Here is a 241,808-nt window from a genome sequence, read left to right on the forward strand (position 1 = left end):
GGTTAGACTCCCATCTCCCAAGGAGGTGCGGTCCCTTGATGGACGCCTCTTGGCGGTAGTCACGCACCACACCAAGCTTCTTGCGCTTCAGTTGTCCGTTAACCACCACGAGTCCATCAGGTATTTTATAATTCCCTCGCAGTTGGCACTCATGGTATTAGGACTGACGTGGCTTAAATTACATATCCCTGAAGTGGATTGGCCCGCATCGTTAACTGGACTAGTTTCTGTCATTCAAATTGCTTTCGCTCTGCGTTACCGGAGGTCCCGTTAAATGAGAATCACACCAAAAGGACTGAGCTATCTAATATGCCCACAGTATATCACGACCTGTACAAGGTGTTCAGTAAAGACTTGGGCGTAGACCCTGCCGCCACGTCAGCCCTATGACTGCACGATTAAGCTTTTGCCAAATGCGCCTTTACCCAACGCCAGGCTTTATAACGTTTCCGGACCCTAACTTCAAGCTCTTAAAGAGTATACCTCCACATCTCTGGCGGCGGGGCTCATTCGCCCTTCCTCGTCACCCTTGATGCAATTAATGTTGAGCCACAAACGGGAACGAATATTGAGCAGAAATTGACAAAGAAAAGGGTATTTTGAACGATAAGTTTAGCTTCAAAGCCCTGGCAGATGGCTCTCTCGACAAGCCCAAAGTTATCTGCATCTAGTGTCGCTGTGAGTTGATTTGTCACCTGAGTATGTGGAGTCTCAACTGCAACTTGCTGGACTCAGTTGGAGAAACTGCTGGAGCACTGCAGGTATTTGTTATTGTCATTTTTACAGTGGCATACGAGTGTCCAACTATCGAGTGTTTTTTATTTATGATCCTTCTCTCGGCTGTGGGCTAAAATTTGCAGCTGCTAGCTGCTGGTAGGCATAGTCCAAGACAGCTATTTGGGGGGGCTTGTGTCACAAAATGGAAGTGAGCGAACACACACACAGTGCTCAATTTGTGGGCTAAAATTTGCAGCTGCTAGCTGCCGGTAGGCATAGTCCAAGACAGCTATTTGGGGGGCTTGTGTCACAAAATGGAAGTGAGCGAACACACACACAGTGCTCAATGAATCAGTGTTCATGACTCCACCATAAGAAAGACACTGGGCAAAAACGGCCTGCATGGCAGAGTTCCAAGACAAAAACCACTGCTGAACAAAAAGAAGATTAAGGCTCGTCTCAGTTTTGTCGGAAAACATCTTGATGATCCCCAAGACCTTTGGGAAAATACTGTGATGTGTGTCCCATTGGGCCGCACGGTGGTCTAGTGGTTAGCACGTTGGCCAATACAGGAACAGCCTGGAGATCGGGAAGATTCTCCCCTGGGCATTTCTGTGTGGAGTTTGCATGTTCTGCCCGTGTGCGCGTGGGTTTTCTCCGGGCACTCCGGCTTCCTCCCACATTCCCAAAAACATGCAGGTGAGGTTAACTGGCGACTCTAAATTGCCCATAGGTGTGAATGTGAGTGTGAATGGTTGTTTGTCTATATGTGCCCTGCGATTGGCTGGCGACCAGTCCAGGGTGTACCCCGCCTGTCGCTGGGATAGGCTCCAGCATGCCCCCGCGACCCTAATGAGGATGAAGCGGTATAGAAAATGGATGGATGGATGGTGTGTCCCATTACATCTGGCGTGAAAGTAACGCCGCATTTCAGAAAAAGAACATCATACCAACAGTGCTGTGATAAATGGAACCATGAATTCTGCTGTCTACGAAGGAGAATGTTCGACCATTTGTTGGTGACCTCAAGCTGAAACCAACTTGGGTTCTGCAGCAGGACAATGATCCAAAACACACCAACAAGTCCACCTCTGAATGGCTGAAGAAAAACAAAATGAAGACTTTGGAGTGGCCTAGTCAAAGTCCTGACCTGAATCCTATTGAGATGCTGTAACATGACCTTAAAAAGGTGCTTCATGCTGGAAAAATCCTCCAATGTGGCTGAATTACAACAATTCCGCAAAGATAAGTAGGCCAAAATTCCTCCACAGCGCTGTAAGAGACTCATTGCAAGTTATCACAAACACTTGATTGCAGTTGCTGCTGCTAAGGGTGGCCCAACCACTTATAGGTAGTTGTTGTAGTTGTTTTTTTCCCCCCTTAATAATAAAAAGTTTCATTTAAAAATTGCATTTCGTGTTCAGTTGTGTTGTCATTGACTAATATTTCAATGTGTTTGATGATCTGAAACATTTAAGTGTGACAAACATGCAAAAAAAAAAAAGAAATTAGGAAGGGGGCAAACACTTTTTCACTGTTTATATAATTGTATGAAATATCCTCGGTAGTTGCTTGTGTTTTATTACTTGACTTGATTCTAGACTGATGAATAAAGAAATGTCTCCAGAGAAAGACGTCTACATTAGCAAATGTTGACATTCAGCTGACATGGCCGACAGCAAAAAGTCACAATGAGCTAATTATGTTGTTTCTAACAAGCGAGACTAATTCACTTCAACAGCTTTGGCGTCAATTAGTGTCTTTGGTCTGACTCTGTGTGTGTGTGTGTGTGTGTGTGTGTGTATGTCAAGACACTAATTGCAACAAGACTAATAAAATGTTCACACCGGGGGCCTCCAGTGCTTTTGTCCCCTCAACCGCTTCAGCTGATTTAACTCCGACTTTGAATAATCGTCACTTTGTGTGTGTTTGTGCGTGGGTGCGTGTGTGTGCCGAGATCTTTTAGATAATAAACAAGTTGTTCAATATTCAAGAGTGTGTCTCCTGAGCCTCCCTACTCATCCTCCATGTGAAAAGTCACCAGGAAAAAGTTAAGTTACTGTAATGTTTAAGAGACAAACGTTAAAGTAACAAACAAACCAACATTAAACTAATAAACATAAAGAAACCAACGTTAAAGTAACAAACAACAAAGAAACAAATGTTATAATAAAAATACAGCAACAAAAGATAAAGTAACAAATGTTTTCAGTAAAAAAAAAAACAAAAAACGTTAAAGTAAGAAACAATAAAGAAACCAAAGTAACAAACATTAAGTAACAAATGCTAAAATAACAAACAATAAAGTAACAAAGGAACAAATGTTGAAGACTAAACAAAGAAGCTAACGTTAAAGTAAATACACAAGAAAGAAACAAAGTTAAAGTAACAAAGAAAAAATGTTAAAGACACGTTAAAGTATTGTATTGTATTGTATTGTATTGTACTTTATTTATCCCACAGCAGGGAAATTCACTTGTTCCAGCAGCATGCAAGATACGCAAGTACAGAATACATAGTGACACATGGTTCAAGTGGTGCAGGTGTGGTTGTAACAAAGAAACAAACACTAAAGTAATGAACACAAAGAAACAAACATTGAAGTAATAAAATGTAAAGTAAGAAATGATAAAGAAACAAGTATTAAAGTGACAAACATTAAAGATGACCTATTATGCTTTTCTTCTTTTCTGACCTATAAATGTTGTTACAATGTTGTATTCTCGTGTGAGACGATGCCAAGGCGTCAGATAACGCAGTTTGCGCATTTGGAAGTGAGACCTGAAAGCAGTTTTGGACGACTCTGAACGCTGTTTTTTTAACACCGAGTTCCACTTACGTCAATGCAACCCGGACTTCCTTATATGGGCATGCCCAGGCAAACGCTATAGGCCTGCCCTCCCCCCGCTCTGCTTCACTCTGCTCTGTTCACCGTGTTAGCACGTATGGCTCCCAGGAAATGTTTGTTGGGGTGTGCCTAAAGACGCAAGCATCAGGCAGAAGTGGTTGGAGTTGCTGATTGCTGGTCAACAAGAGAAAAATATGCTCATCTGTCAACAGCACTTCACACGGGACTGTTTTATAAACAAGGGCCAATATGAAGCTGGACTACCCGCCAAACTGTTGCTGAAGTCCGACGCCTTTCCAACGTTACTTAGTCGTGTTGAAGAGTCACAACAGAAAGCTGCAAGTAACAATTTATCAATGTTCAAACTGTGTTTATTTTGTGTAAGTAATCGGACAAAAAGGGGCTCTGCGGGAGGCGTACCTGGAGGAGGGCCGGGGTTTGGGTAAATTACACCTGTTTGGGCGGGAGGCAGGAAACGCTGCAGTAAGAGGTGCAGAGTTTGGAAGATCTAGGAAGCTAATAAGTGCGGGTTATCATGTGTAGCTGCTCTATAGGAGTCCAGAACTCAATACAAAGGCCCGGAAATTAGTATAATAGGTCTCCTTTAAAATGACAAATGTTATTCATGTTTAAACTCCTTTGAGTTAGTTGTTGACTGTACTGATTATGTCACAGGTGGCCAGTGCCAAAGTACAGGGTCCCAAAATGCAGAGTGTACTCAGTTTGTGTACAAAAAGGTTTATTAACAAAGGCCAGGCGCGGATTTAGAGAGGGGTGTGGAGGGTACAACCCCCCGTTTTGAGGCACCCACGATTTTTTTTGCCACAATAAAAGCTAATAAAATGATAAACCATCCTGGATTCCAGTCACCCAATCCCAGTGAAGGTACATGTACTGTATGTCTAAACCAGCACACATTGAGTTATTGGTACTGCTACTAGTACCATTGGTGTACTAGTAGCAGGAGTGTTGAAGCAGGTGAAAAGTGTCATGAGGTCATCAATGGGCCAGGACAGACTCAATGGCCTGATTGTGATGCATGTCCATAGGGACATGCATCTGACATGCATCTGAATTATGGGCGCGCGGTGGATGCATATGCCAGAATGCAACATTGAACGTGTGCTGTACATGGCTATTCAGGTGGAAGTGCAAAATAAAGGTTCTGGCATCATGACTATAAGGAAAACTGTTGTCTATTCTCAATGAAAATTAACCAGAAAAGCGATCCCCAGTGACATAAAATTATACTCAAATCCTCGGAATTTACAGCTGCTTCAAATTGGAAAATATTTCAGGAAATTGAGCTAAAATGGTTTTCTCCTAGTACCGGTAATTTTATAAATAGAATGTTTTGGCTTAAACGATATATTCGAAGGATAAAAATAACAAACTCTTGAAATTAAGGACATAAAATTGGCCTCAGATATCACCAGATTGCAGAAAATGAGGTCTAATTTTAAAAAAAAATTTCTGGGGGAGGGCCCCCAGACCACCCGCTCCATTTCCAGCGCCTCGGCCAAAGGCCTCGGCCACGCCCCCCCTTTTAAAAAAAAACTAGATCTGTCCCTGGTGGCTCACGAGAAGCAAAAATACAAAAACACAAAGTACAACAGAAATGCACCGGGAGAAAATATATTAACTAAAAGAGCTGCTAGACACAACAACAGCAGAAAAAACAGTAATAAAAAACTCACAGCTGGGGCGTGCTGGGCAAAACTAGAAGTAAAACGACAAACACTGCTGGAAAACGAGCAGGATAAGAGCTAAACTAGCTGTAGCAACCACTGCTGGGGAAAGCAAGCAGGGAGAAACAAGACTTACGGTAACGCGAAAGTGGACCAAAAAGTACAGGGGAGAAGATTACAGGAGTCATGCATGCAGCAGGGAACAATCTGGCAATTGAGTGACAAACAGGCACAGCTAAAGTAGTCCCAGGATTAATTGACCAGGTGACGCCTCCCAGACCAGAGGTGTGCTGCAACAAAGCACAGATAGGCGGCAGCAGAGCAGCACTACAGAACATGACAGATTAGACATGCAGGAGCCACATGGTTAAGCCTTGGTAGAGACCTCTTGTTATCAGTGGGAAAAGTAAAGTGGGTTTTTTTTGTTATTATTAATGATATTATTCTTTGATGTTATCTGGTGTATGCTACTGAAGACTGCTAGTTCTGTCACAGCACCACCTGCAGGCTGGGAGGCTTCTTGTCATTATTTTGATGATTGTTGCTGGAGGCCAGGTCGTCCAAAGAGTCAGGTCAAGTCCAGGTGAGTCTTCCTTGGTCGTCTGACTTGTTTTCCCGCGCACTCCAATCAGCCTTGTTAGCGGCTAACGCTAATCCTCTTAAAAGTCAACCAAATGCAGGGAGCCAGCAAGAGGCCTGGCAGGGGTTCATGGTGGGGGGGGGAAACCACGCTGTCTGTCAAAAGCACCAATCACTGCATTGTCCTTTCCATGATTGACGCCATGTGACGGTTGCTTTTGTCAACACATGACGTCATGATGTGTGTGGTTTGGCTGGCACTTGCATTGTTCGTTTGTTTGTTAGATGGCAGGATTACGTCAAAACTACTTTTGTTATCACTGTTCGTCATTTTGTCAGTCAATAAAATGCAAAAGACAAAATGGGGACAATTACATGAAGGTGGGCCTTCGTGCAGGTCTCATCATCGTCTTGGTTGTCAATGATGGCATCCTGGCAAGGAGACAGATAGATGTGTTTCTCCACGTTATTAGGGACATTGATTATGGACGTCTGTGGCAGCAGTGGGGCATTCAGGGTCAAGCCGCTGACGTTCATCAACAGATGGATTTACACTATTGATTTTTTTAAGCCCCAGAATCCTGACATGCATCAAAACGCCTCCTGTTGCTGCCTGCAGTCACACTAGTGTGTGTGTGTGCGTGTGTGTGGTGTGGACAAACAGACATTTGGATTGAGACGTCATGAAGAAGGTGAGCTGTTACATTTGCTCAATGAATGAGATACTGTACCTAGTAGTAGTAGTAGTAGTAGTAGTAGTAGTAGCAAAATAGTCTTTCTTGCTAGTTGGCTTGATGTAAACACTGTTAGACTGACTAAAGTTCAAGATTCAAGATTCAAGAGAGTTTTATTGTCATGTGCATGGTAAAACAGCAGTTATACCATGCAAAGAAAATCTTATTCTGTTCATTCTCCCAAGAAAAGAAAGAAAACACAAGAAAGAATAAGAACATAAGAAACATAAACACATAAACATAAATACCAATAAATTAAGCAACAACAACAGAAGAGACATTAATACAAGTAAATAATACAAATAAATAAATAAATAAATAAAGTGCTATGAGTGTGTGCGTGTGTTGCGTGCGGCGTGTGCAAGTGCTTCGTTGAGAAGCCTGATGGCCTGTGGGTAAAAGCTGTTCGTCAGTCTTGTGGTCCTGGACTTCAAACTCCTGTAGCGTCTGCCTGACGGTAGGAGTGTGAATAATGAGTGTTGTGGATGTGTGCTGTCCTTGATGAGGTTGTGTCTTCTGCGTAGGACTCTAGATTTATAAATGTCTTGCAGTGAGGGGAGGGCTGCCCCAACAATGTTCTGTGAGGTCTTGATCACCCGCTGGAGTGCCTTCCTATCACGTGTTGTACAGTTACCGTACCAAACAGTGATGGAGGCGGTAAGGACATGCCAAATTTCCTCAGTCTTCTCAGGAAGTACAGTCTCCTTTGGGACTTCTTCATAATTTGTTGGGTGTTGTGAGACCAGGTGAGGTCCTCGCTGATGTGTGTGCCAAGGAACTTGAAGGTTTTCACCCTCTCCACCTCAGTCTCATCAATAAACAGGGGTCTATGTGGCTCCTTTTCCCTTGTTCTTGGGTCGATGATCATCTCTTTAGTCTTATCTATATTGAGAAGGAGATTGTTATCACGACACCAAGCTATGAGGTCCGCCACCTCTCTTCTGTATGATGTTTCAACACCACCAGTGATCAGTCCGATGACTGTAGTGTCATCCGCAAATTTAATGATGCTGGTGTTGTTCTGGGAGGCCACGCAATCGTAGGTGAAGAGCGTGTAGAGGAGAGGACTCAGCACACACCCCTGTGGGGTCCCAGTGCTCACAATTCTTGAGCTGGATGTGCGGTTGTGGACTCTTGACTGACTGGGGTCTGCCTGTGAGAAAGTTAAACACCCAGTTACAGAGGGAGGGAGACAGGCCAAGTGTGAGGAGCTTATTTGTGAGTTTGTGGGGGCAGACTGTATTAAAAGCAGAGCTATAGTCTATAAATAGCATTCTGACATATGTGTCCTGGCCCTGTAGGTGAGAAAGGGCTGTGTGGATGGCAGTGTTGACTGCATCATCCGTGGACCGGTTCTGGCGATATGCCAACTGTAGAGGGTCCACAGTTGCCGCCGGGATGCTCTTTTTGATGTGGGTCATGACTAATCTTTCAAAGCACTTCATAACAATAGGAGTGAGTGCTATAGGGCGATAGTCATTCAAGCAGGTCACGTTGCTCTTCTTGGGTACGGGCACTATGGTGGTGGACTTAAAGCAGGTCGGGACAGATGCTTGTGCAAGCGACAGGTTAAATATGTCAGCAAGCACATCAGCTAGCTCTGATGAGCAAACCCGAAGTGCACGTCCTGAGATGTTGTCTGGCCCTGCTGCTTTTCGTGGGTTTGTTTTGTTTAGAACCCTGCGCACATCAGCTGATGTCACCATGAGAGGTGAGTCCTGTGTGCTCCCCAGGTTCAGCCACCCTCTCTGCTCATCAGGAGTTTGGGTGTCAAAGCGGGCATAGAACTCGTTCAGCTCATCTGGAAGTGTGGTTTGGCTGGACGTGGCTACGCTACTCTGCTGTCGATAGTCTGTGATGTGCTGGAGCCCCGCCCACATGCGCCAAATCAAGTTGCCACCTTCATCATCCACATTGTTGTTAATGAGGATGTGTCATTAAATAGTCGACATGAAATGATGAATGTGTGTTTGGATGTTTGGCCATCACCCTGAGGTCACTTCCTGTCCAGTGAAGAGCAGCTGTTATTATGGTTTTTCAAAAATTACTTCATAAATGATCGCTGTTTTGTGGTTGACGACAGCCTAGTCCAAAAATGAAAATTTAAGCAAATGTTATGTATTCATGGTCTAAAATAAGCATTTACAAGCATAAAAATGTTCTAAATGAAATAAAATACAAATGCAGTTTAAGGCAATACAAGACATTGATGAAGTGTAGTCTACACTGGCCACTAGGTGTCACTAGAAACACACACCAGACTTAATCGCCAACGACAGGCTTTTATTATAATGATTTATCTCACAACAGGCACAATCATAACAAAATAGTAATAATAATATAATCATCATCTCAGGTGGGATCTCCTTGTCATGCCAGTGAAAGCCATCTGGACCGTCAAGGTTAAATTTTTTCTCATCAAAGAATAAAACTTTTTTCCACCTTTAAATTTCCCATGTTTGATTTGATCCCATGCAAAGTCTAAACGGGCAGTTTTTATAGCCTGTGGTCTTAAACTTTTGATCAGCTGATAAACAGCCTATTTCAGTTTAATTGTTGTTTTCAATAAATGACTTTTTCAAAATGCTTTTTGTCTCACTCCCCGTTCTTGTTTTTTCATATTGTATTTTTTCATATCATATTGATTCGAACCGCCTTTAACCTGGGGTTCGAATCCAGCAGGGTACAATGAGGATTGTACAATAGGGCATATATAACAACATCTTCCATTTGGGTCCTGAGGCAAGACCCTTAGCGCTACCGCCTAACTACCTCATGATGAGTGATACAGAACAGAGAGACATACCGGCTTAGACGTCGCCTGAGTCAACAAGGTATGCGTCAGGTGCTGAGGAACCAGGGCATTATGGCGAGAAATGGGCTACTGGAACACGAAACAGACAGCAATGGACACGAGATGTGAACAAGGCACTGTTGGAATGCTACTACTCTAGTAACTCTAATGAGCGAGGCTACATGAAGAGAATGTGGGACATATGGATGCTTCGATACCTACAGTCTACATTGACACCAAAACAGCTAGTAGCTCAATGTTCCAACATACGCAAAATGCAAATGCTATCACAGCTAGAGATTGAGGAGGTACAACACGTTCATGCTCCGGCAAGGGGGATCTAGGACGATAGGCCAGAAGGGGGAGTTAACATCAACGCACCCCCCAGAGATTTGGGTACCAACCCCGACACAGACGAGCGAGAATGAGTGAAGTACCACCAGAAAGTCTCTGAGCTGATGTGAATGCAGCAATAAGAACAATCCCTACTTTGACAATCACTGAAACCAATGAGCTGATATACACTACAGCAACAGTGATTCTGGAGATGCTTGGCAAACATAGCGATAACATGAAGGTCAACAAGGAGCCACCATGGCGGAGAAAGTTGGAAGCCAAAATCAAGGCAACACGGGGATGGAAGTAAGCCAATTGTCAGAACTCCAGAAAGGTGCAACCAGAAAAGGGGTACCCAAGAGGTACAGTCAGATGCCCATACCTGAGGCTCTGGAAACTGCCAAACAAAGACTCCAAGCCTTGGCTGCAAGAGTAGATACACAAGAGAAATAGAAGCCAGGAAAATAAACCAGCTGTTCTCCACTAACCCAGCTAAAGTGTACTCCCAGTGGCAGGGTAATACCACAAGAACTAACCCACCAAGGCTGGAGACTGAACAATACTGGAAAGGCATATGGGAGAGGGAAACATCACATAACAGTGAAGCACAGTGGTTAAAAGATCTAAGAGCAGACCACAGCACCCTCCCTGACCAAGGTCCAGTAACCATCACAGTGGAAGACATCCAACAAAGAATCTCAGGCATGAAAAACTGGACAACACCTGGCCCAGACATGATTCACACCTACTGGTTAAAGAAGCTAACTTCACTCCATGAGCGCCCAGTAGGCACAAATGAACCAACTGCTGAGGGATGGGACCCACCCTGAATGGCTGACCAAGGGGCCAACAGTCCTGATTCTGAAAGACCCCCAGAAGGGACCAGTCCCATTCAACTATCAGCCGATAACCTGTCACTCCACAACATGGAAGCTCCTGTCAGGCATCAGAGCAGCTAAGATAAGTGGGCACATGGATCAATACATGACAGAAACACAGAAAGGCATTGGTAAAAACACCAGAGGAGCCAAACACCAACTACTGGTTGACAGAACTGTCGCTGAGACTGCAAAACCAGACAGACAAACCTGTGCACTGCCTGGATTGATTACCAGAAAGTCTATGACTCAATGCCGCATACATGGATCCTGGAATGTCTGAAGCTGTACAAGGTCAACACCACTCTAAGCGCCTTTGTTGCAAACTCAATGAGGCTGTGGCAGACCACCATTGAGGCCAACTTTGAGCCAATTGCACAAGTCTCCATCAAATGTGGCATATACCAAGGAGATGCTCTGTCCCCGCTGCTGTTCTGCATAGGCTGATTAATCAACAAGACTGGCTATGGATACCGACTTAAGAATGGGGCCACCATCAGTCACCTTCTCTACATGCATGACATCAAGCTGTACGGTACGCTAGGAGCGAGCGAGACATTGACTCACTGATCCACACCACTAGGATCGACAGCGGGGACGTCGGAATGTCATTCGGACTGGAGAATTGTGGCCGAATGGTAAGAAAGAGAGAGAAGGTGGTCCATACAGAGGGCGTTGCACTCCCTGAGGGTAGAATAGTTGATGTTGAGGAGAGTTACAAGTACCTTGGAATACCACAGGCAAATGGTAACCTTGAAGAGGCTACAAGGAAAGCTGCAACGGTCAAGTATCTGCAACGTGTAAGGCAAGTCCTGAGAAATCACTCAATGGCAAGAACAAGATCCGGGCAATTAACAGCTATGCCCTTCCAGTGATCAGATGCCCTGCTGGGATAATAAGCTGGCCAAAGGAGGAAGTTCAGACCACAGATGTTAAAACACGGAAGCTGCTCACCATGCACGGAGGGTTCCACCCCAAATCCAGTATCCAGAGGCGATACGCTAAGCGCAAGGAGGGAGGCCGAGGATTAGTGAGCATCAGGACCACTATTCAAGACGAAACATTCAAGCTCCACAAATGCATCAGGAAGATTGCCCCAAGAGATGAAGCACTTAGTGAATGTCTCAGGCAGTGGAAACTGGAAAAGAAGGAGTTGGAGGAACCGTCATGGGAGGAAAAACCCCTGCATGGGTTGTACCACCGACAGATAGCTGAAGTGGCGGATATGAACAAGTCCTACCAATGGCTAGAGAGGGCTGGACTGAAGGACAGCACAGAGGAGCTAATCATGGCAGCACATGAGCAGGCCTTGAGCACCAGAGCAATAGAGGCCCAGATCTCCCACACCAGGCAGAATTCTAGATGCAGGTTGTGCAAAGAGGCTCCTGAAACAGTCCAGCACCCAATAGAAGGGTGTAGGATACTGGCAGGAAAAGAATACATGGAACGCCATAACCAAGTAGCCGGTATAGTGTACAGAAACATCTGTGCAGAATATGGACTGGAGACCCCTAGATCGCAACGGGAAACACCTCCTAAGCTGGTGGAAAATGAGAGGGCTAAGATCCTGTGGGACTTCCTAATACAGACCGATAAGATGGTTGTAGTCAACCAACCGGACATCATGATCATGGATAAGCAGCAGAGGGCAGCCTTTGTGATCGATGTAGCCATCCCCAATGATGACAATATCAGGAAAAAGGAACACGAGAAACTAGAGAAATACCAAGGGCTCAAGGAAGAGCTGGAGAGAGCCTGGAAGCTGAACGCAACAGTGGTGCCCGTGGTCATAGGAGCACTGGGGGCCGTGTCCCCCACACTGGAGAAGTGGCTCCAGCAGATACCTGTAGAAACATCAGACATCTCCGTCCAGAAGAGCGCAGTCCTAGGAACAGCTAAGATACTGCACAGGACCCTCAAGCTCCCAGGCCTCTGGTAGAGGACCCGAGCTTGAGATGAACAGCCACCCACCCTACCAGGGGAGTGTCGAGTGACCTAGGTACAACACCTCTTAAAAGGCCAACTTTTATACCAAAAGTACTTGTAATAATCAAGGAACAAAGCACAGTCTAGCATGCTCAAACACTCTGTCGCTTTTAGGAATGTAACCATATAATACACAAGTTAGTTGGTACCTCATGTTAGTATACATGTGCATTTATAGGGACAAACACACACACCATTGCAATACACGTCAATAGGGATACTTGCATAACTATCGCAATGCTTAAAGCACTTACATTATAATGTTATAATCAGTATTATTCAGCAACATGATTTAATAGAGGCATATAGTCCTATGGCCTTGAGAATGTCAAACAGAACAACAGGGTGATGTCTAAGGTTGTATGAAAACAAGTGTTAATGTTTTACAAGTTGAATGTCATGTTCCGATGTTGGTGCTGAACTGTTAAAATAACATGTTTTGATGCTAAAAGGGTAATGATTATAAGATAACTGACGCCAATGTGAGCTCCTCCATAATCATTAAGCCACAGAGTAGAACATTAAGTCTCGGTAGTCTGGTGAAAGGCCACTAGGGGTCATAGTCATTGCAGTACAATGGCAAAGCCAGGCAACCCATATAAGGACATCCTTAGGAGTTCAGCTGAGGACACCTAAGAAGTCATCTTCGGTCACCCACTAAGTTCATCTCAGGACAGGATGATGACCAAATATGGCAGTCCAGGACGGGTCAAACAAGGACACAAGTTCAACCAAGGGGATGAGTCATGCTGAATCAGCGCGGTCGGGGAAAGTACAGGCTATTCTGGGAAAGACACTCCTCTGGGAGGTCTTAGAATGAGGTAATGGACACTCCCAAGAGCAGGCGGAGACTGAATACAGCATAAAAAGAGGACGCACTCGAGGCTGGTTCCAGGCGATCTACCACGAGGTGGCATCTCCGACGCTCCAAGGCTCTCGACACAGCTCTGGGACTGCTGAAGGAAGATTGGACTCAACTCGTCTGCTCAGCAGAAGGAGAAGACTCCGTCTTTCAGAACCTGAGACACCAACTGAAGATTCTGTCTGCGGCGCTACCAGGAGAAGAGCTGAGCCTGAGTTAGCACGGAACCAGTCACAGCAGCGGTCCCCAGCCTTGCCGCTCTCGGGAGCAACTTAAAGCCGTCAGGACAACCAGGGAAGGTCGAAGGCCTGATCACCCGACACCCGACCCGCATCAACTAGACTTATCCCCAAGAAGCGAACTCATCCTCGCTGGACTTTTTGTCTTCACTACTGGCTTCATTATCGGGGTAGGACTGAGGCACTGGCCTGCGGCCTTGCGCTTCTTTCTATTTAGGTATATGTGAGTGAAGCTCATAGCGGCTAGTCTGACATTGAGTACAGTATATCCTTATAGGCAATCGAGTACCTGCTTCAATGCCCTTGCTAACTTTCCTAATAAAGCTTTTCACTCTTGCACTAAGAGTTGTCACCCAGTATCTTCTTTGATGGTAAAAGAGTAAGCAGTGTGTTACAGACAGATTCCTTTAAGGTTGTTCCGGTAACTTCGTGAAGACAGGTCCCTCTGATTGCTGACAGATGAGTAAATAACCCCAGGTCCTTACCAAGAGCAACTATTCATTAAGAGAGGAAGCAGTCGTAAAAGCAGAGGGTCCGACGTCTCGTACAACCAACCTTCGGTTACTCTGGTCGTGCGCAACTCGGATGCAGCGGGGCCGCCTCTGCACTACCGAGGCTGTTAATACCTGGGTGAGTTCCTCTCGCCCCTGACTTAGAGGTTTCTCTTCCCTCTACGGGAGAGACTGTAACCCTTTGAACGGAGTAGTCAGGTAGGCAGGTGCGCCTGCTTCTTACACGAGGGAGCAAGGGTCTTGCACCGCCTAGGTAACTAGGGATTAAACAGGAGATGGGGGGTGGGTGAGGGAAGAGTTTATATATATATATATATATATATATATATGAATGTGTATACATATGTGTATATACAGACCCTTTCCAAAAAATTTGAATGTCATGGAAAAGTTGTTTCATTTCCACAATTCCATTCAAAAAGTTAAACTTTCATAGATTATAGATTTAGGGCCCACAATTTAAACGATTTCAAGTATTTATTTGTTTATTTTTACATAATTTGGGCTTCCAGCTCATTAAACCCACGAAAACAGGAATTCAAAAAATTAGAATACTGTGAAGAAATCAGCCCAAATTTTGCAGGGCATGAATATGAGTGTCACACACTAATCATCTACTAAAGTCAAATCACCTGCACAGGCTTCCCCAGGTGTCATTAAATTGCTTCAGTTTGGTTCAATTGTCTCAGTTGGATTCAATATGGGGAAGACTGCAGACATGACAACTGGCCAGAAGACCATCATTGATACCCTCCATAGGATGGGTAAGCCACAAAAGTTCATAGCTAAGGAGGCTGGTTGTTCACAGAGTGCTGTGTCCAAGCATATCAATGGAAAGTCTAGAGGAAGGGCAAAATGTGGCAGGAGAAGATGCACCAGCAAAAGAGATGACCGTGGTCTTCAGCGGAGTATCAAACAGGGAAGATTCAAGAATCTGGCAGAGATCCAGAAAGAGTGGAATGAGGCGGGAGTCACAGCTTCAAAAACCACCACATTCAGACGCATCCGGGAGATGGGCTACAACTGTCGGGTTCCTCGGGTCAAGCCACTTCTGAACCTGAGCCAACGTAGGAAGCGTCTCCACTGGGCCAAGGAGAAGAAGGACTGGACTGGTGGGTACATCAGAGGAAATACCCCAGCACTCCTCCACCAGGGTTATTGATTGATTTTATTGTCAAAGAATATGTTGAAATCATCACTGCTCAGAGTGTTAGTGATGGATGGGTTGATGGTGCTATGACACTTTGTTAGCCTAGCTCAGTGCTTCTCAAATAGTGGGTCGGGCCCCCCCTTGGGGGGTGCGCGGTGAATTGTTGTGGGGACATGAGTGGTAGAGGGGACTTTCACTATTAGTGCAGAGCTGCCAACGTGTATGAATTTGTTGTACTCAGCATGCAATTTGACACTTGAATACGCTTGTATGCGTCACTGCTCTCCATTTTGTTGCATTTCGCTGGTTTCAGTTTCGAGTTCAGTCTGTACACTACAGATAAATAAATAGATATTATCTGTTTCTCAACAGTATTTCAAATCGGTCATGTCCCCCAAATGAATGAAAGATACATCGTGAGATGCACTGGGACACATCATCAGTGATGTTCCTGAGTTCATCGTTTCGGGTCTTTCAACATCATACGCCCTCACTCAGGTGACCCAGCCTAGGGTTGATCATTCCCTGGCTTGTGTCCCAGTAGCATTGGCCCACAGATCGCTCCTCCTGATCCACAGCCACTCGGAAGCTCTCTCTGCTGCCTCCTTGGTGGACTTAATGGCTTTCCGTTTTGCAGCCCTGGTGATGCCAAGTAGTGTGAAAACCTTGCACAATGAGCGGCCAGCAAAGCCCCTGCACCTGACAAAGGCGATGTTCCTCTTGACAAGCTGTTGCTTGTGGCTGATGTTTTTGGCCATGGCCTTGGAGATGGTTTCAGCAACAGTCTTCAGCACCTGGTCGTGCCTCCAACGGTAACGACCCTCCCTGAGGGCTTTTGAACAGCTGCTTAGGATGTGCTCCACAGAGCCTTTCGTGGAGCACAGGGCACATGCTGGAGAGTCACCCATGCTCCAGAGATGGAGATTGGCTGGGCTGGGCAGGACATCATAAACAGCACCGACCATGAACCCGATGCGCTGGGGTTCTGCCTTCCAGATCTCAGATCAGGTCATCTTCCTCTCCAGCACCCCCTCCCACTTTGTCCATGCTCCCTGCTGCTGCATGCCCACCATCCTGCTGGTCTGTTCCTCCTCAACCCCTGCCCGCACCTCCTTCAGGACTAGATGTCGTTTGTCCTTTCCATGTGTCTTCTCATAGCAAGGTTGAGGAATCGTACCCAGCCCAGATCGACCCATTGCCACCGTGCCCACCAGAGCCCTGTGTCTCAGCCGGGACTCAGCTACCACCAGACCATCTTTAGCCCTCCACTTCCTGCCAGTTCGCACCACGATGCCCGCTGATGCTACTTTAGAGTCCTTGGAGTCCCGATAGAGCAAGGCCTCTCTTGTGCGAGAGACCCTGAACTCCTCATCAAGGCTGCTGAAAGGGAGCTGTAGTTTGTTGGTCTTTCCATACAGTGCTGCACTGCATAGGCTGCGTGGGAAGCCCATCCATCTACGGAGGTAATTGCTGATCCTCCTCTCCAGGGTCTCTACAGTCGACAAGGGCACCTCGTACATCAACAGAGGCCAAAGTACCCGGGGTAGGACGCCATGCTGGTAAATCCACGCCTTAAATCTGCCGGGTAAGCCAGACTTGTCTACCACCGACAGCCACGTCTCAAGCTCCTTGATGGTGATTTGGATTGATGCAGAATCCCTGAGACTACAGTCGAAGAGCTTGCCCAGGCTCTTGACTGGTTTCTTGGTGATAGATGGGATTGCCGTGCCATCCACGAAGAAGCGAAACTTGTCTGCCACTTTTCCCTTCTTCAACACCATTGCCCTGGATTTAGTTGGTTTGAAGCTCATTCTTGCCCAGGATATGAGCTTTTCCAGGCCCTGGAGTATCCATCTCCCACCAGGCACAGATGTCGTGGTGACGGTGAGATTGTCCATAAAGGCTCTGATGGGTGGTTGCCGAATGCCAGACTTGAACAGAGGACCTCTGCACTCCCTTTCGGCTGCCTTGACTACCATGTTCATGGCCAGGGCAAAAAGGCTCACTGAGATCGTGCACCCAGTTATAATGCCCTTTTCGAGCCTGTGCCAGTCAGATGTTGTGCTCCCAGAAGTGACTCTGAGTCTGAGGTTCCCGTAGTAATTCAGAATGAGGTCCTTGATCTTCCTGGGTACATGGTTACGGTCCAGGGTAGTCTCAACAAGCTTGTGGGGTATGGAGTCAAAGGCATTGGCCAGGTCAAGCCAGAGCACGACGAGGTCTCCCTTGCCCTCCCGCGCCGGGTGACTACTCCGTTCGGTGTGTTCTATGCATCCTGACACACCAGGGATACCACCTTTCTGGACAGCAGTATCAATGTAGGCATTCTGGAGGAGAAAGTCTGTCAACCTTCTGGAAAGGATGCTGAAGAAGATCTTCCCCTCAACGCTAGATGGTGCGCGAGATAGTTCTGAATTGCTCCAGCTTGGTGGAATTCTCTTCCTTGGGTATCCAGACACCCTCCGCAAACCTCCACTGATCCGCCACAGCTCCTCTGCGCCAAATCACATGCAGGGTCTTCCAGAGGATTCTAAGGAGTCCAGGGCAGCGCTTGTACACCTTGTACGGTACTCCACTGGGTCCTGGAGCTGATCTGGATCTGGCAGCAGTAACCACATCCTGGATTTCCTTCCAGGGGGGCTCGCAGGTGTTGAAGTCGACAGTGGGAGATGGTATGTCCAATAAGGCACTGAGGGGCCTTAGGTCTTGCTCTCTTTCAGGGTCACTCAGGTTGTTTTTCAGGAAGTAGTCTACCTCCTCCTTGGAGCAGGCTAGATGCCTACTGCGCTTCTGCCCCAAAAGCTGTTTGGTGAATCCGAATGGATCAGCTATGAAAGCAATTCGCTTGCTGGCTCTCTCTCTCCTGCGTCTCCTGTGCCATTCAGCTCTACGCAGGGTAGTGAGTTTCCTCCTGATGATGTTTCGGAGCTCAGCCAGTGGCGGTTTCTCCTCCTCAGATGCTGCCTTGTACTGTCTTGCTAGGGACCGAAGCTCCTGCCGCAGTTGATGGATCTTCTCTGCCCTACGGTTCAAGGTGTAGCTGGGTCTGGTGGATCTAACATACATGTTTTTGGAATGTGGGAGGAAACCGGAGAAAACCCACGCATGCATGGGGAGAACATGCAAACGCTACACAGATGCCCAACGGAGATTCGAACCCAGGTCTTCCCGATCCGGCCAACCTGCTAACCACTGAGCCGCCGTGCAGTCGTGACTTGCATGTTCATCCATTTTCCTGCGCTTATACGGGTGCAGATCGCGGGGGCAGCAGTCTCAGTAGGGAAGCCCAGACTTTCCGGTCCCCGGCCACTTCCTCCAGCTCCACCCCGGAGGACAACAAGGTGTTCCCAGGCCAGCTGTGAGACATAATCCCTCCAGCGTGTCCAAGGTCTTCCCGGGGGCCTTCTCCTGGCTGGGCATGCCTGGAACACCTCACAAGGGAGTCGTCCAGGAGGCATCCAGACTAGATACCTGTGCCACCTCAACTGGCTCCTCTCAATGTGAAGGAGCAGCGGCTCTACTCTGAGCTCCTCCCGGATGACTGAGCTCCTCACCCTATCTCTAAGAGTGAGTCCAGCCATCCTACAGAGGACACTCATTTCAGCCGCTTGTATCCGCAATCTCGTTCTTTCGGTCACGACCCAAAGCTCATGACCATTGGTGAGGGTGGAAACATAGATCGACCGGTAAATTGAGAGCTTTGCCTTCCGGCTCAGCTCTCTTTTCACCACGATGGTCGGGTACAGTGACCGCATTACTGCAGACGCTGCGCTGATCCGCCCGCTCCAACCTTCCCTCACTCGTGAACAAGGCCCCCGGGATACTTGAACTCCTCCAACTGGGGTAATCCACCCTTTTCCGACTGAGAACCATGGCCACGGATTTGGAGGTGCTGAGCCTCACCCCAGAAGCTTCACACTCAGATGCAAACCGCCCAAGTAAACGCTGGAGGTCACAGCCCACGTTCGTGTCCTCAGACTCTGCTTCCTCTATGGAAGGTATGTGAGTGGGATTTGCGTCTCTTACCATGTAATTCTTTTGCATCCAGTGGAGTAGTACTGCTCAAGTTCCGTTTTTATTTAAAGCATGATGATGGATGAATTTTTTCCACAACAGATATTTATTTTTTTTTATTGATATTTTTTTAAAATAATTTTACAGATCAAATTATTGAACATTTGAACTATATTACATGCCAACAATTTGGTCATAACTATTAGAATTCAATATCCTGAGCTCGACCAATACATTTTGTTGTTGTGTAATAAACTCTCATTCAGACAGTAAGAATATGGCTCTACCTTGCTGTGTGCACACCGAAACATGTCAAGTCGCCTCCTGATGGGTCATGTGACATGACTGACCTCCTCAGTCATCATCAGTTTCATGAACAATTTAAACATGTCATTGTTAGTTAGCTCATTCATCTCTTATCAACGTATTTCATGTTTTTATTCTGTCTGCTGATACACACACACGCACACACGTGTTGCCAGGCAGTGTGTGTGTGTTGACTCACAATGAGTCAGTGTGGGGAATGTCAATCTGCCTGGATGAGACGCACACACACATACACACACACACATACACACAGTATTACATGTGGAAACAAGCAGCCGCATGCTTTCCATTCTAAATAAAAATATTAAACAGTAATTCTTTGTCAGGCTGGTTTGAACTGGCAGAGGTCATGTGATTAAGATGATGATGATGGATTAGGATGTTGAAGTAGTAACCTAAAATGAATCTTAGCCACTTAATACATTGTATTATTATTTCTAGCCCTGACAAGCAAAGTGTGATACTCTTACAAAATGTTTTAGTTGTTTTCAAAGGGTACATTAGGTTTGCAAATATCTATATTTTGTATTTTTGTTGGTTTTAAGTTTCTTTTTAAATATGGATTTCCCATGAAAATGTCAAGTAGTGCAATCACAATAAAATGAGAAACGTAATGTAAATTGTAAATGATCATATTGTAAAATGTCAATTATCATATTTTTAGGAAACAGACTGATCACAACAATTGACACAAACCAGTTACACCACCTGACCATGTTGTTTTTACAGAAGAAACTGGCACTAAAAATCAAGCATGACAATAGATAGATACTGTAGATACTTTATTCATCTCCAAGAGAAATTTACAATCTACAAGGTCAGTTGAACTTGTGCTTTTTATTATTTTCAGTGAAGGTAAAACATTAACTATTATTGTGTCAGCTAACTCGATCACCATGATGGATGGCATCCCAGATGGGTCATCTGCAATCCAGCTACTGACACGGGTCTTACTCCCTCACAAGGTCAGAGATCAACATGTGCCTGTAAACATTGAAGTGTTTGTGCGACAGGAAGGGTCACTGATCACTTGTTTGTGTTATTATTTTATGATTGAGTTGCTTAATCGTGTATTCATTGACATTTGTTATTGTTGGTGTAGTGTTGATGTTTTTATTGTAGTTGTGTTGGTGGTAGTTGTTGTTGCTGGTGTAGTTGTTGTTGGTTCTCTAGGCTTCTTATTGGCTCTCGCTGGTCTTACATGAGTTTTTCATAGCACCACCTGTTGCTTTGGAGTGCTATATTAATACTTGACAGCCGGTAAGTGTGTGTTTCATTTGGACACGGATTGTTTTTTTAATGTCAGTGTTGCAGATTGAAATATTTTTAGATCCTGAGTGGTGGTGGAGATGAAATTCTCCACTTTGGAAAATTAATTAAGCCAATTTCACCTCCCCCTTACATTTTCGTTAATCTCCAGTTATGAGAAGACTCACACACCAGATTAGATTTACGAAAGTCACATCTTCCGCAGTCTATGAAGCCTCAGACCCCGTATCATTCACCGGTTCCCTGCTCCTCCGGCTGTATGAAAGAGAGTCTCGATCAATCATCCCATCTGCCGTTCAGCACATATTTTTTCCCAACTATCTCAAGGCTCAAGTTAGTTCTGTCTGTTCCCTTATCTGGTTGTTGATCCCAGCTGGCCTGCACTATGTGTGAGCTCTCAGTATTTAACCTTTGACACACTTAAACATTTGTCATCTATATAGCTAGTTATTTAATAAGGCATTATTTTTATAAACTACTTGTAATCACTCGTTATTGGATTAATTGTTGAAACAGTTATATCTATACTGTACTTATTTTAAGTCGCTCAACAATAATTCAATCAATAAACATCAATGCAACCAGTTATTCTAAAAGCTACTTGTAATAATTATTTACAACGTCTTTTAAACTTCCTGTTGTGAGTTAAATTGTTAGTGGGGTCCAGTAAGAAAGAAGACTTCCATGCTGTTTTTCCCGACATGGAGGGCTCTATGTGCCCAGTGGCTCAGTTGTCATGGTGACCAACTCTCACTTCATTTTGATTGATCTTAAATGAAGGTGTGTCAGAGTCAGCGTGCCAAACTGACCTCAACCAGCTGATGTTTTTTTTCCTGATGAAGGATTAAAATCAGGTTTCTATTTTAAGACAAATAAAACCTGAGGCAGATGCTGCATAATCCAACACAGTTCATTCAGTTCATCAGCGCTGTGTGTGTGTGTGAGTGACCTGCTTTCTGTCAGGACAACAAAGGAGTGACGCTGATACTGGTTGTTCTTTGATTTGTTCTAATTTGGAAACCATTTTTGTCCCACTGGCAATACTGTCAATAATGTAAATACAGCTACTCAGTTCCAGGGTGAAACAGTGTCCGTCATAAAAGCCTTATTAAGTGTTTTAAATCACATTTTTCATTTGTAACGGAAGCCTTGTTAATAGTACAAAATGTTAACTTTGCTAACAAGTGAGGATGCGTTTGGAGACGCTGGAGTCTAGCTGCTTTGAATGTGTATCTGCTGCCTTCACTTGACTCCCTGTCTATATCCTTCGGTTTTGGTTTTGTTTGACTTTCTGGCGTATTTTTCGTAAAAATGTAGCTCAACTTCTGAATTGTACATTCAAATGTTTTTTCCAACAACTTTTAAACAGTGATAGATGCTGTGTCTCGGTTGGCACACTTATGTACTTACAGTCTTTTGAGTGCAAAAGCATGTTCACACTGAGAAGTACAGCAAAATGAAGTGCACTGTCAGTACCTGGATGTTGCTGTCATAACAGTCAAAATGATGAGTAGGGAGTAGGAGTGTCACGAGAAACGAGATTGGGTGGACGAGAACGAGATGAAAGGCGAAAAGAAGATTTTATCATTACTTTTAAGAAAAGTACAGTAATCCCTCATTTATCGCTGTTAACTGGTTCCAGACCTGACCATGGTAATTGAATTTACGTGATATACATATGAATCAATTTTTGTACATAGAGCAAAAAACACTTGTTAAATGTTAAATGTTTTTTTTTACATTATTAGAGCCCTGTAGTAATGATCTACTGTATAGTACATGTACCCAGGCCTTGTATTTTCCTTCATTTAACAATTTTTATGCTTGAAAATACATTATTTAGGCCAAGAATACTTAAAATTTGCTTAAAGGGATAGTTGGGATTTTTTGACATGAAGTTGTATGACATCCCCATCAGCAGTGTAGTCTGTTAACAGCGACTTACCCCCACTTGGTCTCCCAAGTCCAGTTCTGGTCAGATTTCTGTGATGAAGAACGTAGTTCCACTTAGTTGCTGGGGACAATTAAGTAAAGAGTTTGGCTTCTCGAAAAAATATGCGTTGAAAAGATGGATACATTTGCATCATAAAAATGACTCCTCAAAAAAATCTGACCTTACAAATCACTCGGCGTTGTATTTGTCTTCCGCCATATTCCTGCGCACTGTCGCCTGTGCATCTACTTCTGAGATGGAGCGCCGTGGCCATCTTGTTTATGTATGTGTTCCACAGCGGAAGAAGATGCAAGTGTCTTCGTCACATACACATGAACGCACAAGCGACAGTGCGCAGGGAAACGGCGGGAGACAAATGTAACGCAGAGCGTTTTGTGAGGTTTGATTTTTTTGAGGAGGCATTTTTGTAATCCTAATGTATTAATCTTTTCAATGTATTTTGTTTTCAGAAGCCACACTCTTTACTTAATTGTCCCCAGCAACTAAGCGGAACTACGTTCTTCATCACAGAAATCTGACCAGAACTGGACTTAGTGGACTAAGTGGGGGGTAAGTCGCTGTTATTGGACTACAATGCTGATGGGGATGTCATACAACTTCATGTCAAGAAATCCGAACTATCCCTTTAAATACGCATATTTGTTACTAATAATAGGTCGTAGTCAACCACAAAACAGCAATAATTAATTCCCGAACAACTGTGGAGTGATAATCGAACCATGATATTGCAAGGAATTATCGTACATTGCAATCTACTAATGTAATTTCTACTGTGTTATACTCTTCTGCACTCTATGTATGCTTGCGGCCTCGCCTCCACCCACCGGGACAAAGAGACTGTATGACTGCCAAAAGGGCTCACGCTCCAAAACAATTACATGATCTCCCCCTCATTTGAAGCGTACATGCAAGGCAGAAAAAGTCATAACAAATTCCTTTTCAATTATTGTAAAATGGAGAAGTGGGGGCAAAAGCATATTTTTTCAGGCGATCCAAACGTTGGTGATAATGCTCCATTAAGTGGTTACAATTCACCTTTAAAAAGGAGCAAAGAAGAAGACGTGGGTAAATATTAGGAGCATCATTTGCTCATGTGCGACAGTAAAGGATTTTTGACAACACTGCACTGTCAAAATGTATGCAGTCAGGAACCAAGAAGTGTACACGGTATACTTGTAATGGAAGCATTCCATTTGAGACACAGGGAGTGTGTCACATTGCTGCTATAGACCCCCAACATGGCCGCCAGAGGAAGCTTGTTGCTGTTGAATGAGCTGCAAATTAGACAGACCCCCGGCCCTCGCACACAAACACACACACATGCACTATGGCCTCTCTGTCTATCCATCTTGGCTGGCTCACTTTCACACTGACATACACACACACAATGACTGTCAGTCAGACCACACACACACACAAGGAGGAGGGGTGGGGGTGTCATTATGAGGACAAAGCTGCAGAGAAGTCATGTGAGGAGTTAAAATAGCTGATGGATGGCTCAGAGGTGTGAAAGAACGCCGACTGGGAGCATGATGAGGAGGAAGAGGCGGAATGTGGAATGTTATTAACCAGTTATCAACCAATCAATCAATCAATGAGAGGTTGGAGTAGACTGCCTCTTAATTCTTCATTTTAGCAAGACATTTTGGACAATAGTGTGCTTCCAACTTTGTGGGAACACTGAGGGGAAGACACTTTTCTCTTCCCAGCACACAAAGCAAGGTCCATAAAAGCATGCTTGGGGGAGTTTGCTGTGGAAGAACTAGACCATCGTGACATCTGACCTCACGCACGGACACTTGCTGTTGTTGCTGTCCCAATACTTTAGTGGCGTGAGCAGACGGAAAGTAGAGAGACTGAGGAGTCATCAGAGGATGCAGACGTTCTTATCAGATCTTTATAAGCTTATTGATGGGCTCAGCACGCTGATCAATAGTCACACAGGTCACCTTCCTCTTCCTTTCTCTCTCAGCATCCTCCTCCTCCTCCTTCCATGTAGCCACCGTGTTTGAAAGCCTTCTAGAACACTTGTTTCTATCATGACGCTGAAGACTAAGCTGTATTTAAACAACATGAACTCTTTTATTGATTTTATTCTATCTTCTCTAACAAGGTAATTGTTTAATTAGTGAACTTATGTAATACATCGTGTCGTATAGCTGCGGTCTACTTGTGAAGCTCCGCCTCCGCTCTAAGCCTCGCCCCGGGCTGACATCTCCTAGTAACAGATGACCTATGATAATCGCGCATGCATCTTTGTGCTGAGCGTGCTTACAGGAAGTGATGTCACAATTTGTTTTCCAACAACAAGCTTACCTGACTCCGCCCACATGGTATGTGTTGTCATGTTTGAAAATGCCAATTATGCTGATATGAATGAGGTAGTCGGAAGTTTAATAATTACCTTGTGAATATTGGACCAAAACTGGAGGAAAAGATCCCAAAATTCTGGTCAGTGGAGGAACGGGATGAAACTATCGACAGGAACACGAACTCAATGTTCCTCACTGATGTGACAAAAAAGGAAATCTGACATTGTCAATAAATGTAAAGCGTAAAAGCATCAACTGATTGTAATGGAATCGATAAAAATGGTAATCAACCAGATCGCAAAACCGCTGACGTACATCAGTAACTTGGTAAATTTCGGTAAATTTCCAAACAAAATGAAAACAGCTACAGTACTTCCAATTTTCAAAAATGGAGACAAACAATTTACAAACTATCGCCCAGTTTCATTATTACCACAATATTAAAAAATTATTGAAAAGTTATTCAACAATAGAATAGGTTGGACAAATTTATTAATAAGAATAACATTTCAACTTGTAATAATTACTATAATGCTACTTGGTAATAGCAGAAAGGATACTTATGTGCAAATACAATTTGATGGAGTGGACATTGAAAGACTGAACAAAAGTACATTTCTGTGGGTCATTATAGCTGAAAAGATGAGCTGGGGATGTCACATTAAAGATATACAACATAAAGTGGCCAGAAATACATCAACATTGAATAAAGCAAAATTCGTCCTCGATCAAAAATCACTCCATACTCTGTATAGCTCCCTGTTATTACCATATCTAACTTATTGTGTGGAGATATGGGGAAATAACTATAAAAGTACACTTCACTCGCGAAAGGTACTGCAAAAAAGATCAGTTAGGATAATCCATAATGCCTCCTATAGAGAACATACAAGTCCTCTATTTCTAAAATCACAACTATTAAAAATTTATTATCTATTTAATTTTCAGACAGCTAAAATTATGCATAAAGCATACAATAATTTACTACCCAAAAATGTCATACAATTCTTCTCAATAATAAAGGAGAAATATGACCTCAGAGAAAAATTAAAAATTAAAACATTTATATGGGAGAACAATGATAAAAACCTTCAGCATTTCAGTATGTGGAATGAAATTATGGAACAGATTGAGCGGGGAACTCAAACAATGCACTAACATGAGCGATTTCACGAAACAATACAACCAGTTGATGTTTGCAAAATGTGTACATACAATGCTACGGCGAAACAACACAACACTGACGACTAACTTCTTGTCACGTATTATTCTTCATTCTTATGTGAGTACATTGCCGGTATCCAACATTTGCCAATGCTACGTCTAAACACTACCACACTTACTACTAACTCTTCATTTTTGTGAGTTCGTTGTCAGTATTGACCCATTATCAACTATGTTCTGTTATGTCTATTTCATACATATTATTCATACATATTATTTGTTATGATTGTCATATGAAGTAGTAACGGTGACAAGAAATTTGACTAGTATTTTACCACATTTTTACATGTATTCAACCAGAAGAGAGTTCATTTGGAATGCAGGAAGTGAACAAATGAATTGCAATTGATGTTGAACGGGGCACCTGTCAATCAAAGAAGAAGCGTAAATATCACGGCAAATGCTCCTGGACATTCTAAGCCATATAAATACTCTGAACCTGGCAGCCATGTTGGAGGCAGTTCATGTTTATTAGCATGGTGACGACCTCACGCTGCTGTGCTGAGTGGTCGTTTCCACTCAGTTAAGTGTTGGCTTGCATGTGTGAAGACACCTGTTGCTCTGACGCATGAAAACCTTTCAACCAAAATAATGATTACATTACAATAATGATTACATACACCAAAATAGTGATTACAGTGCTAGGCTCTTCATGCTGAGGTGGTGTTGCTTAGTTTCAGCACGTCACCATGATAAGGCGCACAAATAGCCGCCATCTTTCAACGTCCATTTGCACAAACATACAAATGAATGTACCTATACACACATTGATGCTACAATGCATGTTGGGAAGAAAACAGGTGTGGCTACTGCAGCTTGCACACAAACATACACTATAATGTAGTCCAACTGTTATGTTTTTTTCGGGTTGACTCTCTCGGCTGTCATTATGGCAGCCACGCTGATTTCAGCCACGCTTGTGACCACGCCCCAATTCATGTTTTCACGCCTTGTTTGCTTCACTTGTTAGCACTTTAATGTTCGCCATCACCATGGAAATGCCTGTGTGTGCGTATGTGTGTGTTCACATGGGAGAACATAAACAGACTTCTTGTTCAGCTGTAACTCACCCCGCCTTCTCCTTCCAAAGTGAGGCCAGCAGTTACATGACCCCCCTCACTATCATTCCCCCCAATCCTGGCCTTCCTGCTTGAAGTTCTTTGTGAAGTCATGTTTTCATGTTAGAGGACCTAACGCCCTCTACAGGCTCTTCATCAGGGCTGAGCTGCTAGTACTAAAAAGTGTTTGCATATAATGCTTTTACAAATTTTTACAAATTGCAGCATTGTAACAGAGAAGGCCCACTGAAAATGCTAACCTCCTTAGCGTGAGTTAAAACCAGCAGTTTGACACACAAAACGCCTTGAGGCAGCCTAATGAAAATGCAATGACAGCAAATAGTGTTGGTAAGTCGTCATCAAACACTTGACGACGTCATGAGGTGATGTCACATGTTTGAACTTTATTAACACACGTGCACCAGGAAGTCGTCTATCACTTCCTGTTAAAGCCTACGACGTTACAAAAATTATTAACGTTTAAAGATAAAAATATTTTTTATTGAAATGAGGGGAAATGACCTCGACTCTCTCTGTGTGTGTGTGTGATATTTATGTTCCCTCTGCTTGCTACGCCCCTTCCAGTCAGTGAGGCTGATGTCCGAGACCGCCCATTAGTCCTCGTAGCGGCCAAGTCCCGCCCCCTGCCTACGTTCTCTCTCTCTGTCTCTCTCTCTCTCTCTCTCTCTCTCTCTCTCTCTCTCTCTCTCTCTCTGCTGGTGTGAGAGAGAAGGATGGAGGGTGAAAGTGGAGAGGCCGGCAGACGTGTTGCAACAGATGGCTTTACCAGCGGCGGCGGCGGCGGAGCTCTGGAACGCCCTTAGACAGGCAGTGAGGGAGGGAGACGGCGGGGGCAGAGGGGTGAGAAAGCTGGGACAGAGCTAGTGAAAAATAATCCGAGTGAGACCTCCCACTCGTTTCTTAACTCTTCCTCTGCAGACAGAAGACAGAACGACGTCAGCCTGAACGCAAGTTTGGAAGCAAGACTTTTCTTCATGTAGGACATGACTCTTTGACTGGAGCCTTCCTCATCCTCCTCATCCACCACCTCCTCAGGGGTCCAAGAGGAGAACACCTGCCTCCACAGAGGAGCTTCCACAAGGAGCAAGAGGTACACCAGTCATTCTACTTTGGAGACTTCTCTTCAATATTCACTGTGTGTGCGTGTGTGTGTGTGTCTGTGCAAGTGAGTGTGCATGAGATAGTGCTCATTACTTCCTGCCTTGCCAGCTTGTTGTTGAGGCCATTCAGGCTTCATGGTGAAACTTCTTCTGTGGTGCTTTAATTGGAATACATTAAATTAACAACAGAATTTAACAACAGTGAAAGTGATCATCAAACATCAAGTCCTTGGTCAGCATTGTAGTATAGCATTGTGTGCTAATAATGTCAAAACACTATGTTAATAAGATGTTGCAATAGCCTCTTCCTAGCATAGCATAGTGGACTAGCGGTGTTGTAACACAACGTTGTGTGATGTGGTCATACCACAGCGCAGTGCTTATGACGTCGTAGCTTAGCATTGCATGACTTTGTCTCCTTAGCATTGTATTGTACGTTGGTCATGTCATAGAATTGCTTTGCACGTTAGCAGCGCTACAGTTGTCCTATGGTGAGTCTTGCAGGGACATCCTAGCATCTGAGCGCATTGTTTCATAGTGACATATTGTGTGTCATGCTGTCAACATGACAACATATACAGTTTGTAAAGGAGCACAGCGTTGTGAATTATTTCAATATTGTGAACTTCCCGTTGGCGCTGTGGACGCACTTTCTGCGGTCATGTGTCACCACCGGAGGCAGTGTAGAGTCACAGAAGAAGGTTTCACATCCATGTGAACAAAAGGGGGTCAAAGAGAAGACATAACGAGGACATCGTTGGCCACGCGACACACTGACATCATCAGCTGATCCTGCTCAGCCGCTCGCCCGGGGGTGAAACCATGGCAGTGCGGCCCGGTGACCTTTGAACTTATTACAGCTGAGAGTCCTGGGGGTGCCTGCGCACACACACACACACACACACACACACACACACACTCAAACATGCTTGCCTTTGTGTGTATGTGAGGACCGTGTCACAGTTGAGCCGCAGGCGGTCACGTTGTGCCCCTCACACACGACCTCCTCGTACTTCCCGTTTCACAACGAGGGACGTTACAATGTGACGCACTGCAGGCGACTGTCAGGGTGGTCACATGACCACATGAGTCGCCAGCACGAGGAATGTCTCAATTTGTCACTGCAGTTGCGTTGTGGGTAATGATGTGAAGTATGTGTCTGCAGCTAAGCTGCGTTACGTGATATCTTTAAGGTCAGCGAATGTAAACATCCATCCATCCATCAATCTTCTATCCTCACTAGGGTCGCGGGGGTATGCTGGAGCCTATCCCAGCTGACTTAGGGCGAGAGGCGGGGTACACCCTGGACTGGTCAGCAGTCAATGGCAAGGCACATATAGACAATCATTCACACTCACATTCATACCTATGGACAATTTAGAGTCTCCACTTAACTTAACATGTGTGTTTTTGGAATGTGGAAGGAAACCGGACTACGTGGGGAAAACCCATGCACGCACAGGGAGAACATGCAAACCCCATTCAGAGATGCCCAACGGAGATTTGAACCAAATGTAAACATAAATAGCAAACATATTTATTCGGGTTTTTAGTGTCACGAGATTAAAACATGACAATATTTCTCGTTTAGAGAAAAGCTGTCTCTCAGGAAGAGGGCAGCCAGCAGTCTACCATACTGCGAACTATGGCTTCGCTACTGGGAATGATAATACACGCAATATGGAAGTGGCAGTGCACGAGGCAGGATTGGAAGTGCACGTTAAGTACTTTACACACACTATAAACCTTGTAATTCCCAGCATCGCTCGCTTGCGACATGTGACAGTTTTTATGTCTGGGTTCAACAGCCGGTGTTAATGTCCAAGCAGAATCTGTAGTAATTCTACATTTGATCAAAGCTACTTAATAGTTGTCAGATGAAAACACGATAGCTGCATATGACTTCCATCAAAACGTGATAATAGAGTCGGATCTACTTCCTGGTACGGCACTCTACGCATCCTGGGAACTGTAGTTCTTTTAGCATAAACATAAGGCTAATCTTCTGCAATCGGCACTCTGTTTTACACGTGTCTTTATTAGTTGTGTAATGGTACACAAAAATTTAATTTCGGTTCGGTTCAGTTTCTTGAAGTGCTCGGTTCGGTTAATTTTCGGTACAAAAAAGGGAGGAAAAAATGACTTAAAATGCTTTTATTAAAAAATAAACATGACATTTAAAAAAAATAAATAAATAAAAGCGACCCATTTGGGTGATTTTTGGGTGAGTTTTTTTAAAATACAAAAATAATAATAAAATAAACAGTTGTATTTAAACAATTGTTTAAACATTGTGGCGAAATGTAATGGACAGTTACAGTTAAATAGCTCTCCAACCATCTGTCGTAAGTGAATAGCGGACACATGTGGTAGCTCGTTGGCGACATCACTTTTAGCTTTTTCATAAAGTGCTGGTATGAACAACAAACTGAAGAAACAAGGGTGCTCTAAACCATTTTTTCCATGACTGTACCAGCGCTACCAACAACTGAATATGGACGTACTCTAGGCTTCTCGCTTGCATTTGCCATGATGCTATTTGTCACGCCTGCGAGCTACTAGCGTTCCTCCCCCTCAGTCAATGGTGTCCGACACTCAGAGGCGTCCGTGCGGAAACTCACCCACAAGACTGTAGCTCCGCGTGAAGCGCTTTGATCACTCTACTAATACATTTTCTGAGAAAAATAGCATAAAATATAACCAAAACGGTACGCAAGTGGACTGAACCGAACATGCAGAACCGAAATGCTTCAATACATCCATGCGAACCGTTACATCCCTAGTCTTTACAAAACTACACATACTACACTGTAGTACCACCTACAACTGTCATCATTATTTTAACTTTTAGAAGGTTTAGTTTTTGTTTCAATTTGTGGAAAAAAGTTCAACAGTTAGAAGCATCATGCTTAGGTAATGTATGCAGCATTATAAAACATTTCAAAATGTACCTGCATTGTTTTCTGACTCAGTTAAATAATAAAAAGTCTTTTTGTCCAGTCCTATATTTTAAAAGTAATGCTAAAATATCGTCTAGTTCTCGTGAACCCAATATTGTGTATCGTTTTGTCTCGAGAGCTGAGTGTATCGTAACACCGCTAATATTTATGCTTCAATGTATTGCGTATTGCTTCTAGAGACAATAATCTTGTCAATTAAAAATGAGAAACAACATACAATTAAATGAAAACAGTAAAGAGAAGCCAACACAACAACAGCATGTTACTGGTCACCATGGCAGCCCTCATCAATCCCGGCAACACAGAAGAAGTACAGCTGAACACTTCTGGTTGCGGCCTGCTCTGCTTCAACACACACACACACACACACACACACACACACACACACACACACACAGACATTTATAAGTGGCTGTCAAAGGTGGTTGATGACATTATCAGTAGGTATAGCTAAATGTGGCAGGTGGTCATGTGACTTAACCGTACACTTCCGATTGGTTTCCACAGGACTGTGCTGATGGATTTCTGGCAGGGTGTGTGTGTGTGTGTGTGTGTGTGTGTGTGTGTGTGGGGGGGGGGGGGGGGTAGACATGCAGTATGTCACAAAAGTGAGTACAACCCTCACATTTCTGCAAATATTTTATTTCATTATATCTTTTCTTGGGAAAACACTAAAGAAACGACACTTGCATACAATGTACAATTTGCTGTCCCCTCAAAATAACTCAACACACAACCGTTGATGTCTAAACCGATGGCAACAAAAGCACACTTATGTTAAATTGAACTAATTGGTTCAAAAGTTTAAGACCATCGCTGAAAAATAATAAAAAAACTCTCCAAACCAGAATAAAAAATGTTCTCAGTAGGACTCAGTAATGAGTATCTCCACCGTTCACCGTTCTTTTTTCAATCAAAAATTGCTTTGGGCATGCTTAATGGGAGTGTTTCCAGGAGGCTAGTGGGAACATTGCTCCAAGTGGTGAAGATGGCTTCAATAAGCGAATCAACTGTCTGAAACTGATGGCCATTTTTATAAACTTCCCTTGCCATCCATCCCCAAATGTTCTCTATGGGATTTAAATGAGGGGAACATGCAGGATGGTCCAAAAGAGTGATGTTATTCTCCCTGAAGAAGTCCTTGGTCAAGCCAGCATTGTGAACTGCAGCGTTGTCCTGTTGAAAAACCCAGCTGTTACCACACAGACGAGGGCCCTCAGTCATGAGGGATGCCCGCTGCAACATCTGCACGTAAGCATCCGCCATTTGACGATCCTGCACCCCCTGAAGCTCCAGTGTTCCACTGAATGAAAAAGCACCCCAGATCATGATGGACCCCCCTCCACTGTGCCGGGTAGAAAACATCTCAGGTGGGATCTCCTTGTCATGCCAGTAACGTTGGAAGCCATCTGGACGTCAAGGTTACATTTTTTCTCATCAGAGAATAAAACTTTTTTCCACCTTTCAATGTCCCATGTTTGATGCTCCCTGGCAAAGTCTAAAAGGGCAGTTTTGTGGCGTTGAAGGACACGAGGTCTTTGAATTGTTTTTTTGTTTTTTAAACCCTTTTCCCGCAGATGCCGTCTGATGGTCATTGCGTTGCAGTCAGCGCCAGTAAGGGCCTTAATTTGGGTCGAAGACCGCAAAGCATCTTGATGCACAGTCAATTGGATCCTCCGGCTCAGCGCAGGTGTGATTTTTTTGGGTCTACCGCTTGACTTTTTTGTTCCATAATGCTCAGGATCTTTAAAAAAATGTAGAATGACTGATTTACTGCGCCCAACCTTAGCAGCAATGGCACGCTGCGAGAGGCCTTGCTTATGCAGCTCGTCAATCCGACCACGTTCAAAAAGAGAAAGCTTCTTAGCTTTAGCCATCAGGAGGGCATGACAGTGTGAATGCCTGACAGAAAATGAACATTTTGAACAGATTTAGGCTTTTATAGCCTTTGGTCTTAAACTTTTGATCAGCTGATAAACAGCCTATTTCAGTTTAATTGTTGTTTTCAATAAATTACTTTTTCAAAATGCTTTTTGTCTCACTCCCCCTTCTTGTTTTTGCATATTGTAGCTCTACTTAAAACCTCATTAAGATCCAAATGTGCAAAATGCAAATTCTAGCAATTTTTCAACTGGTTTTAAGATTTTGATCAGGAATATATTTTGTCAGCATAGAGTATGTGCTTTTTGGGTTAGTAAATAAAACGTTAATTAAATGCAGAAATCCTTACATTTAATGATGCAATACATGATTGGCCAATTTTGCCTAGTAATTGAGAAATGGATGTAGCCTGGCTAACCTTTCTAATGGGATGTCAGCCTCTGAACACATTGCTACAAAATCTTCAACAAACTGCAATGACATGTTCATTACAGCTTGTGATTAAGGAAGATTTAGTCACCAATGTAATTCCAATCGCGTTGTTAATGTAAGATATTTTTATGACACCCTTATTTTTGTTTACACAGTTAGATGCGGCAAAAAGTGCTCTTATTTTGAAAGCTGGAGGTGTGTTGTGTGTGTTGAAAATGTGTCTTGACGACTAAGATGAGCTGTGTGCAAGAATAAACGTGCCTCCTGTCTTTTTAACTCAGAATCTGCACATTGTTAGCAGCCATTTAACACTCATCCAGCCTGAGTCGCACACACACAGCCGCACTACCATGCTCTGCTAAACTAAGCTAATCCCGCTAGCTTCTATTCACACTCCGTAAGAGAGGGGTTTCCAAGTTTTTTCACCGCCATTTTTACATGTTTAGTTTGGGAGGGGGCAGGTTAGTGTTTGTGAAGAGATCCCACCACGATTAATCGGTCCACCGAGGAAATACTTCGCCACACGAAAGTTCCTTCTCGTCAGAATGACATCATTTCATTCACATTATTTCACTTTCCGCGAGATTCCACGTGTAACAGTAAATTATGTTCTTATTGGCCGATTCCGTTAACGCGAAAATCATAGGGCCTTAAATTTGCCATTTCTTCTCCCCGGATTCATGTATCCAGTGTTACTAGTTACAAGTGTTACTAGATTAGTGTTCCAAGGCTTTAGGTGTGACTCAGGAGCAGGTGTGTTAAATTTGATGTTATCGTTCTCACACTCTCTTCTACTGGTCAGTGGTTGGTCAACATGGCACCTCATGGCAAAGAACTTTCTGAGGATCTGGAAAAAAAGAATTGCTCTCCATAAAGATGTTATGACGAGCTATAAGAAGATTGCCAACACCCGGAAACTGAGCTGCAGCACTCACAACAGGCTTCACCATGGTCCACCAAGGAAGTCAAGTGCACATGCTCACTGTCATATCCCAAGGTTCATTCATTCATTTTCTATGCTGCTTGTCCTCACTAGAGTCACGTGGGTATGCCTATCCCAGCTGACTTTGGGTGAGAGGCAGGGTACACCGTGGACTGGTCGCCAGCCAATCACAGAGCATATACTGTATAGACACAACCTTTCACACTCACATTCATACCTATGGACAATTTAGAGTCTCCAATTAACCTAACATGCATGTTTTTGGAATGTGGGAGGAAACCGGAGTACCCGGAGAAAACCCACGCACAGGAGAACACTCCCAAACAGAGATACAAACTCAGCGCTTCCAGATCTCCTGACTTTGTACCCATATGCTAACCACTAGGCCACCTTGAGGCCCTTTCCCTTTCTGAGGTTGTATTTGTAAAATAGACGTGTGAGTGCTGCCAGCATTGCTGCAGAGGTTGAGGGGTTGGGGGTCAGCTTGCCAGTGGTCAGACCATACGCCGCACTATTATTTTTTGTTATACATTGTTCCCTCGTTTATTGCGAGGGATAGGTTCCCAAAATAGCTTGCAATAAGTGAAATCTGCAAAATAGCCAACTTTATTTTTTTTTACAATGGTTATATATGTTTTAAGGCTGTAAAACCCCTCACCATACACTTAATACACTTTTCTCAGACAGGCATTAACATTTTCTCAAGTTTCTCTTGTTTAAACACTCTTAAGTTCATACCTTCATTTGAATTTTAATGATCAACAAATGGACAAATTTCTTGTGTCCAACCTCGTAGTTGGACACAAGAAAATTGTGTCCAAAATTTCTTGTGTCCAACCTCGTAGTTGGACACAAGAAATGATTAAGTGACTCATGTGCATTTCACTCCTCTGATCGTGCCTCTCCGTCCTGGTGCCGCTCCGCTGAAGCGTTTTTGTATCCTTGCTAAAACATATTGTCCCTGTCGTCATATTTTCCTCCTACTCCTCGTCCTCCTCCAGCCAAAGATTCATTTATTCCATAATGCCGCCCTACAGCCGCGTAACATCTGCCTTCCTTCAGCATGTCCAGAAGTCCAACTTTTTGTGCAATGGTTAGCGTCTTCCTCTGCCCTTTGGGTGCAGAACGTTTCGTCAACATTGTGGATTTTGTCGGGGAGAAAACGTGCACCATACAGAGTTCAGAGTCTCTGCAAGCTGTTTGCTAGCGATCAGACAACAGGAAACACGGCAGTTCGGCATGGAGATTGATTGACAATGCTCCACAGCCAATCAGGACGCAGAAGACAATGGGCAGGTTCTCCCTTAGCCAATAAGGACGTAGAACACAATGGGCGAGTTCTCCCTTAGCCAATAAGGATGCAGAACACAATGCACTGATTCTCCCTTAGCTAATCAGGATGCAGAACACAATGCAAGTTCATAAAATTCTACAAAAAAAAAAAACACGAAACAGCGAGTCTGCAAAAGGTGAACCGCGATGGAGCAAGGGTAGCAACCAGGTGAGGAGTACAAAGACAAGTGTATCTACAGTCAAGCATGGTGGTCGGAGTGTCATGGTATGGGGCTGCATGAGTGCTGCTGGTACTGGGGAGCACAGTTCATTGAGGGCACATGAATGCCAACACGGATTGTGACATGCTGAAGCAGAGCATGATGGCCTCCCTTTGTAAACTGGGCCGCATGGCAGTATTCCAGCATGATAACAATCTCAAACACCCTTCCAAGATGACCGCTGCCTTGCTAAAGAAGGTGATGGTAAAGGTGATGAACCTATACCCTATTGTGCGTCTGTGAGGCATCCTCAAACAGAAGGAGGAGTGCAAGCTGTCTAACATCCACCATGATGTCATCATGGAGGCCTGAAAGTAGGATTGCTGAAGCAACCTGTGATGTTCTAGTAAAGTCTCTGCCCAAGACAGTTAAGGCAGTGTTGGAAAATAATGGCATCCACACTAAATAATCACACTTTATAGTCTGTCCGTGTGTGTGTGTGTGTGTGTGTGTGTTGTATCCCTCCATCAGTATGCTGGTCATGTTCTTCACCAGAAGGAAGACTGAGTGGAGAATGGGGGGTGGTGATGTGAGGGGTGTTAGTCGTCCAATGTGTAGTAGTTTTCATTACATTTTTTTCTTCCTGCTCCTCTTCTTCACGCCATAGACTTGATGTCCACATGAGAGGAATGTCAGCTGCTTCTGTGGAAACTAGAAAATGAAAAAAAGTCATTTATTGTTCTAAATGGAACCGTCAGCCAAGGTCAAAGTCTCATGCACGAGCACGATAGATGTGTCCTATTGTCAAGGTGAACTTCCACCCTGCACAATAGAAATAAAACTAGTTGTACATTTTTTGTATATTTTTATTCAAATTCATCTATTCATTGTAAAATATCCAATTAACGCCTCTATTCAATTAAGAGAGTCACCGGGTGGATGGTCTGCAAAAGCAAATCATCGCTCGGTTCTCTATTAAGCGCTTAGTCAAAAAACTTTGCCACTAACGTCTGATGCCGTTTTCTTATGAGCTCCACAAGACGGCAGTAGCCGCATCTAAAGGGTTAGTTTGGATTTTTTTACCTGAAGTTGTCACGCTCCGTGAGTTAGCCTGCGTGACAGCTTGGTTTATTTTCCCTTTTATTTCTCAGTTCCTGTTTCATGCCCTTATTTTGGTGTTACTTCCGTTTCTGCTTCGTCCTGTGTTTTGCCTGCTTTGCCTTTCTGTTCACTCGCACCTGCCGCTAATTTCTGTTTGTTTTATTTAGTCTGTTTTATTTAGGTGTGTGCTCTTTTGTTTGTCGAAGCGTTGTCATTGAACTGCTCTTTGTTGGTATCCTGCCGCTGCACAGCAGCTATAATTGATAAAATAGACATTTTACCCGCAAGCGAGTCTCATCTCTTGTATCCTGGGGTCGCCGCCACAACACCACAATGCGCGAACGTGACAGAACTTGTATGACATCACCATCAGCAGTGTAGTACATCAACAGTGACTTTCCCCCCACTTTGTCCCGTGAGCCGAGTTCTTGTTGGTTTTTGTTGTGGAAGAAAGGAGTTCCGGCTAGTAGCTGGGGTCTCTTAAGTTAAGCATGTTGCTTTTCAAAACAATATGGGTTCAAAAGAGTAATACATTTGCATCACAAAACCTTTGCCCACAAAAAAGTCAGACCTCTCAGTCGCTTAGCGTTAATTTCTCTCTGTTCGTGTCACTGCGCGCTGCCGCTTGTCCATTGTTGTGTATGCGTACCACAGTGCTTACATGCGTGGGGACAAGCGGCATCACGCAGTGATATCAACGGAGAGAAAATAATGCCAAGCTTTTTCACACCACTGTACATGTCACAAACGCCAATTCTACAACTTTACAGGGTGACATATTAAAGGAAATATTGCGTTATTATATTATTGTTTATTATTGTTCTGTATTATAACAGTGGTTTATTTGGTCTCAGAAAATGTTGACAATGATATCATTTAGCATCAATTTGTGGAACAATAAACATTTCAAAATGCACAAGCATTGTTTTGTGACTCGGTTAAGTAAAACAAAAAAATTGTCCAATCATATTTTTTCATTGTACTTGTCTTAAAATGTTAAAATCTCTTGTCTTGTTTTCGTGGACCCAATCTTGTGCATCGTCTCGTCTTGAGTTGGGTGTCTCCTAACACCCCTATAAAAATATATAAACTGCAAAAAAAAAAAAAAAAAAAAAGGAACACTTAGTCATTCACAATGTCAATCGCATTTTCATAGCTCATGATTGGCTCCTGTCAAATAAAGAGATGACTGGTCCTCACGGACTTGTGCGCGCCACAATATGCCACTTTATGGCATGGACACGTGCGGCTTATACACCGGTGCTGCTTACACACTCTATGTACAAATCTGATTTTTCCTCTAAATTTAGTGAGTGCGGCTTCTACACCGGAATTTACGGTAAATTAGAAAAAGTTAGAAAATACTTAGTGTTCCTGTTCGATTGACGTAAGAACTTTCACTTCCTGTTCTTACTTGGCGGTGACTATTGTCATGGTTACATTGCTTGGTGGAAAGTAGGGGTGCAACGATTCCTCGAATAATTTGAGTACCTCAATTACAAAAAATAATTGAGGATTTTTTTTCTGCCTCAAGGAATCGTTTACATCACCAATGCACTTATGTCACCCACACAGGGGACGAAGAAGGAAGCAGATGGTGCGAGAAGATTGACGAGGCGAGAGAATGCGACAAGGCAACGAAAGGAAAGGGGAAAAAAATGTAAAAAACAGCCAAAAATATGGCTAAACAGCGAGTTGAACACCGTGACATGTATCTGTTGTAATGCGGCACTTACATGCCACAACAGCACATCTTATGCATCATCTAATCCGAATTGAGTGGAAGATCCGAGACAAGGTTCAATTCACGTAGCACAAATCCGTGAGATTAAGGTTAATGTACCTTACTAACGTTAGCCGTGTGGAGGGCTAGCTTTGTTTTGATTATGACTACTGATGTATGTGTGACAGTTTATGGTAACGTGACTTTATTTCATCTGCAAAAACACAGCGCTGTGAGTTAAGATGCAAAATAAAAACATCTTAGCTCACTAATCAGTAGGTGCTCATTTCTAGCAGACAATACTGTGTAATGGAACAAGGAAGTGCATGTGTAACTCACTTAGTTGAGAGTAGTGTGTTCCACCACAGGTGTCTTTATTTTACTTTGAACACTGCAAAAGCTCACCATCTTATAAAGAATATTTGTCTTATTTCTAGTCAGCCTGTTTACATTTAGGATTTATAAATCCACAGCCATCAACATCATGTAATTTAGTCTTAGTAATGTCTTAGTAAAGTAATTATTATTTCTCTCCTTTTCCAGTAAATAGTTACAGTCTGGGATGGATAAATTCATCTACAAAAGCACCATCATGGAGTCCATCAGACCCATGGAAATACACTTTGTGTAAAATGCACAATGTGGATTTAAGAAATAAAACGGTTGATTATCTAAGAAATTCAACCAATTGCTCATTCATTATTTAGTGAAATGCTTTATTTTCTCTTGTGTATTTATAATTGCACTTTAACCAAGCAAATATATGTTTTTTACGATTAACTCGATTAATCGACAAAAATTTCGGTAGAATACTCGATTACTGAAATATTCGATAGATGCAGCCCTGCAGAAAGAGGAATACCGAAATGTGGTCACGATGTCTTTTGACTGGTCTTGTTTAACTTCCAAGTCACTTTGTTCACATGTGACTTACTACTGACACTGTGTGTGTGTGTGTGTGTGTGTGAGTTTGTGCACTTGTTGTGACCCAGTAAGAGGAACGGGACATTCCTGATTAATGATGCAGTTTAGACTCTAACAATGACACATACACAGTGTTGTTGATGTTGTTGTGTGTTACACACACACACACACACACACACCCACACACCCACACACACACAGAGTGTGATGCAGACGTCGTTCCAGGCTGCTTTCCTGGCCAGATGACGTTCTCTCCTCCACATTCCTCTCCATGTTTTCCCACATGTTCCCGATTAGCAAGAGGAGAGCAAGGCCCGCGGAGCACTTGGGTCAGAGTTGCCATGGTGACGCACACTGCTGCACACCGATTGGCTGCCTCCCTCTTCACCTGGGAAGGCAGCACTCCCTGACCTTTGTCCTCTGCCTAGACGTCCTAGCATAAGCATGTTGCCATAATGTCTACTGTGGTGACCTGCAACCCCCTCTGATGCTAGCTTTGCTCGATTTCTTGTGTGTGCGTGTGTGTGTGTGTAATATCCATTTGTTTATTTGCGTCTGTGAGTGGGCAGCAGGCTAAAACACCCGCAGGGATGGCGAGGGTGAACGAGAGAGAGACAGGGAACGTGGACTCTTTGTGTCGACTCTGTTCTCTTTACAAGTCAACATTCTTCAATTGGACATGACTTGATCAGCGAGAGGAAGAGCAGAGAAGAAGAATAAAGGCGGGGAGAAGTGTAGTGTAGGACTTGTGGAGGAAGTGTAGGAATTAGGGGAGTACGAACTCAGGCTGATGCTAGAGGACAGTGATGACAACTGAAACATTCTGCTAGGCTAATGCTAAGAGCATTGCTTGATGCTAGCAAGGAGATGATTCACATTTTAGCAGAAAACAATGAATATACACTAAATTGTAGGGATACAACAGTACAGTGTTTCCTTGTTTATCGTAGGGGATAGGTTCCCAAAATCCCCAAATTGTTTCGTTGTTCATTTACAAATTCATTTACAAGCTAGCAAGCTAGCGATGACACAGGAGACATGGCAGAATGGCATGAAGGAGATTGATTGACAATGGCCTACAGCCAACCAGGATCCAGAAAACAATGGGCGGTGCAGACAGACAAGAGAAGGAAGAGAGAGAGCGAGAGAGAGAGAGAGACACTCAACTTCCCATAATGCAATTCTTCTTAAAGGGGCAGGCTTGGCCTGTAACAGCGTGCAAAAAAAAAAGAAGCACTAAAAAAATCTGCGAAAGGTGAAGCGCGATAGAGCGAGGGAACACTATTTATTGTTTATTATTCAGCTATATGTGTACTGTGTACAGTCATGGATTGATGATTAGACCATCCTTGGTTCTTCAGTTTCTTGTTCAGTTTAATGCCTGGTACAACTGAAGGCGCCTTTGTTTGGACAAATATAACAATGACCACAAAAATAGCTCGTAAAAGTTACATTTTTTGGCAGTACAATGCTAATGCTATTTATGTAAGAACTTATGTGATTTTGGTTGTTATCAAGAAAACCATGGAAGTTGCTCGATATCAACTCAAAACAAGTCTACCAACTAACTTTAAATATCATACAAACCGAAATGGAGCGAAATAGAGAACGTGAGCTGTCTTGTCCCTTACTTAATGTGTACTGCGCGGGAACATTTTACACACCTATACCATACTGAAAAATCAGATTTTGAAAGCGAAAAATATAAACATGAAAGATATTACTTCCATCTTTGTGAAGGGTGCGGGGCCTGCTACATTTGGAGGGCAGCTGTGTTTTCTTACTGTAGCTTTAAAAATGTCTTTATCTTTTCTATATGTACTCATTGACACTCAAACAAGTCATTAAGTTGTGGGGTGAAAGGTCTGTGACCTTCTTGTTAAATTAATGATAAAAATACAAACTAATCACCTTTAACACATGCGCACAGGTCAGACGTGTGTTTTGTAATGGCTGCACTCGAGCTCACACACACACACACACACACACACACACACACGCACGCACGCACACCCACACTGATCAACTCACATGATGCTGACAGTGCAACGTGTTCACTGATGCTCCAGCCGGCTCTTCAGGATGGAGACAGCGGCTCCTCTCTGTTGCCATGGTAACCACTTTGCTGACCTCTCACCTCAGTGCAGTCCAGAGGTCACTCTGATCTTATGTGGGGGTGCGGGCCATGGACTCCCAGCAGGCAAAGCTTCTGATGAATATGGACGAGAGTGTTTGTTAGCGCTGCATCTCGTTAGCAGCCAGCTGCACCCGCCCACAGCTCATGAATATTAATGTCCACATGAGTTGCAATGGGGGGGGGGACGGTGAAGGCTCATCAGGGTGACGAACGCACGTGCGCGCGCTCCTCACGTGTCATGATCCCTATGTCACTCTTTAGTGTGAGCATCATCCTGACCTTTGACCATTGCTGTAATTTTCTGACTTCCAGAAGCTGAATCAGCTGATTGGTTGACCTTTGGGTGAGGTCAGGGGTCGTAAGCCATGGCGGGCAGACTCCTCCTCATCTTGTTGACATTGATGATGCTCAGCCACGCTCACTTCCTGCCAGGCCAGCGACTGAAGCCCCGCCTCCAGAGAGACAGACGCAACATCCGTCCAAACATCATCCTGGTCCTCACCGATGATCAGGACCTCGAGCTGGGTGACTGAAACATCCACACATATGTTATTGTTGTTATACCAGCACTTTTACACTGCTAGCGTTGTTCGCTAATGTCGTAGCTATTATCCCTTGTCCACGTACACACTTCCAAAAAACCAATTAGCCAACATTGCTAGGAGAGGTGGAAGCAAAGCCAATAGGCGGCTATTGATACTTTGGCTACGAGTGTGACGTTGGGGTTCAAAGGTCACGTGTGCGTCTGTGTAGGCTCCATGAATGCCATGAATAAGACACGCCGCATCATGGAGGAGGGCGGGACTTCTTTCTCAAACGCCTTTGTCACCACGCCCATGTGCTGTCCGTCACGTTCCAGCATGCTCACTGGAAAGTAAGTGTGCTAGCAACATATTACAGCTAACCTGAGCTTTCAATCAAACAGAAGCTCACTGTGGGTGTGTGTAGATACGTGCACAACCACAACACGTACACCAACAACGAGAACTGCTCATCCATGTCGTGGCAGCGGCAGCAGGAACCACGAACCTTCGCTGTTTACCTCAACAACACAGGATACAGGACGGGTACACGCACACATACACACACACGTTCACTTCCTGACAGTGTGTTTACTCATGTTTGTGTGTGTGTGCACGGCAGCCTTCTTCGGGAAGTATCTGAACGAATACAATGGCTCGTACGTTCCGGTTGGCTGGAAGGAGTGGCTTGGCCTGGTCAAGAACAGTCGCTTCTACAACTACACGCTCAGTCGTAACGGGCTCAGAGAGAAGCATGGCGCACAGTACCCTCAGGCATGCAAACACACACCACATTCACGCACTTATATACAGTACAGTCATGGAAAAAATGATTAGACCACCTTTGTTTCTTCAGTTTCTTGTTCATTTTAATACCTGATACAACTAAAGGTACCTTTGTTTGGACAAATATAACAATGACCACAAAAATAACTCATAACAGTTACATTTTTTGGCAGTACAATGCTAATGCTAATTATGTAAGAACTTATCAAACACACACCACATTCACGCACTTATTGTCACGATGCGGTTGGGTGCCGGTCTGGGAACTCCCAATGCAGAGGCTGGAGGCAGGTAGGTGAGCACTGAATTTATTCTGTCCCAGAACTCACAACGAAAAGCGATGGTGACAAAACAGATACACCATGAAAAAATGAAACACAAATAATGCCGGTTGGAGGCAGAGTCTGCTGAGCGCTAGCAAGAGACTGGAAACAATACGAGGCTGAGAGACACACACGGCTGGAACGTGGTGTAGCGAAGGAATAATCCGGCGTTCTCCAGCTGTCCGTAGTCAGTTTAAGTAGTGGCGTCGGCACTCAATTACAGGTGCGTTCAGCAGCTCCGCCTCCAGCCCGGAACTAAGGATCTGGACAGAAAACACAGAAAAGGCACGGGAGACGAGGGCAACGAGAGAGAGCCCTGTGAAACGTGACAGTATTTCCCCCCCTTAACAAAGGGCGCCACCTGGCGGCCTACCTGGCTTCTCCGGGAAGCGACTGTAAAACTCTGATAGTAATTGGGGATCCAGAATGAGGGCACGAGAGATCCACGAGCGGTCCTCGGGGCCGTAACCCTCCCAGTCGACCAAGTACTGAAAACCCCTGCCCCTTCTTCTCACATCCAGAATGGCCTTGACCGTGAATGCGGGATGGCCGTCGATGAGCCTGGGAGGAGGAGGAGGCACCTCCGGAGGGCTTAGGTTGCTGACACTGACTGGTTTGATGAGGGACACATGGAAAGTAGGATGAATTCTGAGGGAGTCCGGGAGCCTCAGCATGACGGCCGAGGGACTGATGACCCGTTCCACAGGGTAAGGACCGATGTACTTGGGTTGTAGTTTCTTGGAGTCCGTGTGCAGGGGTAGATCGCGAGTAGATAGCCACACCCTCTGTCCAGTCTTGTACTCAGGGGCCACCGACCGATGTTGATTGGCCAAACGCTGGTTACGCTCGGCCGTACGTGCCAGTGCTGTCCGGGTATTCCGCCAGGCTAGGCGGGCGCGGCGCAGGTTGGCTGACACGGAAGGGACCGCCGACTCCGCCTCCAGTGAAGGGAAAGCTGGAGGTTGGTACCCGTAGGCCCCGTGGAAAGGTGAGAGGCCTGTGGCTGAGCTGACCAGGGTGTTGCGCGCATACTCAATCCACGGCAGATTGAAGGACCATGAGGCTGGCTGCTGGTGGCAGACGCAGCGGATGGCGGATTCCAAATCTTGGTTAGCTCTTTCTGACTGGCCGTTAGTTTGTGGGTGGTAGCCGGAGGACAAGCTCGCTGACGCACCCAAGGCCCTGCAGAAGGCCTTCCAAACTGCCGAAGAGAATTGTGGTCCCCTGTCCGAGACCACGTCGCAGGGAATACCGTGAAGCCGGAAGACGTCTTTGACCAAAAGTTGAGCTGTCTCCAGTGCCGAGGGGAGCTTGGGGAGGGCAACAAAATGGGCCATTTTGGAAAAACGATCCACGATGGTAAGAATGACCGTGTTGCCATTGGATGGTGGGAGACCAGTCACAAAGTCCAGTGCCACATGGGACCACGGTCGGGAGGGGATGGGCAGGGGGCGCAGCAGCCCCGCTGGGGCTTGATGGGACGGCTTATTCCGGGCACAACTCGCACAGGCGGCCACAAACTCCTTGACGTCCGAGCGGAGGGAAGGCCACCAGAACCGCTGAGACAGGAGGAAGATTGTGCGTGATACTCCCGGGTGGCACGCCAGCTTGGATTCGTGAGCCCAACGTAGAACCTCCGGGCGCAGCTCTGCGACCACAAACAGGCGACCAGCGGGGCAGTCCCCCGGAGGAGAGGAGTCCTTGGTTGCCTCCGCCACTCGCTTCTCCACGTCCCACTGTAGGCCTCCCAGGATGCGGGACTGAGGAAGGATGGTCTCTAGTTGAGGTAAGTCCACAGGTGGGGAATGCATCCTGGAGAGTGCGTCCGGCTTGCCGTTCTGGGATCCAGGGCGGAACGTTAGCGTGAAGTCAAACCTGGCCAAATAAAGTGCCCAGCGCGCCTGCCTGGGATTAAGTCTCCGGGCAGATCGGAGGTAGGCCAAGTTTTTATGATCTGTGTGTACAACAAAAGGGACCTCCGAGCCCTCCAGCCAGTGCCTCCACTCCTGCAGCGCCAAGACGACCGCCAACAGCTCCCTGTTGCCAATATCGTAATTACGTTCTGCTTGGGTCAGGCGGCGTGAGAAGAAGGCGCAGGGGTGCAGCTCGTGATCGATGGTGGAGCGCTGGGAGAGGACGGCCCCGACGCCGGTATCGGAAGCGTCGACCTCGACAACAAAAGGAGAGTGAGGGTTAGGGTGAGCAAGAACCGGAGCAGAGGTGAAACAGGACTTAAGCTTCTCAAAGGCGGAGTTAGCGTCTGGGGTCCACATAAACTGAACTTTAGTAGATGTGAGCCTGGTCAAAGGTTCTGCAACCCGACTGAAATTCCGAATGAAACGACGGTAAAAATTTGCGAAGCCCAGAAACCTTTGAAGGTGCTTACGTGATGTAGGAGTGGGCCAGTCAACCACTGCCTGGATTTTGGCAGGATCGGGTCGGAGTTGCCCCTTCTCCACAATGAACCCCAGAAAAGAAACTGATGAAGAGTGAAAAGTGCACTTCTCCGCCTTAACAAAAAGCTTGTTCTCGAGAAGTCTTTGGAGGACTAACCGAACCTGCTGAATGTGTTCTTCGAGAGAAGTGGAAAAAATTAAAATGTCATCTAAATACGCAAAAACAAAACGTCCAAGCATATCACGGAGGACATGGTTTATGAGACCCTGGAAAACTGCGGGAGCATTCGTGAGGCCAAAAGGCATAACTAAATATTCAAAATGACCCAATGGTGTGTTAAAGGCGGTCTTCCACTCATCCCCCTCGCGGATACGGACGAGGTGGTAAGCATTGCGGAGGTCAAGCTTGGTGAAAAAATTTGCAGAATGCAGAGAGTTAAATGCGGAATCTAATAAAGGAAGTGGATATTTGTTCTTAACTGTGATATTATTAAGTGCGCGATAATCAATGCAGGGGCGGAGTGACTTGTCCTTCTTTTCAACGAAAAAAAACCCAGCGGCAAGTGGTGAGGAGGAGGGGCGGATAAGACCGGAGGCAAGTGAGGAGGAGATGTAATCTTCAAGTGCCTCTCTCTCAGGTTTAGAAACATTGTACAGGCGTGAGGAAGGGAGAACCGCACCCGGGTGGAGATTAATACAGCAATCATAAGGGCGGTGGGGGGGGAGTGATGTGGCTTTATCCTTACTGAAAACCTCTCTGAGATCATGATACATGTTAGGAACCAAGGTGAGGTCGATACTTTCCTGCGAGGTGGCGTGAGCGGCCGCGGACCGAGGCCACACCCCCTTGCAACAGTGCGTGTGGCAAAACACGCTCCAACCAACAATGGCAGGTCTGGCCCAATCTATGTGCGGATTGTGTCTGCCTAACCATGTAAGCCCCAGCACCACGGGAGCAGAGCGCGAGGGGATGACAAAAAATGTCATAATTTCACGGTGATTACCAGCCAGACGGAGAGAGAGGGGGCGTGTCTTGTGAGTGACATTAGCCAGGTGACGCCCATCCAGGGAACGAACCACTTTAGCTGTTGCTAGCGGAACTACAGGTATAGCGGAATTAGCAACGAAAAGTTCATCAATAAAACAATCGTCCGAGCCCGAGTCGATAAAAGCATTGATATCGACATTGATATCAGACCATGCGAGTGTACCTGGCAGCTGCAATCGGGTGGCCGCTGGAGCAGCAGGAGGCGGCTGCGTCGTCCGTGAGTCCATCGGCGAACTAGGATGAAACGAGGGGGAGGTCTGGAAGCGTTGGTGGCCAGGTCGAATGGGGCAGAGGGAGATGGTGTGGTCCGCTTGTCCGCAGTAGATGCAGAGGTGAAGCCGCATGCGCCGCCTCCTCTCTGCTGGGGTGAGACGGTGCCCACCGAGCTGCATGGGCTCCTCCGGCGCCAGCAACGGCGTGGTTCCCGTGGTGGATGGCGGCCGGTTGTAGAGAGGGCGCTCTTCAAAAAGGCTCCGGTCGTAACCTGGTGCTGCTCGACGGGACAGGCGGTCCTGCTCCCGGTGGTCCAAACGCTTCTCTATTCGCACGGCCAGAGCGATCAGTTCGTCGAGATTCCCCGGAGTCTCCAGAGGGATCATGTGGTCCCTTATCCGCTCAGCGAGTCCGTCAGCGAACACATCCAAGAGCGCGGAGGGGTTCCAGTCGCTCTCCGCCGCGAGCGCACGGAACTCGATTGCGTAATCCGCTACGCTGCGGCGACCCTGGCGCAGCCTCAGGAGGGTCCGGGCCGCCTCGCGGCCCGGTTGATTCCGCTGGAATATCTGCTCCAGGGATTTGGCAAACGCGGAGAAGGAAGAACAGATGGCCGATCGCCGGCTCCATTCTGCCGTCGCCCAGGCCGCCGCCTTGCCGGTGAGATGCGACGTGGCGAAGGCTACGCGAGCGCGCTCCGAGTGGAAAGCGGCCGCTTGCAGCTCGAAATGCAACTCGCATTGGGTCAGGAAGGTGCGCACGTCACCAGAGTCCCCGGAGAATCGCTCTGGCCTGGAAAGCTGGGGGCACACGACCGTCGAGCTGGACTCGGGGGCAGGAAGGGGCGCAGGATCCGGAGCGGCGTCAGCGGCTTGTGGTGGAGTGAGAGCCGGGTGACCCTGGAGGGCGGACAGCACAGCGTTGAGCTGCGACTCAAGTGCGGCCATACGAGCGTCTTGTCGCTCGGCCAACCCCTGCACACTGGCTCCAAGTGCACCGAACTGCTCCTCTTGCTTAGTGAGGCGCATCGCTTGGAGACGAAGTGATTTCTTAAGGGGGTCCGTGTCACCAGGTTCCATATTCTGGCCGGATTATTCTGTCACGATGCGGTTGGGTGCCGGTCTGGGAACTCCCAATGCAGAGGCTGGAGGCAGGTAGGTGAGCACTGAATTTATTCTGTCCCAGAACTCACAACGAAAAGCGATGGTGACAAAACAGATACACCATGAAAAAATGAAACACAAATAATGCCGGTTGGAGGCAGAGTCTGCTGAGCGCTAGCAAGAGACTGGAAACAATACGAGGCTGAGAGACACACACGGCTGGAACGTGGTGTAGCGAAGGAATAATCCGGCGTTCTCCAGCTGTCCGTAGTCAGTTTAAGTAGTGGCGTCGGCACTCAATTACAGGTGCGTTCAGCAGCTCCGCCTCCAGCCCGGAACTAAGGATCTGGACAGAAAACACAGAAAAGGCACGGGAGACGAGGGCAACGAGAGAGAGCCCTGTGAAACGTGACACTTATATACAGTACAGTCATGGAAAAAATGATTAGACCACCTTTGTTTCTTCAGTTTCTTGTTCATTTTAATGCCTGATACAACTAAAGGTACCTTTGTTTGGACAAATATAACAATGACCACAAAAATAACTCATAAGAGTTACATTTTTTGGCAGTACAATGCTAATGCTAATTATGTAAGAACTTATGTGATTTTGGTTGTTATCAAGAAAACCATGGAAGTTGCTAGATATCAGCTCTTAAATTCAACTCTTTTGAACTATATTTGTTGTCATCATTATATTTGTCCAGAAAAATGTACCTTTAGTTGTACCAGGCATTAAAATGGATCAATAAACTGAACAAACAAGGGTGGTCTCATCATTTTTTCCATGACTGTACACTCCAAAAACGTCCCAATCATGTTACATGCTATGTGGTACACTACATGCTACATGTGACATTATGGTTTTAAATGTTACATGCTAAGGGTTACATGTATATTCTCTGCTATATTATGTGTTACATGTTATATAAAGCCTTGCATACTATATGTCACATTAGGAGTGCTTAGTTTACACATGTGCTGTGTTGCATGTTACTGCTACGCATGCTGCATGTCACACGGTATTGTGTTACATGATGTTACATGCTGTGTTACACGTCACACATGCTGCATGCTATGTTACACACTGTTACTTGTTTGCATAACATGTTACGCTGTTTTATGTCACACGCCTCCGTGTGTTACGTGCTACATTTTGCTCAGCGCTGCATGCTGTATGATGTGCTGCATCTTTTATTGCATGTTTACATGTTTCATAGTGTGTCTCATTCACATTATGTTGCATGCGTTACGTGGTACATGTTAAGTGTTGCATGTGATATTGTATGCTGCGTTCTATGTTTCATGCTGTGTGATTGTTACACACTACATGTGACACGTTCTGCATGGTATAGTATGCAGTGTAAAATGTTGGTGTGTTACACTCTGTGTTACATGTTGCGTGCTGCGTGCTGCATAACACATTTTGCAAATGCTACATGCTGTATGATGTGCTGCATCTTATGTTTCATAGTATGTGTGGCGTGCTGCATCGTACACATTATGTAGCATGTGTTACATGCTACAGTACATGTTACACACCGTATTATTGGTTACAAGGGAAGCGCTTCATGTTATGTTAGAGGCTGTGTTCCATGGTGCATGCTGCATGCTATATTACTTGTTACACATGACCATCAAAAATTTTCGTACTGTATGAATCATGATCACGATGTCAAGCGGGTGGGGGCATAATAGATATAGTAGCACCATACATCGAAATAATAAAGTGTGTGTGTGTGTGTGTGTGTGTTTTAGGACTATTTAACAGACGTCATCACAGCAGAGTCCATTCGTTATTTTCGCTGGTCCAAACGTGTTTATCCTCATCGGCCCGTCATGATGGTACTGAGTCACGCTGCACCTCATGGACCTGAGGACTCAGCGCCGCAGTACAGCAACGCCTTCCCCAATGCATCACAGCACATGTGTGTAGGCTAACGTACACAGACACTGTCTGTATACGACTAAACTAATACACTAACATGGACGCAGCTTCACTTGAGTTTAAATTGCATGAAAATCACTGAGTGGAAGTGTATCTTTACAATCTTTCAGCAGTTCAAATCACATAAAAACGATTTGATCTTGAATCAATTTAATGTTAATGTTGCTGCTTGGATGCATGAGATAATATAAACAGACTCTAAAAGACAAGACAAGAACAGGTGATCATGGATAGATCCCTGTGGAACTCTACACACGAAAGTGCATGCATGTGTGTGTGTGTTTCCCAGTACTCCCAGTTACAACTACGCTCCCAACCCAGACAAGCACTGGATAATGCGCTACACGGGTCCCATGAAGCCCATCCACATGGAGTTTACCAACATACTGCAGAGGAAACGACTGCAGACGCTGCTGTCAGTAGACGACAGCATGGACAAGGTGATACGCACAGACGCGTAAATGTGACATTGCCGTTGGAAAGTTTGTTAGCGTGTTTACCACAGAGGCTAACAACATGCAGTATGTTTATTAGCATGTTAGTTTTGTGTGGTGTCATTCAGCTGTAAAAGCACACGTGTCGATGCTCGTCAGTTGTACAACATGCTGGTGGAGACCAACGAGCTGGAGAACACGTACATCATCTACACGTCTGATCACGGTTACCACATTGGACAGTTTGGCCTCGTTAAAGGTGACGAGATGCTAGCATGGGCGTACTCACGTCCGACTTCATGCTGAGTCATGTTTGTTGTTGTTGTCACACAGGAAAATCCATGCCTTATGACTTTGATATCAGAGTCCCATTTTACATAAGAGGACCAAACGTGGAACAAGGCAGTGTGTAAGCACACACACACACACACACACACACACACACACAATCTAGTCAAGCAGTCACATAAAAGCTGCTGACATTGTAGTTTCCACTTGTCACTTCCTCTCCAGAAGCTAAGCTAACAATCATCACATGACCATGAGTCAGCTGACAACAGTACATCCATTGTTAGGTTGCTAAAGCAGCTTAAGGCGTTCTCCATTGGATCAATGCTATCACGCGTGCTGCTGCCTGTCTCCTAGCAACCCTCACATGGTCCTCAACATTGACCTGGCGCCCACTATCTTGGACATCGCCGGCCTGGACACACCTTCTGACATGGACGGCCAATCCATCCTGAGCCTGCTGGATGTTGACAGACCTGCTAACAGGTTACCAAACACTCTCTCACAGTAAAGGTGGGAATTTGTAGCCACCCCACGAATCGATGCCATTACGATTCAGAGGCCTGTGATGCGATGATAAAATGATTATCGATGCATCTGGATGCATCTTTATTTGTGATCAATAGTTTGTCCATTTTTCCATGAACATATACAGTATATACAAATATACATTACATGTATATTTGAAATGATCCACAATTAAAATAAACATGAAACAGATTAATTTACTTCCATTATCTTTTAATAATTGGAAGGTTACATCTACCAACATATTTCCCATTGCACAGAACCAGCAGGAAAAGTGCACCAGTAGCAGCATGTATAGAATTAACAAACTTCCGCATATTTTGAGTAACCAACATTAAAAAAAATCTCCCATTATTCACAAATAAATAATAAAGATGTCTTAATTCAAACTAAAATCCTGAGCATAGAATCTCTGACAAAATAATATTTTTGCTGTATAGCAAAGTCAAAAACAGCTTTCATTCAAAATATAGATTTCTGTACCAGTGGCTTTCATATAAGAATAATGCTTGCAGAGGTCAGTATATTATCAATAACCAAAATAACTAGGCTGCCCTTATTCACAATTGCAGTGTCAGTAAAATAACGTTGCGATGGGACGTTGTATCTGGGTTCCAAAGTGCGCCACAAAGCACGAAAGCCCTTCTTCTCAACTATTGAATACGGCCACAAATCTTTCGCAGTAAAAGTGTTTCAAGCAGAAACACTTTTCCGAGTTGGGTGTAAAATTAGTTATCACCTGCTCGATGGTTCTCTGGTTGGCAGCAACTTCAGCTGGCTGTTTTTCCTCCTGGTTCGGGTGGAAACGGGCTAAGTGGTTTGTCATATTTGTCATGTTCCCAAAGCTTGTATGCTTGTAAGCTTTTATGACAAAGCTTCCATATTTTCTGGCTCTTGTCCAGCTCATTTTTACCTTCAACTACGTGAAAGCCAAAGTGCTTCCAGATGCTTGCTTTAAATACAGCGTGTGCGGGTCGGAGTTTACGCTCAGCCATTCTGGTAGCATCTTATACTTAGGTACACCACCATAAACTGTCCGTTTTTTTCTTCCGTCAGCATCGATTATTGACATTTATGAATTGAGTAATAATCGTCAATGTCCGCATCGCGATGCATCTACAAATCGAGTTGTATTGTAGTGCCCATTTTTGGCCTGGCATGCACACTGCCAGTTGTGTTGTGATTTGTTAGCATTTAGCATTTTAGACTGCTGAAGCTTCTAGTTTGTCAACTTAAAATACAGAAATTTTATCTAAAAATTGTATTTTCATGTAAAAAAAAAAAAAAACATTGATTCGCAACACAGACTAATTAAAATTAGGGCTGTCAAATGTTTTACCAAAATTTTAATCAAATTAATTACTTTTCAAATTAATCATGATTCATCACCATTTGCAAGTATGTGTGAAGTATGCCCATTTTTACTTTATTTTATGAACAGAAAGATACAGTAAATGACAGGACAAGATTATATGTTTTTTGTATATTTGTATGTATTAACAGCTCCAAATGAACTGAAAATTTAAATCAATCTAAAAGATAGAAGACATGTCTGAAAATCTATTTGCCTAACACTAGTCTCTTTAATAATAGCAGAACATTTGAATCACACTTTAACCGTGTTATTGGGAGCAATGACGGATCGCCTTCAAAGACACCACGTCGAATTCACATGCTTTGAGTGTAGATGATTTCCGAGCATACTTAAATGCAGCAAATTGTACTCCCGAAGTAAGAGTTACGTTAGTGAGTGATAAGAATATTCACTTACTGTTATCTTTGTCTTTATGTTTATTTTAGACCACAAACACATTCAAATAAAGACGTTCTTGTGATGTTCGGAGTCTCCCTGAATCCATCTCGCTGTCTCGTTGTTCCGAGGAAGACTAGAGACGTGTTTGTGAGTTGGAGATCCATGCATGGTGTTGGAGTTGCGCTGCTGTTGGTGTGTTGAAGTTAGAAAAACATTATTAAAGAGCAGCGGACTCTGTGGTGACGCTATTGACGAATATTACCAGCATGTGAGCTTTCCCACAAGGGAAAATAACATCCTGGACCAAGTCTACTGCAACATGAAAGGTGCTTTGAAGGCTGTTCCAAGACCCCACTTTGGAAAGGCTGACCACATCTCTATATTCCTTTATCCAACATACAGACAACTTCTTAAAAAAGCTCCCCCTGTACGTACAGCAGTTAAAGTATGGAATGAAGAAACTGATCAAGTACTTCAGGACTGCTTTGGCTGCACAAACTGGGATGTGTTTAAAACTGCAGCGGGGAGGGAAGATTGTACTGTTGATTTGGATGAATATGCTTCTGCTGTTACTGGCTACATTAGCACATGCATAGAGACTGTTACCACCACCAAGTATTACAGAAAATACCCTAACCAAAAACAGTGGATGAACTGTGATGTAAGGGCTAAGCTACGTGCTCGTTCGACTGCATTTGTCATGGGCACCGCTGATGACTACAAAAAGGCCAGATATGACCTGAGGAGGTCCATACGGGAGGCCAAGAGGCAGTACAGACAGAAGCTGGAGGGCTACTATTCCACCTCAGACCCTCGGCGCATGTGGGCGGGGCTCCAGCACATCACAGACTATCGACAGCAGAGTAGCGTAGCCACGTCCAGCCAAACCACACTTCCTGATGAGTTGAATGAGTTCTATGCCCGCTTTGATACCCAAACTCCTGATGAGCAGAGAGGGTGGCTGAACCTGGGGAGCACACAGGACTCACCTCTCATGGTGACATCAGCTGATGTGCGCAGGGTTCTAAACAAAACAAACCCACGAAAAGCAGCAGGGCCAGACAACATCTCAGGACGTGCACTTCGGGTTTGCTCATCAGAGCTAGCTGATGTGCTTGCTGACATATTTAACCTGTCGCTTGCACAAGCATCTGTACCGACCTGCTTTAAGTCCACCACCATAGTGCCCGTACCCAAGAAGAGCAACGTGACCTGCTTGAATGACTATCGCCCTATAGCACTCACTCCTATTGTTATGAAGTGCTTTGAAAGATTAGTCATGACCCACATCAAAAAGAGCATCCCGGCGGCAACCGTGGACCCTCTACAGTTTGCATATCGCCAGAACCGGTCCACGGATGATGCAGTCAACACTGCCATCCACACAGCCCTTTCTCACCTACAGGGCCAGGACACATACGTCAGAATGCTATTTATAGACTATAGCTCTGCATTCAATACAGTCAGCCCCCACAAACTCACAGATAAGCTCCTCACACTTGGCCTGTCTCCCTCCCTCTGTAACTGGGTGTTTAACTTTCTCACAGGCAGGCCCCAGTCAGTCAGAGTCCACAACCGCACATCCAGCTCAAGAATTGTGAGCACTGGGACCCCACAGGGGTGTGTGCTGAGTCCACTCCTCTACACGCTCTTCACCTACGATTGCGTGGCCTCCCAGAACAACACCAGCATCATTAAATTTGCAGATGACACTACAGTCATCGGACTGATCACTGGTGGTGTTGAAACATCATACAGAAGAGAGGTGGCGGACCTCATAGCTTGGTGTCGTGATAACAATCTCCTTCTCAATACAGATAAGACTAAAGAGATGATCATCGACCCAAGAACAAGGGAAAAGGAGCCGCATAGACCCCTGTTTATTGATGAGACTGAGGTGGAGAGGGTGAAAACCTTCAAGTTCCTTGGCACACACATCAGCGAGGACCTCACCTGGTCTCACAACACCCAACAAATTCTGAAGAAGTCCCAAAGGAGACTGTACTTCCTGAGAAGACTGAGGAAATTTGGCATGTCCACCACAATCCTGAGTTGCTTCTACAGATGCACTATCGAAAGTGTCCTTACCGCCTCCATCACTGTTTGGTACGGTAACTGTACAACACGTGATAGGAAGGCACTCCAGCGGGTGATCAAGACCTCACAGAACATTGTTGGGGCAGCCCTCCCCACACTGCAAGACATTTATAAATCTAGAGTCCTACGAAGAACACACAACCTCATCAAGGACAGCACACATCCACAACACTCACTATTCACACTCCTACCGTCAGGCAGACGCTACAGGAGTTTGAAGTCCAGGACCACAAGGCTGGCAAACAGTTTTTACCCACAGGCCATCAGGCTCCTCAACGAAGCACTCGCACACGCCGCACGCAACACACGCACACACTCATAGCACTTTATTTATTTATTTATTTGTATTATTTACTTGTATTAATGTCTCGTCTGTTGTTGTTGCTTAATTTATTGGTATATATGTTTATGTGTTTATGTTTCTTATGTTCTTATTCTTTCATTTGTTTTCTTTCTTTTCTTGGGAGAATGAACAGAATAAGATTTTCATTGCATGGTATAACTGCTGTTTTACCATGCACATGACAATAAAACTCTCTTGAATCTTGAATTGTGCCGTCATAACAGAGCGATGTGGTTTGACATGATGCGCATGCGATAATTACGCTAAAAATGTAAACATAATTAAATAAATTAGTTACCGCCATTAATGTGCTATTTTTGACAGCCCTAATTAAAATATTGGTAAAATCGGGAAAAACAGCCTCAAAACACTTCATAAAGAAACGGAACAAATTTGTGTATAACATGTGTACTTTTTCTAAATTTGTACACCACAAAGGTTTTAGAACCCTCCAATTTCTAACCAACAAACCAACATTTTTAAATGTTAAGATGGTCTGTCTCTCTTCCATTGTTAATTCCCGTTTTTCTTGACATTTTCGTAACAACAAATGACTTTCTCCAGTACAATGCTGTTCAACTGATGTTCATGAGGGTATAGTACCACAGTGTGTTCCCAACACTGTTTTTATGCCGACAGAAGAGGTAGTAAGCACTCCAGAACTTGGAACACCTGTAGGAATTAGTGTCGAGGCTTGATCAACCTCCATTTCTGCACAACAACTTTAAATTGTTGACCCATTTTGTGGACCCTGAAACAGGCCTTTTTGTATAATTATGAAGTACATTACTTTTCAATTTTGGGTAACCTTACCTTTTTTTTCTTACCCTGGCACTACACCACTTAGCTTTGTACCATTTCAAGCTATTCATTGGACTTGAACGACTTGAATTTCAAAAAATAATTGGGGTGTTCTAAATCTTTTGGCCGTGTATATGAATGTCAGTAGTTGATCATATGGTCATTATTAAAATGTAAATAGCTATTAATAACTAATAATTTTTTTGTGTTTCAGGTTCCAGGTGAACAAGAAGTCGAAGGTGTGGAGAGACTCCTTCCTGGTGGAGAGAGGGTAAATACTCATGGCCCCGCCCACACATGACATCATGATTACACAACATCATACAGACATATTTGAGCGACAGATGACGCCACACTAGCGGCTCTCTCCCGATTGGCTCGTCAACAGGAAGCTGCTGCATCAGCGTGTGGAGGGAAAGGAAGTGTCTCAGGAGGAGAACTTCCTGCCCAAACATCAGCGGGTCAAAGAGCTGTGTCAGCGGGCCGAGTACCAGACACCCTGTCAGCAGACTGGACAGGTACACCATGCCTCTGGCTCCTCCCACCGCTGAGCCTCATTAACAAATCTACTCTGTGTGTGTGTGTGTGTGTGTGTGTAGAAGTGGCAGTGTGTGGAGGACTCCTCGGGAAAGTTGCGCCTCTTCAAATGTAAGAGCGAAGGGGGAGGAGCTAAGAGCCCACAGGGAGAAGAGCTTAGCCGGCGACGTCCAATCAGCATCAAGTCTGAGTCGTATTATGGCAGCCCAGACAAGTGTGATTGTGACCTACGACCTCTTAAGCTGCGGCCTTTCAAAAAGAAGTCGTTCTTCTCCGAGAAGTGTGAGTGTCTCCATCATGCTGACCTGGAGTGGATCAAGGGAGAACTGCAAGTAGGAAGTGATGGACGTCTAATGAGTGTTTGTGCGTGTACGTGTGTGTCAGACTTGAAGGTTCTAAAGAGCTACACCAGGAACCGCTTCAGTCGCTCCGTGTCTGTAACACAAAGTTACCCTGGCAATCTCAGCCTGCACGAGTCCGAGGACGAATTCAGCGGGATGGGCGGGGTTTCCACCGTCCTGACTCCGCCCAACTCTGTCAAAGTCACACCCAGGTGAGCAGAGCGTATTTTATCGAGGGGCTGAACCATGTAACTGAACCAGTTGCATGGTGTGGTTCCGTGTTTGTCCTCAGGTGTTCCATTCTGACCAACTCCACAGTCAGGTGTGACACAGGTGTCTACAAGTCTCTGCAGGCCTGGAAGGACCACAAGCTACACATTGACCATGAGGTAAGTGTACATCCAGTGTCGGGGCGTCCTCTGGTGGCAGGAAGTGGTACATGCTGCTGAGGCTTTAGTGGAGGGTCCAATTCCTGTTCTGCTTGACTCCTCCTTGTTGTTTTTACCTTTGCTGTCAGATTGAGACCCTGCAGACCAAGATCAAGAACCTGAAAGATGTCAAAGTTCACCTGAAGAAGGCTCGCCCCCTGGTGTGCGACTGCAATAAGTACATGTAGGTACCATGACCCACAAACAGGAAGTTGAAGCATGATGGGTTAATCATCACAATGTGTTTCAGCCACAAGTCCAAAATGAAGAAGACGTTAGGGTACAGAGGAGGCCGTGTGCATCCCTTCAGGTCAGAATCTGCAATTATCATTATATACAAAATATTACTTCATCGACTTTCAGTTGTCTTGGTTGACTCTAATGGCTCTCGTCATCTTTCACACCATGCTAGCTTCAGCAGCTAAACACTGGTCATGACGGGCTCCAACCAGCGATGCTTCTTTCAATACTAATTGTTTGCATTACGTAATGACGCAAACAAGACAGAGTTTATCTGACATTAGTTGTGTGTCCCTCAGGAGGGGTGGGGCTCGGGACAAGAAGGCATGGCTTGAGAAGGAGCAGAAGAGGAGGAAGAAGATGAGGAAGATGATTAAGAGAATACGAAACAACGACACTTGTTCCATGCCAGGACTCACCTGCTTCACGCACGACAACCAACACTGGCAAACAGCGCCATACTGGACACGTATGATACGTTATAACAATGTCCAAACAATGTTGGAGCAATGTCGCATCATTGTGTGTGTGTGTGTGTGTGCGTGTGTGTGTGTGTGTGTGTGTGTGTGTGTGTGTGTGCGACTGCATGCAGTGGGGCCCTTCTGCGCATGTACGAGTGCCAACAACAACACATATTGGTGTCTGAGGACCATCAATGAGAGCCACAACTTCCTGTTCTGTGAGTTTGCAACCGGCTTCCTGGAGTACTTTGACATGAGCACAGACCCCTACCAGGTACGCACACACACACACACATACACACCAAGGGGGTATAAGGCGAAGCGAGTTTAGTGGTTTAGCAAGCTGTGTTGAGTTAAAAGCCAGACTTGCGTGTTCAGCGAAGGTACAGTAGCTCTCTTTTAAAGCAGCTCTATCACCATGGTAACTTATGCTAAACTCATAACCCGGTCGGGACCAGTTGATATCCAGGCTTTCAGCTTAAAATCAGCTATGAAAGTGCTACTGTTTCACTGTTTCACTAATTCATAGATGGCATCACCATTGATAGAGACCCAACGAGGTTCCCGAGGGGACATAGAGGAAAAAAAAAAAAAAAAAGAGCATTCCCTGATGATATTATCCATCTATATAAGGAAGGTAGATTTTCAGACTAAGGAATACGTTAGTTATGTTCAGACAAGGAATAAAATGCAATATGAAATATTAATAATTAGGCCATTGTGAGCAGATGTAAATGTCACTGCAGTCCTTGCGTGAATACTCACGTCAACACTGTCATCTAGTGGTAGATACAAGAAGACATACTGCAAAGATTTAAATAAGTTTTCCCTTCAATTTAATTTATTTTTTAAATGTATAAATGTTGAAATGTCAAAGTTGTGCATGAGTGCTGATACATGAAATGATTCATAAGGTATTGTTTACTCTAGAATCTTTATATATATTATAGTATATTATATACTATACTATATATACCATATAGTATACCCTAATAAATCAGTGTTAGCTTGTCCATTACATGCTCAGCATTATTCTGTCAGCGGTCCGTCTTCGCTCTGTTGGCGACGACAGTGTTGCTTTTAGCGGTCATAATGTTTTGGAAACTCCTCATAACGCTCCATAGTAATTACTCATTTTTTGTAAATTACACTGACTGGGATCGCGTCACTTTTCAGCGGAAGTAGAATAATATGATGTCAAACGCCTCTTTTCATGTGAACGTGCACTTAGCACAAAGCTGAAAACCGGACTTGACAAAGTAAGTTGATAACCACCGTCGCAGGACCAATTGAGTCTGATTGCGGATGTGAGGTTTTGTCGAGTTGCATCTTGAGCACAAAGCCTGGGTTTGTATATGATTACATGACAGCATCCTAGTCAACGTGAAAAGATCTGTCAAAGGTTTTCTATGTAACAGGAGCTCACTGCTGTTTTTTACGACTTACTTCAAAAACAGTTGTCAAAGGTCCTCTATATGACAGGAGTTTTCTGCTGTTTTTAACAACCTGCAAAAATGGTAGTCTTCTATAAACTGTAACAGTCCTCTGGTGTTTTTAGGAATCTGCTGCAAAAATGTTAGTTGCTCTCAAGCTTTTCAGCTGAATCGCTCATTCTCAGGCCGCAGGCCACCACTTGAAAAGCCCTGGTTGATATCAAGGTGTGCACAATTATTCGGCAGCTTCTTTTCCTCAGGCAATATGGGACAAAAAAGATTTGAACATTGAAGTCTTTCAGAGGGATGCGGCCTACCCGGGTTGTCCAGAAATACTTTTACTTCGTGTAATTTGTTATTGTCGTTTGACTTCTGTGCTGTCATCTCCCGCTTTGTCTCTGCCCAGCTGGTGAACGCCGTCGGCTCGTTAGACCGGATGCTTCTCAACAATCTTCACATTCAGCTGATGGAGCTTCGAGGCTGCCGGGGACATAAACAGTGTAATCCTCGCATTCGCTCAGTGGAACCCGGTATGACACACACACACACACACACACACACACACACACAGAGTTTGTGACGTGTTCCTTGACATGTCCTCCTTTTGATGATCACATTAATAACACCTAAAAGGCTATAAGCAGACATAACTGACCAATCACAATGTCTCCTCAGCAGGTGGGCGGGACCAGAGCAGCTTTGATGACTACAGGTGTGTGCGCACACGCACACATTGTGAATGCTGCATATTTGTGTGTGTAACAAAGTGTGTGTTTGCTGTTTCAGGCTGTTTGAGAAGAGGAAGTGGCCCAGAGTCAAGCGACCTTCATCATCGCGAACATTGTGAGTCTTCATCATGTTTCCGAATCAAGGAAGACTCCACCTCCTTGTGCTTGTCATTGTGCTGCAAAGTTTAAAACATTTCCCTCCTGTCATTCCAGAGGTCCTATCTGGGACGGCTGGAAGGGATAAGCTTCCTTGTTGGTCCAAATTGGCTTGTGAGCCCGCCCACAGCAGCATCAAGGAGCAGGGAGTGGTTAACTGCATGCACGCGCCATTTTGGTGACTCTCCCCCCCCCACTCAGTCAATCAGAACCTCCAACTTTGCTGTGACTTTACTCTGCCCCTCCCCCTCCTGTCTACCTCCTTCCAAAAAGACCTTCATCATCAGCATTGCTCCTCTTCCTCAGCCTGTCCTTATCATGAGGACGAGGAGGGTAGCGATGAAGAGGACTTCAGTCCTTTTATGGCAGTTTTGCTCTGAGTTCACAGTGGCAGTCAGTCAAACATCGACACACCCCTTTTCAGTGCCAAACATGGACACCACCTTCCCAACTGCTGTCAATCAAACGTGGGCACGCCCCTCCGGGTGGCTATCAATCAAACATGAACAGGCTCACTCCAACCTCTGTTTGTGTAACATGGACACACCCTGGTACTTAAATGGGCATGCCCTTCTCTCTGCTTTTAGTCAATAATGGACATGCCCACTTCATCTTCTGTTTTGCACAACATGGACACACCTCCTCTTGTATCGGAAATGGACACGCCCTTTCTTTCTGCTGTCAAGTCAAAAATGGACACACCCCCATGTAGTGACTGTCAGTCAAATATGGACATTGTTGAGAGTGCTTGCAGAAGTTGTGTTAAAAGTATTAATAATCAACTAATATATTTCAAACATCCGGCGGCCATCTTTGTTGTTGGAAGAGTAAAGAGGAAGTTTAAACTGTGATTTACTAACGTAATCCATAAAGCATGCACTGACCTCTGGTGGCCAGAAGTCATTTCCCACAATGCTTCTATGGTGAACATGAGTGGATTTCTTCTAGGTTCTGGCAACCATGGAGACCCCAGCACCCCCCCACGTGGAAACAGGAAGTTGTTGGATTTTGAAATCACGTCTTGTTTGCATGTCCTATAATAATTTGAACTTGAAGAAGTAGCGCCACCTGCTGTTCACCTTCTTCTTATGACAGGAATTTATTTATGTTGATAGAAGCTACAAAGGGAAATCTGAGCCAGACTACCACGTGCCTGTTTCCTGATCGTCATGACGACTGATGGAAGCTGATCAACTTTGTTTTTTCCCCCTAATTTAAACTAATATGACATTTCCTTCCATGTCTGCTGTTGAGCACTTTGGTGTCACGTGACTGGCAGCCATGTTGTGACGATGTCAGCGTTGTGTGTAACACGTGGCAGCGACGATAGTTTGTGATTAAAGTGTTGATGCCAAAATGAAGCCAGTAGTTGATTTTCTTGTCACGGCGCCCTCCTGCCATTGTTAAATTTATGTGTGCTGTGCAGAAGAAAACTAACAAGGAAAATGTGAGCAGCAGCGGTTTATTTACTTTAATTCATTCACACTGCAGTCATAAACATCACATCAAACACACAGTGATTACGTAAATTCGATCTTGCTGTCTGACCACTAAGGGGCGTTCTAATCTGCTATCAGTCACATGATGAGATGCAGAATGAGGAACGATTTAAGTAAAGGCTTGCAAATTCAGCATATCAAGTAAGATCCGCCCCGTGTGACATTGACAAGCTAAAAAACGATGAAAGATGATAAAATGGTTCGCAATGCAAGCACAAAATGAAGCTGAGGTCATTTTTTAGTTGAGCTTCAGATTAAAATCAAATAAAAGTAGACAAAAGTAGAAATCTAAGCTAACAAACACAGCAAATTGACATTTGTCACGTCACACGACCACAAACGCAGTGGTGGTGTCGGAAGAGGAAGGGGCGGAGTCTCATTCTGAACTCTGCACAAACACAAAATAATAAATTTTTGCTTTTTTTTGTTAAAAAGTGACTAATCATTTGACAAAATGTTCTCATACAGTCGGACTCACCACAGTGACCTTGCTGATCTGCTCGCGCGTTCGAATCCGCAGCTTGTTGACAGTCGTCTCTGCAATGTCGGCTCTCTCCTCGGCGTCATCCAGCTCGTGTTGAATCTTCCGAAAGCGCATGGTGCTGCAGCTCACCTGCTCCTCCTGGCAGACAACAGTATAGTGTATCAAGTTGGCGGGCGACGTTGTTGAGGCGTTCAAAAACTAAAATAACTCACAGCGTTCTCCGCTTGTCTCTTGTAACTTTTGACTTTACTTTGAAGTTTGTCGATAAGTTCCTGCATCCTCAACAGCGTCTTGCGGTCCTCCTCCGACTGACACACACACAAAACCACACCATGTTAGCATGGGAATGTAGCATGTGTGTGTGTGTGCGTGTTACCTGGCAGGTCAGCTCTTTGACCTTCCTTTCGTACCGACGCACTCCTTTCTGATACTCTTCACTCTTCTTCTGCTCCACCATCAGCTCCGTGTGAAGGTCACGCACCTACAATATGTACATACACACATCTGAGGGCTGTGTGCTGCACTGATGTTTGTAAGCATGTGACAGAATAAGCTAGCAGCTAACAGGAAGTCCACTTGCAGACTCACTCTGGTTTCCAGCTTGTAAAGTTGTTTTTTCCCACCCTTCAGTGCCATCTGCTCCGTCTCTTCCAGTTTGACCTGCAGTTCTGTGCCACAGTGTCAACACACACACAAGTGAGGTCGACCACGCTCACCGTCATCCTGGTTTGTTGCTGTTACCTTTAGTGGTGACCTCCATGTTCTTCTTGATTCTCTCCAACATGCTGCTGCTGTCCTGCTCCTTCTTCAGCTCCTCCGCCATCATGGCCGCCTGAAGCACAAAGGTTAGGGAGGAAGGTGAGTTTTGAATTGACATCACAGATCAAAGGTGGAAACTCACATCAGTGATGGCCTTCTTGGCCTTCTCCTCAGCGCTGCGACGCTCTTGCAGCACGTCGTCCACCTCGCTTGACAGCAGCAACACGTCCGCCTCCAGCTTCTTCTTGTGGCTCACCAGCCCCACATTCTACAATCAGTCAGTCAATCAGTGAATCCATCAGCCTGTCAGTCAGTCAGCACATCAGTCAATCAATCATTCCCCTGAGATGACTAAAGTATCAATAAAAGTATCACACATTCATCAATCAGTGGACCAGTACGTGTTGTGTTGACCTGAGTGTTGAGCTGGTTGGCTCTGTCCGCCACCTCTACCAGCTCGTGTTCGGCCATCTTGCGTGCACGGTCTGCCTGCTCCAGGACGCAGCGTAGCTCCTCCTCCTCTGCCGCCATTAGTGTGCAGCGTCGCTCGAGCAGGACCACCTGTTCTCTCAGCTGATTGGCCAGTTGGACCCTGTCGTCCAACTCCGCCTTCTGAACTTTGATCTGCAATATGACATCATGAGATTTTATCCAGCTGGGGGGGAGGGACGTGCCACCATCTTTGACGTACGTGAGCCTGCAGCTGCGTGATCGTCTTCTGGCTCTCGGCCGCCTGCTTGTTAGCATGACTGAGCTGAACTTCCATCTCGTTCAGGTCCGACTCCATCTTCTTCCTCAGACGGACCGCCTCGCTGCGACTACGAATCTCCGCCTCCAAGCTGGCCTGCATAGCCTCCTCGGAGCGCTTGTGGCTCCGCCTGGTGGACAACAGTTGAATTGAGACATGCTGATGAACGTGTCATGATGAGGAACACGCCACAGTAGCAAATATGCTAATACATTTATATTAAATACAGTAGATCCCCGCCATTACGTTCTCAGACCACCCGCGAATACCAAATAAATACAAGGATTAATATAAATATTTATTTTTGAAATGGGAGGGTTATTGATTTCTAAATAATTACAACAATCACTTTATTGAAAATGTTGATCCGAAATCAGAGGAGAACATCAACAGATGTAACAGAAGGGATTTTAGGGGGAGGAGTGAGCCGACATAGCGTATGGTTGCGCCTCAATGCAGCATCATACTCCAGCTGCTGGTTTTATGAGAGTGTCAAAAATCTAAATTTTTATTGCTGTTTCAATCACTGGCTTGGGAGGTAACGGCAGTGAACAGCGGGCAGTTGCTGTATATAATAACAGCCACACTGATTAACATATATCGTTCAAAATGTAATTGTTAGTGTTATTAAATATACTAATTTCTCTTGGAGCTGAATAAAGTATCTATCTACTGATATCTAATAAGTGTAAACTCCAAGGCTAAATATTGAATGTTGCTAGATTGATTTCATGTTATGCCATTGAATTACATAAGGCTATCATTTTAGCATCAACACTTTTTTTCTGTTGTCAAATTTGCCTTGAAGTGGGGTGTGACAACCTGCCATGACTTGATTTTGTATTAATACATTTCTTAATTCAGATTGGCCCTTGCAGAGCAGATGGTACCTGTATGCTGCTTTGTGATTGGTCCATGGGCGGGACCTCGTTGGGCAGGACCACAAGCACAACACGCGGCAGTCCGCCGAAAGTGTGATAGGAATCAATCTAATTAGAAGACGTACCGTAACTTCCGATGTATAAGCCGCTACTTTTTTCTTAAACTTTGAACACTGCGGCTTATGCAGCAGTGCGGCTAATTTATGGCTAAATTCTAATCTTATGACATCGCCTTTACTTCAAAACTACAACTACTGTAATTGTTTAAATAGCTGTGCCACTCAATATATCAGTCTAGTGTCATCTTACCAAGAACACAAAACTCATCACACAGCAACTTAACACTCAAAATATACCTAGGAAATATACAAACAAGTACCAATATGTGTTTAAAAAAAAACCCCAAACTATTTTAAAGTTTTCCCATAATGCATTGCATCCGAGCACAGCATTCATTGGTGCCTGCCGGGGCACTGCAATGATGTCAGCCTCCCTCGGACATCCAATGAAAAGCTTTGATCAGACAAAATGCATTAAGGGAAAGCTTTTTTAAACTTTTTTTAAAGTCATATTGGTACTTATTTGTATATTTCTTAGGTACACTTTTTGAGTGTTAAGTTGCTGTGTGTGTTCTTTGTAATATGACACCGTGAGTCAGACTGCTATATTGAGTAATGACCTCCTGCAATTTCTAATGGGTTGACAAGCTCGTTATGAGTCTTAGCTCATGATTGACTTCTGTTAAATAAAGAGCAGCCTAGTCCTCGTGGACTTGGGAACGCCACAATATGCCATTTATGACATGGACATGTGCGGCTTGTAGTCCGATGCATCTTATATATGTACACATCTGTTTTTTCCTCAAAATTATGTGGGTGCGGCTTATACACCGGAATTTACAGTACTTGTTGAAAGAGTTTTAAAGCAACTAGGAGTTGTCAAACTCCTACTACTGCTATTGGTGTATTTTGTGTTTGGACATTCAGCTAACTGTAACTAGCTATCACAAGGTTGTAAGGACAAACCGTTGTCATCATCATAAAAAGAGCCCTTTCTTGATTATTAGCCCTGTGAGGTCTATTCAGGCTGTGGACCCTGCATACAGATGGGGTGTGTTATTTCTTTTGGAATAGACGTTCAAGTGTTTCTAAAAGAGGAATGGAAGATTCTAGAAGCTCAGTTCACCTGAGGTTGTCAATCTCTTCATCTTTTTCTGCAATCCTGCGGTCAATCATTGTCCTGGTCTGCTGAAGTTCCATTTGGACTCGGAGGATCTTGCTCTCCTCGTTCTCCAGAGTTCCCTGGAGGAGGAGGATCAGTGAGAGATGGTCTTGGTGAGATATTCTATATGGTGCGAGACATCCCCTCACCTCTGCTTCCTCCAAAGCCGCTTTGATGTCGCTTTTTTCCACATCCAGGACCTTCTTCATCCTCTCCAGCTCATAAATGGTCTTCCCACTGTGACTGATCTGATCTGTCAGGTCCAAAATCTCATCTGGAACCAAACATGTGCACGCGTTGAGGAGCATTAACCTAATTCCCCCCCACACGCTTTCTAGTTTGTTAGCTTAGCACTGGTTAATGAAGTAAGTTGGACAACTGCTGATGTGTATGATACCCTGAAGGTTCTTGTTTTCCCGTTTGACCGTCTCCAGATGGTCCAGAGCTTCTTCGTATAAGTTCTTCAGCTTGAAGAGCTCTGTGCTAAGATTTCGAGATTCCTTCTGGGAGGCCTCCAAGTCCGACTGAGTGTCCTCCAACTTGAGCTTCCACTCACTCAACATCTACACAGAGTCAACATACACCCTTCAGACTCGAAGACATCAAGTTCATTAGCATTAAGACCAGCTACATTTGGGGTTCGAAAAACAAAGAGTAAGCTAAACTCTAGCTAGTTTCTCTGTTGTGTAGCATCTCACATTCATGACTGACCTTGTCCAGGTTGCGTTGCTTCTTGTCGAGAGTCAAAACGGAAGCATTAGATCGTTCCAGCTCCACCACCAAGTCCTCAATCTCCACCTGCAGACGTTGTTTAGTTTTCTCCAGCGAGGAACTTTTGGCCTGAGACGCCTCAGCAGCTTCCTGGGCTGTCTGAAGTTTGACAACTAGCTTTTTCCTGCAAACCAACACATTTTCATGGACCCAAATATGACTTTCAGCATGAGCCTTGCACTCAAACAGGACAGCAACAAGCTAGTTGTTAGCATGTTCTTGTTGTGAGCTGTTAGCGTCTACACTAGGCAATGTTTCCCACAGGACTGCAATCTATTTATGTGTGGGGGGATAATATAATGATGTCACAGTGAATTTGTGTCTTTTTATTCTCTGGCAGATCAGGTGCGTAAGAGTTACGATGCATACCACCACCTACTCTACTGAGTTGTAACAACAAGCTACAGTACATTCACAGACATTATTACCATTATACTGTAATGTGTGCGCATGGGTGAACAGGTAGTGCCAAATGTATTTGCGGCCGGCCAAATTCATTTTGTAGCGCGTCACCACAAATAATTGCATATGTGGGAAACACTGCTAGGGGTACAGTAGATGCTTCCAGTAAGTGATCTAGTCAGGTTGAAGGTTAAGAAGTGTAAATACCGATTTGTCTAACATGCGTAGGTGGGATCTGCAAGTAAATAACACATATTGGTGTTGAAACATGGTCTCTTTTGTGAGATTTACTTTGCGTCTTCCAGTTCTTCAATCCGCAGCACGGCCTCAGTCTCATACTTGGTCCTCCACTGAGCCAGCTGACTGTTAGCGTTGGACAGCATCCTCTGCAGTTCAGCCTTGGACTCTTGCTCCGCCTCCAGCTGCTCTCTCAACAGACTGCAGTCATGGCGGGACGCCTGCACAGCCTGCGCCAGCGCCACCCGGGCCTGAAAGAGACGGGGTGCCAACCTTAGACCAATCACCAAACACTTTCTGCTCTTTCCCTCGGTGCTTTATCAAACAAACAACAACAAAACTTCATTTGGGAGATTATGGAACATGCTAGAGTTTTCTGAGCTTACTTTGCTCTCCTCCTCCAGCTGTTTCTTCAGGCCTTCCATGTTCTGACAGAGTCCAGCTTTGGAACGCTGCAGCTGGTTGTTCAGCACTTCCCGCTCCTCCATACGGCGACTGTACTCGGCTGCGGTTCAACAGAAAACTGTTAATAATAGTAATAAGAATAATGCATTTCTGTAAGCACCTTTCAAGGAACCCAAGGACACTGACCATAGACACAGATAAAAGCAACGCACACATAAAATAGAAAAAAAGGTAAAATAAACAATGCCATGGTAAAGAAGTCCTGAATAAGTGGGTTTTGAGTCTGGATTGATGGATTGATGGTGTAGATGGAAATGTGCAGACTGGGTAATGTTATTGATGTGGGATTGTAATGACAGCAAGCCATCAAAAATGACACCCAGACTCTGAGGGGGGGTCGATGTTGAGGGGGAAACTGCCAACTTTGGATAGTGTAGATTTGGAACCAAGCAGAAGGATTTCTGTCTTTTCACAGCTGAGTTTGAGGAAATTTGAGGTGAGCCAGGATTTGATTTCAGTTAAGCAGGTGGTGAGGGAGGAAGGAGGATGGAATTTGGTTTCCTTGAGATATGATAAAGCTGGGTGTCGCTCCAAGCTCCATTGTCTGACATGCTGTACATGTATACAGCAGACTTCCAACAAGGATCAAAAATGTGTCACTCGTCTTGGAGCCAATAGTATTTAGTTTCCTTGCATCCACTTGGACTCCACAATGAATGGATCCAGGGGGTTCATTGGGAGCAACTTGAGCACAAATTCACCAGAATCTTAAATCTCAGACATACCCGCCTCAGCGACGGCCCGTGCCTTCTGAGCGGACATTTCAGTGAGTTGTCTCTGCAGATCGCTCGTCCTGCTGCGGCTCTCGTTGAGCTGGTCCTCGTAGACTCTGCACGTCTTCTCCACAGCACCCTGCCCCAGCACACATGCACCAGCACAGACACCAATGGTAAATAAAGCTCATTTTATTGAAGGTAACTAGGAGGTGAATCGGTCAAAGTTGTTGTGCCGGCGATGTTGTCACCTTGGCCCTGGCGAGCTGCTCCAGGTTGGCAGCCAGGTCGTCAGCTTCCAGCCTAAGCTCCGCCTTCTCCTTCTCTAGCTTCTGTTTGGCTCTCTGTAGCGAGTCGATCTGCTCGCTGAGCTCCACCACCGCATCAGAGTGCTTCTTCCTCAGTGTGGCGGCTGTTGCCTCATGGTGAAGCCCGGCCTCCTCCAACTCCCGCCTCAACTTCAGGAAGTCTGCTTCCCGCTTCCTGTTTTGGCATGATGAAAGTGAAGGTTAGTGGGTGAATGTGGTTCTGGTCTTTCAGAGCGGGTCTGGACTCACCTGTTGAGTGCGATTTGAGCAGCAGATGCTCCTCCTGCCTCCTCCAGCTTTTCACCAAGCTCCTCCAGCTCCCGAGCGATGTCGTTTCTCTGACGCTCTGCTTTGGAACGCCACGCCCGCTCTGCCTCCAACGCCTCCTCCAACTCCTCGATGCGAGTCTGCGGGAATATTCTGCACTATAGGTCTCTATACACAGGGTTCAGGATCATGGGTGACTGGCATGTGACCCACCTGAAGCTCTTTTATCGTCTTCTGCAGGTGAGCTACCAGGTTCTGCTCGTCCTCCATTTTGGACTGAAGCTGACCCAGCTCAAAATCTTTCCTTCACAGACACCATAAAACATCACCGCTAGTTTTTTTTTCATACACTGAAACGAATTAAGACAATTCCTGAAAGTTCGCAATATTTCCTACTTGTTCATCCTCTCCTCCAGCTCCTTCTTCTGGTCCTCCAGGTCTCTCACAGAGTCCAGGGACAGCTTCAGATCTCCCTCCAGCTTTCGTTTGTTTCTTTCCAGCTCAGTCCGGGCCCTCTTCTCCTGCTCCAAGGAGCTCTCAACCTGCAGGACAGCAACTGTGAGCTGGAGCAAAGCCGACCAAAGGGAAGACCAGCATGGAGCTCTCCAAGCATTGTTGAGGTCTTACACTGTCCACATGCTGCTCCAGTCGAGTCTTGGCCTTGGTCAGCATGTTGACCTTGTCCTCCTGAGACTGGCGGTCATTCAGAGCCTGCTGGTGAGCTTCCTGCAGGGCCGCTTTCTCCCTGTTCAGAGATGCGATGGACTCATCCAGGACGCACATCTCATGGGAAAGATTTTTCACCTTTCACACCACCCAGATGGACAAAGAGGGTCAGAGGACTTCTGGACAAGGCCAACTAGTGTTCTTGGCATGACCCACCTTGTTCTCCACACTGTGTCTGTCCTTCTCCACCTTCGTCAGGGTTATCTCCAGGTCATCCACATCCTTCCTCAGCGTCACCACCTCGTCCTCCAGCTGACGTTTCTTGGACACCAACGTGGAGCTCACCTCCTCCTCATCCTCCAGACGCTCGTGCATCTCCTTCAGCTTGGACTCCAGACAGATTTTGGACTTGATCAGCTGGTTGCAGCGGTCCTCTGCATCAGCCAGGTTGTCCTGCTCCTGATTGGACCAGACCACAAAGAAAGTGTACAGAGAAGTTCTGAAGCGTTGATTCATTTCGATTGTAGTACGAATGCTAAGCTGCTTAAATTTGATCTATCCATGAATTGCATGACACGTAGCTCAGGGGTGGGGAACCCCTTTGGCCAAGACAGCCATGAAAGCCGCATAATTTAATGTATTTCCCTGAGAGTCATATCATATTTTTTAACACTGACTACAAATAAATGTGTGCATTTTTAACCAAGACCAACAATTTTGGAATATAATAAGTCTCTGAATTTATTCTTTTTAATCATGTTGTTACACTGAAGCTAACCAATAAAAAATAAAATACTTCTTACAATTAATGCGACTTCTGTTTATGTGTCTGACCCGCAAAATATCATAAGGGCAGTTGGTGTTGGCTCTGGCCACCTGCAGTGTGGTACAAAATGGATGGCTGGATTAAAATGCCTAAGAAAGTTTTATATTTTGAACATTATTTTTAACACTCTGATTTCTGTAATGTTTTACTTTAGAATGTCACTGGAAAAATAAAGAAATAAATAAACGTAAATACATACATTTTGTCATGTTCACAAATTTCTGAGAGCCAGATGCAGTCATCAAATGAGCCACATCTGGCTTCTGAGCCATAGGTTCCCTACCCCTGCGTTAGCTATGTGAACCACTACACCAACAGGCTTTGATAGCTTGATATTAATTTTTGTCAGTGTTCTTCATGTCAACTTTGATATGAAACTCTTCTTCCATATCTACAAATTCTTAACTTACTAAAACTGTACATGAATCGTATGTCTCACTAATCAGGTAAACTTAAAAAAAATGTCCAGATAAGTGTATCCTTGTATTATTTAGTACATTTATTTTTTTCTATTGAACTTTCACACTATTTTTAATTTTTTCATTTTTTTTCTTTGGATTTACTTCTCATTCCTTAACATTTCTTCTGCACTTCAAATTGTACACATATGTACACTCCTGATCAAAATGTTAAGACCAGTTGAAAAATTGCAAGAATTTACATTTTGCACTGTTGGATCTTAAGGAGGTTCTCTTAGTAGAGCTTCAAAATGCAAAAAGAAGAAATGGGAGCGTGACAAAATAATTTTTGAGTAAGCAATTTATTCCAAACCACCATTGAACTGAAATACTGTAGGTTGCTCACCAGCTGATCAAAAGTTTATAACCGCAACCTATAAAAGCCAAAATCTTGGCACAAATGTGGATTCAATGTAATTTCCTGTCAGGTATTCACACTGTCATTATCTCTTGATGGCAAAGGCAAAAAAGCTTTCTCTCTTTGATCGCCGTCGGACTGGTGTGTCAAGTGGCAGCTGGCTATGTGGAGATGTTGCAGCGGGCATCCCTCATGACTGAAGGCCCTCATCTGTGTGGTAACAGCTGGGTTTTTCAACAGGACAACGCTGCAGCTCACAATGCCCGCCTGACAAAGGACTTCTTCCAGAGGAATAACCTCAGTCTTTTGGACCATCTTGCATGTTCCCCTGATCTAAATCCAATAGAGCACATTTGGGAATGGATGGCAAGTGAAATTTGCTGGACATTACTGTAGTTCCAGACAGTGGATGCCCGCCATGAAGCCATCTTCACCACCTGGAGCAACATTCCCACGAGCCTTATGGAAACACTGGCATCAAGCATGCCCAAACAAATTGTTTAGGTAATTAACAAAAATGTCTCATTACTGAGTCCTTAAGGTACACAAAATTACAGTAGGTAATGAGGAACGACCCTACCTAACCCTAACCCGAACCACTACTCATTAGTTCCTCATTAGTTCTTCATTAGTTCCTCAGTAACTACTGTATTTTTGTGTACCTTAATGAAAAGTGAGACCAACCTTATTTCTGTTTAGGGTGTTTTGGGTTTTTTTCAGCTGTGGTCTTAAACTTTGTTAAGCAGCCTATTTCAGTTCAATGGTTGTTTGCAATAAATTGCTTTCTGAAAATGTTTTTTCTCACTCCCATGTCTTCTTTTTGCATTTTTTCAACCTCCTAAAAATCCAACAGTGCAAAATGTACATTCTTGCTATTTTTTTTACTGGTCTTAAAATGCTGTCCAGGAGTTGTCTATCATTGTATGTGTTTGCTACAGTTTATTTGTCGAGTGATGAAACTTTTGTCCATTAAAAAACAAATCTCATTGCGTTTTTCCTTTTTTTTTTTGAGTTGTTGAATTCTTTTCAGAATTTATTTGTTTATTTTACTTCGATTTTTATACTTTTTCATCTATTCTGTCTAGTTGTATATTTATTGATTTGTCAGTAGTTCGCTTACAGCTTGGAGCTGCAGAACCAAGTCATTCTTCTCCTGGACCATAACCACTTGACGCTCTTCTGCCTCACATCGCTTCACCTCAGACCTAAAGAAGAAGAACCAGGAGGAAAGTTAGACTTGATGCAGATGTTGTGAAGTGTCAGCCGGATGAAGATGAGGATGGTCGCCACCTGTCGTAAGCCTCTTTCAACTTGGAGAAGTCTTCAGTGAGAGAGGCCAGCTCCTTTTCCACTTGGGCGCTCCTTAGCAAGGGGCGGAGCTTATAGAACAACATCATCCACGGCCACGTGCGCACAGTGAAGAACGAGCGCAGGTTGAACTGAATCACCGTCACTGCATCCCTGGGACACCACAAAAGTCCTCCATATCAGCCAGCTAGTCCATCTGATGAATTCTCACCAGAACAATGAATTTAATGATGGTGAGACTTTTCAACAGATATTTTTATTTCCATGATTTCCTAAGGGAAGAATTGTTTCTAAATTGTAACAAAATGAGCTCATTGCTCATTGCTTTTTGACTTTAGAGGTTTTATAGGTGTTTTATAATTATTGTTTATTGCATGTCGACCTTTGCAGCATCATCTTGTCTCTCTCCATCCTCATCAGCTTCCCTCTGCTCATGGCCTGGACGGTGGTCAGGATCTGAGACAGACGGGTGTCTCTCATGTCCTCCAAGTGTCCCAGCAGACCTGCCTTAAAAAACACCTGGGAAGGAAGAGGAAAGGGGATGGCAGGATGAGGAAAAAAGGGAAGAAAAGGATAAACAAGATTACAAGCAGATGATGGTCTGTCTCATTGGACACTAGATGTTTGGTGCGTACTTTAGTTTGTCCAAACTTGTACTGGCTGTGGTCAATGTCCAGAGAACCCAGAAGTTTCTCCACAGCCTTCCTGCTGTCCACAAAGGAAGCCTCAGGAATGGCAGAGGGGTTCAGGATGCGATAGCTGGGAACGCACGTGTCAACATAGTGGTTGTAAAATTCACTCCCACATGGGAAAGCTTGCTAAAAAGATGGTCAGCTTTTCGATAATGTCATTTCGCATTTACATTTGCCCCGTGCACCAGTACCTGAATGATTCATTGATTCCAAGGCATGCAGAAGACACGTCAGCTGAACACTCACCGTTGTTTGAACTCGGCATATATGATTCGGTTTGGAAAGCCCTTCCTGCAAATCCTGATACCCTCCAGGACTCCGTTACACCTGAGCTGGTGCAGGACCAGGAAGGGATCCATCATGCCTGAGCAAAACAGGCTTTTATTTTTGTCACCATGTGCTTAGCGGTGTCTGATGTAATGATGGTAACATGGTGTCTGCTCACCAGGGCTCTTGCTCTCATTGGGAATGATGCACCGGACAAAGTGCGGCTGAGTGCTGCGGAGGTTCGCCATCAGCTTGTTTAGATTCTCCTGTTGGTCCAAACAAACAAAATAAAGGGACACAAAATTACAATCAGGCAATACAAGACTGTGACCTGGTGACAGTTGACCTTTAACTTTTTCCTGCATGCAAAATATTGAGTTCAAAGCAGCACAAGAAAGAAGGATGCTTTCATTCATCAATGACAAGGTCACAAATGGTCGTGTGTATCATGATCATGTGACTCGCCTTGTGAAGCTGGGAGACCGTCTGAAAGGAAGCTGCTTTCCTCTTCCTTTGCTTGGTCTCACGCTTAGGATCCGCGGCTGAAACCAGATCCATCAACACTCTTTTATATGATATAGTCTGAGATATTGGCACAGCAACATTCAGTGAAAAGTGAAGTAAATATCGAGTTGCCCCCCCCCATCCATGTAAGTGGAGTTTTCATCGTTTTCACGTTGGCAAATCAGAAGCCTGTTACCACAGCTGACTTGGCCGTGCATTATAACGCCTGTGTTCATCGATACTGTTTCGTGACCTATTAAGTGTACAACGACATCTACATTCATTCATTTTCTATGTTGCTTGTCCTCGCTAAGGTCGCAGTGGTACTGTACGTTGGAGTCTATGCTAGCTGACTTTGGGCGAGTGGCACGGTACACCCTGGACGGGTCGCCAGCTAATGTTAATAGCCTGTGCGTGATATAATGTGCACGCCCATTTACCGCTGTATGAAATGAAACCAACATCTGTAAGTCAATAACTTCATATTCCGTTATGAAATGAGGTTTAAAAATATGAGATAATGTTACACAATTGTTATGACACAAACCAAAAATTTTAGTTTTACCTGTACGCACAAATGCTGAAGTGGAGTTGTTGAAAATCTCCACTTTGGCCAGAGTTTTCCAAAAGCTCAGCTTGCATGTAAATGAGAGGCCATATTTTAAAAACGCATAGAAAAATATGTATATTTGTGTGGGCATGGCCTTAGAGTGTGTCCATTTGTGAGGTCAGAAGTCACTGTTTTGTCAGCTGTGTAATAGTTCTTCCACAACAAACGCCTCCAAGCATGCCTTTACGGATCTTGCTTTGTGCACTGGGAACAGAAAAGGCCCTACCCCAAAGTTTTCCTATAACGTTGAAAGTACACAGGTGTCTGAAATATCTTGCTGAAGATAAGAATGAAAATTCAGTCTCGTCCAACCTCTGATTCATTCGGTCACTACTGTGTTCCCCTAGTGAGTATTTATTATGTATTTCCGTCCTCTGGAGTGTGTGCATGTTACCTGTCTCTGAGCTGATGTAGTTCTCAAAAAGTCCAGCCATCAGTTTGTTGGAGGACTTCTGGAACAAAACTACCACAGTCTCATTCAGAGGATCTTTGTTCTTGTCCAGCCAGCCTGTGATGTTGTACGGAACCTGCAAGACAGTAAGATGTTGCCATCAAGCATCACTGAATGCTGCAAATCAGACAGACAAGTTGAAACCCCAACTTCAAAATTCCAGGTGACCCTCACAAACACTTTAAGGTGGATAATGATAAGCAGTCATTAGCATCATTGGAATGGACATGACCTCAAGTGTGAAATAAAACACGTACCACTCCAGCGTAGTGGACCACCTCAAAGTGCGTCTCATATTTGCGCTTCTTATCCAGTCGCGGACGCTGGAAGTTGGGAGACTTCCCCAGATGGTTGTCATACAGTTTGGTTTTAAAGCTTTGGTCTGTGGCCTTAGGGAACATACACTCCTCCTCCATGATGGACAAGATGCCCATTGGCTGGAAACACAACATTCCAGCGGTCATTTTCAGATTGTGGCAGGTGGTTTTATTCGCTGACTATGTTACATAAAACATAAAACCAGGTGTTGTATGAATGTGTGTATTGTGTACTGTATATGAATGAGTGAAGAATGAGTGACATGGTGCTGGCTCAACACGAAACACTGGGTGAAAAGAAGCGACACACCTTCTCTATGAGGTCGATGCAGGCCTGTAAGTCCAGACCAAAGTCTATGAAGGTCCACTCTATGCCTTCGGTCTTGTACTCCTCCTGCTCCAGGATGAACATGTGGTGGTTGAAGTACTGCTGAAGCTTCTCATTGGTGAAGTTGATGCACAGCTGCTCAAAGCTGTTAAACTGGATGGACAAGAAACAAGTCACTAAAACTAAAATGAAACTGGAAATAGCAGGAGGCATATGTACGACCAAATACAAATGGACAGAGTGGACATTGAAAAAGTGAATGAAAATAAATTTCTGGGGATCATAATAGACGATAAAATGAGTTGGAAATCTCATATCAAAAATATACAACAAAAGGTGGTGAGAAATACTTCCATAGTGAATAAAGCTAAATTTGTTCTTGATCAAAAATCAGTCTACACACTTTACTGTTCTATGGTATTACCATATCGAACTTATTGTGTGGCGATACGGGGCAATAATTATAAAAGCAATCTTCACTCACTCAATGTACTGCAAAAAAGGTCGGTGAGGATAATTCATAATGCCGTGTATAGAGAACATACAAACCCTTTATTTTTAAAATCTCATATATTGAAATTTGCTGATTTAGTACATTTTCAAACTGCTAAAATAATAACACTTATATGTGAGAACAACGCTGAAAACCCACATCATTTCAGTATGTGGAATTAAATTATGGAACGGATTGAGCAAGGAACTAAAACAATGTACCAAGACGAGCAAATTCAAAAAACAATACAAGCAGTTGATGTTTGCTAAATATAAAGCAGAAGAGTCTTGAACTTGCTTTATTATGCTTGTCTTCATCTTATTTATTTATTATTATATTGATTATTATATTTATTGTTCTGTCATGCTTGTTTTTATTTATTATTTATTTATTATTATACTGATTAGTCTATGGAATAATATTACATGGAATGCAGGAAGTGAATAATATGTACTGTACAAGATGTGGAAAAGATGGGGGGTAGGATTAAATAAGCTTTACTTCTTCCTACTCCTTTTGGACATGTGGACCTGTGAAATGATTTATGAGATGTATTCCATTGTAACCTGCATGCTTGTTCAAATAAAATTAAACCAAACCAAACCAAACAAAGACGCCAACCCCTGAATGCATTGCGTCAAACATCAGAATACCTCAAAGATCTCGAAGCCGGCGATGTCCAGGACACCGATGAAGTACTGTCGAGGCAGTGCTGTGTACAAGGACGAGTTGATGCGACTGACAAGCCACTTGAACATGCGGTCATAGGTGGCCTTGGCCAGAGCTGCCACCGCAAAGTACACCTGCACACAACCAGTCAGGCAGGTCCAAATGGTAAAACTGATGTCTCTAGACCTGCTCTCAGTGATCTCATGGACTGATCTGTTACTTACCTGCTCTACTGTCTGTCCTTTTACAATGGACTCATTTCCTACTTTGACTCGAGGGTTCAGGAGACCTTTGAGGAGGTCAGCAGAACTGATGCCCATCAGGTAAGCTGCTTTGTCCACACCTACAAGCACATACGCACACGTAGTTCATGTATTATCTTCCTTTGACTCCGTATAAAAAAGTCTGTTAGGAATTCTGTAAGCAGTTTGTGCGCTGTAGACAATGAGGACATAAAAAATGTATGAACAACAAATCGTACTCTCAGTGCCATCTGCGTCTGCTTGTTCCTCTCTTTGTTTCTTCTTGAACTTCATGTTGCCAAAGTGCATGATGGCACCGACGATCTTGTAGCAGCCGTACTTTTCCTCAGGCGTGAAGCCCAGCGTGTCCATGGCATGCTGCACACAAGAACATAGCTGTTCAAAGCAAGGCTGTGTTCATAGATGATTTTCCACAGCCTCTTACATCGGTAAGTTCCAGCTCATCGCTGTCTTTGATGCTGGCCACTGTGGTGACACCCTGTGAGCAGAAGTGGTAGTCGTATGGGTTCTTGGTCACCAGCAGCATGTCTGCAGCAAGAGACAAGAGACTGGCTGTTTATAAAAAATCTTAACCTGTGCCCTGGGAAGCCATCTTTGTTTAGGGCAGGTGGGCTGTTTGTTGACTTAAAAGTTGTTGTATTTTTAGATCTAGGTTTTGAATTCTTAACTTTTTTTTAACATCAAGCCAACAACACTGTGAAGACCAACAATAAGCAGTACTGATTTCCAATCATGACCTGCATATGCGTCAATTATCTTGTACACATCTTTGATTTGTTGCAACCTTTATTACTTTTTAGACCTAAGAAAGTGAAATGATACATTTTCATGACACACATGCTGTCTAGAGCAGGGGTCCCCAACCACCGGCTGGGGCTGAACTGGGCAGAGGAAACCTTTCAGGCTCAATGATAAAAAAAAAAATACACAAAAAAATAATTTTGTAAATAACTAAATACCATTTTAAGTAAATGCATATCAATTTTGGAAATATGGGCCATTATTTTATTTAAAAAATAATATAGTTTGAAGTTTTTGCATGTTTATGTTGTTTGTTGCGAGTGTCCCACTTTGTTTGACAGTCCTTGAACGCACCATTGTATGTGCGCTAGCCTTCTCCCACTCTGCACAGATTGTCAACTATGCTGGATTTTTATCGGGGTTTTTTCACATATTGGCTCCCAAATGCTGATACTCTGTGGGAATGCATAAAGGTAAAGTTTGATGACGTTATTGAGTGCTAATGTGTATATTTGTTGTGTGCACAGCTTCAAGTTAATTCATGCTAGCACACTGCCTGTTAGCACACACATCAAGCAGCGGCGCTATAATCTTCTCTCTGAAAAACAAACTCCAAGCTTATCAGTGGTGAATGGTGGGTCTGTATTCACTTTGTGCTTTTAGTTCGATGTTGTTCCTGTCTTAGTTTTACACAATACATACTAAATGAGATACATTACATCGCTATCCGACCCCCACCACCACCCCCAGGTCCGCGGAGATTAGTGGGAACACGAGCCGGGCCGTGGGTCCAAAAAGGTTGTGGACCACGGGTGTAGAGTATACACCAAGCCACACACTATATTATAATATTTTATGTGTAGCTGAAAGTAATAATAATATGATGTGGATAATGTACCACATAAATAGGCTAGTTTGTAGTGAGTGGGGCTACCTTGTAGTTCTGGCTTGTGATTGGACAGGATCTGGTAGTAGATATGGTAACTTCTCTCTCCAGGCTGCTGGAATACAACTCTGGACTTTTCTAGAAGGTCTGATCAAGGTTACACACAAAAAAATTACCTCATTCTGAAAAACAGCCCCACAACATTTGAATAAATGTTCTAAACTATCTAACCAAAAAAGTAATCCATCCATTTTCTATGCCACTTATCCTCACCAGGGTCGTGGGTCCAAAAAAGTAATATTATGTATATTTTTAAACATAGCTGAACAAATTTATTTAAATATTCTGATTTCTAAACAGTCTACTGTTGGGTCAAACAGTGACAAATGTTACTTACAAATGTCGATGTCAGCGGACGCCAACTTCCCCGTCGGCCCAAAGTGAATTCTGATGAACTTTCCCTGTGGCCAAGCCAACCGGAACTCATTAGAACCTTCATTACCGTATAGAACTATAGTTGGTAAGAACCAGCAACATCTTGTAGTTAAATAGTTGATCACTTTGTTTTTAAAATGGCCAAATCATTGTGTGGTGTCGGTGTCACCTGTGAAGCAGTCAGTCATCTAACTAATACATTTAGTCTTCATCGTATCAGCTGTCGTAGTTCCACTCACAAATCTAGAGGAGTTGTCATTGCGGATGGTTTTGGCGTTTCCGAAAGCTTCCATGGCGGGATTCGCTTCAATGATTTGATCCTCCAATGATCCCTGAAAACACATGACACGTGGTGTAGAAGCAAACAGCTATATGGTTATGTACATCAACACAGAAATTAATTTTGGAATAAAGTCAAGAGAACGTACTCCCTTTTTCACTGTTTCTCCGAGAGCGGCGATGATGGCGAAATACTGGATCACTCTCTTGGTGTTGACTGTTTTTCCTGCACCTGACTCGCCACTAATGAGACCAAACACGTGAACACTAGTTGAGTACCAAGTACTGAGTACTGAGGTTCTCAGTAGAGCTTTAAAATGCAAAAACAAGAAATGGTATGGAGACCAAGAATGTTTTGAGTCAGCAATTTATTGTAAACAAGCATTAAAGTGAAACAGGCTGTTCATCAACTGATCAAGGGTTTAAGACTACTGTCTTTAAAAAGCCAAAATCTTGGCTAAAATGTGGATTCAATGTCATTTTCTGTCAGGTATTCCCACAGTCACGATCTCTTGATGGCTTTCTCATTTTGAACGCAGTCAGACTGTTGATCTGCATAAGCAAGGCCTCTCGCAGCGCGCCATTGCTACTGAGGTTGCATTCAGGAAGGCAGTCATTTTAAACTTTCTTCAAAGATCCTGAGGATTATGGAACAAAAAAAGTCAAGTGGTAGACCCACAAAAATTTGTTTTTTGGGCTGCTTTTTCCTTCAATTTAACAATAGAGCTTCAGGTTGTGCCTGGGCGTCAAACGGTAGCTGGCTATGTGGAGATGTTGCAGGGGGCATCCCTCATGACTGAAGGCCCTTGTCTGTGTGGTAATGACTGGCTTTTTCAACAGGACAATACTGCACTTCACAGTGCCCACCTGACAAAGGACTTCTTCCAGAGGAAAAATCTCACTTTTTTTGGACCATCCTGCATGTTCCCCTGATGTAAATCCAACTGAAAACATTTGGGAATGGATGGGAAGGGAAGTTTACAAAAATGGACATCACTTCCAGCAACATTGCCATTCGCCTCCTGGAAATGCTGGCATCAAGCATGCGCAAACCAATTTTTTAGATGATTAACAAGAACGGCGCAGCTGAATCCTTTTATGAACAATTTATTTGTATTTTAGGGGTGTTTCAGGTTTTTTTGAGCTTTGGTCTTAAACTTTTGATAAGCTGATAAACAGCCTATTTCACTGTAATGGTTGTTTGCAATAAACTGCTTACTCAAATTATTTTTGTCTCACTCCCATTTCTTCTTTTTGCATTTTGAAGCTCTACTTAGAACCTCCGTAAGATCCAACAGTGCAAAATGTAAATTCTTGCAATTTTTCAACTGGTCTTAACATTTTGATCAGGAGTGTATGTTAGCATCTGTTCTCCGCTTAATAATATAACTTTAAATTTGAAAGGTAAATAGTTCACAGATCTTCACATGCTCGCTAACATGATGGTTGTTGATTCAAGAAAAAAATGCAAGTCTACAAATGAGTGAATACTTACGTGATTAGCATGGACTGGTTCTCACGGTCTGAGGGAGAAAGATTATTTATTGTTAAAATGTGAATAAATAGCCATAATGATAAAGGTGGCTCACTTTGCAGCATGTCGGTGTAGGCGTTGTCAGCGATCGCATAGATATGCGGCGGCGTGTCTGCTCTGCGTCTTCCCTTGTACGCCGCCACCACCTCAGCCGAGTAGACCGGCAGCCATTTGTAAGGATTCACCGTCACGCAGAACAGGCCCGAGTACGTCTGACAGCAGGGAACAACACAGTTCTAGACACATATAGCAGCATGCCCTCATGCAGGCATCACGCATTGACTATCATTTAAAATCAACACGGTTCTTGCTTTGACAGTCATTCAGACTGTACACTTGATAGGTGACATCACAGAAAACACAGGAAAGCCAAAGAGAAAGCAAAAATAACCCTGTGACGCTCATCCAATGTCTTTAGCATGTTTTTAATAAAGATTGTGTTACTTGTGGGTCATGTTAGTGTACGCACATAGATCATCCACATGCTGTATCTCCTCTTCAGGTTGAAGAGGACCGAGGCCTCGTTGAGGTGCGTCAACATGGCCATGTCCTCCATCATGTCGAACTTGGGTGGGTTCGTCGGCTGGAGGTCGTCTTCTTTGATGATCACAAACTGAAACATATGGAAGGACAACAACGTTTTATTGATCAAGTTTGTGTAAAGTAAGTCATAGTGTTTGTAATGCAGAGGCGACTAACTCGTCCATCTTTGGTCTCCACAGTGGTTTTGTCTCCATTCAGTTCTCTGATCTCCACCTCCACATACGCTTCAACGTCATCAGGCATCCAGACACGCTTAGTGCCTGGTAGTACATACATGACAGACAACAATAGTAGCACATCGTCATGTTCTTTCTAGATTTCTTTCTAGATTACCATCAAAGGCCTGGGCCTTGGCCGCAAGTTGCTCCAGGTTGGTGAGACGAAGATAGCGAGCAGCATCTCCAAAATCCTTCAGATCCAAGAAGCGAGACATCTAAAGACACACAAGGTAACGTCTCTTATGCTGTGTCTCGATTCACGCACTTGGAGTACTTACACTTAGGCTGTGTTCCAAATTGCTCACTTCCACATTTATACGTAGAATATTGAGTGCCGAAGTGCAGTCGCGCAAGTGCACTGTCTATACCCAGCTGTTGCACTCAACTCAGCCCAAATGGTGAGTGTGCACTGATAGCGGAAGGGGAAGGACTAACCCGAGTGGTTGCAATTCACAATTAAAAAGGAGAGAAGAAGAGAAGCTAGCTGAAATCGATCGTCATTTCAAGTGTGCAAAGACTGTAATGCAGCGGTGTCAAACTCAATCGCACAGGGGGCCAAAACTCAAAGCCTACTTTAGGTTGTGGGCTGAAATGGACATTAGCCCCCACTCCACCCCCCAACTTTGTATCTTTCTTATTATTTATCCTGAAATTTTCAACACATACACAACGTATATTTCTGCATATTGAAATAATATATAAAACCCTTAAAATCTTCTTGTCCTTTTAACCAACATAATTGCTGAGTGAAGAACACTCATCATCGCATCATCAGTGCACGCACACAGATGCTCGTTTGAAGTTGCAAACATGACAGGACATGCCCCAATATTCCAGACTGTTAATATGGTCAAACTTTGAGAAAATGTCTCACAAGCACATACTTTTTTATCGCAATTGGAGTGTACCAATATAATGCACCCCTGTTGTTGCATTTTCTGGTTGGGACAAAATGCGCATGACAGCTGGTGAATGTGTTTTTATGTGGGTATACACTTTTTGATTCGGGTGGATGGACTTTTTTTTTCTTTTTTTTCCCAGAGTGCCGGAAATGTGCATTTCTTTGTGTCAGTTCATTCCTGCTTGAAAATTCGACTTTCGACTTTCCGAGTCTGCGGATATACAACTATGTTTTTTTTGGGTGTAGTTGTTTGCTTCGATAAAGTGATTGTTGATCGACCACCTCGTCATCGTTCTCTCAATGTTCGGGCAAAAGCTACAGCATTTTATATCAACACAAAAACATCACAATCTGTGAGATGTGTAACCCGGAAGACTGTGCAGCTGTGGAATGGGTGGATTATGCATTTCCCAGCGTGCTTTGCTGTAGTTAAAATGATCACTTTTGACTGTCTTATGCCTCTTTCAGGTGTTATTTTGTCCAGACACGGTGGAATAGTTAAAGTGTTACCATTTTTGGTCATGTACAGTTAATATATTTTAACTTTTGGTCTGAATCTGGCACCCTTATTTAAAAATGGTTGTGAATTTTGTGCTATATATAATATTGTTTCCACTTAAAAAAGTAAAATACCAGACAAGTAGTTTATACCGGAAGAGTCACTTAATTATGCAGATCACTGTAAGCACTTTGTTTGATAAGGTCTGTGAGGCGGGCCAACTTCCAAAGAGTTCCGCGGGCCGGATGAAATTGCAGTGTGGGCTGGATTTGGCCCCCGGGCCTCAATTTGACACATCCTGTAATGGATTTGTGGCAGCACTAAACTGTCAAAATGTGCGGCCTCAGGAACTAAGCATGCGGTGTACATAGTACAGTCATCCCTCACCACTTCGTGCTTCGAATTTTGTGGCTTCACTCTAGCCCGGGTCATTCAAAAATATATTAATTCATAAATCATGCTGTTTCATGGTTGAATATGGCCTATTATTAGTAAAAAGAAAAAAAAAAGCAAATGTTATCAAATGCTACATATTTTTGCCTAAATTAAGCATTTTCAAACATAATTTCTAAATGAACTAAAATACAAATATAAAGCAATAAGAAGATGCAGTCAAATTGTGATAAAGTGTTCTACACTGGTCACTAGGTGTCAAAGCGCAATAATAATCACATAATAATGATAACAATAATGGTAATCATCATCGTCATAATAACACACGCTACTGTTGAGGCCATAACCCATGACAAGCTGAAATTAAACTCTGAACCCCCGACGGTTCCTGTCCACCAAACACTCATTAGTCCTAGCAACACACGTGAGCACCAACTTTATTTCTTGAATACTTATTTTCTGTTATTATATCTACTATATTGGGTGATATGAGTGAAGAAGTGACTATAGGGTTTTTATTTCATGTCTACAGGAATAAAAAATCCTACTTTGTGGCTTCACCGTGATAAGTGAGGGATTACTGTATACTATGTACAGTAGTGTGAAGAAGTGTTTGTCCCCTTCCTGTTTTCTTATTTTTTTGCATGTTTGTCACACTTAAAAGTTTCACATCATGAAACAAATTTAAATATTAGTCAAAGACAACACAACTGAACACAAAATGCAGTTTTAAAATCTTTTTATTATATTAAGGGAGAAAAAAAATCCATAAAGTGATTGCCCCCTAAGTCTAATAAGTGGTTGGGCCACCCTTAGGAGCAACAATTGCAATCAAGTGTTTGTGCTAACTTGCAATGAGTCTCTTACAGCGCTGGAGAGGAATTTTGGACCACTCATCTTTGCAGAATTGTTGTAATTCAGCCACATTGGAGGGTTTTCCAGCATGAAGCACCTTTTTAAGGTCATGCCACAGCATCTCAATAGGATTCAGGTCAGGACTTTGACGAGGCCACTCCAAAGTTAAAATTTTTCTTCAGCCATTCAGAGGTGGACTTGCTGGTGTGTTTTGGATCATTGTCCTGCTGCAGAACCCAAGTTGGTTTCAGCTTGAGGTCACAAAAATTCAAACTTTTTCATACAGGGCCATGTGGGTTATTTTCTCCCTTAATAATAATTTTAAAACTGCATTTTATTCAGTTGTGTTATCCATCCATCCATTTTCTATGGCGCTTATCCTAATTAGGGTCGCGGGGGTATGCTGGAGCCTATCCCAGCTGACTTCGGGCGTGAGGCGGGGTACACCCTGGACTGGTCACCAGCCAAACGCAGGACACATATAGACAAACAAACATTCACACTCACATTCAATCTCCAATTAACCTAACATGCATGTTTTTGGAATGTGGGAGGAAACCGGAGTACCCGGAGAAAACCCACACACACACGGGGAGAACATGCAAACTCCACACAGAGATGCCCAGCGGAGATTCCAGCCCAGGTCTGGAGATTCCCGTGTGGCCTGTGTGACTGTGTCCTAACCACTCAGCCACCGTGCGGCCAGTTGTGTTGTCATTAACTAATATTTAAATTTGTTTGATTATCTGAAACATTTAAGTGTGACAAACATGCAAAAAAATAAGAAACCAGGAAGGGGACAAACACTTTTTCACACTACTGGGGAACATGGCCTTTTGATGGGAGTGTTGACCTTAATATGACCCCTTTATAACTGACGCAGTCAGCATCCCTTTTTTGCGCAGCAGAGGCCGCCATTGTGTATAGATGGATGAGAACGATAGATGAGAAGAATATCACTTACATTGGTGGGACTTATGCTGACTGAGAGGGCCCTCAGCCACTCAGAAGTGTACGTATGTGTTTTAGCACTAGAGAGATGATTTAGGATGACAGAAGTACTGTACTGTACCTCTCAACCAATCAGGAGAAGCTGAAACCACACTTTGCAACATTTGATGATAACACTCAGAAGGCCAAGCCTAACCTTTAACTATATAAGTAATGTATATGAATTAAATATGATATTTAATGTGACATCAGATGATTATGATCGGAATAGCTTAGAAGGACAGCTCCTCCTCAGTGCGCAACTTTTTTTTTCTTAGCAAGAGAGTATAAAAGGTGATGTCTGGCTGTACAACTCGGCTTTAGAATAAACTTTTTGGATTCTACCTGGAACCTGCCTTCAGTGCCTCATTTCTACTTTGAATTTTATTGGACCTGCAACACATTTTCACTTGCCAAAAACGTAGGTTTTGAGAGGACTCAACCGAGGCTCACATTTCGTCTCTGGGACTTTGCTTCTTGGACTTAACTTCTAGTTTCTTCAAGAGCAAACTTGAATTTGGACTTCTATCAATTGTGAAGAAAATTATGGCTATTTCTACAAACTCAAAAAGGGGCTTAGGAGGCGAGTGCCTCTTCGGGCAGGCCGAGACGCTGTGAGCAGGCCCCTCGCTCCAAGTCTTGGCTGCCTGGATTGGACACTCCATCATGTACTGACGGATGTATGTCCCACCACCTAAGCCACCAAGGGCCATGTGGCTTCTAAGGACTTAACTAATACCACCATACCGTGTTGTTTGCAAAGTTGGAAGAAAGTTAATGTTCCTGGAATAAAGCTGTGTTGGTAGTGAGGTCAAAGGTCAGCGGTTGGTCAGAATTGTGAGCAAGGCGTTCTTCTGTAGCTTTTGACCTTCCTAAGGGATGATTGTAGTAACTTGCCACAACGTCAAGAACGAAGCAGCTACGTAAGCTAGAGACTCAGATGCTAACAGGACTTGACTCGGCTCATCTGGTGCCGTCGGTGCGGAGGCTCCCTGGGGTACGTGCCCGGCGCCTGTTTGGCTCCGCCTCACAACATTGTTGGGGGCTTAGAGTCCTGACAGCTGACCTCGGCTTTATCTCTAAAGCCCATCACCGGTGAATCGTTGCACGGTGGACATGAGGCCATGCGAAGAATGCAAACTAGTGCCACGCTGAGCTGCTCGCTTTTTTTAGGCTTCTTAAGTCGGATCCAGTTTGGATTCCATTGGGATGACATGAATTGTGCTTTTCAGAGCGCAATGACAGGAAGAAAACCTAATGACCTTAACTAGACTAACTTTGCGCACCTGACCAAGAGTCAAAAGAGCCCCCGCCCTCTTTGACCATGTGACGTTGGCTTTTTAGTTGAGTTCAACTCGATTTAAAGTTGCTTGGAATAACAAGATTAATATCATCAGGGGCCTACTAGTAAGCATTTTGGCCACACGGTCAGGAGACCTGAAAAATCTGGGTCCGGATCTCCGTTGAACATTTCAGTATGGAGTTTGCATGTTCTCCCCGTGCGTGTGTGGGTTTCCTCCGGGTACTCCGGTTTCCTCCCACATTCCAAAAACATGCATGTTAGGTTAATTGGAGACTCTAAATTGTCCATAGGTATGAATGTGAGTGTGATTGGTTGTTTGTCTATATGTGATCGAATGGAAACCCGTCCAGGGTGTACCCTGCCCTTTAGCCTGAAGTCAGCTGGGATAGGCTCCAGCATACCCTCGACCCTGGTGAGGCTAAGTGGCATAGAAGATGAATGGAAGGGAGATCATCAGGACTGCACCTGCAGGTCATCATTTGACGTTTTAAAAATCCGTTGAACATCTCAGTCTTGTACAATAATTCCCAAAGTTCCTGCCTATAACTATTTGAACTATTTTAAACTATGTGCACACGTAAGTTACGTTCTTTGTCATGCTTACATTTGAACTCTTCTGCACTACATGAAAAAGTTCTCCCAGTGGCCGTTAAAAGTGGTGATGGTGGTGGTGGTGGTGAAGCTGATGATGATGATGATGATGGTGATGCCGACGGTATTGCATACTCACCGTGCTGTGGTGAAAAGTGCTCAAGCCCAGGGAACAAGAGTGAGGATGCCAGCGGAGCATCATCTCACTTTTTAACCTCCCGCTGAAGGTCGCCTGGTCACGTGACCCCGGCCACCTTCGCTGATTGGCGCGTGGCGGCTCGGTGGCCGGTCATAAATGGCATGCAGCGGTCAGGAATGAAGCAGGCGGGCGCACTAAAGTCCACATCTGCTGCTTCCTCAATCCCTTTGTCTCTCTCATCCAGCAGCTATTCATGGACGACTGTACGCGTCTTCACATGACATGCTGGCCATGCCCACCTCACCACGGCCAGCTCCATTAGTATAGACAACTTGGATGTGACTCAGACACCGCAAAATTGTGTTTATAATAGTCACGTTGATGTGAAGTCATAAACTGTTGTGTTAAATCCCATCACACACACACAAAGACACTACAGTAAATAAATACATAAATAAAAGCCTGGATCCCCAGTAGCTGACCTGTGTGGTTACAAGCTACAACCATGACGAGCATGATGTGACATGCTACACCCCCACTGGTCCACACTATCAGTTTCATTGTCTCATTATTTTAATTTGGACAGTTCAGATGATGAGACATGCTTGGAGGAGGGGGACAGCCCTCCACCTCAGGGGAGAAGACATGGAGATGGGGGGTGGGACAGGAGTGGGACAGCTGGTGGGCTTACACAGAAATGCAGACCTACATCAGCTGTAAGTCCCGCTAACTTTATTTATAAAACACCTTTGAGCGCACCGGGTCAGCTCGCTGTAACAAGAAAGTGCGCTGGCTGTACAGTAAACGTCCAGTCCACTTGGTCCCACATCCGCACGTTGGAGTCCCTTTGATATCGGCAAAGTGTTGCAAGCATGGTCTTCCCCATCATGACATGTAAACATCAAACAGTCATTAGATGATGGATGCAGCTGGGGTCAAAGGGCATATGAGTCAGTGTCAAAGTTCGCTGATTACAGATATTTGATTTCACTTCCACTCCAACGTCTATGACGTCTCCTACGTGAAGAATAGCTTAGGTTAATGGCTGACTTAATCTTGTGTTCATTACCACCTACTTACTGACCACAGCATCTGATTTTAGATGACTCACACACGCGCACGCTATGTTAATGCTGCATAAACCCTTCAAACACCTGTCACACACACACACACAGTCTATTCCCAAACAATGCAATAAACTTATTTTAGCTCAACCAGGAGGAGACACCAGTAGAGGCAGACGCTCGCCCCCCCCCCATTCCCTCGCCTGTCAATCAAAGTGTCGACATCTAAACACACTGGCACACAAAGTGGCTGCTAATCAGATGTTAATTGGATCATTAACGAGCAGAATGTGCTTCATTGATCCCCTCATGAACGCTTGTTAGCACTGCAGCCACTGGAGGCCGTCTGTGAACGTCCTTTTAGGTCCTTTGTCACACTGGCGGCCGCTACTACTTTTTTTACAGTAATCACTAATACTGTTACATAAAGCACTACTGTACTTATGTCACACGTCAATACAGCTTATTAATATGTACGTACTACTTACTATTACAGTCAAACCTGTCTTAGCGGCCACCTTTATAGAACGGTCACCTGCCTATAGCGGCCACTGAAAAATCCCCCGCATGAAATTTATGGGTTATATGCCCTGTGTATAGCGGCCACCTGTCTAATGCGGCCAGCGGCCACCCATTTTGCCTCCCTTAGTCGATACCTGACCGGCCAAAATACCGACTCAAGCAGAAGCTTCATGCACGAAAAAGTTTTGTTTTTTAATCAATGAAGCCGTCGTGTGTAGACATTAATTACTGAGTCCTAGCTCAGTCACAATTATTCACAAGATCCACACAAACTGTCCACAGTTGTTCCACTTTAAAAAAAAGCCCTCTACTGGTCAACATGTAACAGTATAATTATATATATCTGCAAACACAACAAGTTTCTAACCACAGACATGTTAATATGTGCTCGCACAAATTCAAAATGGCCACCAACTTGTCTGTAACGGCCACCTGCCTATAGCGGCCACTTTTGCCGTTTCCCTTTAGTGGCCGCTATAGACAGGTTTGACTGTACTTTCTCATTTCTCCATTTTTGCACCAGTGGTCACAACGACTTTATCACACAACTTATTACTATGTTCAGAACTTATTTACATTTGGGGTTAGGGTTTTTACTAGAGTTGGGGTTCAGGTTTTAGTTGGGTTAGGGGGTTTTGGTGAATTGGGGGTTAGTCAGGGCTATTTCTAGCTTTGTGGGGGCCCTAGGCAAGATACTGTTGGGGGCCCCTAGTTTGTCTATTTACAATGAAGCTATTCCTAACCCTTAGATCAGGTCTTCAAATAAAATTGAGTAAGGTCTGTTTATGCAATTTTTTTCCACAGCAAAGGTCAAAACTTTATTTTGCCTTAAATTATATCAAACAGACTAGTCCGTATGAATATCAAATGTATGATAGGCCCATGTCACCTCCACAGATGTCGTCACCAACACAACACACCTGCCGTCCCAGGTGTGTGCCCCCCTCTGCTTTGAGCCCAGCAAGTGTCCTTGCGCTTGATCCATAGCCACTGGCTGCTTCTTTTGGCCACTTCAGAGACTGATCTTATTGTCTGTTGCAGAGCCTGTCCATGAAGGCCAAGGTCTTTCATGAACCTGATGGTAGAGGAAGCCACAAAACTGCTGCAATTGGTTTGCAAGCATGATTATACTGTTATTATATTTTCCATTCACTTTAATTGGTCACGGGTCCGTATCCGGATCAAGGGCCAACATTTGGTGATGGCTGACTTAGATGGTCGGCTAAGATGCCACAATATTAAAATGAAACATCTTAAGTTGAGCCACTCAGACAAGTGGCACCTTTGGCGGATTCCCTGTTTCGCATTTTTGTAAAGTGCAATTTAGCATTTTGTTTTAACAGCGTATGAACGTGCAATGTGTTCTGCGTCCTTGTGGTGTATTAGAGCGGTCTATCGGTGCTCTGTTGCATCTGTCTGTTATTGCATTTACTACTGCTACCAGTAGAGGGTGTGCCACTGGAGTAAAGATGTCATCCCTCCACCTGGCTAAATACAGAGCCACAACAGTCCTGATTGGCTAAAGGATAAACTGCCCATTGTGTTCTGTGTTCTGATTGGCTGTAGACAATTGTCAATCAATCTCCTTCACCACTGTGGAGGAAATGGCCCCAAGAAGCAATTCAAACTGAAAAACTGACAAACTATCGATCACAAAAAATAATGCATCTATAATCGTTTTATCATCACATCACAGGCCTCTGAATTGTAATCATATCGAGTTGTGAGGTGACCAGGGAGTCCCACCCCTATTTTTGTGTCAGTCAGTTGATCTGACCTTTCTCATCTTTGTAGAAATTGAAGGAGGCGAGAGCAGACTTTGATGAAGTGAAGGTTAATGAGCAAGCAGCTGGGTGGATCGATCCTCTCCAAGATAAGATCAGCCACCAATGTCACACTACTGTCCTTCCACGAACGACCTTGACACAGTAAGACAATAGCTTACACACACACACACACACTGATGGTCACGTATCACGTGTTTGTCAGTGCAGCCCAGTTAACTGCTAGCATTACTGTTGTGAACTGTTGTCATGTTTTGTCAAAGTCAGCCAGTGACAGCAACAATAACCTAGAAAAACCCATGTTCAAAAAAAAGAATACAGCTTTACACATAGTTATCAATACTTACATAAGAGTCTTAGTGGTGTTTCCTAACCCTAATCCCTAACCGCTGCAAAGGACAACAGAATTTTCATTTTGCACATTTGGATCTTAATGAGGTTTTAAGTAGAGCTACAATATGCAAAAGCAAGAAGGGGGAGTGAGACAAAAAACATTTGGAAAAAGTAATTTATTGAAAACAATTAAACTGAAATAGGCTGTTTATCAGCTGATCAAAAGTTTAAGACCATCGCTCAAAAAATAACAAAAAACTCTCCAAACCAGAACAAAAAATGTTCTCAGTAGGACTCAGTAATGAGTAGCTCCACCGTTCTTGTTAATCACTTCAAATATTGCTTTGGGCATGCTTGATGTGACAACATTCCTCTCAGGCTCCACTGCAAAGCTCCACAATCCTGCGCTCATACACTACGAGGTAATGTACAGGTTGAGCTGCTCAACAATGTTTGACGCGTGCAACTGTGATGTTAACAATAAAGTTTTAACATCTGAATGTCTTGGTGTATCTTAGTGAGGATATAGAATGAGGACACGCCTCACCTTTGTGGAAGTATGAAATTTAATATTTGTCGCTTTGATGTTTCAAACAAACTGACTAATAAACACGTCACATTTAAATAAATGTTCAATAAAAATATACTTTAATATAAGTTTAAATTAGGCTAAAAGTACTTCACTCATGTTACGTTATTATTATTATTATTATTCTATTAAACACATTAAAATCTGCATGTGGACACTTTCAAGTCGCTTTCCATTCAAAGCAAACAGTAAAATGTTAGCATCTTGTTAAACAACATAAAATAACATGAATGAACATGTCTTCTTAGTGTCTTTATTTACTGCTCTTCACTCAGCTTGCCCTTTTCACAGCTGGTGGTTCCCTCCTGCAGCGCTGGGAGGAAGTGAAGCACTGCCGCCCTGCTGGACGTCAACAAAACCCATCCTCTGCCTCCTCTTCCTCTGCTCCGTCATCTACGCACAAACACACACGCACACAGTCCAGTTAAAGCGCAAATGTAATCTCTCATGGACTTTTAAAAAAGTATGTATTGGTTTTATGAAGAAATCATCCTGAAAAAATATTATATAGGTGCACTTTTAGTCAAAATATTAGGCACATTCAAATTATTTGGTACACCTATGGCCAAAATAAGTACAGGGAAATTATTTGGCACACCCAGTTATGATGGCATGGGCTTGAAGACAGGATCTAATGATGACACAAGTTTCATTCGACTCAGGTTTTATGCAGACATTACCTCTATACACAGTCAAACCTCTGTTTTCGGACGGCCCAGTTTTCGTATGATTTGGTTCTCATTGAAAATGCCTCCGTTTTTGTGCACAGTCTCCGTTTTCATACAAACTTCCACAAACTAGTCCATCTGCCCTGTATCATTCAACGAATTCAGGTGCCCAAACAAAGCACCCTAGGCATTGCTGACTCACTGTCAATGCATTTTTGAGTTGAGTAGGACTGCTAACTAACATGCCATGGGGCCAAACAAAGTTGTGTGTGCCAGCACAAGGGTGAAGCATTATTGTAATTTTCAGTATTTCAGTATGCAAAGTATGTATCAACAATAAGTTCCATCAATTCATAATTTATGAATATTTTGTATTGTTTTTTTGTAAGTAAAACTATAATTATTATCAATAAAATGTAATTTCGTCAATATTTTTGGGCATCTGGAACAGATTAATTGGATTTACAGTATTTCATAGGGGAAAAATTGCCTCGGTTTTTGTACATTTTTGTTTTCAAGTAACCTTTTAGAAGGAATTAATAACAAAAACCAAGGTCCCACTGTGACTGTGATCTATGTAGCACTGTAACACTTATTTGTTGGGATCCTCCCAAAGTTAAAATTGTTTTTAAATAGTCAGTTGCCAGATTAGATGTTAGCGACAGGTACCTGCTCATTTCAAATTTATGCTATAATTTTTTAGTTTTTTTGTGTAAAAAAGGTATGTCAATGTTTTTGATAGTTTACGTGACCTTACCTGCTCTTTTAGCTCGGTGAGCTGCGTGGTGAGTGTCATGACAACCTTGGTGGTGGATGCCAGCTTGTCCTGCAGCATCCTCATCTCGTTCTGCTCGCCGTCGCCATCTGTAACCACCAGAGACATGGCCTGCATGCGGGGGAACCAGTCCAGGTTGTTGTTCTGCAACACATCCGGCGTTCAGGGTCGTGCACGCTGTCTCTGTGATGACTTTTACTGATGTGTGTTTACCTTGATCATCAAGGCCACGTAGCTCTCGGGTCCCGTGTAGTCTGTCTTGTTCTTCTCTCGCACCAGAACAATGAAGTACAGGTAATTCCAGATGTTGTGCTCTAGTTTGATGTGCTCCTCAAATGACACCGTCTTGTTGTCGAACTTGTCTCGTTCCAGACCTGGAAGAGCAGGGGACACACTTTGGACCCAAATGTGTGTGCTATTGCCATGGTTACATCCACAACAACTGGTAACTTTTTTGTCGTCCAGCATAGGGTGTATTTTCACAATGAATCATCACACTTTAATGTGAAGGTGCTCAGTAAGTGCTATGATCTTCTGCTGATGACATCATTGCTTATGTTCCAATGCTCTGACCTTTGCACTTTAAGTAAGTGTGACTGACCACAGATGAAACAGGTGGTCTTGAGGACCTCTTCTTTCTTCTGCTTCTCGCTTCTCAGGTCGGCAAACGTGTCGATGATGACGCCAAAGATCAGGTTGAGAACGATGATGATAACAATAAAGTAGAACAACAAGTCATAGACAACGCGGGCAGGAAACAGTGGCTCCTACATGTGCAAAGACACACACAAACACACACACACACACACACTCCGGTGTCAGATTACAAATGTAATCTCTCAAGATTTAAGAAAGTGTGTGCATTCATTTAGATAGTGAAGAAATCAACGTTGAACGTGGAACAACGTTTTTACGTTTTTGGATGGCTGGCGGAGGACGTCGCCAACACCGCCACCGTTCCTCAGGCCGTGATTCAAGACGGTGACGATGCACATCAGCAACGTGTCGCACGCTCGTTCTGTGGTCTCCTCATCTGCAGGACAACAAGAGTCAACAAACAAACCAGGACCACAAAAACTGACACCACCGCTGTGTCTCAAATGGAATACTCCCTTCAGTACGCTTCAATAAGTACTGTATACTGTATTGTGTACAGTGTACTTAGTTCCCGCGTGTAGTGCTGTCATAAATCAATTACTGTTACAGAAATGATTGCAATATTTACCTGCTTCTTATATTTTTCTCACCTTTTTAAGTTTAGGTTTGTTAGTCCCCCTCCTCCTGCTCTGCAGCCAAGATGGCGACTATAAAGCAAACTTTACAGTTTGCTTCCAAGTACGGAAGTGTTCCAATTGAGACACAGTACAAGACTTCTAGAGCAAAGACTGCTTCCTGTTTCATCGACAAACAAAAGAAATCGTACCGTCGTCTTCGGCCTCGGCAGCAGCGCTCTCAGCCGTGCAGCTGACACCATCAGCAGAACAGGACCCTAGGAACTCCTGCGAGGTGTCGCTCTGCTGAGGAGCTGAGGAAGCAAGGCGTTAGCTACCAGTCAGCAGGTCGCATGACCTCAGGTGTGGGTTACCTTGGGCGATCTGTGGCAGTGGGTCGACCTCCATAATGAAGTCTTCCTTGAGACACAGGAAGCCCACGATGGAGAAGAGGTAGACCAGGATGAGGGCAAGCAGCGCCGTCAGCAAGATGGAGCGTCCGTTGCGCGTCACACTCTTGATCACATTGAAGAGCGTCTCCTCTCGGTAGATGAGGTCGAACAGCTGCAAGTCAACAAGGACCCATCAGCCGATCATACTAGCCAAGTTAGCACGTTAGCGCTCTGCATACCAGGATGCTGTAGAAGAGCTCATGGACGAAGAGGCCCAGTGTGGAGGTGAGCACATAGGCCAGGTGGTACAGGAACTCCACGTCCATCACCATGGCTTTGTATCCCATAATGAATGTCCCATTGTTGCCCACAAAGCTCACCACAAACACCACCTTGTTGATCAGCTGCAACACAGTGAAAGTCAACACGGGCGTGCTGCATTCAAGATGGCAGGGAAAGTAGCAAATGTTCCGCAAGGAGCTTACAAAGTCTGACCTCAAAACATCCAAGACAAACAGTATTTGACAAGTATTTGCATACTGCATTTATATAGACACTCCTGATCAAAAGTTGTTAAGACCTGTTGAAAAAGTGCAAGAATTTACATTTTGCACTGTTGGATCGTAAGGAGGTTCTAAGTACCTAAGCAGAGCTTCAAAATTCGAAAAGAAGAAATGTGAGTGAGACTATTATATTTTTTTTGCAATTTATTGGAAACAACCATTAAAGTGAAAATGGGCAGTTCATCAGCCGATCAAAAGTTTAAGGCCGTATCTCAAAAAACCCGAAACCCCCCTAAAATAGAAAACAAATGTTCAAAAAAGGACTCAGTAATGAGTAACTGCGCCATTCTTGTTAATCACCTCAAAAATTGGTTTCGGCATGCTTGATGCCAGTGTTTCCAGCAGGCTAGTGGGAATGTTGCTCCAGGTGGTGAAGATGGCTTCATGGAGGTCATCCTCTGGAACTGATGTCCATTTTTGTAAACTTTGCCTGCCATCCATCCCTAAATCTTCTCAATTGGATTTAGATCAGGGGAACACGCAGGATGGTCCAAAGGAATGACGTTATTCCTCTGAAAGAAGTTTTTAGGCAGGCATTATGAACTACAGCGTTGTCCTGTTGAAAAAGCCAGTCATTACCACACAGACGAGGGCCTTCAGTCATGAGGGATGCCCCCTGCAACATCTCCACATAGCCAGCCGCCGTTTGACGCCTTTGCACAACCTGAAGCTCCATTGTTCCATTAAAGGAAAAAACAGCCCAGATCATGATGGACCCCCCTCCACTGTGCCGTGTGGAAAACATCTCAGGTGTGATCTCCTTGTCATGACACTAACGTTGGAAGCCATCAGGATCATTTCCATTTTTTCCTCATCCGAGAATAAAACTTTCTTTCACCTTTCAATGTTTGGTATGGTAAATGGGTAATTTTGTGGCATTGAAGGAGATGAGGCCTTTGAAGACGTTATTTGTTCTTAAAACCCTTCTCTCGCAGATGCTGATGGTTATTGGACTGCACTCGGCACCAGTAGCAACCTTCATTTGGGCCGAAGATCGTCCCTTGTCTTGATGGACAGCCAATCGGATCCTCTGACTCAGGGACGGTTACAGTTTTTTGGGTGTACCACTTAACTTTTTTTGTTCCATAAGCCTCAGGATCTTTTTAAGTTTCAAATGACTGTCTTCCTGCATCCAACCACAGCAGCAATGGCGTGCTGCAACTTACTCAAATTTGTTTTGGCTCACTCCCATTTTTTCTTTTTGCATTTTGAAGCTCTTTGAAGGCAAACTGCTTTGGGGGGAATTTGCCCATCATGCACAATCCTTATGTGAGACATGAACACATATGTTTTCTCTTTTCTGTGCCTTCTAAAGACAGATTAAAAAAAAGAGGCAGCTCATTACTACATGTATGGGAGCCACTTATTCCACCTATACAGCCTTCTGAACCCCCCCAAAAAGTGCAGTTTTCCCTCTAAGAGCCAACAGCAAAAAATGTAAATTCATGCAATTTTTCAACTGGTCTTAAAAATGTTGATCAGGACTGTATGTAACATATAATTGTAACAACACACTGTAAATATATTTAATTTAGTCTTTTAGTGTGTCATGTGACGTCATATGTTTATTTAGGTGTAGGAACTTGCAGTAATGTTCAAGTTGTTTAGCCAGTCAGAGATAAAGAATGAAATGTGAAAACATTCTGTGTCGTAGAAGAATGCAGACCAGGTCTGTCTTACGTTGAGAGTTCCCAGCAGGATGAGCGTGTTTCCAATTCCCAGGTGGTAGATGGACCTCAGGATGAGTGCCAGAGTCAGTGGCTGCAGGCCATAACGCTGGGAGAGCAAGGCCAGCATGGACAGCCCGATCAGAATCCAAAACAACATCAGCAGCAGAGAGTCATCGATGGCGCCAGCTAGGGGAGGAGGGGGAGGGATTAGCTCCATATACGGTGAGGTCACACTTGGTCCCACCTTGTCCTGAGTTGTAGGGGTAGAAGAAGGCGATGATGAGGTTGATGAAGACGGCCAGGTTGAAGGAGATGGTCCCCCACAAAGTCATCCTCCTGGAGAACCAGTACAACACTGGCATGCCTGCAACAGACACACACACACACACACTGAAAGGATGTTTGCACGTACACATGTGCATGCACGTGCACGCTCACTCCTTAGCTTCTTTTGCCACTCCATCTCTCCGTGCAGGAAGGACGTCTGCTCAAAGAAATGCGTGACCTTCGACCCCTGCTCGTCTTGCTCGGTCGTGTTAAAGACCCGAAACTTGGACTCTTCAGTCAGGAACTCACAGATGGGATGGACAGGAAACACAATCTGCTCCATGCTACGGTCGTCACGCACTATCTACACACACACACACACACACACACACACACACTATTAAATTCATGTAACGTACAATCGTCCCTCGCTCTATCACGTTTTTTCAAAAATTAATTAATAAAAATACTTGCTGTTTCGTGGTTGACTACGGCCTATTATTAGTCCAAAAATATTGAGAGGCAAAGGTATATGTAGTATTCTGAAAACTAAACGTCAGTAATGTTCCATTACAGACATGACATTAGACTACCGTCACACTGCATGGAGTCAGCCATCGCATGTCCGACATGATAGAATGAAAAGTTCTCCTCCCATTCAGTGTGGAAGTGGTACGTTTTTGGCTTCTTTGTCCTTTTTCCCCACTTGGTTTTAAACCCTCTCTTAAGTTTAGAATACAGTGAATAAATTGGAGGCTACCTAGTTGGCTCCGTAGCTTGCTAAAGTTTAAAGCCATGGCCGTCTCTTGTGTCCCTGCAGTGATCACAGAGCCTGTGCAAGAACAATAGGAGTGTAAAGCTGACTATAGGGGTGCTATTTCATGTCTACATGGCTCTAATAATGGTAAAGATTGTATTTAGAAGGTCATAAACAGGTTTTCTATGCTCTAACTACAAAAATATTCCATTTATTAATATTGGATCCTACTTCACTTATCACAGCAGGGTCTGGAACCAATTAACCACGATGAACGATGGGATGACTTAACAGTCGTCCCTCACAATATCGCAGTTTCATTATCATTCCCTCACTATATCGTGGTTTTTCAGAAATTAATTACTTAATGATCACTGTTTTGTGGTACGACAGCCTATTATTAGACAAAACATATGGAACATACAAGTGATATGTAGTATTCTAGTCACTAGGCGGCAGTAATGACACAAAACATTGAGACATTACATTACCGTAACACTTCATGAAGTCATGAAGTCAGCCATGGTTATGGTTATGGTTTAATTTATTTCAAACATGCATACAGGTGACATTGGAATACTTCATGTAACAATTCACAATTCCACATGTCCGAAAAGGAGTAAGAAGAAGCAGAGCTTATTTAGTCCTACCATCTCCATTTCACATCAATTGCTATTTGTTCACTTCCTGTATTCAGCATGCACTATTTACAGTACATTATTCTTCCATATAATAAAAACAGCTGTTTGTTTAAAAAATAATAATGATAATAATTTTTCCTTTTTTGTTGTCCAAATCTATACCATTCTCTAATCCCAATCATTTGTGGCCTTTACAGTATAGCTAAAGGTTTCCACTTCCAGGTCTTCCAGTCTTGCCAATTTTCATGTTGTGCTGTGGATGTCATTGAATGTAGATACTGTACATGGGTTCCTAATTCCAGTACGTCCTGTAGAGCACGCTCTTGTAACGTGAGTAGCTCCACCATTCTTGTTAAACACTTCAAAAATTTGTTTGGGCATGCTTGATCGGAGTGTTTCCAGGAGGCTAGTGGGAACATTGCTCCAAGTGGTGAAGATGGCTTCACGAAGGGCATCAACTGTCTGGAACTGATGGCCATTTTTATAAACTTCCCTTGCCATCCATCCCCAAATGTTCTCGACACCACCTGAAGCTCCAGTGTTCCACTGAATGAAAAAGCACCTCAGACCATGATGGACCCCCCTCCACTGTGCCGGGTAGAAAACATCTCAGGTGGGATCTCCTTGTCATGCCAGTAACGTTGGAAGCCATCTGGACCGTTAAGGTTACATTTTTTCTCATCAGAGAATAAAACCTTTTTCCGCCTTTCAATGTCCCATGTTTGATGCTCCCTGGCAAAGTCTAAACGGGCAGTTTATGGACAGTGTCTTGATGGACAGCTAATTGGGTCCTCCGGCTCAGCGCAGGTGTGATCTTTTTTGGGTCTACCACATGACTTTTTTGTTCCATAATGCTCAGGATCTTTCAACAAATGTAGAATGACTGATTTACTGTACCCAACCTCAGCAGCAATGGCACGCTGCGAGAGGCCTTGCTTATGCAGCTCGACAATCCGACCACGTTCAAAAAGAGAAAGCTTCTTAGCTTTAGCCATCAGGAGGGCATGACAGTGTGAATGCCTGACAGAAAATGAACATTTTGACTAGATTTTGGCTTTTATAGCCTGTGGTCGTAAAATTTTGATCAGCTGATAAACAGCCTGTTTCAGTTTAATTATTGTTTTCAATAAATTACTTTTTCAAAGTGCTTTTTGTCTCACTCCCCCTTCTTGTTTTGCATATTGTAGCTCTACTTAAAACCTCACTGAGATCCAAATATACAAAATGCAAATTCTAGCAATTTTTCAACTGGTCTTAAGATTTTGATCAGCAGTGTATATGTCTCACGTAAGGATTGTGGATGATGGGCAAAATTTTTTAAAAGGTGCAAATTTCCTTTAAGAGTAGCATCCCGTTGTGCCTTGGTATGATTGCACAGTGCTGTTTTCCTCCTTAAGGTTAATGACCTCATCATGGATCTCGAGAAGCTCTTCTGAGGCTGTTCTTCTGTGATCGTACGTTTTCAATCTGTGTTTGCCAGCCTCTTAGATCTTGTCTTATTTGTGCTACAGTTCACTGCCGTTGCTCTTTCATGGTGCCCAACCACCAGGCAGGGCCGAACCGGGCCACAGGAAGCTTTCAGGTGCAATGATTAGAAAAAAATACACTTAAAAAAATACATTTGTAAGTAACTACATCAAATTTTATGTAACTGTATATAGATTTTGGAAATATGTGCCATTTTTTAAATTTAATAAATAATATACAATCACAAATCCCATAGTTTTTGCATGTATATGTTGTTTGTTGCGAGCGGCAACCCGTCCCACTTTGTTCGCCGGTCACTAAAAGCACCACTGTACGTGCGCTAACTCTTCCCACGCTGCACAGATAGACTACTACTGTATTTTTACCGTTTTTCTTCCACCTCATGTTTGGTCTCAAATGCTGATACTATGTGGAAATGCACAAAGATAAGTTTTAATGACGTTATTGAGTGCGAACGTGCATATTTGTTGATGCACAACCTCAAGTTAATTCAGCGACATAATCTTCTGAAAAACTAATTCCAGGCTCATACTAGTGGATGGTGGGTCTGTATTCATTTTGTGATTTAAATTTTTGTCTTAGTTTTACACAATACATAATAAATAAGACACATTAGATCGCTATAATATTGGAATGGTTTGAATCGGTTGGGAAATGTGGAAGTTGTAAGAATTTGTATGATCAAAGGGATGTTTTGAACGAATCCCACGCATTGGTGACTTATTGGCATGTTATTAATACACGGCGTCAGTCCAGCTGTGTTCGTAATGTGTCTTTATCACAAAACATGCTCTCAATTCCCACCCGGACATGATTCTCCCCCAGCTCCACTGCCCCTGTGTGATGTCATCACTGGTTGACTCTGTCGTTCTCTGCTAATGAACACAGTTACACCACAGGTCTCTGCTTTTTATTGCGTATGGCTGCAAAGTAACCCATCATGGCAGCATAGAAAGAAGTGTGAGAAACACTACTGAATTCAAGAAGTAACTCCTTGCAAAATATAATAATTAAATAAATAAATAATTTACATCGTTTCCTATGGAAAAATGTTCCGTTTTCAAACAATTCCATTTTAGACAAACCCTTTGGAATGGATTGATAACAAAAACAGAGGTTCCACTTTGATGACATGAATGTTAACATGAAATAGAAGGCTGCCCTCCAGAGATCACAAAATGAATTGCACTCCTAAAAAAAATTGCCAGACTACACACGGGGTCAAATGTCAGACAGGCATTGACCTATAGTAACTTTGATAGCAGTAATGATGTTAACATTAAAAGTAAGTACCATTAATAGCAGTAATACTAGTTCATAACAGCAAGTACTAGTACTAGTAATACTAGTACATAACAGCAAGTACCTCAATCTGAGAAGTGAGCAGGTCGTAGTACTCCAGAGGGTCTTGCTCCACAACACCAGTCGGTATTGATGACTTCAACATTTGTGACAGAGGACGATTGTTCAAGTTTAACTGCCAACACAAGAACACACACGCCACATGACGTCACCACAGTGCTGCACCCCTACCAGACGATGGCACCACATCAATCATCTCCAAAAGCTAGGAAAACATTTGCAGGGATCAGTCCTACCATGGAGGAGATGCCTTCCTCTCCTTCTTTATTCTTCTTTGGGGGCTTCAGGAGGTTCTGCAGCACCTTGTTATGTCTGGCCAGCTGCAAACAAACAAACAGGAAGTGCACTGTGAACAACTGTGAGACTTCCTGTCATCTGATGAGGATCTCTGGTGGCTCACCTGCTGGGCCAGGATGTAGATGTTATGTCCCACCTCACGAGGAGACACCTCCCCACCCTCACACTCACTCTCCTGATGGTAGGCCTTCTTTATCACGTCCACCTGAACACACACACACACACACACACAGTATTATCTACTAGAAGTCAAAGTTCAGCAAGGGTAGGGGGTCGCTCTGACCAGTTCTCTGGGTCGAAGGTTAAACAGGATCCTCTCAGCGTTCTCACTGTCGTGTCGACTCTCCATCAGCGCCAGCAGCAGCTTGGAGGCATTGTCCTGGTAGCAAGTTGACAACATCAGACTTCCTGTGGGGTCACATGACACCACACCAACACACCTTGAGCTGCAGCACCATCTCCATCTGGTAGCGACACAGCGGGCTGATGTCGTTGAGGATCAACGCCGTGATGATGTCGATGCCGTTGCACTCATGCGTCACGATGCACGTCTGAAACATTATAACATGCTAAATGTCCTCCTGGGGATCCTCTTCTGTGTGGCCACTCCCACCAGCCTACCTGGTTCTCTTGGCAAGGGCCCTGGCAGTACTCTGTGAGGGTCTCCAGGGTCTGCGTGATGAGGTGGACGTTTGATTCATTGATATACAGGCCCAGTAGGCCCAGGCCGCCCGTGGTGCTTCCACACATGATGTCCAGGAACTGAAGTGTCTCGCAGACCAGGTTGTAGTTTGTCTTGTTGTTCTGGCAGCGCAGGAAGTTCTGAGAAAACCAAAGCACGAGTTAGTGCACCTTTATTTTTTCATTCATCTAAATGGCACCATTGCCTACCTGCAGGTCTTGGTTGTGATTCTCACACAGAAGCTGCAGGAACCTCAGGATGGGCTTCATGATAAGAACAGCTGGGCCCATCTCTGTCTCCACCTCTTTCTGCTCTGCCATTGGCTGAGTCTGCAGGGAAGAGGGCTCTCCGCCTTGCCCCTGGACCAACAGGGAATGTCCATCACTGCCAAGTCCAAGCGGTGAAGAGGAACCTTCCAGAGGAGAATGTTTACATTCATGTGGTATGAGAAGATGCTCATTTATAAGTGTTACAGTACTCACCGTTGTCCAAGTCCTTCTCATTGGCCTTGTGCGTCATCTCACCAACATTGACCGACACGGTGGCCTTGATGTCCGTCTGAGCCTCTTTCATTCTGTCATGGAGAACTTTGAAGAACTTCTCAGACTTGTTGTCTCCCATCATCAGCTTGTAGAAGGAATTCTACAGGAGACACACAGACGCTTCACAGCAATTCTCTTTGATGCACACTAATCTCCATGCTGGGCTTGTGTTCAGCATTAGAACTGGTCTTGTGTTGGTGTGTCCATGTGGGGGAGCTGGTGAGTCAGCTGACCTGTATCTCAGTGTTGCCTCCCTCCAGGAGACAGATGGCCAGCTGGATGCTCTCCTGGAAGATCTTGTCGTTCTTGGTGCTCATCACCAAGTCTGTGAACAACTTGGTCCCACCTTCTCGGTCCAGACGACACTGGACTGTGGCCACTGCCGCCCAGTCGCGCTCCTGCTCGCCACCTGGTGGTTATAGCAGCATGCACTGAATGACTCATGTAAGAACTTCACAATAAAAGCCTGACACAGGTGATCATGAGCTAGCGCTTCACAACAAAGAAATGTATAATGTATTATATGTTATTAGTATCCACATTTTAACTTTTTCCCTTTTGTGCTGTTTTTTTATTTTCTTGTTTAATTGTATTTTTAGAATGTGCCACAGGCCAATAAAAAAAAACAAGCTGCTTGTTGGAATTTGCCTACACGCCGCACTTAGGACGCCTCTGCTATAACACCCTCCCCCAAATAGAGCCCAGTTACTCTCTGTAGTTGAGTAAATGAACTCTCCTGGCCAGTATGAAGTAAGAAACACAGTATGATTTATTTTATGTTTTTGCTTTCTGGTCAAGAAATGTTTCCCACCTGCTGCTCCCAGTTCTGCCAAGTCATTCTTTGGGTTATTCTTCTTGTTCGGAAATAAGTAGTTTTGTAACAGAACCTTCCGTAGTGAAATTCCCTGGAATGTCAGAGAGTGAGAACAGACTCCTTCGCATCAAACTACACTGCATAGTGTTCTGCCGCTGACAGTGTTGATGTTCAGCTACTTACGGACCTTTTCATCAAAGTCCAGAGTTCTGATCAACATTTCCTGCAGCGTCCTCAGAACTTTGATACACAACTTCTCCTCTGTGGACATCAGAGCCTTAGTGTGTTGGATCAGCCTGTGCACACACATACACACAGCATGAAGGAGACTTGTGGAAAACTCTAGAAAAACAGAACACTTTTCCTGCATTTAATGTGTTCTTACTTGGAGATGAAGCCTCCAGACTCGCAGCGCTGGCGAGTGTCAGTTCCCTCCAGAAAGAGGAGTTCAGGCTGGTGGAGGACGTCAACCAGGACAGAGAGTTCAGCATTGACGAGCGGCTTGAGGCGCTCCTCCAGCGTGTTGATGACGTCCTGTAGCTTCTCAATGATGTTCTTGTAGTCCCAGGGGTTGCTAGGGGTCACGGGCCGCAAAGAACGTGACGAGGACTTATAGTTGGGGTTGGAGCGCGACAGTGAGTTGAGGGCACTGGTTGACAACATGGCGCTGATCTGAGCCTCCAGGTCCAGCGGGAGAGCGATGGAGCGACTCTTGGCTGAAACAAAGAAGCTGTTCTATCACCTTTGACCTCCTCTCTATGACCAACATCACCACTTACATCACTGAAAACTTCAGTGACATGTTGACACGCTTGTCATTTGTTATGTTTATGAAGGATCTTATTAAGTTGTGGCCTTGTGGTCTTGTATTTGGGGTGTAATGGTGGTCTTGTGTGTGGGCGTGTCACCTGTGACAGCAAGTGTCTTGATGCAGGTCTCCACCTGTGCTCTGTGTTGCTGCTGCAACCAGGGACAATCCAGAAGGCGCACAGACGACTGCAGCAGCTGGGTGACGATGGCGTGATGACTCTGACAACAAAAGGAGGGAGAAGTCGGTCTCACCAGCCAGCACACTTCCTGCTCCTCTCAGGTGAGGCTGACCTGCAGTGAGGTGCTGTTCTCAGAGAAGGGCGAGCTGAAGAAGGCGTTGATGGTGTCAAAAACCACGTTGATGATGTATTTCTCCAAGACAGGGTCGGAAAGACGTTTATCTCGTTTGTTACACACCTGCAAGACCACACCTGCTGAGTGAACAGGTCAAAGGTGAAAGAGGAAAGAGAAGCTGCTCACTTGGGCCATGTCTACAGTGAAGTCCTCAAAGAGTTTCCAGATGTGATTGGATGTGTATATCTCCTTCATCTCCACCTCTGTGTCCACGTAGCAGTGGTTCACGAAGTTCACGTAGGCGATTTTCACCTGCACGTCACACAATCAACTGACACACTGGTCATATTTAACACAGATTAGGAACAGAATCACAGAACCACAAATGTCATATTAGCATGGTATCTGGGTATTGCTATGAAATGCTCTGATGCATTAACCGTGTTCTAGTCAATTACTGAGAGAACTGACATTAGTAGAGGAAGAACACGTAGAGGTTCCCTTGACAATGCCACTAACCTCAGTTATGCAGTCCTCGTGTGTCACCACTCGCACAACGTCCTCCAGTGGCAGCAGCGATGTGCACTTGATCTCCGTGTAAACATTCTTGCCCTCGGCACATGCCGCCAGCAGCTCCACCAGCGAGATGTGATACCTGCACGAGTAAGGAGACATTCTGGAAGCCGTCTTGAATGGTGCGGGAATTGGACACTTTGTGTCATCTTCTCCATGTGGTTACCGTGGTTACCTGAGCGGGCTGTTGTCGCCCACACCCTCCCTGCTCTCGGCCATGAGCTCCAACATGACGTTGAAGGAGGCCTTGTCGTTGTAGAAGACCACCACGTCCTCACCAGCGTTGGTCAGCTGCAGAGACACACATGGTCATACCCCCCACACCACCACCACTCGAAATCTTAATGTGCCAGGCAGCGGCCTCACCTCAGTCATGATCATGTCCTGGCACTTCTTCACGTACTTGCCCTCGGCCTTGATGATGGTGTGCAGGAAGTTGAGGTAGTGGACGTGGCGTCCATGCGTGGCCAGGCAGTGGATGAAGTGCTGCAGGACACTCTCAGAGATCTCTGTGCACAGCTGGTAGTTGTTGCAGAAGATGTGCTGCACTGTCTCCGCATCCAGCAGCTGAGGGGGAAAAGCCACAATCAGCATATCATTGCAACAAAGGACCTTGCAGTGCTATATGAGCACTGGACCATCAGTCAGCAGCAGAGCAATCAGATCCCGACATCAGATCTGCCATCCTACCCCAGGATTGAGGAAGAGACTGAGGTTCTTGTGCAGCAGAGCCTGGTTCTCCTGGTTGCCCATACAGAACTTCTGCAGGAACAGGTGAGCATACCTGATGATCTCCTGCATCTTCACGTCATTCTGCAGACATGACAATACAAAAGAAAAAGAAGTAGTACAGTAGTTAAATGCGGAAAGAATAGTTTTAATTCTTCATGACTAAAGTTGTATGCTGATGATACTTCTTTAAACTGTGGCTACTTTTCTTAGTGACCATTTACCATTTTAACAATCACAACTAACATATTTTCACAAATGTATTTCTTCATTTTCTCACCTGGTCGTAGGAGACCTGCAGCAGGTCCAACATGACTTTATGAGCTCCCATGTTCTTCAACAACCTCTGCTGCTTCTTCCACACGCCACTGCTGCACATTTTGTTCAACCTTTCCAGGATCTATAAGAACACAAAGATAATGATGACATAAACGCATTCAAAGCGTCACCATACGCATCCTCACTTGTTAGTTAACAGAATTTTACACTATTAACACTGATTCACTTCTTTTTGCACCTGCATGACATGACGTGTTAAAATGCTATGATGGCCACAGTTGGACCCTTGAAGACATTATTTATTTCCTATGAGTGTCCTGGATCAGTTTTCACTGTGTACTATAAAACTAGATAAGGCTTGATAAACAAAACCTCACAAATAAGCAACATGACAGAAGAGTTTGTGGAGTTCCACGGGGCTTGGAGTTACAGTAAGTCCACTTCTCTGTACATCTTTGAGACAACTCAAGGTGGAAGAGAAGTCAAAGCATACACAAACCAATCACTGGTGGGTGTGGCTTTACATTCCACTGACATGACTAAACCACAGGGTGTTTAGGGCACAAGAACCACTAAAAAGTGTAACCAATAAAGATATTTCACTTAACAGGATGGCATCTCTAGGATTAAGCTGTGAGCTTATTGGTTGATTTTTTGGAAAATCAGAAAAGCAAGGAGCTGAGGACAGGAAGTTGTTAGATGAGATGTGCATGAAGGTGGTGAGTTGATTGATTAGCTAACTAGAGAGACCGAACAATGACATTACAGATCATATTTGTAAAAGTTTTGTTTTGAAATTGTAATGGTGCACTGCGAGGAGGAAGTCAAAGAGCCACAAATTACTTTAAAGACTGATCAGAAGCTGCAAGCTGCACCGGAGATTTCTAAGAGACATCACTGGATAAAAGGTCAGTATCCCGAGGCATCGCCAGGAAAAACACACACACTCACACACATCGTCCCACCCATGACAACACAGTGATGCTTCCTGACCTCTTTGACGTTCTGATAGTTCTCGTTGCACTTCTCGCCTTTGTCCTTCTTGGGAGTCACGTCCTCTACTGCCCCCTAAAGGATGCACAGGGCAGCACAGCAAGCAGGACACGCTTATGTCACACAACCAACTATAGCATCATCACTCTAGCCTCAGTAGAAAAAGCATTTTAGCTGTAAACATACAAACACCCGTCACTTTGAGCCATAAATGTTTACATTTTATTATACTGAAACATTACACCTCATTAGCATGTTCACCAATGCTGCTCAACAGCAATTAATCGTTTGCTACCCAAACACTTTCTAATCTTTTAAACTGAATGACAAATAAAATGTTAAAATGGTGACACTGCTCTCCCAGTAGGAAACAAGAAAAACAATACAGAAGAGGTGTTACATGCAATCAGGACCATGTAGCTTCACCTTCACCAAGTATGATGGCAAAAGCCCCACCCACACTGTCAAAAAAGTTGCGTAAGCAGCATATGAAGCAGCTGACATTAGTTGGTTATGTTTATGTAGTTATGGTTGAATATGTGATTATTTTGACTTTGTTAGGTGTCATCGTTAAGAGTTGTTTGTTAGTGACCACGCCCTCTACTGAATGGGGGTGTTCATCATCCAGAGAACAAAGTAAGGCGCTACCTCAGCTTTCTCCTTCTTGTCTTTCTTGTCCTTCTTGCCGTCTCCGCCTCCTGACGTCTTCTTCTCCACCCAAAGCTCAGACTTCTCGACCAGTGTCCTGAGACGATCCAAATCTGACTTGATCAGCTTGTAGTTCTCTACATCCTGAGCTGAGATCAGCAGCTGGACCTGGACATGGAATGTATGGAGCGTCACACCACCTCTGACCATGTAGACTTTGTTTTCATTCAGAGGGACAAATTAGACATTGAAGCTAAGTGAGCCTGGATGAGCGTGCACGTGTGTGTGCGTGCGCGTCCATTTGTGTGTGTGTGTGTGTGTGTGTGTGTGTGTGTGTCAGACCTGTTTGAAGGTGTGCAGCACTTCCTGTCTCTGGCTGAAGTGTCTGAAGAGAAGCTGCAGAGCTCCAGACACCAGTGGGGGGTAGTCGTGCATGGTGAGGTGGATCAGAACTCGCAGGAACATGCGACCTCCTTCGTCGTCCACTTCCAGGATGCTGTTGCCCTTTCTGTGCACGTACATGCACGCTCAGAAGCATCACATATGTAGACTCACACATCACACAGGGACTTACCCGACTCCAAACATGGCCTCGGCCTGCTCTCCTATATGCTGCAGGTTGATGGTGGCTACCGGAAGAGACACTGGTTAGCAGCAGCTACAAAGGTGATGGCACCTAGTCCCTTCCTTTAAGTGTTAGTTTGGTTGTGTGTGTCGCAAGCACCTGCTTGCTCCATACTAGTGGTGGCGTCGGCATCAGCCAGTGGGTAAACGTCCACAAACTCCTTCTTGAAGATGGAGAGCAAGAAGGACAGACGGTAGTCCAGACGCACATTAAGGATGAACTGACGAGGATGAGAGAGGATGTTAATGACAAGTACAGTAAACAACCTCATGTGGGCGTCACACACAGCTGTTCTCACTGACCTGTAGGATCTCCAAAATTTTCAGCTTGGTGTCCATCACTGTCAGGCCCATCTTGTCGATACTGTCTTTAGCCGCTCGCTGTCCGTCAAGCCCCGCCCCCCGTGCCCCTGGCCCACCAAATAAGGATTGCTTTCTGTTAAGGACCATCGTGGTCATCATTTGGCCCATGCCGTGAATAGAGCGCTTCACGTTCTTCCCTTGAGACGAACAAAAGTTACAAGACATGACTTCCGGGAGTATTTCACAATTAAAGCACATAACAATATTGCTCACACTCCTTTTGAACGTTTTTTTTAAACATTGTTGATTGGTCACCTGAGGCGTCCTCGTGGAACATCACACTGCCGTGCAAGGGATTGGGCCTGCAGTCAATGATGCCGAGCAGAGTTCTGGTAAGTCGCAGCAGCTCGAAGAAACTATAGAAGCCAAAGTAGATGAGATGGCGAGCCAGGCTCACCACCTGAACAGGAAACAGAAAGCAAGTTAGAAGAAGAAATGACGATGATGACGATGACGGTGGAAGAAGCAGTGACGGTGCTCATGAACCTCATAGGTCAGCTTGTTCTTCTCCTCGTTGTGAAAGGGCAGCTCCTCATTAAGCACGTTGTTGAGATACTCCTCCATGAAGGCCATGGTGTTGGAGAAACGGTTCTTTTTGTTGTCTCTGCTGTCATCCATGTTGGAGTCGTAACTGAAGCAGAAGGTCAGATGCGTGAGCAAGCTTCTAGCAAGTGGTGCCATATTGTTGAGACAAGCGACTGACTCTTTGATGGTGATGGAGGTAGGGATTTCAGTCCAAAGGCGGGCAAACTTGACGGGCGTGACCAGTTCTTGTGGGTCTCGATCCACGTGGGCGTGCAGCATCAGGCGGCAGAAGGACGCCCGCAAGTCAAAGGGCAGCGTCTCGTCCATCATGCACAGGAAGATTAGCTCCACATCAAGCTGCTTGGAAATCTCGTCGATAGCCAAGTACTGACGGTCCAAACACATCCTGGCAAAGAGTTTCAGCTGGTACCTGAGGAGACCAACAGGCTGAATCACTTAGGAAGACCACACGGGTCAAGGCCAGTAGCCACATGCTGGTCACAACATCAACAGACCGCTGACTAGGGGTGGTCTTGGACTGGTGAATTACTGTGAACACAGCTGACCAAAAGAGTTAAAGGAGAAAACTAATTGATCTATACTACTATACTAATTGATCTATTACATAATTGATCAATAAAGTATCTATCTAATTGGATTTGTACCAAAGGCTCTTCAGTAGGTTTGTCTCTGTTGCCTTAACAATGTCATGACAATGCTATCAACTTATAGTATGTTCACTAGCTAGTGACTTAATATGTTATTTTTTACGTTTCGTTGCATGTCAGCAGGGTTGACCTTTTCACAGCCTATACAATGACAATAAAGTTCAAGTTTCATTGAACATTCCACCAGCCACCCACACCAAAACCATCTGATTTAATCTTCATGAACCAGGAAGTAGCCTGCTAACTCTAGGGAGACAGGTTTAGGTTTGCTGTCTGCAAAGGTGTGGCAAGAGTGGTCACATGGGCATAGGTGGGTGTTTACGTATACGGAATTAATAAAGGGTGCGCACATACCAATGTCGGTGAGGAGGAGAGAGGAAAGGCTGGGAAGCCATATTTACATTGATTGCTTATGTTATCGCACGCCATATTCTGCCATCATACTTACCATATTCATATCCTCTGATTGGCATTGTCCCTTTCTGTCTTTCTGTCTGTTTCTCAGTGGCCAATGGTAAAAGGAGGCCACAACACTAACTACCCAACTAAATATAGCCTTGGCAGAGGTCTTATCTTTCTAAGTTTTCTTGTCAAAGAGAGAACGCTACTCATCATCCAAGATGCTAGACGTGTCAGCAGTCAGTGCATACCTGTAGTAGGTGAGAACATTCTCGTCGTGGGCGTTGCCTTGTCTGGCCTCCTGAGCCAGCTGTCTGATGCTCTTCTCCTGCTTCTCATTGGTCTTGTCGGCCCACACTAGCCACACCTAAAGGAAGTCAGAGACATAATATGATGATGGATAATGTCATTGTGCTTCATGATGAGCCCCATTCAGAACAAACCAATGCAGGAACAACTTGGCTTTGAAGACGTTGAACGTCTAGTAAACCTCATGGTGATCAGTTGCTGTCAGGAAAAAAAAGTACATAGAAGATGTACCTCATCTTCCTCTCCGTAGTCGTCCATTCCCATGTACTGTGTAGAAATTTCACCAGGGGACACCTCCCTGGGCAACCGACGTCTGAACGCAAACAATTGGACAGCAAGACAATGTTATTCTTCCACAGGAAGTAAATCATACAATTACTGAGAAATGTCTACTGTGTTTGTCATCATTCTTGTCTTGACGTGTGAAAAAGACATCTTCACACTTTTCTAGTGACTGAATGAATGGTGAATGAGTTAGAAGACGTATTAGTGAATGGCAGCCATGTTTCTTGAGCAATCTTGTTGAAACTTTACAAACTTGTCTATGTCACTGTCCTAAGGCTGTGTGCCAACATTGGTGTTGATGGAGTGACTGAAAACTGAAAAAGAAGGAGAGAGAGATGTCTACTACAGTGGAACTGTAAACGGTTGTTGACATAACTGAAAATGCGTATTCAGTTGTGACTTTGGGCCGAGACATAAAGAGAATAGGCAATAATAAAGGACTTTTGAACCTACAGCAGTTGGTTGACGTTGTTTGTGCTCACTTGAAATGTGTTCACTTTGTTGTTGCAGAAAGGGGGATGAAAGAACGGCCGATAAGTCTACCACGCAAGAAAGGTGAAGATCACTTTCAGTTCCTTTACTGTTGCTCATCCCACCCTTCTGTTTGTTTTTATTGATTTTAATATACTCTAACCACAAATCTGCATTTGCAAAAACACGCGAGCAATAATGATGACGTTAACAATACTACAACACACGTCAACATAAATAGAGACATTTTTCATAGAAACAACACCTCTCGAATTTTAGGACGACAAAAGTGGGCACTCTTTAGTGAGACAAACACAGTGGACAGGGACTTGATGAGTTGGTCGACATTAAACGGGGTTAACTTACAGTAAATGGCTTCCACCGTACTCTGTCAATGCAAATTTGTGTGACAAATCCGATTTACTAGCCAAGCGGCGTGGCCTACCGGGTTGTGATTTTGGAGGTTAATATATCCGCAACTACAGGGCGGATTGCTAAGAAAAGTAACTGTACAGTCCACATAGTGCAAATATAGTACATGTTTGGCTAAAAAAAAAAAAAAATAGGTGGGGAGCAGAGGAAGCAGAAGCTGCTAAGAGATTGAAACGTGTTTGGTGAGAAACGGGAACAGGGAAAAAAATTAATGAAACAGCCAGCCTTCTCTAAAGCGCTCATGGGAAATGTTGTTTTTTAAAAGAATGAGGCCAGAGACCCCCCCGCCCCCGTTCTCACTCCGTCTTGATGAGGATGTCCTGGTTTTTGGGGTCCAACACACATTTGCAGATGAGCTCCTGAGTGACAGGGATAGCCACGTTGTTGGAAACACACAGGTCAGAAAGGTAGTCAAGAAACCTGCAGACGCACACACACACACACACACAAACTGAGTACGCACTTGGTAACACTCCAAGCCCCGCCTATCACCCCCGCCACGCCTACCGGGGCTCTCGGTTCTTGCGGACGAGGCTGACAAAGGTCTCCACCTCAGTCTTGGTGATGTGCTTCTCCAGCAGCTTGCGATTGTTGTGCAGCAGCGCAGTGATGGTGTCCTCTGCCAGGATGTCATAACCGATCTGACCCTGCATCAAGCCAAACTGCTTGGCAATGTGCTCCTGGGGGGAGGAGCCAAAGCAAACATGGGCATGTTACAGTCGACTCATTCATTTCATGAAGACCGTTTACCGTTTAGGCAGTGAAGACTTATTATATAATATTTAGGGCTGTCAAAAATAACACGTTAACGGTGGTAACTAATTTATTTAATTACTTACGTGAACATTTTTTTGTAATCAATGCATGTGCGTGATGGTCAGCCACACTTCTCTGTTATGACAGACAAAATTCCTCAACAAAATTTTAAGACCGGTTGAGAAATTGCATGAATTTACTTTTTGCACTGTTGAATCTTATATAGGTTCTAAGTAGAGCTTCAAAATGCAAAAAGAAGAAATGGGAGTGAGACAAGAAAATGTTTTGAGTAAAGTATTGCAAACAGTAACCTTGACAATCCTGATGGCTTCCAAAGTTACTGGCATGACAAGACCCCACCTGATATGTTTTCCACACGACACAGTGCACGGGGTGCCTTCATGATCTGGGGTGTTTTTTATTTCAATGGAACAATGGAGCTTCAGTTTGTGCAGGGGCGTCAAACGGCAGCTGGCTATGTGAAGATGGTGCAGGGGGCATCCCTCATGACTTAAGGCTGTGTGGTAATGACTAGGTTTTTCAACACTGCAAAATGTACATTTCTGCAACTTTTCAACTGGTCTTAAAATTTTGATCAAGAGCATATGTATCTCCAACTCACAAACACGTCTCTACTCATTCCTAATTCTCACCACACTACCTCAAGGTGCATTCACAGACACTCTAAACTCCGAACATCACTACAACATCTTTATTATGCGTGTATGTGTGGCCTAAATAAACGGCCTAAAAAAAAAATTTACAAAAAAGAACAATACGTTGATATTCTTATCAACATTTAAGTGGGCTCAGAAATCCCAGATTTACATTCAAAACATGTGAATTACCTGGTATCCTTGAAGACAAACCCTCATTGCTCATAATAATAAGGTTAAAGTGTGATTCAAATGTTCTGCGACTATTAAAGAGACTAGTGTTAGCCAAACACATTTTTAGACGTGTGCTACCTTTTAGCTTGATTTAAATTTTCATTGATTTGGAGATCTTAATACAATCCTGTCATTTATCTTTCTGTTAATAAAATACAGTAAAAATGAGAATATTTCAGACATAGTTGCAAATGGTGATTAATCACAATTAATTTGAAAAGTGTGATTAATCTGAATAAATCTTTTTTTAATAATTTGACAGCCCTAATAATATTATAATATTTAGTAACAATGGGCATGATAAATGTATTTTTTTTATGTACTTGCTAATAGGGATGCTTCGATCAGGGTTATATGCTGCCAATTCCGATACCGATCATCCACGAGTGAGATCGGCCGATACCGATCACATGGGTTAACTGTACATTTTTCAATTAATTTACAGTATGATGAATGGTATTGGTCAGGGGCACCACTAGACAATTCCAAGGCCCCATGGCAAATAGATAATTATTAAATAAATAAACAAACATCTGTGCATTTTTTGCCTTTGTGTGACACTATTTTAGTACAGTACTATTGACACAAACTTGAATTTAATTTAATGCAATACATGGGAAATAAACTGTTCAATAATTATTTTTTTAGCTGAAGATAACAAAATTAACAGAATAAATTCAGTGTCTAGGTTGCAGGGGTCTCCAACTTCCATCACTATTAGAGCTATATGATTGGCAACATTTAAGTTGTACACTACTTTATTTACCAAGTATATCGCTACTCAAACAGCGTGGACATCGTCGTGATGCTATTTTGTGCTCATTTGTCGTTATATAAAAAGCATAAAGTCTGAATTCAACAGTTATAATAATTTCTTAAATCCAAGGTCACCGCAACAGTCTACCAGAATGTTTTAGAGGACTTCATGATTCCTTCTGCTGAGGATCTGTATGGAGATGCAGATTTCATCTTCCAGCAGGACCTGGCCCCTGCCCATATCGCCAGAAGCACCAAAACCTGGTTTGATGCCCATGCCATCACAGTGCTTGACTGGCCAGCCAACTCACCGGACCTAAACCCCATTGAGAATCTATGGGGTATTCTCAAGAGGAAAATGAGGGGCACCAGACCCAACAACAAAGAAGAGCTGACAGCAAGCATCAAGGAAATCTGGGCTTCCATAACTCCCAGGCAATGCCACAGGCTGATTGCTTCAATGCCACGTCGCATCGAGGCAGTGATTAAGGCAAAGGGATTCCCAATCAAGTATTGAAGATTGACATATCGTTTTGAAAGTACCATATTTTGATTGATTTGATGTGATCCTAATTTCTTTCTCTTTTTTTTTTGCAAAAACTGAGAAGTAAATGGTGATTTCTTCACAGTATTCTAATTTTCTGAATTCCTGTTTTCGTGGGTTTTATGAGCTGGAAGCCCAAATTACGTAAAAATAAACAAATAAACACTTGAAATCGTTTAAATTGTGGGCCCTGAATCTATAATCTATGAAAGTTTAACTTTTTGAATGGAATTATGGAAATTAAACAACTTTTACATGACATTCTAATTTTTTGGAAAGGGTCTGTACAGTAGTTAGTATAATGACAACAAGAGTGTGAAGTTGTTCCGTGACACTTGAAAAAGTTAGTACGTACGTACCCCATGAACATGATAGCCACTTGTGGCTTCCCCATGGGACACAAATGAGCGCCAAACAAACTGCATTGCTTGTTGGTTTTAAAAACAAAAAGTCACTGTGGTGAAAAGTCACATTTGGAGTCGGAAGACCGGAAGCTAGGTGGATAACTGAAGCTAACTGCTAGATAGCTAGCTGCCACCAATGCAAAGTACAGCCAGTAACAATGAGGCAAAGCTTGTAACAAAGATGCAAGACTAGCCAAGCTCAATACGAGACGTATCATGTTGTTGGCAACCGTACATGACACAGCAGACATGTAGGCCTCACACCAATAGGTTTTTGTCATTGGCTTTGAAAGGCGTTTACCGACATACGCCGATCACATGTGTTTTTGACGGAAATCGGCCGATATTGATCGGTGGCCGATCGATCGGAGCATCCCTACTTGTTAGGAATTTTGTCAATTATGTGGAATTCACAAGGTCAGATTTTGTTGTTTATAATTCAGGCTCATCTTGTTTGCTGCTTAAAGGGGCTGCAGAAGAAATCAAAAGGGGGAATTTGATGCTTAAAGTGTGAAAATAAGATACATACTGCATGTACAAGACAGATATTAGTAGATTATTAGAAATTATTAGAATAACTATTTGCTTTGTCACTTAGACATATACATACACTTATACACAGCTAAGATATGAGTTTTCTTCACACAAAAAGCTTAGCACATCTTGCCCTGCATTAGATTGCTTTTAGCATCTTTAATGTATACAAAATATCGGAGGTTCCCCACGCTGGTCAAGTTGGCATGTTTGTTTTACTGACTGTCACTAGAGTTATGTAGGATAGTTTCAGAACTGTATGGGGCCTGTATGCAACCTTGACGCGCGCCCGTAAAGAGGAAGATAGAGCTACAAAGTCTCAGATCAGTCATCCTCGTTCTCACTTGGTTCTTGCGGTAGTCCTCCTGGGAATGTCGTAGGACACGGTAGCAGAGTCTGAACATGTACTGGTAGGGAGAGTTCTTCTGGTCGGCTAGCTCCTCCAGACGCAGCAGAGGCCCTTCTCCTCCCCCTCGATCCTTGAAAGGAACCTTTAGGATGCCAAAGATCTGGAGGTACAAGAGAACACATCTCACATTGTGGAAGGTCCAGGAAGTCCAGGAATGCTCCCTGTGAGAGCTTTTCTACCTGCTTGAGGATGTTCTGCTCCCTCATCAGCTTCTGTCTCTCGCGGTTGGCTTTGGTCATGGCGACGTCCAACACTGGCTGCCCGCTGTTTACCACGTCAGCGACAAAGAAGACCACGTCCTCTAGCAGTTTGATGGCGAAGCTGTCAAAGGACAAGGTCAGTGCACACAAACGTCCCCATGTGGAGGCCACACACCTACATACCGACGGTCGTTCTGGCTGATGAAGCCTTGACTGAACTGGTCCACCACTGTGCTTAACATGGCACTGGCATCATTGGCAAAGTCCAAATCTCGGATCTCCATCACGGGAACCGAGACGATGGCAAATGCCTCCTTGTCCTCTTTCGTGGGACATGTTCCTAACTGTACAAGGAGGCACACACATTTTACTTATTGAGAAGTTTGTATGTTTCCCTCGCTTGCTCACTCTCTTCATGTCTTCTTATATGTGACTGAACTAAACACGCTACTGTTTATTATATGTAGACACGATGTATATATGGATGGACCCACCATGAGTCTGATGGGTCGCTCCTCGTCTATGTCAATGGGAACGTTGGTGCTCTGGATCCATGTGTTCGTGCACAGGTGCCTTAAGCGCACGTAAGAGTTCCTGAAAGCAATCAAAAGCCCCACATCAAAAGCCTCACAAAAAGAAGCCAGTGGCATTTTACGGCAAAAGCCTAGCAGGAAGTTCTTACCGTGGGACGAAGGAGTCTGTCTTTTGCAGCGTGGTGGGGTCCAGCTCAAAGAGCGAGGCGATGTCGTTGCCGTGAACCATGGCCACCAGCTTGTACTTGATCCTCTCACCGTGAGAACGCTTGTTGCCGCGACTACCCTCCATCTGCGCACAGGTTAGGCAGGTCATACAAAAAAATCTTTCCATGGGTGAATACGTGACCAGGGGCCAACTCACCACGGAGGAAATTTCAGCATTGTCACCCCGGTAACCTGGATTTTCCTACAAGGACATGACAAACTTTGATTGGCTGATGTTTCCAATACTTCAATTTAATTGCTTAATTTGTTGGTATTTATGTTTCTGATGTTCTTATTCATTTTCTTGTGTTTTTCTTTCTTTTTTTGGGAGAATGAACAGAACAAGAATTTCATTGCATAGCAGAACTACCTGTTTTACTGTGCATATGACAATAAAACTCTTGAATCTTGAATCTTCAAGAACCCTTGTTTCTTTGCCAATTCAAATCACTTTGATTAATTGGTTGAGGACTCAAACAGTGTGTTGTTGCCTTGGTTACCTCAGCTGCCAGGTAATTTCCAGTGGCCAGGTGTTTGAAGCGGTACAAGCTGTTCCAGTGTCCCGCTCCCCCGCGGCACGGATCATGGTGGACAACCTAAAGAAGCCATCAGCACACACAGTAAAGTGACTCAGTGACATCTCTTACATGAACATGGTGGTATTATCTATACCTATCCATCATCCTCTGAGGCGGCTTCATACCTCGACTTCCCACAGAGCGTTGGAGCTCGTCGCTGATGTGGCCGACTGTCTGAGTGTGGTGCGTAGGAAAACGTGAAGTTTGCTCTTGTATTCGTCGCAGGTGAGAAACTTTTCTTGCTCGGCATGAAACAAACGCACCACGTCGCCCTAGGAGAAGCACAATAACTTGTTAGTAGAGCAAACTTGACATGATGCTCTCATCTTGTCTTTGTGTTTCAGTGAGGATCTATTTGTTGCTGTTGAGTGCACTCACGCCCTTGAGCACTTCCTCACGGTGGTCGCTAAACATCATGAACAAGTTGATCTTCCAGCTGGTGTTACAGTTCACAGAGTTCACCTGCAGTGGCCACGCACGCACACACACACGCACGCACGCACACGTGAACTCCAGCGTCGTCCACAGTGTTGAAGTGTGGAGGTCGGCATGGCGCTCTCACCTCCTTACAGCCTGGATGGTCACTCAGCTCGTAGTTTGAGGCATGAAGCGGCTGGCCGGCATTGACGGGATTCAATATCACTTTGTCTCCCACCACCACCTGGAGGTGTGAGAACATCATCAAATACAACTTTATTATCATTGAGCAATACAATATGTCTGATAATTGACATGACATTACAGATGCCTTCCCAAGCCAATCCGATCCTCCGGCTCAAGGCCGGTGACATTTTTTGGGGTCTTCCACTTGACTTTTTTGTTCCATAACCCTCAGGATCTTTTTAAGAAGTGTAAAGTGACCGTCTTACTCCGTCCAACCTCAGCAGGAATGGTACGCTGCGAGAGGCCTTGCTTATGCAGCTCAACAATCTAACCGCATTCAAAGAGAGAAAGCTTTTTTGCCTTTGCCATCAAGAGATCATAACCGTGTGAATACCTGACACAAAAGGTGACATTGAATCCACATTTTGCCAAGATTTTAGCTTTTAAAGACTGCGGTCTTAAACTTTTGATCAGCTGATGAACAGCCTATTTCACCTTCACGGTTGTTTGCAATCAACTGCTCAGATTTTTTCTGGTCTCACTCCCATTTGTTCTTTTTGCATTTTGAAGCTCTACTTAGAACGTCCTTAAGATCCAACAGCACAAAATGTAAATTCTTAAAATTTTTCTTTAAAACTGGTCTTAAATTTTAGATCAGGAGGGTATGTATTTAACTAGTTAGCATAACTTGCATAGCATTCTAAGCTTGCTGGTGCCCAAAGTGCAGGCCAGTGGCCATTTTCCGTCAAGATCTACTTTTTTTCATTGGCCCTCAACATATTCCAAAAATAAATATAATTATTTATTAATGAGACATATTATTAGTAGGCCTATTAAGATAATGCCCGTGATTAATCTGAAAATCTTAACGGATTAAAAATTAATAATGCAATTTAATTATCTCACTAAGCTTGACCACAACGTCACCCTGTAAACCTGCTGCACGGATGTTTATGTTCCTCAAGCTGAAAGGTCAAATGCAGCCTCCAGCAAATAAGGAGGAGAAAGACCCAGGTCTGCTTCAAGGGAAATTTCAGTTTAAAAAGATACCTAATGGAATTCTGGATAAAACCAAAGTTGTGTGTACATATTGTGGTGGTGAATTGTCTTTTTTATCGAAGAACAACGAGTCTGAAGTACCACCTAGCAAGGATGCTACCAATGTGGGATCAAGGCGTGGTCGTCAAGCTACTGTACACTGGCAGACTGCACCAGGCTCAGACTTATCAACAAAAAGACAACTAGGTTAAATAATGCAGTTGCTGAATGGGTTGCCAGAGACTGCAGACCCATCAACATAGTTGAAGACAAGGGGCTTCAGGACCTCATACAGAACTGTATGGAAATGAAAAGGCAACAAAGTTGGACCAGCTGGCCAAAGCTAAGTTTGTTGCACTGACAGGAACAACCATAACTACCTCCAGGTAACAGTACATCCAATCGATGTTAGTTGGCGGCTGCACTCATTTGCGCTTAGGTGTAGTGAAATGGGAGGAAAGACAGTTTGTCGAAGTATGTGCTTGTCAGTTTCTTGATATTGCTAAGTAGAGGGGGGATAATAGGCAAGGTTACCACTATAGGGCCAGATAGTGCTCAAAATATGACGGCAGCAGCCAGGAGTCTTCCATACGAGCACTTGCCGTGTGTGGTGCACATGCATTGCTCAGCAAATAAATACATTGTATTGGCTTTATGTGTATAGCTGTACATATTTCTTTGTTCAAGCACCATACTTGTACTGCTTTTATCTCAAAACAAAATTCAAGCTAATTGTAGTACTTCAATAAAGTCTACTTAATTAAGCCCAAGGTAAATGTGTGATTAATCATGACTAACCACAGAGTAGACATGTGATTAACTTGACAAAAAATGTTAATCACTTGACAGCACAAATTATTAGATATTAAACTGTGCTTCATCAGCTATACCCCAAAGGTAAGATGTGGATGTTTTGTTCAGCTTGCATATATTGACCTACATTGCACTGGTTTTATCATCTTGAATACACAAGTGCTATCAATTTCCTGTATGCGGCCCTCGCTGTTGAACGTTTGGATGCCACTGCCTTAAGACTTGCAAGGTGACTAGCAAGTGTAAATAATGTGAGGCGTGGTTACGTTGTCTCCGTTGGCACGCAGCTTCCAGAAAGGTTGGATGAAAAGCCACGAGCCTTCATTGCCCGTCCCGTCCAGTGTGACGCGCATGGCGTTCTTCTCCAGAAGCGCAGGCAATCGCTTGTTCACAGTCAGGTACTTGTTGCTCTTCATATGCAGCAGCTACAAGGCCAAGACGACGAAGAAGAAAAAAGATGCCAACTAGGTGTTAGTATGCGAACCAAGCAATCAAACAGCTGAGTCACTAGTAAATGTAAACAGGTTGCTGACATTTTATAACAAAGGCTATCATACAAGCTTTAACACTTCCTGACGTCATGTGGAAGAATTGATATTACATACGCCCAACACCTCATGCATTGTAACTAACATATGTACCCTACACTGTCCACCTGATGAGCTATATTGTGCCTCTCAAATGACACTCATTGTAAAATCTACATTTATTACTTCCTGTACTGATACTAACATGCTGACATTTTTATCTAAACTCCTACACATCGCAGACTGACACACAAACATGTATCTACTATGCACAATCACACACATGTGCACACTTTTTCACAGGAATCTTTATCACAATAATCGCACCGACTTTCACTAAGCAGGAACCACACCCAATCTGTGTGTGTGTGTGTGTGTGTGTGTGTGTGCAGGTTGAAACAAAGTTAATATTGACTTCAACAGTCATCAGCATGTACACAGAGAAATGTGTATGTGTGTGTGTGTAGTGCGTGACTCTACATGTATTCATTGCTGCAAAAGGACACGTAGCCATGGCAACAAGGGAGGGACCTGTGTGTGTGTGTAGGACATTATGTCAAAGTTGTTTCAACGTGTGCACTAAGGGTTTTCATGACTTTATGGCATGAGCTCCCTACCTGGATGACCGTTCCATACTTGACCACGTCTCCATGGACCTTCTTGTTCTCCGTCTCGTTCTGCTTCTGCTCTAAGTTGGACGCATGCTGCAAAACACACACACACACACACACACACACACACACACACACACACACACACACACACTGTGTCAAGCGTTCAAGTGTGCAAACATTTAGAAAGGGGTGAAAGGAAGTGATCATCTCAGCATTAGCATACACAAGTTTCAAGTATTTTATAATATCTTGAGCAGGACAACATTTGGAGATAGATGTGGGCATTGGCCAGTGACCATACTTACAGGTACACCACACGTAGTAAACTATCATTTTACAGAACAAAATGAACTTAAAGTGCAGTGTGCCCCTAAAGTCCGGACACATAGGCAAAAAATGATTTAACATGGTTAATTAAAAAAATAGACAATATAAATAAATAAATAATATAATATAATTTTAGATCTTGTTCCAAAGTTGTGTCTCTTCATTGGGGTCTGTTGAGCCACTCTTTGTCTGGTCCCTTCCCTAGCACCTGTTTGTCCGGTCGATCTATGTTCCTATCCTAACCTATGGTCATGAGCTTTGGGTAGTGACCGAAAGGACAAGAGCGCGGGTACAAGCGACCGAAATGAGTTTTCTCCGTAGGGTGTCTGGGCTCTCCCATAGAGATAAGGTGAGAAGCACTGTCATCCGGGAGAAACTCTCAGTAGAACCGCTGCTCCTCCGCATTGAGAGGAGCCAGATGAGGTGGCTTGGGCATCTGGTCAGGATAGGTCGAACTTTTTGATGTATTTAATTTAAATTCTTTTTTTAACTAATTATTTTATTCATTCTAATTATTCATTTAAATGACACCTTTTTTTGCATAATGTACATATATGTCCAGACTGTATTTTGTGTCTATGTATGCATGTATGAATGCATGTGTGTACCTGCAATTTTTGTAGCAAGACCACGTCACCGATCTTGTCTTTCTCATGTTTGGCCTGCTTGGCTTTCCAGAACTGTTTCTGGGCCGAGTAGCGACTCATTGGACACACCTTGAACAGACAGTCTGAAGATGGGAACACACACACCCATACACACACACACACACGTTAGCATGCGTTAGCATATTAGCAAGTAGGAGCCTGTGATGTTGTGTTAGCTGCACTCTGATTGGCTGAATTAGTGCTCTGGTTGGTCAGTGGACTGAGCGTACAAGGCCAACATGAAGTGAATAGAGCAGGCCACCAAATATGGCGGCCACGTCATACACAGCAGGATGTTTTTGATGGCGAAAAACTTCGACAGCAAACAGGAAGCCACGTGGGCTGGCCACACATTTGCCTGCTGATGCCCAGCGCCAGATAAGACATGCTTGTATTTGAATGTGGCTGAATCACAACCGTGCACTCATGCTTAAATGCATCATTGTTGCACGTGCACGTCTCCAAGGACATTTGCCTTCCTGGTTTAAGGAAATGAGGTTACATAAAATACACGCTTCCGGACTGGAGCTCATTGTTAAAGAATGGTTAGCAGTCACCTTTCACCTTGCTCTACTTCCACATCATCAACTTCTGATGGTTGGACGAGACATTTTGGAGGAAAAGATGGACACAGGTCATCACTGACTTTGAAGTTCCACCTCCTTGTGGTCACTTGGAGCTGTCAATCACTCTGATCTACTTCTTAACTAGATCACAGATGGAATCTGTGTGTGTGTGTGTGTGTGTGTGTGTGTGTGTGTGTGTGTGTGTTGATGCTCTGGACGCACATCACACGTGTTATTTATATTGCACACGCTTCACGCCACAGCAGTGTGTGCCCCATCTTTTCAGAGTAAAAGCACTGGAAATTCACATGATGACAGTCAGCTGACCTCTAAACTTCTTGGGGGGGTTATCCAGATCTCCAGCAGCTGGTTCCACCACACAGCGATCATCCACCAACCTACACACACACACACACACACACACACACTGAAATCATTGTTAGCAAATTTACTCTTTCATATTATTAGCACCGTTTCACTTCTTTTTATACTTGTACGACACTTAATGTTAAAACTTTGACTTAAAACATTGCCTGTACACTTAATAAAGCTTTTATGACGGGCACAGTTTGAACCTGGGACAGATACAGTGGAACCTCGTTGAGCGTACACGCCGGTTAGTGTGTTTTTTGGTTAACATCGAGACTTTATTAGTCAAAAAATATTGAAACACATATGTAGTGTTCTGCTCACTAGGCATCAGTAATGTTATGAGACGTGGCGTTAGATTGCATTGCCTTTCACACTGCATAGAGAGTGGCACCGAGGCAGCAGAACTGCGCTGACATGCCATGGATCAAATGGAAAAAAAGTTTCTCCTCACATTTTTGCCTTCTTTGTCCTTCTTCCCCACTATGCTTGAAACACTTTCCTAAGTTTAGAATAAGTAAATTGGAGAGGCTAACTAGTTAGCGGCGGCCATCTGTTATGTCCCTGCAATGATCCGGTACTCTGCGCAATGTGTTGTAAACAAACAATAACAGGAGCATAAAAGTGATTTTAGGTGTGTTATTTCATGTCTACAAGGCTGTAATAATGTTAAAACCGGATTTAGAAAGTCATAAACAGGTTTTTCTGTGCTCTAACTATGAAAATATTCCATTTAATAATGCTGAATCCTACTTTGCGGAAATTCACTTATCGCGGTCTGGAACCAGTTAACTGCGATAAATGATGAACGACTCTACATATAAATGATGAATTAAAGGGATGAATTAACATTTAAGGTTACTTTTACTTTAATTGAAGAAGTGACTCCTGACGTGACTGAAACCAGGAATGTGGTGGCGGCTGATCTCGCTGCCACATCATGTCTTTGGGAAGTCACGTCCATTTGTATGCATTTAGAATTGTTTTATGCATCCATCTATACATCCATTCATCTTCTACCACTCATCCAAGATATAAAACGTGTTAACATTTTTTTTCAACTGCTGATGACAATCATAGACGGATGACATAACTTCCAGTTCCGCTTGCCATTTTATTAGCTAACAGGATGCTAACAGGATGCTAACAAGGAAGGACATTTTGTGATATTTGTGATAAATTTAAAAAAAACCATTAAAAACACAGTTGGACTCATGGAGTATATTAATAACACAAGACGTGCGACATATTGTACGCTAACCGGAGAATGCACGCAAACCGGGCAAAATTGTGGCGTAAATTTTCGACGTTAACTGAAAGACACGCTAACCGGGGAGAGAGCTAGACCCTCCCCCAACACGTCTTTTGCCACAAAGCATCAAGACAAAAAGGACCAAACGTCCTTTTGTGTAGTTGCCAGGTGTGTGCGTTTTTCGTGCAGGTGTGTTATTCTGGTGTTTAGTTTGAACATACATTAACATCACGCTTTCTACAATGAAAATGTCACCACGTTTTGTTCAATTTCAAAGTAGCAAAATAAGCTCACTGAATGACTTCCTTTTGTTTGCGGCTCTGTTAGTCATTTCCTGTCAGACTCTCTTGCTGGTCACATGACGTTCAATACCTTTTGGTTTTAGCTTGTAATCTTTGTGTCCTACTGTCAAGTGTACACCTAGCCTTAATCTCAAATCTTAGCATGTTAGCTTAAGAGTTTGACAAAGTCTTAGTGTTAATTTGTGAGCTTTGACAAGAAGACGGCACACTTATTGTCACTTTCTTTTCTGAACTACTTTATTAAATCGCTTATAAGTAGCTATCACTGCTGTAAAGTGAGTGGTGACCAAGTGAAAGGCAGCTAGGATGCTAACATGGTTAATGGTGATGCTAAAAGCAGCAAGTACGCTCCAGTAGTTGCAGCAGCGGGAATAGGATGTTGTGGTGATGATAATGTCCAGGAGAGACTTCTCCAGTGTGACTACTGTCAATATAAAACAAACAGAATGTGTTTAAATAGTCCAATTAGTCAGGAACAACAAGAGGAATTATGTAACTTTCTGGACTGGTGTCACAGGTTAGACTTGTACATACCTGGGGCAGGGCAACACAAGAGCCTTCTATTTCAACTGGAGGGGGGTCTTCCCATGAGTCTTTGCTACACGTTGTGTTTGCTAACAGTTAACACGCATTATTGAGCTAGTACACTAGTTAGCTGGCTGGCACTGAGTTTTTTTTCGAACAACATACAACTTCTGATTAGTGTTTTCTTCAATCGCATCATTTTCACCGTCAACACACATCTGGAAACATCTGGAAAGGTCATGGCCAGATGAAGAAGTCCTTTGACATGAAGATGCAACTTCTTGACTAACCTCATCTGTAGGCTTGGGTATGGTTTTAATTTTATCTGATACCAGTGACAAATCTGCGCATTTGAAATGCTGCCGTTGGTAAAACAATGTTATAAATTCCATCCATCCATCCATCCATCCATTTTCTATGCCGCTTCTCCTCATTCGGGTTGCGGAGGTATGCTGGAGCCTATCCCAGCTGACTTCGGGCGACAATATGAAAGAAAATCCACAACAAACTGTCATAACTGTCACTGCAGAACCAGCAGTCAATGACCTGCTCATGTTGCTGCTTGTGATGTTCAGAATTCTGCTGTTTGTAAATGCGCCTCACTATCTGTGACCTTGATTAGTTGATAAAGAGGAAGTGATGTGTTGCTGTTGTGGACAATGGACAGCGTGACAGCAACATGTGTGTGCAGTTGGGTTGGGCATCGAGTCTCGAGCATCGATGGGAATCTGGACTAACACTGCAATTCTCCCGGGAACGTTCAAATAAATTTAATTCAATTCCTAGTTTCAATGCCCACTTTACCAAAAGAAATAGCGCCAAACACCAACAAAGAAGAAACCGGCAAGCACTAACAGTCAACAATCACCAACAAGTGAAACTTTTGGAGGGGAGTGTATATACAGCGGTGTGAAAAAGTGTTTGCCCCCTTCCTGATTTCTTTTTTTTTTTTACATGTTTGTCACACTTAAATGTTTCAGATCATCAAACATATTTAAATATTAGTCAATGACAACACAACTGAACACAAAATGCAGTTTTTAAATGAAACTTTTTATTATTAAAGGGAAACAAAAAATCCAAACCTACATGGCCATGTGTGAAAAAGTGATTGCCCCCCTTACACCTAATAACTGGTTGGGCCACCCTTAGCAGCAGCAACTGCGATGAAGCGTTTGTGATAACTTGCAATGAGTCTCTTACAGCGCTGTGGAGGAATTTTGGCCCACTCATCTTTACAGATTTGTTGTAATTCAGCCACATTGGAGGGTTTTCCAGCATGAAGCGCCTTTTTAAGGTCATGCCACAGCATCTCAATAGGATTCAGGTCAGGACTTTGACTAGGCCACTCCAAAGTCTTCATTTTGTTTTTCTTCAGCCATTCAGAGGTGGACTTGCTGCTGTGTTTTGGATCATTGTTGGTTTCAGCTTGAGGTCACCAACAGATGGCCCGACATTCTCCTTCAAGATTTTCTTGGTAGACAGCAGAATTCATGGTTCCATCTATCAAAGCAAGTCTTCCAGGTCCTGAAGCAGCAAAACAGCCCCAGACCATCACACTACCACCACCATATTTTACTGCTGGTATGATGATCTTTTTCTGAAATGCGGTGCTACTTTTATGCCAGATGTAATGGGACACACAACTCCCAAAAAGTTCAACTTTTGTCTCGTCAGACCTCAGAGGTCTTAATGTTCTTTTTGTTCAGCACTTATTTTCGTCTTGGAACTCTGCCACATGGGCTGTTTTTGCCCAGTGTCTTTCTTATGGTGGAGTCATGAACACTGACCTTAACTGGCAAGCAAGCCATCATCCGTGAATCACCAGCTTACCGTGGTGAAGGGGTTTGTGTGCCCGAGTGATCCCAGGAGCTATGTTGTCTGGGGCTATATGCCCCTAGTAGGGTCTCCCAAGGCAAACAGGTCCGAGGTGACGGGCCAGACCAAGAGTGATTCAGAAGACCTTTATGAACAAACACATGAGGAGAGATCGCACCTCACCCGGACGTGGGATACCGGGGCCTCACCCTGGAGCCAGGCTGGGGGAGGGGCTCGCAGGCGAGCGCCTGGTGGTTGGGCTCTCACCCGTGGGGCCCGGCCGGGCTCAGACAAGCATAAGGGTCCGGTGCATTGTGCTTTGGGTGGTGGTCGAGGGCGGGCGCCTAGGCGACCTGGTCTTCAGCGGCCAAATCTGGCATGTTTTTGCCATTTGTGGAGAACGGCTCTCACTATGGTCCGCTGGAGTCCTAAAGCTTTAGAAATGGCTTTATAACTGTTTAAAGACTGGGCCATGGCCATGTAGTTTTGGAGTTTTTTCTCCCTTAATAATAAAAGCTGTCATTTAAAAATTGCATTTTGTGTTCACTTGTGTTGTAATTGACTAATATTTAAATTTGTTTGATGATCTGAGACATTTAAGTGTGACAAAAAAATAAGAACTCAGGAAGGGGGCAAACACTTTTTCACACCACAGTATTTATTCCATTAAGACAAGCTGTTCATTGCATACACTAGACAGCACTCGTATCCAGGTTAATCATGCTAACAAGGTACCCTCTCCAAGATGGCCACTCAAGTCCTCCTCAACACAAAGTCTCTCGTTATTTTTTTACTAGCTACGACAACATAATCTCTAACATGACTAACTACACTACAAGTATTTCAAAAACAGTCGCGGAGTGGAAATAATAATGGAAAGACTGGCTGTCCATTGCATACCATAGCAGCAGGTAGCGCTGTGACTGACTAGCACGCTGTAAGAAGCCTGAACAAAAGACACAACCACAACACAAATTTACACATTACTTTTGTAAAATCCATAAAGTTAATGTGTGAATAAAAGTTATTTACAAAAATATACTTCTTAAAAACACTACACCTACCCACTTTGATCATGCTAATTAGCTAGCCTCCTCTCCAAGATGGCCGCTGTTCTTAACAGCACCAAGTTATTTTCTACTAACTATTCCAACATCACAAGACCATCACTAATGTGACAAACTGCAAAACAAGGTTTTTTTTGTAAAACAAATTCGTCACTTGGGTGAAAAATCAAGCTGTCCATTACATGCAGTAGGAAGCACTAGCAGCTAATCACACAATCCAGCTAGCCGCCTCTCCAAGATGGCCGCTCATGTTCTCTTCAAGGCATAGTTCAGATTTTTTGACATGAGGTTGTATGACATCCCCATCAGCAGTGGACTATTTCAACAGTGACTTACCCCCCCCATTTGGTCCCTTGAGTCCAGTCCTGGTCGGATTTCCATGACGAGGAACGTAGTTCTGCTTAGTTGCTGGGTCATTTAAGTAAAGAGTTTGGCTTCTCAAAACAATATGCGTTCAAAAGAGTAATACATTTACATCCTAAAAATGCCTCCTCCAAAAAAAAAAAATCAGACCTCACAAATTGCTCGGCTTTACATTTGTCTCACGCCGTGCCCCTGCGCTCTGTCGCCTCTCCATTCGTGTGTATGTAATGAAGACGCTCGCATCTTTTAAACACATAAACAAGATGACCGCGGTGCTCTGTTGCGGATGAAGGTGCGAGCATCTTCACATACACACGAATGGAGAGGCGACAGTGTGCAGGTACACGGTGGGAGACAAATATAACACTTAGTGATTTGTGAGGTCTGATTTTTTTGGAGGAGGCATTTTTATGATGCAAATGTATTACTCTTTTGAACGCATATTGTTTTGAGAAGCCAAACTCTTTACGTAAATGACCCAGCAACTAAGCAGAACTACGTTCCTCGTCACGGAAATCCGACCAGAACTGGACTCAATGGACCAAATGGGGCGGTAAGTCACTGTTAATATAGTCTACTGCTGATGGCATGTCATGCAACTTCATGTCAAAAAATCCAAAATATACCTTTAACACCCGTCTCTCGTTATTTTTTTTTGACTAACTATTCCAACATGACAGCGTCATCTCTAACATGAGTCGCCACTTCAGAGTGGAAAATAACGGAAAGACAGGCTGTCTATTGACATACACTAGAAAGTGCGAGTAGCTAGGCTAATCGTACTATCTACGTATCGTCTTCTCCAAGATTTTTTTTGACTAACTATTCCAACATGACAGTGTCATCTCTAACATGAGTCGCCACTTCAGAGTGGAAAATAACGGAAAGACAGGCTGTCTATTGACATACACTAGAGAGTGCTAGTAGCTAGGCTAATCGTACTACCTACGCATCGTCTTCTCCAAGATGGCCGCTCAAGCCAACACCAAAGTCTCCTGTAAATTATGTTTTTACCAACTATTCCAACATGACAACATCATCTCTAATGGGACTAACTACATTACAAGTACAGTATTTTAAAAACAGTCACCACTTCAGCCTGGAAAATAAAGACAGGCTGTCCATTGCATGCCATAGCAGCAGGTAGCGCTGTGGCTGACTAACACACTGAAGAAGCCTGAACAAGAGACACAATCACAACACAAATTTACAAATGACTTTTGTAAAACCCATAAAGTTGATGAGCAAATAAAAGTTATTTACAGTAATGTACTTATTAAAAATACTACACCCGCCCACTTTGACCATGTGACTAAATTTAAACGCATTTTTCATGATGATGTTACTTTATCAACACAAAATAATGATGTATTTCATTACTGAATGCATGGAAAGAAAACACAGTTAAAACTTGTTTAAAATACAACTCTAAAGTGTAACAGCTTTCACAGAAGCTGTCAAGTGTGCGTGTGTGTGCGCGCGCGCTCACCCCAGGGTGCTGATGAAGCCATTGACCGTGCCTTCGGCGTACAGAGACACTAGGTCTCCAATATGCAGGAAACTGGACGCACTGTCCGACATGCTGAAACAGCAACACTACAACAACTTGCAGCTTCTCCACAAAGTTGTTCAAGATGCGCGCTGCCGTGCCGGCTTCATGCTTAATGTTTAGTGTTTGAGTCTTGCACTATGCAGAGTGAACACTGACTCCTCCCTCTACCCGCCTTGAGGCTGCTCCAAGCAGGAAGTTAGCGAGGTGTTGATAAGACAAACGCGCGCCCGCGCGCGCACACTGTGCATGTGCTGGACGTGCACACGCCCGTTCGACTGCGTCTAAACAAAACATTTGTTGTTTTCACTCTAAGGCGCCTTTCGCTCCAAACCCGGAAGCTTCACCTGAAGTCTGTGTAGGTGCGCGGGAGGGGGCGGTGCTTATATTTGACCCAATTACAGTGGAATCTCCTGGTAGCTGCTTCACAGACGTTTTTTCGTCGTCTAGAAACAACTTTCCCCCATAGGAAATAATGGAAGTAGAAACAATCTGTTCTAGACTGTGACCATCAGGCAATGTATACGTAAGTGTATAAAGAAGTGAAGCACACTACAATGGAACAAATCAACTTGTTCTGTTCAACGGAAAACAAGTTGTTGACATTTTAAAATATTTAAATAGTTCTAAATTGATTGTACAGCGGGAAATGTGAGCATTGATGCTGTTACCTAGTGGTGTCTTAAACATATTGGACATAGTTGTCACATTGTGTTTATGTTGCTATGTACTTTTAATAAAGTGACACTCACCAACACCAGTTTGTCACTGTAACCCATCTGATCCGCCCCTGCACGCGGCTGGGGTTTGAACCACAGTCTACCGAATGAGGGTCGAAAACGCTAGGCATTGAGCTACAGTGGTGTGAAAAAGTGTTTGTCTCCTTCCTGATTTCTTGTATTTTTTGCATGTTTGCATCACACTTAAATGTTTAAGATCCATTAATCCATTTTCTATGCCGCTTCTCCTAATTAGGGTATTCGCGGGGGTATGCTGGAGCCTATCCCAGCTGACTTTGGGCGAGAAGCGGGGTACAGCCAGGACTGGTCGCCAGCCAATCGCAGGGCACATATAGACAAACAACCATTGACACTCACATTCATACCGATGGACAACTTAGAATCGCCGATTAACCTAACATTAGGCTCTGCTTGGTCAAAGTAATTTTAGTCAATAATTGATCTTTAATGAAGTATCACTCATTTTGTACTGAGCAGCCAGAACCTAATTACTTCCATTTCCCGTTCTATGGTTACATCCCCCACTTTCAAGGCGTACTTCTCACAAAATGTTTGCTAGAGGTCCACGTTGTACAACCACAGGGTTTTCAACGTGCCATCACACCCACCATAGATTACCTTCCAGCTGCATCTGACTTGTGTGTCGAACATGTGGGCGTGGCATGCTGGGATGCCTGGCTGCCAATCACCACCCACCAGCTCGAGTCTACAAGTGAGACATACACGCACACACACTGCACACTGTGTGCATGTACGTGTGCAAGTGTGTGTACTGTATTTCCTGTCTGAGTTGTTAAAGCAGCAGGAGCCAGGATGACACACACCAGTAAAACCGATCAATGGATCCCACATACACACAGCGGGAGTTAATGTGACTAGGTTACTCTGTGGCATCCTTTCAGAATAAAAGCCCAGACAACAGCTAGTGAAAGCAATAGTTAGGTTATTAACTGATTTGACATTTCACCTTCTTACTAGTGAGTCTTACCTCAGGTGATCATACTGAGGTCAACTGCTACCAAAAAGGCTGCGCTATCTACCTCATATGCGTCCACCAAGTGTGGAGATCATTGCATAAAAATGGCAGGGGAAATGACATCTTTGGGGTGTTCGACATTGCTGAGACCTTGACCTTTGACCTTTATGCTATTGCCGACATGAAAGCAAAGAGTGGAGAAGATCAAGTACTTCTGTGCAGAGTTGTGACAACAAACATGATGTAGTGAGGGCAATGACGTCCATCCATTTACAATGCCGCTTCATAATGACATCCCATAAATTATAATTTAATAGATAATTTAAAACTATTTTGTTTGTCATTTAATTTAATTTAATTAGTAAGTTCAAACTTAATTTTATTTGAATTCATGCACAAACAACAACAACATGACAATTAGTATTCTAGTCAGTGCATGTAAAGTACTGTGTGCGCGTGTGTGAGGGTGCCATGGCAATGCAGCAAACAGTCCAACAGTGTGATTGTTAGTGAACACACATCTGTGTGTGTGTGTGTGTGTGTGTGTGTGTGTGTGTGTGTGCGTGTGTGTGTAAGACACACATTGTGGACTCTTTTCAAAGAAAAAAAACAACTCTAAATCAGGAGGCTTCACAAAAGAGCATTACTTTAACGGGGTCCGTCCAAAGTCTTCTTCACAGATGGAAGTATTCCTAGCAACAGCAAGACAGTAAGAAGTCATCTTACACATGAAAGACAGACATTATTAACTGTCGCGCTAATGTAAAAAACGTTAAGCACTATCAACAGTGGTAAAAAACAATGCCACTTTAGGACCCCAGGAGGGTGCTATGTTTATGAATGATGATTGTTAATTCAAGTTTAATCAGAGGTCACGAGGAAATTTCCTTTCAAGGTCAAAGTAGCATTGTGCACGCTCGTCATGAAGCCAAGAAGGCCAGCAGCTTGGGAGGATTTAAGCAGGATTTGACAGAAAGATGTAATTTTCACGCTCCAACATTTTCCACTTACACCCCCCCCCCCCCCACCGTAAGGTTTGTGTGTGTGTGTGTGTGTGTGAGAGAGAGAGGGAGAGACTATGTGCATATATGGAAGCGTGCACGAAGAGCGCCATGCATGGCCTGCCACCTGCCAATCACAGCAGCTGATGCTCTTATGGAAACACCAGGAGAGGATTTATTTAACATCCGAGAAAGTCAAAGATCAAATGACTTCAAGGCACTTAGCTTGCAAGGCTACCGGCTAGCACAACACAACAACTTTTTAACATCAATAGATTTTCCTGGTGTCCCGTATGAAGTATGAAGTATGAAGTATGAAGTCAAACAATCAATTAAAACATGTTTCATAACATCATGGTCACAACGCATCTCCATTGGTTGACACAACTTACTTCCTGTTCAGACCACACCTCCTCCACAGGACACACATTTGTCCCTATATCAGCATTTGTCTGACTCCTGTCACATGGGAGGAATTACAATGCTGCCATTGGTCTATGTTCATACATTTACAAGCACATTGCAATCTGGAGTCCTTACAATGAGTCATCTTACAGTGATCTAATAATAGGTCTGGGTCTGTTTGTTTCAGCAGCAGTGCATCATGGGACAACAACACTGCTTCTTGGTTGTTTGAGGGATGCTAAAGTGCACAGCAATGTGTTTGTGCGTTGAAGTGATGACCTCTTTGTGGTCCCTGATCTCAGACAGATAAACACTGACCTCTGGTGGCAGAAAGATGAGGTGGCGCGCCGACAATAAAACGGCACTCGGTGGTCTTCATTAGGTACACCATCTAATAGCTTCAACATAAAAAAAAAATGCCTTTACAAAAATACTACTGTTCACTTTTGGTTGATTAATGTAACAACGTGTTTTGTATTGTGTGCTGTACCACCTAGAGTCATGGAAAAATGATAAGACCACCCTTGCTCCTTCAGGTACCTTTGTTTGTTTTCACAATGAAAACAAAACAGCTCATAACAGTTAATTTTTTGGCAGTACAATGCTATAGCTGTAAATGTAAGAATTTAAGTGAATTTGAATATTATCAAGAAAACCAAGGAAGTTGCTAGATATCAACTCTTAAATTAAACAATTATTATGAGCTATATTTGTTATCGTCATTGTATTTGTCCAAACAAATGTACCTTTAATTGTACCAGGCATTACAACAGATCAATAAACTGAAGAAACAAGGGTGCTCCAATAAGTGTTTCCATGACTGTAGGTTCCCAAAGTGGGGTACAAATCGTGATGGGGGTACGTGAATAAAAATGAAAAACAATTAGCGCGTAACACTCACAATTACGAGTGTGCCTGAACGCCTCACGGCGAGAGAGAAACGCAGCAGAAACCAGACAGTGCATGAAGTCGTTCATTGCTCTGTGTGTATTATATGAGCAAATAAGTAAGTTTGGTGGTTATTTTGTGCATTAAGAGTGTTTAAACTTGGAGATTTCATTTATAGCGGTGAAAACCTGTCACTGTGAGTGGGGATTTCCCCCAAAAATGAGGCTTTATCTTTGGTTTTACGCATTTTTGTACGCATCTTAGGTACTTGGTCGTGACTGTTAGACTTTCCCCTGCAATTTGGTATTAATTAATATGCAGACTTAAACCATAGCCATCGTGAGTGAACAAAAAAAAATGAAGCTCAATACGGAAGGATGCCAACAGACTGGAATAAATGATCTGTTTATCAGTGCTCATGTGACCATGCAAAATACACATTTTGACCCAAATAATTAATAATTAATTATGTTGACTATTTAAAGTTAATTAAGATAAAAAGGTTTATGTTTTTACGTGTGCAGGAGTAGGGGGTGCATGGCTTCAGGTCAAATGTCTGAAAGGATACGCGACTAAAAAGTTTGGGAACCACTGCTGTACCAATATGAGGGCTGTTTCTAATATTTTGACCACCTTATTTAGCTGCATGAGTAAACAACACACTGCCACCTTGTAGTGCAACATGCTTATATTAGAGCAGGGGTACAGAACCTATGGTTCAGGGGCCAGATGTGGCTCTTTTGATGACTGCATCTGGCGCTCAGACATTTCTTAACGCCATAAAATGTATTTATTTTAATTTCTTCACTGACATTTTAAAGTAAAACATCACAGTGCTGTAAATAACGTTGAAAATATAAAACTTTCGTATGCATTTTAATCCATCCTTCCATTTTCTAGCGCAGTGCGGATGGCCAGAGCCAATGCCAGCCCTATATTTTCCGGGTCAGACTGTCGCGTTCTGGCTGTGGAGCTGTCGAGTGCTTGACCCCCAGTATGCAGAGACAGGCAGCGACGGGAAAAATACAAGTCTTTTAATTAAGCAACAAAAAAAATATACTTGAAGTCAGAGGTAGTATAGACCGCACGGGCGAAGAGCAAAGGAACAATGAAGCAGCGCCGTACATGAGACGACAGCTTTTAAACAACACTAATTGTAATTGTGGCCAGCTGTGCAACATACCACTGGGGTGAAGCGGCTTGTTAACCTGTCAGGGTTTTCAGCTCCGAACCGTGGTAAGGGCGACCTGACTTCAGCAAAGAAGGAAAATCTCTCGTGTTGCTTCTGACAACTTTTATTGATAACGCGACCGCTGGAGAGCCGCTCCGAACACACCACCCAGTCTCCTCCCTCTCCCGGCCAAAGGTCATACAAGCCCCCACTACATAGCTGTCCAGGCGATGCCCGTAACACTACCCCCACTCTGGATGATGATTAGTCCCTTAACATACTCCAGGACACTTTAGCATCACCTGTATTTATACACTTCCCTAAAACCATCCATCTTTTCACAACCCTGGAAATAACCATACAATGAAAATAGAAAGGCAAAGGAAAAGTCCCTAACTTGTCCATAGCATGTGTTGCTTATCTATTCCTTTTACAATACTTCAAAAAGGAGAGAACATATACGTACACTGAGTGGTCTTAGGTGTGCACACAACAAAGAATGCAAGACAAAGGCATTTCAATCACAACTTACATTCTTTTTTTTTTTTTTTTTTTAAACATGCCTTTCAACAAAGTGCAAATGCAACATCCCTCAGGAACTCTTTTCCTCTGAGGGGGGCAGCGATCCGCCTACACCCCTCCTCAGGCTATATATACACTTAGGTGGACAGGCGAACCCAATCCCCAAGCCAGCTGGGTGGCCTGCGGGCCCTCCGGCCCCTTCGTGCCAGCATGGGGGTCGCAGGAGGCTGTCCGACTTGCTGGTCGGGGGGGCGCGGGGTCAACGTCTTTGTCAGGGGAGCTGGAGACTGGCCACCATTCCCCGCCACCAGTGACGACAAATCTAGGTGAGAGCCCGGTGCAGCCCTGGCTGCTGAGGTTTCCCCGACGTCTGGTGGCGTATCCCACAGGTCGACGGACCCGAGATCAGGAACTGTGGAATCTGTGTCAAGCAAAGGGGGTGGCACCTCCACCGGCGACCAGGCGTCCGCGTCTTTATGGGCCCAAGAGTTGTCCAATGGCGTCCGGGAATTGTAGGGCTTTAACTTGTCATGATGCACCACCTTGGCCGTCGATCTTGGACATCTTTTGATCCGATAGACCATGTCGTCCAGCACACCCACCACAAAGTATGGGCCCTCGTAGGAGGGTAAGAATTTCCGGACTTTATTCCTCACTCTCTTAGTCCCCTTGATGAGGTACCAAACTGCGTCAGCGATTTTGTATTGTGTTTGGCATATATTCTTGTCATATTGCCTTTTAGCTCGTTCAACGGATCTTCCAAGTGCTTCCCGAGCTAGTTGATGAGAAAGCTCCAAACGCTCTCTGAGCTGCATGACGTACTCAGGGAGTGTGTGAACATTGCCACCGTCCGGGGGCAGTCCAACAACCAAGTCAACAGGCTCAGTTATTTCTTTCCCAAAGAGCATCATGTTTGGGGTGAGGCCCGTGGAACTGTGGCGGGTGGCTCGATATGCCATAACGGCATAAGGGATCATCAAATCCCAGTCCCAATGGCAGCGCTCAGCAGTGGCGGCCAATATTTTCTGCAAGGTGGCATTAAAGCGCTCCACTTGACCATCTGACTGGGGCCGAAATGCAGTGGTGTGTGTCTTCTCAATTCCTAGCAGTCCACACATCTCCTGGAACACCGCTGACTCGAAGTTGGTGCCTTGGTCACTGTGTAGACTATGAGGAGCACCATACCTACACACCCACTCAGCTGCAATTCGTTCCGCAACAGTCACTGCTTGTTCATCGGGTAGCGGGTAGGCCTCCACCCACTTACTGAAGTAATCTTGTACTACCAATATGTAACGGTTGTGCCGCTCTGTCTCATTTAAGGGGCCCATCAAATCAACTGCCACCCGTTCCATAGGGGAACCCACCCTCACAGTTCCCATGGCCGCTTGGGGTGTCTTTTTGGGCCGACCCTTGGCGGCACAGCTGGTACAGGTTCGGCACCACATAGTAACATCGTCTTTCATGTTGTACCAGTAAAATCTAGTCTGTAGCCTGGCCAGTGTCTTTTCTACCCCAAAATGCCCTCCAACAGGGCCGTCATGCATTTGCCCCATAATGTCATTACGGAATGCGCGGGGTAGCAGAATCTGGGGATAGAACTCTTTCCCCTCATAGCAATAATATCGCCTCATCACAACTCCTTCTGTCTGATACAGTCTTTTCCATTGCGCCCAATAGGCCTTGGTGGCTGAGCTAAGGTGAGCTAATTCAGCCCATGGTGGCCGACTGCTTCCCCCTTCCAACCACTGTGTCAATGGCCCAATATCTAGGTCTGTCTTCTGTGCATCCACCACTTGCTCCGGGGTCCAACCGCGGAACAGGGTGTCGGGTGACTGCTCCCCCACACGGTGGACCCCGGGACCTGATTGATCGTGACCATCAACGCAAGGGGAAGTACATGGCAATACGGTGTTTGTTTTGGGAGACGTCTTATCATAGCTAACTTCAACAACCCCCACTACTCCAAGCTGTGGCCACACCACGTCATTCACGGTTCCCGCTAAACTACACTGCACTGCCTTATCTTGATGCTTCTCCCCACCACAAGGTTCACGCATATTACAGGGACAAGACTCCCGGCAGGGCCTTCTGGAGAGAGCGTCTGCATTCTGGTGGTGCTTACCCGGCCGATATAGTACTTGAAAATCATACTCCGCTAGCTTCTCTAACCACCGGGCCAACTGACCTTCAGGTTCCTTAAACCTGGTCAACCAACGCAGACTGCTGTGGTCCGTTCGGACCGTCAAAGGTCGCCCTAGCAAATATTGACGGAAATGGGAAGTGAACTCCACTACCGCCAACAGCTCACGTCTAGTAGCACAATAGTTTTGCTCAGTGGCAGACAGCCGTCTACTTCCATAGGCCAAGACTCTCTCCTCCCCACCTTGGACTTGAGAGAGGACTGCTCCAATTCCCCAATCACTAGCATCAGTATCGAGGAGCATTTCGCCACTGTCAAGGGGGTAGCCGAGGATAGGTGCTGAGACCAAGCGCCTCTTTAGTTCCTCAAATGCCTCCTGACACTCAGTTGTCCAATAAAACCGTGCATACTTTTTGGTTAGCTCATGTAGAGGCCTAGCTACTGTGGCGAAATCCTCAACAAAACGCCGGTAATACGAAGCCAAACCAATAAACTGCCGCACCTCAGAGACATTTCTTGGCGTGGGCCATTCCACCACCTTCTGGATCTTTTGAGGATCCGTAGCAACCCCTTTTTCAGAAACAACATGACCCAAGTAAGATACTTCCTGCCGGAAAAGACAACATTTGGAGGGCTTCAACTTAAGGTTAGCTTGGCGCAACCTGCTGAACACCTGACGCAGCCGTTCCAACATTTCAGGGCAGTCTTTTCCCAGCACAATGATATCATCCAAGTAGACCAGACAGGTCTCCCACTGCAACCCAGCCAGCACCCGGTCCATCAACCGCTGGAAGGTGGCCGGCGCGTTGCAGAGGCCGAACGGCATCACATTCCACTCAAAGAGCCCATTTCTCGTGCAAAAAGCTGCCGCCTTGCGAGCCCTCGGGGTCATTTCCACCTGCCAGTACCCAGAGGTTAAGTCGAGGGTACTAAAGTACTTGGCCGTGGACAAAGTGTCCAGGGTGTCCTGAATACGGGGCAGAGGATACGCATCCTTGATAGTTCGCTCATTCAAAGATCGATAGTCCACGCACATGCGCGCAGACCCATCCTTCTTCCTTACCATTACAATCGGTGCAGCCCAACTACTGTTACTGGCTTTTGCAACCCCAGCTGTGAGACTCTGCTGCAATTGTTGGTCTGCGGCGGCCTGTTTTTCGCGGGACATTCTACGCGGAGGTAGTTTGACAGGGGGCCCTGGGGTCAGCAAGATGTCATGTTGCACCACTTTCATACGGCCTACATCATTGGGCCCCACGGAGAAAACATCACCATGGGTCTGCAACAACCTAACCAAACCGGCCCGGTCATGCTCGGAGAGGTTGCCGCAGCTCTCCGAGTACAAGGCTTGTAGATGACTGGGTACTCCTGGAGGGCTGCTGTGGGACCCGGCACAGGGGCTTGATTCCTCGGGCATGGCCTTCTCCAACACCTCGGCTGGCTGCAGGATCCCTGCCACTGCCCCTCTTTTTACGGTAAGTGACTCATTACCTGGGTTAAAGACTCTCATGGGTACGGTGGTAGAGTCTTGCGGCCGCACCACAACACGAGCCACCAGAACCCGGTGCTTCTCAACAAAACTTTTAGCTGGGCTTAACATCACGTCTTCCACAATGACACGACGACGACCCACTGCCACTGGTATCACATATTCACGACCGGGCTCCAATAGCGTTGTTCGAGCTACTCGAGCAATATGGGTTTGGGCTGCACAACTGGAATCGAAACGTGGCACTCTTTCACCAAAAATAACTGCTTCCCTACGCCCATAATCTAACTGGGCATGAGCCTGCTGAAGGAAAGGATGACCGAGAATAACTTCAGTCCCATTAGCGGTGTCTGCCACGACAAAATTTACATTAACAACTCTGCTTCCCACCCGTACCGGTAAGTCGGCCTCCCCTAATACGGCTATACTACCAGGACCAATGCCCTGCAGGACCCTGACTCCTGACGACCGCAGCTGAGGTTTACGCTCAGGGGGCATAGAGTCAAATAGCGGGAGTGGTAACACGTTCCTCCGAGCACCGGAATCTAGCAAAGCCCGCATTCCCACCCCGTGTATAGTTATTGAGGCACTCATTTCCTCTGTGTCCCGACTAACCATGACAACAGTATCTGAAACTGGGTGTGAGGACGTGTCGACACCTGGGACCCTTTGTTGGAGTTGGCGGGGTGAAGGGCAGTTCCTCTGTAAATGTCCCACACCACTACAGTTGTGACAAATAACATCTCTCCGGTTCACAGTCACCCCTCTGCGTCCGCTGGCTGACCGGGTGCGGGATGCTTTCGGCGCTCTCTCTTGTTGGGTGGAAGAATGGTCAGCTACCCCCACTGGCTCCTCACCTGCTGTCGGACCGTTGTTCTCCCGTACGACTGCTGTTCTATTTCGCCCGTCCGCTCGGACGTACTGGCTCACTCGTGCTGTCTGGGTCACAGCTCTGGCGGCCTCTCGTGTCGTCTCGTACCGGCGAGCTATCTCGAAAGCTTCCGCCAGAGAGCTCGGCCGTTCCTCCAAAAGTCGCTGCACCAGTACAGCGTCTGCCAAGGCGTTGGTGAAGACCTCCACACCGACAGCTTCCTGCTCCAACTCAGTGCGATCAGCATACACAATAGACACCTTCTCGTAGATGTCATCTCGGAGGCTGTGAAGCGCTTCGCCAGGTCCTCTACGCCTCTGTCGCAGCTCGATGCCAACTGCAGCTGCATGCTGAGAGCGTGGCCCATAAGCGGCTTCCACTTCGTCTATGATCTGGTTGTAGCTCCATCTGGATGACCGGGGGTTCTTGTGGACGATGGCGCCAGCCGGTCCTGACAGACTGAATTTCAGTTGGACCGCCTTTGTGTTGGCTGACCAGTGATTCGCTTGGGCGCAGCTCTCAAATTTGTGTAAGAAGTCTCGCCAAGATCCGGAACCATCAAAATGGCCTGGTCGCAGGGTGGGGATTCTCTCCCGTGGCTCATAAAGCTCATCATCACTACTGCCCTTGCAGCTGTCAGCATACATGCGTGACGGGACATGAGTGGCAATCCTAGCCCCCCTCACATTGGGCTGGTGGTGGGCCCAGCGTTGAGGCGGCTCACATGGGAACGACGGGGCACTGCGAGGTGGGATTGCATTGCAGAATTCCACCTGGGCACCTGCTTGCTGCTTGTGTGTGCTTGGGGATTTGCGCACCACTGGCTGGGAAAACGCTCTAAGGACATCAACATTAATTGGTTCATCTCCACAGTATTCACGGTCCATGGGGGAGAAAGGGTTAGCGCAAGCGTTAGCGTTATTTATCATCCCAATTGCACATGTCACAGGTGTAGACGCCCTGATGCCACTCATACAGCGCTCAAAACTATTTGCAAAAGTCTCTGGCCCACCTGTGGTTGCACACCGCTGCTTCACTGGTGTCAGAAAAGGGTTCGTGGAAGGTGGCGGGGTGAGCAACATCGCCTCATACGCACGCGCAGCGCGTCGGACCGCGCCATCTTCAAAAGGCACTCGGTTCACGGCGCTGGTCATTTCTTTGTCGCCAGCGAAAGCGCCAGCAAATCCTTCATCGGCGGCGTGCACATTATCAGCGTTAGCGCGACCACTCTTAATCATGTCCACTAAGAACGGGTTTGTGCTCACGTAATCCTCATTCCAAGCACGTCCACTCCCGCTAGCATTAGCATGCACGCCTCGTGTCGACATCTCCGCCTCTTCTGCGTTAAACAAAAAAAAAAAAAAATGACTCAGTTTCCTCTTCTTTGAATCCCGGACGAGCCCCCCAGTGTTAACCTGTCAGGGTTTTCAGCTCCGAACCGTGGTAAGGGCGACCTGACTTCAGCAAAGAAGGAAAATCTCTCGTGTTGCTTCTGACAACTTTTATTGATAACGCGACCGCTGGAGAGCCGCTCCGAACACACCACCCAGTCTCCTCCCTCTCCCGGCCAAAGGTCATACAAGCCCCCACTACATAGCTGTCCAGGCGATGCCCGTAACAGGCTGCAGCTTCCCCAGAGCAGGAAGTGCAGCGCGCCAAAATACAAAAATAGGGAACGTGACACAGACACCAAAACTTGATTCTTATTGGATAATGCAGTAGCCTACTAGGGTCTTCCTTTCTTTGATCAAATAGCGAGCTAGCTAATTCTGCAGAGCAAACCCTTTTTGCCAAAAAAATGGCAAAAAGAAAGAAAGATACGGAGTACGGTGCAAAACCATGCAGCACCGGAAGTCGCATTAATGGTATTAATGGTACGAAGTTTTTTATTTATTATTGGTTAGCTTCAGTATAACTTATAATACTTTATTAAAGAGAATACATTCAGAGACTTATTATATTCTAAAATTGTTGGCCTTGCTTAAAAATACACACATTTGGTTGTATTTGGTGTGAAATACATTTTAAAATATGTGGTTTTCATGGCTCTCTTTGCCAAAAAAGTTTCCCTGCATTAGAGGCTAGCTGTACTCTGAATGAGCAGCAGGGGGCAGCAGAAGCCAGCCTTTAATTGGGTGCTTGTGCATGTGTTTCTGGGCTGCTGCTTGTCCCACAGAATTCCAGGACTCCCAGTCACTCTGCTGTCTCCATCCCAGACGGAGCAGCCCTCAAAGGACTTGGACCCTCAGCCTGTCCCCCCCCCCACCATGCAGCAGCACTGACTTTTCTCCCGGTTTTGGTTGGACCACTGATGGCTGAGTGAGGAAGACCATTGAACATATCTGGATTTGACAATAAGAGAACTTTTAGGAGTTTCCCACTTCAGGAGCTTTTGGTGAGAACTTCCTGCTGGACTTGAGGACTGAAGTGGACCAGCAACATGGCGCCATCGTTGACAGTAGTTCTGGTCGTGTTGGTGTCACAGCTCTTCACGCCCAGCAGAACCCTCAGTGAGCATAAGAGCCCCAACCTCCCGGAGGTCCTGGATCTAGACCAGGACCAGCACCGCCGCCCGGCCCGCGGCGCCGACGAGGATGAGCAACAGTCCACCTTCAGCCAGTCCTTCGAGAACGACTCTGTGACCCCGCCACAAGCCACTTCGCTGTCCAACTGGACAGATGCCGAGAGGAACGCCAGCAAAGACCACGGACTCTTCAACCCATTCTTCCCGCTGACGCACGCCTCATACATCGCCTACGCCATCTTGCTTGCGACTTGCCTGCTGCTGGCGCTGGGCGTGGTGGGCAACATGGCGGTCATGTGCATCGTGTGGAACAACTTCTACATGAGGTCATCTTGGAACTACCTACTGGCCAGCATGGCCTTCTGGGATTTCCTGGTCCTGGTGCTCTGCCTGCCCGTGGTGCTCCTCAACGAATTGACCCACAGGAGAGTCCTGGGCGATGTCACCTGCCGCATGGTGCCTTATATGGAGGTAGGCGGGGCTTACAGGGGTCATCTACTCTTTAATTCTACCAAAGTTTAGCCCATTTCCATGTGAGGCTAGCACCAGTTTACCAGCTAGTGATAGACACCCCCCGTCACTTTCTAAACCATTAAGTTATGATGTTTACTCATGTGCTATGTTAGCATGTTTGCTAATCACTACTCCTGCTCCGTAGCGCCTCTAGCGGCCAAACATGTCCTGTTTCCTGTCAGTGGTAAAGGCCACACAGTGGGTTGCCATGGTAACCCAGTGAGTTAAGCGAGGCTAAACGTGATGGTGATGTGATGTGATGTAAAAATGAGTCAACAATGGCGTCTGTCAGGTGGTGTCTCTGGGCGTCACGTCCTTCACACTTTGCGCTCTGGGCATTGACCGCTTCCACGCCGCCACCAGCTCGGCGCAGCCCAAGACGCGCCGAGTGGAGCGCTGTCGCTCGGTGCTGGTCAAGCTGCTGCTAGTGTGGCTCGCCGCCCTGCTGCTGTCCAGCCCTGAGCTCTTCCTGTGGCAGCTCACCAGGACCGCCTCCATCGGCGCCGCAGGACACCTGGTGGACTCCTGCATCATCACTGCCTCCTCGCCACTGTCCCTCCTCCTGCCCGACTCCCTGCACTCGCTGCTGCTCAGGTACCACCAGGTGAGGTCACGCCCCCCGCAGCTGCCCTAGGGTACAACATGGCACCACAGAGAGTAATTAGATTACTGTTGTGCTCCCAGGGTCGCATGTGGTGGACGTTTGGCTGCTACTTCTGTTTGCCCGTCCTCTTCACCGTCCTCTGTCAGATGGCCACTAGAAACGTCCACAGCGACAGCTCAGCCCAGAAGCAGCGTAACCACGACGACCTCGCCTCCAGCCACAAGCGTCATCATCACCAGGAGGTGGAGAAGCAGCTCAACTGCACGCTGCTAGCGTTAGCGCTGGTGTATGGCGTATGTGCGCTGCCCCAACACGTATGCAACATCACGCTAGCGTACGTGCAAGTCAGCGTTTCCGAGGACACGTCGGCTAAGCTGGCGCTCTTACATCATTTCCTGTTGTTCCTCAAGTCCTCCGTCACGCCCGTGCTACTGCTCTGCATGTGTAAGGTAGGAGGACGTCCAGATGACGTGTCCATATTTGTCCATATTTGATAGCAAGATGGCGCTGTGCTGTGGTCCGCAGGCGCTGGGTCGGGCCTTCATGGACTGTTGCTGCTGCTGCTGCCGAGCGTGTCAGCAAAACTCGGCGGAAGGTTCTCCAAGCTCGGCTCACGTCAAACTGAAGGCGGCCAAAGAGGCATCCATCTTCTTCGACAAGGCGAAAGACACGTCGGCCATCTTGTCCATCAGCAGTTAGACATCTTCTTTTTCTTCTTCTTCTTAGCTCTTTGTCTTCCATCATACTTGCTCAACTCTGCTGTCACGGACTCTCCACTTCCTGTCTGCACAGGAAGTGACATTTGTAGTCACCTTAGAGATGTTTTGAGGACAACTGCTGGAACATTCTGGAAGACGAGGAGAAAAACATGTCAGTATCGTCAATGTGGCCAAAAGACACACACATGACATTTAATTAACTCAAAGTTAATATAAGCCATACAATAAAACAGGCTAAACTTGAATTAACATGAATCATCATCCAATCAGGCCTGTGCTCACTGTCACATGACCTTTGTTAGTTTGCTATCATTAATCATTAGCGGACTTTAACAGACACGCCAAGATCACAGTAGTTTATTGTTAAAATCCATTTTAGTTAACGAGACAACAAAGCAACGTTGCCATAGTAACCATCACGTGACACTGAGGTCACCCGAGTCAAACAAAGTGATGTTGTCGCCATGGTTACATGAAGACTGTAAAAATGTAAAATAAACAAAATGATGAATTACTTCCTTGTTGTTTATTTGGACTCACACTGATGATGTCATCACACACTCTTATATGTTTTCATCGTCATCGTGGGTAATGTAGTTTTTCAACAAAACAAGATGAAGTACATTCTGAATGTTAACGACATTACCATGGGATACTGGCACACACGCACACACGCACACACACACACGCACACTCTTAATTTAGAAAGTCAAAATGCGAACAAAAAGTCTCCCATCCCACTTCTCTCTTCTGCTGGTCGTCCCTGGCAACCTGCATGTGTGTGTGTGTGTGTGTGTGTGTGTGTGTGTGTGTGTGCTTTTTTTCCCAATCACGTTGATGCAAACGTGGTGGTGGAGTGGGTGGGGCTTTGGCAAGCTCATTAGCAGTGATGAGAATGATCAGAACCCCCAAACAGACCACCTCTGTTCTCTAATGAAGCCCCCAACACGGCCGTGTGTGAAGGCGGCGTTATGCAAGCACAAGGTCACGAGTTCGAGCCCCTCATCCTCAACATTCAAATTTGATTTAGAATACATTTTCAGTAAAAATGTAAATGTATTCTAAAATGTATTAAACATAAAAAAAACTAAGACATGACATGTATATAAGTATTCACAGCCATCTTTTAGAATATAATGCCACAAGCTTGGCACGCGTATCTTTGGGCACTTTCATTCCTCTTTGCAGCACTTCTCAAGCACCGTCAGGCTGGATGGGAAGCATTGGTGCAGCCATTTTTACATCAGGGGGATTCAATGGGATTCAAGTCTGGGCTCTCGCTGGTCAACTCGAGGACATTCACATGGTTGTCCTGAAGCCACTGCTGTGAGATCTTGGCTGTGTGCTTAGGATCGTTATGCTGCTGAACCTAGTCTGAGGTCAAGAGTGCTCTGAAGCAGGTTTTCATCCAGGATGTCTGTATTCATTTCTGCATTCATCTTTCCCTCTATCCTGACTAGTCTCCCAGTTCCTGCCGCTGAAAAACATCCTCCCTGGACCATGTGAACCATGTTTCACTGTAAGAATGCTATTGGCCAGGTGAGGAGTGATGCCTGCTTCCTTCCAAAGTCCAACAAAGAGTTCAATCTTGATCTCATCAGACAAGAGCATTTTCTTTTTCATGGACTAAGACACCTTTAAGGTGCAAACTCCAGGCGGGCCGCCATGTGCCTTTCACTAAGGAGTGGCGTCCGTCTAGCCACCTAAGCATACAGGCCCGATTGGTGGTTTTCTGTAGACGTTTCGGTGGGTCACGGGGTCTTTGCCAAAGAAAATAGTGTAATAATCTGATGTACATGAACGCACTTCGCATCTGTGCTATTCGCTTGCTACACCACCACGAGGCGCATGCCGCATTTATGGGCGACCTTGTCAAGCTTGAGCAGGAGGGAAAGGACATCGAGTGCGTACTTAACATGCCGTACACACAGCTAAGTAGCCGTTATATCAACTGCAGAAGAGCGCAGCATAAAGCGAAAGCGCCCGTTGTGTTGCATGGGAAAGATCCACCCACAGTGAAGACTACTAGGTACAGTATGACGGTACTGCTCAATGCCCAGTTAGATCAATTGGCCGAGGCAGAGGGGTAGTCTACATTAAAAATGAGCCTCTTGTTATTATTGAGTTTAGCTACTGAGCGCTGAATCAGAGCAACTGGACTTACTTGATTTTTGTTTCACTTCTAATAAAGGTCCATGTAGAAATGCTCTGATTCAATTCCTCAGATATAACATCTACACATTCACTTTTTTAAATCATTTTTGAATTTGTGTCTGAAAATGTATTGCTGCTGAACTGATCATGAAACCTGTTTTGTGCTGGCACACGTTATTTTGCACTACCTCAAATTCAAACTGCGCTTTAATGTCTTTTCATTAAAGGTACTGTTTGCAACTGGCTCACAATGACACTGCCAGTGCTTAGCAAAGGCTCCTGTGCATGTGTGTGGTACCCGAGGCACAGGAAGAGGATGGGATATAATGCTTGCAACACATTCTAAAGTTAGCGCCTTCTAGGCAGCCCCGTAACCTTTTCAAAGTGTCTTTTTACATGTAAAATTTAAATGAATAAATGTTTTATTCAATAAATATTTTATTTGAGAAGTTTATGTACAAACATTTCGACAATTTGGGTCGCCACTTGTCATTGAAGTGTGATGGTGGGTTCCGCAGCCAAGCCAGTTGAGAACGACTGGTTTAGACGTCAGGCCAGTCTTAGGAAGAGTCCTGGTGGTTCACAATTTCTTCTACTTACGCCACTGTGCTCATTGGGACTGGAGATTTGTGCCTCAAAACTATCCTTTCTCGGAGGTCTACAGACAATTCCTTTGACTTCATCCTTAGTTTGTGCTCTGATATGCACAGTCAACGGTAGGACCCCATATCGACGGGTGTGTGCCTTTCCAAACCATGTCCAATCCACTGAATTTCCAACAGGAGGGTTCCAGTTCAAATGTAGAAACATCTCAAGGAGGATCAGTGGACCAGAGCACAATTTAGAGCTTCATGGCAAAGGCGCTAAATACTTGTTGATGATACATTATCACATACAAACAAGCAAAATGATATCAGTAAGTACACCTTGCTGTGTTTTCAAACCTTGAAACGTAAATGTTCTGCTGCCTGAAGGGAGCCATCTTCCTTCATACGGCGGCCATCTTGTCCACTGGTCACTTCTTCTTCTCAGTCCTTTGCTATCACACCATCTGTCCTCTACTTCCTTTCTGTAGTCACTCTAAGAGACATTTAGGGACTTCCAGCTTCTGTTTGACGAGGAGAAAAAAAATGATGTTTAATATGTCAATTATTAACCAATATAAAAATAGTCAAGCCGACTACACCTGAATGAACTTTGCCACGTGAAATGATCCAGTCTGTGGCCGAGCTCGCTGTCACATGTCAACAAGCGGCCTTCAATTAAACGTGTTATACCTTAAAAAGTCACTTTTAAACCTATAAAACTGACATAGAGCAAACAAAATGTTTTATGTTCAACTGAAAAGTTTCTTCTTCTTTGAGAGTGAGCGCCCCCTGCTGGTTTCACACTTTCTTTAAATGATCTTTAATGCTATGACAGTCTTGTCTGCGTGTGTATGTGTGTGCCAAAGTGTGTGTGTGTGTGTGCATGTGTGTGTGTAAGATTTCAATGAGCACAAATTAATCTGACCTGAATGTCTCTCTCACACACACACACACACACACAGAGGGGCACAATGTTGGTTTTGTTCTGTGGGAAAACTGGTGGCAGTGGGTGGGTGTGTGTGGGGGGGGGGGTTAGGAGGAGGGATACTGTTGTCATGGCGATGATCACAAGGTCGCGATGGAGAGTGAGTTTGTGTTGGGACAGGAAACACTGAGGCCTCCTCCTTTGTAACACACACACACACACACACACACACACACACACACACACACACAGGCTCCTTGGCGCTCTCACAGAGGATGGAGGGTGGAGGGGGGTGGGGCCAGAAGCAACATGAAGGTTTTATCAGTTTGATCACGTCATGGCTAAAGTGACCAGACGAGTTCTTTTTTTTGTTGTTCGTCTGAGAAAGTTGAAGTCCAACACGTCTGAAGGGTGAAAGGTCACCAAAACAGACCGAACAGGCCATCAGACGCCCCCTGGTGGCTAAAATAGAACATGACAATTGTCTGAAGTCTCATTGCCCAAATGTATATTTTTTTTATCAACTTTATTGTGTCTGTTTGTTTACACTTTTAATCATATACATGTATTTATATTGTATATATTATTCATCAGATTTCAGCTTTAAACTGTCATGACAGTTTCCATAAATTATGCAGTGTATTGTATCACTGCTGTGTGCTGCCCCCTACTGGGCCAGTAGTAACACTGCAACTTTATTGACTAAACCAATGATTCCCAACCACGGTGTCGCAGCACATTAGTGTGCCAGGAGAGATCATCATGCATCCAGTTTCACTTAATTGGTCCAAAAATGATTATTTATTTATTAAAAATAATTTTTAATAATAATTTGTATCTATGCCAGAGACCTATGGTACACATGCACAAGTACAGTGTAACAGAAAGTTGATGAGCATCCAATCCAGAAGCGCATTGTATACAGTATTTATTTATACAGTATATGTACAAAATTAACCAGAGTCATGTTATTTAATAGTTGAATATTCAGATATGTGAGTAGATATATGAGCTCTATCAAGTACTCTATGAAGCCCAGCCACCCTACGGAGCCTCATTTCAGCCGCTTGTACTCGCGATCTTGTCCTTTTGGTCACTACCCAAAGCTCATGACCATAGGTGAGGGTAGGAACGTAGATCGACCGGTAAATTGAGAGCTTTGCCTTTCGGTTTAGCTCTCTCTTCAGCACAACAGACTGATGTAGAGTCCGCATCACTGCAGACGCCGTACCAATTCGCTTGTCTATCTTGCGTTCCATCCTTCCCTCACTCGTGAATAAGACCCAGAGGTACCTAAATTCCTTCACTCCGGGCAGGATTTCATCCCCGACCCGGAGATGGCACGCCTCCCTTTTCCAAGCGAGAACCATGGACTCGGACTTGGAGGTGCTGATCCTCATCCCGGCCGCTTCACAGTCGGCTGCGAACCAATCCAATGAAAGTTCAAGTTCACGGCTCGATGAAGCCAGCAGGATCACATCATCTGCAAAAAGTAGAGACTTAATCCTGCAGCTGCCAAACCGGAACCCCTCAACGCCCTGGCTGTGCCTAGAAATTCTGTCCATAAAAATAATGAACAGAATTGGTGACAAAAGGCAGCCCTGGTGGAGTCCAACCCTCACTGGAAACGGGTCCGACTTATTGCCGGCAATGTGAACCCAACTCTGACACCGGTCATACAGGGAATGGACAGCCTAAATTAGCTGGTCCAATACCCCAAACTTCCCATAGAATTCCTCAAGGAACACGGTCGAATGCCTTCTCCAAGTCCACAAAACACATGTACACTGGTTGGGCAAACCACACTCCTCCTCCTGAATTCGAGGTTCAACTATCCGGTGGCTCCCCCTCTCCAGAACCCCTGAATAGACCTTACCAGAGAGCCTGAGGAGCGTGATTCCACGATAGTTGGAACACACCCTCCGGTCCCCCTTCTTAAAACTGCCAATCCAGAGGTACTGCCCCCAATGTCCACGTGATGCTGCAGAGTTGTGTCAACCAAGACACGCCTACAGCATCCATGACCTTAAGGAACTCCTGGCGGATTTCTTCTACCCCCGGGGCCCTGCCACCGAGGAGCGTGTCGGTGGGATTGAGGAGGTCTTCGAAGTATTCTTTCCACCGATCCGCAGCATCCCAAGTCGAGGTCAGCAGCACACCATCCCCACCATACACGGTGTTGACTGACTGCCTCAGTGATCGCCAGAGCCGCAGACCGCTTGGCCTGCCGATACCTGTCAGCTGCTTCCGGAGTCCCATGAGCCAAAAAGGCCTGATAGGACTCCTTCTTCATCATGACGGCATCCCTCACCACTGGTGTCCACCATCGGGTTGTGGGATTAACTCCACGACAGGCACCAACCACCTTACGGCCACAGCTTCGAAAAGCTGCCTCGACAATGGAGGCACGGAACATGGCCCATTCAGACTCAATGTCCGCCACCTCCTTTGGAACATGGTCGAAACTCTTCCGGATGTGGGAGTTGAAACTCCTTCTGACAGAGGACTCTGTCAGTCGTTCCCAGCAGATTCTCACAATACGTTTGGGCCTGCCAGGTCTGACCGACATCCTCCCCCACCATCAGAGCCAACTTACCACCAGGTGGTGATCGGTTGACAGCTCCGCCCCTCTCTTCACCCGTGTGTCCAAAACATATGGCCGCAAGTCCGATAATACGACCACAAAGTCAACCATGGAAGTGTGGTCTAGGGTGTCCTGGTGCCAAGAGCACATGTGGACATCCTTATGCTTGAACACAGTGTTTGTTATCGACAAACTGTGATGAGCACAGAAGTCCAATAACAAAGCACTGCTCGGGTTCAGATCAGGGGGCCCGTTCCTCCCAATCATGCCTCTCCAGGTCTCACCTCTCCAAGTCCCCCAGCAGAACAAGGGAATCCCCTGAGGGAGCACTCTCCAGTACTTCCTCCAGAGACTCCAAAAAGGGTGGGTATTCTGAACTGCTGTTTGGCACATAAGCACAAACAACAGTCAGGACCCGTCCCCCCACTCGGAGACGCAGGGAAACTACCCTCTCGTTCACCGGGTCAAACTCCAACATACAGGCCACGAGCCGGGGCGTAACAAGAATTGCCACCCCTGCCCGTCGGCTCTCACTACTGGCAACACCAGAGTGGAACAAAGTCTATCCCCTCTCGAGAGGACTGGTTCCAGAGCCCTTGCTGTGCGTTGAGGTAAGTCTGACTATATCTAGCCAGAACTTCTCAACTTCGTGCACCAGCCGAGGATTGGACGGCCAAGGTCCCCGCCTTCGGCTGCCATCCAGCTCACTGTGGAGCTCTATCAAATACAGTACAGATTTGCATATGTGGAGAAGTATGAATATACTGTAGAGTGATATAGAGATATACGCATACTATGGATACTTAGTATACAATATACAGATCGAATCATATTATAAGGCTAATTATGAGTATACAGACTAAATGTGAAGATGTACATACACAACAGACAAATGGGCAAGGTCAGCATGAGGATGAGGAGTGGGGTTTGTGGGGGTTATTGAGTTATTGAAGATTCTGTGGACTTGACCCAAGCAACGTTCCCTTTCAAAATCATCAATGCCTCACAATTGAGTCTTTATGATTGTCTGGGAGGTTTTTACCACCCACTGAAAAGCTTTGTGGTCTGCAAGAGTGCAGTTCCCGAGCCAGGCTGTGACACAACTGGTCGGGATGATGTCTATCGCTCAGTGGTAGAAGTTCTTGAGTATCACTGAGGACAGATGGTGCATCTTCAGGGAACACAAGAAAAAGAGGCGTTGGTGTGCCTTCTTGAGCAGGCTGGAGGAGTTGATGGACTAAGAGAGGTCCTCCCATATGTGGATCCCCAGGAATTTCCTCCTTCCACAGCCATCCGATTGATGCGGATTGGACTGTGCTGTCTGCCTCTCTACTTCCTACTCTGTGGACATTGTGGACTCTACTTAAGTCCACAATGAGGTCTTTAGATTTGGCAGTGTTAATGAGCAGGTTATTATGCTTGCACCAAGCAGCCAGATGCTGTACCTCCACCCTGCAGGCTGTCTCATCTTGTTGCTGATGAGGCCGATCACTAATGCAAACTTTATGATGGAGTTGAATCCATGCACAGATCTACAGTCGTTGGCAAAGAGGGAGTACAGGAATGCACTCAGCACACAGCCTAGTGCTGGGGTCCGTAGACTTGTTGAAGACATTGGTTTCGCTTTAAAGCATACTCAAAGAGGGGGCCACGTGGAGGCTGTCTTCACTCCCCCACCCACACCCCGAAAGCAGTGGACAACCCTCAACCGCATGAGGACAGGTGTGGGACCTTTCGGAGAATCAATGCAGCGCTGGGGCCTTGCGGACAGTGCCCGCTGTGAATGTGGAGACCCCCAACAGACTGTTGACCACGTCTTGACCAGCTGCCCCAAATGGTGATCTGGGCCTAATCGACCCGGACGACGAGACACTGAAATGGCTTGTATCTGTATCGGATCGATACTACCATGATGAGATATTCTATTTTTATTTTCAGAAATGTGTGGGGGTTTTTGTTATTGTTATATTTATGTATTGTATACACACTCTGAGAATAATTCATTGGACACAGGAGGCCTTGAGAGCAGGGGTCTCCAACCTTTCTTCTTGTGAGAGCTGGTCAATGTTTGTAACATTTCTTTTCATGGTTTATTTCAACTAAACAAACTGAGGCCCTGTCCGCACAGGAAGGCTTCTGTTTCTTTTTTGTTTTTTTTTTGGCAGGTTAAAAGAAAAAATAACGTCCCCACAGTGTCAGATTAGCTGGGATTCTGCCTGGAATTCTGTGCCCCATGACAAAAAAAAGACTCCCTGTTTTTATTTTTTAATAATTACCTAATAATTAGTAAGGAGCTCTCGGAATTGTCCAAACTTTCCACCCTGTACGGCAATTAGTCACATCCACCCTACAACGGATCGGTGGGTGAAGACGATGTAATAGACCTACAGTACGTATGTGGCACTGTAAAAAGACACACAGACCAAACCATGTGACGCACCAAAACTGTAAAGAGGAGTATAAGACAAAAAATACCTAAAAATATTAGGAGAATGTCATGCCAGTTGAAATATTAAGATTATGTTCGGCAGCAGTACATAACCAGTCACTTCTGGTCACGTAAGGGCGATGGGGCGGCAATGTCATCGTTCTCACAAAATAGTGTTGACAGCACCTGATGCTTTAGGCCCTGTCCACATGGGAGCTGCCTGGTTTTTTTTTGGAGGGGTGCGGGTTGAAAATGCAACAAGCCAAGGATATGAATGAGAGCCAGTCGTATTTTTGCTTTTGTTTCGTTATTTTACACTATTGACCTTATTTTGCTTAAACAACTGTGTGTAATAAAAAAAAGGATATAATTGTACTGTTTTGTTGATATTGTTACATTGTCTTATGTTGTTGTTTGTAGATAAGTTTGCTGATAAAAATACATATATTTTTGTTTGCCTAAAATCTCAATCTCAGGGTATTGAAACTATAGCAACTGGAAAATACAGAGTGCAATACAGTGCAATGACCTGGGTGAAAAACAATATTCACAGGTATGTTGCCTAAAATCTGTTTTATACTAATTAGAATTGTGATCAACAAATTAAAATTCAATGAACTTCAGAACTTTCCAGTAAAAAGTAACGGTAACAGTATTGGTGTTGGCAATACTGGACCTGCATATACTAAGTATCAGATCGATACTTAAATTTGTAATATCGCCCACTTCGAGAACAGCAGAACAAACAAGACGGTTCTAGACAAGGAACACAATGCATGATTACATCATCACCTGAGGCAGGTTTGCCCAAAAAGGTGGCGAAACAACATCTCTGAATGTCAACATGTATGCTGTGAACTGGATCAGAACCATGCTGCAGAAACAAGAAAAGACTGGATCAGCACCTGGTGTTAAAGGTGTGAAAGCAAAGTGCATAATGGCAAACAAAAACTCACAACCGCTTCAAGTTTTCATGTTTTTTTAATTTCTCCTCACATTTCACCTGTGTTTCTCAGTGACGTCATAAAAGTCTTTTTCACCAGAGTAAAAGCCCACAGATAAAACACTGGCACAGCGCTCCTGAGAGGCGTTGCTGTTACTGACTGACGATGCTTCCTCTTGGATAGTCAGTTTAGTTTCGTTGGTATTTGGAAAGTTTGACAAAAGCGACAACACGTCTCGGAGCACAGCATCCCAAATTTATTCTTCATTTAGAGGTCAATCAATGTGAAAGTAACTTTTAAACACGTCCTAAATTGAAGTCTAATTTGTCAGGATGTGCGCACATTTAAAATGTCTGACAGTGAAGGCCAAAGAACATCAATCAGATTTGATGACTTATAAATAAACGCTGATCTCTTATTGACATAAATACCTTCCGGATCATATGACACTGGCGGCCAATCAGAATTGACCACACAGGAAGTAAGAACACAATGAAGAAACTAATACAAAACCAAAATAAACATAAAAAGCTGTTACAGATTATTAACATTTTCTTATCTTACAAAAACAAAATTAACAGTGCAATAAAAATGTTTTTTAAACGCCCTTGCCACACCGCACAGGCTTGAAGGGGACCGGTGCTCTGTGGTGCGGCAGGAAGGAAACATCCAGAAACGAGAGGAGGAAGAGAAGAAACTTGTGAGGGTGAAAGATGAAGACTGATGGACGGATGAGGAGGATGAGGTGATGAAGGCAACGTGAAGCAGCCTCATGTCCCTCATCTGTTCTTCACCAAGACGACACTGATGTCACTCTTCTCTTTATAAAAACTCCAGTTAGTTAATTCATAAATACAATTAGTTCTTTGCTAAATACATGACTTGCTGGGGGAGGCGGGGTCTAACTGTGACTGCTTCCTGGTTGATGGCTTCCATCTTTAAACGTGTTCAGTGTTTAAAAGGTGTGTGAGCGTGTCGGGGCGGAGCCAGAGCAATCAATCACTACCCCACCCCCTCAAAATAAAGAAATGCTTCAAGCCACCACCAACCAATCAGAGCAGGGCACATGATGGCTAATGTAGTTTATGGAAGATGTAAACAAACATAAAACATGAGGGGAGGGCATGTTCATGGGGGAGGGGCTTGATCGAGTGGGTGTGGCCAGGCTGGGGGGGGGGGGGGGGGGGGGGGGGGGGGGGGGGTATGTCTTCTCTCAAGAGCTTCTCTTGGTCCGAGAGTGTTGGATCAGCCACTGGAGGGTTATGTCTACATGAACAGAACACAGGAAGTCATCAGTAAACAGGGAATCATCAATAATCAGGAAGACAACAGTAAACATAAGGTCACAGGTGGGGTGTGTGTGTGTGTGTGTGTTACCAATGTTGTCCTTCTCCTTGCAGGAAATAGAGTAGCAGCAGATCTCTCTGTCCTGGATGGCTGACAGGTTCCTGGAACCAAAACAAAATTAGGAACCAGAAAGTTGTTGGTGTTGGTGTTGGGTTGGCGAACTCACATCCTCTCAATGAGTTCCTTCTCGTCCAGAGCTCCTGGGAGGTCCCGCTTATTTCCCAGAACCAGAACCTAAACACAACACCATGTGACAACTGTCAATCACCTCAAAGCCAACAATATCATCTACGGTCAGATGAATATTTGTTTGCCAATGTTAAAAAGGAGCAAGGTCCACACGTGGACTGGTTTCTGCTCCGGTTCTGTAGCTTACTCACAGGAATTCCCTGAAGCTGAGGCTTGTCCAGCAGATTGTGGAGTTCATTTTTAGAAGCTTCAATCTTCTCCGGATCAGCGGCGTCCACCATGTAGCTGTATACAGAACTAAGGGTTATAGTCTAATTTGCTGAATTACACGTATGCACAATTAAAAAAACATTCATGATTCATATTTCCAGGTCAGTGGGTTGCGAGCCTGGGCTATTAGAATACTGGCTAGCGGGCTCGACACTCAGTCAGTGGGGAGGTGAGGCCGTGGGATCGAGTCCAGGCGTGTACAGGGCTGGACTGTGCGCGATGACCACCGTTACATGTCTGAGGCGTGTTAAGAAGCAGAGTTAGCTATTGTACAGAGTTGTAACAACAAGCTACAAAAACAGTTTTTTCATGGGTTTGTTAGCGAGGCCAAACGATAGCATCAAGCGTTAAAAAAAAAAAAAAGTAGCAACAAATCTCTGTGGCAGGCCAAATATATTCGTGGTGGACCACCACGAATAAATGGATGTATGGGAAACAATGAGATGTCTTCCGACACGCTCAGAGAAACAAGACCAGATCAGAGCGCTCCACTAAACGCTGTCAGCTCCAATCAGACAAAGTTCTCCTTGAGACTCACACGATGGCACTGACTCCTCTGCAGTAACGCTCCCACATGCTTCTGAAACGAGGCTGCCCACCGATGTCCCACAGCTGCGCACGCACACACAAGAATTGTGTTTGTTACTTCGGTGATACTGTCATTTTGTGGAAGAGGTGTGTCATGGTGACAAAGTGATCATGAGATTAGCCCACCTTGATGGTGACGTTGCCTTTAGTGATCTTCCTCATGTTGAATCCCACTGTGGGAATCATGTCTTCACTGAACTGGCCAGACTGGACACACACATTAGAGACAATAATCAATTGTACGAACAATTAATAATCACAGTGTGTCTTTGCTGCTCCTAACACAAAACATATGATCATGTAGGTCAATCACCATCCCTATAGACGTTGATGGAGATCACGTGATTCTGACGTGTGGACGTCAAGTGTAGGGGTGTGTGTGTGTGTGTGTGTGTGTATGTGTGTTGGGGGTCGATCGATGCTCCATTACTGGTTACAATCTTTTTTTACGGCCTGCTGACACCATGTGACCGTGAGCACACTCACTAGTTCTATTGCAATCATTGGCGATGTTAAACGAGCCTCATTCGCTCAGAAGGAGAACATTTGAGCTTTATATAACATCAGCATCAGACTGCTGGCGTCGTCCTCTGTGAGCCACAACAAAATATTAAATTACTAGTATTTTACTGATGATTGCAAAGATTTCAGAGCCTGAACGGCTGACATGAATAGACTGAGGTCATCATAAGAACAACAATGGATGCAGCCAGATGCTAACAGCTGGATAGCTATTAGCTTGAGCCTTCTTACCGCTATGACGTTGACGAATGTGGTCTTCCCGGAGTACTGCAGCCCCACCAAGGTCAGCTCCATCTCCTCCTTCCAGAAGAGCGCCTTGAACCAGTCCAGCAGTTTGTTGATCAGCGCTATCATCCTCGTCGTCCGCTGCTAATGCTAATGCTAAGCAAGCTCCGGCTGCTACGGCTAAGTGGCTCGGCTAGCTAACTAGCTGGCTGGCTGGCTAACGCCCCGACGATGTTTTCTCCCCACCGTCAATCAACGTGACAAGCTGAGAAGGTGACAGACAACCGATCCACACTGTCGCCTTGACCGCAGCCGAAAGGGAGAGGTCTTTTGTCTGTACTTCGAGACGCTAACGCCTGCTGTCTTTTTGCTGCTGTTTACTACCGACGCCTTTCCCGACAAGCCACCCAGAATGAGGCGCACATCCGGTGGTTTCAAAATAAAAATATCGGACGTGCCCATTCAAATATAAAGAAATTGTCACACCAAGAACAAAAACGAATATAAATATAACCAAAGCGACAGATCATGTTACATATAAATGCATCAGGGAAGTGTTTCCAATGAAAATATTTTTTTAATCAATCACATGACGTCTGGCATCCCCATTTCCTGTTTGGGTGGGGTCGAAGCAGAAGAAGAAGGCAGACGATGAGCGAAGATGAATACCGCCCCCTTGTGTACATAAGCGGTCACACACTCAATTCGACTACACAGTAAAACCAAGCAAAGTTGATAGTTTGACACGCTCTTTTTTCTCCACAATCAAAGTTCTTGATTCTTTGAGGTACTGAGTCCAGCGAAGCACTGCTGCATGTATTCTTCATGTTCTAAGCAACTTCTTTAGAGTCATTATACTGTCAGTGTCTTGTTTACCACACAGATCTGGACCTGTGGGCTTTCACTGGACTGAGGTTCTTCACAGGTTCCAGAGATTGTGTTGGTTCTCCAGCTTCTGTCCAGTCCTCTGTTGTTGTGTCCTGCTTGTTCTCCAGTTGGAGCTTCTTGAGCTGTTTACACACCTGATCTTCTGGGTGGTTCTGAGTGGACTCTTGTTCCTGCTTCTTTTCCTGAAGAAAAGTCCAAACTGCTCATTAAAGGAGATCACTGGTGGCCGAGTCATGTTAAACATGGATTTGGGTGGGGGGTACCTGCTGGTGGTGTAAAAGGGAACTGAACTGGGCCAGGGCTGTGTAGAGGAACTGATATTGCTCCGGGGTTTGGATCATGCCCCCCCTGCACAGGACGAAAGGAGCCAGTCAGCAAGGTGGCATGAGACGTCATCTGACTCCCTGCTACAAACCTGTCCAGTCGAAGCTGACACACCATCTCCAGAACATCCACATGACCTGTTTGACGCAGCTGCCGACAGCCGATGCTGCTGGCGATAAAACAGCCGGTCCTCCCAATGCCAGCGCTGACGAGCGGAAGAGACAAGGATGAGGACAACAACAGGGGAAACAAATTAAGGTGAGAGAAGAAAAGTCAGAAGAGGAATCAAGGCATGAGGAGATGAAGGGACGCAAACAAGCTTGACATAATGGTCATGATGTTATGATGAAAAGCAGTAAGGTACCTGCAATGGACAATGATTGGTCCAGGTTTGGGGAGTACGGTGGCTGTGATTGGCTGAGAGCTGGCTGCTCGGAGAGACTCGCTGTATGACTCCACTTCCTCCACCAAGCGCAGCAGAGGAGCAGTGCATTGTGGGACATGGTGGTCGGGCCAGGACGTGAACCAGTAGTGTCTGATGGGACGACGCTCCTGACACAGCTACAAGTACGCAGCAATTTTGCATGAGCTTTGAGAGTGCAACTGATGCTAGGCTCCACTTCACTACCTGTGACCTGTCATTTGTTGAATAAATCCTGTATGAGAGCATGATATGACCTGCTAAGAGCAGTTTGTTCATGGATGAGCTTTGACACAAAACAGCAGCAATGGCAGAGCACAGTGTTTTGTTCTAGTGTTTGCGTTTCCAACATAAATTTACGTACATTTACTACACTACTGTGTCCAACAGTCACATGACTCACATATGTCACATATGTTGCTAATGAAGTCTATTCTGAAGACCATAAAGAGTTGGTGTGCAGGTGCGTGCGTTGCCAACTAGTGGTCTGGCATGCACAGTGCAGTCTTTCCACGCCTTTTGTGAAGAAAAAACTTTGTTGTCATGGAAACGTACCCTAATTCAAGAAAGTGGGGAGTGGCTCTCAAGTGAGACGATGGTTTATGGTCCCTGTTGAGATGTGTAGTACTTTTATAAACACACATTCCCAAATGACAGGGTCAATAACACAGGTCACATGACACCAACCTGTATCTCCATGTCAGTGACAGTGAAGCCATCCTTGTCTTGACTGTCTGTGACTCGCAGTCGAAATCGGCCAAACTGATTCACCATGTCTTCCTTTAGCTCCGCCTCCTCTTCCCTCCTCCTCCTCCCCTTCCCCACTCTGTGGCTGGTCTGAGGCCAGTACCTCTCACACTTCTGGACGCACATAGTTCAACAGTTTAACATCTGAGTACTAATGTACCTACAGTGTGAACCGCTGCCATGGCTACCTCGTTGGCCTCCTTCAGCCTGGTCACCATGACGATGACGCAACTCCTCTCCTGCCACACCATGTCCCAGAAGTCCCCCACAGTGTGCACCATTGGCCCCTGGGTGGCGATGTAAGCCCTCGGAGCACCTCGGTAACCCTGAGAAACAGAGGAAGACAGGGATCACTTCTAACCTTTGATCTCTGTGGAAACACACATCTACATGCTGAGCTATGTGTGTGTGTGTGTGTGTGTGTGCAACTGTGCACGTGCATGTGGTGTCTGTGTGTGGAGGACGATGGCACTTCCTCCCTCACTTCCTGTGGTTTTCCTGGTTGACTCCCACGCTGACAAAACCAACTGCTCCACATTGTTTGTTGTCAAGGCAGCAACACCACACACACAGAGTCTCCAGGTGGCTGTAGACAACCACAATGTATTCCACCAGGCACCTTCCATACATTATGCATGCAATATACTACAGTTTAAAATTTTAAGAGCAGTTGAAAAATTGCAACAATTTACATTTTGCACTGTTGGATCTTAAGAAAGCCGCACGGTGGCTGAGTGGTTAGCATGTTGGCCACACAATTGGGAAGACCTGGGTTCGAATCTCCGCTTGCATGTTCTTTGCATGTTCTCCCCATGCGTGCGTGGGTTTTCTCCAGGTACTCCGGTTTCCTCCCGCATTCCAAAAACATGCCTGTTAGGTTAATTGGCGACTCCAAATTGTCCATAGGTATGAATGGTTGTTTGTCTATATGTGCCTTGCGATTGGCTGGCGACCAGTCCAGGGTGTACCCCGCCTCTCGCCCGAAGTCAGCTGGGATAGGCTCCAGCATACCCCCGTGACCGTAACTAGGATACGCGGAATAGAAAATGGATGGATGGATCTTAAGGAAGTTCATAGTAGAGCTTCAAAAAGCAAAAGTAGAAATGGGAGTGAGACAAAAATATTTTTGAGAGAGCAATTTATTGCAAACAACCATTAAACTGAAATAGGTTGTTCATCAGCTGATCAAAAGTTTAAGACCACAGCCTTCAAAAGCTAAAATCTTGGCAAAAATGTGGATTCAATGTCATTTTCTGTCAGGTATCCGCACTGTCATGATCTCTTGATGGCGACGGCTTTTTCTCTTCGAACGCAGTCAGATTGCTGAGCTTCATAAGCAAGGCCTCTCGCAGCGTGCCATTGCTGCTGAGGTTGGACGGCAGTAAGACAGTCATTTTAAACTTCTTCAAAGATTGTGAGGATTATGGAACAAAAAGGTCAAGTGGTAGACTTTTCATAAAAAAAATGTCATCAGCCCTGAGTCAGAGGATCCGATTGGCTGGGGACCAGCTCTGCACTCTCGGCAGTGTCCTTGAGAGTGCATGGGAGTTTGCACAACAAGTTTGCATGTGTCTTGTGGACTTGGAGAAGGCATTGGACCGTGTTCCTCAAGAAATTCTGTGGGGTATCGGACCAGCTAATTCAGGCTGTTTCTTCCCTGTATGACCTTGTGTCAGAGTTTGGTTCCCATTGCCGGCAATAATTCGGACCCGATTCCAGTGAGGGTTGGACTCCTCCAGGGCTGACCTTACTTTTATGGACATCATGTCTAGCCGCAGCCAGTGCCTTGAGGGGTTCTGGTTTGGTGGGCTATGGTGAGCGACAGGTGCCCTCCACCCCACCCCCATGTCAGAAAGTCAGAATCTAACCCGGATGTAGTTGGCATTGATGTAGCGGTCTGGCCCCCCCTCTTCTTCTGTACAGGTCAGGATGACACGGCTCTCTGGGTCTAAACGCACAGACAAAACAATTGTCAACATCAGGAAGTGTGTGTGTGCGATTGTGTGTGTGTGTGTCGGCTGATGTACTGACTGGGAAGGATGGTTTTGTATCTGTCCTTGATGGCGTGTCCAGGTACTTCCAGGTCTGACGCACTCACAAAATTTGGAGGGATGCCCTGTGGGGACATACACACACATACACAACATTGTCTGCAGTGACTTGCATGTTCACCTACCTGGTACTCCACGTCAAGGGCCTGGGTGTCGGCAGCCGCTTGCTGCAGGAGTGCGTGTGTGAGCAGTCGAGAAGAGGTGTGGAGCAGCTGAAGCCACACCTCCTTGGGGGTAGACACAGAGCACACAGACTCCGCCCCCAGGCTGTTGACATCCAACAGCAGCGAGAGGTTAGAGCCCCGCCTACAAGAGATGCCGGTCACGTGTGCATGCGCCGTAACATTTTGCGAGTTGTGTTTTTTGTCCTCACCTTTCTTGCAGGCGAACTGAAGCTTTGCGAGGAGCTGTGGTCATAGGAGAGGGCGTGATGGGCTCGTCTGCAGGGTTAGGGGACGAGCGCATTGCCGCCATGATATCCACGTGTGTCGTAGCCACGCGTCACAACGCCATGCTGGAAGCAAGGTGTTATTTACTGCATGTGGACACAGAATAGCCTTGGCTAGTTAGCTAGACACCTTGTTGATACTTTCAAATAAAACAGCTTAAAAGACAAACTGTTGCGCTATTGGTTTATATTTACATTTAATATACATTTTTGTTAAAAAATATTTCAAAAAAGATACAAACTTAGTCACGTTCATCTGAGTCAGAGATGAGTGTGACAAGACAAAATCATATGACTACAAACAGGAAACATTAACGAAACCAAGCGAAGGCATTCAATGTGTCCACATCGGAAGAGAGTTTCCTCACAACAGGAAGTCAGCACGCCCACGCCGCCTAGCTCAACACCACAAACACACAAAGATACAGTTCACACGCACACCATAATCTGGATTTAAAGCTTTTGTTGCCCTACTACAATGACCAGTGATCGGCGCCGGGCCTCACATCACACATGATGGCATTCGGGGAAAGGTTGTTTTTTTTCTCAACATTTAGCAGGTAGCAGCTCAATAACACGGTCATGATCAATCAACTAATGCAGTGGTTCCCAAACCTTTTACACAGTCGTGTACCCCTTCAGACATTTGACCTGAAGCCATGTACCCCCTACTCCTGCACACTTAAAAAACATACACCTTTTTAACTTAATTAACTTGAAATATTCAACATAACAAATTGGTTAATTAATTTTATAGTAATTCCGGGTCAGAAATGTGTATTTTTGAAAAAATGTCCAAAAATGTCACATTTCGATAAAGTTTCACATGAGCACTGATAAATAGATAAGTAATCATCCTGCATATCTTTTATACCAGTCTGATGTTGGCATCCTTTCGTTTGAATGGGTTGAAATTGAGCTTCATTTTTTTTTGTCCGCTCATGATGGCTATGGTTCAAGTCTGGATATTCATTTAATACTAAATTGAAGCGGAAAGTTTAACAATCGTGATAAAGCAGTGTTCGAAATACAAAAATACATACAACCAAAGCTAAAGCCTAATTTTCAGGCTTAATAATTAACAATCCTCACTCACAATGGCAGGTTTCCGCTGCTGTGCCGTGCGGGGATTGGAACCATCCATTCATTTTCTATGCGGCTTATCCTGGAGCCTATCCCAGCTGACTTTGGGCGAGAGGCGGGGTACACCCTGGACTGGTCGCCATCCAATGGCAGGGCACATATAGACAAACAACCATTCACACTCACATTCATACCTATGGACAATTTAGAGTCGCCAATTAACCTAACATGCATGTTTTTGGAATGTGGGAGGAAACCGGAGCACCCAGAGAAAACCCACGGGGAGAACATGCAAACTCCACACAGAGATGCCCACGTGGAGATGCGAACGCAGGTTTCCCGATGTCCTGACTGTGTGGCCATCATGCCAACCAGTCGACCACCGTGCAGGCCGAATTGGAACCAATATAAATTAAATCTTCAAGATTAAACACTCTTAATGCACAAAATAATCAACAAAATTTGCTGTAATAATGCACACAGAGCAATGAACAACTTCACGCTCTGTTTCCTTTCAGCTCCGTTCTCCTCACGCCGTGAGGCGTTCAGGCGCACTCATAATTGTGAGTGTTAGGCAATAATTGTTTTTCATTTTAACCCCCTACCACACTTTCCCACTTTGGGAACCTAGCAACTAATGTACAGGGTGTGCTTTAAGGAAAACTGCACTTTTTTTTTTATTTTGCCCATCATCTACAATCCTTATGTCAGAAATGAACACACGTCTTTCTCTTTTCTGTGCATTCAAAGATATAAAAACTAATAAAAAGAGACAGCCAAGAATGCAGGTAATGGCCACACCAGCCAGCTACTAGCCGGCTAACGACTAGCTTCACGACACATTCGCTCACAGTGTGTCAGTGCCGCATTCACAATACAGTACATCAGGACACTACCGAAAGCTAACACTACATACTGGAACTGCTGCTGTTTTTATTTGGGAGTTTGGAAAAATTAGCTTGAGGTGTAATATGAAATCAATGCACCCAGGAAGGATATTGCTTAAAATGACCAAAGTACGGCAAAATACTGTAGGTATTACATGTTATCATGAATGCGCCTGTTACTACATGGTTACAGCATGGATATAAAACCATTAAAACATGTTGGAGGTTTTAGGAGGTGTTTTAATAGCAGTCTTTGGAGGCAAAATAGGTGTGTCTTATTACATGCATTAATGAGCTGCCTCTTTTTAACTGTTTTTAGATTTTAAGAACGCACAGAAAAGAGAAAGACGTGTGTTCATGTCTCACATAAAGATTGTGGGTGATGAGCAAAATCCCAAAAAAAGTGCAGTTTCCCTTTAAGTCTGCAGTCAAAAATGCAAAATGCATATATCGTACTATTATATATTATATATATATATATATATATATATATATATATATATATATATACTGTATGTTAGGGCTGTCAATCGATTCTAATACTTAAACATGATTAATCGCATTGTGTCCATAGTTAACTCATAATTAATCGCAGATAGAAAGAAGTTTGTATCTATAACAAATGTACCTTTGAAAGATAATTTAAACGTTTTTAATAATCCATCAACATGAGGCTGCCGACTTCATCACAATAACCATCAGACGGCATCTGCGGGAAAAGGGTTTAAAAAGCAAAAAACAAATTCAAAGACCTCGTCTCCTTCAACGCCATAAAACTGTCCGTTTAGACTTTGCCAGGGAGCATCAAACATGGGACATTGAAAGGTGGAAAAAAGGACTAGACTAGGACTAGCCTAGGACTAGGCTGGACGCCTCCCTGGTGAGGTGTTCCGGGCATGCCCATCTGGGAGAAGGCCCCGGGGCAGACCTAGGACGGATGTTCTTATTTGATATTGTTATTTTATTGCATTAAAACTACAATATATATATATACACACACACACACACTGTGTATGGTTTTTCGGCACTACTTTGTGCTCTGTAGCTGATGTAATGTGAATAACTACTGTGTGGGATCAATAAAGTTCTTATCTTAGCCATCTAAGAAGATCAAATACATGGTTTTTGTTGTCTAACTGTTTCCCAAGTATATTACTGCGTGTGTGAATGTATAAATGAGATGCATTAACTTAAATTTCTTTGTAGAAAGGCGCTTTATGAAAGTAAGTACATTAACTTGTATTCACTTACAGTGCAGGCTTGCCACATCCAATATGGCGGCAGCGTTGATGGAAGGCTGCATTTTATGTGTTTTATTCTGTTTATTTACATTTGTCTTATTTAACCGGATGACATTTACGTCTGCACTACATGCATTGCATAACTTTTTACATAGCTCCGTCTTGGTGGAGGTCATAAGACGATAGAAACATCCGCATGCTAACAAACTCTTTTAACAATAAATACTAATAAAACAACCCTTCAATATATTATATATATGAAGTATGAATAATGACTATTTATGTTCATACATTTAAAAAACTACCCAGCACGTGATGTCGCAGAAGCACTGTCGGAACAATTTGCTAAAGGAGGAAGTGCTCAGAACCAATTGCGTTTCCGGGACGGATTGCGCAGTGACAGCGGCATCTATGTACAGTATATGGTTTGACAGCAGCACTTCCTGTTTCCCAGCGTGCTTTGCTGTACTGTTCTTGTGAATGGCTGCTAAGTTACATGTTTAGGGCTCACATAGTAGTTGATTATTCAGCATTATTCGTTGGTCGTGTCTTGTCTACCTATTACGTTGCTGTGTGATGTTTTTTTTTTTTTTTTGGCTCTTTCTATAAAGAGAATGATATGTGGAATGGTAACCCCCCGCAATTTCTATGGAGCCGGTAAGTTCATTGTGAGGTCTGTTGTTACTCTGCTTGCTAAATAAATAGTTGCTTCTTCCTCACAGGCTTGTGAGCGGCACCTACCCTAATATATATATATATATACACACACACAGTAGTGTGAAAGAGTTTGTCCGCTTCCTGATTTATTTTTTTTTGCATGTTTGTCACACTTAAATGTTTCAGATCATCAAACAAATTTAAATATTAGTCAATGACAACACAACTGAACATAAAACACAGTTTTTAAATGAAACTTTTTATCATTAAGGGAGAAAAAAATCCAAATCTACATGGCCCTGTTTGAAAAAGTGATTGCCCCCCTGTTAAAACATATCTTAACTGAGATTAATTGAGATCTATCAGTCTGGAAAAGGTTATAAAGCCATTTCTCAAGCTTTGGGACTCCAGCGAACCACAGTGAGAGACGTTATCCACAAATGGTGAAAACATGGAACAGTGGTGAACCTTCCCAGGAGTGGCCAGCCAAACAACATTACCCCAAGAGCGCAGCGACGACTCATTCAAGAGGTCACAAAAGACCCCACAACAATACCCAAAAACATGAGGCCTCACTTGCCTCAGTTAAGGTCAGTGTTCATGACTCCACCATAAGAAAGACACTGAGCAAAAACAGCCTGCATGGCAGAGTTCCAAGACAAAAACCACTGCTGAACAAAAACAACATTAAGGGTTGTCTCAATTTTGCCAGAAAACATCTTGATGATCCCCAAGACCTTTGGGAAAATACTCTGTGGTCTGACGAGACAAAAGTTGAACTTTTTGGAAGGTGTTTGTCCCATTACATCTGGCGTAAAAGTAACGCCGCCTTTCAAAAAAGAACATCATATCAACAATAAAATATGGTGGTGGTAGTGTGATGGTCTGGGGCAGTTTAGCAGCTTCAGGACCTGGAAGACTTGCTGTGATAAATGGAACCATGAATTCTGCTTTCTACCAACATCCTGAAGGAGAATGTCCAGGTATCTGTTGGTGACCCCAAACTGAAAGCAACTTGTGTTCTGCAGCAGGACAATGATCCAAAACATACCAGCAAGTCCACCTCTGAATGGCTGAAGAAAAAATGAAAACTCTGGAGTTGCCTCGTCAATAGGGGAGTAACGATTTCATTCGTATTATGATTCATGGTTGCTGATACAAGTACGATATTGGTTCATTTAGAACGATACGATCCGAAATGATTCAGTAAATTTTTAGCCAAAAATTAAATTAGTGTGACTGTCAAATACTGTAAATACTTGGATATTGGACAGTGCATGTGAAGTTTCCAAGATTTCCAAGTTTTTTGTAAGGGTATCGTGTATGAATTAATTATGGCTATAAACAAACAAGTAAACAACAATGAATGGCAAATGCATTCACATTTTATTTGAATAAAGTGACACCAACACTTCAGGTTGAATTAACAGGAGGTTAACCTTTTCGGCTCTCTTTTTCAATACTCAATAAATTTTCAATAAAAGTCCAGTAAGTGCAACCAACATTTCAACAGCAGATTGACCTGCTACTTTTGTTGTTGTTTTTCAACATGAAAATAATACAAATACAAGACTAATATAAAAAATGCAACCAACATCTGCATCCATCCATCCATTGTCTATGCCGCTTATCCTCATTAGGGTCACGGGGGTATGCTGGAGCCTCACCCAGCTGACTTTGTGCACCCTGGACTGGTCGCCAGTCAATCGCAGGGCACATATAGACAAACAACTGTTGACGCTTCATACCTATGGACAATTTAGAGTCGCATTCCAAAAACATTCATGTTTTTGGAATGCGATTCTAAATTGTGGGAGGAAACCGGAGTACCCAAAGAAAACCCAAGCATGCACGGGGAGAACATGCAAACTCCACACAGAGATGCCCAAGTAGAGATTCAAACCCCGGTTTCCCGATGTCCTGATTGTGTGGCCAACATGCTAACCACTTGGCCAGCGTGCGGCCCGCAACCAACATCTCTTCAGGTTAGATTAACAGTAGGTTGACCTGCTACTAGCTACTGCAGGAGGTGCCTGGACGGTCAACGTTTTGTGGAATCTTATGGCGCCTTAGTAGGTTGCCGTGGTATTTTCCTTGACCTTAACATATCCTACAAACAGCAAGCGACTTATTTAGAACATCTCCCTCTTTGCAAAAGCCAAAGTGTTTCCACACACTGGACCGCAGTGGTCCCTTAATTATTTCTCGCTCACTGGCTTGTCCTCTGCCATCCGCCGTGCCACGTTTTGTTGTCTGCTGGCGCATGGCAATGACGTCACAGACAGGCAGACTGAATCGAGTAACGCTTAAAGTCTTTATCATTAAAAGTGCTACAAAAATACACACATCCATATAAAGCCTGCCGTGCTAAAATCCTGTACTTTATTTTCTAGTATCGATGCAAACGAGTGATTACCTTTTAAACAATGTTAGATCAATATATGTCGTCTGGAATGGCAACTTGCCGAACACAGATCGATGTAGAATGTAGCAGCTGAATCGTTACAGGCGGATCCCGAGGCGTTCCCAGGTCAGTTGAGAGATGTAGTCTCTCCAACGTGTCCTGGGTCTTCCCTGACGCCTCCTACCGGTCGGAAGTGCCCTGAACACCTCCCCGGGGGGCGTCCGGGAGACAACCTGACCTGGTGGTTTGCATGTTGTCACACAACCTGGAAGATCTGGGTTCGCATCTGCCATTGGGCATCTCTGTGTGGAGTTTCCGCGTTCTCCCCGTGAGCGTGTGGGTTTTCCAAAAACATGCATGTCAGGTTAATTGGCGACTCTAAATTGTCCATAGGTATGAATGTGAGTGTGAATGATTGTCTATATGTGCCCTGTGATTGGCTGGCAACCAGTCCAGGGTGCACCCCGCATCTCGCCCAAAGTCAGCTGGGATAGGCTCCAGCATACCCCCGCGACCTTAATGACGTTTAAGCGACATTGAAAATGGATGGATGGATAAACCTTTTTTGGGCTTAATGTATATTATATATCGAGACGTTAGGGACACCTTTAACACTTTACATTCTTAACATTCTGTAAAACATGCCCAATTGTGTAAAAATGATCAAATGGCTTCTTTTGAATTAAAGTAACCAACAATTGTTACTGTACGTCAGAATGTTTGATCATGAAATGACCACAGTGTTACACTACAGTATTATACTATATCGTTAGAGCTACTGTATGTAAAGTTGATAGGTGTGCATGTCAGGAACAGAACGCGCTCCTGCAGAAATGAAGTTATCTTGTAGTTGTATGATGAGGCTTACCAGCTCCTTGTCAGAAGTTGTTAGTCCTGTGACAGGAGAAGCTGGCCACCAGCAAACAATCCACGGCACACCACCAACTTCTTCTCCCTGCACCAAGCAGGGCAAGAAGAAACAAGAAAAACAGAAAGAAGGAGGAAAAAAAAAAGCCTGGTAGCAGGAATAGACATGTCCTGTTTTTCTGGCTGGGGTTGTTCTTATTCGAGGACTTCAGGTGATCCGAAGAGAAGGAGAAGATCATGACTCAGAACATGAGGATGGTGAAAGAAAAGAAGGAGATGCTTCAGGCGTTAAAACTTATTATGCCTTCACCTCAAATCCCAAAAGGTGGTGCTGACCCCACAATGTCATTAAACAGCCAATCAGCTACGCTAAAGTAGGCAGGTTTATTCAATAATAGTACAACTCTAAAGTCAAACAATCTTGAGGTTATATAAAATACCGAGGAAGTATTTCACCTCAAAAGTCACACAAATTTCAAACTGCTGTTAGAAGAGTTCAGTTCAGCGAACGTCAAAGGATTAACTCCATGTTTTGCTTATTTCTCTGACTTTCCGGTGCCACGTCCTCCAACTGAAGCATCATGACGCTTCAGCGTCAACAAGGGATTTTCATACATTTTATATCATGAAATAATGATTTATATTCATACTATATTATATATTAAGAAACATGTTTTCTTTAGAGCAGGTGTCCAACCTTCTCTTCCACCGAAGGCCGGGGAGGGGAGTGGTGGGGTGGGTTATCATTCCACACACTAGTCTTACTCACAGTCTTTGTTAAAAAATAATCACACAGCAACAAAATAGGTAGATTACAACAGACCAGACACTACCACCGAATAATGCACAATAACCGACAACTATGTGAGCTCTAAACATGTAACTTAGCGGCTATTCACAACAACAGGACAGCAAAGCACGCTGGGAAACCGGAAGCTCTGCTGTCAAAACCATATACGTAGACGCCGCTTCGCTGAGCCATAAGTCAGCGTCGCCGCCAAATTGGATGTGACAAGGCTGCGCTGTAAGTGAATAGAGTACTTCATAAATGCCTTTCTACAAAGAAATTTAAGTTAATGCCTCTCGTTTATGCATTCACCCATGCACTAATATACTTGGGAAACAGTTAGGCACCAAAAAACATGTATTTGATCTTCTCAGATGGCTAAGATAAGAACTTTATTGATCCCACACAGTAGTTATTCACATTACATCAGCTATAGAACACAAAGTTACACCCCATACACCGTATATATATATATATATATATATATATATATATATATATATATATAGTAGTTTTAATGCAATAAAATAAGAATATAAAATAAGAACATGAACGTTATCAATCAAAATAATTCAAAAGTTTAAGACCACAGGCTATAAAACCCAAAATCTGCTCAAAAATGTCATTTTCCATCAGGCATTCACACTGTCATGCCCTCCTGATGGCTAAAGCTAAGAAGCTTTCTCTTTTTGAACGTGGTCGGATTGACGAGCTGCATAAGCAAGGCCTCTCGCAGCGTGCCATTGCTGCTGAGGTTGGGTGCAGTAAATCAGTCATTCTAAGTTTTTTGAAAGATCCTGAGCATTATGGAACAAAAAAGTCAAGTAGTAGACTCAAAATAATCACACCTGCGCTGAGCCGGAGGATCCGATTGGCTGTCCATCAAGACACAGGGCGGTCTTCCACCCACATTAAGGCCCTTACTGGTACCGACTGCAGCGCAATAACCATCAAACGGCATCTGCGGGAAAAGCGTTTAAAAAACAAAAAACAAAACGACCTCGTCTCCTTCCACGCCACAAAACTGCCCGTTTAGACTTTGCCAGGGAGCGTCAAACATGGGACATTGAAAGGTGGAATAAAGTTTTATTCTCTGATGAGAAAAAATGTAACCTTGACGGTCCAGATGGTTTCCAACGTTACTGGCATGACAAGGAGATCCCACCTGAGATGTTTTCTACCCGGCACAGTGGAGGGGGGTCCATCATGGTCTGGGGTGCTTTTTCATTCAGTGGAACACTGGAGCTTCAGGTGGTGCAGGGTCGTCAAACGGCGGATGCTTACGTGCAGATGTTGCAGCGGGCATCCCATCCCTCATGACTGAGGGCCCTCGTCTGTGTGGTAACAGCTGGGTTTTTCAACAGGACAACGCTGCAGTTCACAATGCTGGCTTGACCAAGGACTTCTTCAGGGAGAATAACATCACTCTTTTGAACCATCCTGCATGTTCCCCTCATTTAAATCCCAACATTTGGGGATGGATGGCAAGGGAAGTTTACAAAAATGGCCATCAGTTCCAGACAGTTGATGCCCTTGGTGAAGCCATCTTCACCACTTGGAGCAATGTTCCCACTAGCCTCCTGGAAACACTCCCATCAAGCATGCCCAAAGCAATTTTTGAAGTGATTAACAAGAACGGTGGAGCTCCTCATTACTGAGTCCTACTGGGAACATTTTTTGTTCTGGTTTGGAGAGTTTTTTGTTATTTTTTAAGCGATTGTCTTAAACTTTGGATCAGCTGATAAACAGCCTATTTCAGTTTAATTGTTGTTTTCAATAAATTACTTTTTCAAAATGTTTTTTGTCTCACTCCCCCTTCTTGTTTTTGCGTATTGTAGCTCTACTTAAACCTCATTAAGATCCAAATGTGCAAAATGCAAATTCTAGCAATTTTTCAACTGGTCTTAAGATTTTGATCAGGAATGTATATATGTATGTATATATAGTATATATACACACACATCCAAACCTACATGGTCCTGTGTGAAAAAGTGATTGCCCCTAAACCTAATAACTGGTTAAGCCACCCTTAGCAGCAACAACTGCAATCAAGCATTTGTGCTAACTCGCTATAGAGTCTCTTCACTAGGCCACTCCAAAGTCTTCATTTTGTTTTTGTTCAGCCATTCAGAGGTGAACTTGCTGGTGTGTTTTGGATCATTGTCCTGCTGCAGAACTCAAGTTGGTTTCAGCTTGAGGTCACCAACAGATGGTCAGACATTCTCCTTCAGGATTTTTTGGTAGACAGCAGAATTTTGGTTCCATTTATCACAGCAAGTCTTCCAGGTCCTGAAGAAGCAAAACAGACCCAGACCATCACACTACCACCACCATATTTTACCGTTGGTATGATGGTTTTTCTGAAATGCGGCATTATACCAGATGTAATGGGACCTTAATATTTTTTTATTTTAAAACTGCATTTTGTGTTCAGTTGTGTTGTCATTCACTAATATTTAAATTTGATTGATAATCTGAAACGTTTACATGTGACAAACATGCAAAAAAAAAGAAATCAGGATGGGGGCAAACACTTTTTCACACCACTTTATATACTAGGGGTGTCACAAGATCTCATGAGATCAAACCATGACGAGATTTCCCACACGCACTTTAAACCCTGCAATCCAACCTACCGTGGCGTTCCGAGCGTCAGCGTCAGGGAAGTAGTGTGTGAATGTTTGTTCCATCAAAGGTGGAACACCTGCGGCGCATGTTAATATCCAAGCAGACGTTGTAGCAATTCTACACTTGATCAAAGTAACTAGATTTATCAGATCAAAACACATAGCTATTCGGGCTTGTCTGCACCCTTAATCCCCGGTACTATTAATCACCATCAACATTAATAATGGCAGCACCGGGTCTGCTCGGAGCAGGTTTCCGACTACAGTGCAACATGGCTACCACAGCAGATGGCTCCCTCCGTGCTATACTCTGGTTCTACTGACCTCCAGAGTGGCACCAGGGCTGCCCTCAGTGTGTGTCCGACATGAAGGCGTAATGTGACGACCATAACTCTGCTTCAAAACACATCTCATATGTAGAGGAGATCCGTGATGACAATTTAGCGGCATGGTCACTATATTTAGCAAGTAGTGTGCACATTAAAAGTGAAAGGCAGGAAGTGTTTCTTGCATCATGCATTTAATTAAATGGAAGTGTTCCACAAAGGTGAAGTATCTCCACCTCTGATTGTGAAGCAGACATATGTGAAAACACGCACCGGTGTCCAAAGTGTGGCCCAGGAGCCATCTGTGCAAAGTGGCTCATTGCAGAAAGAAAATAAGATAATAACAGGCAGAATAACAAACAGTAAGAATTGTTTTTGAGAAAATACATGTCACAAACACAAACTCCACCACTTTACAGTGTGAAAGTATTATAATCTATTATTATTATTATTACTATTATACTGTATATTTACATAACAGTGGTTTATTTGGTCTAAAAATATGTAAACAATGATATCGTTTGTAGGACAATAAGCATTTCAAAACCCCCCTGCATGGTTTTGTGACTCGGCTAAATAAAAAAGTTTGTTTGTCCAGTCATATTTTTTCATTGTACGTATCTTAAAATTAATGTTAAAATCTTGTCTCGTCTTATTCTCACAGACTCAATCTTGTGTATCGTCTCATCGTGAATTGGGTGTCTCGTGACACCCCTAATATATACACATTCATACACACACACACACATACGTACAGTATATACACACACACACACACACCACATACATATACAGTGGTGTGAAAAAGTGCTTGCCCCCTTCCTGATTTATTTATTTATTTATTTATTTTTTGCATGTTTGTCACACTCAAATGTTTCAGATCATCAATCAAATCTAAATATTAGTCAATGACAACACAACTGAACACAAAATACAGTTTTAAATGTAACTTTTTTTTTTATTATTAATAAAGAGAAATAAATTAAAACCTACCCTGTGTGAAACAGTGGTTTCCCCCACCTCTTACAACATAACATAACTGAAATTAATTGAGATCTATCAGTCTGGAAAAGGTTATAAAGCCATTTCTAAAGCTTTGGGACGAACCGCAGCGAGAGCCATTATCCACAAATGGCAAAAACACTGAACAGTGGTGAACCTTCTCAGGAGTGGCCGGCCAACCAAAATTACCTCAAGAGCACAGTGATGACACAACCAAGAGGTCACAAAAGACCCCACAACAACATGCAAACTGTGCAGGCCTCACTTGCCTCAGTTAAGGTCAGTGTCCATGACTGCACCATAAAACACCAACAACCACCACTGAACAAAAAGAACATTAAGGATCATCTCAATTTTGCCAGAAAACATCTTGATGATCCCCCAAGACCTTCGGGAAAATACTCTGTGGTCTGACAAGAGAAAAGTTGAACATTTTGGAAGGTGTGTGTCCCATTACATCTGGCATAATGCTGCATTTCAGATTAAGAACATCATACCAACAGTAAAATATGGTGGTGGTAGTGTGATGGTCTGGGTCTGTTTTGCTGCTTCAGGACCTGGAAGACCTGCTGTGATAAATGGAACCATAAATTCTGCTGCCTACCAAAAAAATCCTGAAGGAGAATGTCCGGCCATTTGCTGGTGACCTCAGGCTGAAACCAACTTAGGTTCTGCAGCAGGACAATGATCCAAAACACACCAGCAAGTCCAGCTCTGAATGGCTGAAGAAAAACAAAATGAAGACTTTGGAGTGGCCTAGTCAAAGTCCTGACCTGAATCCTATTGAGATGCTGTGGCATGACTTTAAAAAGGTGCTTCATGCCGAAAACTCTCCAATGTGGTTAAATTACAACAATTCTGCAAAGATGAGTGGGCCAAAATTCCTCCACAGTGCTGTAAGAGACTCATTGCAAGTTATCACAAACGCTTGATTGCAGTTGTTACTGCTAAGGGTGGCCCAACCAGTGATTAGGTTTAGGGGGCAATCACTGTTTCACACAGGGCTATTTACTGTTGGTTTTGATTTTTTGTTTCCCTTAATGAAAAGTTTCATTTAAATGCATTTTGTATTTAGTTGTGTTGTCATTGACTAATATTTAAATTAGTTTGACGACCTGAAACATTTAAGTGTGACAAACATGCAAAAAAAAAAGAAATCAGGAAAGCTGCAAACACTTTTTCACACCGCTGTATCTGGGGATCTGGATTGGGCCGATTTGCCTTTTTTATTTTCTTATTGATTGGAGATGATTGGAGAGGATGATATTGGTGGCAGCTGCCTTAAAATGCTTTGTTTTTGCAGCAGGCTGGGCTTCTGCACTGTAAATGAAACTCGTCCTGCAGCACTCACAATGTCTGCAAAATCACAATTTCAGGGGGTGGTACTAGCAGAGCTGCATTCAGTTCCACAAAGTTAATCCGTCATCTGAGGACCAAACATGAAACGGAGTATGAAGCGTTTAGCAAGGCCACTGACAAAAATGCTGCTACACCAATGCAACAAACTCTGGAATTTCGAAGGAAAGACAAATATGCATAAGAGAGCAAAAAGGCAAAGCGAATTAGGTAAAATGTAGTCAAATTCTAAATTTAATGAAACACGCTTTATAAAAATGTGTAAGTGTTCACATTAGTGACTTGCTAAAAACATTTCAGTTCCATAATCTGTAATAACATTGTCAAAGTTGGCAAAGTAGTATCAAATCGAGACTCGAATCGGATCAAATCTAAGGCCAAAAAATTGGATCGGGATCAAAAGTCCAAAAATGCTACTCGGGACATCCCTAAAATATACTTAATACATTGTGTTGTGATTAGTATCAACATTTTAACTTTTTGTTTTTAAATTGTGCGTTATATATTTTTTTTTACATTTTGTAAAAATGCTTAAAAAACGTGTACATATATATATGCGTGTGTGTATGTATAAGACAATGCTTCATGTTATTAGTACATTGTGCTTTATATATATTTTAATTCGGTAAAAAGGCTAAAACAAATGCTTTATATTTAATTTAAGACAATTATGCTTTGCGTTATCGCCTTACATCTATTAGCTCGTTCCCATTTTTTTTGTCTTTTTGTTTAATTATATTTCCACAAGGTGCCAATGAAAAACAAATTGTGGGCCGGACTTTGGACAGACTTGCTTTAGCATGATTATGTTCAACTTTAGAGGTTCCTATGCCGCTGTCACACTTTGTTGCGAGTTTACCTCCCTCTGAGTTACCACAGTAACACAAATGCTAAATTCCTGGCAACTGAAATTAAGGACATTTTTTATGACATGAAACTTTATCAAAACTAAGTTACTGAGGATTTTTGTTTATTTTTCATTTCTTCTACATTAAGTACAAATAAAACAAGCCACGAAACAGTACTTTTATTTCGTTTTTTTTTTTACTTCTTTTCCGCAAAGCACAAGTGTCGCAATGAAATTACAAATTATTTCTGTAAAGTCAGGGCAAACTACTCAAATATATTTTGTTCGTGTTTTCTTTCTTACCTTTCTGCTGCTGCTTCTGCTTTGCCTCCTCTGACATCTGCTCCACTCGGTCGCAGCTCTTCTACCTCCTTCGCCACTTCCTTCTTTGCACCGCCTACTCGCTCAACGCCACACACACACACACACACACTATCCAAGGCTGCAGCTTCCCTTCAGCATCATGAGCGAGGATGATGAAGAAAGCGTCTTTTCTCCTCTTGGGATGAGGTGAAAAGGCTAACCTGCTAGCGGCATACACGAATACACACACGCACAAACGGTAAACAGCAGTGGTGGGAGGTCCAGAGGTGGTGACCTTCCGCTGGGCCTTCAAACTGTAAAGCTGTGGACGCAGTTGACGAGGGCGTCTGCCAGCCGACCACGAAGACAGACGATAGACGACAGCGGGGGTTGACATTCTTCTTGTTGTTCCGCACCTGATGAGAGCTGCATTGCTCCCGTGTTGCCCCGGTAATTTGGAAGAGAAGACACCAGTGCAGAGACACACTGTGAACCTTAAGTGTCAACGAGTCACATAACACAAGCTGCTGCAATGCAACACATCAACAATTACATCAAGCATGCAAGGCATTGCTTTGCTTAAGGAAAACGTTTGCCCTCACCAGCAGAGGGCAGCACGCAGACTCTCGCTCTTTCTGCTTGTACTTTCCTTCAGCAATCATTTGACCTCCTGAGTTTAAATGTTGTCTATTACAAGTCAGTGGTGCTTAAATTCATTTTTATTTCTTTTTACAGGAGAAGAAACATTTCACACCAAAGGGTCACAGGTTTAAAAAAAAAAAAAAAAAGGTCACTGTTGAATCCACTGTGACGACGCGGTCAAGGGTCAGGGATTATATCAAGGCACTAGTTATTCATGACATGAAACAGGGGAGGACGTTGAAGGTCTGAGTGTGCTCGTTCACCGTCAAGGTCAGAGGGCTAACAAAAGGTAATCAGCTTAATTAAAGACAGTTGCAGAGCAAAAGTACAGATAACAGGGGCGTCAACTGGGGTGCATTCTAAATGTGTGCAAGAGCAGCATGAGCTTTTTGTGTTCCAGTGTCAGGTGTGAGGTAACATAGCTGACACTAGCAGGCAGGTGGATGGCACCAGGCTAGACAGGAAGTACAGTGGGGTGATGGGGCTGCTGAGTTTGGAAAGCAACCCACGACCTTGAGAGAGAACCCCAGAGATGCTGAAGGTGAGTGAAGAAGAGACGGCAGCTACAGTGTTTATATGCTGTTGTTGAGCCTGAGTGGTGTCACCTAGTGGGAGGCTGTAACATCACTTCTTGTCAGTGACTCAGCAGCAGTCCTCCGTCACTGTACTCATGCCATCATGACATCACACACAAACACACATGCACACCATCATGTCTGCAGCCAGGCATGTTGCAGACACTGGGTGGCGGTGGCCCTGCGCTGTGGCTCCAATTCTAACATAGTCGACAGGAAGTCACTGAATTGAGCAGCCTGGTCCAGCGGCCACTCATACTTCTCCAGGAGGACCTCAAACAAAGCCCACGGCTTCAGGCTGGAAATGTGGCGCAGGTCACCTGACGCCCACACACAGGTCACATGTCATATAGTACATGTGTGCAGCAGTGGTCAAACATGGGCATGTGGACTCACCTCGCCTGTTGAAATATTCTCTGGAGTACCTGCCAGAAAAGGCGAAGGGCAAAGGGATGGGGCCCAGCAGCTCGATGATGTGAGCGATGTGGTCTGAACACGGACCATCAACATTAGTAGCTGTGCTCTCTGTAAGAGAGTGTGTGTCTGTGTGGGTGTGTGTGTGTGTGTGTGTGTGTGTGTGTGCGTGTAGTGACTACCTTCATCTCTAGTGTAGTCTTCGCCAGAATGAGGTTCAAATAAATAATCTCCAGTGGCCAACTCAAACGCCTGAAACGTTCAGCACACACACACACAAACACAGTCAAGTTGTGTGTAAACATGGGGATGATGTGTGTGTGTATGTGTGTGTACCATGCAGGCGGTGCTCCAGATGTCAGCCGGCGGTCCGTACTCTGCTCCAATCAGAACCTCCAGGGCCCGGTACTGTCTTGTCTGAATGTCCTCAGTGAAGTGTTTGTGCTGGGGTGGGACAGAAAACGGATTTGTGGGATTGTCTGGTCGGATTTTAGACAAAGATGAACTGATGAAGAAGAAGTGTCTCACCACCCAGCATGCATTTCCCAAATCAGCAATCTTCACTCGCAGCTTGTCAGCATTGTGAGGGTCCAGAGGACTGAGCACGAAGTCTGACGCGCTGAACACTGCATGCGCACAAGCATATGCACGCACGCACGCACGCACGCACATTAACCATTACTGTAAGGTTGTAAAGTGTACGAATATACTGTAGTATTTTTGCATTTAAAGGGATAGCTCGGATTATTTGACATGAAGCTCTATGACATGAAGACTGCTGCGACGCGAGTTAGCAGCGCATCCGCGCATGTAAACAATGAAACACATACACAACATGGACCACAACATGGACAAGCAGCAGCGCGCAGTGATACGAACAGAGAGAAAATAACCGAGAGGTCTGACTTTTTTGTGGGCAACGGTTTTGTGACGCAAATATATTACTCTTGTGACCGCATATTGTTTTGACAAGCAAAAGGATTAACTTAAGAGACCCCAGCTACTTTCCTCCACAACAAAAACCCACCAGAACTTGACTCACGGGACGAAGTGGGGGAAAAGTGACTGTTGATGTACTACACTGCTGATGGGGATGTCATCCAACTTAATTAAAAAAAATCCGAACTATGCCTTTAAGTGTCTAGTGTGTTCTTACCATCTTGTCCACTGGAGTATCCTGACTGTGTGGAAAGAGTGGATTCTGATGTGGCTGATATCACTGAGTTGGAGACCCCAGAGAGGCCAGAGGCAGGGCTGGAGAAACGCCCAGTGGTGTGGCCATTGTACTTGTCCTCCAACCAGGACGAGGATGACTCTGGACTCACTTTGTTATTGGCTGTGTTGCAGAGAGTATTGCCATTGATGACTGGAGGGCCTGAGGATGAAACAACACAATTTCTATTCATATATATATGTGTGTGTGTGTGTGTGTGTGTGTGTTTGTTTATATGTGTGTAGTTATTTGGTGTGTACTCACAGTTCGTGTGTGTGTCAACACTGTCTTCCTCCTCCATCCTCTGAACACAAACACAAATGTTCATTGTCATTGGTTGATTGTTGATAGTAATGAGGGGCAATAGCAATACTGCAGAGGTACTACTAGATTGTTGCTATGACAACAGTATGGTACACGTTATTGCAGTACCTGTATGTCCACCAGTCTCTCCTCTAACAGCTTCTGTTGTCGCTTTGCTTTTCTCTTTATCTTTTTCTTCCTGTTCTTAGACATTTTACCTATCTACACACACACACACACAAACAAAAAAATAAATGACAAAGATAATAAGAGTTTAGACATACAGTAGTATTCTAATATCCTGCACACATGACTGTGACTACAACGCTACTGAACACACGCACACACACGCAGGCGCACGCACGCACGCGCGCACACACACACGCACACACACCTCCCGCTCATTCTGTGTGTTGTGGGGTTGGGTGGTGGGGGAAAGGGTGGTGGTTTTGTGCTGACATGCAACAACAAACAGGCTGTTGCATTGACTTCCATCCAATTGGCAAACTTCAGGTTAAGTCACCTGACAGACAAGAGCGGAAGCTGAGTGACCAATCACAGCACAGCAGCAGGTGTCACACCTGGACACTTACCTGGACATCCCTGGGAGCTGTGCTAACTAGAGAGACACACCAAGAGATGACGAGAGAGACACACAGAGAGAGACAGAATATGAGAAACTGGAAACAGGAAGTGCTGAAGAAAGAGTAAAGACAGGTCAGGCACAGAAAACATGGTCCATAGACCAGAGACCAGGTCTAGAGGGACAGAATAGGGGGAGCATCAGATGAAAGAAAAACCTTATTGGTCATACTTTGAATGACACAGAGTCATAGAGTCAGTAGTTAAGACAATGACATGACAGACATGACATGACTGACTGCTCCTTGACATGACAGATGAAAAGAAAAAACAATCAATGGCCTCCTCCCACCTGACGAGCCAGAAGGAGGCGGGGCTCCAGATCTCTGCCAGATAGTAGCCTCTGCTGCCAGCCTCCTGATGTACACCTCATCTACATCCAGCAAGATGTTCTCTGGTTTGATGTCTGTGTGTATGATCTTACACTTTGTGTGCAGGTAGTCCAGACCCTGCAGCACCTGCAAACACACAGTTACATACGTGTAACATCGTGTGTGTGTGTGTGTGTGTGCATGTGCATGTATGAGTTACCTGTCTGATGATGCTCTTGACACAGACCAGAGGAAGGCCCATGTAGTTTGACTTGATGATCCATTTTAACAGTTGATGACCCAAAACCTCCAGAACCATACACACATCTGAGACAGGCTGAGGAAAATAACACTTAGGTGGACAACCAAGACCATCACATGCACACACCAAGCAGGATACGGACTCCATTGACTCCAGAGATCTTGAAGTCATCAATCAGTTGAACAATAGTCTCTCTGTGGGAGTCAGAGGGGTCACTGTCCCTCACCTGGACACATAAAGACACTTTATGTGACCACAGGCAGTTCTGGTCCGACAACAAGTGGGATTAGGTATAGGACTTGATGTTGCACTAGATGTGGAATGAGGAGTGAGATTAATTATGGGAACTGGGTGCAGACCTCCGTGTGGAACTGGATAACATTGGGGTAGAACTGGGTGCAGGATGTGATGTCTGAGGCTTTACACTCACACATCTGAGCAGTTTGATCTCGTCCAGCGCCGTCTCCGTGTAATGGGGCGCGCTCTTCACGACCTTCAAGGCCACAAAACGCTTCTTCCTGAACATACGACCAGACACATAGTCAGAGGACACGGGGAATGAGCTAAGGCAACAAGAAGTTGAGAAAGTGTTTAATGTCATACTGCAAGTCCCAACAAAGCCAGACGGTGGAAAAATGTCCCCAGCCAAGTTTACGGACCACGTGGTACCTCCCATTGAACAGGTCCCCGATCTTGACCGGGTAGTAACCACCTGGAATACAAAGCCCAACAGTCACACAAGATACTGGTCAGACCCTCTAGAGGTAAAACATCTTCCATGATGAGACTAAACTCACCTTTGCAGTAATCTGACGGGTCCTCCTGCTCCTCATCATCAGAGCCCAGAAGCTGAGCAGGGGGCAGGGTCAGCTCTGCAGGAGGCGGGCTTATGGGAGGGGCGGGGGTAGTGGCTGTGTGGGTGGGCGGTGATGACATCCCAGAATTTGGGCCAATGTGTGTTGCCGCAGAGTCAAAGGAAGTGACGAAGGAGGAGGAGGAGGAAGAGCACAGGGGGGAGTAGAGGTGAGATGACACACTGGAGGTGAAGGTTACAGAGGTGACCAGGAAGGGGTCTGAGTGGGAGGGGCTTAAAGGAGTAGGAGTGGCTTTAGGGACATGGGTGCTGATCTGAGGTGTGGCTGAGGTCGATTGAGAGAGATTGTGATTAGAATTCTCAAATGTTAAATGAGTCAATGTGCTGAAATCATGCATTTTATGGTTTAGAGCTGATGGGGACTGGCTACGGCTGTGGGCGGGGCTCAGAGATGTAACAGGAAGTGATTGGCTATGGACAGGGCTTAGAAATACAACAGGACGTGATAGGATGTGGATGGGGCCCTCTGCTGTGGTAGGAGGTGATTTAGTGTAGGCGGGGCACTGATATTTGACAGGAGGTGATTGGCCATGGACAGGGCTCAGAGACTGAACAGGAGGTGACTGGCTGTGGGCGGGGCCCTCTGATGTAGTGGGAGGTGATTGGCTGTAAGCGGAGGCTTCTGATGTGCTGGGAGGTAAATGGCTGTGGGTGGAGGCCTCTGATGTGATGGGAGGTGATTGCCTATAGGTGGAGGGCTCTGATGTGATGGGAAGTGATTGTCTGTAGGTGTAGGGCTCTGAGGTTGTGGGAGGTGACTGGCTATGAGAGTGGTATTGACTTGCAATTGGAGATGATTGGCTATGGGCGGGGCTCTGAGATGCAACAGGAAGTGACTTGCTGAGGGTGTCCCCCTCTTTTGTAGTACAAGGTGATTTGGTCTGGGCGGGGCCCTGACATGTGCTAGGAAGAAATTTGGTGTGAGCGAGGCTCTCAGATAAGACACGTGTGTGGCTCTGAGAAGAGGCTGAAGGTGATTGGCTGGTGGGTGGTACTGTCAGGGGAATAATAAGAGGCGGAAGGATGGCATTGTGTGTGACTTTTTTAGGACAACAGAGGGCAGCTAAATGCCTATGTTGTATATCTGAAGTGGAGGGATCAATCAGGGGACAAGGTTTCTGGGGGTCCCTGTCTTGGGGACAAGTGTCCACTGTGACTGTGACGTCATGATATGTACTTCCTGAGGGTGGGGCTGTTTTACAAGTATTTTGTGATGGTAAGGGGGTGACTGGAGGGTAGTCCTGTATCTGGGGTGGGTGTCTGTCATCAGGGTTCAGATTCCGAAGGTCACAGACGTCATTAGCGCTAGAAGGGAGAAAGAGTAGATTCAGTGTGTAACACTCATCTAGGTCAAACCACTTGACCCCACCCATTGCCTGAAGGAGGCAATGTTTGACTCTAATTGACCACAGCAGTAAAACTAATTGATGTATTCAGTGCTGTTATCACTGTGTCTTTCGGACAGTCGACACCAAGCAGTAACTTCTTTTTGCACTGACAGAAGCTGTGAAGGCTACCAAAATAACAGGCCCAGCAGCCCCCTAAAGAGGCAGAGCAAGACATAGTGCAGTGATTGGTGGACAGTAGGGGTGTCACAAGACCTTGAGATTAAAAAGAGATATTTCTCATTTAGAGAAAAGCCGAACAGGGCAGCCAGTAACCAATCAGACTATGAATTATGGCATCGCTACTGTGAATGAAAATACACGTAATATGTAAGTGGCAGTGCGTGAGGCAGGATTGGAACCACACATTAAGTGCTTTATACACTTTATACACTATAAACCTTGCAATTCAACCTACCTGTGTGTTCCCACTTGTTCTTGACGTGTGGCTGTTTGTCCATTGGAGTTGAATAACTGCCGCCATGCTAATGTCCAATCAGAAGTGGTACTAATTGTACGTTGAATCAAAGTTACTTAAGATTTGTCAGATCAAAACACAATCGCTGCATAAGACTTCGATCAATCAAAACATGTGATAGTAACATCTATTTCACTATTTCCTGGTAGCGCACTCTAAGCATCATGGGGAACTGTAGTTCTTTTTTAAAGTAAACATAAAACTAATCTACTGCAATCTGCAATATATTTTAGACGTCTTTACATAACTACACAGCAAAATATTCTGCAACAATTAATCAATGGTTAATCGATTACCCAATTAATCGAGAACTATTTTGGTAATCGATTAATTGTTTTTAAATTTAAATATGTATATATGCTCTGATTTCAGCCTCTCAAATGTGAATATTTTTTAAATTTCCTTAGTCATCCATGAAAGCGGACCTATTATCTTTGTGTTTTAGTAAAAAAACAAGATATTCACACATATCAGCTTTGACTTTGGAAAACAGTGATGAGCATTTTTGCCTCTTTTCTGATACAGTATGTTGCAGACTCAACCACTAACTGTAGGTGTTTGCTTCATATTAATTTAGTCCATCTATGGTCTAACCGATTACTCCATTAATTGAAACAACAAGCTTTAATCAACTAAGAAAATGATCATGATTGTATTTTTGTGTACATTTATTGTTTTACTGAAGCTATATGACAAACATGTAGATTTTTTATTATTTAACATTATTTAACATTCATTTTAACAGAATATTGAAGAGGCAACCTTGTGTTCGTGCACTTATTTGCTGTGTCAGTTAAAATCTTCTATTTCTGAATAAAGAGGCAGAAATTACAAATGTGTTTTTTTAAAATCCTATTCATCGCTTAATCAAAAAGTAATCAACCGATTAATCGATTATTAAAATAGTCATTCGTTGCAGCCCTAATTAGTAGTAAGTAGCAACTGCTGTCATTTTAACTTTTAGAATTTTCAGTTTTTGTTTAAATTTATGGAATAAAATTCAACAGTTAAAAGTATCACGCTTAGGTCTCATCTCGTTCTTGTGAATCCAATAAATTAGGGATGTCCCGATCTGATCCTCAGGATGGGGTTCGGCTGCTGAGCCGCAGTATTTTGAAGAATGGATAATATTGGCTTCCGCCACAAAATCGGGCCGATCCGGTTGCCGTATCACGTTCAAAACTCTGAGCCACAATCCAACATGGTAGGTGCAGTAATGCGCCTCAAAGCTCGTTGCCACTCGACTCCTGCCACCCGCAAGAATAAGAAAACACACCACCACCATGCAGACATGCCCGCGGTGTACAGTGGTGAAGTTAGTTTCACTTTGGACGTTGGCTATTCGGCTCCCTAGCGCCTCTGTTATGGGGTGTGAATGGAAGCTACCGGGGTTAGCTTAGTTTAGCAGTGCAGCTGTGTGTGTGTGTGTGTGTGTGTGTGTGTGTGTGTGTGTGCGCGCACGACTCAGGCTGGATGAATATATTTTCACCGTATTGTGTTTTACCGCTTTAATGTAAGAACCATTTTACAATGCCCACTGTCAATGTGCAGGTTCTGACTGAAAACAGACGAGAACCATGTTTATACTTGCACCCAGCTCGTATTAATGTCAATTGCCATTCTCAACACACACAACACTTCAAAATAAGAGCGCTCTTTGTCACATTTGTCTAATTGTGTTAACAAAATAAGGGTGTCATAAAAATATGTTACATTAATAACACAATTGGAATTACATCTGTGACTACATTTTAACCACAAGCACGGGCATGACAGTTTGTTGAAGATTTTGTAACAATACGTGCTGAGGCTGACATCCCATTAGAAAAGTTAGCCAAACTACATCCATTTCTCAATTACTGGACAAAATGGGCCAATGACATATTGCATCAATAAACGTAAAGATTTTTGCATTTCATCCTTGGTCATTTTATTCACTAACCCAAAATACACAGTATGCTGGTAAAATACGTGGAAAAGGTAAAAAAAACGGAATTTGGGAAAAAAATTAAACGGATTTCACAGGGCACTAAAGGAGTTTGTTAAAAAAAAAGTCATATATTCTAAATCACACCACAAATTGATTTATAAGCATGTCAAATTAATCCTACCCTAGAAGTATTTTTGCATGCCCATTTTTTTCAAATTTTACCTTTTATTGGATGGACTTTTTTTTGGATATTTTGTTGGATTAGGGACCTGACAAGCCAAACAATATTGCTGTTTAATAAAAAGGTAAATTCAGCAATACTTTGGTTTCATTATTTTTAATGCTTTGAAGAGCTATTTTCATAACCATATTCAATTCCACAAATTCATGTTTGTAACAAAAGCTTATTATTATTAAAAAAAAAAGACTATATTATAAAGTCGTGAGCTGAATGTATCGTGACACCCCTAGTGCAGTGGTCACCAACCCCCGGGTCATTTGGTACCGGGCCAGACAGAAAGAAGAAATAATTCCATTATTTCATTTATTTTTTATGTTTTATTTTGAAAAGTAGCTGTTACATCCGTCTCACTTGACGCATGTCCGTTGTGCGTGTGCTAACTTTATCTCATGCCGCACAGATAGACTACTACTGTATTTTTACCATTTTTCTTTCACCTCATATTTGGTGTCAAATGCTGATACTATGTGGGAATGCATAAAGGTAAGTTTTGATGACTTATTGAGTGCTAATGTGCACATTTGTCTCAAGTTAATTCATGCTAGCACACTGCCTTTTACCACACACGTCAAACAGCGATGTAATAATCTCTCTGGAAAAACTTGGCTGGAACTTGAACTGGTGGATGGTGGGTCGGCATTCATTTTGTGCTTTTAATTTGATGTTATTCATGTCTTAGTTTTACACAATACATAATAAATAAGATAAATTAGATTGCTATAATGTACGCGCCCCCCCACCCCCCTCCCGGTCCGCGGGAGATTTGTGGGAACACAAGCCGGTCCGTGGGTCAATAAAGGTTGGGGACCACTGCCCTAGTGGACAGAGAATGGTCACGTGCCAAATGGGCAAATGGGAAGATAACCAAAAACAAGAAGACAGATATCCTCCATTGTTGCCCCTTTTTGGAACTGTCACCTTAAACTCTGTTCACGCCATGATGTCACTGTCACTCACACAGCAGATCTCGTCAACGCACATCAGCATTTACACTTCCTAACCACAAACTGAACTGGATTGCTTGGTGCAAAGGTGATTTGGACTTTTAAGTGAAATTTGTGATGATAAGATGAAAAAAAAACGTATGATCGAAACGAACTGTAAACTCAGCGGACACACAATCACACACCCACACACATAGGGCTGACTCAGTGACATTGTTGAAGTGTGTTGGAAATGCATGGAAATAGACTGTGTGTGTGTGTGTGTGTGTGGGTGGGTGGTGTGTTGTGGTGTGGTATCATAATTCAGTGTGTGCTGCTATTAATGGACTGGCTGCGGTCAGCTGGACAAGCTGGCTAACACAAAGACTGCCATGAGGCAGAACAGTTAGCCTCGCTTGGCACAGATAGAGGAGACAGCAAGAGTGAAGTGTGTATGTGTGTGTGAGAGCTCTAAAAGCAGAGAAGGGAACCATGTCTCAGGAAATAGTTAGCCACAAGCAGAAGATCTCATTCCTAAAAGACCTAAATTTAGCGTCCACGTGTGTCACGCTCACCGGGTCTCGTTAGTCCGGACTCTGCGGTGCTTTTTGCCTCGCCGCCTGTGCTTTTTGCCGCTGGAGGTGGGGCTTGCGCTTCCAGTCCCGACTGCAGCTGTAAGAAGGCACAAGCAGCATTTAAAAAGTGCAAACATGTGCTCGTACTATACTGCAAATGTATAAGTGCTGGGTCTCAATAGTACGAGTTTTCACTAATTAAACATGAACTAATGTTATTAGTTCTTATTATTTTATGTTTGTATATACTTGATATCTCTGATGTACAGCACTTGGTTGTTGTTGTTTAGTCAATTCAGTTGGAATGTTGCAGTTACAACAATAGTGTAATTAACTTGGCCCAAAGCACAGGTCAATTTAATAATTGACATGAGAGGATTTAACAGCCAACATCAGTGTTTCACTTACACAACACGCCTCCTGAAAGCAGCATGGGACACACAAATTGCATTCTAAAGAATGCCGATTGTTCCGAGGGACAACCTTAACCACAAATAATTACAAAATTCAAGTGACGTGCAGCTTATTGTTCTATGAAAGTGGAATTGTTTCTTTTTGTGAACGTAGTCCGGCGGCTGTCACTGGCTGGTACTTGTGGCCACTAATGTGGCTAACACTTGCTAGGTTAGCTTGTTGAGCTATAAACCACTCAGAATTGAAACCACAACACTGACAGCGGTACCGAGACAAGGACTCGGGTCTGTGATACGTTACCTATCAGCATACTGGCTCTCAGAACTCAAATTGAACCGGGTCAGCGGGGACTGTCCCGGCTGGGAAGCTGGTCCTCTAACAGCTAGCCTTTAGCCTCCGTTAGCTCTGTCAGCTCCCTAGATTCGTTAGCTCGCAGCGCAGCGGAGGAACAACGGCTCTGTCCGTGGTCCAGTTCGGTCCGTACCGGATTAGTAACGTGCTGGGCCCTTTCAGGTTATTCTTGGCGAAGTGTTCTTGCTGTCTCGATGCAAGCAGAGAGCCTTCAAACCTCCAACAGCTGCTGACACCTGACACCATGCCCTGCGCATGCGCACTAGCCAACAACACCCGGCTATCAAAAAAATAAATAATTAAATATAAATGAATTAGTGTGAAATATAATTTGTATTGTAGTTATTTATTAGATTATATATTATTATTTACATTATGTATTGATTGTCTTTAAAAGTGAATTATGAATTAATAACAAAGTTGAGCAGAAAGAAGTGTTAAAAATTAGACTTTAATTTTTTCGTCATGTTACAAAGTGTTTGGCCTTTCTTAAAAAAAACATCACTATCATCATTCTCAGCGTTCTCATTATTTACATCACATTCGCACAATCAGTAGAAAAGATTACACTAATCCTGCACTTCTTTTTTGTCCCTTGTAGAAAAAGTAACAAAGACAATCATTTCATCCAAAAAACTGTACAAAGATCAGCAGTGTCAAAGCTCAAAACTCCTGTTACACATCATCATCATCTTTCCCGACCAAAATATCTTGGAAGAAGCACCATAATTCTTCATCATCTTCACACGCATGCAAAATCTATAAGAAATCCACAAAGACAAAGCAGGCAAAGACAGAAAAGTCTGTAAGGAAGAGCAACATAGCAGAAGAAGAAGAAGGAACCTTCTGTTAGCTAGTTCGGACTGTCCATTTAAATGTTTTATCTTTTATCTTATGAGCTGTTTTGTTCATAAAAAGATGCATAATAATAAGAATATGTACATTAATAAACACTGGTGAAGTCAGCTGGGAACACTATCATGTACTTGTAATTAGCAATCATATAAGACAGCCATGTGCTCATTATTATTATTATTGCTTTTTTCCTGTTGTCTCATCTACTGTACATTGTGTAGGTCATTTTGGCTTCAGTCATGCCAGCTGGTTGATAATAAAAAAAACATGCATGTCACGTTAGCGAAGTAGTTCAAAAAGCTAGCATATAGTGCTGGATGTGCTTGTAGCATCACGCAGCTAAAACAACGAGATTATAGCATGTCATATGTAAATGGAATTTACATTGCTAACATGCAAAAAGATGGAGCTGTTTTAGTTGTATTACACATTTAAAACCCATAAAAACATCTTTGTAGCTAGCATAGTCTTATTCAAGCCAACACTTGTCATGTTAGCTTGCTAACAAATATGTGCTTGTATTGTCTCCATCACGGCCTCTACATTCTGTCACCAGGCCAACGTTAGCTCTGTTTATCGTAACGTTAGCTCGCTAAACGCGCTAACAGCGCAGCCTCTGAGTTGTGTTGTCACTCTTGTTTTCCCTGCTGTTTAAACATGAAGCTGCTGTCAGCTCACACAGCGCCACCTAGCTGCAAGAGTGAAGGCACAGCTGGAATAAATAGCTTTAAATAGGGCTTACAGTATGTACACTCAATAAGTTAGTAACACACATATACGCACAGCTGACTGGAGGTGGAGCTTGCGTGCCACCAGGCTTCCTCATTGGCCCTGCATGTGTCAATCATACACAACAAAAATCTCTAAAACAAAGCACTAAAATGTTTCCATGTTAACATGTCCACTGCTGGACCAGAAGACATTTAGAGTGAAAACGTCAAGAAATTGGATCGGACTGAAAAGATGATTCCAATCCCTGATAGTGTTATCAATCAAGTCGTGGTTTGAAGATGATTGATTGATTGATCAACATGTGACCACTTGTGCTTTGTGATGAGGACTGTAAGTGCAAGTTAGATTGTCATAGTGGACCTTTGCCTTCATCCACGCACGCACACACACACACACACACACACACACACACACACACACGTGCGCAAAGTGTTGTGTTTCCAGTGTCTCTCAGAGGCCCTGATGCTCGCCAACAGGAAGTGTTCCTTGAGTTTCTATGTGATGGGGGTCGCAGGTCATCAGAGGTCCGTAACCTTGTTCTCTACCAGGGCAGCGACCTGCTGCAGTCGATAGGCCAACTGCATCTTCTGACCAGAATTGTCCTCCTCCAGAGACATGATGACCTGCGAGACAAACACAATAAGGGTCAGTGGTGTGTGCATGTGTGTGTGCGAGTGTGTGTGCGTTACCTGGTCATAGTATTTGTTGATGTACTTGTAGAGTTCATGAAGTGCAACAAGACTGTTCATCTCAGAAGCAAAGCTCTGTGCAGACAGACAAAATGCTCTAGATCAGTTTTCAAAGCGAGAGGAGCCCCATCAGGGGCCATGGGACATCAGGGGGCACTGCTAAGTGGTTCCCAAAGTGGGCTGTGCGCAATAACTGGGGGGTGGGTGCTGGTGGACAAAGCACTACATTTAGCGCAGCAAGCAAAACATGGCGAATATAAGGCTTTAAAGCAGAGATCCAGGTGACACAGCTATGCGTCTGGCATCCTCGCCTGATCTCATGATTGTCAGCAGGGCTACCCCGCTGGCCGTGTGAGAAGCCAGATGCAGTGGAGGGTTGGCGTCGGCAGTGCACGGAGGCGACTGGTGCATCTGTGCATCTGTGCACTTCGCCGCCCAGTGAAATACATGAACGGACAATGAGGAATGCTCACGTCTGCACTGGTGGAGACAGAACTAGAATAGGCGTGTCCAAAGTGCTGCGCAGGGGCCTTTTGGAGCCTCTAAGCTTATTTTTTATTGGCCTATAGCATATTGTAAAAAAACAACAAAACAACAGCAAAAGTTGAAAAAAAGAGCAATTAACGTGAGAACAAGTTGAAATATTGATACACATACTGTGGTGGCCTTTTCCTTAAATATATGACACGTTTTCTGAACCTGCTGACTAAATATCTCACGAGTCCAAATTTAAAGTTGAGGTGCACTCAAACTGTCATTAAAAAACATGTAACAAGATAACTGTACAATTTTAAGTTCATGAAAAATAGTGGCAAATAAAACCATGTACTCACCAATATACAGTATATGTCAGTGATAACAATTGTGATGATTTAGACACCACATGTTTTTTGTATAGAGTACAGTCAAACTTGTCTATAGCGGCCACTAGAGGGAGTCTGCAAAAGTGGCCGCTATAGACAGGTGGCCTCTATAGACAGGTTGGCGTCCAGTTTGAATGTTGACCAGTAGAGGAAAAAAAAGAAAAAAAAGGGAAAATAATAATAATAATAATGTTGACCAGTAGAGGGCACTGCGGACTGCGGATAAAAGTTGTACAGCACTACTCGGCTTGTTATTATCATGGTTCATGGTTTTAATTCATCCTGAACATGCATGAGTCAAACAGTAGCACATCACATAGTACAATTCACAATTTTGCATGTCCAAAAAGGAGTAGGAAGAAGCAAAGCTTATTTAATCCTACCCCTCATCAGTTTCACATCAGTTGCAATACATTGATTCACCTCTTGTTCTTCCAAGTGTACTTTGTAGGTCTACATGACAATGTAGTGCAATCATAGCCAAGGTTTTTACTTACTAAAAGGAAGCTAAAGGCTTAATAATAACTGATAGAATATATCCACGACCCACAGAACAAAGCTGTGCTAGTAATGTCTTACGCTTGTTTTTAATATTTTACTTTTTACATGGCAGAGTTGTCATTACAGTTTTAGTTCATCAGGAAGTGACGGGCAGTGACGGTGGGCGTCCCGAGCAGGAGAGCTAGGCTCAGTGCTAGCTGTGAGTTTGGAGAGAGTTGGGAAGTGTGTTTATGTTGGCGTGGATGTAAAGTCCTGCAGTGTTCTCCGCTGTTAATAAAGCCATTAAAGTGCATCGGCGACGTGAGTCTCTCCTTCCCCACAACAAGCGGCATTACAGTATTGACCAGTGCACACCAGGAAATATACGGTGTCATTTCTTACAGGCATTGGCTGGACAGCTATGTAGTGGGGCTTGTTTAACCTTTGCCTTGTGGGCAAGCAGGAAGGAGAGACGATGCTGAGAGATGTGTGTGTGTTCTGAGCTGCTGTCTGGTGGTCGCGTTCAATAAATAAAGTTGGCAGAAGCAACAGGAGAAGTTTCCTTCTTTGCTTCGGAGCTGAATAACACTGACAAGTTAACAGACTAGTAGCGAACGGAAAAGGAGACAGCTTTTTTTTGTGTCGAATACAGAAGATGAGGACTTTGATGGATTTATGGATGAGGATTGATCAAAAATAACGTTGAGCACATTCTAAAATACTTCAATTAAGTACAACCGAACTCAGTTTTGCTCCCGCTGCCGCATGCATGCTAGTGTATTTTTTTTTTTTTTATTGTAGCGTCGTATTGTAGCACGTCCTGTTCCCAGCCTACTTTGCAGTAATGTTTTGGTGCAAATGCTCTTAAAGTTACATGTTTGACCATTAAATAGCAAGCTCAAAAGAAGACGGCTTTTTTATGTGGAACAACTGACAGTTTGTGTGGATCTTGTGAATGATTGTGACTGAGCTAGGACTCAGTAATTAAAGTCTACACACGACGGCTTCATTGATTGAAAAACGAAACTTTTTCGTGCATGAAGCTTCGACTTGAGTTGGTAATTTGGCCGCTATATGCGGTCAGATATCGACCAAGGGATACAAAATGGGTGACCGCTGGCCGCGTTGGACAGGTGACTGCTACACACAGGGTCTATAACATGTAAATTTGCTGCGGGGGATTTTTCAGTGGCTGCTCTAGGCAGGTGGCCGTTCTATAAAGGTGGCCGCTAAAACAGGTTTGACTATATCAATAGATGATTAACTTAACGTTTTATTCACATGTTGTAATTTGGCCCCATAAACTATAGCCTAGCTTCTTGCTTTAGTGTTAGAAGAAAACCAGAAGGCGTTCAAGGCATGGCCTTCTCTAATTAACAATTAATTAACAATATGACAACAATTAATAATTAACACGCATGCCAAATAGTGTAGCAGAAATTGTGTCTGTATTTTCCAAACAGCACATCAATAATGACTTCCACTGCTAATCATTTTGCAGAGTGCAATTGCAGTTAATATAAAGGCTGTTTTTAAATTGCACGTTAACGGTGGTAACTAATTTATTTCATTCATTAAGTTTTATTTTTACGTTAAAGTTACGCGGGCATAATTAACAAATGCACGTCATGTCAAGCCACACCTCTCTGTTACGACAGCAGACAGAAGCATATTGTAGTGTCCCCACACACTCACACAGAGTGTGACACTCTTTTATAACTTTATTCTGACCTGAATACATCAACAACTGTGCAATTCCAACACCATGTAGCGTAAATTCCAGTGTATAAGCCGCACTCACAAGGTTTACCTAATTAATACACAAACATGTATCAAGACGAGTTTAAAATTTTAAAAAGCTATTAATATTAATATAATATTTTATATAAGTTTTCCTATAATGCATTTTGTCTGAGCAAAGCATTTCATTGGAAGACAAGCGGCATAGAAAATGGATGGATAGATGAATGGCATTGCAATGCTGCCTCTGTCCACCAGAGGGAGCCAGAGGAGCTCAGGGCCCAGACCGAGGCTGATGTCATTGCAGCGCCCCGGCAAGCACCAATGGATGTATTGCTCAGATGCAATGTATTATGGGAAAACTTTAAAAGAGTTGTTTTTTTCATTTTAAAGTCATACTGGTACATGTTTGTATATTTCTCAGGTATACCTTTTGAGTGTTAAGTTGCTGTGTGATGAGTTTAGCGTGAGCCAGAGTGTTGTATTGTTACACTGTTACATATATAATGATCTCCTGCAATTTCCAGTGGGTTGACAAGCTTGTCTTGAGTGCACTGATAGCTCATGATTGGTTCCTGCCAAAGAAAGAGCTACCGTTTCCTCACTGACTGTTTCGTCACAATAATGTCTTTGTTATTCATGTACGTGTGGTCTTAATAAACAGAAAAACAAAAAAACAATAAATGGCTATTCTTACCACCCACTAACGTAACTCTTACTGTGAAAGTACGATTTCATGCATTTAAGTATGTTTGGAAACTGTACATTTATAATCAAAACATGTGAATTCAGATTAAATTACTTGGTGTCTTAGAACACAACTCTTCATGGCTCTTCATTTATATTTTTGTTCTTTTATCTTTTTGTAAAATGCAGTAAAAATGGGCATATTTCACACATAGTTGCAAATGGTGATTAATCATGATTAATTAATTTGAAAACTGTGATTAATTTCATTCAAATTTGTAATCATCTGACAGCTAGTTAATTAATATCAGTAACTCGGCAGGAATCCACAACATAGAGCTGTAACAGTCATCAATGCTCCGACGACAGCTCATGCTACCGGCTGAACTAAATTATAAAATAATTGACAGCATGTGCGTTAGAACAGAAAGTTAAAACAAGAGGAAACCAGGACAGAGCAAAAATGGAAGTACTACAAAATAAAAAGCATGGAAACTGGAACAAAAGGCATGAAAGAGACCAAACTGTCACGCAGGCAAACTCATGGACCTTGACAGTACCCTGCCCTCAAGGATGGATCCCAGACGTCCAAAAAAGTCCAAAGTTAAAGAGAGGGAAGGGTGGTGGGAGGACCAGTGGTGGGCCGCCGGCGTGACCCCTCCAGGGGACGGCCTGGACGGTGAGCGAGATGAAGGATGCAGGACCCCTCTGGGGGTCGGCCGGGACGGCATGAGAGGCAGAGCCGGCGGGCGAGCTGAGCTGTAGCAGGAACTCCAGGTGGAGCACACTGGCATGAGGAACCCACCAGGACAGGAACTGAAGGAGAAGCAGAAGCTGGTGACGTCTCACCCAGACACGGAGCGGGAAGAGGTAACGTCGCAGCCAGACACGGAGCGGAAGGAGGTGATGTCTCGGCCAGATGAGGAGCAGATGGAGGTGAGGAAGCGGGAAGCATCTCGGCCTGACGTGGAGGTGAGGAAGCATGAACTCGCGTCGCCAGTCACACAGCTGCTGATACTAGCCCTCCCCTTCCGAAGGCGGAGTCCAGACAACCTCCTCTGGCAAAACCAGGACCAGGGACAAGTGAAGGGGGGTTTGGAGGAGGGTCGCTGGTTCCACCCGCTCTATCCCCCAAACCAGAACAGCAGGGGGCCTCAGGAGTGGTGCCGGGACGGGCTTGAGGAGATGTGGACGGGCTTTGGGGGAGTCTGTGGCTTGATGAGTTGAGATGTGGGAGTGGGAGGAGAGCTGACCTCTGGATGTTGCACGGGGCAATGTGGGAACCGGGGAGGACAGCTTGGGCTTGGAGTGCCTTGGTGGAACACGGCCCATCTCTTGGCTTTTCTCTGGGAGCAAGATGGGAGGTGAGGAGGGCAGCGGGAGCTTGGAACACCTTGGCGCAGGAATTCGAACACAGCCCACCTATTGCCTTTGCACTGGGAGCAAGGCAGAAGGTGAGGAGGGCGGCGGGAGCTTGGAACGCCTTGGTGCGGGAACTGGAATGCGGCCCCTCTCTGGGCTTTCCACTGAGAACAAGGCGGAAGAGGACGAGGAGGGCCGCTGGAGCTTGGCGTGCTGATGATGAGCGTGGACAGTCGTGGGCTGAGCCATTGGCAGGAAACCAAGCAACATTGTAAGCGGGGAGTTGCACCTCGGCGTGGCGTGGAGAGAAGGAAGGGAGTGACTTCACCTTTTGACGACAAGAAGCCCTCGCGGGAGATGGCAAAGGTGTGTCTTCGGCGGGACCAGGGTACACCCGCGCCATGGGATTTAGCGTGTCATCTGGCCCCCACACCATGTTTTCCAATTCCTCTGAGGAGAATTTTCAATTCTCCTTTTCCAAATCTGTAAGGACCACCCAGGCCCAGTAGTCCATCTCTGTGAGGTCGTCTTGTTGTGGTCGGAGCATTCTGTCACGTTCTGGCTTGTGGTGTTATGACGGCAACCCCAGGATGCGAGAGATGAGAACCCAAGTGCAGGTAAAATTATATTTTTAATTATAATTCTTAATGCTGCTAAGCAGCGGCAGGAATCCACAACATAGAACTGTAACATTCATTAGATGCTCCAACGACGGCTCACGCTATTGGCTAAACTAAATAATCCAAACGCAATTGACAGCAGGTGCATGAGAACAGAAAAGTAAAACAAGGAAACCTGGACAGAGCAAAAACTGAAATACTACAAAATAAAAAGCATGAAAACCGGAACTGTATGAAAGAGAACATAAACCAAACTGTCACGCAAGCAAACTCATGGACAGTGACATATACCTCGATAATGTAATAATTACAACCATGGAATTTCCATTTCATCTATAACTAACAATTTAAAAATGTCTACATGGGTTGATTTGTCATATTGGCCATTTTTAGTTAAATTCACATGTTGAGCGTATTTATTGGGATTTCCGAGCATACATAAATACAGAAAATTGTACTTCAATATAATTGTTTTTCTTTGTCTTTCTATTAATTTAGACCAACCATACACGCATAATAAATTGGAGTTCGGAGTGTCCATGAATGCACCTCACCCAAGTGTGGTGAGAATGTTGCATGGTGGATATCCATACAGTATATGCTGTTGGAAATGCACTGCTGTTGATGTCGTTATGTCAGAATAAAGAATAATTAGAAGAGTGACAGACTTTGTGTGACTCTGTAGGGACACTACACTGTGCCTCCTTCTGCCGTCATAACGGAGGTGTGGCCTGCCATGATGCACATGCCTTATCACTCACAGTCAGAATGTTCTAGTTCCAGATAGTTGTGTCACATTAGTCACAAAATGGTTTGAATAGAATGTAGTAGTTTAGTTGCACTAACCCCAGACAGTTCAGTGAGAGTGGAGTTCATCTCCTGGTAGCATCCAGACGCAGCACTGTGGATGTCACTGTAGTACCTGCACACACATACGTCTTGTGTGATGAGGATGCATGTTTCCAGGGTAACTGCATGACATGGGATATGTCTCCATGGTAACAGTGCTGTAGTGGACATCTCGCTATGATAACTTTACAACAGGGGACATGTTTCCATGGTAACTCACCTCTCCACCAACTGTTTGTATCGAGGGATTTCTCTGGCATAGAGCAGCTTGTTGACCGGAGAGTCCTGATTGGACAGAAAGCAGTCACATGGGGTTACATCTCTCTTTCTCTCTCTCTCTCTCTCTCTCTCTCACACACACACGCACACATAAGATGTCAGTGTAGTGTCGAGAGACATACCCGTCCCACTTTGTGCTCTGACGTGGTGCATGAGTCAATAAAGGTCTGAGCAATGACGGACAGGACAGCATCAATGCTGTCTGTGACCTGGACGTCCAAAACGAACTGAGGGTTCTTCAGGATGTTTACCCAGAACCTGAGAGGCAAGCTGGCACATGAAGACAGACAGACAGACATGTCAGAGACAAATACAGATAATTAGATGGTCAGTGGAATTGGCCGCTGTCCCACCTGTTGGTCTTCCAGATGTGAACAGTCTCTGGGTCATCGATACCATGTTTTTCCGCCATGTCGTCCAGGAAGTCAAAGAAAAACCTGACAGCGATGGGAGGAGGACGCTTGGTGCTCAGGATGGCCACAAAGACGTCGTCCACAAATTTCTGCAGTGTCCCCTTCAGACCGGACAGGTGGCCAAGTCAGTCATCAATACAGGACACATTTGATAGTGTTGAGTGGTGCCTTCAATTACAGTCTAGTCAATTAAATCTCATTGCGTTACCTTTATGGACAGCAGTAGATATCATTGTTTACCTCCATGGTCAACAGTGTAGTCAGTAAATATTATTTTTTAAACTCGTGTTACCTTCATGGTCAGTAGTATGGTTAGTAAATATAAATGCGTTACCTGCATGGACAGCAGTCTAGTAAGTAAATATCATTGTGTTATTTTCATGGACAGTATTTTGGTCAGTAAAGGTCATTGCTTTTACTGGTGTTACCTTCATGGGCAGCAGTCTGCCTAATAAATATTGTGTTACCTTCAAGGACAGCAGTATTGTCAGGAAATTTGACTGTCACTATCTTGGTTAGAAGTATGGTCAGTATATAGCATTGTGTTGCCTTCAAGGACAGTCTGGTCAGTAAATGTCATTGTGTTACCTTCATGGTCAGCAGTATGGTCAATATATACTACAGTGTAAAAGGACAAGGACCACCTGGTCAGTTAATTGGGGTGACCAAACGTTCCCAGGCACGTCACATGTCCTGTTTTCATGTCCTGACCTGGATGTCCTGTTTTTTCTGTTTTTTTAAGAAAGTGATGAAAACGTGGGCGTCTTTTTGAATTTGTGTTGCCAAAAGCCGCAAAAAACATGAATGCTCCAAAAAAAAGGCTTAATCAACATCGCAGGGACAATTCTAGTGGTCCTCAATCAGCAATACATCTACACCTTAAAGCAACCAATCACTCTTTTGAGGACAGCGAGGTAAAGATTTTGGCCAAAGAAAACAGATGGTTTGAAAGAGGAGTAAAGGAAGCTATTTTTGTCAAACAACAGAACCCATCATTGAATCGGAATGGTGGTTTGAGGTTTAATTTAGACCCTGTGTTCAGCAGGTTACTGAGACCAAAACCCACAGCTCTTAGTCTTGCAAATGAGGTGAAGCCAGGGCCGAGCCAGTACAATAGATGCTAACGAGCCAGTATCAGAGTCGTTCATACCCAATTCAGGGAGCGACACTTCCCTTTTATCGGAGGTGTTAATAGCAGGATAGGATTATACCACTACTCCGCCCAGGCTTAGTGGAAGGAACCAATAGTAGGAGGGTGTTGGCACACCAATTCCGCCCACTCTTACTGTATTTAAGGCCTAAGCTACCAGCACTTATTAGTTCGCTGACGAAGCTCTTCGGATGAGGAGCGAAACGTCCGACACCTTCTTCACAGAAGTACAGATGACGTCTCAAGAAGCCTTTTCCTCGATGGACAACTCCCGTACGACTGAGAGCCTACACAGACTCAGGATCCTTTGTCATCCTGTTTTTGGAATCATTTTTTGAATGTTCGTCCTTTCGAATTTGTTTCTTTGGTTATATTTTTAATATAACAATTTTCTATCCATACAGAGGAATACTTTAAATGTATTTAAATTATAAGTTATCTTTGAGTACACATATCATTGTGTTGCCTTTACAGTCAGCAGTTTAGCCAGTCAATAGCATCGTTTTATCCTCATGGACAGCAGTTCGGTCATTAAATGTCATTGTGTTACCTTCATGCTCAGCAGTATGGTCAGCATTGCTGGGTTGGATGTACTGTAAAGTTGGAAATTGAGTCTCTAGCATCAATAGGAACTGGGACTAACATTCCATTTCTCCCGGGATTGTTCATATTTAAAAATTTCGATGCCCAGTCTGCCGACCATAACAAAGAGCCGCAAAGAAGAATCCGTGGAACACCAACAAAGAAGAAGTGTCAGGAAGCGTGTGTGACCATTGCCACCATGGATTGTTTGTTTGATATTATGCACAGTGGTTAGTGGGAACTATTATTGAACTACTATTAAATAACTAATATTTTTAAGTGCCTGCAGCATTAGACACTCTCCAACACATAGACAATATGATATATGTAAATGTATTTTCAGGTTTGCAAAAATAAAGATCTTTTGTGAAATAAGCTTCATAACATTTATATTCATATAACATTTATATTTATATAAGTTCAATGGGTTGATATTTAAAGTGGTGTGAAAATGTCTTTGCCCCCTTCCTGATTTCTTTTTTTTCATGTTTGTCACACTTAAATGTTTCACATCATCAAACAAATTTAAATATTAGTCAATGAAAACACAACTGAACACAAAAGGCAGTTTTTAAAGTAAACATTATATTATTAAGGGAGAAAAAATTGAAACCTACACGGCCCTGTGTGAAAAAGTGATTGCCCCCCCCCACCCTGTTAAAACATAACAGATTAATTGAGATCTATCAGTCTGGAAAAGGTTATAAAGCCATTTACAAAGTGTTTGGACTCCGGCGAACGACAGTGAGAGCCATTATCCACAAATGGCGAAAACATGGAAGAGTGGTGAACCTTCCCAGGAGTGGCCAGCCAACCAAAATTACCCAAGAGTGCAGCGACGACTAATCCATGAGGTCACAAAAGACCCCCCAACAACATCCCAAGAACTGCGGCCCTCGCTTGCTTCAGTTAAGGTCAGTGTTCATGACTCCACCATAAAAAAAAACATTGGGCAAAAACGGCCTGCATGGCAGAGTTCCAAAACAAAAAAACACTTCTGAACAAAAACAACATTAAGGCTCATCTCAATTTTGTCAGAAAACACCTTGTTAATTCCCAAGACCTTTGAAAAAATACTTTGTGGTCTGATGAGACAAAAGTTGAACTTTTTGGAAGGTGTGTGTCCCATTACAGCTGGCATAAAAGTAACGCCGCATTTCAGAAGAAGAACACCACACCAACAGTAATATATGGTGGTGGTAGTGTGATGGTCTGGGGCTGTTTTACTGCTTCAGGACCTTGAAGACCTGCTGTGATAAATGAAACCATGAATTTAGCTGTCTACCAAAAAATCCTGAAGGAGAATGTCCGGCCATCTGTTCGTGACCTCAAGCTGAAACCAACTTGGGTTCTACAGCAGGAGAATGATCCAAAACACACCAGAAAGTCCACCTCTGAATGGCTGAAGAAAAACAAAATGAACACTTGGGAGTGGACTAGTCAAAGTCCTGACCTGAATCCTATTGAAATGCTGTGGCATAGCCTTAGAAAGACGCTTCATGCTGGAAAACCCTCCAGTGTGGCTGAATTACAATAATTCTGATGAGTGGGCCAAAATTCCTAAGCAAGTTATCGCAAACGCTTGATTGCGGTTGTTGCTGCTACGGGTGGTCCAGTTATTAGGTTTAGGTGGCAATCATTTTTTTTTACACAGGGCCATGTAGGTTTTCTCCCTTAATAATAAAGTTTCATTTAAATGCATTTTGTAGTCAGTTGTGTTGTCATTGACTAATACTTACTGTATACGTGTATGTTTGATGATCTGAAACATTTAAGTGTGACAAACATGCAAAAATAATTTTAAAAATCAGGAAGGGGGCAAACACTTTCATTAGGGATGTCCGATATTGACTTTTTTGCCAATAACTGACATGCCGATATTGCCCAACCCTCAATTTCCGATTCCGATATCAACCGATACCAATATGTGTAACATCACATATCTTTTTCTGGAAGTGGATCTTTCCAATAAACGATGCCCAACCCTAGCTGCACATGACGTCACGTCTGGTTGATGTCGTCACGGGCTCAAACAAACGGGGCACAACAAGTGGCTTAGTACCTTAAGTCAGAGCGACAATGACACATACTTGCACTGTTCTCGTATGTGGAAATCATTCAAATAGGGATTTTGGAAAAAGTTACTAGAAAGATCCTCAAGGATAGTCATTAAGGGAAAAAGTTAATGAAACAACCAAAAAATTCAGAGAAAGGTGGCTGCTGAACCTGTGTCTCTCATTGAGACGATCTGAGTATGAACATGCTTGAGTTTGCAGTGACCCACAACAAGCAAAATTGATACTAAAACCAAAGTTCAAATATTGTTGCTCCAAAATGCTCATGAAAATGAGAAACACAGCAAAAATTGCCTTTATAAAAAAATATACAGTATGTACCCAATTTGTGACAGCAACAAAGCAACAGAAGACTTGAAAATGTCTGAAGACAACAATCAGCTCATTTTAGAAAAGAAATTGTAGCAAAACCTTTGCTTGCCACAAAATCAAAATTTGCTGGAAAGCAGGGATTAAACACACACAAAAAAAATCAAACTCAACATTGAGGCAAAATAACGTTAAAGCAACTGCAGATGCCGAATTTTAGATGAGAGCAAAATATTTGAGAAGAGTCTAGAGCAGGGATTGCGAGCTACCGGTAGATCGCCAAGGTAGTTTGGGTAGATCACGTAAACGTCACTTTGTTGTTGTCATATGACATCAGTCAGCTGACATTAAGGTCCCCTCCTGATTCGCGCTTGCTCCCCCGCAGCGTTTCAAGCTACACACGAAGATGCAATTTCATCTTTATTATTGTGATTATGGATGAACTAACTCAGCGGTAAGATGTTTATATCTATAACTAAAGTTATCTGTTCACTTGTAGCGGCTAGTTACGTAGAAAAAGTGCATTGTTTACTGGCTTTAATTGGCGTCATGAACTCTCCTACAAAAATCAGTGTTTTCTACACGTTCGCTTCTTAAACTATTATTTCATGATGAAATTAAAAATTTGCCCATTGGTGAAACCTTTTCAATATGTTGCCTTGACTTCGGCTGCATTGTCTTTTGCATAATAATTTTAAATTCTTGTATATCGGTAATGTTTGATAGCAAATGCTAACTGGATGTAATACATGAACTGTGTGCCCTAATGAACGTTACATAGCTAATTTGACTGACATATTACCAGTACTCAGGTTATGTACACAACTATTTAGGAGTTATGTGTAATTATCTTTATTTCATTATCGAAGTGAATTATGATAGCAACTACTTTGATTACCTGTAAACTTTGAAAATGTGAATGTGAAATAGTAATCATTAATATTTCCAATAGAATTTCAGAGTTTACTGGTTACATTTTGTATATGTTATATGTTTTATAGAAAGAGGTAGATCATTTTGATTGGTACTTGCATGCTGAGAAAGTGCATGCACTCCTGATATGCATGTATAACGTACATAAATACCTACTCATTTATTTTTTAATAAATATAGTAAATATATATACTTTCTATATTTATAGCAGTAGGTAGATCTTTGGGACTTGGTCATTTTAAAAGTAGCTCTCAGGCTAAAAAAGTGTGAGCACCCCTGGTCTAGAGTGTAGACTCTAGAGCAGGGGTCGGGAACCTTTTTGGCTAAGAGAGCCATGAAAGCCACATATTTTAAAATGTATTTCCGTGAGAGCCATATCATATTTACACCGAATACAACCAAATGTGTGTATACAGTATTTAAGGAATACTAGCAATTTTAGAATATCAGTCTCTGAATGTATTCTTTGCAATAATGTTGTTATATTGAAGCTAACCAATAATAAATAACTTTTTACCATTAATGCAACTTCTGGTGCTGCATGGTTTTGTGACCTACTCCGTATCTTTCTTTCTTTTCCTTTTTCATCAAAAGGGTTGTCTCTTCACAATTAGCTAGCTGACTATTTGATTAAAGAAGGTTTGATTAAAGGAGGGACAACCCCAATAATAATCAAGTTTTGGTGTCTGACACGGAAAACATGGGAAGGAGAGCTGGAATTGCGCTAGAAAAAAAAATGGATGGGTTAAAATGCATTACAATGCATATTTTGAATTTTGTAATGTTTCTGTTTCTGTAATGTTTTACTTTAAAATGTCAGGAAAACAAACTAAAATAAACACATTTTATGGTGTTAAGAAATGTCTGAGAGCCAGATGCAGTCATCAAAAGAGCCACATCTGGCTCCCGAGCCATAGGTTCCCTACCCCTGCTCTAGAGTCTGCTTGACAACAGACTCTAAACAAAGATCTCACACATGCATCAACATCCATCAAATATGGTACTTACCCCTTCACAAATAAGTCCAACATTGTCTTTCATGGCAGTAGCGCCTAATTCGACAACCCAACCAAATGTAAAGAAGTTTGCAGTTCTTTCATTCTTTGGGAGTGTAAAAGGAAGTCTGGACCACCAGACAGATTGAAATGTCAACTTCAGTGATGTTGTGAAAATTTATATCTTGAGAAAAGTCTGTTTCTTCTTAAGAATGTATTCAACCACTCAATCACGTTGAGCTATTTTTTATATATCTGGATTGTATAATCAGCTCAAAACCTTTACAATGGTATCTGTGCATCTCTGTAGTAACTGAATGGTGGTATATTGACAGCTTGCCCCCCCAAGTGAAGACCCGAAGTGACGTGGACTGCCTCAAGGTCACACGGTTGCAACCCAACAATACATCATTATGTTACTTTTATGGACAGCAGTTTAGCAGTACATCTCATTGTTTCTACTGGCGTTACCTTCATGGACAACAGTCTGGTCAGGTATATCTCAGGTATAGCCTTTGCCCTCTCTCTCTCCCTCATGCTGCTCTTTCTGTGTTTGGGAATTTCGGAGTCTTCACTGCTTTTCACCAGATGCCACAGTCGAAGGCCCTCCTCTTCTTCACTCTCCAGCATCGGCGTTTCTACGGAGGCAAGATGCTCTTTTTTATGGTTCCACTTCTCACAGGTTCTAAAGCGAGGCAAGGCTCTTACTTTCTCCAGTCTGAAACACCTGGTTGACACGAGTGCCACTGGAACTCTGGGACCGTGGGACGAGAGCAACCGTAGCTCCGTCTGGAACCTGAAGAGCCAGGAGACAAGGTCAGGAGAACCAGGCCAGCATTCAGAGGACCACTACGAGGCCGTATTGGCGGTAGCTACCTTGTAGTGCTGCAACGTGTTGAGTCTTTTCCAGCGACCTTGAACCACGGCTGTGACATCATCGTCCGACAGCGTCAGGTGACCCGCCTGACCAGAACGCCACTCTGCCGGTCAAGCCACAGTCAGAACCGGCTGTCAATCAAAGCTCTCACTGGCAGGTGAGAAGGGTGTTTACCTAAATCCAAGTTGTCAGCCGCTGGTCTTTGAGAGAAAGCAGCTCCTCTGTAGACCTGGTCCAGGATCTTGTCCTTCACCTGAACACAGCAGGCAGTTAGACGTGTGAGGACAAGATAAGTGAGGACAAGACAGACCGGTACCTGTGTGATGGTGTCCGTGTCGAGCACTTTGACGGGACAAGGTTGAACTTCAGCGCCATTCTTCACCAGCACTGTCAGAGTCTGAACTCACACACATACTGTACACTTAACACACTGTGCACTCTCATCATGTACCTGTATGTGTGTGTGTGTCGCCAGGGTTACCACAGCACAGTAGTCGATGTCCTCACGAAGCAGGTGGCTGTCATTGAGCGTCCTCTTAGCTTTTCCTGTCACTGCATCCACTGGACCTTTGTCCACCTGATACTTTATGGCCCTGTACAGCATGTAGAGGGGCTCGCCTGCCACCTCCTACACAATAGAACAGACAGAGACATGGTGGTTAGGCAGTGGCGTGCGATCAGGGGAGGCAGGTGAGGCCGAGCCATCAAAATTTAAAATAATAAAAGAAATAATAATTTAACATTAACATTAAACTGTATTATAAATGTAATTACTGTATGAGTCCAACCATTTTGAACATTTTCTTAAGTAAAAATAGTTCAATTTGCAGATTTCCTGATCAAATACAGGGAAGAAACCTGAGGTCTTGAGTGCACACTGAGTTGAATCATGGCGACTGCCAGTTTATGTTTATCAGCATGTCGACAATAATATAATGTTGCAGAAACATTTATTATACACCATGACTTTGTACAGCCTGTTTAATGTAAGTGTGATGTCATTATTTTTGCTAATCAGACAATAAAATACATAGAAATGTCATAGGGGAGGCACTTCCGAGGAATGGTACTGCCGAGGCAGTACCGCGGCATCCTGAAGGGGCGAGGGCATGCGTTTTTTCAGCACGAGCACTAGCTAGCAGAAAATCAAATGCATTCAATATATTTTTATGCTCTGCTGAATGAATTAATTAATTTGACTGCTATTATATACCCAAACTCACCAGGGGTGATGAGACTTTTACAACAAAGTATCAGAATGTACTTCATATACCTGTACAAATAAAAGGTCAGAACACAAATGTTTTTGTTATCCTCTTGATGAGCAACCTGTATTAACGTAAAAAACTCTAAAGGAGCCAGTGCCTCACCAGCCATAAACCTCAACACGTGACTGTGGTTAGGATAGACGAGATATGGCAGATAGGACAGATAGACATCAGACAAGGCAGGCAGAGACACGTCATATAAGACAGAGACAGACATTCACCTTGAGGAAGGAGTAGAGACAGATGGACATCCAGTTTGTCAACATCTTCTCGACAACCGTCTCTGTCCTGAAACAACAGTGGGGGACAGAGGTCAGGACAAACAATCTGAAACTGAACATGTCAAAAAGGACTTGTTTGGTTTGAGACATCCTGGACAACAGTCCAAATATCATATCTAAGTTCAGATGCTTTCATTTCGTGTACCTTCTTAGCATGAGTTTGGGGTTCTTGGCAACGTACTGCTGGACCAGATCCTGCAGTAAACTCTTCATGACTTCGGTGAAGTATTCCAGCTTGTCATGCAGCGCCATGGTCAGCAGACTGGCCACGTAACCGCGGTCACGCTGGGAGAAGCCCTGCTGGGCCTCTAGCGTGTGGATAAACTGAGGGACAGACAGGAAATAGACGTTAGCTGTTGCAATCCGCCTTACCCAGCCCATGGCCACACCCACCCTGGTTAGGAAGAGCCTATTGTTGAGCAGGTTGTTCAGCTGCTGGAGACCCTGTTCCACCGTCTGTCTCCTGAACTCTGGTAGGTCCAGGTGCCGACTCAGAGGCGCCGCCTGGTGGCCTGGGAAGAAAACTCTCTCTGCGTATGTGCGATAGTCCAGCAGGGGAAGACCTGGTCCTCCCACGTCGCTGCTCAGGTCCATCATTTCCGTCATCAGGTCTACACGGGAAAGACGACCAGCAAACAGCAGCTTGTTAAAAGAATATCCAAGGTTTTCGCACAAACAAACCAAACCAAGATAAAGTTTTTGCTTACCTGTGAATTCTTTGCGACATTGATCGCCCACATTGATCTCCAACGTTTCCAACTGTAACAGAACCTTCTTGTAGTCTCTGAGGGCTTGCTTGCTCTTCCTCCTACAGCACAAACATCTTCAGACTTCCCAGACACTAACCCTAACCCTGAATGCTAGTCTGCAGCTTGCTCACCTGTACATGAGGATCACGACGAGTACTGACAGGAGGATGACAGCCGCTCCCGCCCCCAAACTGATCTGAGCAGCTAATGGGATGGGAAGCATCAGAAGGTCGCTATCGTACTGAACCATTCCCAAGTCCACCTGCAGGTGTCCCATCAGCACCTTGGACAAACAAACACACATGCTGCTTTACTAGGAACACTTGGACCATCCCACCGCATTCATCAAAACTTACTTGGAGGCGAGGCAGCCTGCTGCTGTCGTCCACACTCATTGGCTGGACCTCAGGAGGCTCACAGTACAGGTGAGTGCTGTCCAATGTCTTTACCTCACATTCCTGGTCTCCCAGCAGAACTGTCACCTCTTGTCTGGACATTGCGCGTGTCAAGTCCTCGCCCTGGTAGACATTGCCATGGCAACAGCATAGAGGTACATTTTAGGCCAGACAGTGATGCAGAGACAATGTGTGTCCATTGCATGAGATGTCACTTCACCTCCACAGCGAGCACGCCGCCAGCTTTAAAGTAATATGGAGCGTCTGGAGCTTCTCGGTTGAGAGGGAAGAGCCGAGGATTGGGATGGTACGTGAATCTTTTGCCCTGAGAGGAAGATAGACTTGATTCTCTAGAGCTGAGGAAGAATGAGACAGCTGGAGGGACAGATGAGTACCTTGATGCTCTCATAACGGACTCGCACGTTGTCCATCTGGAACCAGACACCCTTCACTTTGACCTCTGGGGGGACTGATGGGGTCGGGCAGGTCATCTGAGAGGGAGACAGGACAGAGCAGTGCTCGGACACCTGTGAGACAGAGAGACAGATAGAGAATGAGACAGGTGCGTAAGCTCTTGTCTTATTGTCTCGCTCACCGTCTCCATGGTGTTGACGACCACCTGCTGTCTGGCACTGAGAAGAGCCAGTCGTTTTCTACGTCTCACCCTCTGTACGTCCACAGGCTCCACCCACACGGACATGATTGGCTGTTGCACCACATCAAGATTTCTGCCACTTACCAAGATGACCCGCCCCCCTCTGAGGACAAAGTCACCGTCAGGTCACATGTCACAGATGTATCGATGGCTGCTGTGAGGTTCTCCTTACGCATAGAAACTCTCTGCGGGCGAGGCATCCGTAATGACAGGGTCATCCACATAGCGGAACGTCACATTGGGAATGGAACGCTCCGCCTTACTGAACAAAACCCGAATTGGAACTTTGCCGGTTTGATTTCTGGCAAGAGTCTGACAAACCAGCTGACTGTCGCTGACCTCCTCCACTCTGACGACACATAGGACCACACACAAGATCATGTCAGACTACCAGGGAGCATAGCACAGTAGGAATAAATAAATGGGGACAAAGAATACAAGAGATTGAAGGAAGGAACGAAGAAAAATAAAACATAAGCAGGAATCATACTAGGAATTACATCTGGAGTACAGTGTAGAAAGAAATTAATAGAATAGGTCATAAACATTGTGCTATGTAGTCGTCCAACTGCAAAGTAGGGCTAGAATACAACCAGAAGTAGGAATATAAAGTAGGACCAGGAAGTGAGAGCAACACAAACATGTAGCAGGGTTGTGTTCCCAGGAAGACATTCAGGTGGGACGTCTGGCCCGTCGACAGCTGTCGTCCTTTGATTGTCAACCTGGTCCCTCCAGAAAGTGGACCTTTGTCAGGAAGTAGACTCAGAATGCGTGGGTCCTGAAGACAAACATGTTCTCAAGTCTTTGCTCCTTCAGCCAAACTGTATATTTTAAAAAGAACATGGAAAACCAAACTTCTTCTCACCTGATAGTTGAAGTTCATGGCGGACGTTCCTGGTGGGCCTTTTCCTGTGGTAACGAGGACAGGCCCTGCCCTCTGCTTCTGGCTGGCCTGCAGCATACACACAACCCTGAAGGGGCACACACCCAAACACAGTCAGAACAAACTGTTGCAAACACACATGTAATAACTACTTTGTCTGTGTTTGCGTGTGTGTGTGTGTGTGTGTGTGTACCTGGTGGATATTTTGTACTCTTCAGGTTGGAGAGGGCACTGCACACCTGCCACTGTGACTCCACCCACCACATCGTGGTAGCTCATTCCCAGGTTGGAGCCACTAATGGTCACCAACACTCCGCCCTCCAGAGGACCAGACAAGGGGTGCACCTGCAGACGGACACTTTGACTGTTTCCATGTCAACCAGTGTGAGGAAAAGTGTGACAGGTGGATCGGTCACCTGCGTGATCTCAGGGGGTGGGCATGTGTCTGCGGGAATGCCGTTGCAGGTTTGGTTGTAGACACAGCTCGGGGCCGTGCTTCCTGTGCACCATACACAGCCGTACTCCTTAGGGACCACCCAACACTGAGAACAATCTGACTGGCCAACTGAGCAGTTGTACAACTGCACTGGAGAGCACAGGTAACACATCAGCATGTGTGCACACATACACGCACACACGCACACAGGTGATGCTCTTACATTGAAGACCAGGTAAAGCATCGATGCGTCTGGTTCCTGTCCTCAGGAAGATGGCTGCTGAATAAACCAGCTGACTGACAGCGTAGTCAAACTATAGCAAGTATCAACAGTGTACACATCAGTGTGTGTACATGTGCACAAGAGTGGCCCTGAATTGTTTTTAAAATCACACCAAACTACATGCTCAATCTGTGCCATTTATGGAAAAAACTCACTGTGCATTTTTTTTTCTTTCATTAAGAGGTGCCCCCTACCTCCCACCCCCCTCCGATTCGTGTCTTGATTAATTTGTCCACATACTATGGTTACTCAGAATAAAATATGATTCGACAGAACAAATGCAAAACTGATTTTTGGCATTGTTGCACTTTTTATGGTACGGTTCCAATCAACTTATTGATGGAATCATATACCATATTAGGTCAATGTGTGTGTGTGTGTATGTGGTTGTGCACGTGGGGGTCTATATATAATTTAACCACCTATGTATGAAATGCTTTCCTAATGAAGAAATATTCAAACTTCCCAAAATGTCAACTTTTACTATTATCCCTATACAAACAAAAAGAGGGCTGCCAGTTTTACTCATGACAAGAAAAAGGGGTCTGCAAGTACATTGGTGATATTTGACCACAATAGGAACAATCTGCAGAGATAGCATCACAAATGAGAGATAACAAGATATGTGAGTGTATTCCATTGAAATGTCAGTCTTATTCAGTGATATTCACTGTCTATTGTCCATGTTATCTTTCATATTGGCCGTAATTGTCCTCTTGGTGGCAGATAGGAACAGCCATCGATGTTCACCGACTACAAGGGGGAGAAACTGTTGACAGTGTTTTGTTGAACTCCTGGATAGAGCTATGCCCATCTCAGGCCTATCATTGATGACATAGTCTTTTGGAATGTTTCATCTTCTCAGAGGGATTTTGTCCGAGTACAGTAGATGTTCCTCTCCAATCTGACTGGTATACCAGTCCCACAAGTCAATTTCTAATTTGTTATTATTCATTTAATTAAAATTTCATTTTATTATTGCCACCACACCTTGATGGCTGGTGAATCGTACTGTGAGTCTTTGCTCCTTGTGAAGGCAGAGGAAGTTGCAGAGAACTTGCTGGTATGATGGTAACTCAGGCAAAGACGTTCCAATCAAATACAGATTTGATGGAGTTGTAGTATCCATTTTCAGTCAAGACACATGCATTGCAGTCAACTGCTTGTATCGTTCACACCTCGACGTTAAATTCATGAATTCATGAATATGATGGTTGAGACGACAATTTTGAGATGTTAACCATGGTTACTGTTCATGACAGACTCAAAGCATCAATCTCATTATTTTATTGGAATACTGACCACACCATAAAAAGTGCAATAATGCCAAAATTTGCATTTTTTTCAATCACACTGAATTATAATTTTCCATTTGTTCTGTCCAATCATATTTTATTCTGAGTAAGAATAGTATTTGGATAGATGAATCAAGACATTTGTAACCTCCAATATCCATAGATTTTTTTGTTCCCTGCTGTGATAGACTGTACTGATTTCATTAGAAAATGCATATTTTCTAATTCTTCAAGGCCCGAGGGCCACCTCTAGATATGTTCTGATTTCAGAAAAAATTTGCACAGTGAGTTTTCTCAGCTGGTACCGCAGCGTGATTTAAAATATATATTTCAAAGTGCCACCCTAATTTGCATGTGTATGTGTGTGTTACCTGGTGGGGGCTGCAGGTGAAAGTGTGTGTGTTGTCGTGTGTTTTCTGGACATCTGCTGTTAGGTTGACTTGGACACCCTCGATGTCCACCACACACACATACTGAGCCTCGTCCTGCATACACACACACAGTGTTGTTTCTCGGTTGTCTGGTGATGGACACTTCTTCCCGTGATTTCATTCACAGTCTCTGATTGACAGCCTTCCTCTCACCTTGTAGACGTGCAGGTTCTGAGCCTTCAGAACCACTCTGCTCGTCAAGCCCACGGGAACTAAGGCGGAACTCTGAAGACCGAAGACCAGAGGACACTGACCTGGACCCGGAGACTCCTGCTGGCAGACAGACAGGTTCAGAGACAGACAGGAGAAAGACAGGTAGGCAAAAACGGGAGAACAGGCTCACTCTCTGGTTGAGGATGATGTGTTGGTTAGGACAGGTGTCTCTGTGAGTACATTGTTGGTCCAGAGGACACCAGTTACACTTCCACATGCTGTCAACACACGCTAGACACCTGGAACACATCACCATCATCATCATCATCGTGCTATGAAATCTAGCGTGTGAGTTGTACCACGCCACCGTGCGTCTTACTGGGAGGTTTGATTGAGGCGGCTGACGGCTCCACAGTCATAGAAGGTCATGTTGGCTGTTGTGATGGTCACGTGACCAAACGTCAGCAGCACAGGCAGAATCATGTGATCTGTAACACGTGGATGAGGAAGCAGAGAGAGTTCGTCACATGAGCATCTCTCAGAGTCAGATGTCTGGACTCACCACTTCCTGTGGGCAGCGGTGGGAGGAGTTCAGGCGCAGGTGATTGACAGGTGATGCTGATCCCGGTGATGAAGGCTGGCTGAGGTGGGAGATGATTAAAGACACAGGAGAGAGACTCTGTCGCCGAGAGGACGGGAAGCTGGGCCAGCGACAGTGTTACCTAGGAGACAAGACCAGGATGATTTTGCTGCGGTCATGAATCATCACTTCCTGTCTTAGTTACCTGAGTCTGCTCATCTTTGCTCTGATTGGCGGGCTGCACGCTCTGCACTATCATGCACTGCTTCGACGAGTCGAAGCTCCAGATCCAGTGGTTGGCCTGAAGGTGGCGCTCACACTCGTGTTGACGGGAACATCTGAGCCAAACAAAGATTGAGGTTTAAGATGCACTTCCTCTAGTGGCCACAAGAGGTTGACAGGTTGTCCTCCTGTTATGTATGAGTTCTGTTCCTAGACTGTGCTTCTCAAATAGTGGGGAAGGCTCATCATGCCCCCCCGATGGGGCATGAGAGGCAGAGAGGGCTTTCAATATTAGTGCAGACCTGCCAACATATATGAGTTTGTTGTACTCCGCATGCAATTTGACTCTTAAATACGCTTGTATGCTTCACTGCTCTCCATTTCGCTGGTTTCAGTTGCGAGTTCAGTCTGTACAATGCAGATAAATAAATAGATATTATCAGTTTCTCAATAATATTTCAAATTGGGGGCCGTGAAAACATTTCTGTCCCCCAGTGGGGACATGACAGAAAATAATTGAGAACCAGTGCTGTGACGTAAGGGGAGTTTTGGTGTGAGTTGGATACCATACCTAAATTATACCTTATACATTAAACACATGAAAGACATACCTGTATAAAATACATTCATAACAATTTTAAATACAATAATGAAATGAAAAAACAAAACTCCTTACTTTAATCCCTGTGGTTGTCCTGCATGCCGCGGGGTGTTGCAAGGAGTGAGAGACAGGCTTATTCGAAAGAGGAAGTCTCAATAGTGAGACCATTACGCTGCGGGTAAGCTGACAGTTATCACTGTCCATTTTATAGTAGACGATCTTTTCACATGTTCAAGAATACCATCTTTATCCTTCATGATGATCGTCATGTTTCAGCAGCTTGGAACGGGCCTGCAGGCAATGTTGATTTCTACACTAAGCAATTTCTCTAGCAAACAATGTCTAATTTTACATTCACATTAATTTTCTTTTACGCACTTTCACCAGACTAATCTGCTTCACTGCCTTGGGAGACAATAATAAAGGCTGAACGTACACAGTTTACTAAAAAGAACAAAAGTAATGTTGTCCTTCCTCTCAGTATAGCAACGCAACTACCTGTTACGCCGCCGCGCACACGTAACAAGTTCTCCTTTTCTTTTTGTACAAGAATAATTATCTATGTCAATGAGTATGTAACCACAAAACGTCATAACGCTGAACCCCGTAAATCGAGGAACACTTGTAATTGGTTATTCAGAGTGACATAATCCACAAGACATCAATACCTTCCCTCCAGGACACACCAGCCACAGTACAGGTCCTTGGTGGCCAGACAGGACTGGCAGTCTGTGTTGGTCTGACATGATGACACAGGAACTTTGGACAGCTAAGAGACATACCAGTAAGTTTAGGAAGAAGAAGACAGGTGAGCAAGATGGCGGCCTCTGCAAAATTACGCTTCTCACCCTGTTACTGGTGAGCACAAAGAGGTTCTGCTGGCTGGCGTCCAATAGGAGGTCTGTGCTGACCGGACTGCCACTGTCCACCAGCACACTCCCGTATACCTCGCCTGACCCGTCTGACCGTACCAGAACCTGAGACGCATGAGATTCAATACTCAAGCATCAACAAGATGACCAGCAGTCTCCACCAAGTGGTGCTGGAGCTGAACAAGACCTTCAAGGCTTAATGAGAACATCTGGCATGCTTACATTTTGTTCTTTTAGCTGATTTTACATAACCACATACTGAGATATACAGAAAGCATATTAAAACTGCTGCTAAAACTGGTTCCAATCTGAATCAAAGCCTAACCACATAGCACTTTTTTTAGTTTAAACTGAATAAGACTTGACAAAAAGATTAGAAACAGATATTTTTCTTCATTAAGATAGTCTATTTCAGCTGTGCTGCTTCCTGTGGAGTGGCAGCTATCACGCCAAGATGAAGATGCTCTGACTCGTTTAGGAAAGAAGGTCACATGTCCAAATAGCACGTTGTGCTGCATGTGTGCAGCTAAAAACGCTAACAAACCAGTTCGCTCAGGCGTGTCACCTTGTGCAGTCGTCCCTCACGGTCCCCCACAAACGCCACCGTGTGTCCAGTCTCTGTTGTTGTGGCGACGGCAGTCAGCTGGGTGGTGGCGGTGAAGGCAGGTGTGGCTACAAGAGAATTGACGCTGGCGATGGGATTGGGCGTGTGCTCACACCCACACGGACACTGGGAGACGGACGCCTGTGACAGCGGACAAGTTTGAGGAAAGTCATGCGACCTAATGGCGGTCGTCATCATCTTAAAAATTCAAAATTGAAAGCTATAATTTCATTTAACATTAAAATAATATATATAACTTGCCTGTGTGTTGTAGCATCAAAAGCTGAGGAGTCCCTTTAAGATCAATAATCAATTCATTGTTGACTAATTTTCCACACTCAGGGATCAAGGAAATGAACTTGAATGCCCCAGTCGACAGTAGAACTAGATAACATAGATCATCACATAACATAGATCATCTTGTCCTTCTAGGAGCTTTTCTCATTAACACTGTCCTCGTAAGAGTTGTTCTTAATTAACGTTACTAGACGCACATGGCCCTGCAGGGTCGGCCCACACACTGTGTGTGTGTGTGTGTGTGTTATGTGGGTCAAATCAGATCCTTCCAGCTGTGTTTGAATGACAGCTGTCTGCTGATGATTCCAGCTGCTGAAGCTATCAACTGTAATCCACACACACACACACACACACACACAGTATTAAGGTCACTAAACATCTTGTAATCTGCGATGACATCACAGCAGTTTCATACATGCAAGTTGTCATATTCGCTGACAAACCTTTCAGACTTTTTTAGGCCGCGCCCTCATCCCAGTGCATGCTGGAAATGATTGTCCCTTGATGTCAATGACATACCGTAAATTCCGGTGTATAAGCCGCTACTTTTTTCTTAAACTTTGAACCCTACGTTTTATACAGCGATGGCTCTAATCTGTGGCTAAATTCTAATCTTGTGACATCTCCTGTACTTCATAACTACTAATAATTGTTTAAATACTGTGCCGCTTACGTGTCTGTGAGGAAACGGTAGGTCAGTCTTTGGCAGGAGCCAATCAAGAGCTATTGGTGCACTCACAACAAGCTTGTCAACCCACTGGAAATCAGAGGAGGCCATTGTTATTACAACATAACAGTCTGACTCACTGTGTCATCTTACTGAGAACAACACTAAATTAATCACACAGAAACCTAACACTCCAAAGCATACCTCAGAAATATACAAACATGTACCAATGCAAATTTAAAATGAAAAAAAAACATTTTAAAATTTTCCCATCAGGTATTGCGTCTGAACAACGCATTCATTGGGCTGCTGCAATGACATCAGCCTCCTTCTGGGCTCTGTGCTCCGGGCTCCTCTGGCCCCCTCTGGTGGTCAGATGCAGCACTGCAGCACCATCCATCTATGTTGCTTGTCCTCCAATGAACTGCTCTTCTGGCAGTAATGCATTACGGGTAGATGTTAAAATAGCTGCTGTTTGTTATTTTAAACTTGTATTGGTACATGTGATGTATATTTCCTAGGTACCTTTTGAGTGTTAAGTTGCTGTGTGATGAGTTTAAGATGAAACTGTGAGTCAGTCTATTATATTGAGTAATGACCTCCTGCAATTTCCAATGGGTTGACAAGCTCATCGTGGGTTTTTTCATAGTTCATGATAGACTCCTGTCAAATAAAGAGCTGCATGGTCTTCACAGACACGTGCGTGCTACAATATGTCATTCTATGACGTGGATACATGCGGCTTATACACCGGAATTTATGGTATATCATATCTGCAGCGCTCAGTGAAATCAATAAAGTTGTGTGAAATTATGACGTAGTCGTGATGTTGTTTACCTTGGGGAGATTGAGACAATTATACGATCGGCTGTATGCGATGTAGGCCTCTTCCTGCCCTTTGACCCCGTGCCCTCCTCTGGTGTAGCATGACTCCTTCGCTGCCTTTATCATGGCGTCCAGCTCTGCCATACCGTAAACGCACAGAGCTGAGTTATCTGTCGCCATGGATGTAGATGCCCACCCCGCCGTCATGGTAACGAAGAGTGCGGGCTTCCCTGAGCGACGCCCGAGCCACGCCCCCCTGGCCAGGTTGTAGCCCCCATGGCAGAGCAGTGGCACTTCCACATACGAGTAGAACTTGCGGTCAGAGATGCAGAGGCGGGAGACATAGGTACGGTACTCTGCCCTATAGCGCTCTGCCACCCGTGAGAAGAGAAAGTAGACGTGGTCGTCGAGGGCGACCACTTTAATGAAGTGGGTGTCGTACTTGGAGTAGCTGCCGATGAACAGTCTGCCAAGCTCCTCCTCCTGAACGAAGGCGCGGTGAGGAGGCACAACCGGGTAGAGACGGCGTGTCGTGATGGGCGGGATGTCGAATGGGAAACCCTTGCTGGTATAGCCCCGCCCCACCAGCATGAAACGCAGCGTCTGTCCACTGGCTCCGCCCCCCGTGGTGAGCACAATGCCCACGGTGGAGACAAAGGGGTCATTTGCGGCAACGAACTGATTGTCCAAGGGGTTCGACGACTGGTAGACCAGCTGGGAAATGTTGGACAGACTCCTGCGACAGACCAGACCAGGCTGAGTCAGAGCCAAGACCGGTCCACATGCAGAAGGTATGAGGCCACACCAACTTACCTTTTTTCACAGATGCCGTAGTAGAGCGAGCCACAGACTATCAGACTGCCAGGTTCTGTGCCCTGCCCAGCTTCTAGTAGCAGCAGCTTGTTGTGGTTGCTGGTGGGCTTGGCTGAGGGGCAGTCCTTCAGGGAGATCGGGGGAACACAGTCAACTGAGTCCAGGTGAGGGCCGGTCTTCACATGGGACATCAGCTGCAGGTCAGAGGTCAGCTGGTACAAGTGGTCCACCCCACCCACGTACAGAAGCCCTGCCTGAGCATCCAGCAGCAGGTGACAGAGGGGGGCGCCACGCAGGTTCACCCATCGCACCGAGGAGTCTGAGGCCGTGAGGGGTGTCGGTAGGAAGAGGAAGAGAAGGAGGAGAGATGGGGGGGCAGAGGATGCCAACATGGCTGCTCCTCCTCACCTGCTAAGGAGAGACAAGAAGTGTTTGACAGATACTGTACATACAAAGCTCAAAACATTAACTCTGTGTTCGCGTTTTGAATTTTCTTCAGCTTTTGGGTCCTTTTTTTTCAACCATAAAATATAAGGACTCCACCACCGCCAAGCATATTTTACCAATATCGCCATAAAAGAACAAACTGCACAAAAAAGTCTAGATTTTTCACAATTCAATTGAAGTCAAATTCCTTGTTTGGGTAAGCATACTTGGCCAATAAAGCTGATTCTGATTCTGAATTACAAATTAAGCTGCATAAAAACTGTCAAGAGCTTCAATTCGGGCAATTCTCATATTCACATAAATGTCTGTGGCACGTGCCACGTATATACGCACAAAAGCAGTCTCAGAGAAGCGACCAACTATTTGAGTCATTCTGTTGTTACGATAGGCTATACATTCAATTATAGCTAACGTTAGCAGCTAATCTTTGCCAAATCGCTATCGTTAGCTAACAACAAACATAAAGAATGCGCATGTCTGTGTGTTAACGTGGGGCATGGCTTACATCAGGGGTCACCAACGTTTTTTCTTGTGAGAGCTACTTTTACAAAATGAAAATGGCCAAGAGCTACTCATTTTTGTAACAATTATTTTTATAGCTTATTCAACCCAAACAAACCGAATATGCTTGTTTTACCAGAACATTAAGAACTTGCTGGTATCCACAACTCACATTTTGCTTTTCAGAATGCATTTCTTTTTAGTGTTCTCACATTATTAACTGAAAAGCTGAATGGAAAGCAGGCTTGAGGGTGCCTCATGTGGTCGTGGGGGGCTACCTGGTGCCCGCGGGCACCACGTTGGTGACCCCTGGCTTACATGCTCAGAGAAGGAAGACGCTGCTATAATGCTTGAAGCACATTCAAAAGTTAGTGCCCACTAAGCAGCCGCATAACGGTTGCAAACACTCCATTTAAGCATATTAAAACGTGACAATAGCCACTGTTTGACCCTGGAACACATTATTTATATTTACATTATTTCCTATTGGAAAGTCTTTTTCTAAAAGTGACTAAATTGGAATAGATTGTGTTTCATGTCAGAGGTTCTGTAGCACATGCATAGATGTAGACATAATAAACAGAGGATGTCTGCAAAGTGAGACTTTACTGGACACTTACAGCATTTTGGAGACAGTTTGGGCGGGGTCATGCATACTGAGGGTTCTCCCAATGTGCATGTAAATACATACCATGAGCATTCATAAAGGTAGCAGCCTGCAGGGGGCGCTGACCTTGTATTAAAATATCAAAAAGCACTGATACAAACACCCTATTCATTAAACCCTCACTACTCCCCCACCCGCTGTTTGAGGAACGAGCACTCGCTGCTGAACTTACCCTAGTGCATGCTGGGATATGCTGGGGCCTCAGGCCTCACACACACACACACACACGCGCGCACACACACCGTGGACCACATCCACATTTCCATGGCGACTCATTGCGTGCACACACACACACACACACACACACACACACACATGCACACACACACAGTATGATAATAAGTTGCTCTTCTGATGCAAAGGAACTCATCAATAATTCATCGAGGAGGAGAAGACTTGAAGGTTGTCAGGAAGTAAAGCAGACACAAAGTTGGACAGCTAAATGTGCGTGTGTGTGAGTGTGTGTGTGTGTGTGTGCTAAAGTGGTTCAGAGATGTACAGTACATGTGTTGATACAAATCATCATGTTGATGGGATTAAAGACACCATACGTGATTTATATGTCCTTGCAGATTATATAAAAAAATAAGCAACAACAATGTGGAATTTTGGAAGAACAATTTCTTCTAAAACTCTCTAAAGTCTGCCCAGGACTTCCTCATGCACCCCTAAAGGACCACCCTAATGACCTCTCAAGGACCTCCTCAAGGGCCAGTTAATGACCTCCTTAGGGACTTCTCAATCAGTCCCTAAAGACTGTCCACACCTTGCTAAAGGACTGCTTACCCTGAACAAGGACTCGTCAAGGACCATCCTAACGACCTCCTCAAAGGCCAAAGAATGACCTCCATAAGGACTTTTCAAGGAACCCTCAGGTTCCTTGAATACCCAAAAGACTACCCTGGGCTTCCTCTAGGGCTCCTGTCAAGTTGACAGGAAAAGACTGAGGAACACAAAGCATTATGGGATGTCAAACACAAGTTGGCACAAGTCTGCACCTGATGCATCCTGAGCTGCAACACATCCTGACATTGGAATGTCAACATGCGGACTCTGAATTGGATCAGGACCAGGGCCTGCAAGCATACAAGAACTGAACGAGGACCAGGTCTTGGAAGCATAATGATCTTGTGGTAGTTCTAAAAGTAACCACGGCAAGATAAGAGGGCTGCTCTGTGATTGGTTGTTGTCTGAAGTATAAGGTCAATTTAACAGGAGCTCTGGGGTGCATCAGCGCTGGTAACCATGGCAACAGCGAGGCGGATGCTCCCTGTGAAAAGTCCCTGCATGTTTTGGAACATTCAAATATTCAGCAGTTTACTTTGTTAACTGCAGCGTTTGTTTCGACATCAATCCTCTTTTGTTCCTTCACACCCCCTTCACGCCCCCTCCTCATCATCCTCCCCCATCCCTTACCTCCTCATCCTCATCCCTGTTACTTGGTTCCTTTACTCTCAAGGGTTCCTACCCCTCCTTCTTCGCTCTCTATGTAAATGCTTTCGACATGTCGAGGTGATATTAGACGCTGTCTTACCTCGGGCGCACGCACGCTCGCACATACACACACACACACACACACACACACACACACACACACACACACACACACACACACACAGACGTCACGCATCTTGAAGTGTGATTCTCAGACTCTGTCTTCAAAGAGACCTCACACTCTTGTGTGTGTGTGTGTGTGTGTGTGTGTGTGTGTGTATGGTGAAGGACTTCCTCAACAGTATGTTCTACTTTGTGTCTGCTGAGGGACCAAAAAAACCTCCCACACGTCCCAGACGTCAACGTAGTCACGCCCAACTTGACGCAAAAACACAACAATCGAGGTAAACAACACAGTACACTTTAAAGAGACAAATAAAGCAACAAATGAAAGGATTGAAAAGGTAACAAATATGATAAACATTAACATGAGACATAATGTTATGAGCTAAGGTAATGAACAGTTAACATTAATATAACAAACAATGGATAAAAGGTGACAGTACACAACATGAGAAGCCGTAAAGAATATTCACAAAAGCAGTTATGCTTTTATTGACCTTTGTAAGAGGGGTTCCTTACACATTTGACTTTTTTACAGCTGCAGGATTATTTTATTGTATCTTCTCCTACTTTACACACATACACTCTTTAAGTCCCAGTGGGACGTGTGTGTGTGTGTGTGTGTGTGCGAGAGAGAGAGAAAGAGAGAGAGAGAGAGTTGTCAGACACAACATGATATGAAAGCACACTCTGTGTCTTGCCAGTGACTCAAAAAGTGACACAAAATATTCATGAGCATTTGTGTGTGCGTGTGTGTGTATGTGTGTGAGTCAGTTTACGCAGGTGACTGTACATAAACCATCATCATCATCACCATCAGTGCTTGATGGCGTGATGTTAAAAATGAAAACCGTTCACGCATCGTACTTCCATTTAGTCTTTTGAGGGAGTAAGTATGGTATAGGTATGGCAAAATAGATTGCACGGTCAGCACCCGGACGTTGCACTCAAAATGCCCAAAATGGGTTGTGCGCAGTGTTCGGCAGTTACCATCCTCAATCAGTCACTGTCTTGGCTATGTAGCGGAAGTGGAGTGACTAACTTGAAGTAATGGCAGCTGAAGAGCAACCCATAGAGGTAGCAAGTATTGAACAGAAGAAAAATGAGAAGAAGCGGGTAAATATTGCGACTGTCATTTCCATATACTTATTCAAGTGTACTGAGTATTCCATTTGAGGCACAGCCCTAAGACACTATGAAGGCAGTAGGGCCAGGGGGCTTTGCCATGTTTTAGGAATCAAACCTGTGAACAATGAGCTGCTGATCGCACATAGTACACTCTCAGCGTCTTTGTCTATTTCCATCTCAGTCTTTCCTGAAGCGGACTTTCTGGGCCGGCGTGTTCTGATGCTGAATGGACTTAATTCCTCTATTCAATGTTTGTAAACCTCCTGCTAATCCTCTCAAGCAGCATCAGGGCTGACTGACAGCTACAGCAGGAGCATCCCATACACATCAATGGGCCAGGTCAGGAGGTCATTTGGGTCAGCCAGACAAGGAGTTGAAAAGGAGGAGGGGCTACAAGGTCGATCACATGACAGCAATGACATTATGTGACCGGAGGCACCAGCAGGAGCACAGTTGTCTAAACGGCGGTTGAGCCAACAGCGTCAGCACAGGAGCGCATGCTTATCATCACCATCCTCATGTTCTTCTTCTTCAACAAGTGGATCAATAACCAATAATTCATTTTCAAATATTATCAATAACTCCAACTTGATCTTCTTCATCCTAAACTTGATCTCCAATGTTCCTTGATGAAGAGTCTATCTAACCTACCGTCATATTCATCAACTCTTCCTCATCATCTTGATGATTATAATCTTCACCTTCTCCTACATATCTTCTTCGGCCAGTGGACTTTTATTTTTTTGAAAGGAATTTCACACAGCACCCACCGAAGTGGGATAGTGCTGTGACTGTGTGTGCTTTCACATGGTGACGTGACATCACGCAATCAGATCATCTGATGACGTCATCGTCTGTGTGACGTATGAATGACAACCGCTTCCAACACAACACAACGTGAGACGTGTCAAACTCCACACTCTTGTTCTCTTGGCATTGAGGTTTTCACACTGCTGCTGTCCCACCTCTGTTACGCCTCTGATGCTGTCGGAAACCTTTTTCACACTCACCATCACCTTCATCTTCTTCCAAACAAAGTTCCTCTTCAAGTCACCTTGATGAAAGCTGCAGAGAACAAGCACTGAATGCTGATCTTCATCATGAAACATTCATACGGAGTGATGCTATCAGCATCAATATCATTAACAGCCATCAACACCTCTCTTCTACACACACGCACACGCACCCACATGCACACACACGTGTATGTCTGCTTGATCACATGACATGTTGGCATGGTACACTCAGGAGACTGTGACAGCGCCCTCAACAGGCCACAGAGGTCACAGCAAGCTGTCGGGTAAAAGCTTCTAGAATCTCTTGGCCTTTGTGAGTCCTGTCAGATCTCAGGTCTCCATCATCAAACTGTCATCAGAGTTCTCACTCCCTCTTAAAAAAAATACTTTTATACGTTGTCATGACAACCCAGACAAAGACAAGTCAGCAGAGGAAGAAAGAGAGCAAGTGGATGAAAACTCCTCAGCGTCTGTGTCAGGACAAAACAATTCCGTTGTATAAGTAAATTTAGAGGAAAAACCAGACTTGTACATATATAAGCCTCACTGGACTATAAGACGCAGATGTCCATGTCATAAAATGGCATACTGTGGCGCGTACGAGTGCGTGCATACAAGGCAGCTTTATTTGACAAAAGACAATCACGAGCTATGAAAAAACTTACCACGAGCTTGTCAACCCATTGGAAATTGCAAGCCATTACTCAATATAACAGCCTGACTCACGGTGTCATCTTACAAAGAACACTAAATTCATCACACAGCAACTACATACTGAAAAGGTATACCTAATAAATATACAAACATGCATCACTACGAGTTTAAAATGAAAAAAATCCAACAAATTTAAAGTTTTCCCATCTGAGCAAAGCTGGATGGATGGAAGGATTAATGGATGGCACTGCAATGCTGCCTCTGTCCACCAGAAGGAGCCAAAGAAGCCCAGAGCCCAGAGGGAGGCTGACGTCATTGCAGCGCTTTTTTCATTTTAAACTCGTCTCGGTACATGTTTGTATATTTTTCCAGGTATAACTTTTGAGTGTTAACTTGCTGTGTGATGAGTTTAGTATTCTTTGTAAGGTGACACCGTGAGTTATATTGTTATACAATATAACTGTTATTGTTATACAATTGTTATACAATAACAGTGGCTTGGTTTGGAAGATGAACCTTCCAAACCAAGCCACCTTGTGACGACTTTCTGGAAGGTTCTGATCCAACCCTTCCAAGAGCGAAGAGTGACAGCATCAAGGCTCAATGACATCAGCAGCGTACTACACACACACACACACACACACACACACACACACACACACACACACACACACACGCTGGATGAACAGAACCAGTCCAAAGTGTCGTCAGAACCATACATTTTTAGAGAAGGTTCCAGTTCAGGGGTGTCCAACCTTTTTCCACCGAGGGCCACATACCAAAAAATAAAAGGATATAAGGGCCACTTTGATAGTGTATGTTGTAAACCAGAACATGCAGATATGCTAAGAAGTGATATATATTTCAAGAATAAAACTACATCTCAGCCTTGTGATATAAATGAAAAAGCATATTATTAGTATCTATGGTCTTTGCTCTTTTTTTCACCATTTTTGCTGTTTTTTTATTTTCCAAATACTTCAACTTTATTCTTAAATAAGCTTCGTAAATTATCTTTTCATAATGTTATGACTAGGGATGAGCGAGTACACCGCTATCTGTATCTGTATCTGTTCACCCATCTAAATGATCTATATCCGTGTCTGTACCCGGAATGGGCGTGGTATGAAAATGGGTGTGGCTTACATCTGTAGACTATTTTAAGTCTGAAATCGACATGGATTGGTCAGAAGTTGCTATATTTATTGTTTATTATTCAGCTATATGTGTACTGTGTATGTGTTAGAGTTAGTAGGGTTAGTTTTTAGTAGGGCTGTCAAAAGTAGTGCGTTAACGGCGGTAACTAATTTATTTCATTAATTTTTTTCCTTTACAACTTTATTCTGACCTGAACACATAGGCAGCAGTGCAATTCAAACACCATATACTGTATGTATTTCCAACTCTAAACAAACTAAATAAATGTCTCTAGTCCATTCGTCATTGCAACACTTCCTCGCTGTCACTAGACAGACCGCGAGATGCATTCACAGAGACTCCGAACATCATATCAACGTTTTTGTTATGCGTGTATGTGTGGTCTAAATCGGACAGCAGATGCCCCCTAAGGACCACATGAGTCGCTTGCCAACCTGTTCAGATCAAATAGTACCACTTGCCTGCAAGCTGCATCAAATTTTTTTTGGTTGCTATTCTTCATTAAATCACACTTAAACTGGAAAGACAATATATTTTAAAAACACTTAAAATTTTTTTATAAAGACTGTTTGTACGTTCATGTGTATGTGACAAAGACGCTTGCATCTACTTCCGCGACGGAGCGCCGCGGCCATCTTGTTTACGTATGTGTTCCACAGTGGAAGAAGATTCACATTCAGATGAACGCACAGGCGACAGTGCGCAGGGATACGACAGATATAATGCCGAGCGTTTTATGAGGTTTTAGTTTTTTTAGAAGGCATTTTTTTGATGCAAATGTTTTAATCTTTGAACACATATTGTTTTGAGAAGCCAAACTCTTTACTTAATTGTCCCCAGCAACTAAGTGGAACTGCGTTCTTCATCACAGAAATCTGACCAGAACTGGACTTAGTAGACCAAGTGGGGGGTACGTCGCTGTTATTGGACTACAGTTCTGATGGGGAAGTCATACAACTTCACGTCAAAAAATCGGAACTATCCCTTTAACATGTGAATGAATGAATGCACCAGGGCAGCCGCGAAGCTTGAGAGTTGTTGTCGTAACACGGACCTTGTTTTTGATGTTCAACTAACAGTGTGTGTCTATAAACGTGAGTAACCTGGTTATTTCTCATTCATTCAATGCTGGACGCTGTTTGCACCGTAGTATTGTATGTGTTGTGTGCCTTAAGCATCCAGCAGCCGAGCTGGTCACTAACTACTGAGTTAAGTAAGCCTCATCAGCATTGCCACCAATTCATTATATTGTTAGCATGCTATTTCAATGTGTTTAGTGTACTGCTGATAGCTGAGATGTTATGTTGCTGTGCATTTGTGGATATGTCTAGGGAGGGGCGGTCGCTGTGTGTGACTGGCCAATCACAGAGCGTGAAGAGTGAATACATAATGAGGATTCATTTTCCGTCGTCACGATGACGGATAATGAAGAACTGTACTCGTTTCGTGCTCGTATTCAGCAAAAATGCATATACTCGTCTACAACATCTACATCCGCCTCATCCCTAATTATGACTTCATTCCCAGAATTATTGACTTTAATTCCCATAATATCATAACTTTTTCTCCTACCAAATTTTCCAAAAATTTCTCACGACTTAAAAAAAAATTTTAACTTTATGCTACTAAAATGACATTTTTCCACAACATTATTCTTGTAAAATTATGTTTTTTCTCATTAGATTAGAACTTTAATATTTATATATTTCTTTAATATTTTGACTTTATTCTTGCAAAATGACTGCTGACTTTTCCATTGTTGCTGTTGTTGTTTTGTTTTGTTTTTTAAGGACCTTGACGATTTAGCCAGCGCATGCCCAACGTGATCATTTCGATGGCATACGTTGAACTGTGGACGTTTTTTTCAATTTTGGGCGCATACATAGCGTATTCATAGCGAGTTCAACGTATACATGACGTATTAGTAACTTATATAGAACATTTCTATAACTTATAGACAACTTATACCAACGAATGCGTAGCGTGTTGCTGGCGTTCACAACTTATGCCCAACGCCAGTCTAACTTATGTAAACCGCACGGAGACCGCTGCCAAGAAGTATGAGAGCAGTGACGGAGGCAGAGGGTGAGGACGTGGATGGAGATGACGCAGGTTCTAACGCCTCTCAGGCATCATCAGTGGTATCGGAAGCTGCTTCCCCAGTGGCCTCCATCTCCTCTCAGCCAACCCTTGCCAAGAACAGGGCCAAGAAGACACAGTTTTGCCTCAATGTCCAAGAGGAGCAGCTTATGTGTGATTTCCTTCATGAGAACACCATCCTCGGGACATCAAGAAGACTGACTACCGGAGAGTGGACAAGAAGGCAAAGGTACGCTTCATATTATCTTGACGTATTACGACTTGTGCGTAACTTACAAATAAGGTGTGTGAACGGGCGTCAATGATCATATAACTTATTACCCGCGTATGCGGGAAATATGAATCGTCGGAAAGTTTTGTGCATGCACAAAATTTTTGGACTACTTGGACGTACTACGACGTATGCCGGCGTGCTTCAGCATGCTCTTAACTTATATAAAACTTACCCATAACTTATTCGACGTACACTAGCGTATTGGCCAAATTTTTCATACGTTGGCGTACGTTGGCTAAATCGTCAAGGTGTGACAGGGCCGTTACGTTTTTTTTAAATTCTATTTTTACAATGTACCGCGGGCCAGTAAAAAAAAAAACAGCCACGAGCCGCACTTTGGACTCCCCAGTTCTAGTTGCAATGAGTGGTTATTAATGATGAATGTTCTGATTCAAGGCTCACTGACCAGGATGTCAAAGGTAAACAGCACATCAGAATGTTGCAAAAACCGAGCCAACGACATTACAGTAAGTTCTTTATCGAAACATCCTTACATGAAGTTAACTTTGAAACAACAGAACCCTGTAGTACTGATGAGAATCATGTGAATGGACATGTGACCCTGATGCACCTTCAGCTAGCCAGCTATTGTTAATTCATATACATCACTTCTCTGGAGTTTAGTCCTCCTTTTTTATGTTCAGCAGCCACAAAGACTTATGGATAACATCCTTAGCGTGACAACTGACTGGCAACAAGTGTTGTTCATAAATTACAACTTTCTCTGTATAAGTTCAACAGCTGCTTGCTACAGAAGTCAAAGCTAACCAAGCCAAGTTCTGTCGGTGTCAATGACATCATCACGTCAAACAAATCAAGATATAGAAGTTTCAGCCATCTGTGGATTTGTAATGCTGACGCTAAAAACAATGCTAACCCCAAAGACAAAAAAATGAGCCAATGTCTCTCTCTCGTAATTCTGCTTCAACTGAGAGAGATTATTCTGACCCAGCAGAATGTCGCCACCATGAACCAGACAAATAACAAAAACTGTCTAAAATGGAAGTTCGAGTATCGTCAGCTTACTGCCACATGGACGCACAAGCGCCGTGTAAGCTAGCTCGCTAAGGACCTCTTAAACCTGCTACAAGAAGACTACGACATTCGGTGGCCATTGTTTGCCTTTTTATGGACAGCTGACCTTTGACCCTTCATGTCACACTGACTGTAAAGTGAGGATGTAAGGTGCGGATGTCAACGATGTCAAGTTCTCAGAACGAGTTATGCTGGAAGGTCATGTTCCATCATGGTCCTGATCCAAAAGCACATGTCAAGTTGCAGAGCACACAATGCACGTTCCAACCCGCCCAGAATCTGCTGGACTGACCAGAACATGTCAACACCATCACAGGTCAAACCACCTCCTGCCTTCCGATGGTGGATCTCATGCTTCACTTCTTGCCTCACTGGACCACATCCATCATGACAGCTCAGAACTAGAAGCAGAACACATGCCATGCTGCAGGATGCTGATGTGTAATTAATGACCACGTCAGCACAATTAGCAGCCAGCTGTCAATCGAAGAGAAAGACTTACTAGAATCAGCAGACACTCCGTCTTTCTTTCATTCCTCCGCCAGACGATGAGGAGCGCGAGAGACCTGAAGACGGGAGACAGCAGCCTCAGACAGATGGAGAGAGTGAGGAGGCGGGGCCAGGGTGTGAGAAGCAGCCAGTAAGCCCCCCTATTGTCAAACACACATTGTTATACTAGAAAGAGAGAGAGCGCCAGGGGAGGGGGAGGGACCTCACGCTAAGGCGTGTGGGGGGCGTGTTCTGCCGGGAGGTGTGGCCTGGGTCTTTAATATTTAATCAGCAGCTGGAGGCGTGAAGTTTAAGAGAGATGGTAGAGCGAGGACATAAATCACGGCTTGATGCCTTTTATGTGAACAACGACATGCCAGCCACACCTTCACGACATGCCACCATGGAGCGATGCTCTGCTTTTACTCTTTTGACCCTGTCCACACGTAATGCTCCTGGGAGGGTTTTTTTTGGCAGGTTGAAAAAAAATTGCGTCCACCTAGTGTTGAATCAAGACACATACACACGGGAATGTTTTCAGGTCTGATCACTGGGTGAAAAGGATATAATACATAAGGCACACCTACGTGTCGTGTTGTAAACTGAGACAGACAGAACCGCGTGACACACCAAAACTATAGAAGAAGAAAGAATGCATCCACATAAGTCCTTTGTCTTCTGCTACGCACAAACAAAATCAAGAATTGGACGCGTGTAATGGCATATTGGTCACTGCTCCACGTGTAGTTCACAGCGGGTGGTGGGGTTTTGTTGCAATAGTGCTAAAAGCACCAACTTCCGCACAAACACAACTCTGTAGTCCTCCATTGTTGTTGTTGTTTTGCGTCCGGGGCTCCCTTTTGTTCTACTGGCCATGCGACGGCGACGGGGCGGTGATGTCATTGTTCTCAGAAAGTAGCGGTTTGTTTATCTACACAGCAAAAACAAGCCGGTGTTACCAAGTTTCCCACTCTGGAAGCCGTTTTCAAAAATACTGTTTCAGGGCACCCAGAACGCCGTCACTGTGTGGATTAAAGGCTGAAACGATAAATCACCTTGCCGTTTCAGCCTGAAAGTGTCCCGGGTGTGGACAATCCCAAGACACTTTCAGAGTGCTGTCCTCTTCTTTCGACAACATATCACACACACAAAGAATTCAGTTAGCAACTCAACCCTCTTCACTATTGAGGACATGTGCTGTGCTATCACACATTTAGGACCACTCTAAAACATCAAACTGCAAAGATGCAACAACATGACGCAGATACAGATTTATATTCCAGTGTTTGTTCTGTTTTCCACAACAACTACATTGTGTTTCGAACATAGAACATGTCTCTAAAATAGAACATGTGTATAACATAAAACATGTTTTCTAACCAGTGGTGTTCTGTCAGGGCCAGCAAGGCCTTCTCTGCTGGCCTAAACAATATCAGAAGTACTGACCTACATTTTTATCTTCAATTCTAGTATCTGTTCCATGAAATTGTATGAATTCATTCCCACCAGTCTATTACCTTCATTTTGTATTGTGTGTCTTGGCTTCACTAATTCCAATAATGTATGTGGACGCCTGAATTCTTTGTCCAGTCAGATTTCTGCTTATATGTGTGTCGGGCTCAAGCTGGGTAGTGCTAGCAGGAAGAAAAAGAAAAAAACTAAAAAGCTGGCTTTTCCTCTGTAGAAGGACGTCAGTGACAAGCACCTTCCAGCTCACCAACAGCCTAACCCCTTCAATATGCAGCGGTACTGAAAGTGCCAGCCATATGATATTTGTATGTATTTTATTGTCTGATCAACAAAAATGATGATGTCACACTTACATTAAAGACTGTATGTAGAAAGTCATGGTGTATAACAAATGATTCTGTAACATTATATTACTGCCGACATGCTGACAAACACAAACTGTCAGGCGCCAGGAGCCAACTGAGTGCGCACTAAGCCGACAAGCCATGCTCACGATGGCCTCACCTTAGGTTTCTTCCCTGTGTTTGATCAGGAAATCTGCAAATTGAGCGATTAATTCTTAAAAACAATTGGAATCATACAGAAAATATATTATACAATACAATACAATATTTATTTTATGTTATTGTTCATTTTAGCATTTGCTCTGCCTCACCTGCCTCCCCGACCGCACGTCACTGGTTCTAACATAGAACATGTCTCTTACATAAAACATTTATCTAACATAGAACATTTCCTTAGCATGGAACGGGTGTGTCATAGAGAACATGTCTTCTAACGTACAACATGCACCTAAAACACGTCTCTAACATAGCGCATGTGTCCAATGTACAATGTGTCTAACATAGAACACGTGTCCTAATGTAGATGTCTCTTACATAAAACACGTCTACAATGTAGAACCGAGGTTCCTAAACTTTTTACAGTGGTGCCCCCTTCAGACATTTGACCTGAAGCTATGTACCTCGTACTCATGCACACTTAAAAAACATACACATTTTTATCTTAATTAACTTGAAATATTGAACATAATTAATTGGTTAATTAATTTTATAGTAATTCCGGGTAAAAAAATGTGTATTTTGCATGGTCACATTTTGATTAAGTTTCACATGAGCACTGACAAATAGATAAGTCATCATCCTACATATCTTTTAGAAATAATGACCATAATCGATTGGCTAATTAATAAATTTTATAGAAATTCTGGGTCGAAAACAGTAAATTCCTACTACTCCTCTTTCAATATTTCAGTTGGGTCCAAGTGAAGGCCTGCTTGGATGTACCGGGAGGTAAGCTTGTCTTCTTAAGACAGCAAAGTCGTTCTTAGTCTATCATCATCATATTTGCTCTGTTAAACGTGTTAATAAGTCAGCTTAATAAGTCAGCTTGTGTAATTGGATGCTGGCTGATGACATCATACCTGCTGGAGGTCAGCTGCTTGTGTCCCAGCGCATGATGGCAAGCAGCTGCTGATTGTTCCAACATGAATGTGCGTTTTAACACACACACACACACACACACACACTGTTGTCATGGCAATGTGTGAGATGACTGTCAACACTGCTGGTGTGTGTCAGCGAGATGACTGAGTGTGTCACAATACACATTCATGCATTTGCTCAACCGTGCGTGTGTTGGGGCCGGGGAGGCTCAGCTGGGGGCGTTTGTCCACTTTTACTTGAGACCCTCATGTAATATTAATCACGCACACACACACACACGCACACACACACACACACACACACACGCACACACACACACACATACACGCATGCAGGCGCACAGGTCAATGCACCACTGCACACACACTCACATCAATCAAAAACACAAAGCGGCAACACATACGTACGTGCCCTGAAGGGTTTGTGTGTGTGCGTGTGTGTGTGTGTGTGTGTGTGCGTGAGGACAGCTGGTGGAGCAGCACACATAAATATTGTGTCGATGTCAAATCACACATTACATAAATCGATCCAAAAAAACAAAGTGTTGCACACACAAATCAAGTCTACAAACTGTAGTGTAAGTTATGTCTGACATCAACGTGGTAACATTTAGTCAACGCATGAAACAACACACACGTGCGCATGTGATGATGCAAACAGTAACGACAAAAGTGAGTACAGAACAGCCTCCACATTTCAGCAAACAGGTTTTTAAAAGAGTACATCTCGTCCATGGACAATACTATAGAAAATACACTTGGATATACTTCAGAGTAGTCCGTGTACAGCTTGTATAGCAGTATAGATTTTGTATACTCTGAGTGTCAACATACACCCATTATTGTCTAAATACCTGGCAACAACATGTACTGTGATATATTGAAGTAGAGCATGAGCCGCTCCCCTTCTTCTTGAGTTCAATGCGGCTTAACAGCATATCATGCATTGTCTTCCTGATAGGGACATCCAAGTCACATGAAAAACACTTTTTTAATAGATTTTGGCGACTTCAATTGTCAATAGTGACAAAACTAGCAATTTTTGTACTTTTTTGGTGAGATAATTGTGTCGTGCCTACAGTCACGTATGGTGGCAGGAGCAGCGTCATGGTCTGGGGGCCACACAAGTGCTGCCGCCACTGGGGAGCTGCGATTCACTGAGGGAAAGATGAATTCCAACATGTAGTGTGACGTGTACTGTCCCTAGACTTATACCAAAACTAGCTGAAGCAATTAGAGCAGAAAGCAGTAGAAATTGTATGTGAATGCTGAAGTTGAACTGAAATGTAGAATGAATGTTGAAATATCCTAGAAATGTGTTGAAATCTATTCACCGACTGAGGATCAAACCTACTGTGCAACCATCAGGTTGGGAGACCTGAGCCATACCATACCACTGTGCACAGAATCAGCACAATGTTACATGTACTGTAATGTTAAAAGTTAAATGTATTTCCACCAGTAGGGGTTGACATTGAAATTGTCCTTTTTTTTCCAAGCGAAAATAAGTGTCCATTCATTTTCAATTTGAAAGATAACTGAATATCTTGTACTTCGGTTTCCTCCCACATCCAAAAACATGCATGTTAGGTTAATTGGCGACTCTACATTGTCCATAGGTATGAATGTGAGTGTGAATGATTGTTTGTTTATATGTGCCCTGCGATTGGCTGGGACCAGTCCAGTCCAGGTGTACCCTGCCTCTCGCCTGAAGTCGGTTGGGATAGGCTCCAGTATACCCCCGTGACTAGGGATGAGCCGGATACTCGTTGTAGACGAGTATCTGTTACGGATAATGCATTTTTGCCGAATACGAGCATGAAAAAAATACCGCTGGTCATTATCCGTAATTGTGGAATGATGGAAAATCCTCATTATGTATTCACTCTTCACGCTCTGTGATTGGCCAGTCACACACAGCGACCGCCCCTCCCTAGACATATCCACAAATGCACAGCAACGTAACATCTCAGCTATCAGCAGCGCACTAAACACATTGAAATAGCATGCTAACAATATAATGAATTGGTGGCAATGCCGACGAGGCTAACTTAGCGCAGCAGTTAGTGAGTTAGTTAGCTGGATGCTTAAGGCACACAACACATACAATACTACGGTGAAAACAGCAACATAATGAGAAATAACCCACTTTTAGTTGAACATCAACAACAAGATCCGTGTTCCGACAACAACTCTCAAGCTCCATGGCTGCCCTGGTGCATTCATGTGCCCATCTCGCATCGTAATTGGGATCTACGTTTAATCACACGTTAATTTCCATCCATCCATTTTCTATGCCGCTTCACATGTTAACTTAAAGGAACAAAACAGAATGGGCATGACTAAAACATTCTTTTTTTTTTTTTTTTTACAATTTTTTTCAAGTATTTTTTAAATATATTGCCTTTTCCAGTTTACATGTAAGTGTGATTTAAACAAGAATAGCAACCAAACAAATTTGATGCTGCTCGCAGGTAAGTGGTACTATTTGAGCTATCTTTAGAACAGGCTGGCAAGCGACTCATATGGTCCTTAGGGGCCACCTGGTCCCCGCTGGCACCGTGTTGGTGACCCGATTTAGACCACACATACAGGCCTAATAAAGACGTTAATGTGATTTCCTGAGTGTCCATGAATGCATCTCGTGGTCTGTCTAGTGACAACGAGGAAGTGTCGTTTCAATAACGAATGGACTAGAGACGTTTATTTAGTTTGTTTAGAGTTGGAAATACATATGTTATATGGTATATGGAGTTTGAATTGCACTGCTGTTGATGTGTTCAGGTTAGAATAAAGTTGTCGTCATAACAGAGAGCAGTGGCTTGCCATGATGGTTATGCGTTAAATAGGCTAACAAGTGAATGTAATTGATTAAATAAATTTGTTACCGCTGTTAACGCACCATTTTTGACAGCCTTACTAAAAACTAATACGTCTTACTTAGCTGAATAATAAACAATAAATATAGCAACTTCTGATCAATCCATGTCGATTTCAGACTTGAAATAATGTACTGATTTAAGCCCCACCCATTTCTGGTTAAACCACGGCCACTTTTTCTTTATGCCCCGCCCATTCCAAGTACAGATACGGATACAGATCATTTTGATGACAGACTATGTTGAAAGAATGTTAATGTGTTCATATCAGTCAATGTAGAACAACCTAACCTAACCTAACTTAGGATCACTGCTACACCTGGAGGACAGGGTCATGTTTTTTGACTTCTCCAGTGCCTTTAACACCATCCAGCCGTCACTACTCAGAGTGAAGATGGAGAGTATGGGAGTAGACCAACACCTGACTGCATGGGTTATAGACTACCTGACCAACAGACCACAGTATGTGAGGCTCCGTCACTGTGTGTCTGACATGGTACTCTGCAGCACAGGTGCCCCTCAGGGTACGGTGCTCTCCCCTTTCCTCTTCACCCTCTACACCTCGGACTTCACACACAACTCCACACAGTGTCACATCCAGAAGTTCTCCGACGACACAGCCATCGTTGCTTGTATTTCAGAGTGGAATGATCTGGAATACAGGACGGTCATCAGGGACTTTGACAGCTGGAGTGAGCTTAACCAGCTAACTCAACACCAGCAAGACAAAGGAGATGATCATGAACTTCCAGAGGAAAACATCCCATTTCACACCGGTGAGCGGACATAGAGTTGGTAGACATCTACATATTCCTGGGTGTTCACCCTAACAACAAACTGGACTGGTCCGTCAACACCCACGCCCTCTACAAGAAGGGCCAGAGTCGCCTCCACCTGCTGAGGAGACAGAGGTCCTTCGGTGTGTGCAGGACTCTTTTACGGACCTTTTATGACTCTGTGGTGGCCTCAGCCATCTTCTATGCTGTGGGCTGCTGGAGAGGGGGCAGCACGGACAGGGACAGGAGCAGGATCAATAGGCTGATCAGGAGAGCAAGCTCTGTCCTGGACGGTCCTCTGGACTCCGTGGAGGAAGTGGGGGAGAGAAGGATGTCGACTAGGCATCATGGACAACACCTCTCACCCCCTACATGACACTGTGGGTTCCCTTAGCAGCTCCTTCAGCAGCAGACTGTTACACCCACGGTGTAAGAAGGAGAGGTTCCGCAGGTCCTTCATACCGACCGCTGTCAGGCTCTACAACACCTGCACCACCTGAACCATGTTGTAGTCACTAGGTCACTTTACCCCCCCTCTGTAACTGTACTTATAGTATTGGTTGCTTACATTGTATTATTTTTATCTCGCTTAATGTTTACATTACAGTACTGTTTACAACAGGGTCACTTTTACAGTACTTTATTTTTATTTCATGTGAAACAAGTACTTTTTATATCTTTTATACCTATATTTTATTTTTATCTTATTTTTGTATTCTTACTTGTGTATCTTGCTTGCTGCTGTAACAAGCAAATTTCCCCTCTGTGGGATTAATAAAGTACAATCTAATCTAATCTAATCTAATCTAACCATGAAGACAAACCTGAGGCTGACTTTATATGGGATGCCTTTAAAGCATATGTAAGAGGCATAATGATTGCTTTTACTGTTAAAGGAAAACAGGCACAAAAGAAGTGTGGTTAGAGAAGTCTTGGAGGCGAAAAACAAAAAAGGGGCAGATAGATAAAAATGAAGTTAAGAGTTCAAACTCAAATTGGATAACATCCAGTTTAGTAAAGTTAAATGTATTAAAATAAATTAAACCATATCTCCACTAACAAATCAGGCAAACACAGGGCTTCGGACGAGTAATTAAGACTCATACTATATCTGTGAAAGAGGATTTATCGGATCAGGTTATTACAAATAATCAAATCATGAATAATAATGAGTTTACGTTTTCTATAAAAAATTATCTACATCCGAGATTAAGGATCAAGACCTTAGACATTTTCTTAAATCACTTAATTTGAAAAGGTCATCGCAAATGCAAAAAGCTGAATTCAGAAAGGATCTTACAAATACAGAATTTGTGTCATGAACCTGTTTCTGTTCCGTTCCGTGCCTCTTTCCTTGTTATCCTTGCTGCTAGTCTTCCTTTTTGTGCCTTGTTGATTTATTTTTGTATGTTTGGCTTTGCCTATTTTTGGTTTGTACTTTGTCTAGTTTGGCCTCTCTCAACCTCTTGTAGGTGTTTTTTGTTCTTGCCATTTTCCCACCACCCGTAGAGTGCCTTTTTGTTCATAAACCTTTTTGTACGTTTTCACTACCGTGACCCTTCTTCTGCTTTGGGGACACAAGGCTGAGCCGACTTGTGGCAAATTGAAGCCGTAATTAATACTTTTCAGTTAAAAAAGGCACCGGGAATAGATGGTCTTCCCATCCAGTTTTATTCAACTTTTTGGCCAAGTATGAAATCTTTGTTAATGAATAAAATATAATCTTACTTGAAACAGTGTACAGTAACACCTCGCATAACGTAAACCTCCTTTTACGTAAATTCCACTGAACGTAAAGAATTTATGTAAAGTTTTTGCATCGAATAACGGAAGAAATTCCATATAATGTAAAGCGTCAAGTAGGTACAAGTTTTTTGGGTTTTTTTCCAATCAACTTTATTGATGCCTCAAGTCGGTGCAAGTTCAGACTAACACTTGGTGACGCCTTCTGACGCTTCATGCTCTCATTGGCTGATTTTTGGGGCACCGCCTCCGCTCTCATCTCATTGGCTGATTATCGGGGCACCGCCTACGCTCTCATCTCATTAGCTGACTTATACAGCACGTACATGAGTTTGTGTGATAGACAGGCTTGTCCCTTCAATCTCCTTCCTCTTTGTAGTCGCCCTTAAACTAACTTAAACAATTAAGTTAAGTTACAAATTAAAATTTTGCTCACAGCACAGCGTTTGTCTGTGAGACCAGCTGACTCTTAGACTCTTTGAGTCGCGTTTCGACTCAGGCTAGCCCTCCTCCCTCCTCCTACTCTCCACTTGCGTGCTCCTGATCAAGACATCTCGTGAACGGTAAGATTGTTTTATTCATTTACAGTAATCTTATTTATTACCTTAATTTATATTGGAATGTTAATCTTATGTTTATGCTAACGTTTTCTTATATTTTCCCACCATACTTGGTGGACTTTGAATATTTTGAAGAGCCAAGGGGTGAGTTTGAGAAGATCTTGGAACAGATTAGGCTATTTACATGTATTTTACGCTTCGTATAACATAAAAACCCTATAACATAAAGGTTCTCGGAACGGATTATTTACGTTGTAGGGGCGTCTACTGTATTTGTCAATCATTTCAGTTAAGTAATCCAAATGCTCTGATAAGGGATTCCTAAATTGAGATCAAATTTGCTTTTATGAGGCTAGATTTAAGCAAAATGTTTTTACATATTCTAGATGTAGGAGTATTATTCTCAGATTTTCCTACAGACAAACAACCATTCAAATCTGTGGACAATTTTTAGAGTCTCCACTTAAACTATCATGCATACTGTTGGAATGTGAAAGGAAGTCAGAGTACTCCCCCCTGTGTACTGGCTTCCTTCCATATGCCTGATAGGTTAATTTGAAACTCTAGAAATAGAAATATAATGGAATAATACTCCTACATCCGGAATATGTAAAAACATTTTGCTTAAATCTAGCCTCATAAGAGCACATTTTATCTCAATTTAGGAATCTTATAAGAGCATTTGGCTTAGTTCTTATCTTGTAATAAGAACATTTTACTTAAATCTAGCTATGTGAAGAACAACTTGCTTATTTTAGGACTCACATTCTTAAAGTCACAAGAAAAATATTCTAGTCATAAGAATTCTAGCCAAGCAAATTTTGCTTACCCCATTGGCAACATTTTTTGCTTGAAATAAAAAAAATGGTCTTATTTTAAGATAATTTGGGCTTCTTTCAAGTATTGCTGTTTTTGCAGTGCACCCACTAAATTTAGAGGAAAAAACAGATTTGTACATATATAAGCCGCATCGGACTATAAGCCACAGGTGTCCACGTCATAAAATGGGATATTTAGTGCACACAAAGATGCTACACAGAAAGAATTTTTTAACTTTTAAGAAAATAAATGTTTTTTTTAGTACATGCCATAAAGTGGTGCAACACGGCTATTTAAACAGTGCAGAACAGTACACGGCTAGTTAAACAGTGGCAAATAGTGCATGTAACATAGATAAGAGTTGCCTAACAAAAAATGTATTCATCGCCGTCCTCTTGGGAACTAAAACCACGAAAGCCTTTTCCGTGTCAAAACTTGAACAGTGTCATAATTCCTTCATCACACACGTTGTCTGTCTCTCTCTCTCTTTCCGTGTCTCTCCGTGTCTTCCTCTTCATCTGGCAGTAGTGCTGGCCCGAAAACCATTGAAGACAGGGTTTTTTCCTGCTCCATGCTGTAAAGCTCCACCGGTAGACTTGTGTAAAAGTTGCACAGTTCCTTCTCTGGCAGCCAAGTCCATCGCCTGCAACTTGAAAGCGGCATCATATCCATTTCTTTGTGTGTTTTCTATGATGGAAGATTGTGACTACCAGGTTGTGACTGCGCATGTGCACAAAGCGTCCGGTACAGTAGTTGGCGGTATGCACCTAAACGTTGGTCGCGACCCGCCATAAACAAAAAGAAGAAGAACGCATCTACATCCTGTGGCTTATTTTTTGGCAGTCAGTGTTAGATGGATAGATAGCAACTTTATTCATTTCCAAGAGAACAACACATTATTTTAGGTTTTGTTTTATATGGTTTATTGCATCTGTATTTCTATTTATTGATCGTATAGTATATCTGAGCGGATATGATGTGTACGCCTGCAGCGCTACAAACATTGTGTAAGTTTTAGGTAGGGTCACATGGGGAATTGCTGGATATTACACATTATTTCTCCTGGAGTTATCACTCAGGACTTCATAAGACCCACAGCACAATGGGACCAGTGATACCATGGTGCACCTTTGAGTCATGTTTGTGCGTGTGTAACCCGCCCTGTTTCGCACCGCCCGCACCGGGACACGAACACAGGACCTTCGCAATGGGAGGCGAGAGCGCTGACCACACGGCCAAAAGCCCGGACTGTCAACCGCGTGATCAGCGCAGCTCTTAAGGCAGAGGGAGTGAGGTTTACCAACGTACACTTGCACAGCCTCACAGGCTGGCATCCGTTACACGTGGAGCCCCTGGCGGATGCAGGTATGTGTCAACAACGCAATTGCTGCACAAATTCCAATATGTCCGCTCTTTTTTTGTTGTTTTCATTCAACATAACGGGCTTTGCAATCTTGGCAGTATATTTATGGTGTTTATTGAATAATCCCTAGGTTCCCAAAGCGGGGTACGCGTACCCCCAGGGTTATGCAAATTGTCATAGCGGTACATGAATAAGAATTTAAAAACAATTAGCGACTATCACTCTCAATTACAAGTACGCCTGAACGCCTCACGGCGCAATGAAAACGGAGCAGCAAGGAGACAGAGTTGTCCATTGCTCTGTGTGCATCATATGAACAAATAAGCAATTTGATGATATTTTTGTCCATTAATAGTGTTTAATCTTGAATATTTCATTGATATTGGTGTCCCAATCTCCGCACGGCGCAGCAGTGAAAACCTGTGATTGGTTGTATGTATTTTTGTACGTCGCATACTGCTTTATCGTGATTGTTAAACTTTGCCCTTCCATTTGGTATTAAATTAATATGCAGACCTAAACCATAGACATCTTGAGTGGACAAATAAAGGAAAGCTCAAATTCAATCCATTCAAATGGAAGCATGCCAACATCAAACTAGAATAAAAGACATGTAGGATGATTACTTTTCTGTTTATCAGAGTTCATGTGAAACTTTATCAAAATGTGACCATTCAAAATACACGCTTTTGACTCAGAATTACTATAGAATTAATTAACCAATTCATTGTGTTCAATATTTCAAGTTAATTAAGGGGGTACATGGCTTCAGGTTAAACGTCTGAAGGGGTACACTACTGTAAAAAGTTTGGGAACCACTGGAATAATCCAAATCCGACAATGTTTTACATTACTCAATGTCCTCGTATGGAATATCATGTTGAGGATGGTTGCTGTACACATTAACCTACTTACAGTATATACAGTATATTCATTATGTTCAATAAATAACAAGGGTTTCTTCTTCTATAGTTTGGTGTGTCACATGGTTCAGTCTGCTTGCCTGTTTACAGCGCCACACGTAGGCGTGCCTTCTGTATTACATCGTTTTCACCCAGTGATCCGTTCCCGTCTGGATGCAACTATTTGCCAATGTGGACAGAAACCTTTTTCAACCAGTCAAAAAAAAAATCCCAGGAACGTTCCCGTGTGGACAGGGCCTAATTACGTCCCTGGTGTCTCCGTCAGTTTGCCAATTATTTCAATTATTCATCCTTTTCATTTACGGTTTTACTGTCTCAACATGACACAATGCTGTATTTAAGTTCATTAAAATAATAGAACTACTGCTAAGGCTAAGATGTTTGTACACCGCAGTATGTCAACACTGGCATGGAAACAGTCCAGAGGAGCATTTTACTGCTCAAGGCTGGCTCTTCCGCAGCTATGAAGATGCATTTGAGTTTCTCATC

General features: G+C 44.1%; 8 protein-coding genes, 2 long non-coding RNA genes and 1 pseudogene across 25 annotated transcripts in view; 4 read left to right on the forward strand and 7 right to left on the reverse strand.

The window, feature by feature from the left end:
• Nucleotides 1-15,841: 15,841 nt before the first annotated feature.
• On the reverse strand, nt 15,842-18,389 carry LOC129179148 (uncharacterized; annotated as a pseudogene).
• A 9,815-nt stretch (nt 18,390-28,204) lies between these two features.
• Nucleotides 28,205-62,473, forward strand: sulf2b (sulfatase 2b). Of its 6 annotated transcripts, XM_054773024.1 has the most exons (24): nt 28,205-28,342; nt 28,421-28,592; nt 42,509-42,721; nt 42,950-43,070; nt 43,145-43,263; nt 43,340-43,491; nt 50,345-50,514; nt 50,824-50,974; nt 51,128-51,227; nt 51,302-51,377; nt 51,614-51,742; nt 56,993-57,049; nt 57,167-57,296; nt 57,378-57,597; nt 57,700-57,868; nt 57,949-58,045; nt 58,174-58,268; nt 58,335-58,394; nt 58,624-58,793; nt 58,917-59,059; nt 60,625-60,748; nt 60,894-60,930; nt 61,005-61,061; nt 61,160-62,473. In XM_054773024.1, the coding sequence occupies exons 3-24, from the start codon at nt 42,562-42,564 to the stop codon at nt 61,188-61,190; spliced, it is 2,568 nt and encodes an 855-aa protein (XP_054628999.1). In that variant the 5' UTR covers nt 28,205-28,342; nt 28,421-28,592; nt 42,509-42,561; the 3' UTR covers nt 61,191-62,473. The 6 variants fall into 6 exon arrangements, with proteins under 6 accessions (XP_054628999.1, XP_054629035.1, XP_054629008.1 ...); XM_054773033.1 differs by having other exon boundaries at nt 28,326-28,592; nt 60,897-60,930; XM_054773016.1 differs by having other exon boundaries at nt 28,327-28,592.
• A 118-nt stretch (nt 62,474-62,591) lies between these two features.
• On the reverse strand, nt 62,592-88,399 carry LOC129179573 (myosin-7B-like). Its single transcript, XM_054772977.1, has 46 exons — nt 88,375-88,399; nt 82,819-82,918; nt 82,642-82,745; nt 82,412-82,555; nt 81,998-82,154; nt 81,904-81,931; nt 80,558-80,651; nt 80,369-80,461; nt 80,092-80,155; nt 79,743-79,841; nt 78,492-78,595; nt 78,286-78,424; nt 78,029-78,147; nt 77,789-77,938; nt 76,625-76,795; nt 76,255-76,434; nt 75,941-76,073; nt 74,898-74,974; nt 74,611-74,698; nt 74,412-74,529; nt 74,109-74,232; nt 73,856-73,992; nt 73,456-73,626; nt 73,286-73,370; nt 70,740-70,982; nt 70,485-70,661; nt 70,254-70,399; nt 70,071-70,161; nt 69,840-69,997; nt 69,534-69,765; nt 69,295-69,421; nt 68,491-68,609; nt 68,159-68,355; nt 67,406-67,589; nt 67,092-67,257; nt 66,844-66,968; nt 66,659-66,774; nt 64,536-64,722; nt 64,259-64,468; nt 63,987-64,112; nt 63,827-63,917; nt 63,674-63,753; nt 63,462-63,566; nt 63,298-63,393; nt 63,080-63,223; nt 62,592-62,989 (listed from the first exon to the last, which is right to left on the reverse strand). Exons 2-46 carry the CDS (start codon nt 82,916-82,918, stop codon nt 62,978-62,980), a joined length of 5,811 nt encoding a protein of 1,936 aa, XP_054628952.1. The 5' UTR covers nt 88,375-88,399; the 3' UTR covers nt 62,592-62,977.
• Nucleotides 63,694-64,150, forward strand: LOC129179621 (uncharacterized). Its single transcript, XR_008570017.1, has 3 exons — nt 63,694-63,781; nt 63,897-63,943; nt 64,019-64,150. It is a non-coding gene; the product is annotated as an uncharacterized LOC129179621 (long non-coding RNA).
• On the forward strand, nt 79,175-94,203 carry LOC129179616 (uncharacterized). Its single transcript, XR_008570015.1, has 5 exons — nt 79,175-79,281; nt 82,445-82,605; nt 82,802-82,933; nt 91,755-91,888; nt 92,958-94,203. It is a non-coding gene; the product is annotated as an uncharacterized LOC129179616 (long non-coding RNA).
• On the reverse strand, nt 92,235-131,727 carry itpr3 (inositol 1,4,5-trisphosphate receptor, type 3). Of its 2 annotated transcripts, XM_054772966.1 has the most exons (59): nt 131,329-131,726; nt 124,471-124,541; nt 123,539-123,660; nt 122,607-122,693; nt 121,729-121,887; nt 119,571-119,669; nt 119,387-119,470; nt 119,134-119,280; nt 118,931-119,026; nt 118,588-118,632; nt 118,373-118,515; nt 118,185-118,284; nt 117,874-118,034; nt 117,670-117,811; nt 117,426-117,590; nt 113,705-113,877; nt 113,498-113,617; nt 112,241-112,322; nt 111,952-112,067; nt 110,812-111,063; nt 110,595-110,739; nt 110,364-110,508; nt 110,049-110,245; nt 109,846-109,966; nt 109,696-109,750; nt 109,464-109,629; nt 109,122-109,289; nt 108,474-108,548; nt 107,482-107,601; nt 107,163-107,285; nt 106,839-107,039; nt 106,648-106,763; nt 106,419-106,554; nt 106,086-106,211; nt 105,897-106,022; nt 105,704-105,824; nt 105,181-105,511; nt 104,983-105,091; nt 104,793-104,886; nt 104,215-104,390; nt 103,922-104,081; nt 103,649-103,851; nt 103,379-103,579; nt 103,198-103,308; nt 103,041-103,136; nt 102,861-102,962; nt 102,697-102,780; nt 102,465-102,575; nt 98,384-98,576; nt 98,190-98,309; nt 97,956-98,131; nt 95,952-96,116; nt 95,695-95,884; nt 95,533-95,634; nt 95,024-95,142; nt 94,711-94,876; nt 94,323-94,483; nt 94,092-94,253; nt 92,235-93,059 (listed from the first exon to the last, which is right to left on the reverse strand). In XM_054772966.1, exons 1-59 carry the CDS (start codon nt 131,418-131,420, stop codon nt 92,952-92,954), a joined length of 8,037 nt encoding a protein of 2,678 aa, XP_054628941.1. In that variant the 5' UTR covers nt 131,421-131,726; the 3' UTR covers nt 92,235-92,951. The 2 variants fall into 2 exon arrangements, with proteins under 2 accessions (XP_054628941.1, XP_054628934.1); XM_054772959.1 differs by having other exon boundaries at nt 110,595-111,063; nt 131,329-131,727.
• Nucleotides 131,728-143,776: 12,049 nt separating this feature from the next.
• gpr37l1b (G protein-coupled receptor 37 like 1b) lies at nt 143,777-146,468 on the forward strand. The gene is made up of 4 exons (XM_054782634.1): nt 143,777-144,589; nt 144,924-145,235; nt 145,316-145,684; nt 145,761-146,468. The coding sequence occupies exons 1-4, from the start codon at nt 144,035-144,037 to the stop codon at nt 145,932-145,934; spliced, it is 1,410 nt and encodes a 469-aa protein (XP_054638609.1). The 5' UTR covers nt 143,777-144,034; the 3' UTR covers nt 145,935-146,468.
• A 10,303-nt stretch (nt 146,469-156,771) lies between these two features.
• LOC129184952 (ADP-ribosylation factor-like protein 8A) lies at nt 156,772-159,128 on the reverse strand. The gene is made up of 7 exons (XM_054781517.1): nt 158,724-159,128; nt 158,097-158,177; nt 157,921-157,994; nt 157,304-157,397; nt 157,090-157,157; nt 156,954-157,024; nt 156,772-156,842 (listed from the first exon to the last, which is right to left on the reverse strand). The coding sequence occupies exons 1-7, from the start codon at nt 158,844-158,846 to the stop codon at nt 156,790-156,792; spliced, it is 564 nt and encodes a 187-aa protein (XP_054637492.1). The 5' UTR covers nt 158,847-159,128; the 3' UTR covers nt 156,772-156,789.
• Nucleotides 159,129-159,296: 168 nt separating this feature from the next.
• On the reverse strand, nt 159,297-178,150 carry LOC129184932 (tyrosine-protein phosphatase non-receptor type 7-like). 5 transcript variants are annotated; one of them, XM_054781504.1, is made up of 11 exons: nt 177,984-178,150; nt 163,522-163,662; nt 163,274-163,454; nt 163,129-163,213; nt 162,966-163,045; nt 161,286-161,423; nt 161,038-161,211; nt 160,294-160,490; nt 160,021-160,134; nt 159,869-159,953; nt 159,297-159,787 (listed from the first exon to the last, which is right to left on the reverse strand). In XM_054781504.1, the coding sequence occupies exons 2-11, from the start codon at nt 163,620-163,622 to the stop codon at nt 159,590-159,592; spliced, it is 1,353 nt and encodes a 450-aa protein (XP_054637479.1). In that variant the 5' UTR covers nt 163,623-163,662; nt 177,984-178,150; the 3' UTR covers nt 159,297-159,589. The 5 variants fall into 5 exon arrangements, with proteins under 5 accessions (XP_054637479.1, XP_054637470.1, XP_054637442.1 ...); XM_054781495.1 differs by having other exon boundaries at nt 159,298-159,787; nt 163,129-163,415; nt 177,984-178,129; XM_054781467.1 differs by having other exon boundaries at nt 159,298-159,787; nt 163,129-163,454; nt 177,984-178,129.
• A 575-nt stretch (nt 178,151-178,725) lies between these two features.
• srpk3 (SRSF protein kinase 3) lies at nt 178,726-189,768 on the reverse strand. The gene is made up of 17 exons (XM_054781455.1): nt 189,466-189,768; nt 188,752-188,848; nt 183,143-184,524; nt 182,949-183,057; nt 182,776-182,863; nt 182,484-182,571; nt 182,304-182,410; nt 182,065-182,230; nt 181,724-181,749; nt 181,260-181,352; nt 181,092-181,131; nt 180,771-180,989; nt 180,143-180,240; nt 179,951-180,058; nt 179,797-179,866; nt 179,597-179,689; nt 178,726-179,520 (listed from the first exon to the last, which is right to left on the reverse strand). The coding sequence occupies exons 1-17, from the start codon at nt 189,473-189,475 to the stop codon at nt 179,336-179,338; spliced, it is 2,979 nt and encodes a 992-aa protein (XP_054637430.1). The 5' UTR covers nt 189,476-189,768; the 3' UTR covers nt 178,726-179,335.
• A 189-nt stretch (nt 189,769-189,957) lies between these two features.
• plxnb3 (plexin B3) overlaps nt 189,958-241,808 on the reverse strand; it is a 70,931-nt gene continuing 19,080 nt past the window's right edge. Inside the window, exons 3-41 of one of the 6 annotated variants that reach the window (XM_054789252.1) lie at nt 229,356-229,419; nt 218,317-218,724; nt 217,516-218,239; nt 215,676-215,855; nt 215,087-215,215; nt 214,907-215,007; nt 213,621-213,753; nt 213,398-213,557; nt 213,215-213,323; nt 213,026-213,134; nt 212,836-212,952; nt 212,623-212,736; nt 210,897-210,987; nt 210,654-210,823; nt 210,431-210,582; nt 210,220-210,325; nt 209,996-210,132; nt 209,527-209,703; nt 209,295-209,457; nt 209,095-209,226; nt 208,920-209,024; nt 208,661-208,822; nt 208,436-208,587; nt 208,263-208,363; nt 207,949-208,166; nt 207,701-207,879; nt 207,496-207,562; nt 206,488-206,634; nt 206,323-206,403; nt 206,181-206,259; nt 206,006-206,109; nt 205,838-205,925; nt 205,601-205,767; nt 199,026-199,186; nt 198,795-198,942; nt 198,614-198,678; nt 198,391-198,466; nt 191,793-191,867; nt 189,958-191,726 (exon numbers count right to left, since the gene is read on the reverse strand). In XM_054789252.1, coding sequence (XP_054645227.1) covers nt 191,622-191,726; nt 191,793-191,867; nt 198,391-198,466; nt 198,614-198,678; nt 198,795-198,942; nt 199,026-199,186; nt 205,601-205,767; nt 205,838-205,925; nt 206,006-206,109; nt 206,181-206,259; nt 206,323-206,403; nt 206,488-206,634; nt 207,496-207,562; nt 207,701-207,879; nt 207,949-208,166; nt 208,263-208,363; nt 208,436-208,587; nt 208,661-208,822; nt 208,920-209,024; nt 209,095-209,226; nt 209,295-209,457; nt 209,527-209,703; nt 209,996-210,132; nt 210,220-210,325; nt 210,431-210,582; nt 210,654-210,823; nt 210,897-210,987; nt 212,623-212,736; nt 212,836-212,952; nt 213,026-213,134; nt 213,215-213,323; nt 213,398-213,557; nt 213,621-213,753; nt 214,907-215,007; nt 215,087-215,215; nt 215,676-215,855; nt 217,516-218,239; nt 218,317-218,708 — 5,676 coding nt within the window. In that variant the 5' untranslated portion in view covers nt 218,709-218,724; nt 229,356-229,419 and the 3' untranslated portion in view covers nt 189,958-191,621. Of the gene's footprint in view, nt 191,727-191,792; nt 191,868-198,390; nt 198,467-198,609; nt 198,679-198,794; nt 198,943-199,025; nt 199,187-205,600; nt 205,768-205,837; nt 205,926-206,005; nt 206,110-206,180; nt 206,260-206,322; nt 206,404-206,487; nt 206,635-207,495; nt 207,563-207,700; nt 207,880-207,948; nt 208,167-208,262; nt 208,364-208,435; nt 208,588-208,660; nt 208,823-208,919; nt 209,025-209,094; nt 209,227-209,294; nt 209,458-209,526; nt 209,704-209,995; nt 210,133-210,219; nt 210,326-210,430; nt 210,583-210,653; nt 210,824-210,896; nt 210,988-212,622; nt 212,737-212,835; nt 212,953-213,025; nt 213,135-213,214; nt 213,324-213,397; nt 213,558-213,620; nt 213,754-214,906; nt 215,008-215,086; nt 215,216-215,675; nt 215,856-217,515; nt 218,240-218,316; nt 218,728-223,626; nt 224,612-229,355; nt 229,420-241,808 lie in introns of those variants that run through there. The other 5 variants (XM_054790103.1, XM_054791753.1, XM_054790931.1 and 2 more) reach the window with 5 other exon arrangements.

The sequence above is a fragment of the Dunckerocampus dactyliophorus genome, chromosome 1 (genome assembly GCF_027744805.1).
Source record: "Dunckerocampus dactyliophorus isolate RoL2022-P2 chromosome 1, RoL_Ddac_1.1, whole genome shotgun sequence".
In the NCBI taxonomy this organism is placed as follows: domain Eukaryota; kingdom Metazoa; phylum Chordata; class Actinopteri; order Syngnathiformes; family Syngnathidae; genus Dunckerocampus; species Dunckerocampus dactyliophorus.

Coding starts and splice junctions, on each gene's coding strand:
- gpr37l1b (XM_054782634.1), top strand. CDS start 144,035: ATGGCGCCATCGTTGACAGTAGTTCTGGTCGTGTTGGTGTCACAGCTC. Junction 144,590..144,923: donor GCATGGTGCCTTATATGGAG/GTAGGCGGGGCT, acceptor GGCGTCTGTCAG/GTGGTGTCTCTGGGCGTCAC. Junction 145,685..145,760: donor TACTGCTCTGCATGTGTAAG/GTAGGAGGACGT, acceptor TGTGGTCCGCAG/GCGCTGGGTCGGGCCTTCAT.
- srpk3 (XM_054781455.1), bottom strand. Junction 179,867..179,950: donor TCTGGAGCACCGCCTGCATG/GTACACACACAT, acceptor TGAACGTTTCAG/GCGTTTGAGTTGGCCACTGG. Junction 179,521..179,596: donor AGAATATTTCAACAGGCGAG/GTGAGTCCACAT, acceptor TGTGGGCGTCAG/GTGACCTGCGCCACATTTCC.
- LOC129179573 (XM_054772977.1), bottom strand. CDS start 82,918: ATGTCTCGCTTCTTGGATCTGAAGGATTTTGGAGATGCTGCTCGCTAT. Junction 76,074..76,254: donor TGGTCCACTACGCTGGAGTG/GTACGTGTTTTA, acceptor ACTGTCTTGCAG/GTTCCGTACAACATCACAGG. Junction 74,233..74,411: donor TATGCCGAGTTCAAACAACG/GTGAGTGTTCAG, acceptor GTGCGTTCCCAG/CTATCGCATCCTGAACCCCT.
- sulf2b (XM_054773024.1), top strand. CDS start 42,562: ATGGCGGGCAGACTCCTCCTCATCTTGTTGACATTGATGATGCTCAGC. Junction 42,722..42,949: donor TGATCAGGACCTCGAGCTGG/GTGACTGAAACA, acceptor GCGTCTGTGTAG/GCTCCATGAATGCCATGAAT. Junction 60,931..61,004: donor AGCAGCTTTGATGACTACAG/GTGTGTGCGCAC, acceptor TTGCTGTTTCAG/GCTGTTTGAGAAGAGGAAGT.
- LOC129184952 (XM_054781517.1), bottom strand. CDS start 158,846: ATGATAGCGCTGATCAACAAACTGCTGGACTGGTTCAAGGCGCTCTTC. Junction 157,398..157,920: donor AGAGGAGTCAGTGCCATCGT/GTGAGTCTCAAG, acceptor TTCTGTATACAG/CTACATGGTGGACGCCGCTG. Junction 157,025..157,089: donor AAGGAACTCATTGAGAGGAT/GTGAGTTCGCCA, acceptor TTTTGGTTCCAG/GAACCTGTCAGCCATCCAGG.
- LOC129184932 (XM_054781467.1), bottom strand. CDS start 163,622: ATGGCGGCAATGCGCTCGTCCCCTAACCCTGCAGACGAGCCCATCACG. Junction 163,455..163,521: donor TCAGTTCGCCTGCAAGAAAG/GTGAGGACAAAA, acceptor CATCTCTTGTAG/GCGGGGCTCTAACCTCTCGC. Junction 160,135..160,293: donor CCAATCATTGTCCATTGCAG/GTACCTTACTGC, acceptor TCCGCTCGTCAG/CGCTGGCATTGGGAGGACCG.
- itpr3 (XM_054772959.1), bottom strand. CDS start 131,420: ATGTCGGACAGTGCGTCCAGTTTCCTGCATATTGGAGACCTAGTGTCT. Junction 122,694..123,538: donor TCTTGCTACAAAAATTGCAG/GTACACACATGC, acceptor TGTGTTTTGCAG/CATGCGTCCAACTTAGAGCA. Junction 94,484..94,710: donor GACCACCTGTTTCATCTGTG/GTCAGTCACACT, acceptor CTGCTCTTCCAG/GTCTGGAACGAGACAAGTTC.